Source organism: Hypanus sabinus, chromosome 2 (assembly GCF_030144855.1).
Source record: "Hypanus sabinus isolate sHypSab1 chromosome 2, sHypSab1.hap1, whole genome shotgun sequence".
NCBI classification, from domain to species: domain Eukaryota; kingdom Metazoa; phylum Chordata; class Chondrichthyes; order Myliobatiformes; family Dasyatidae; genus Hypanus; species Hypanus sabinus.
Window position 1 is genome coordinate 138391207 of NC_082707.1, and position 288358 is coordinate 138679564.

At 40.0% G+C, this 288358-nt stretch overlaps 2 protein-coding genes and 1 long non-coding RNA gene across 15 annotated transcripts in view; 1 reads left to right on the forward strand and 2 right to left on the reverse strand.

The window, feature by feature from the left end:
• Positions 1 to 81869: 81869 nt before the first annotated feature.
• On the reverse strand, positions 81870 to 88081 carry LOC132384585 (uncharacterized). Of its 2 annotated transcripts, XR_009508937.1 has the most exons (4): positions 87999 to 88081; positions 86920 to 87032; positions 84619 to 84945; positions 81870 to 82063 (listed from the first exon to the last, which is right to left on the reverse strand). It is a non-coding gene; the product is annotated as an uncharacterized LOC132384585 (long non-coding RNA). The 2 variants fall into 2 exon arrangements; XR_009508934.1 differs by lacking the exon at positions 87999 to 88081 and having other exon boundaries at positions 86920 to 87985.
• Positions 88082 to 88419: 338 nt separating this feature from the next.
• meis2a (Meis homeobox 2a) lies at positions 88420 to 198044 on the forward strand. Of its 9 annotated transcripts, none has more exons than XM_059955763.1 (14): positions 88420 to 89168; positions 89451 to 89680; positions 90307 to 90448; positions 90775 to 90825; positions 91497 to 91547; positions 92468 to 92617; positions 102697 to 102814; positions 119977 to 120027; positions 133791 to 133936; positions 160581 to 160657; positions 191899 to 192038; positions 193976 to 194086; positions 194388 to 194483; positions 196685 to 196790. In XM_059955763.1, the coding sequence occupies exons 1-13, from the start codon at positions 89157 to 89159 to the stop codon at positions 194444 to 194446; spliced, it is 1338 nt and encodes a 445-aa protein (XP_059811746.1). In that variant the 5' UTR covers positions 88420 to 89156; the 3' UTR covers positions 194447 to 194483; positions 196685 to 196790. The 9 variants fall into 9 exon arrangements, with proteins under 9 accessions (XP_059811746.1, XP_059811755.1, XP_059811763.1 ...); XM_059955772.1 differs by having other exon boundaries at positions 193997 to 194086; XM_059955780.1 differs by having other exon boundaries at positions 88423 to 89168; positions 191899 to 191957.
• A 39615-nt stretch (positions 198045 to 237659) lies between these two features.
• Positions 237660 to 288358, reverse strand: part of cdin1 (CDAN1 interacting nuclease 1) — a 165719-nt gene continuing 115020 nt past the window's right edge. For 2 of the 4 annotated variants that reach the window (XM_059955833.1, XM_059955814.1), the window contains one exon: positions 237660 to 240505. In XM_059955833.1, coding sequence (XP_059811816.1) covers positions 240355 to 240505 — 151 coding nt within the window. In that variant the 3' untranslated portion in view covers positions 237660 to 240354. Of the gene's footprint in view, positions 240506 to 247251; positions 247315 to 276545; positions 276924 to 288358 lie in introns of those variants that run through there. The other 2 variants (XM_059955842.1, XM_059955823.1) reach the window with 2 other exon arrangements.

A 288358-nucleotide genomic window follows, 5' to 3' on the forward strand; every position in this document is an offset into this window, starting at 1 on the left:
TCAGCACTGCCACAGGAAGGTCTCCCTTTGAATGCTCCCTCGGTTACCAAGCCCCTCTGTTCTCCGCTCATGAAGAGGATATTGCTGTGCCTCTGTTCAGGCCCATCTCCGCCAGTACCGCAAAATCTGGAAAGACACACGGTTCAGCCGACTGCAGCCGAAGGATTGCTGATCACCAGTGGATTCCTGCACCTGATTATCGGCCTGGGCAGAAGGTTCGGCTCTCTTCTAAAGACATTCCCCTCAGGAACGAGCCTAAGCAACTCGTCCCCCCCATTTCCTGGGGCCATTCGAGATTGAGAGTATTATCAATCCCTCGTCAGTCCGACTCAAACTACCCAAATTTATGCACATCCATCCTACATTCCATGTTTCCCAATTGAAGCTGGTATCTGTCAGTCCTTTGTTCCCGCCTGCCAAACCCCCTCCACCTGCCCGGATTATTGACGACCACCCAGTGTACACCGTCCGGCCATTACTGGATGTGTGCTGCCAAGGCAGAGACCTGCAGTACCTGGTCGACCGGGAGGGATATGGCCCAGTGGAAGGTTCCTGGATTCCTGCTCCTTCATCTTGGACCCTTCCCTCATTCGGGATGGTAGTATAACAGTGGTCCAGTGTGTTGGCTCTTCTGGTTCCTCAAGTGATATGTTGGTGATAATTATTTAGAGAGTTTTTCAAGCTGCCCTGGTTAAAATCCCGCAAAATGATGGGGAAGGCATCAGGGTCTGTTGTTTCATGCCTGTCGACTCTGTGGCTCAGTTCTTCTAGAGCCTGTTTGACACAGACCTGACATGTGCACCATTGCCAAAATAAAATGCACAACACATGCACAAAATGATCATGTGATGTTCCAGGTTGGGTGACGAGGGCTGGGACAGAACCACAAAGTTGTACACCACAAGGAGTTAATCGTAAAGCAATCTCCACCTCCTCTGCCTTTGAACAACTCAGCAGTCCTACCTCAGCTGTGAATTGTGAAACTAGTGAGCAGTATCGCTGTGTCCAGAAAGTCGGGGGATACCCACGTCTCCGTAAAACTAAAAGCACTGAGCCTGAATACATTCCAATGCCATATTGAAGTTTACTGATGATATATCTGTTGTGGGCTGAACCAAAGGTGGTGATAAATCAGCATACAGCATGGAGATTGAAAATTTGGGTGAATGATGCCACAACAACCACCTCCCATTCAACGTCAGCAAAACAAAAGAGCTGATTATTGACTACTAGAAGAGGAAATTGGAGGTCCATGAGGCAGACATAATCAGGGGTCAGAGGTGGAGAGAGTCAACAACTCCAAACTACTTGGTGTTATCATTTGAGAGGATCTGTAAGTGGGGTCCAACATGTAAGTGCCACTAAAAAGAAGGCATGGTAGTGCCCCTACTTTCTTAGAAGTTTGCGAAGGTTCAGTATGTTATCTGAAATGTTGACAAACTTCCATAACTGCATGTTGGAAAGTACACTGATAGTCTGCAAAACGGCCTAGTATGAGAACACCGATGCCCTTGAAAAACCTTCAGAAAGTAGTGGACACAGCCCAGTCCATCACAGGTGAAGCCCACCCACTATTCAATATAATTACAAGGACTGCTGATGCAGTAAAGCAGAATTCATCAGCAAGGACACCCACTCTCTTCTCACTGCTGCCATTAGGTAAGAGATGCAGGAGCCTCAGGACCCATACCACCAGGTTCAGGAACCATTATTACATTCAAATAACACTCACCCCAACACGGAACTGATTCCATAACCTCCTGATTCGCTTTTAAAGATTGTCAACATTTATTGCTTATTTATTTGTTATTATTATTTCTATGTTTTATATTTGCATAGTTTGAAGTCTTTTGCATGTTGTTTGTTTGTCTCTGTCATGTGTGGCTTTTCATTGATTCTGATGTGTTTCTTCACATTTCCTGTGAATGCCTGCAAGAAAGTGAATCTCAGGGTAGCATATGGTGACATATACTGTATGTACTTTGAGAATAAATTTACCTTGTACTTTGAAATTTGACTCTGAAAGAAACTGTAGGAAGAATGCTATTTGATGCCAGAAAGGAGTGTGTTGAAGAACCGACACTTGATACCCAGAGAGCTTGGATCAGAGAGGAAGAGTCTGGTACTTAGTGTTGAAAGGATGCAGGGAGATGCAACCAATTGATGTTGGAGGAGGGAGGAATTCAGGGTCGTGGAGAGATCAGCATTGTTACTGGAGGTGGAGGTAGGATGGGAAAGATAGCATGCAATTGGTGATGGAGCAAATTGGGTTCAGGATCTACCGCAGCCAGAAATTGAGGGTTGGGCAAGTGAAATTCCTGTCTGTGCCTTTCCAATGGGGTGGGGGGGGGGGTAGGAATGGTGGTTAATAATTACAGATCAGGAGAAACGAGGAAATGGGGAATTGATCATGCAGTGCAGGGTGAGGAGTCATACACTACTACAGCACAGAAACAAACCCTTTGACCCCTCTAGTCCGTATTGACCTGATCTTCCGCCTAGTTCCATTTACCTTCTCCCAGATTAAAGTTCTCCAAGCCCCACCCACCGATACACCTATCCAAACATCCCTTCAATGTCACATTTGAACCTGCATCTATCACTTTTGCTTGCAGAAGTCTCCATGGTGCAGGCAAATAATTTATTATCCTGAAGGCAGTCCAGGCTGGTGCTATGCTAGTAATGTTGTGTTGTCCTGAGTGAAGTCATTAGTAGCTATCCCAGGATAATGATAACATAGTCCCTCTGCATTGCTCCAAAAAGAACAATAAAATCCAATGCATTTCCAACACTGAAACATCACCAAGGGTGCTCAAAGCCAGAAAGAGCTACGTTAAGTTTTCAAAAAATGCAAAATAAAACAAACATGGTCATTATCAAGATTCAAGATTCAAGTACACTTATTATCAAAGAATGTACAAATTATACACCTTGAGAGTTGAGAAACCTTTGTGGTTTATTTGGGAGTAAAAAAGATTATTAATTGCATACCATGTGTTTTCTCTGGCACATTTCATATTTTATTGCTCACAGACCATACAATAAATAAAATTTGCAATCTGTGTTCTGTCAAAGTTACAAACCTAATGAGCATTTCACCTCGCAAACTTGCCACTTCTGCAAATATTCAGTTAAGTTGTTTCTGCTTTGATACAAACACACACAGAATCTTTTGATTTTTAGATTCCTTCAGTCCAATGAGCAAAAAGGAATGAAGTAACCTGACTGTTGTTTACTGAAAAGATGAACAAAGAGGTGGAGTTTTCTTTGAGTGACAATCCTTTTGCACAGAGGATCCCCTTATTATTCCTGCTACATTTTATGTCAAATTTCCAAGAATAAATGCTCCTTTATTTTACAGTACCTTAATGTGCTCCATTTCTTATTTTGGAAATTAACATAAGCTTTGAAAAGGATATCTGACATTCTCAAGAAACTAATGAATCTGTGTACATTTTGTCCTTAATTCTGTTTTGTATTTTTTTCCAACCTTTACAACATAACCAGAAATGAAAAATATGAAACAAGTTACCATGCTCTTAAGCACCGCCCTACAAACAAAATAAGAAACATTAGAGTGGTCTAGTATACATCAACAACAGCCTAGCCTTGCAGTTTACCATTCAGGTAAATAATATTTAATAAAGAATTATGAAAATGTATTTGCTCCTCCTCATTTTTCTTGTATCCGATACTTGTCTCAATACAACCTTGCTCAGCAGGAAGAAATGCTTTATAGATTGTCTGTAGCTCTTAAAGTCATTTCACAATCTTATGTCAAGGGATATAATTTGACTGCGGATGGTGGCAGAGCAAATACACTGAGCTCTACAGATTTTTTGTTTCCACATTTTCTCCTTACACCTTCACTTTATTGCAAATTTAAATATACTGGCTATTCGATTACCAGGATTAATTTGCTGGAAGCTACTGGTAACAGCTAAAACATGGATAATATTAAAACCTTATAAAAAATGACATGTACATCACTGTATTTTTAATGTCTGATGAGAATCTAAATTTAGTTCTCCAAAAGAGAGGTTACAAGACTTATTGCTTCTGAGCTGAGAGTAATTATTTTCTTTTAATTTCAAGCTCTGCGCTTCATCCACTGGCCTTGCTGAGAACTGACAAAATTCATCCAACCATAAGATTAGTTCTTTTTACTCCTATAAATTCACTTCTAGAACCTATGCTGGTGCAGTGCTTATAGCTTAAATACCAGTCTCAGATAATGTGAACTAGTACTAGTCAGATAGTAAGTGAAATGAAGCAGACTTCCTTTCTGTTGACACTCAGAACATTCTCTGTTCTTCTGATTAAATCTATTTCTGATTATCCCCCCCACCCTCTTTTAGATCAAACAAAGAAAACAGTGTAAGTGCTACAATTCTGAAATAAAACCAAGAAAGACAGTTAGTGAGTCAGTTACCATCTATGAGGACGAGAGGGAGTTAATGTTTCAGATTTATGATGAAATTCTCACTTTGCAGATGCTGCCTGGAACATTGAGTTTTACAGCTTTGTCTGTTTATATTTCAGGGAAACAGTAAACTGGAGAATGTTGCTTTTATATATCATGAATGGACTGTTTTACTAAGGCAATAATATTATTAACAAATAAGACTTCCATCAGTTTACAACATTTCGACATCCCAAAGTAATGCAAGCATTACGTGCCTGCACAGACTTTGATGTTTTAATATCCTTATGGGCAGTTTAGCAAGGCTTATCTAGGTATCTTAAACACTGCTAAAAAAAAGTGAATGAAATCACTATCCATCTGCGTCCCCTGAGTTCCAGTTGAAGTTAAACTCATTATGAGTTGCGTTACTAAATGTTCCACATCCCACAATATCAGGATCGTCAGTGGAACAAAAAAATTCAGAAGGCACACACTTAATCAGTAATGGTACAACTCACAATTATGGGTTTGGCAGTGCACAAGCCAATCAGTTGAATTTATTTGCCACAAAGCATCTATAAGTTCTTTTGCTGTTTGATAAATTAATACTGGAGGTCAAAAAGCACATTTGCTATACTATTTCCCGGATTGGCCTCCGAACATTCGCTTGCCATTTTACAAACAGAACATGCTGGGCAGTTAATTTCCTGTGTGATTGTTTGTTGATGGAGAAGAATACTTTAAAAAAATGCTTTCCCAAGACGTCCAAACATAAAAACTTCAAGCAGTGTGGGACTGAGGCTTAGAGGCCACAGGACAGCCATAACGGTTGATGAATGTACAGCTGAGATCCAAAAGAAACAAATGGAAACCCCTAGAAATGTTTAATTATTATACTGAACCTTGTTATGTCAAAATAATTCATATTTGATTCACAATTGCACTTCTAGAATATAGGTACTGTATCTTATGGCAGTTGAAGCACCTTAGTTTCCTCGGCTGTGTGAGTCTAGGTAAGACAATCTCCGGCCCACCAAAAGTGTGAGATGGAGGCGCAAGCACACCCCAAACCCCCCGTTTGTGTGGATGCTGAATAATTCGTTACTCTGTTACAAACGAGTGCCATGAAATAACAGACAGTACACCGCATACAATTAAAAGATTTAACTTTATAATTCTTAATTTGACTAAAGGGTTAGTAAAGAAAAGAACAAAAAAAGAAAAGGGCCCAGTTTAATGAAACAGTCTAGAGAAATTCAGCAGGTCGGGCAGCACCCGTGGAAACAAGCAGTCAACGTTCCGGGCCGAGACCCTTCAACAGGACTGAAGCGGGAGGGGCCAGGAGCCCTATAAAGAAGGTGATGCACCATCAATAACTCACTCTGAGACGTAAAAGCAAGGTATCGGCTTTTATTGACTGGAAGAAGGAACAAGCAGTGAGTGACCACCATACTACATCCTGGAGACAGAGAGGTTGGGCTCAGGCCTTGATCGCCTTTAGACAGGGGTCTGTGGGAGGAGCCACAGGAGCAGTCAGCAGGGGGCGTGTCCAGACAGGTATATGTAGTTCACCACAGAAGGTGAGGGGAGGGTGAGAAGGAGAAGGCTGGTGGGTGCCAGGTGAAAAACCAGTAAGAGGAAAGATCAAGGGGTGGGGGAGGGGAAACTGGGAGGGGATAGGCAGGAAAGATGAAGAAGGGATGTAAGGGGAAAGCACTACGGGTAGCAGAAGAAGGCAGAATCATGAGAGGTGATAGGCAGCCGGAGGAGGAGGCAGAGTGAAACTGTGATGGGGGAAGGGAGGGGGAGGGAATTACCAGAAATTGGAGAATTCAATGTTCATACCAAGGGGCTGGAGACTACGGAGACAGTATATGAGGTGTTGCTCCTCCAACCTGAGATTGGCCTCATCATGGCAGTAGAGGAGGCCATGTACGGACATATCCGAATGGGAATGTGAAGGACAGTTGAAGTGGGTGGCAACCGGGAGATCCTGTCTGTTGTGGCGGACGGAGCAGAGGTGCTCGACGAAGCGGTCCCCCAATCTGCGTTGGCTCTCGATGCAATAGATGACCCCAACAGACTCACAAGTGAAGTGTTGCCTTACCTGGAAGGATTGTTTGGGGCCCTGAATGGTGGTAAGAGAGGAGTTGTAGGGACAGGTGTAGCACTTACGCTTGCAGAGGTAAATGCCAGGTGGGAGGTCTGTGGGAAGGGGCGTGTGGATCAGGGAGTCGCGGAGGGAACAATCCCTGCGGAAAGCGCAGAGAGGTAAAGAGGGAAAGATGTGCTTATTGGTGGGGTCCGGTTGAAGATGGCAGAAGTTGCGGAGGATAATGTGCAGGATCCGGAGGCCGGTGGGGTGGTTATGAGAGTCAGTGGGTTTATAGAAGATGTCAGTGAACAGTTCTCACCTACACTCACCTGGAAGGACTGTTTGGGGCCCTGAATGGTGGTAAGAGAGGAGGTGTAGGGACAGGTGTAGCACTTACGTGTGCAGGGGTAAGTGCCAGATGGGAGGTCTGTGGGGCGGTACGTGTGGGCCAGAGAGTTGCCATGTTCTCCTGGAATGGAAAGCCTCATCTTTTGGCTCTTCCCACTTTCTTCAGCCCAAGGGTGTAGCTATGGGCACTCACATGGGCCCCAGCTATGCCTGCCTCTTCATTGGTTATGTGGAACAGTCTATGCTCCAAACCCATACTGGTACTGCTCCCCAACTTTTCCTTCACTACATTGACAACTACATTGGTGCTGCTTCCTGCACCCATGCTGAGCTTGTCAATTTCATCAACTTTGCCTCGAACTTCCACCCAGCCCTCAAATTCACTTGGTCCATCTCGGACACTTCTCTCCCCTTTCTTGATCTCTCGGTCTCCATCTCTGGAGACAGACTGTCCACTGACGTCTTCTATAAACCCACTGACTCTCATAACTATCTCGACCACACCTCTTCCCAACTTGCCACATGCAAAAATGCTATTCCCTATTCCCAGTTCCTCCTTCTCTGCCACATCTGCTCCCAGGATGAGGCTTTCCATTCCAAGACATCTCAAATGGCCTCCTTCTTTAAGGATCGTGGTTTCCCTTCTGCCATTATCAATGATGCCTTCACTCGCATCTCCTCCATTTCCCGCACTTTGACCCTCACCCCATCCTCCCATCACTACAACAGGGACTGTGTTCCCCTTGTCCTCACCTATCACCCCACCAGCCTCCGGATCCTGCATATTATTCTCCGCAACTTCCGCCACCTTCAACAGGACCCCACCACTAAGCACATCTTTCCCTCTTTACCCCTCTCCACTTTCTGCAGGGATCATTCCCCCACAACTCCCTGGTCCACACGCCCCTCCCCACAGATCTCCCACCTGGCACTTATACCTGCAAGCATAAGTGCTACACTTGTCCCTACACTTCCTCTCTTACCGCCATTCAGGGCCGCAAACAGTCCTTCCAGGTGAGGCAACACTTCACTTGTGAGTCTGTTGGGGTCATCTATTGCATCCGGTGCTCCCGGTGTGGCCTCCTCTACATTGGTGAGACCCGACGCAGATTGGGAGACTGCTTCATCGAATGCCTATGCTCTGTCCGCCACAACAGACAGGATCTCCCGGTTGCCACCCACTTCAACTCTGCTTCACATTCCCATTCGGATATGCCCATACACGGCCTCCTCTACTGCCATGATGAGGCCAAACTCAGGTTGGAGGAGCAACACCTCATATACAGCCTGGGTAGTCTCCAGCCCCTTGGCATGAACATTGAATTCTCCAACTTCCGGTAATTCCCTCCCCCTCCCTTCCCCCATCCCAGTTTCACTCTGCCTCCTCCTCCGGCTGCCTATCACCTCCCACATGGTTCCGCCTCCTTCTACTACCCATAATGCTTTCCCCTTACATCCCTTCTTCATCTTTCCTGCCTATCCCCTCCTTGCTTCCTCTCCCCCACCTCTTACTGGTTTTTCACCTGGCACCTACAAGCCTTCTCCTTCCCACCCTCCCCCCACCTCTTTATAGGGCCCTGGCTCCTCCCTCTTCAGTCCTGACGAAGGGTCGCGGCCAGAAACGTTGACTGTTTGTTTCCATGGATGCTGCCTGACCTGCTGAGTTCCTCCAGCGTATTGTGCGTGTTGCTTTGACCCCAGTATCTGCAGAGTACTTTGTGCTTAATGAAATAGTCTAATATGCACAAGTTGAAGCTCACTGTCTCCCCACGTCATCGATCTCAACCCGAGTCTCGTCGAATGATGGTCCTGCTCCAGGTCAAATCCTACGACCTCTTCTCTCTTCATCTTCATCAAACCATACAAAAAAAAACTTCAAGCCCAACCTTAGTGTCCTGCACCAGGAAAGCCTCCCCTTCCAGCCTCCCGGACCTCCACATTTGCACAGGTGTGTTAAGTTGCAGCTCCCTAGGGATCGGGTTAGGGAACTGGAGATGCAGCTCGATGACCTTCGTCTGGTCGGGGAAAGTGAGGAGCTACAGGCAAGTAGTCACACTGGGGCCTCGGGAGACAGATAAATGGGTAACAGTCAGGAGAGGGAAGGGCAAGAGTCAGATACTAGTGAGTACCCCTGTGGCTGTCCCCCTTATGCTCAGACCGATGGTTTGAGATGTGTCTATTTTAATGCAAGGAGTATCATGAACAAAGCAGTTAAAGTTAGTGTGTGGATTAGTACTTGGAGCTATGATGTTTGTGGCCATTACAGAGACTTGGGTGGCTCAGGGGCAGGAGTGGCTACTTAGAGTGCCAGGCTTTAGATGTTTCAGAAAGGACAGGGAGGGAGGCTGAAGAGGTGGGGGCATGGCACTACTGATCAGAGATAGTGTCATGGCTGCAGAAAAGGAGGAAGTCATAGAGGGATTGTCTATGGAGTCACTGTGGATGGAAGTTAGGAATAGCAAGGGTCAGTAACTCTACTGGGTGTTTTTTTATAGATGACCCAACAGTAACAGGGACATCAAGGAGCAGATAGGGAGACAGATTCTGGAAAGATGCAATAATAAAAGGGTTGTCATAGTGGGAGATTTTAATTTCCCCAATATTGATTGGCATCTCCCTAGAGCGAGGGGTTTAGATGGGGTGGAGTTTGTTAGGTGTGTTCAGAAAGGTTTTCTGATACAATATGTAGATAAACCTACAAGAGGAGAGACTGTACTTGATTTGGTATTCGGAAATTAACCTGGTCAGGTATCAAGTCTCTCAGTGGGAGAGCATTTTGCAGATAGTGATCACAATTCTGTCTCCTTCACCATAGCATTGGAGAGGGATAAGAACAGACAAGTTAGGGAAGTGTTTAAGTGGAATAAGAGGAAATACGAAGCTATCAGGCAGGAACTTGGAAGCATAAAAGTATTGCAGAAATGTGGTAAATGTTCAGGGGATATTTGCACAGTGTTCTGCATAGGTATGTTCCAATGAGACAGGAAACAGGCGGTAGTGTACAAAGGCAGTTGAAAATCTAGTCAAGAAGGAAAGGAAAGCTGATGAAAGGTTCAAAAAAACTAGGTAATGATACAGATCTAGAAAATTATAAGGCTAGTAGAAAGGAACTTAAGAATTAAATTAGGACAGCCAGAAGGGGCCATAGAAGGTCTTGGTGGAAAGGATTAAGGAAAACCCCAAGGCATTCTACAAGTATGTGAAGAGCAAGAGGATAAGACGTGACAGAATAGGACCAATCAAGTGTGACAGTGGAAAAGTGTGTATGGAACCGGAGGAGATAGCTGAGGTACTTAATGAATACTTTGCTTCAGTATTCACTATGGAAAAGGATCGTGGCAATTGTAGGGATGACTTACAGTGGACTGAAAAGCTTGAGGATATAGACATTGAGAAAGAGGATGTGCTGGAGCTTTTGGAAAGCATCAAGTTGGATAAGTTACTGGGACTGGACGAGATATACCCCAGGCTACTGTGGGAGGTGAGGGAGGAGATTGCTAAGCCTCTGGTAATGACCTTTGCATCATCAATGGGGACAGGAGAGGGTCCAGAAAATAGGAGGGTTGCAGATGTTGCTCCCTTATTCAAGAAAGGGAGTAAAGATAGCCAGGAAATTATAGACCAGTGAGTCTTACTTCTGTGCTTGGTAAGTTGATGGAAAAGATCCTGAGAGGCAGGATTTATGAACATTTGGAGAGGCATAATATGATTAGGAATAGTCAGCATGGCTTTGTCAAAGGCAGGTCATGCCTTACTAGCCTGATAGAATTTTTTGAGGATGTGACCAAACACATTGATGAAGGTAAAGCAGTAGATGTAGTGTATATGGATTTCAGCAAGGCATTTGATAAGGTACCCCACTGAAGGCTTATTGAGAAAGTAAGGAGGAATGGGATCCAAGGGGACCTTGCTCTGTGGATCCAGAACTGGCTTGCTCATAGAAGGAAAAGAGTGGTTGTTGACGGGTCATATTCTGCATGGAGGTTGGTGACCAGTGGGGTGCCTTGGGGATCTGCTCTGGGATCTCTTCTCTTCGTAATTTTTATAAATAACCTGGATGAGGAAGTGGAGGGATAGGTTAGTAAATTTGCTGATGACACAAAGGTTGGAGGTATTGTAGATTGTGTGGAGTGCTATCAGAGGTTAAAGCAGGGCAATGATAGGATGCAAAACTGGGCTGAGGTGGCAGATGATATTCAACCCAGATAAGGGTGAGGTGGTTCATTTTGGTAGGTCAAATATAATGGAAGAATATAGTATTAAAGATAAGACACTTGGCAGTGTGGAGGATCAGAGGGGTCTTGGGGTCCATGTCCATTGGACACTCAAAGCTGCTGTGAAAGTTGACGGTGTTGTTAAGAAGGCATATGGTGTGTTGGCATTCATTGAGCGGGGTTTGAGTTCAAAAGCTGTGGGGTAATGTTACAGCTATAAGGCCTTGGTCAGACCCTACTTGGAGTACTGTGTTCAGTTCTGGTCACCTCACTACAGGAAGGATGTGGATACTATAGAGGGAGTGCAGAAGAGATTTACAAGGATGTTGCCTGGATTGGAGAGCATGCCTTATGAGAATAAGTTTACTCCTTGGAGTGATGGAGGATGAGAGGTGGCCTGATAGAGGTGTATAAGATGATGAGAGGCATTGATTGTGTGGCTAGTCAGAGGCTTTTTTCCAGGGCTGAAATGCCTAGCATGAGAGGGCACAGCTTTAAGATGCCTGGAAGTAGGTAGAGGGGAGATGTCAGGGGTAAGTTTTTTATGCAGAGAGTGGTGAGTGTGTGGAATGGGTTGCCAGTGTCTGTGGTGGAGGTGGATACAATAGGGTCTTTTAAGGGCTCCCTGGACAGGTACATGCTTAGAGAAATAGAGGGCTATGGGTAACCCTAGGTAATTTCTAAAGTAAGTCCATGTTCAGTACCAGCATTGTGGCTTGAAGAGCCTGTATTGTGCTGTAGGTTTCCTATGTTTCTATGTTTCAATTCAATTGTCCTAATTGGATGACAGATATGTCTCCTCATCTCTTATCTTCAACAATAACCCAAACATAAGTTGAAAACACGCAGCTGGTCCAAAACAGCACAAAATGAAATACATACAGCATAACAGTAAAAAATATGAACCAGGGCATTACAAAACTAAAAATGACAGCAACACCCTAAAACCAACAAATTAATCTATATTTAAAAGTAACGCACACAAAATCTACATAGCTACACAAAACTACATGGAACAGTCCATGTTCGAGCCTTCCCCAATAATACTTCCCACTGTCGCTCTGCCACGTTGATGACTGCATTGGTGCTGATTCTCGCACCCACGCTGAGCTTGTCAATTTTATCAAACTTTCACCCTGCCCTTAAGTTCACTTGGTCCATTTCTGACACCTCCCTCCCCTTTCTTGAACTCTCTGTCTCCATCTCTGGATATAAACTGTCAACCGATATCGTTCACAAAACTATGATGCCTATAGTGACCTTGATTATACCTTTTCCCATCCTGTCTCCTGTGAAAATGCTGTTCCCTTTTTCAATTCCTTCTCCTCCGCCACATCTGTTCCCAGGACACAGCCTTCCTTTCCAGTACATTAGAGATGTCTTCCTGTTTCAAAGAACAGGGTTTCGCTTCCTCCACTATTGATGCTGTACTCACCTGCTTCTCCTCCATTCCCTGGACATTCATGCTCACCCCATCTTCCCACTGCTTTAATTTCCTCTGACCCTTACCTACCACCCCATGAACCTCCACATCCATCACATCATTCTCCACAATGTCAGCCATTTCCAAAGGGATCTGACCACTAAACACACCTTTACCCCCCATCTCTGGTCTCTGCAGGGATCACCACCTCCACAGTTCCCTTGTCCACTCATCCCTCCCGACACTTCTCCCTGCAAGCGGCCTAAATGCCACACTTGCCCATTCACCTCCTCCCTCACCTTCATTCAGGGCCCCAAATAGTCCTTCCAGCTGATGCAACACTTCACCTGCGAATCTGCTAGGGTTGCCGTTTGTGTCTCGTGCTCCCAATGCAGCCTCCTCTACAGTGGTGAGATCTGTAGGTTATTGGGAAACCTCTTCATCGTGCACCTCCGCTTCATCTGCCAGATGTGCAACTTCTCGGTGGCCAAACGTTTTAATTCTGATCTCCATTCCCATTCCAACATGTTGGTCCATGGCCTCAGTTTATGCCAAGATGAGGCCACCCTCAGGGTCAAGGAGCAGGGGCCTTATATTCCCTCGATGTAGCCTCCAACCTAATAGCAACAATATCGACATCTCCTTCCGGTAAAAAAAAATTCTCTCCCACACCCCTCTTCTAGTCCCCACTCAGGCCTTTTACCTCTACTCTCATTTGCTTATCACTTCTGCCTGGATCCACTGCTCCTTCCCTTTCTCCAACAGTCCACTCTCCTCTCCAATCAGATCCTTCTCCAGCCCTTTACCTTTCCTGCCCACCTGGCTTCACCTATCCCCTTCTAGCTAGCCTCTTTCCCCCTCCTCCCATCTTTTTATTCTATATCCTTCCCCCTTCCATTTCAGTCCTGAAGAAGGGTCTCACCCGAAACATTGACTGTTAATTCATTTTCATAGAGCTGCTTAACCTGCTGAGTTCCTCCAGCATCTCGTATGTGTTGCTTTGCATTTCCAGCAAATGCCAACTTTCTCGTGTTTATATTTAAAAGTATTCTGAGAAAGAAATGTTAGCTGGTATACTGTTGTAGCTCCCAGCTTTTCCTGAAAACGAACAGATGAAATATACATATCCTGGATGGTAAGGTGCCAGCACCTCATCCAAAGCTATACTAACAGAACAGGTAAGGGTTAATGTTAATCTACTTAAGATGTTTTGTGGTGCATTTAAAACTTTTAAACTTTTTCATAAAAGTAGGCATATGTCTTCAGTGATATTTTTATCATGACTAATGTTCACTCAGAAACAGATCAATTAAGTATACTATTATAATAAATAACCACTTATCATTGCACACCAAATTCCTCTCAACCCATGGCAATTGAGTAAACAAGGAGTCTCCTGTTGTGAATGAATTGTTGAATGTGGAATCTGGGCTCACAAGTGATCCGACCTTACACAAATGGAATGCAAATAAGTTGTGGAGGTCATTCCATTAACTCGAAGCTCGAGTATTACCAGAACTATGGAGCCCACAAACAACCTCATCAAGTTAGATATCAGCATCCTCATCAATTAATGCCATAGGTCTATCGCCACTAACTTCAGTTTAAATAAGGACAATTATAATTTTAATAAGAGAGGAGTTTTCTAAGGTAAACTGGGTAAAGAGAGGCAGGTATTCAAACAGATGAACTATAATGCTCAGCAGGACTTTATCCAAGAAGACAAAGGATAATATTAAATTTAAAACAAGGGTATGTACACTCAGTGACCACTTTATTAGATACACATGTATACCTGCTCGTTAATGCAAATATCTAATCAGACAATCATATGTCAGTAACTCATAAAAGCATGTAGACATGCTTAACAGGTTCAGTTGTTATTCAGACAAAACATGGAAGAAAAGAGGTCCAAATGACTTGGACTGTGGTGTGATTGTTGGTGACAGATGGGGTGGTTTAAGTATCTCTGATATGCTGATCTCCTTGGAATTTTCATTCACAACAGTCTCTAGAATTTACTGAGAATGGTGCAAAAAAAACCCAAAAAAATCCTATGAGTGGCAGTTCTGTGGCCGAAAATGCCTCGGAGAGAGGTCAACAGAGAATGGCCACACTAGTTCAAGCTGACAGGAAGGCATCAGTAACTCAAATGGCCACGCATTATGATGGTGTGTAGAAGCACATCTCTGAGTGCACAACATGTCAAACTGGGAAGTGGATGGAATACAGCAGCAGGAGATCACAAAACTACTGTGTAACTGAGTATAAAGTGGCAGGGGCCAGAGTACTGGGAAGTCATTAGGATCCAAAAGCAAGAGAAAAAAAAACTTCATAAGAGAGATAATGGATTTTGAGACAAATCATGGTATAAATACAAATATTAAAATTTCTATGGGAAGCTAAGGTGAATGTCAAGAGGACACTGGAAGAAGTTGCACATGGCCCTAAAATATCAGAATCTGGTTTATTATCACTGACATGTGTCATGAAATTTGTTGTTTTGTGGTAGCAGTTGCAAAAGTAATAAATAGTGCAAAAGATAAATAATAAATTAGATAGAGTTAGTGAGTTCGTGGACCATTCACAAATGGTAGAGGGCAGGAGCTGTTCTTAAAACATTGAATGTGCATCTTCAGGCTCCTGGACCTCCTTCCTGATGTTAGTAATGAGAACAGGGCATGTCCCAGGTGGTGAAGGTAATTAATGATGGATACCACCATCTTTGGCAGAGGATTCTAGGGAGATTGTACCATGATGGAACTGCCTGAGTCTACGAACCCTCTGACACCGCTTTTGATCCTCCATACCAGACTATTAAACAGCCAGGCAGAATGTTCTCCACCAAACACCTGTAGAAGCTTGCTGGAGTCTTTAGTGACATACCAATTCTCCTCAAATTCCTAATAAAGTAGAGTTTCTAGTGTGCCTTCTTCATGATTGCATCAATATATTGAGTCCAGGATAGACCCTCTAAGATGTTGATGCCCAGGAATGAAGCTGCTCATGATGTCGACAACTGACTCCTCAATGAGGACTGGGCTATGTTCTCCTGAATTGCCTTTCCTGGAGTCCACAATCAATTCCTTGGTCTTGTTGACACATGGTGCAATGCTTTTGCTGTGACACCACTTAACCAGCCAATCTAATTCATTCCTGTATGCCTCCTCATCATCATTTGAGATTCTGCCAACAAGAGTAACTTTTTAGATGGTGCTTGAGCTGTGCCTAGCCACACAGTAATCAATATAGCGACGGTAGTGCAGTGGCCTAAGCACTCATCCTTGAGGTATCCCTGTGAAGATTGTCAATGAAGAGAAGTTATTAAGGATCAACACTGATTGTGATCTCCTGGTAAAGAAGATGAGGATCCAGATGCAGAGGGAGGTACAAATAACCAGCTTGTTGATTAGTACTGAGAGGATGATGGTGTTAAGCGCTGAACTATAATTGATAAAGAGCAGCCTGTATGTTTTGTTGTTGTCTAGTTGTTCCAATAATGAGTGGAAAGCCAGAGATTGTGTCTGTTGTGCTGATAGGGAGATTGCTGTGGATCCAGATCCTTAAGTTAATTCTAGTAATGAACACTTCATCACATTAGATGTGAGTACTGCCGGGCAACAGTCATTGAGACAGCTCACCCTTCTCTTCTTAGGCATCAGTATGATTAATACCCTTTTGAAGCAGTTGGAAACCTTTGACAGTAGCAGTGAGAGGTTGAAGATTTCCTCACACAGCCAGTTGGTCGGCACAGATTTTCAGTACTCTGCCAGTTACACCATTGGGGCCTGACGCCTTGTGAGAGTTCACCCCTTGCAAGGTGTTCTCTCATCGGCCTCTGAGACAGAGATCACAGGGATGCCAGATGCTGTGGAGATTGTAAGTAATTTCAGATAAGAATTTAGAAAATCCCCAATAATAAGGAATAAAGTACTAGAGGAAGGTCAGCAGGACATGATGGACTGCACAGTAGGGTTTTAAACAAAATGACTGCAGAGATACTGGACCCATTGGTCAAGATTTTTCAGAATCTGCTATACTCGGAAATGGTACCAGATTATTATAAAATAGCCAAGGATTTCCCCTTGTTCAAAAAAAGGAGAAAGGCAGAAGGCAAGTAACTATAGGCCAGTTTGTTTAATTGTTATTATTGGCAAGATGCTAGAGTCAATAATCAAAGAGGAAATAACTAATCATTTAGGAAAGCTGAATATAATTAAACCTAGTCAAACATAATTTTATGAAAGGTAAATCATCCTCAAATATATTTGTTCAAATTCTTCAAGACTGTAACAGGTAGAGTTGATTGAAGGGAATCTCTGAATGCAGTGTATTTAGCTTTCCAAAAGGCATTTAATAAGGTGACAAAGAGAAGATGGGCACATAAACTAAAACTCCTGGTATTGCAGGAAGTATAGTACGCTAGTGCAGATTGAAAACTGGCTGTCACACAGTAAATAAATTGGAATAAATGCATCTTTTCAAACTGGGAGGAGGTAACTAGTGGAGTATGGCAGGGATCAGTTCTTGATCTGTAATTGTTCACTATTTACATTTGTGATCTGGGGGAAGGTTTCCAAATTTGCAATTGAAGAAAAAATAGATGGAAGGGCATGTCGCAAAAAGATGCTGTGATCTTGCAACGTGTTACAATTAGACTGAGCAAGTGGGCAAAACACTGGCAGATGCAGTTTAATGTGGAGGAAATGTGAGGTTGTGCACTTCTGTAACAGAAATCAAAAGGCAGTTTATTATCTAAATAGAAAGAGAGTGCTAATGGATGAAGTACAGAGATTTAGGTGTTTCAGTACATGAATCAGAAAACACTCGCAGGCAGACCCACAAATCAAACAAAAACGCAAACTACATTTCTGGTCTTCATTGTAGAAGGATTCCAGTTTAAAAATAGGGAAGGTTGCAATTGTCCAGAGCATTGTAAAGGCATCACCCTTTTTGTACAAATTTGGTCCTCTTTCATTACAAAATATATAAATACTGGAGGCAGTACAAAGGAGATTCACCAGGCCAAATCTTGGAATTAGAGGACTGCCCTGCGAAAGACTGAATAATTTGCAAGAGACATGCATGCATTAGATTCATTATTGTGAATGATTTTGAGCTCATTCTAAGTTGCCCATGTATGGAATGAAAAGGAGCAATTGCTGCCTTGATTAATTTATGGAGTAAAGGGTGCAGTCTTCATGTTCATTAAATGCCACCTCAGTTAATATGTAAAACTCAAATACATCTCCAAAATTCAAAGTTCAAAGTATATTTATTATCAAAATACTTACACTATATGCACCTTTGATATTTGTCTCCTTACAGGCAGCCACAAAAAAAGGAATCCCAATGGAACCAATTAAAAGAGATTGTCAAACACCTGAAGTGCAGGAAAAAAATCGTGCAAACAATAAAAGTAAGCGAATGACATTCAGAATTGAGGTTCATGAAACTGAGTCCACAGCCACAAAGCCAGTCACCACTGCAGCCAATCCAGGATCACATCTGTGGCAGATCACAGCCTCAGTTCAATTCAGAGACGAATAAACTTCATGGAGCATTGAGCCCAGCCCTCTCCTCTGGCCTCGACACACTGACCCTTTTCAATCTGGCCCAGCACTTCAACGCGCCAAACCTCAGGTCGTTCTTTACTTTCAGACCCAGGCCCTGCTGTTTTGATATGCTCTCAGGCCCGGTCCCTGCCAGCTCGATTAGGCCTGTACCCAACCTTACCAATCTGGCCCAGTGCTTATATCAGCCAAACAGCAAGTCTGGGCCTGGCCCGTACCGCCTCGACTCTGTTCTGCCTCTTTGAATCACCTTCAAGTCTGCTCCTGCGATGACCAAACATGGGCTCACTCCCCACTCCTGGGTCCAGGCCTCCATTCAGCCCATGAACGCCATACCACAACCATTCTACACATTAGAAACTTCAGCTCACACCACAAAAATGCCAGACGTACAGATTGATGCACCATCAATAACTCTCGGAGACGTGAGTCGAGATAGGCTTTTATTAGCTGGAAGAAAGCACAGTCAGCAGCAAGAGACCACCACACAACATCCTGGAGACTGAGGGAGGAGCAGTGCCTCAATCGCCTTTATACAGGGGTCTGTGGGAGGAGCCACAGGAGCAGTCAGCAGAGGGGCATGTCCAGACAGGTATATATAGTTCACCACATTCACCCTCCCTTTGTTTTAAACGAGAGTCCCCATGGGGCGAAGTTTCTTACAAGTATATTTACAGGTTAAGTCTATCAGGTGGTCGAATCTGTCGCTGCGATCTACGTAGCACTGGCTGTGATTGCAAAGGTGCCGGTGGTGATTGCACCAGTGATGGTGGTTGTGCTGGTTCCGGCCTGACTTGAGGTGTCAGCCCCTTAGGCATCAGTGATCCCTCATGCGTGTGTGAGGCGCCCGGTATATGCGTGTGCGAGGCGCCCGGTATGGGAGTGTTGTGAGGATTCTGTGTAGGGCTTGGTGTGCGTGGTGTCAGGTGGGTATACACCTCGGTGGGTACAGGGTTCGTAGTTACCGTGGAGTGTTTGGGGTAGTGGTCTGCTGCTCCTGCGGGTGCCAGGTTGCGGATGGAGACCGTGTCCTCCCGCCCATCAGGTAAGACCACGTGGGCATACTGGGGGTTCGCATGTAGAAGGTGAACCCTCTCGACCATCGGGGAGTATTTATTGCTCCTCACATGTTTCCGGAGCAGCACTGGCCCTGGGGATGTCAGCCAAGCCAGTAGGGTGGTCCCAGTGACAGACTTCCTGGGAAAAGAGAATAGGCGCTCATGAGGGGTGGCATTGGTGGACGTACATAACAGAGAGCGGATAGAGTGGAGTGCCTCAGGGAGGACCTCCTGCCATCGAGAGACCGGCAACCCTTTTGACTTAAGGGCTAAAAGTGTGGCCTTCCACACTGTGGCATTCTCCCTCTCCACCTGTCCATTTCCCCGGGGATTATAGCTCGTGGTCCTACTAGTAACAATGCCCCTAGCCAGCAGGTGCTGGCGCAGCTCGTCACTCATAAAGGAGGACCCTCTATCACTGTGGATATAGCAGAGATATCCGAACAGAGTGAAGAGCTGGCGCAGGGCTTTTATGATGGACGTGACAGTGGTGTCGGGGCAGGGGATGGCAAAGGGGAACCGCGAGTACTCGTCGATAATATTGAGAAAATAGACATTGCGGTCGGTGGAGGGAAGGGGGCCGTTAAAGTCAACACTCAGTCACTCAAAGGGGCGGGTGGCCTTGATAAGTTGCGCCTTTTCAGGATGATAGAAGTGCGGTTTGCACTCAGCGCAAATTTGGCAGTCCCTGGGCATCGTCCTGATGTCCTTAAGGGAGTAAGGCAGGTTCCGGGCTTTCACGAAATGGTAAAATCGGGTGACCCCCAGGTGGCAAAGATCTGCATGGAGGGCGTATAGCTGGTCGAGCTGCACGCTGGCACACGCTCCCCGGGATAGGGCATCGGGGGCTAATTGAGCCTTCCAGGCCGGTACAGGATATCATAGTTGTAGGTGGAGAGTTCTATTCTCCACTGCAAAATTTTATCATTTTTGATTTTGCCCCGCTGTTGGTTGCTTAACATGAACGCAACTGAGCGCTGGTCGGTCAGCAAGGTGAACCTTTTGCCGGTGAGATAGTACCTCCAGTGCCTAATAGCTTCCACTATGGCCTGGGCTTCTTTCTCTACCGCGGAGTGCCGAATTTCAGGGCCTTGAAGGGTGCGAGAAAAGAATGCTACTGGCCTGCCTGCCTGATTGAGGGTAGCAGCAAGCGCGAAATCGGAGGTGTCACTCTCTACTTGGAAGGGAATGGTCTCGTCCACTGCATGCATCGTAGCTTTGGCAATGTCCCCTTTAATGCGGCTGAAGGCCTCACGGGCCTCGGCAGAGAGGGGAAATGCGGTGGACTTGACCAGGGGACGAGCCTTGTCTGCGTAATGAGGGACCCATTGGGCGTAATAGGAAAAGAAGCCCAGGCACCGTCTGAGGGCTCTGAGGATGGTGGGAAGAGGGAGTTCTAACAGGGGGTGCATACGGTCAGGATCAGGGCCAATGACCACGTTCTCCATGACATACCCAAGGATAGCGAGGCGGGTGGTTCCGAACACACACTTGTCCCTGTTCTAGGTAAGGTTCAGAGCTTTGGCCACTTGGAAAAATTGTTGGAGGTTGGTGTTGTGATCCGGCCAGTCGTGACCACAGATGGTGATGTTATCCAGATATGGAAATAGGGCCTTCAGTTGGAACTGGTCCACCATCCGGTCCATTTCCCTCTGGAAGACAGAGACACCATTCGTGACACCGAAGGGGACGCGCTGTAAGTGATAGAGCCTGCCGCCCGCCTCGAAGGCGGTGTAGGGGCGGTCCTCTGGGCGGATGGGGAGCTGGTGGTAAGCGGATTTCAGATCTATTGTCCAGTAGACCTTGTACTGAGCTATCTGGTTGACCATATCCGTGTTGCGGGGTAGGGGGTACGCGTCAAGCTGTGTGAACCTATTGATGGTTTGACTATAGTCCACGATCATCCTATTTTTCTGCCTGGTCTGAACAACAACCACCTGGGACCTCCAAGGACTTGTGCTTGGCTCAATGATCCCCTCCCTGAGCAGCCGCTGCACGTCTGACTGAATGAAGGCCCTGTCCCCCGCACTGTATCTTGCTTTTAGTTGCCACAGGTTTATAGTCGGGGGTCAGGATGGCGAACAGCGGTGGGGGAGGGATCTTGAGGGTGGAGAGGCTGCAAGTGGTGTCAGTAGCGCAGATGTCGGCATGGTGCTGGGTGGGATGTGTTCGTCGATGTGTGTGTGTGGTCAGTAGCGGGGTATATGACGAAGTCCCACAAAACTGAGGATTCCTGACAGTGGGTGTTGGGAGGGGCCCATCATATGCCATAGTCACACTTTTTAGGTGGCTCTGGAAGTCCAGCCCCAACAGCACAGGCGTGCACACAGTTGAGGCATGACCAGTAGCACAAAGTCCCTGTATTCTGTGCCCTGCACCACCAATGTCGCTACAAAACCCCCTCCCCCCGGATTTCTGTGGAATGCGACCCAGAAGCCATGGTGACCCTCTGGCTTACCAGCTGTGTCACGAGTCCACAGCGTTGCACTGTGTCCGGGTCAATAAAACTCTCAGCGCTGCCCGTGTCAAACAGGCAACTAGTCCTGTGCCCCTCCACCAGGATGTCCATCATTGACCTTGCAAGCTGGTGTGGGGCGCTTTGGTCGAGAATAACGGAGGCCAGAGTTGAATCGCCGTCTTGGTGCCCGGTAAGCACCCGTGGGTTGGAGACGGGGTGAGGTGGCACCGACAAAGATGGCCGCCCACATGCCTCACATGAGGCGGGCAGGCAAGATGGCGGTGACCAAGATGGCGACCCCAATGCCTCGCATGCGGCGCTGCTCGGCCCCGCTCGTGGTTTAGACTTAAAGTCCTTGGCAAAATGGCCCTTCTTTCCGCAGCTGGAGCAGGTAGCTTCTCGGGCTGGGCAGCATTTTCGGGGGTGCTTTTCAAATCTGCAGAAGTAACACTGCACGGATTTGCGACTGGCAGCAGCTGTGGTTGCTTTGCCGGAGGGTTTTGGGGAGTTTGTGGACTCGCAAGTGGCAGCAGCTGTGGTCGATTCGCCAGCGGGTGGCGGGGTCTGCAGCGTCCCGGGGCCGGCGGGAGATCGCGCGGCTGGACAGCATCAGCGTTATGCAAAGCAGCCTCCAGCGTGTCGGCCAGCTCGATCGCCGAGCGTAAGGTAAAATCAGTGTTTTCCAGCAGCCACTGGCGCACGTACACTGACCTGATCCCCGTAACGAAAGTGTCTCGTACCAGAAGCTCCGCATGCTGTTCCGCCGTCAGTCCCCTGCAGTTGCAGGCCCGCACGACTGTCTGTAGGGCTCGGACAAACTCAGTGCTCAACTCTCTGGCCCGCTGCCGCTGCGTCGCTAAGCGATGTCTTGCGTAGATGGTTTCACCGGCCACAGGTACTGTCTCTTGAGGGCGTCCAGTGCCCCTTGGTAGGTCGGCAGGTCCCTAATGAGGGAGTATACCTCTGGAGAGGAGGATTTTGTGCATGATAGCAGGCTCAGTCACGGGAATCTCTTCCAAGTATGATTGGAAGCATGCAAGCCAGAGTTCAAAGGCAAGAGCTGCTTTTGGGGCTTGAGGATCAATGTCCAATTTTTCCGGACGTAAAATACTTTACATGTTTTAAAATTCCAGCTAATAAAATTGAAGCACCATCAATAACTCTCGGAGACGTGAGTCAAGATAGGCTTTTATTAGCTGTAAGAGAGCACCGTCAGCAGCAAGAACCCACCACACAACATCCTGGAGACTGAGGGAGGAGCAGTGCCTCCAATCGCCTTTATACAGGGGTCAGTGGGAGGAGCCACAGGAGCAGTCAGCAGGGGGGGCATGTCCAGACAGGTATATGTAGTTCACCACACTGATGATTCAAAAGCTCAACTCCGAAAAGGAAGTTCCAGGCTATCGATTGCAGTGATCGTTTTTGAGAAAACGTGTGATTAATAGTTAATAGTTTTGTTTGCTGACAGCAAGTCTAGCTGTGCTTCACAAGCACCATCTTAAACCGGAAAAGTATATCTGCTAACTACAGCATTAACTAAATACCCCTCCTCCATCAAAACTACTCTCCTTTAGTTCCAAAGAGAGTTCTGGCGTGGACAGAATGGTTGGAATAAAAAGCATCTGGAACTTTTGAAAGAAGCATTGACAAGGTGGACAAAGACCAAAGCTGACTGTCATTTCATGGCCTCGTCCAGACATTATGGCCAGCATTAAATGCTGTTTATAATGATGATCTGTTCTCTTGGGTCATCTGCTGCAAGGTTACTGAAGATACTGTCCAGCAGAAAGTGCGATATTAACATTCAGCTTTGACCTAATTTTGGGCATGCCACCTTGCTCTAATTTAACTTAAGGGACATCCACAGGGAGCAGTACAGGAAGAAGTGTACAGCTATATGAATTGTGAAATTACTATCCTGGAGTTAACCTTAGGCCATTTGTTCGAACGCCAGTTTACAGACTCATGATGGCACCTGAAGTTCATTTTCCCCCATAAGTGGATGTCAATTTTTTTAAATTAGCTTTACCATGCCCTTGACAAAAAACACTGATGTCTTTTAAGGCATTCTAAGAAATTGCTTCACTTTTCTGTACTTTATAAGCTGGTTGTAATTGTGCCCTCCTTTGAAATATTAGATGCTGTCCCATTACATTTTAGTAATATATCATTTGCGAGAAGCATTGCCACAAGAAAGGAGCATCCATCATCAAGGACCCCAACTAACCAGGCCTTGCTCTCTTCTCGCTACTACCATTGGGCAGGAGGTAGTTAAGTCCCACACCGCCAGGTTCAGGAACAGATTTTACTCTGCAACCTGAACCAGCAAGGATAACTTCACTCACCTCAACGATGACTGATTCCATAACCTACAGACTCATGTTTAAGGACTCTACAATGCGGTTTCTCAATATTAATTTTTTATCTGCACAATTTGTCTTCTTTTGCACATTAGTCATTTGTTAGTCTTTATTTTGGATAGTTTTTCATAAATTCTACTGTATTTTATTTTTCTGAAAATGCTTGAAAGAAAATGAATTTCAGGGTAGTATATGGTGACATATCCACACATTGATAAGATATTTATTTTGACTTTGTAGTTTTTGTTAAAACTACATCGTAATCACACATTTCTGTTCTTAGTGTTGAGGGTAACAAAATCCAGCTTTGAGTGCACTGGCTGTTAAGGCTTGTATCTTCTGAGATTACCTCTATTATCTCTGACATAACTAAGAAATTCATGTGCTGTTAAGGCTTGTATCTTCTGAGATTACCTCTATTATCTCTGACATAACTAAGAAATTCATGTGCCTGGACTATTCTAACAACACATTAAGTTAGCCTTGCATTTGCTTGGGCTCTACTTAAAGAAAAGAATATGCGAATAGCCATTTATTTCAAAGAAAAATCTAATTCACTCATGTGCCCATTGTCAAACCAGCCTTCACAAGTGTATTTCTAAGACAGACCTATTTGTGCAATTTTGTTTTTTTCAAACATCTTTCTTTTCAGTGAGAGGGAAAAGTATAATTCTAACTCTTTGAATATGTGAGAATATTAAATAGATAGTTTTGGAATAGAGTCTGCATTTTATAACTACTTATTTTGAATCTATAAACAGTTTCTGCAATCTTTGTCAATAGGGCTGGCTTCCAGTGGCACCAAAAGCTTCCTCAGTTTTCTGAGGTCAGCCATGACATCTAGTCGGGGATAATGTACGACACTCAGCATTCAGCCTGAAGACTAAGTAGGCTCTGCATTCTGGATTCCCTGCTCCAATCTGATTTGGAATCAGGCATATTCGGCAGGTAACATGTGGCTTCCAGAAATAAGAATGTTGTTAATCATTGCCCAGCAGCTCAAGAAATCCTGATAATTCTCATGGTAAATAAACAGCACTAGTTTTATATAATCTGTAGAACACTTCATAGAACTCAAAGCGAAGATATGTGAGATTGAAGTATCCTAAAAAAATTAAATATCATATCTTTATATCATTATCCAAGGGAATACACAGAAGGCAAAAATAGGTTTTCTGGGCAAAAAGGTTCTGCAGCAATAACTGTACTGTTAAAATAACTACTCAGTACTCTTCTGAAATCTCCACTGTACTCCTTTTCATTCAGAACACTTCTATTTTCTTTACACAGAGAATGGTGTATGAAATGGGCCTGCTGACGTTAAATCACTGAATTTATGTTAACTACACCTGTGGAGATTGCAATGGCACATCCTTAGGGGAACAGAGAATCGATAAGAACAATATCCGAATTTCCCATTCCACACTTCATGTTCTGGAGTTTGCTGCCATTGTTTACAGACCAATGCCGTCAATTTGCTATTATTATAATTACACACTGTTGGCGAATATGGGGCTTACTCCAACCAGCAGAATCATTTACAGAATTGCAAGTGAGGTGGGATATAAGTAATGGTCAAGCACTTCAGTTACAGGGAGTGAACATTTACAAGAAGTGAGAAAAGGCAAGATTACGGATTGCTGAATCAAACACCTGGTCTTCAAGTTGTTCTTTAAAATTGCATACAGTTTCTTGATTTTTTCCACGGAGAATGTTTATCTTGCCCAAATATACAGATGATGTAAACTTGACCGGAGAAAAAACACTTTTCAGAAATGTAATAATTAAAGGTTGTCCTGAATATTTTTTATTTTGTTATTGATTAACATCTTCTTGTGATAATGCTTGCTTTTGGATTTTGTTTGCAGAATTATTCTTTTTTGTCATTCATATTTTTAGTATTATTTATTCTTATTTTACAAAGCAGCACGGCATATCATAGAGCAGATACAGTACAGCATATTTACACAGCCATCCCATGACAAGAAAACATATAAAACTAAGAAACAGAAAAAAACTTATAATTTAAGTTCAAATTAACATATAACCATAATTGATCCCACACTGTTCCCTCACCGTTAATTCTTCCCAACATGTGTTCATATGATGAAATCTTAACCATTTCCTCAGTCCATTCCCTCACAGTGGGACATCTGGGTTTTTTCCAGTTTTGCAATATAATTCTTGCAGCTGTGATAAGACCCACCTTTAAAAGAGTAAATTTGTCATTGTTCCCATTGGGTATCATTGTCCTATCACCGTGGGCACAAGGGCAGTGTAGGACCCGACCAATTCCCCAACAAATCAAGAACTTTATACCAAAATGGACGAACCATGGAACACTCCCAAATCATGTGAAAATATGTGCCCAGCTCATTTTCACATTTCCAGCATTAATGATTATCAACAATCCCCATTTTGCAGTCTAGTTGGTGTCCATTAATATCTGTGTGCTATCTTATACTGAATAAATTTTCCTCTCGCTTCCCTAATAAGTCTACCCACACTTGATAAAATATTTGACCACTCATTATCTTCAATATCACTTCCAAGATCCTTCCGCCATACTGCTTTGAGATTGTTACATGGTTCACCCACAGAGTGCTTGAACATTTTATAAAACACTGATGCTTTATGAACTTCCTGTGGTAGTGTAATGTATTCAGTTAAAGGGTTACTTTGTGGGCCACCATTTACAGGATTATTCTTGAATAAAATTGAAACATCAGAACAATATTGTTCTAGAACAATAATGGCTGCTCCAGAGAAGAAAGGGGTCAAAAAAAAGAAATTGTAACCTACAATTGACTCTTCAGAGTGCAATATACAGCATGCAAAACATCCATTCAAATATAAAAATTTAAATGCTAAATGAACCATGATTCCTACCAATTCTGCATTCCAGATTATGGGCGAATGAACATGTGTTACAGAGCTAAACTGTGGGCTCACAGTCAAAGAGGCTGATAAAGTCAGTTTGGCTCAGTTATAGAACACTCACTTCAGAGTCCAAAGAATTTGGGTTCACAGCAATTTGCAAAACCTAGGATTGCACTTCACAGTATCACTTTCTGAGATACTGGCATCTGCTGCAATAGTATTGAATGGCAGACACTGTTCAGCTTGCTGCAATGGAAATCCAGTCTGTAGCTTTGGATTACAACACTTGTATGTGCTTTGAGAGGCTCGACATTTCACAAAAGTCTCCTAACAATTATCAGGCTCTCTGGTACTCAGAAGGGGTGGCCTTCGGACTGAACTGAATGAATTTCCTGTCCTCTCTCTGGATAAGAGCATTCATGCCCCACAGCATTGCGTACCTTTGCGGTTACCATGCTAATTGATCATGGCTACTTCTCCTCGTGGCAAGCTGCTGTAGATGGAAGCAAAAGAACCCAGAGATGTAGTCACCTTTCAAAGCCAACTTAATCCACTTCAGGTTTAGAAGATGTTCTGAGGAAGTGCACACAGGTGATAAGCCAACATTTATATTGTTTTGATCTTAAATGATTATCTGAAAATATTTGACATGTTAATTAACTTGATACTGGCTTTCATGATTTATGCAGAAGATGGTACTGAGCTGCCCTATGACAGGGAGATGATGGCATAGGAACTGTCTTGCAACAGGATTTCAGTTTTGAATTCATAATCACTCACAGATAATAGGCATCACTTTAAGATCAGCATTTATTCCTCATTCTTATTTGACATTGAGGAATGATAAAGCCTTAATAGGTAAGAAAAGGTAAGAAAATTCCAGCAGCTCTTCTATAATTTCACATAAGACCATAAAACATTGGAGAAGAATTAAGCCATTCAGCCCGTCGAGTCTGTTCTGCCATTTCATCATGGTTGATCTATTTCCCTCTCAAACCACTCTTCTCCCGTTAACCTTTCATGCCCTGAATAATCAAGAACCTATCAACCTCCACCTTAAATACAGCCAATGACCTGGCCTCCACACGTTCCACAAGCAACCACTTTCTAGTTAAAGAAATTCCTCCTTATTTACATTCTGAAGCTGTGGCCTTTGATCCTAAACTCTACTACCATAGGAAACATTCTTTCCATATTAACCCTATCCAAGCTTTTCAATATTCGATAGGTTTCAATGAGATCCCACCTCATTCTTGAACACTCCAGCGAGTAAAGGCCCAGAGCCATCAATCTCTCCTCATACGATAAGCCTTCCATTCCCTGAATCTTTCTCATAACCTCTCCAATATCAGCGCCACCTTTCTTAAATAAACGGTCCAAAACTGCTCACGATACTCCAAGTGAGGCCTCACAAGTGCCTTATAAAGTCTCGGCATTACATCCTTGCTCTTATATTCTAGTCCTCTTGAAATTAATGATAATATTTCATTTGCTCTCCTCACCACCAACTCAACCTGCAAAAGAACTCTTAGGGAATCCTGTATGAGGACTTCCAAGTCCCTTTGCATCTTGGATTTTTGTATTTTCTCCCATTTAGAAAATAGTCTCTGTTTTTATTCCTTCTACTAATGTGCATTGCCATCCAGTTCCCTATTTGCCCGATCTCCTAATCTGTCTACATGTTTGTGCAGCGTCCCTGCTTCCTCACCAGTACCTGCCCCTCCACCTGTCCTTGTATCATCTCCATCATACAAAACATTGGTATACTCCGTAGAAAGATGTGGTTCCAAAACCAAACCCGCAGACCACCGCTAATTAGAAAAGGCTCCCTTTATTCCCATTCTTTGCTTCCTGTCATTCAGCCAATTGTTTATACATGTTAGTATTTTTCCTGTAATACCAGGGGCTCTTAGGTTGTTAATCTGCCTCATGTGTGGCACCTTGTCAAAGGTCTTCTGAAAGGACTTTGGTGTACACAACATTCACCAATTCTCCTTCTTATCCTGCTTATTATTTCCTCAAAGAATTCCAACAGATTTGTCAGGCAAAATCTTTCTTTGAAGATGCCATGCTGATCTTGGCTTATTTTAACATGTATCGTCAAGTACCCCAAAACCACATTGTTAACAATTGACTCCAACATCTTCCCAACTCTGGCGTTAGTCTAACTGGCCTATAATTCCCTTTTATCTGCCTCCCTCCCTTCTTGAGCTGTGGGGTGACATTTGCAATTTTCCAGTCCTCTGGAACCATGCCAGAATCTATTGGATTTTGTAAGATCATTACTAATGCCTCCACGATCTCTTCAGCTGCCTCTTTCTGAACCCTGGTGTGTACTCTATCTGGCCCATATGATTTATCTACCATCAGACTTTTCAGTTTCCCAAGCATTTTCTCCCTAATAATAGCAACTGCACTCAGTTCTGACCCCAACACTCCCAAACCTTCTGGCATCTCCTAGTGTCTTCGACAATGAAGACTTATGAAAAATACTTATAATTTTCTCCCCCATTACCTCCTCTCCAGCATCATTTTCCACCGGTCCAATATCTAATCTCACTTCTTTTACTCTTTATACAAGGGGTGATTGATAAGTTTGTGGCCCAAGGTGGAAGGAGTCAATTTTAGAAAACCTAGCACATTTATTTTTCAACATAGTCATCTCCTACATTTACACACTTAGTCCAGCGGTCGTGGAGCATACGGACCTTGGACCTCCAGAAAGTGTCCACAGCAGGGGTGATTGATAAGTTCGTGGCCTAAGGTAGAAGGAGATGAGTTATACAGCTCTCGTTACATGCACATGCAGGTCAACTCTTTGAGTGATTATGCGGAAAGTTTGAAGTTAATAACTCATCCAGGGTGATTGATAAGTTTGTGGCCTGAGGTAGAAGGAGATGAGTTATTAAGTTTAAACACAAAGAACACAATACAGCCCCTGGAGCCAATCGCGCTGCTCTAACTATGCAGACAAAGAATGAAGAATAAAATGAAGAAAGAGAATTAAGAAGAAACCTACCAGATAAGTACCTTGCCCAATTCTATTCTCACCAAAGTCTGATGAACCAAAGCCTCCCCACTCTAACACTGGTGCAGTCACACAATGGCCACTCCACTGGCTGGTGCCTTATTTGTATTTGCCCTTGCTAATGAATCGCAAATGTACCACCAAGAAAACTGAAATCCCACAAAAGCTCCCTTTTCAAATCTCTTGCTCCCAGACCAGCGTGCGGCCATTGTGCCGATTCAACTGCGACTGCGCGGCCAAAAAAAAAATGATACTATCATGGATATTATCATATAATTATTTTCAGGCAGCTCTAACGAGGAGAATATAGGAGCCATGAGAAAAAAATAAATTGTGAAGACAATACATGACTTAGGAATTCACTCCCCATAAGTTTGATGACCAAACAACAACTGTTTTGGTATTTTTTAACTGCTGCTGTTTGAGGTTTTGCTTTGTGATAGAAAGGGAACTTAGTTGATCAGCTGTTATACATTAATCACATCGTATGTATTATATTAATGATGGACTGCAGTGAAATTGTAGAGTGATTAGAATGATTAGGTCATGGAGAGATAAACAATTGAGTACTCTCTGACCATGTAACATCCATTTTAATTGATCTGACCTCACTCCCCCTTTTTCTTAAATCACTTTGTCATCAGTTTCACCAGATTCTAACACTCACCTGCACACTGGAGGCAAATTACAGAGGCCGTTAACCTACCAACTTGCATGTACTTGAGAAATGGGAGGAAACACACACATTCAAAACTGTCTCAGAGGGAGTTCGGTGAGGTTTTGAGAGAAGTATGTGGCCTGGAGGTAAAGAAGCCTGGAGATGGGGCATGGGCCCATTGTCAACTCTATTTCTCGCCAACCTCACCGAATAAAGCGTGGAGGAAGACTGAAAATCAACGAGGATGAGAGCGGAAGGTGAGCAGGTGTTCAGCCTGCTTGTGACCGGTCTCTCTCTCTCCCTCTCACCCACTGCACCCAGAGGAAGGTGCCCACATTTGATCAGTCTCACTCTCCCTCTTGCTCGATGCTGCCAGAGTCTTGGTTCTTGGGCAAGATTTGAACACTACAGTTTGTGAATAGGTCTCTGTGGTTCATGGAATGATGTGATTCTGCTTTCTGGTTGCTCATTTTCTGTTGCTATTTGATGCAGTTTCGATCAGGCTAGACTGGCTCTGCAGTAAACGGCACAGCACTAGATTTAACTGAACTGAATATACCTGGACTGTTCTGATGATTTTATGGTTTGATGTTTTATATTCTGTGTTTTTTCACTCATTTTTGCATGATTTGTTCTTTTTTTGTGCATTGGGGTTTCTATGTTTTACTTTGAACAGGTTCCAGTGTTTTCCTTGCTTCGTGGCTGTCTGTGGGAAGATGAATCTCAGGGTTGTATAGTCCATACATACTTTGATAATAAATGTACTTTGAATGAATCACAGGGAGAATGTACAAACTCCAGGCATACAGGACTCTGGGGCTGTAATAACATTGCCACTATGCTGTCCACAGGTTCACTGGGGTGCCACTAACACAGCTGCTTTGTACTGAATGCAGTGAAGCTCTTTCATTATACTTGGAGCAACATCCTTAAGATTTACCATGATCACAACTAACCCAACGCTGATTTTCAAACGGGATTCTTTGCTTCCAAAACACTGTTATATATCTAAGCATGTTGCTGCTCCAAACTTCATTATAATTGAGCAATATAAGGTCTTCATTGACTGACTTCTAACAAGTCTACATATAATAGATGATTTATTTAAACAACACAGATGTAGAACTTGTTCTTGTGGTTAAACTATGATTTGTTGTCCCTATTATGGGGCAATGCGTACAAGGCAGCCAATCTAACAGGGGAGAAATCTATTGAACATTGATTAATTACTGACATAATTTTCCTACACTTTGTACTTTCTGTTCATATCGATTTATTTATTGAGATACAGCACAGAATAGGATCTTCCGGCCTTCTGAGCCACATCATCCAGCAATCCCCTGCTTTAATCAGAGGAGAATTTACAACGCCCAATTGACCTCCAACCAGTACGACTTTGGACTGTAGGGGGAAATCAGAACATCCAGAGGAAACTCCCACAGTCATGGGAGAAGCTACAAACTCCTTACCAGCAACAGCAGAAGTTGATCTCAGGTCGCCTGTACCGTAAAGCACTATCCTACCGAGTCACCCTGTGTGTGCATGATGTACGTTTAAAAACGTCAAGAAGCATTCTATTGTATCTTATAAAAGCCGATCATGGTTAGCTGCAAATTAATCTTCTACTGCTTAAAAACCAATGCAATATCTCACCAATGTTATCATCTGCTATTGACAACTAAATTTCCAGGTTATTGTCTTTTAAGTAAAAATGAGACATTAAACAAGATCTGTTAGCTCATTGCAAGCAATTCTATTACTTTTTGTCAATAGAATTTTATTGGTGTTATATTATTCCTTAAACTAAGCAAAAAATTGTATCTAGTCATGTATTTAGCTTCTCTTTGTGAGGTGTTGCCAAACATAATACGGTAGTGCTACTTGCTTAAATAACAACAACTGAAAAGGAATTAATTGACAGTAGAGTATTTTGGCATGTTTTGAAGATAGTAGATTAATGGAGGTTATTTCTTTATAATGCTACAACCATTCCAATTCTGAGCTCAGTAGGAAAGTTTGCCCTGATGTATAAAAAGCATCCATGTGAAATTAATAGAAGGAGTCATTGGGTATGTTGGCATTAAAAAGAAGATTACAAAAGTGAAAGAAGTGCCACAATTACATTTGCTAAATTGAGCCACAAACATTTATTGGTTTTGGAGGAAAATACAATTTTTGAATGATATATTTTCAGACAAAATGAGGTAAATTAAATGCAATCAATTCCCACCACCCTACTTGCTGAAATGTCTGAAAGTGGACAGTAATTCTGTAAAAAAACAAATCAGAACCAAGCTCCTGATTAGAAACAACAGTTTCTACATATAATTGAATACTGTGAGGTTACTTGTTAGGATTTGGGGTGACTGTCACCATTTACCAAGTATGGCTAGTATGGTTAAATAGGTTTCCATCTTACAACTTCATGACTTTTTGAGGATTTTTTTCCAGAGTTCAGGAAATAAATGAATGTACAATGGTATATACTCAGTGGCCACTTTATTAGGTACCTCCGGTATCAAATTAAGTGGCCACTGAATGTACACTCATGGTCTTCTGCTGCTGTAGCCCATCTATTTCAAGATTCAATGTATTGTGGGTTCAGTGATGCTCTTCTGCACACCACTGTTTTAATGCGTGATGTTACTGTCACCTTCCTGTCAGTTTGAACCAGTCTGGCCATTCTCCTCTGACCTCTCTCATTAACAATTTGTTTTCAGCTACTGGATTTTTTTTGTTTTTCACACCACTCTCCGTAAACTCTAGAGAGAGCTGTGCATGAAAATCCCAGGAGATCCAGTTTCTGAGATAGTCAAGCCACCCCATCTGTACCAACAATCATTCCACAACCAATGTCACTGGGATCACATTTCCTGCACAATCTGATATCTGGTCTAAGCAACAAATGAACTGCTTAGCCACATTTGTACGTTTTTATGCATTGAGTTGCTGTCACATGATTGGCATTAATGAGCAGGTATACAGGTGTATCTAATGAAGTGGTCACTGAGTGTAAAAGATGGAATATGCATTAATTAACCCTTTGAAAATTTATATGTTAAGAAATACAATTTAATTCATGCCATGAAAATGTATAAACATGAAATGGTTCATTAATTATTTTACTTTTATATTAATTTTCATTTAGGCACAGGAGTCTCATGGCATGTAACATTGAACAAAAAGTACATTCATTGTTTCATCTCCTGCATTTGACATGCGTTGGTAGTGCATTAAAATGATGGAATTAATATATGATTTTCTCATTTGATAAAAACTATCCATATGGAAAGATTCAAAAGCAAATTCATGGTCAAATGTTACATAGTTATGTTAAAATGTATAATAAATACATTTCCATTTTCATTTACTAATAAGAAGCATGTTATGTCCTCCTTAGAATAAACTTTGATCTGACCTTAGAAATCTCCTGGTTACTGATATGGCAATTTAGATTTTCCTTTAAGTAGTTCTGGTGGCGAACATGTTTATTGCTGAACTGCGAAAGGTGTTGTGATGTTGATTACCAAAGAAATGTTGACTGTCTGAGCTAATTACACATTGAACCCTTACATTAAACTGATAGTCAGTTGGTGCTACAAATCAATCAGCCTTCTTTCTAATTGCTGTAGATGAGAAAGTAATTTTCTGATATGCTGCTTTGTCTATTCCCACATCATGTATTTTCTGATTTCCAGATATACATACACGTACCTCAAGAGTTAAAATACTACTAAAAGATCAAGATCTACTTTTACATAATGTGTTTATTTAACTGAAGGTATCTAAATCATAATTTTACTGGGATATGGCATTTAAATCAGGTTATTACTAAGTTTAACCAAACCCATATATTTACATTATTTAATATAATGTCCTCAGGGCTATTGAATAATAATGGCCCTATTGTTTCAGTAATAGGTATTTTCTCTCTAAGATTTCTGCCTTGTGATGTGTTAACATATAATAGTTACAAAATAATTTTGAGAATGATTTGATAAAGTAGATAGCAATGGTAAATTCAAAGGATCACAGCTGTACAAGATTTTCACTGCTGTGATTGTTGCTACACAGCCTGTGCCTTCTAAAAATGAATATTCAGCCTTTTGTCAGGTTTTAATAGCATCACATAATTAAACTTTGATGAAAGAGTAATTATTTTTGTGTGTGCTCATGGACAGAAAAGTCCACAGAGAAGACAATTTCACGTTTTAAAATAATCCTGTACAGTTGGGACCAGCCTACGCTCATCAGAGGAAGTGAAAACCTGGGGAGCTTTAGAAATGAGACAATGGCAAATGTGGCTTGTAAATTGAATAACAGTATTTCTTTCATCTGTTTACATCCATATGTCTCTTGATACCCTTCACTGTTTTGGTTTGTTTTGATCTACAGGAAAGCTCAAAAGATTTCTGAATTAGATTCTCATACCAATGTCACATGCAAGTTGTGTGCCATGTCAAGTAGGTGCACTGGGCCCCGAGGGATTGTCTTTTTCAACATCAGGTGGCTAGTGAAAGGGAACTATATTCAGTTATGATCATGCTCCCTGCAATTTTTATTTCATTTTCAATCATGCCAAGTATTTTGTTAACATTTCTTATTTGAACAAAGGCTTTAGACATTACTTGTCAAGTGAAAGTTAATAACTCCTAAGCATTGCATGCCTCTCTGGTATTTTTATACCCATTGCCATAAATTATCATGTACAACCGTAGAGGTGGCAGATCATAGTTAAACAGAACTAATTAGAACAGAATGAAATTAGATTTGTGTATTTTGCTGTCATCTTTGTCTTTAAACAAAAAAACAAGAAATATTTTAAATGAATATCCATGGTTGAAAAGTGACCCAAGAAAATAAACTTTCTGGTCCATACTAGCAGGTACAATGAAAGAATGTACACTCTGAAGTCTAATTAAATAGTCATTCTCTAAAAGGCTGAGGCAGCAAAATATATCAAACTGGTGCAAGTCCTGTTCTGGAATACCTGCTTGATCATATTGTTATGGTAAAAGAGAAGGAAATTACTCCTAAGTTTGGATGTGGTGTACCTTACCTTGCAATGCTCATATTAAGTGTGAAGTCAGTAACATGAAATTAATTGTGTTTTATGCATATTCAACCAACAAAGAGTTCAGAAGAGTTGGCTTCAGTCAACTAGAGAATAGTAAAAGCCAGTTGGTGCTTAATTTAGATATCGATCCAATGATCTTCCTGGAAAAGTGAAGGAGGGAGGGAGAGAAAGGGGAAAAATATGGAGAGAAAAAAAGGAAGAATCTAGATCTCAAAGTTAAGCAGATTCTGAACATTCACAAATCAGTCTTATATTCAAACACTGCTTATTTACCCACTGCTCTAAAATTAATTTATTACCACAGTATACAGAACTGTGCAAAAGTCATAGGCACATACAGTATATATGGCTATGGTGCCTAAAACTGTTACATGGTACTGCACGTGTCAATGTGGAGTGGAGCGCAAGTTAGTAAATCTGGTAGGAGCAAAGGATGTTGGGAATGGTGAGGGCGGAGCACCACAGGAGGGGTGTGGGACAGGTGGCAGAGAAGGAGTGCCAGTGGTGGGGGGGGGAGGGGCTGGTGTGGGCTCAGACATGAGACAACAGGCAAGGTCATTTGATTCCAAACAATCGGTTTACTGATCATTATAAAATGTCACTCTGTTGCTTCCCACTCCCAACCCTCTCCCTTCCCCTTTTCCCAATCGTGATTCCTCTCTTCCTATCCCCTTTCCACTCTCAATCCACAACACAGACCTGTACCAGAATCAGGTTTATCATCATTCACGTATGTCATGAAATTTGTTCTTTTTTGTGGCAGCAGTACAGTGCAATACATAAAATTACTAAAGTACTGTGCAAAAATCTTAGACATCCTTGCTATATATGTATATAAGACTTTTGCAGAGTACAGCAGTTTCACTGCTCTCAGAAAAGAAGTGAGAAGGAAATGGTCTTAAGAGAAAAAGGAATAACTGGTATATTAATCATGATAAGCAGCCCAATACCCTTCCCACATCAGAGTTTTGTTACTTGCGAGACCCACAAATGCCCAAAAATATGAGATCCGTCTTCAGATTAAAAGCATTCAACCTGACTCCAGATGGCTTTTAATATTCATGAAAGCTCTGTGATGAAAGTTATTGTGGATTGATTTAAAATAAACCAGTGATCTGTAGTTTCAAAAGGAGAGTATTTTTCCAGAACATTTCACCAAAAGTCCCAAAAAAATTTAAACGTTTTGTCACCAAATCACATTTTAATCATTCCATCCTTTTCATCTCATAAACCTGTTATTGACATTTTAGAGAAGGCTTTGACCATTTTCAACTTGTAAACCGTGTTCCCTAACACGCTCTTGTGAAAGTTAAAAAGTGGAATATTCATGTGATACATTGAGACAAAGAGCCTGTATCCCTGCAGGAAAGTGCACAATGGTAAGAGTTCCAAGTTGAAATACAAGGCATAAGTTACTGACCTTTATATAGAACATCTAACAAAGTCCAAGCTCTTTTATAGCCGCATTTTTAAAAGATAAAGGTAAGGATAAAGATTAGCTTTATTTGCCCTATGTACATTGGAACATACAGTGAAATGTAAAATTTATGTCAAATCAAGTCAGCCAGGAATATGCTAGGCAGCCAGCAAGAGTTGCCACATTTCTAGTGTCAACATAGCATGCCCACAACTCACCAACCCTAGCCTGTACATCTTTGGAATATGGGAGTGATGCACCATCAATAACTCACTCTGAAATGTGAAGGCGAGATATCGGCTTTTATTGACTGGAAGAAAGAACAGGCAATAGTTGACCACCATACTACATCCTGGAGACTGAGGGCCGGGCTCAGGCCTCAATCGCCTTTATACAGGGGTCTGTGGGAGAAGCCACAGCAGCAGTCAGCAGGGGGCGTGTCCAGACAGGTATATGTAGTTCACCACAGGGAGAAAGCGAGAAATCACAGTGGAAACCTACACAATCGCGGGCAGGAAGTACAAACTCTGTACAGACAGCAGTGGGAGTTGAATTCCAATGTTACCGCTAACGCTGTAAAGCATTGCACTAATGGCTATGCTACTATGCTGACTACACACTGCCATGCCATGCCATTGTATCCAACAAAACAAAGTACATAGCCAGCAAAATCAGCAGCTATTAGGACAGGAGCCATAGATTGATTATAGTGGTAGGTATCAAGAAATAAATTGAAGCAATGAGAGAAAGGGACTTCCAGAACTTCAGGCATGGACAGCTAAAGGCACAGGGATGAAAAATATCTGGTTGCAGAAGAGTGCTCCATTAGACAAACACAAGACATTCGTGGGAAGTTTTGTTACTGGAGGAGATTAAAGAGAAAGGATGAGTAAGGCTGAGAAGAAATTTGAATTAAGAATGAGAATTTGAAAATCAAAAGACCGCTGCTTTGTAGTCATATAAAGCTTAAAGGATTAAATGACAAAATTATATTATGGTTTGCTAGAATTTATTTTTAATCACAGAATTTTCCCAGTTCTCTGTCCCAGTGGCAGCTGTTGCCACCTTGCAATTTCATTTAAACAGCCAAGTAGGACAATCTCTCCTGGGGAATACTCCTGGGGATAACATAACTACAGCTCAGCCAACAGCAGATGCACTTTTAAAAGATATTTCTAGATTCCTTTCCCAACTAGATGAAGTGCCCTGTTACTGTATGCTCCACCAACATTTCAGTTGAGAGCTGATGAAATTACCTCCAGCAGAAGCAGGCTGACTTGTTAGACAGCTCTAAAATCCTAACTACCACCATCTGGCTAGAAAGCAGACATTCATAAATTGCTCTTAAAGGAACAGAATCCAAATGGGTCCAATATTTTATGTTAAAAGATAGGCAGTAATGCAAATTTGAGGCAGGTTTATATTTTGTTATTTTTAAGCACATAATTTACATTTCTTATGCTTATGGATGCATGGAAAAGTTTCATGTTATTAAGTACTGTACAAATGTAAACAATGAAGCACTAGTGTCTACAGAGATGATTTGTAACTTACTTTTTAAAGTGCTTCTGTATACTTTGGAAAGCTTCCCTTCAACTAAAACTCTCTAAAATTACTCTTCAAAATGACCTTTCACAGGCAAAATCTGAACTGAATTCTTTAACTCTACCAGTTCAAAGTTCTAGTTATTTTTAGCAGCTTATCGTTGTTAAATCTTCAAGCTTTCTGGAGGGTGCACAAAATCGCTTTTCTTTTCAGATCTCATTTTTTCCCAATCCCCTGGATCATTGTTCAAGCCTTACAAATATTTGTTGTTCATATTTGTTGATGTCATGCTCTAATTCCTCCCATACACTTTGTCGGTAGAATCACAAACAAGAGAAAATCTGCAGATGCTGGAAATCCAAGTAACACACACAAATTGCTGGAGGAACTCAGCAGGCCAAGCAACATCTGTGGAAAAGAGTAAACAGTCAGTGTTTCAGGCCAAGACCTTTCATCAGGACTGATGGGTTCCTCCAGCATTTTGTGTGGTCACTTTGTCAGTAACTGTTCTGAGGTACATTTAATCAAGCATTGAATTTTCATTTATATCAATATAAAGCTAAAGGGAGATGCTGAAAACCTGAAATCAAAACAGAAAATGCTGTAAACATAATGCAGAATACATCTGTGATAATAGTGCGATCACTCAAGTTGAGGTAAATGTTCTCCAAAGGGATTATCCACTGTAGGTCTTCAGGTGTCTGTAGGGCCAATCCGAGATCCGCATATTCTGGTGTAGTGTGCACAAGCGTAACTGGTGGTTGGGTCTGGTCTTTTGGTTGTTCAAACTCCCCTTGCACAGCTCCCGTTTGTTTCCTGTCGCACAGCAGAGGCTGTTCTTATTATGCTTTTTAACTCCAAAACATAAAATCTAATTGCAAGAAAAAGCCAGGAGCCCAAGAGATGCATCTTAGTTTGTCTTTAATTTAATGAGGCACACATATGTCATGATAGCATCATGGTGCATTCATATATTTCATACATATAACCATAAAGCATTATTTAAACACCAAAGAATGTTTAATCAAAAAATATCTTTATATTATTACTCAAATATTACTGATATATTAAATGCACTACACTCCTCCCTTCTTAGCCCTAAACTCAAACTCAATATAGAATGCATCTCAATATACTGTATATCCAGTATGTTATATAATATATACATTATACTATATAATACAACTACTGTATAGACATCTACAGCATAGTAAATTTTAAACTGCCACATTCAGGCCTAAAGATTTAATCGTAGTGCAGGATAACTTATTCTTGTGGGATACCGTCTTTCTTGAGAAGTGGGGGGGGGGGGTCACTCTTCTCGGCGGTTGAACCTCGTGGCTGTGAAACAATCTCGGGTTCTGAGGACTCCTCTGTGGTGGTTGCAGGAGATGACATTGGGACTGCAGGAAGTTGTTCTGACAAATCTGGACACCTTTATTCTGTAAGTGTTGGCATCACAAACAATGCATGTCAAGCCTCACTGGATGATGAGGATCATAATGTGTGAGTAAGTGTCTGATGTCGCCATTTACTTTATCTTTTTAAAAGCCATCTCACACTGCTTTGTCCATTGCCATTTTTTCCCGATCTGTAGTTCATAGTAGCCAGGTTTAGCAGGAAACTGTTATAGTAATTGACAAATCCTAAAAAAGGACCACAATTGTGATACGTCCTTTGACTTGGGGTATCTACTACTACTAGAATTTTCTTAGTACACTTGTGTAGTTCTTGTGTGTCGATGGTGTGACCACAGTAACTGATGGATGGTTTAAAGAATTCACATTTCTTGTATTGTGCTTGGAGACCATAATCTTCTACACTTTTTAACACTGTCTTGAAATTTGAAGGTGTTCCTTGTCATCAGTACCGGTAACAATAATGTCATCCAGGTAACACTGAGTGCCTGGGCAGCCTTGCAGCACCTGGTCCAGAGCTTTCTGCCAAGTGCAGGTGCAAATGCTACTCCAAAAATAAGTCTATTATAGCAATAAAGCCCTCTGTGACTGATTATGGTGAGAAATATTTTGGACTCTTCCATTTCCATCTTTAGAAAGGCCTCAGGTAAGTCCACTTTGTTGAAATGATTCCGTCTAGACAGGTTTGCAAAGATATCCTCTATCCTGGGTAGAAGATACTTTCAGTACTGGGTTGATGGTGATCTTAAAATCATCACAGATCCTGACAGATCCGTTCTTTTTGGCTACTGGGACCACTGGCACTGCCCATGGGCTCCACTCAACCTTGGAAAGAAATCCTTCAGCTTTCATGGGATCTAGTTCACCAGCTAGTTTATTGCGGATGGTGCAAGGAACTGAGCAGGCTTGGTAAAACTTGGGTGTGGTATTTTCACTTAACATTATTTTACCCTTGATATTTTCAAAAGCCATCCTTGAACGCTGCTGTGGCATCATACATTACCTATCTTAATTCGCTTTCAGTTGACTCTATGGCAGGGGATGTTGCATGCAAATTGTGGATGGATCTCCAATCAGATGTTAATTGTCTCAGCTACTCACGACCCCCCCCCCCCCAATGCTGGCCCTCCTGTTTTTATTATATACAACCCAATGTGGCTTGTTGGTTGTTGTATCTCACTTTTACAAACGTCACTCCCGTAGGAATTATCTTTTCTCCAGTATAATTTCTTAGTTGGATATCTGCAAGCTTCGACATCATCTTTAAAATGCCATTCAAACTCAGCTTGTGGAATGAGTGAAACAGCCAAACCAGTGTCCAATTCCATTCTCAATGATTTGCCATTCCATTCTGGTGTATGCCATCTTACTTGTCTATTGTTAGTTTTCACAATATAAATCTCCAGGCTACTCAGTCCTGTGTCACCACCATCATTATCTGAGTTTTCATCAACACCCTGTAGGTTAGTGCTCTTTTTGAAACTGCAACTTGATTTATTATCTTTTTCTCCTCCATGTGAGGGCCACTTATTTTTGTCTACCTGGCATGCTCTTTGTACATGTCCTATTTATTCCTGCAATTTTCAACTTTGAACTTGCATTGGTCTGGTGTATGCAAGCCCCTGCCACAACAGTAACACAATTTGTTCAGCCAGGCCAGTTTCGCCATTTTGTTCACGTTCACTTTCATTTCTGACAGCGACTCAGTTGTGTCTCTGCCTGCTGTTTCCATTGATAACTTATTTCAACTGCTCTTTTGTCTGTAAGTTGTGCTTCAGTTAGGAGCTGTTTTTGAATGCTTTCCCGTAAGCTTCCACAAACTAAATGATCACTCAGTGCATCATTAAGCCCATTACTGAACCGACAATGCTCAGACAATCTCCCCAATTCAGCTGCATATGATGAAATAGACTCCCCTTCTTTCTGATTCTGCTTATCAAATCTAAAGCGTTCTGCAATCAACAATACCTTTGATTCTAAATGTTACCGCATTACTTTCACAATTTCAGCAAAGTTTATTTCGGTTGGTTTAGTTGGAAGTCAAATTTCTAAGCAAACTGTATGCCTTTAGCACAAATGCTCTCAACAAAATTGGCACTCACTTCTCATTGGCTATTTTCATTTGCTTTAAAATGTTACTCAATTTGTTCCGTATGCAATATCTGTTGTGTAGTCAAGTTCATCAATCTTTTTGATGTAGCCAGCTATCTCTGCTCTTTTTTTAATAATTATTATCACTCACTGTTAATGAACCTGTGAATGGGTTCCGCCATGATGGACCCTACCAGGGTCGAACATGCCAGATGACAAAACTCCATCGCTCCTCAGGTCCCAGGAACTCACAGCAAGCTGATGATGAGAGACAAACAAAGCTAATCCCAAATAATCTCCCTTTAGCCCAATTCTATATTTTATGCCTCTGAAGCAATTTCCTAACAAGGCCATATCATGTGTGTCAGAACTTAATAAATAAGAGGTGGGGAGGAGGGTAGTAGAACGGAACAAAATAGAACAAAGTCAGTGAAAGCCACTTGGTTAGTGACAGGAAGAATAGTGATGTGATGCAGAAGGTGGGTCTGAGTTATCTCCAGTATTTTCTACCTGAATTATTGATTGTCCATTATTTAACTAACATGTTATACTTGTTTTAGCTGTTCCAAATGTAGCTGATCACCTAATGAGGCAAGAAATATTTTCTGAGGAGAATACAAGGAAGGTTCACTACTGTATTCAGCAGGTCAACAGAAGTTGAGTACGCTTATGGACTGGAAAAAAGCCAGTACAAGTTTTGGACCAATTCATATTTAGTCAAGCTGCATGCTATTTATCATCATGCAGAATCCACAAAGAACTTATTCATCTCTAAACATGTTTAGAGTACCTGAACATTTCAATGAAATGGTAAATGGCAAAGAACTAATACACGTGAAACCTAACACAGTTCTGCAAAATAGATTGCAAGGTAACAATAAAGACTGCCTTGTTGCTTTGTTAGGAAACTATGTAGTTCAGGGGCATAAAATTTATAAATGAGCAAAAGGAGTTTACTTTGGATTTAAGTTCCACAGATTCTGCTGCTGAAACTCATTTTTTTCTGAACAGATTGAGAAATATCTGGAGGAACATATAGAGGAATGGTTTAAGATGGTGCTACTGAAGACATACAACAGCTTACTGGTGGTTTGAAAGCAAAGGTGTTTGATTAAAAGTATTACTTATAGCACTTTTTTGAAGTAAATTGTGGTAAATTATCACCGCAAGCAATGAAGGAAAAGCAAACTCAAGAGATATGTCTTGCACTACAAAATCAACAGACTTGGAGCTGGAGCCATGCTGGTTGGAGTGGACGTCTCAGATGGGAGAAGATGGGACAGAGGAGATCCGATGCCTGTCCAACTATCCTGGGTGTGAAGGTGGATCACTCTAAGCTCCGAGCATAATTGGAGAGGTCAAGAACGACCTCTTCAGCAATGAAATCTAGGCCCAGAATGATTTGTCATGGCAGGGCCTGGGTCCTGGTGTGAGGTTTGGACAATTTAAAGGCCAGCCCAGGTAGTCTGAGGGCTCCGCTCTCCAATACGCTACGGTTCTGATACTGCCCCCAGCTGCTGTGCTTCATGTCTGCGAACTTTGTGGTGGTTTGCCCCACTAATATGATGAATTGAACACCCAGGCTTTGGGCCTAGCCCGAGCTGCTCCGGGGATTTGGATCTAAGGACTCAGTCTGGTTTGGAATGCTGTTGTTGTTGCTTGTTTCTATCATTTGCATGAGTTGTTTTTTTCTCTGTCTCTCTGGGTGTTGGGGGTTGGTCTATTTTTTTAAATTGGGTTCTTTTAGGTTCCTTGCTTTGTGGCTGCCTGTAAGCAAACACATCTCAGGTTGTATAATTTATACATTCTTTGATAATAAATGCACTTTGAACATTTGCAGATAAATTGAAGCTTGAAGTACAGTAAATGGTGAATCTGACAGCAAATTCCAAATAGGCAAAATAAACTACAAATAAAATAAAATAAATAAAGTCATCACCTCCAAGAGGAATTTCTTGCACCAGAGCGTAGTGAATGTGTGGAATACATTGCCACAGTTGTCTGTGGAGGCCAAGTCATTGGGTATATTTAAAGCAGAGGCTGATAGGTTCATGATTAGAAAGGACATCAAAGGTTATGGAGAGAAGGCAGAAGAACGGGCTTGAAAGGGATAATAAATCAACCTTCTTGGAATGGCAGAGCAGAATCGACAGGCCAATGGGCTCAATTCTGCTCCTATGTCTTAAGGCCTTTTGAAAGGAGGAAAACTAACTGAAATATTCCCTAAAGGGTGATTAGAATGGAAGCAAGTTGCATATAGGTTTGATTGATAGTTCACTTTTAAATTAATAACAACTGAAATTTAGTCATCTTATTTCCCCGGTTTTCCTCAACGTGAACTGTTGGTGCTTAGCAAGGTGTGCTGCATCAAAATGAGAAAGAACACCTGTTGCATTGCTAAATGTGATTTAGATTCCAATGTAGGCTACTGCTGATGGGCATCCAACCTTCAGTGGAAAGGAAGAGTGGTACTTTTCTTTCATAATGCCACAAGTTATAATGCTTAAGTACGAGACCACGTTTTCAAATTTATTTGCTTTTAATAAACTGTTGCTATTGGGGCAGCATGTAGCACAATGCTTTACAGTACTAGCGTCCCTGGTTCAGTTCCTGCTGCTGCCTGTAAAGAGTCTATAGGTTCGCCCCATAACTGCGTGGGTTTCCCTCGGGTGCTCCAGTTTCCTCCCACAGTCCAAAGGCACATCAGTTGGTAGGTTAAGACCATAAATTCATTAGGCGGATTAAATCGGGGGTGGCACAGTTTGAAGGGTCGGAAGGGCCTGTTCCACGCTGCATCTCAATAAATAAACAAACTGCTGATAACATTTTTGTACAAATTTGATCAATCTTCTTCAGCGCAGGTGCAGCCCCAGTGCACTTTTTCAAATTTACTGATAACACCATTGTCGTAGGCTGAATCTAAGGTGGCGACGAATGAGCATACAGGAGGGAGACTGAAAATCTGGCTGAGTGGTGGTATAAAAACAATCTCTTATTAAATGTCAAAGCAATCAAGGAGCTGATTATTGACCTCAGGAGAAGGAAACCAGAGGTCTATAAGCCAGGCCTCATCGGAGGATCGGAGGTGGAAAGGGTCAGCAACTTTAAATTCCTGGGTGTTATTATTTCAGGGGACCTGGCCTGGGCCCAGCGCGTAACTGCAATTACGAAGAAAGCACGGCAGCTCCTCTAATTCCTTAGGAGTTTGTAAAGATTTGACATCTAAAACTTTGACAAACTTCTATAGTGGAAAATATATTATCTGGCTGCATCACAGTCTGATATGGAAACTCCAAAGCCATTGAACAGGAAATCATCCAAAAAGTAGTGGATATGGCCCAGTCCATCACTGGTAAAGCCCTCCCCACCACTGAACACATCTACATGAAACCCTGTTGCAGGAAAGCAGCACCCATCATCAGGGACACCCACCCCCCCACCCCCATCACACAGGACTTGCTCTCTTCTCACGGCTGCCATTAGCAAGAATGCACAGGACTCACTCCACCAAGTTCAGGAAAAGTTATCACTCCTTAACTTTTGAACAAAACTTTACTCAACTCCACGTGTCCCATCATTGAATCTTCCCACAGCCAATGGACTCGCTTTCAAGGAGTCTTTATCTCATGTTCCAAATGTCTATTGCTTATTTATTTATTATTACTATTTCTTTCTTTTTGTATTTGCAGTTTGTTGTCTTTTGCACACTTGTTGAACACCCAAGTTGGTGCGGTATTTCATTGATTCTGTTTTGGCCATTATTCTACTATGAGTTTATTGAGTATGCCCACAAGAAAATTGATCTCAGGGTTGTACATGCTGACATATATGTACTTTGATAATAAATTTACTTTGAAATTTTTGCCAGATACTAGCCTCAAGTTCACTAGAGTATAAGGCATTAATTCTCTTGCTCAGCTTCAAAATAGTTACATGGAATCTTTTACTTCCATCTAAAACAGTGAGCAGAATCTTGTTTTAATGCCTCCCCTGAATGCACACTTTCTCATTATCATACTGGTAGTTTTACTGTTACTCACAACAGGAAATGGGAGAATTTAGAAGCCAGGTCTCACTTTAGTTCATTTTTCTCCAAAAAACGTACAACTCTCATCACTCCAGTTCACTAAATTTTGGATTAGTACTTCAGAATTATTAGCCTGTGTAAATTACCTAGATTTAGATGATAGGCTGGATGGGTGAATTAATGAAAGGCATAAAGACTCACTTGATGGGCTGGAAATTAATTTTCAGCTGGGTGTAATAGTTGCTTGCTAATGCAAAACTGCCTTCTTTCACAAACTAAATCAACAGATCACATGACCTTGTGCCAATTTTATAACAAGTGCACTGACTTCTTCATCAATGCACAGGCATAATCAGTCTATCATTCTTTTTTTTTCATCTCTTGAAGAAATCAGTCTTTTTTTTTCATCCTTGGTGCTGTCTTAGTTCATCCCCTAGCTCTTTAGGTTCAGGGAAATTGTTCAAAGATCCACATAGTTTCAGCTAGTCACTGGAGAAGCATTGCTTGCAAAATTCCTGAGTCAGGAGATTACTTGTTCAAGTGTCCTTCCATTGACAGTAGTACAAACATCTGGACAGATTCATCAGCACAGTAATGAGTAATGGTGCACTGTCAAATATTCTGCCTAGCATGAGAGGCACTACACCAAGATTCTGCCTACTCTTTCTAAAGGTGAAGACAAAATACACATGACATAATTTTGAAGCCATGCAAAAAAAAAATCATGAATATCCTGGCCAATGTTTACCTTACAACCATCATTAGTAAAATGGGTTATTTCATTATTAAAACATTGCGGTTTCTGGTAGCTTGCTGTTTGCATATTGGTTGCTGCATTTCCTAAATTACGATAGCAACTTATCATCAGAAGGTACTTAATTGACTGGAAGAAGCTTTGAATCATTCTGAAAGGTAGGTGATGATGCTTTGTAAATGAAAGTTTTGCTTTTTATTTCTTATGTTATTGCTTCAGAATTTATACCTCGTGCTTATAGAAGTACCAAAGCACAACAGGACTAGTTGAAATTCTGCAACTGAAATGAAAATTGTGATCTTAGACACATATAAACATGAAATACTGACGCTATATAATACTTCTATGCCCTTCAATCAATATTTTAGTACTAAAGCTCTGTCACCAACATTTTAGTTCTTTTTTTCCAAACACTTTCTTAATGTGAATGCATGAAAGCAGCACATAGCAAGGCAATGCCATTTAATGACCTAATAACATGTCATTTAATTGAATGCTTTCAATTAATAATAAATTTATTCATTAATCTTGACTGTACAATTACAAAACCTGCAAATACAAAATCAGAATGTAACAACCAGAAGAAGGTTCATGAGTGTGATATCTTGTGTTTTAAAGGAATTTTGATGCTTGATATCATAGCAATACTGTTTCAATACTTAAATGCAGTTTTTAAAAACTAGTTTGGCTGTGTCAGCAATTTGTAATGTAAACGCAAATATTTTTGCATTGTAATTTGAAAAATTCCCGTTTTAAAGCACAAAGGTGATGGCAAAAAAGCTTATGCAATGAGAAGAAAATTCATTTTTTATTTATTCCTCTCAAATTCACTAATTTATTTAATGGCAAACAGAGAACCTATCTAATCTGCCTTCTACAAGTTAATGGCAGATAGCAATATATATCACCAACTTTGAACATTTCAACATTTAAAACTAAGTGGAAATAGCTGTGAGTGAATGCTGTCAAATCCTCCCAATAAGCTAGTGCAGACAGATAAATCATTACTTCATACCCGTGTGTGCTCAAGAATTCAGCTACACAGCACTTGTTTAAGCACTCGGAGTGATGAAATTGTGCCATTCTATCAATCTGTGTGTGATGTATGCTTGAAGTGTGCGTTGGATCAGATGCCATTTTGGGAAGGGCATTAACATTTACTAGAGGTTTGCAGAGTGGGCTGATTGGATGCTCGCAGTATGCAATTGTATTCCACTGCTCCATCTTATGCCATACATTCAACTCTTTCTATCTAAGCACATGCTCAACAAAAAAAAGGATGCCAAGCTTCCATGGCAGACCTACTTTAGGTATGATCATTATTGCAGAATGCGTTAAAGTTGCAAGATTCTAATTGATAGAGTTTATCATATGTAGCTTTATAAAGCACCTCCACAGGAGTGAATCATGACACTATGCACTAGGCTTGTTCTAAGTTGGTGATACCAACAACATTTTGCTATTTGCCATTCACTGTTCTGAATCACACAGGTCCTCTGTTTCAAAAGAACTATACACGTTGTCCTCTCCCCTACCCAACAGCAATAGACAAAACAAGCATTTGGCACTGGAAAGATTGGGTTGCCATAGTGCAGGCTGTCAAAGCCACATTCATATTGCTTTATGGGTGCCTTCTGTCAAATGGAGTAGATCACTCTCTGTTAATATTCAGCTGGTGTGTGAGCATACACAGTCCATCATCCAGATAAATGCCCAGAACGTTGGCAGTAGTCAATGATGCCTTCATTATACAAGGACTATTAATACTTTAACCACAAAGACAAGTGAAATGGGAGAAATAGGCTAATGACACTATTCCTGACTTCAGTGTGCAATGCATGTACATAAAATCAATGAACCTACAATAAATGCCATGCTATAAGGTCAGATCTGATAGCAGGAAGTACTGGAAAGCTCACAAAACTAGAGGAACATGCAGGGCTTGGCAGATGAAATGTCAAGTCTTTCTTATCACCTGCTGGCTGTTGTAAAGCCTTGTCAATATCTATGAGATAGGCTACTGCAGATGAAGAGAAGGGAGGAGGCAGATTCTTGCCATCAGTTCCTCATGTCGAGTTTCCCCGAGTATCCCAAACATTACCGATACTCATCCCAAACAGCTGCTGAACATTTATATCGTCAAACAGTCTCAGAATCTTTACTTACTTAATTTGATCACTTTTCACTCCTCGAAGCTCCAATTAGTATATGTTAATCTCCTATCATAGAGAAACCATATATCCCAGCATTCAATCCAGTGAACCTATGTTGCATTCTCCCCTTCATCCCTAAGACCATAACTGCCCAAATGTCAATTGCCATCTCAGTAAAGCCACAGGATCTCTAACCCCGTTGCAATAAAGAGCAGCATACCAGTCACTTTTCCATAATGGGGTGAAGGAAATATAAACGACATCTTGCAGTACTTGCATATTAATTTTCTGCATTTAATGAACTAGTATACCAAGATTCTGTTATTCACAACATTTACTGGTCCCTCGCTATTTTAATAATTGTTTTTCTATTCTTCCAATTACACAAATAATCTAATTTTCCCAAATCTTACACCTTCTGCAAATGCTCACCAGCTTAATCTGTGTACAACTTTGTGCTGCCTTCAGAGCTTTTTCCCACCAAGCATCATATCATCTTTAAACCTAATATAAACTACATTCTGTCCTATCACCTATATTAGAACCTGTTATTGGTACTTGTGGAACCCCACTAAAGGTCAAAGTTCAAAGTGAAATTTATTATCAGAGTATAGACATGTCACCACATACATCCCTCAGTTTCTTTTTCTGTGGAATACATAGCAAATCTATAGAACAGTAACTGTAACAGGATCTGTAAACTGTAAACATCAGGAACTGTAAACTGTAAACAAACTGTGAAAATGTAGATATAAATAAATAGCAATAAATAATAAGCAAGAAATAACAAGATAAAATAGTCCTTAGAAGAGTGTAGCTATCCCCTTCCCTTTTGTTCAAGAACGTGATGGTTGAGGGGTAGTAACTGTTCTTGAACCTGGTGGTGCAGGTCCTGAGGCGCCTGTACCTTCTTCCTGATGGGAGCCGCGAGAAAAGAGCATGGCCTGGGTGGTGAGGATCATTGATGATGGATGCTGCATTTCTACAGCAACATTTCATGGAGATAACCTCAAAAATAGGTCCCCATTCCTAGTTTGTTTCTTCTTTTCCTTAATCAATACTCTATTTATGCTAATATATTGACCACTCCATGAGTTCTTGATGCAAGTGACACAATTTTGAATGTTCCTTAGTAAAAGTCTTTTGAGTATACTGGTTCTCTTCTCAGAGGTATTTGGCAGCCTCAAAAATTTATCAAACATTACTTACCTTTACTTAAAGCCATGTTGACTCTATCTAGATAATTTTCTAAGAGCCCTGCTGCAACATTCTTAATAAAGAATTCTCCCACCTGGTGTCAAAGTAAACAATCTATGGTATAATTACCTATTTTTATTCTTTCTTCTCTTTTCAATGGTGGTTTTAGAAATTAAAGAATTTGAGAGATAATCACCAATGCATTGTGAGTTCTCCTGTTTTCAAACACTGGGACATAGCACACTTGATCCAGTAAACTTCCTGGCTTTTTCCCTTAAGTGATCCAATACTTGCCTAACTAAAATCATTTTAAGTTTTTACACTCTCCTTAGTCCCTTATTTTCCCAGTACTTCCAGGAGATTTATCATGACACAAACAGTTCTATCAATGTAAAATATTTGTTAAAGAAAAAACTATTGGATGGTTCTGAAAGCAATTACGTTACCCGGACAACCTTGATTTCCAATTTATCATATATTCCCTTCACTTCACTGTGCATTTGTGATGCTGCTTCAGGTAAATCTTTCATCGCACCTGTGCTTGCGTGGGTGACAATAAACCTGATTTTGACTGCCTACAGCTAACTACCTGTTTTCTCATTTTTCCAGTTCTGATGAAGGGTCATTGACTCTGAAACAGAAGCTCTGTTTTTCACTGTCCAAAGATGCAAAGATATATTTTCTGTTTTTTAACTAAATATTTGTTAATTATGGCTCACATCACTTCTCCTTTCTTTGCCTCTCCTTTCTCATAGAGTAATAGAAGCCTTTCTTACAAATGTATCTTGCTTAAATTATTTTTCTAACATTTGTCTCCTCATCCATTGTTGGTTTTTACACTTCCCCATCTATCAGGCTTAGTATTTTCTTGGCAACATTGTAACCTTTTTTTAATGAAGTATCTTTGCATTTAGTTAGTCACAGAGGATCATTTGACAGCTGCAGTTTGCATTTATGAATGGAATATACCGTTGCTAGGAAATATGAGGTTTAAATAAGTTTTATCACTGCTTAACGAATTGAAAACTTTCAGCTTCACAGCTCACCCCTCATATTTTTTTATTCCTTTCTGCATCTTGTGGTGCATCACGCGGCAACCTCTGTACGAGGCCGAGCAGCTGGCTTGATGCTCAAGCGGGCCCTGATGGAAAGCATGCACCAAGCCAGACCACTGGACTCGAAGTCCAGCTGGCACCCCTCATATCATCGACTTTATTTGAAGCTCAAGACTACTGAATTGTGTCTCACTCAAGCAGAATATAAAATTATATTATGATCACTTTTCCTTACAGGATTCCTTACAAGGTCACTAATTAACTCTGTCTTCCTAAGCACATCAAGATCTAAAATAATCTTTTCCCTGATTGATTCTGTGATGTACTGTTCCAAGAAACTGACCTGTCTGCATTCTATGAACTCAAAATTACCTTTGCAAATTGATTAGCCCAGTCTATATGACAATTAAATCTCCACAATTATATATGAACTTTGCTACAACTTCTTATTTCTTGATTAATACTTCTTCAGTTACCATGCAAGTACTACTGGAGAGCCTATAAATTAATTCTTCCAATGGTTTGTATCCATTGTTATCTCAATCTATATTGATTCTATTTCTTGCTCTTCTGAGCCAAACTCCATTAATGTTACAACTATCTTATGGCTATTTCTCCTACATATGTCTTCAACTTGCAGCTGAAGTTCTTTTAGATGCAGACATGGAAGACATGATTACTCTCACAGCACTACACCCTCTTTCATATAATTAAACAGCAAGCGAATGATCTGCAAACAGCACCCATGTGTTAGGATACCTGGGTTTTGACCGAAGAAAAATTATGGCTGGAATCGCTTAACACTTTCGTGCAAGGGTATTTACTAATTGCGTTAAAAATCAAACTTATAAAAATTAGCAAAAATAGCATAAAGAAAATTGCCAATATTTACAAAAATATATCTACCAAAAACATATTATAGCGAAATACTATAAAATATTATATTATTAAATTAATATTACAATATTAATATTTAATTGATGATAATATATTAATGTTACAATATTATATTATTATATTATTGCATATTATAGCTACATAAAATACTGGCAGCTCGATCTCTCTCTCCACGAAGAGTGAACCACCCTGTTTTTTCAGGCACCAGGACACACCAACTTTAATTACCCAGAAAGTTAAGATTACACATGAATTAGAATTTTATGCACCCCACAATGTAGTTACAATCATATTATAAAATAAACAGAAGTATCCACCTTAATTACTGTATACAAACAATATGTACACATTTGCACATCCCCATTACAAAAGAAATGGAATATTTCATCGTGTTTGCCAGGAAAGCACCAAAAAACCAACCCATTTTAAGAATATACCGGAGTGAAGACAATGAAGTGTGCACACTCAGTGTAAGGACGGCAGAATAGCTGTGTGTGTGTGTGTGTGTGTGTGTGTGTGCGCGTGTGTGTGTGTGTGAGTGTGTGTGCGTGAGTGTGCGCGTGAGTGTGTGTGTGTGTGTGTGTGTGTGTGTGTGTGTGTGTGTGTGTGTGTGTGCGTGAGAGAGAATGCGCGTGTGTATGGAGTGTGTTTACCAAGTGCTCTCCATCAAACATGTTATAAGTAAAGGTATACATCAAAATATAATGAAACTCACCCCAAAGAAATCTTTTAGTTATTTTTGATTCACTCAATTATGTTGACTCATATAACTAATATAAAAAACTCAAAATTCAAAACAAGCTTATTACTAAAGTACATATATGTCAGCATATACAATCCTGAGATTTGTTTTCTTGTGGGCATACTCAGTAAATGCCAGAAGCATAATTGAATCAGTGAAAGACTCCACCCAACAGGACAAACAACCAATGTGCAAAAGACAACAAAGCTTGAAAATATAAAATAGAAAACAATAAACAAGCAAATAAATAGATAGATAAGCAATAAACATCAAGAATGTGAGAGAAGAGTGAGTCCATGGGTTATGGAAACAGTTCAGTGATGGGCAAGTGAAGTTGAACGGAGTTGAATAGCAAGCAGGAACACCTTACATTTCTTTGCCAGTGGCCAACATGAAATGTGCTTGGCAATAATGCTAAAACCAATACTGACCCAAAATTAAAATTCTAGACCTCATTTATTAACCAAAGCAAGTCAAATATGATGCAATACCACACTTCTGTAATGGCAAACAAATGTGCAGGAGGTGTAACCAGCTGCAGCTACGGCTAGTCCGGGGTGGGCAAACTTTTTGACTTGAGGGCCACAAAGGGTTCTAAAATTTGACGGGGGGGGGGGGGGACCAGGGGCAGATGGACGGAGTGTTTTGGTAATTCACTTCATAGGAGAAAAGAAAATATCATGGGATATGTAGAAAACATGTGCATTAATTTCAATTGAAAATGAACAAATGCATTACAACAAAATATCTGTCTTTGAAGTCCCATGGTATTTAGCTATTTATTGAAATGACTTTTAAAACACTGAAAATTAAATGAATAAAATACAGCTTTTTTAATAGAAACAGTTATTATTTTAAAGCACTGAAAATTCTGTTATCCTTCAAGATATTATCATCATCACTCTCCTCCTGACTGTCTTTATTTCAAAAACGGTAGGAGATGCAGGTCTACTTGTCCTGCTCCTTCTTATTCAATTGTCCCCTGTGCCAAAACTCAACAACGACCAGCACAAAGACAGAACAGTGACAGTGCCAGTATGCGGAGCGCGTTATTTGATCTGGAGCGCATTTTTTATTTTGAGAATGTACGTGCACCTGCACACTACTCATGTCCATCACTTAACAGAAATGACATGTAGCATGTAAGGCTTATTGAGAAAAATATTTTCAAATGCATTTTTTACATAACACAACGAAGAAACTTATTTTTAATTTCAGTGGGAACAGTGTTGTTGGTCTCCCTTTTTAGCCAGCGCATCAAAGTCTGGATTTAGTTTTGTTGTGGCGATTCTCAGGATGGATCTGAGGTGTTGGTCAGTTAACTTGGATCTGTGGCTGGCTTTGTTGATGTTCATGATGCTGAACGCCTGTTCACACAAATAGGTCGAGCCGAAAAAAGAGTAAAGCGCAAATGTGGAGTAATACGCTGCACCTCAACAAAGGTCAATGTGTAGCGGTGTGCTACATGCAGCGCTAGAATTACGACATGGAGTCGGTAACTGCAGTCGAAGAAAAAAACTTTATTCGAAATCCCCAGCCTCACTTTTAAGCCTCCCTCAACCTGGCACCCGTGGCGCAGAGGCTCCAAAGCTCTGTGCTCGCAAATCCCCGCAGGCTATCTCCCTTAGCCGGAACGCTGGCTAATTGTGAGCCGGTTCGGATGTGCCAGGAAATGGGTCGCCACAAATGTATATAGAGTGCGTCATCTATTGGGAAAACGCCAGAATTGCGGGGAAAAAAACGTTAACAAGGTTTATTAATATAATTTCATCAAGTTCTGCGGGCCGGATTAAAAAGCTTAACGGGCCGCATATGGCCCGTGGGCCGTAGTTTGCCCATGCCTGGGCTAGTCACATTACACAAATGGAATTATGGGTAGATTCACTCTGGAGCACCAGGATGCTCAGATTAGATTAAAGATTAGATTAATTTGTCATATATACATTGAAATATACAGTGAAATGCATCATTCATGTCAAATCAAATCAGCAAGAGTTGTGCTGAACAGCACACACCTGTCGTCACATGTCCGGCACCATCATAGCATGCCCAAAGTTTCCTAACACTAACCATACATTACATTTAATGCACCTTTAAAATCAGAAGAAATTGTAGTTTCAAGAGGATATTGGAGTTGGACAGAAAAATCAATACAAGTATTTCATGATGTGATATTTCATAATAAATATTTCATAATATTTATAGTGATATTTCATAATAAATGTGTTTCTAAACAGGGAGAAAATCCAAAACTCTGATATGCAAAGGGACTTGAGAGTACAGAACACCCTGAAGGTTAACTTGCAGGTTGAGTTGGTGGTGAGGAAGGCAAATGCCATGTAAGCATTCATTTCAAGAGGTCTAGAATACAAGAGCAAGGATGTGATGCTGAGGCTTTATAAGGCATTGGTGAGGCCTCACCTTGAGTATTGTGAACAGTTTTGGGCTCCTCATTGAAGAAAAGATGTGCTAGCATTGGGGAGGGTTCAGAGGAGGTTCACAGGGATGATTCCAGGAATGGAAGGGTTATCATATGAGGAATGATTGATGGCTCTGGGTCTGTACTCGCTGGAATTCAGAAGAATAAGAGGGGACCTCACTGAAATCTTTTGAATGTTGAAAGGCCAAGACAGAGTAGATGTGGAAAGGATGTTTCCCATGGTGGGAGAGTCTAGGACAAGAGGACACAGCCTCAGGATAGAGGGGCATTCATTTAAAACAGAGATGTAGGGAATTTTTTTTAACCAGAGGGTGGTGAATTTGTGAAATTTGTTACCATAAGTGTGGTAAACTATGTATACCTGTCGGGACACGCCCCCCCCCCTTGCTGACTGATCCTGTGGCTCCTCCCACAGACCCCTCTATAAAGGCGGTTGGGGGCACTGCTCCTCCCTCAGTCTTCAACATGGTCGAGTTCCCTTTTCCACTGTTAATAAAAGCCTATCATTCACTTCCAGTCTCCTAGAGTTATTGATGGTGCATCAACAGGCAGCTGTGGAGGTCAGGTCATTGGGTGTATTTAAGGCAGAGCTTGATAGGTTTTTGATTGGATACGACATTAAAGGTTACGGGGTGAAGGCCGGGGATTGAGGCTGAGGAGGAGAAAAAAGGATCAGCCATGATGGAATGGCAGAGCAGACTCCATAGGCCAAAGGACCTAATTCTGCTCCTACGGCTTATGGTCTAATGGATGTATATTAAATAGTTAAATTAAAAACACTGCAGAAAGAGAAATAATAAAAAAGTGAGGTTGTGTTCATGGGTTCAATGTCCATTTAGGAATCAGATGACAGAGGGGAAGAAGCTGTTCCTGAATCGCTGAGTGTGTGCCTTCAGGCTTCTGTACCTCCTACCTGATGGTAACAGTGAGAAAAGGACATGCCCAGGGTGATTGGGATCATTAATGATGGAAGCTGCCTTTCTGAGGCACTGCTCCTTGAAGATGTCCTGGATACTACAGAGGCTAGTACCCAAGATGGAGCTGACTAATTTTACAACTTTATGTAGCTTCTTTTGATCCTGTACAGTAGCCCCCTCCCCCACACCAGACAGTGATGAGCTTGTCTGAATGCTCTCCACAGTACATCTATAGAAGTTTTCGAGTGTTTTAAGTGACAAACCAGATCTCCTCAAACTCTTAATGAAATATAGCCACTGGCTTGCCTTCTTTATAGCTACATCAATATGTCGGGACCAGGTTAGATCCTCAGAGATATTGACACTAAGAAATTTGAAATTGCTCACTCTCTCTACTTCTGATCCCTGTATGAGGATTGGTTTGTGTTCCCTCGTCTCACCCTTTCTGAAGTCCACAATCAGCTCTTTGGTTTGACATTTCACAGTTGGAAACTTTTGAATAACCTGTGGATGTGAGGCTTGGAATAAAGTGGAGCAATATTGAACTGAACCGTATCTAAGACTGAGAATACAGTATTCAAGGAAGATGAATTCAGAGATTTTGCCTTTGCTGCAGAGGTACCTGAACATCTCACAACTCCACATCTGGACTACTGGTGCTTGGTCCCTGAAAATGACATCTGAGGCTGATAGTTTGAGGGAAGGACTCCTGACTCACTGCGAATCTCATCTCCTTTACCAAATTCTTTAGTGCAGCACTGTAAATTCGTGGAATGCACCGTCCCCTGCACTGTGACTTGAGTCTTCTGTAAAGTTGAAATCTCCTCCATAATGAGCTCCACCATCTCTACAGCCAGAAAGCTAACCTACCAGTGCTCTCCTTCTATGTATAAGAAACAGACTTTCTTTCAATAATGTATGACAGTCAAAACATTGTGCCTCTCAATAAGACATCAAAGGATACAGGAACTCTATAGGCAATGACTGGACAATAAATTGAGCAGACTTCTCAGATCTGTTGAAGGTTTAAAGGCACACCATGATTTGATCTTCATGCTGACTTTACATCTGGCACCCAGAGGTAGGTTTTTTTAACAAAAAATAATGGATTATCACACCACTTCTATGAATGTGGATTGAATCCAGACCAAACCAGAACTCATAAGCTCTTGATTATGTCATCAGTAAGATTCCTCTTGAATAGAATTTGTGCTGTCTCAACCCGCATTTTAATCCATCACTAAACTAGCTGTAAATCAGGATTAAAATTAATCAGCTGAAAAACCAGATATATAAGGATCCGCACTAAAATCAACAGTTTGGAAAATAGATCTGTAAAGATTTAGAGGTGTTCTAATTTTAAGAATGGATAGAAGAAAACAGGAGCAGCAGTACAAGGCCAAGCCCTCATGCTTGCTTCACCTGCTCAGCCATTCAGTGTGACCCTGGCTGATCTCTGCTGCCCTCAATTCACCTTCCCCATAGCCCTCAAACCCTTGAATGTTTCTAAAGAGTACTCCACCATCCTCTGCAGCAGAGTAGTGTAGCGGCTGGCATTACACTATTACACTGGCTACAACCTTAAGCTTCAACTCTGTTGCTGCCTGTAAGGAGTTTATATGTTCTCTCTCTGAGTGTGGATTTCCTCTGGGTGCTCCAGTTCCCTCCCACATCCCAAAGACATACAGTTTAGTAGGTTAATTGGTCACATGGTGGAAATGGGTGGTGCAGGCTTGTTGGACTGGAAAGGCCTGTTACTGTTCAGTATCTCTAAATTTTTTTTTTAAATCACCATCATTTGATTAAGGACATTTCTCGACATCTCAATTTTAAGTGAGGGCCTCATCTTTTAACTATGTTGTCCTGTTTGCAACTCACCCCTAGTGAAAACATTTACCCCATCAAGTCTCCTTTGAATCTTGCAAGTTTGAATAAGTTCACCCCTCATTCTTCTAAAGTCTTAAGGAATGTAGATACCCATGCAACAGGTCCTTTGAACTGTGCTATACACTTAATTGGCTTTTACGTCCTTGCTGCAACCACAGAAAAGGCTTTCAACACATACATCCCAATCCATCCAAGTTGCATATGCATTCTTCCCACATGCACCAATCCAAGCTCAAGTGCCCACGCTATTCCTGTATTTCCTTCTTTTTTCCCCTTTCAACCACCAATGTCATCTTTCGCTCAGCAGAAGTAATCAGCTCTCTGAGTGCATGTTCTAGCCACCCGACAAATGATGGAGCTCAAAGTCTGGATAGGTTTGTTCCACTGAGATGGAGAGAAAGGTAATTGGGTGAAGGAACACTGGTTGACAAGAGAGTTGGAGCACTTAGTCAAGAGGAAGAAGGAAACACACTTAATGTTTAGGAAGCAAATATCAGGCAAGGCTCTTAAGAATTACCAGGTAACTAGGAAGGAGCTTAAGGAAGGACTCAGAAGAGGTAGAGGGGTCATGAGAAGTCCTTGGCAAAAAGGATTAAGGAAAACCACAAGACATTTTATACATACATGAAGAACAGGAGAATGACTGGAGCGAAGATAGGACTGATCATTGGTAAAGGGGGAAATATATGCCTTGAGATGGAGGAATTAGGGGAAGTTCTTAACGAATACTTTGCGTCAGTTTTTACCAGGGAAAAAGACTCTGACTAATGTGCTGGGCATGTCGAGGTTAAAAAAAAAGGCCCTGTTGATGCTTATGAAAGTCAATAGGGGTCAGACTATATGCAACCCAAATTACCATGTAAAGCTAAGGAAGAGATTGCTGGGCACTGACGATGATACTTGTGTCCTCACTGGCCACAGGAGTGGTAGCGGGGGATTGGAGGATGGCAATTGTTGCTCTGTTCAAGAAATGTACTAGGGATGATCCTGGGAATTATAGGCTGGTGCGTCTTAAGCCAATGTGAGCAAACTATTGGAGAAGATTCTTAGAGGCAGGATTTCTGAGTATTGGGAGAAGCATCGGCTGATTAGCAATAGTCAACACAGCTTTCTGAGACAGAGGACATGCCTCACAAGCCTGATTGAATTCTTTAAGGAATGACAAAAGAAATTGATGTATGGCAGATGTGATGTAGATGTGTATTAGAGAGGCATTTGAGAAGGTTCCCTATGGTAGGCACATCCAAAATGCTATGAGGCCTGGGATCCATGCTGGCAGTGTGAATTTGGAATTGGCTTGCCCATAGAAGGCAGAAGGCATTAGTAGATAGAGTGCTTTCTGTCTGGAAGTCAAAGACTAGTGTTTCCCACAGGAATCTCTTCTGGAACCCCTGTTCTTTGTGATTTTCATAAATGACTTAGATGAGGAAGTGGGAAAAGCAGGTTAGTAAGTATGCAGATGATAAAAGGTTGGAAGTGTTGTGGATATATAGTGCAGAAGGTTATCATGGATTATAATAGGATATAAACAGCATGCAGAGTTGGGTGAAGAAGTGGCAGATGGAGTTCAATCTGGAAAAGTGGGATACACCGGAAGATTGAACTTGAAGCCAGAGTACACGATTAACAGCAGTGTGGAGGAACAGAGGGAACATGGAGTCCAACTCCATAGATCCCTCAAAGCTGCCGAACAAACTGATAGGGTGGTTACGGTCTATGGTGCGCTGGGTTTCACTAGTCGGAGGATTTAGTTCAAGAGCAGTTAGGTAATGCTACAGCTCTATAAAACTCCAGTCAGACCACACTTAAGAGTATTGTGCTCCTTTTTGGTATGTGGAAGTTTTAGAGATGGGGCACAGGAGATTTGTCAGGATGGTGCCCAGATTAGAGAGCATGTCTTATGAGGAAAAGGTTGAGCGAGCTATGGCTTTTCTCTTTGGAGAGACGAAGGATCAGAGGCAAGTTGACAGAGTTGTGTAAGATTATGAGAGGCGTAGATAGAATGGACAGCCAGCACCTCTATCTCAGAGCGGTAATGGTCACATCCTTTTAAGGTGAATGGAGAAAAGTTCAGGGGAAATGTCTGGTGCCTGGAATGCACTGGTAGGGCTAATACAATTGGACACTTAAAAGACTCCTTGATAGGCACGTGGATGTAAGAAAAATGGAAGGTTATGGATTGTGTAGGAAGGAAGGAAGGTTTTGATTGGTCATGGCGTAGGCTTATAGAGATCAGCACAACATTGTGGACTGAAAGTTCAAAGTGTGCTGAACAGTTCTATGTTCTATTCTCAAGCTATTCTCTCTTCTTAAGCAATCTTGTGGAGTGATAAGTAACCTGCTCCCATTCCATTTCTCTGGGTTTTGAGAAAATGGAAAGCCCTACGTGGGGTCTGCAGTGTCTGCTACAAGTGGAGCAGACATCGCTGAGGTGTATTTGCTTTTTCCAATGTTTAAGCATGACCTCCACAGGCTCCTGACTTAAGGTGCTGATGTACGGTACCTTCTCTATTTGGAGCAATCTTGGCCTAGGAATTCTTAACACTCAGTGAAGATGCTGCATTATTTCATGGAGACAATGGAAACATCTCAGCCAATTCTACTAGGAGCAGAATTAATTTAACAAAAAATAGACTGGATACACTATTTGAAGCTACTTTGAACTTCATAATGGGAGGCACTTAAGAAGAAGAATTAAAGAGTTCAGAGTAAATATGATCCCACAAAGAAGCGTGTAATTGTCAAATCTAGAATCCACAGGATGGCAAAGTGTACAAAAGATAAGACAAAAGGGGAAATAGGTCAACAAGTTTTGAAGAAAATGGAAATTGCAGAGCTATTAGAGAATGGAATGAGGGGGACTGGGTCTGATGGAATTGCTCCTCAGGTGGGATCATGGTCTAGATGTACTGAATGGCTTCCTTTTGCTTGGTAAGAAATACAATCTGTGGCTACTTTGGTAGTTACACTTGCACACCTGCTTATTAATACAAATATTTAATCAGCCAATCATGCGGCAGCAACTCAATACACAAAAGCATGCAGACACGGTCAAGGATCTCAGTTGTTGTTTGTACCAAACATCAGAAAGGGGAGCAATGTGATCTGAATGACTTTGACCATTGAGTGATTGTTGGTGCCAGGCAAGGTGGTTTGCATGTCTGAGAAACTGCTGATCTCCTGGGATTTTCATGCACAACAATATCTAGGGTTTACACAGAATGGTGCAAAATACAAAATAAAACATCCAGTGAGCAGCTGTTCTGTGTGTCTCACCTGCTGCAATGACTAATGTCAGTAGCACTTACAGCCACTGTGATGAAGTGCTTTGAGAGGTAGGTGATAAAACGTATCAACTCCTTCCTGAAGAATGACTTGGATCTGCCTACAGTCACAATAGGTCAACGGTAGTTGCCATTTCATTAGCTCTTCACTCAACTCTGGAATATCTTGACAGTGAAGATGCATACATCAGAGTGCTCCTCATTGACTTCAGCTTGGCATTCAATACTATCATCTGCTCAAAACTAATCAATGACCTACAAGACCTAGGTCTCAATACTTTGTTGCACAACTGGATCCTTAATTTCCTCACTTGCAGACTCCAGTCAATTTGGATATGCACATCTCCTCAACAATCACCATCAGCATAGGTGCATCAAGAGGATGTGTGCTGCCTCCCCTGCTCTATCGCATGACTATGAGGCTAAGTGCAGCTTGAATACCACATTTAAGTTTGATAGTGACACCACTGCTGTTGGCTGAATCGAAGGTGGTGATGCACCAGCATATAGGAGAAAGACTGAAAATCTGGTTAAATGGTTGTCTAACAACAACAAACTTTCACTCAGTGTCAGCAAAACTTAAAGAGCTGATTATTGACTTTAGGAGGAAGAAACCAGAGGCCTGTGAGCCAGTCTTCATCAGAGGTGGACAGAGTCAGTAACTTTAAATTCCTCAGTGTTATCATTTCAAAGGATCTGCCTTGGGTCCAACACATACATCTGTATCATTATGAAGAAGGCATGGCAGTGTCTCTCAGGAAAAAGCAGGCCAGGCAGCATCTATGAAAAGAGTAAACAGTTGATGTTTCGGGCCAACGTCCTTCATCAGGACCTGATGAAGCGTCTTGGCCCAAAACCTTGACTGTTTACTCTTTTCCATAGATGCTGCCTGACCTGCTGCGTTCCTCCAGCGTTTTGTTTGTGTTGCTCTGGTCCTTCAGCATCTGTAGATTTTCTCATGTTTCTGATGGCAGTGTCCGTACTGTCCTAGCAGTTTGTGAAGATTTGGCATGTCCTCCAGAACTCTGATGAACTTCTATAGATGCACGGTGGAGAGTATACCGACAGGTTGCATCACAGCCTGCTCTAGAAACGCCGATGTCCTTAAATGGAAAAGCCTACAGAAGGTGGTGACACAGCCCAGTGCGTCACAGGTAAAGCGCTCCCCACCAGTGAGCACACCTACAAGGAGTGCTGTCACAGGAAAGCAGCATGCAACATCAAGGGCCCACACCATCTGGGCTACACTCTCTTCTCGCTGCTGCCAGCAGGAAGAGGAATGGGAGCCTTAGATCCCATACAACCAGATTCAAGATCAGTTTTACTCCTCGACCATTAGGCTCCTGAACCAGAGTGGATAACTTCACTCACCCCAGCACTGAGGTCGCAACCTATGGACACACTTTCAATGACTCTACAACTTTTGTCCTCAGTATTATTTTTACTCACTTATCTCATTATTATCATTTTGTTTTTCTTTTTGTATTTGCACAGTTTATTGTCTTTTGCACTTCAGTTGTTTGCTCGTCTGTTTTTGTTTATGTATAGTTTTTTGGTGATTTGATTGTGTTTCTATGCATTTATTTTTAATGCCAGCAAAAAATGAATCTCAGAGTTATATATGGTGACATAGATGTACCTTGATAATCAATTTACTTTGAGGTCAGAGGAGAATGGCCAGACTCATTCAAGCTGCCAGGAAGGTGACAGCAACTCCAATAACTACGCATTACAATAGTGGTGTGCAGATGAGCATCCCGGAATGCACAAAACGTCAAGCGGATGGGCCACAGTAGCAGAAGACCACGAACATACACTCAATGTCCACCTTATAAGGTACAGTAGGTATACCATACAGGAGGGAAAGTAAAGAGAGTAAGCATGAAAAGCTGCTTGGAAGTAAAGGAAACCCATGCATGTTTTGTACATAGAGCAGGGGAATAAATAAGGAAAGAACAAGGCCAAGCAAAGGGCAAAAGAGTAATCCATCTACAGAGCAAGAGAATAAGGTGACATTCTTGTACTTTGTCTGCATAGAAGTATATGTAATACAAATATGGAGAATACCATAAAAAGAGTGCAGATAATGGAAAATTGCTCATGTGGTTAATGGTAAGATGGAAAGATTTAAACTGCAGGAATATACAGATAGTCTAATTAGTTTGTAGAATGATAGTAAATAGAATTTAATTCAGAGAACTATGAAGAAAAAGAATTTGGTGAGATACTGAAAAACAATTTACGGTAAATAACAAGAGATGGAGAGGTGTGTTAGAATAGATGGACCATGGGATGCTACGTCAAAAAGGCAGTTAAAAATGCACAATTTTGCCTTTATTTGTGAAATATTAAAGCAGGAAGTTTATTAAAGAATGGTACACATTAATTAAACTACAGCTTTTTGAGTACAACAGACCATATCAAGAAAACTCTGAGCTCACTGGATATTGCAAAAACAGAGCAGAGGACATCTCAGCTGTAGTAGTGGAAGTCTGCACTTCAGAGTAAGTTGTGCCTCTAGCCAAGCTATTCCAACACAGTTACAACACTGGCATCTACCTGACAATGTGGAAAATTGCCCAGGTATGTCAGAACAGCTACAAATATCTGTGTTTCTATGTTTCTCTTTTTAATACCTAAATATATTCCTAAAACAATGGAACACAGACATAAAATGACTCAGATTTTATTTAAAGAGATTACCATCTCACATTTCAAATTGTATATTCTTTATGTACAGAGAACATGTTCACATATAGATAAACCTGCCTTGATGCACAAAACTGCAGAAGTAATATGAAGCAATAATGTAATTTTTACACTTTGATAAAAATTGATCCACAGTTCAGAGCAAATATCAGACTATGCACTTACATAGAAAATAACTTAATTAAGTCACATTTAATGGGGAATGAACTTCATTTATTGAATAATTAAGGATTCCTAAGAAAATATTTGCTCTGAATAGAAATCTTAGGCTAGGAGACTTCAAAACTAAAGCACTCTATTTTATCAGAAATATTGTTCAGTTCAAATAATTTAGCACTTGGAAAGAAAGGTGGAAAATGCTAAACAATTAAAAATTGGCTAAATGAAGAACTAATTTTAGCATTAAATGTGGTAATATTCAATGTCTAATATTAAGCTCCTATACTCAAGTCTATGATGACCTGTTGCATCTCATGAACAGGAAAGTGAATTCCAAAACTAGTGGGAAATATTTGAATGCATTGTTTCAAAATTTTAAAATCCATGTTTCAATGATTTGACTTCTACAGTGACCAAAACAGCTTATCACGAATTAGGAAAACATTCTGAAAGCAAAATCGTTTGGAAATGGAAAAAATAACATATGTGAGTTTTTTATAAGGAGATTCAAGAATGCTAGTTTTTGTTAATATATTCATTTTTAGGATTTTCTGACAAGGCCCATCCTTCATACACTAGCGAAGGTGAGGAGCCATCTTTTAGAATGCAGGCATTTCCTTCTGGTGAAGATATTCCACAGTGCTATTGGGAAGCAGTTCCATGATTTTGATGTGGCGATATTGAAGAGACAGTGATACAGTTACAAAGTTCAATGATGTGCAACCATGAAGGTGTGGTGAACTACGTGTGCCTGTCTGGATACGCCCCCTGCTGACTGCTCCTGTGGCTCCTCCCACAGACCCCTGTATAAAGGCGATCAAGGCCTGAGCCCGGCCTCTCAGTCTCCAGGATGTAGTATGGTGGTCACTCACTGCTGGTTCCTTCTTCCAGTCAATAAAAGCTGATATCTCGCCTTTACATCTCAGCGTGAGTTATTGATGGTGCATCAGAAGGGAACTTGCAGGCAACTGTGTTCCAATGCACCTGCTACTCCTATCCTTCTTAGCAGAAGCTGTGAGTTTGGGAGGTAGCTTTGATGTAGATGGGTAAGTTACTGCAGTAGACTTTGTAGGTGGTACCCTCTGCCACCACTGGTAGACAGAAAAAATACTGAAGGTAAAAAATAAAATGCTGGAGGAAGTCAGTGGGCCGGGCAGCATTTGTGAAGGCAGATTTATAGTCGATCTTTTAGGTTGAGACCCTGCATCAGGACTGAGGGTGTAGAGGCAGAGATAGGCAGTATAAAGAGGTGAGAGTGAGGGACAAGACAGGAGCTGGCAGGTTGAATCGAGTGATGTGCAGATGGAGCCAGTTGGGGGAAAAGGTTGAGTTAGAATCAGAGGCTGATGAGTGGACAGAACTAACGGGTGCAGATTCTGGAACTTGTAAGTAAGGAAGGTGATATGTCGAACAACATAAAAAAGAGACAATGTGCAAATAAAACCAGTTGGGAAGAAGGTAAGTAGCCCAATGGACTCGGCATGTGGGTGTTTGGCAGATGGAATCAGGTGAAAGAGGCGTAGGAAACTGAGTATTTGGGTGCTGGGTTGAAAAGGAGTTGAGAATATCTGGATGGATCAAAAGTACTATTCTTCTAGATTCATTTGGCCTTACCCAGGAAGTAGAGAACGCCAAGGGCTTGCTAACCCTTCCCCAGCTCCCCCCGTCCCTCCCTTATTCTGTTTCCACTTATAATTTTCTTGTCAGATTCCAACATCTGCAGCCATTTGTTGTCTTCGTATTGACTTCGAGCCTCTGACTCTATTCCACCTTCTCTTCCCTTCAACTGACTCCTTTTATTCATCATCACCTTCCTCACCTGGCTCTGCCTATCACCTGCCTGGCATGGCCTCACCCCTCCCTCGTACCTCTCTATACCTGTTCCCTCCCCTCTACATTCTCAATCCTGATGCTGTGTTTTGACCCAAAACCATCCCTTTGCCTCCACAGATCTTCCCTGACCTGCTGAGATCCAGCAGTCTGTTTCAGTTTTTTGGCTTCAGATTCCAGCATTTACAGTCTCATGTGTCGAAAATATGTAGTTGACAGGGTGCCCATGAAGTGAGCTACTTTGTCCTGGCTTGTGTCAAACTTCTTGAAAATAGTTGGCACTGCACTTATCCAGGCAAGTGGAGAGAATTCTATCACACTTCTCACTTGCAGATAGTAGAAAGACTTTGGTATGCCAGGAGATGATTCACAACAAGCCTCTGATCTACTACTGTAGCCATGCTATTTATGCAACTAATCTGGTTGAGTTTCTGGTCAATGATGAACCCACAACCCTAATGATGATAAAATTACTAAGTGTCAAAAGTTGATTGCCTTTATTTGTAGATGGTCATTGTGTGAAACTTTTTTGTTGTAAATGTGACTTGCCACTTATCATTCCACGCCTGAACGTTGCCACAGTCCTGCTCTATTCAGGCACGGGCAGCTTTGCTTGCAAAAGGTCTGTGCATGGAATTGCAAGCATCAACAAACCTCCCCACCTCTGGAAAGAGGAAGGAAAATTACTGGTGAAGCAGCTGAAAATGGTTGATTCTGATACACCGGCCTAAGAAATACCTGCTGTGGGATGATTGACCTCCAGCAGCCACAATCAACTTCCTTTGTGAGGTAGAACATGAACCCCTGTAGCGTCTTCCCGTTCATGGCCATTGAGTTCACCATGCTGCCTAGATGCCTCACTTGGTAAATATTACCTTCATTTAAGAGTAGTCGCACTCACCCCCATCCCCCTCATCTCTGCTTTGTTCCACGGCTGGACAACATTGTGACGAGATACAGCACCAATATGATCATGGCACAACCTAAACTGGCCACTGGTGTCAGATTATTGATGAATAAGTGTTGAATGATGTTGCCCTTAACAAGAATTTCCATCACTTTGCTTAAGATTGAGAATAACTCATTGGGCAATATCTGGCCAATTGGAGTTTGTTCTGCTAGGACGTACCTAGGCAATCTTCCACATTGTTGGGTGTGTGTTGCTGTTGTGAATATACTATAGCAAATAGGATTGAAACACAGCTACCTTTAGCATACAAGTCTCCAGTCCTACAACTGAGATGTTGCCTAGTACCATTACCTTTGTGTATCCAGTGCTCTAGGCATTTCCTGATATCATAATCAATTTGGCTGCACAGTGATGGTGGGGATTCAGGATAAAACAAAGATGGATTATCTAAGCAACGCTTTTGAATGTCACACCCGAAGCAGTGTTAACAATATCAGAGTAAAAGAAGTGGGAGAAGGGTGTTGTCTTAGACCGCAGATAGAAAACGTGGTACAGGGAAGGATGCAGAGCCACAAAAACACGAGGTGAAAGGAAAGAATGGAACTAAGCAATTAGGAAACATTGCAACATTGGGGTTTTCTTTCCATGTTATCCCTTTCTGTCATTTTCAATAAATAAATCAAATCAGTCTTTAAAAAGTTTGTTTTATTTAATGGCATTTCTAAGCAAGGTAGCCTCATGTGAGCAGATCAATAGGAAGATACTAAGGGATGCATAATTAATGTTGTAGCTGCTTTGCAGGCAAGTTGCCAATGTTTATGTATACCAAGGTCCCATAAACTTCAAATTAGATTATTGAACTTTGAAGCAATTGTTTACAACTGGGTGATGTGCCAGGCTATTTTGAAAGCATTACAACTCCATCACATATTTTGGGATTGGAATCAAGAAGGCTAGACAATTTAGTGGGTGACAGTCTCCCTAACAAAGGAAATTAATGAACCATTTGTGTTTCCACAACAAGGAGGAAGCTTTTATGGCTATTCTTGTTACATTATCACATAAATTTCAAAGGAAGAGGATAAGCCATTCAAGCCTTTAGTCCCATTCCACTATTTAATCAGATCTTTGCTTAATTGGACCTCATTTTCATTTATCTTCTTCTTCACCATACCCTTGATATCCTCACTTCACAAAAAATCAATGCCAGTCAATAAATTTCAAAACACTGGCCATTTTATTTTTGAAGAGAGTTCTAAATTTCCAGTACCTCTTATACACAAAAGTGCTTCCTGATCACACCTGTAAATGGCCTTTCTCAAATTTTACGATAGTATTCCTTTATTACAGACTCTCTCAGCTGGTGAAAACATTTTTTGCATCCTCCTATTGAATCTAATTATCATTGATGACTTGTCAACTCTATGTTTTGCTTTCAGGAAATAAAACTAATCTGTGGCAACTTGCCTTCATAATTTGATACCCCTGAATTGTACTCCCCAACATGGGCAGGAAGGAAGTATGGGAGTCAAAAGAGCTGAAAACACAGGAAGCTCAGAAGTTGGGATCCAATCATAGACCGCACACACATTTTAAAAATTCATATTTCATCTAACAATAGAACCAAAAGGGAACAGACTGTCCAGTAGTCAGACTGGAAAGTTAATGATTAGGCCATGGCTAGGATCTTAACAGGCTGTTCCTGGCAAATAGATGTTTAGATAGTTGAGGGCAATGTGAATATACAAAGCTATGCAGTGAGTTAAAGACCTTCTCAAAAATCAGCCGAGACAGAAGCTTCCTTCAGGGTTTTTAATGAGATCTTATTTGTGAAACAGCAGAAAGTTAAGTGAAATACATATTGAATTCAATACAGAATCATCGTGTGCCTGAATATACTAATACTACTAATTATTCTCACAATCCATGTTACACAAGGTAATACACACATACACAACCCTCCATTGCAATGCCTTGTAAACAAGACAAAATTCTTAACGCAATGATATCTTAGTAACAATAAGTGATAAAAATAATACTTCCTTCAAAATGCACAGAATCTACTGAATATTTACAGGTATTAACAAAGCTTAAGGCTCACAGATATTGCTGTTTCAAGGGCAAATAAAGAGTAGATGGAGATGGAAGTCTTTCCTCTGTGTGCTTCAAGTTGAAATCCAAATTTATCTGCATTGGAAGTTATATAAAAAAGCAGCTTACATAAAGGAAATGATGTTCATACAAAATGAACTGCACCTATTGAGGCCAGAACAATCCCTGCCTGGCATGCACAAGATGTCAAATTTAACTACTGAAACAAAAGTCAAATGATCATTTCACTAATTCTAAGGAAAAAGGATAGTTTCAAAGATTGGCCTTGAAGACAGTCTTACCACACAGATTTAACCATTCTCACTTTGAAAATGCCAGCCTCGGTGATGTTCCTGGTGGGAATCGACAAGAAATACTGGACCAGTTAAACGTGAGGAGAGGATGAGCTAATTAGCTGGGAATCCTCTTGTATTTAAGATCAGAGTGCAGAGACAGAGAGTGGAAGGTCTCATGCTATCCATTAGAAATAAATTGCCCTGGCTTTATTGTGTTCACTTTCCAGAAGTGGCTGTGTGACTTTGGCTTCACCAGAAGAGAGGTCAGGTCAACCAGCAGGGCTGTAGCTGAGGCAGCAGAGACAGGATCATCATGGGTGTGGACCAAGTACGTCCAGAGGGGCAGATAGTCAGACAGTGTATCCATCTTCTGTAAACTCTTCAGTAGCTGCACAGATGCCTGAAGAGTAGACTATCTGTTGGATGGAATCGACCGACAACTCTGATAGAGGCAGATGTCAAGCTTCTAAGCTCACCAGTGGGAGGTGGTGCTTGCCCACCACCTCGAGGGAGTCTTGATCATAAGGGGGCTGAAACTCCCGAAAACAGGTGGCAGGTCAACTGATGATCCCACTGGTGATAGCACAGGACAGTTAACATCTTAGTCCACGTGTATTTTCAATTCTGTGGCATGATCAACTGGGTTGAGATCAATTGAAACATAGCTCCATTGGCTCTTCTGGGTTGTAGATAGTGGAATTGAAATTTTCAAGCCTTTAAGATGTTGAACGCAAGAACCCCACTGCTCATGTTTCTTTTTGGGGAGTGGGACATGGCATCCACAAATCGCTTGACGTGAAGCATCCCTGCATATTGACTGGAGCAGCAAATGCAAGAGGATCAGATAGACAGTTGATAGTCAATAGCATGCCATGACACAAAGAGTCTTTCGGTATCAGTGACCTGAAAAGTAAAGGTGTCAATAACGAGGTCCCATTCAAGGCCCAGATTGGCTGCACTGGGGGTGGTGGGGCTCCTGTCCAAGATCAAGATTCTGTAGGCCTTTGGCTAGATCTTCGAATGGGAAATGCTGCATGCCCTCACCACTTTTGGATGTAGTCTGAGATTAGACTGCACCACCATATCTTGTGCAGCTTTGAGCACACTGATTGCTTCTTCTGCATTAGAAAATGACCTAAAACTATCATCCACACAGAAATGCCGCTTTATGTTCCTATGTACTTCCATCCAGAATTCTTTCTCTCCCTTGATAGCTGTGCTTTTAAAGCCATAGATTGCACAGCTGGTGAGGGACAGTTACCAAATACATTAACTCTCATGCAGTACCCCAGAATCTCATTGTCCAATTGGTGGTCATGAAACCACAAGAATCTAAGGAAAATTTGATGATCCTCTCTCATAAAGAAGTTGTGGAATATTTGTTCAATATCTGCTATCACTGTGACGGAGAAGTACACTGTTATTGAGGACTGGAGCCTGCAAAAGCACGTTGTTCAGTGCTTTGAAATGTGCACTGGAATCAAAGACAATTCATAGTTGTGCAGGTTTCTGGGGGCGGTAAACACCAAAGTTGGGCAAATACCATTTTACTTTGTTGGGATCTGGTGATACTCAAACTTAGCATGATTGTTCCTGAATAGTTTCTCCATGAACTCCACATAATGATCTTTAATTGCTGGTTTCCTTCTCAATGTGTGACTGAAGAACATGAGTCAACTACAGGCCTGTTCTCTGTTGTTTGGTAGGAGTTAATCCTGGAGACAAGAAAGGAAGGGAAGCTACTCAACTGTTTGACTCGTCTTTGCTAAACTCTTCATTTATGATTTGAAAGAAGATCTGATCTTTGACAGAAGGTGCCAACTTATAGTCATCTTCTGAGTGATGGAAGACCAGCTTGCCTAAATCTGGTTGAGCAGAGCTAAGTATGTCAAGGCGTTTGGTTTGTTTAGCTACAATCTTTGCTTTCATACAGATTGTACTCTCATAGGGTCTGAAATAACTTGGGTGCCCATTCTCCAGGGCATTAGTCTTAAATGTGCAGATTTAAGTGGGCTGAAGAGCACCATCAAGGCAAATTTATCCACTGTGACCCAACCCAGGTCTAATTGCTGGTTATAAGGTGTATCGTACCAACCACTGCGCTGTTAATGTTCCTTATGTGCACAGAAGGTATTCTCTGCAAAGTAACATGAGAATCTCAGCAGAAGAGTCAAGCAGGGAAATCTTGCCATCTATGTCTTTAAAATGTGAATGACCGGGTGCAGCTTCAGAAATTGGGATTTTATCCCTGTTGTTGGGACTATGGTTGCAGTCAATGAGGATAAGCAAGGATAAGCAGATCTCCCCTGCTATTGACTCTGTGACAAATCCTCTGGCTCTTTTTCTGGCAATTTCTCATGTTCCAGAACATGTCTTCAGAGTGTACAGGGAAACGGAACTTTGAATACTGAATGAGTCAAAGCATGTTGCCTTTGCCAATGACACATTGGTTTGATCATCCAATATCACATAAGCTTTTATTTTTTGCTCAGGATATCCTTTTGGGTAGATGCTATCTAGACTTATTTTAGGATTTGCCTTGAAAGCCTTTCCCACATTCCTCTGTGCATGAGGAAGTAGCTATGTTTGATGAATGCTCAGCTGGCTCCCCACTGTACTCTGCTGTGGGAGTGCTGTAGCCCAAGGTGCTGATACACGTTAGTCACTGTTGCAGTGTATGATAGCTTTACAGTCTGTTGCATGGTGTGCTGTTGAAGCACAACATTTGAAACACATTAAGTGCTCTTTTAGAATGCATCTCCGGTCTACAAGTGGGCTCTCTCTGAATCTTCTGCTTTCCCTTAAGGAATGAGACTCGTATGCACAGGGCATTGTCTATCAGGATCCGTGACAGTATTCTACTTCAGTTTTGCTGGTTGTGATCGGGGTTTTGGTTTTCCATGTTTTGCTGGAGACCTCTCCTTGAAAGACGTGTTACCAGAATTTGAGAGCATACAACTAGGGTCATTTTGCTTTTCTGCATGGTGGCATATGAATTCCACAAAGAATGAAAGTGATGGATAGTGTGAAAGAAGCTTCTTCATTTTATATATAAAACCTTCAGTTATCCAATGTTCTAGCATGTTATTTGATAGTTTCTCCACCATAGGGTTCTTTCCTCTTGCTACATCCAAGTAGCTAGTATCCTGGTAGTTAAACCTCATTTTTCGTGGCTTGCAGCTGCAACAGATCTGCAAGCTCCAGTAAGTTCCATGGCTCTTTGTGTGAGAACTTTGGAAAATTATTGAGTCTGCTGAAGAGCTACTCTTTGATTGCCTCTGGAGAGCCATAACGTTAGTCCAGCCTCTGCCACAACATTTACAAACCCATAGCCAGATTATTAACGTGAACTGCCCTACGTTGCAGTGATTCCCATCAAGAAACTTGTAGAGAAGATCTAGCTCTTTGCTATGCTTGAGATTTAGTCTTTCCACTGCAAAATGTTTCCTCTATTTTATAATGACCAGTGTGCACAAAAATCTTGTACTGTGCGATTTTTTACCCAGTGACAACGTGTGCGCACTGAATAATTTCTTCAAATAAAAGCCAGTTTTAAAATCTGCAGACAGATCCTTGCAAACTCCACGATGTCAACACAGTCTGCTTCAGAATCTGGAAAAGGAAATGTGATTGTGTACAATCTTGAAAAATACTTAACAAGCCAACGAAGTAGATGGTGACAACCTTTTGTGCACTAGTAGCAAAGATGGGTGTGCGTGCATATGTGCAAACCTTAGTTGAAACACTGTGTTCCGCAGCATTTTGAAAGTTTGACTTCCAGGACAGATAACTGGCAAGCTGGTTGTCGAAGACTTTTAGTCTTGCTGTGACTAGGTCCCAACAAGCCAGATAATGAGCTTGTTGCAACTTGTTGAGCTTAATGCAACTGCGGTTCGTGGATGAGGGCATGGTTGAGACTGGTTTGCCAAATGTGTGTCCTAGGGTAGATGGAGGCTCAGTTTGTCCATGTTTGGGCAAATGGGGTTGGTATCAGTCCTAACTCACAACTGGAGTTTTTGTTGAAATGAAACTGCAGCAGCTGGGACATTGTGGGTTTTTGCTGCTATAAACCTTGACTATCAACACCTGGACGTAGTGAAAGGCAAGTTGACTGTGTGGTGCAGACAACTTCTTGTAGAGCTGGAGCATTGTCTTTTTTTTTTAGCCAAAATGCGTTTGGGCGTATTCTTTAGTACGCTGCACCAGCTGTTGTTGTTGGCAAAACATGACTGATTCTGGTTGTAGACTTGCCACTGAATAAAACAGCTGCTACTTCATTCATCTCTGCCTCTGCTGAGGCTGCCTCAGCTTCACGTTCTTCTCTGGGCATAGTTAATGTAGCCCCAAAGTGCATCCTCTCTATATCTGTTAGTGTTTTCTCCATGTCTACGCAAGCTTTCTCCGTTTGCATCTCAGCTTCGCATTGCTGCTCTGCCACAGCGCAGCCTCGTGCTACAACTATGCAAGTTGTGGATTCGCTTGAGCATCGCGTCACATTCTGACCTGACTTTCAGGTCTCTTTGATCAATGTTGCTTGGGTTGGAAGCTGACATTGTCGTGTACGGTATTCAAACCCGTCTCCAGACCCCGGATGATGCTGAAGACGATTTATCTTTCCACTCTACTGCCCTTGTGGTGCAAATATATAAAGCTATGCAGTGAGTTAAACACCTCCTCAAAGAAAAACCAAGACAAGAGTTCCCCTCAAAATTTAAAATTATATTTTACTTATGAAACTGCTAAAAGTTAAGAAAACACATATCAAATACAGAATCTCCATGGTGTTAACCAAAGTAATACACGTACACACAACACTGCATAACTATGTCGAAGTAACATGTTGAAGCAAAGGAAGTGAACTCATGGCACAATGGTAATAATAAACAAAAAACATAATACTTCCTTCAAGATTTATGTATTTACTAAATATTTACTGATATGCACAAACCTTAAGGCTCACAGATATTGCTGCTTCAAGGGCAAATAAAGAGTGAATGGGGATGGACCTCTTTCCACCGTGTGCTTCAAGTTGAAATTCAAATTAACCTATGCAGGAAATGATATAAAAATCAGCTCAGATACAGGAAGTGATGCTCAAACAAAATGAACTGCATCTTTTGAGGCCAGAACGTTAGCTCTGGTGCTGTGAGTGCGCATTGAAGGGTGTGGGGATAAGTCATAAATGCGGAGGAAGTAATTTGCAGGAGGGAGGTGACAGGGTAGAGGTTAGGGTGCAAAGTCTAGTGGCGGTCAAATTTGGCTATTGATTGTGGAGGAAGCAGCTGCAGAATGGGGATATTTGGTGGAGATGGAGAAGGTGGGAGGGAGTGTAGGGTAAGGAGGAAGGTTATCCATGTGACTGAGAAAGCTATAGGTCACTGGTGGGGCAACAAAACAACAAGGAAGGGTGGCCCTGTACAGTAGGAAGAGGCACACTGCAAATTGGAGCTGTGACAGAGAAAGGTTCAGGTATAGTATCAGCTGAGTGGAGACAGAGGACAAAGGAGTGCTGGAGGTGGAAGTAAGTGAATGCAGCAAGGGCTGAAGGCAAAGCCACAAACTGAAGGTGTCCTGGAAGGGCTGCTGAGATGACTCTTGGTTTGTAATGAAGCTACTGAAAACACTTTATAAATTTGGGAGATTGTACACTAGTGTTAGCCGGTCAGTGGGGTACTGGTATCTGCACCGCACTTCGAGGCAAGTGGTCATGGGTTCAAATCCAGCCGATTCCTTACACGCTTTCCGTCGTGCTGGGTTGAGTGTTGAGCTAGAAAAGGCAATTGCCACCCGATGTGCCACAGGGTGTGGAGAGGAACAACGACAACAACTTTAGTCTTCCGATCAGAGGTCCACATTGTAGCTGATGAACAAAAATAAGGTTTCATGCACTGTCAATCTTATTTTAAACATATTCAAAGTACCCTCCAAGACGGGGTATTCACTCAAAATTAACAGGTGTGAAAAGGAAGGCAAATGCACACGTACACGTTGGGTTACTATTTCATCTTCGTTAGCTTGGCCCACCCTGAGATTATCCATCCTTTGCAGATGGTTAACACTGGTCAAAATAGCTTCACTGATGGAACATAACCAAAGGTCAGTATAACTAATGAACAGCTTGGGTGGAACAGTGGTGCTGCTGATTCACTATCAAAGAGATTCAGGTTTAATTTTGACCTTGGGTGCTCTGTGTCGATGGCATTGTGTACAACCCTGAGATTCATTTTCTTGCGAGCATTCATAGTAAATACAAACAACACATAGAATCACTGAAAGTCCACACCCAACAGGACAGTCAAATCATCAATGTGCAAAAGACAACAAACTGCAAATATGGAAAGAAAGAGAGAACAATAATAATAATAATAAATAGATAATAAATATTGAAGACATGAGATGAAGAGTCCTGGAAAGTGAGTCTATAGGTTGTGGGAACAACTCACTGATGGGGCAGTGAAGTTATTCCCTCTGGTTTAAGAGCCTGATGGTTGAGGGGCAATGACTGTTCCTGAACCTGGTGTGTGGGTCCTGAGGCTCCAGTACCTTCTTCCTGGTGGCAGCAGTGAGAAGACAGCATGGTCTGTATGATGGATACAGCTTTCCTGTGACAGCACTCGGTGTAGATGTGCTCAACGGTGGTGTGGGCTTTACCCGTGATGGACTGGGCCATATCGACTACTTTTTGTAGACTTGTCTGTTCAAGGGCATTGGTGCTTCGTTACCAGTTCATGGTGCAACCAGTCAATATACTCTCCACCACACATCTCTGGAAGTTTGTCAAAGTTTTGGATGAGATGCTGAGTCATCGCAAACTTCTAAGAAGGCAGATAGAGGTGCTGCCGTGCTTTCTTCAGAATGGCACTTAGGTTCTGGACTCAGGACAGATCCGCTGAACATTTATCACAGAGGAATTTAAATCTGCTAACCCTCTCCACCTCTGACCCCCCCACCCCAAAATGACCTCCACTTTCTTCCTCCTGAAGTCAATAATCAGCTCCTTGATCTTGCTGACATTGAGGTTGAGAGGTTGTTGGTGTGGCACCACTCAGCCAGCTAGATGCATGCAATCCAATCAGGCAGGTGGATCTTCAATTCATCACTTCACTGAAAGACAACCTCTTAAAATGCTGCATTTTTCACTACCACAATGGACGAGGTTACTAGGTCAAACTTCAAACTGGAGTTTAGATATGCACATGCCCCTCCCAAAATTCTCTGTCTCAGAAGTAAACGTACCACCAACTAGACCAAGCTGAAACAAGGTCTTCTGTCTACAGACTAATTTATCGATGCCACATAGAGTGTAAACTGCATGTTGAAATTGATAGTGCATCCAATCAAATACATAATGTAACAGGTTCAGAGTGAGTAGTTTAAAAATATCACGTTGCTTACATTGATTAAAATGTGTTGGAACGGCATCCAGCTGAATGACAATTAATCTTTATAGCTATGTCATTTATAGTAAATTAATATTTAGAACAGAATAGATGAGACAGGCAAAACAAATGTTATCAGAATCAGGAATGGGGAGAAACCTAACTTCAAATGCAACCTACAATCTGTGCAAAAAAAAACTTCACTGTCAAATCTATCCTTAATAATTGGCTTAGCTGGTATCTTAGTCAACTCAGACTAACCAATGATAGCTAGGTTATGTCACATGGAATATGTAATAATTACTTTCACTATTAAATTCCCATTACGATCCAATCATGAAATAGCATTAATACATAAACCAAGAAATATAGCTCCCAAATGGACCACTTTTAATGCTTTCTCTTGCATGGTTTGTATCCCTAAATCCAATATTTTGAAGGAGTGATAGGGTGGGTAGGTTATCAACCCTTAACAACTTTACCTTGCAAAATAAGACCGAGATTGAATACAAAATCTATATCAGCTTTATCAGAGTACCAATCCTGACATTTTCTCAACTGATTTTATAAACAGCAAAATGCTAATCAGGTGTTTGTGTATCTTTAGATTTGGTCTACTCATTACTTCCAAAAATTGTTACATTTGTGCTTGGAATAGACATGATGGGGCTATCAGTATTATTTCTGGGGAAAACTATAGGCCAAATTGCCAATATATTGATATTTTGCAGTTGCTTTAGATTGAAGCTTGTCATTCCACATTAATGTAAGTAAGAGTGAACATCTAAATATCCTAACTCGTACATTTAACATTTCTAAAGATCTGGCTTACAATTAACAATAAGCACTACAAACCCTCAATTATGAGGGAAAATTAGTTCACTCTATGGTTCACTTTAACCTGAATGGTTTTTGCATAATTCAAATTGTCTATTGTGAATAATCTAATATGTAGCTATTCTTATGTATTGTTATGGTATTTACCCTTTATCCCCCAGCTCCAAACTCATCTTCATTTGATTTGTAAATATATGGGAAACTGGCTGCAATTTTATTTCTGAATGGCAATCACCAGCTATTTTGACACATTTTAGTAGATTTGCCTCGCTAAAATTAAAAAGAGCAACTAAGAGGTGATTTTTAAAACTGATATAGAGGTTAATAAATTCCAATATCTCAATATCCAATGTTATATGAATCATGGATACAGAAGGATTTTTAATATTTACACTACTTTTATTTTAATCCCCATTCATTTGGTATTCTGCCCAGTTTTAATACTAAAATTGACAAAAATAAACAATATTTGCACAATAACAGGATTAAGGGATCATAGTTGGGCATTAACTCATACTTAGGTAATTAATCACTGTTCCTACAGCAACTTTGAGCTTACTGTATATTAAACAAAGTTTATTTTAAACAAAAGTTAAGTACAGGTATGTGCAAGTTACTCCATTTTCCAGTAACTTATGATGTACAGATATCCTGTCCAATAATTCTGAATCTTATTATACTCTTATCAAATATTAGTTTTGATCTGAAGATGCCTACAGATGGTTGACAATAATGTACTTTGGTCCGTGACTTTCAGAAAAAAAATGATTAGAACAGCGTCATCATGCCAGTAAACTTGCAGGGATTATGTGAAATTCACAGATGAGATTTACAAAGTGGGGACAGATACTAAATTCTCATCCAGCAATTAAAGATCTATCATTATCAGCATGTAATTTTCATGGAAACAAAAATCTTTCAAACAAAGAAGAGCAAACTCCACTAGTCAATGATGATTGAATAGCTCCACTCTATCGTAAACAGTCACAAATAACTTTAATGTCAAACAGACTAAGATCTAACCTTGTTTTATTGTTGCAGCTTTAGCAAAAATACACAAGCACAGATTGCTGTAAATAAATTTATCTGAAGAACCACCACCCATCTCCACTTAAATTTATGTCATGTTCATATGAAGTAAAATGAACTATATTGCTGGTTCCACTTAAACCCATTCTCAGTTTCTAGGTTAAAACGGCTATAGAAATTGTACTGTGCTACGTGTAGAATGATGTTGGAACTTCTCTGAAGGGAGCAATTGGATAATTTGTTACCATTGTTTTCTTAAGGTGTAGCTTGGGTTTCTCAGTAAATTGCAACTCCACCTTTGCAGACGTGTTGAAGACAGAGTCGGTCCTCTGCACATGAACCCCCAACATTCCTGGGTGTGATCTGCTCCTTCACTGACATCAACAACCCATGCGGACACATCACCAGCAACGCAACGGCACATTGCTTAGTCGCACCGCTGATGCTATTCTGTGAATGCAGAATTGTGCTAAACGGACAGTGTGAATTTGGAATTGCACTGATCCGAGTGGGAAGGTCGAAAAACACGAGTTTTACACCACATTAAAAAATAATCTCCAGTTCGTCATCAAATCGTTGGTTCATACTGTAGGTGTATTAACATCTATTTGAAACTCAGCTAAAGGGTGAATCAGAATAACTTCTCGTGTTCCCAATCTCAGGAAACATGTATTTTTCAAGCCGCCATCAGCTTTGTGCAGGCATGTGAGTCATGCCTGGCTCAAGAAAATTGGACGCTATCAAAATGGTAATATTTGGCTGCCGCCGATAACCACAACAACAACAAAAAACACGTATTGACTAACGACACACACAAAATGCTGGTGGAACGCAGCGGGCCGGGCAGCATCTATAGGGAGATACCGGCTCGGCCCGAAACGTCGACAGTACTTCTCCCTATAGATGCTGCCTGGCCTGCTGCATTCCACCAGCATTTTGTGCGTGTTGCTTGAATTTCCAGCATCTGCAGACTTCCTCGTGTTTATGCATTGACTAAGGCTGTGAAGGAAGAACGAAGGAAAGGCTCAAAAAAGCACAAGTTATCTCCAATATTCTCCCATATGAAGGTACAACACTGGAATGCCCTGTGAACCAATTCCAAAATAATCATAAGCCCCGTGTACAGCAACGCGCGCATACATTGCAAGGTACCTACTTCGGGGTTCACGTTCAGCGCCTCTCCAGTCGCTCCCCTGACCCCCGCCCCTGCCCCTCACTCTCCCCGCCAGCGCGGCACTTCCGGGCATAGTGAGATGTCCACGGCTGCTACTCTTTGAGGAGTCCTCTCGGCTTGGGTGGCGTTTTTTTTGCACATGTGATGGGTCAAGTGCCATTCTTTGGTAGGAAGTGGAAAAAAAGCAAGCCCCGAATAGGAATGTTGGGTGTGAAATGTACTGCAAAGATGGATCAGATCGCAACACGTAACTCTTGCCCCCAGCCGCCAAGTGACGGCAAGATTGCAAGGTGGGCATCTGGATGGCTGTAGGACGGTGGCTTTCTTTATTCTGAAAAAAGGTTCCATCAATTCCATTGCCTCACCTTCTGCTTTTCCCAAATGCCAAATCGCGGTCGACACATACGCATAGTGCACGCCTACAAACTTAACATTTATTTGACCAAACTATATTGAACTAATGAAAGTCCTCCTTGATGTTCAGTATGATCTTAATTTACGAACAACACTGTGCATACTGACAATCGGTTCAAGGGGTGACTATTCAAAAAAAGAATACATTTATGCACAGCCAGAGCTTAGATAAGAAGTCTGTTAAGATGGCCTCTCGGTACGCAAAAGAGAAGTGAAATGCAGATAGTATAGACAGGACAGAGCATTTGCTCTACAGCACCTTGTAGCAGAGGCCATATTGTAAGACACATCTTGTAGAAGTGGACTCGAACCGTACGCTTCCCGCTCTCGCTCCAGGCTCAGAATATGCTTAAACTCAGGTTTATATGAACATTGGCAGACACAAATTTTAAAAAACTTATTTTCCGCATTGTTTTAATCTCGATAACTAACAAAATCAAAATTGTTTTTTTTGAGTGCGCGTTGTTCCTTTTGCTATTAGATACTTAGATACCACGGGGAAATTATCTTAACAGCTTAAGCAATAACTCTCATTTATAATTCCCTTTTCATTTATACTTTTGTGTACTCTATTCAAGTCCTTAATTGTAGAATGAAATGACACAACCTTGTGTTTAATAATGTCTCATGTTTGACCAATTATGTGCACTAGACCACAATAGTTTCCTTGAAACTTTAAAACCTAATAAAACCTATTCAACTTGCTGAAACACAATTTAACCCTCGTATCCTTTTCCAATTCCACCAAAATACGTTTTCGAAGCGTGTCGATGCCGTTGTCCTCTTTTTGAATCCAGTTGGCGATTTTTTAAAAAAATCTAACAACTGCAAAAGAAACATGTAAGACTTCGCGAGAACATATATTTCATGCTCGAACGAACTACACGTTAAAAAGATTGTCTTTTAACAAAATGTAGTCAGATTTAATCTGTGCTTTTCTTCGCAAAGTGTGCGCCCCATCCACCACCCTCACCCCATGACTTAACTCAATAAAAATGAGAAAGCTACATAAGTTTCATGATGGCCAATGCAGAGACCAATTGATTGGCTAAGTTATTTTTATTCATTTAGTAATTAAATCGATATTCTCTGTCAATCTGCATTTGAGAAAATGACATTCAGTTTATATTTCTCAAGATAACAGACAGGATTCGAATAGCAAGCACTTCACTCAAGAATGTTTTTATTTTAAATAGTTTAACTTACAGTGTGTGATGTAATGAAGTCCAATACGCTTTGAAAACATGCATCGTAATTCAATGAATCAATAATATATTTACCGCTGAAGTACACGATTATATTGATTGATACACAATGGAACTCAGATTAAATGTTATCTGCTTTTCTTACATCATATTAAAGAGGAAACAAAAAATATGATGGGATTTCCCGCAATGCTATTACAGGGGTCGTATCCTGAAATACTTCTTGAAAGCTAGAGTGAGAATCGCTTTCAAATCGGCCTGGCAACGATGAATAATGTTGGACAGGGCAGCCGCAAGAAGGTCATTGCTATTAACTTAAGTACAGGCATCCTAAGTCCACTTAAACTTACCCAATTACACCTAATGATCTGCGGGAGAAAAGCTCGCCCGTGACCTGACCTTCACAAAACAACAGATCATCCACCGCCTTATTGCTTACTCAACAACCTGGCATTCCTTTGCATTTTTTAACGACTTTTTGCTTTTTTTTTCAGTCGGGAAGTGATGGGTTGCATTTTCGCTGTAAAATGAAGACTTTCGAAGTAGAATACGGACTATAGATCTGTATTTGCTCCTGTGTTCTGTCCTTGGCACGAGGGACTGGTAGTGATTATTCTCTTTTGGATCACCTAAGAAAACAAGAATATCAATTTTAAAGAGCCAATCTATGCGAAATAACGCACGAAAACTTTAAAAAATACATTTAAGTGAGGAAAAAAGTATTTTAACAATGCCACGTTGACCCAGTAAAATTTATGATGGACCTGATTAAATTGCATTATGATTTCGAATTGTGTGGACAAATTGGAATAAACAAAACCATCAAATTATACAAATTATTTGTTGTCATTCTCCTCCGCTTTGGTCAAAACCCCTATAGGACGTCTAAAATCTGCACATTTTTGCATGTTTTGTATACAATAAAATAATCAAGTGATATTTCATTGCTCAGTCACATTAACAGCTAAATCGAAGTTAACAAGTGAATAATTATCATTAATGCAAAATTAATATTCATCACTGCTTCAAAAGATCAAGCACTTCCAATTGAAGTCATCCTTTTACATTTAAATAATATAATCGCTGGATGTTTCAAACGTGCCAAAACATATTGCCTATATAAAAAAGCCAAGATAATGCAAGAGTGTACAGATAGGGTGAGAAAATTTAGCGAATTGACTTCCTCCGAAATGTCCGATAGTGTTCCGTGTAAACATTATTTTATTTTTCCAATAAATAACACGCACACTTTATGAGCTTTTGTGCTGATGTTAATAATAAAAAAATAAAACTGCCCTATCAATTAAAATCTTACCTCCTGGATGACTGCGCAGAAGAGAAAGAAGGTTTTCTGATTTTAATAACCGCCATTTGTTAGCAATTTTCAGCGCAGCTCGTAAGAGCTTACAGACAAGAAGTTTACATTTAATTAGGTCACACCATCGAGAACAAAATCGGTTAAAATAGTTTTGTTGAAGATAAAAACATAAAACGTGCACGTTGGTGCCACAGAAAGGGGGGAAATCAGAAAAATCAGAAACCAGCTGCTGTAATATGTTAATGTTAAGCATTGTATGAAAGTAAATTAGCGTTCCTTTTTGTATGAGATTAAAAGGACTATATGCACAAGATATCGAAAGGGGCGGAATTTATCGCAAGACTATTACAAAAGGTCTATAAAGATTTGCCCGTTGCTTTGTTACAGTAGGCGCTAATTGCTTTTTCTTCAAATTAACCTGGTTTGGTGATTCTAATCCAGGGATAATTGCAATGGAAACATGCTTTAATGACACTCATTAAATGATCCCACTACTTATAAACACGACAAGCTTGTGTTTAAGAAGCAGAGAAGCATAGTCTATTAACATCCAAAATAACTACCTAAATCGGCCTGTTTTGTTTTTGTCATTATTCGGTTAATGTAAAACATTGCGGAAAAGAAATGCCGCTTGCCTTGCGAATGTTAAATAAACAACGTGTAAACGGGAAAGGGTTTCGTGCATCTCCCCTTCAAGGGTTGTAAGCATTCTGCCAAGAAAAAAAATCCGGCAAAATATCCCTAAGAAGGTCCTTTCTCCCACCCTTTAACCCCGAAATTAACACCCTCTCGAACCAAGTAACGATTCTTTAAAATGCTTTCATGCTCAATTCGCGTGCGGAAGGTGCCCTGTGTGGGCGAGGTATTGTGGTATTATCATTTCCACAACAGCGCTAGCCATTAAAAAAGTTCTCTGGATAGTGACCTCGAAATTTCCACCCGTGCATGCTTGATCTCCCTCGCAAGCAGTCAGGCATTGTGCGATCAAAATAATTAGTCTATATGTGTGGTATCTTTCAGAATGCACTAAAGGAGGAAAGATAATGGCAATCAGTTCTGACAATTTAGAATTGCCACCCTGAGCTTCCAAAACAAAAATGTATTAATTCTGAAATCAATTACATTAAGAGGCGAAGATAAAAGTACGCGGAACAATGAATAGACGGCTGTGGCAAAGTACATGCATTTCGCCATTCCAGGCGGCTTGGTATTATGGTTATTGAAAAGTTTACTCTTTCGATAATGAAAATGAAATGAAATCATTGGGTTGGAAGCGACGTTATCAAATTGAGCTGTGTTTGAATTAGATTCAATGCGTACAACATAATCTGCTCATTTAAAAACAGATCACTGACCCAGTCTTGCTGGGAAATAAACTTTGTGCGGCTACAAGGTTCTCTGATATATTTCGGTAATACAGTTGGGTATTTATCAGCAACTGGATTACTATAGCTAGCCCCGCCAGATAGCGCTAAAGGGCTGTCTAAAAGAAGTGCCTTCAGATGAACTTCTCGCCCGCCAAGGCAGAACATTTCCAGATTCACAGCGTTTAGTTCAGTTGATTGTGACGAGATGGGGCAGAATAAGGGAATCCGATGACTTTAATACGCGGCAGTCTGCAGGTAACATCTAAACAGCAGGTCCAATGCGAACGGTTTGCTTAAAACCGAACTTGCATTGGGGTCAACAGAAGTTCAACGTAATCGCCCTCGATCTTTCTCCTAACCTTGATTAGAACAAGGTTTATGATTCTTAAAATAACCAAACAAGCTGTACTTCTAATATAATTTAGAAAATACAATTCTTCGAATAAAGTGAATAGTCACGATATCCAAACGTTTAGTTTCAATACCGTTCTTTCCTTACCTCTTTACCCGAACAAATGAAGACTCCAAAGTTTTGCTGAGAAGAAATGAAGATATTTATACGATCCGCCGGGAAAACAATGCGCGGCGAAACGGTAATAAAAACACACTCACACAAGCTAAGAATGAAAGGCAATGAAAATTAAACAAAAGAAAGCGTTGACTCTGTTTAGTGTCGGGGACTTTCAGACCTGTCCCTTCTGAGAGCGAGATCACGAAAATAATTACAGATCCGTAATGTTATAGTCTTCCTTTACGTTTTCCTTCCTTGTTATGAATTTCTGTCATATATTGTACCTCTCGACACTCCATTGACGGTTCATGATACCTTAAATTAAAATATATTTTATCATTATTGGCGCATAATATATAAAGAGAATTTTTAACTTCGTCCAATTTTATAAGTGATATAGTCATGCACTTCTGTATGTGGGAATAAATAATTAAACGAGCATATAAAATTAGTCTATGTTGCATTTTTCTTCGCCTTTTAATGATGATTTTTAAATAGATTTGGAAGTGCACTTTCTACTACACAAGAAGATTACTCAATAACGTGCTGTCGACGTGTTCTGCTCAGTAACAAGATTTTGCATCATTAAATCAGAATGCAGTCCCATCAATGTTTTAAACCGCTGTTGGTTTAAAAAGGGACAATGGAAGGAGGGGGTTGTTGGGGTTTGGGTGGGTGTCAGCAAAGCGCGTTTCTGGCGGCTTTCGTGGGGAATTAAAGGAAGTTTTGATACATTTACCATTTCGTACGGCGCACTTGTAGTTTTAACAACAGCGGGATCCTTCTCCCTCTGATTGTCTTAGTGCTGTTTTTCTTGAAACAGATACTGTACTCTTAATGAATCTCAACACAGCTGGACTACTCAGACTGAGCAGTGATAGCTCTAACCCCAAGCTGACCCCAATGTGACACCAGAAGATGAAATTTTACCGGCTGTTAAAGCAATCTTCTTCTATCCCCCTACTATCTGGTTGTTGATGGAGATGTACTCCATAACCGGACACAGATTTACATTATCTGAACGGCAGCTACTTAATTTCCATCTTCTAATGAAATCACACACAATTTTTTTTTCACTGTTAAATTCCCGCTGAGACATATGGATAAGCAAAATCTGCAAAACTGCAGCTTTGGAAAATGCTTTTCTGAACAAAAACCAAACAAGTTTTATTACGGAAAAGAATCAAACAAATTTTAACATGTTGGGAATAAATCGTCATATAAACTAACTGGCAAGCTAGGGATTAAGTTGGTGTCTTACGGAAACCCAACGAAGCAACGTTCACAGATGTTACTTGCGATTAGATAGTTTGTATTTGAATTATATTACTTATTAGTTGGCCGCTGTGAATACTAAATAAACGCGAGGCCAAAGTTTACATTAAGGTACTTCCGTTCTGCACACAAGAAATTTAACCATTACATAAATAGATTTCCATCGATAAAATACCGGGTGAATAGCATTTATTACATTGAGGAACCCGCCTCTTGCTTTTTGCCGCCCTGTATAAATGGTGCTTTGGAAGTGAATTGTTTTCTTAGAATATTGGCTAGAAATTAAGAAAATAATTTAAAATGTTCTTTGATCACACAAATCCGAATGTGTATCTTCGCTCATACTAGAAAATAAGACATTGTTATTTTGATAAACATTACGTACATTCTTAATTATTTGGGAGTTCTTAAAAATACTTTCCCGATGTTTGAAAGAAAATGCCTATTTCTGAATACAGTTTTCAGATCTGTGCGCGAGTACAGTTGGAATATTTAATCTACGCAATACTACGAGTTACAACATACTCCAACAGATATAAATGGTTACGGTACGATGCCGCAGTCAAACCCATTTACAAAAAATGAGTCGGAACAAATGCATTTTCAATAGTCACCGATGACTGTCACACAACATTTACTTTTATTTATCACTTGAGAAACCCCTACTCATCGCTGCTACCAGCTCATCGCTTTACTGCTTTATAAAGATTTCACAGTTTAAAAACGCTTTGTACCCTGTTTCGGGTTCCGCTCAGAAACGCTAGCAACCGTTAGCAATGAGGTGAAAATTTGTGGCCGGTTGAATTAAACCGCCAGTGTTTCGCGCATTAGCCCACCGATCTAAATACACCTATCTTCCATTCTGTTGACTCGCTATATTATACGCAAATTAAAACAGAGCAATCATAACTGAGTGGCTGCAGGTTTAGGCAAAACCATGACAACGTTGTCATTTGTATCTAAGAATAAATGCTTATTAGTGAAACACTTAATAAAGACTCGGCTTGCACTTACCATGCTATATAGGAGGACAAGTCGCAAGCACAAACCAGAAAATATACCAGAAGAGTACTATTTGAAGAACATCTCGGAAGGCGGCTGGATCTTCAGTAGCTGTACGTCTTTTTCTTATGGGGGAAAGAGAGGGGGAACAATGCGTAAAAGTATTTTGGGAGCGGATTTTCGACGATGTCTTGCATTGTCAACACTCCTTGGTAAACTCAGGCAGAAGCGTGTTGGAATGCCCACTGGCGTTTGTCAACCGCTGCACTATCTTACTTTTTTATATGAGGGGTGTTTTCACAAACATCACTGTTGTTATGATGCCTCGTTTAATCAAACTGCTTAATTGCAGTGGTTATCACTATCATCATCATCCTAATCATTCATTTTGTTTTGCTTTATTGACCTCTGAAGTTGCATTGTTATTATGCCCTGTGTCCGTAAAAATAAAGTGCACATATACTGTCTGTCTTGACAAAGTCGTGATTCATGTTTAATTTTGGAAATCAAATATCCCGTAGACAACGTATTTTGCCATTTTTGTGAAACCGTCGATATGTGATGTCACATGCACAAAAGACAGCATGTCTATTGATGAAGCCAAATATTAAACGGAATAGTCCGCTCTGGCCTTTGTGCGCAGGGGACCGTGAACGAGGGGGGAAAAGACAAAACTCCTGCAATCGATGGGTCGACCAATGCTCCGCCCCTTAACTTCTAGCATCTCCCGTGATTGATGATCAGATGAAGCTATGATAATTGACTGCCATGATGTACGGCTGGGTGCATGAATTTGGATCCAGCAAAAGGATTGGACGAGACGCACAAAATTACTTTCCCTGCAAAAGCTTTTTTTGCTTGGAAAAGTTCACTTGTGCTCAAGGGGGTGCGGGAGCACACTTAATTTTCTAAATAACAACACACAATTGGGCACACCATTATCAGGGATTACTGTGATAAATGTCTTAACCTACACTGCAAACCACAACAAAGCTCGGAAAAAGTAAATCGGGGGAGAACACGCTCGCACACAAAATGTCTGGAAGCAAAATCATTTTAAAGCCTGTTGAACTTTGCAACTAACCACTTACTGAAATAAAACCAATGCTCTCCTTCTGAAGCGCCTCGTCCCAGCTCATACGCTTAGTGTCCTGGTCATTCGTAAATGGGATGAGTTAACGGGTTCCCTACATTATGCTCATAAGAAGGGGGGGGGGGGAATTGTGGAAATTATTTATCCACTGGATCCTATTAGTGTCTGCGAATTACAAGGAGGGTGGTTTTGAGAAAGGGTGCCGCAGCGTGTTAGTTATTAGCTTACTTTGGGAAGTTTTGAATATTTTAACGAGCCAACAACTTTTTTGTTGTTGTCTCTAAGATAATGCTTGATATGTAAAACGGGACAGTGAACCTTGTTAGGATATGTTGATTGATATGGAGATCTTGTCTTTTAATCTTATTTGGGGGGGGGACTGTGTGGGGCGGGGGGTGGGATGCGGTGAGGGATATTTGTTTGGCTCCCCCCATGACTTGCAGCAGTCCGATTGCATACTCTGCATATCAGAGACTGGTTGGCGTACGACTGGCTATGGCCACCACTACTTCCGGGTTCCGTCATTCTCCCGCCGCCGCCGCTCAACGCTGCCAGCGCATTATTACTGACAACATACTCACTCTGTAACCAACCAACCTGCCACCTCCTCAATACTTACTGACAGCCACTTATTCAAACAAACAACAAAAAAAAGCCAAGAAAGAAGCCGAGGCTGCTTTTCACCCCATTCTCTCTCTTATTTTTTGTTGTTAACTCCTCGTGAACGTTTTCATCGCCGTTTCTTCTTACAGTAAGATAGCGGTCCAAGGCAGCCGGAGTTGTTGCAACGGCAGATCATCATTCATTCAATACCTTGACAATCCTGCTTTGATTGACAGCTGGAGTGGCAAAAAGCCATGAGAGACGACAGTTTTGTTACAAGCGGGCTGTTGACGGGCCGATCGTAACCTTCAGTTTTTTTTTGGCTTGACATTTTTTTCGCTTCTTCTGGAAAAGAAAACAAGGGGAGACAGAGACAGAGAGGAAAAAAAGGCAAAGTTCCCTTTCCTGGGTCCGCTTTAAACTGCGGTAGTGGAGGATAAGCAGAAGTCGAAAACTGGATTGGGAAAATAAAGGGATCTCGTTCAATCACAACTAAGCCGGACTGGGGGATATTACAGAGACGGCACATCCACGAGTGTGGGAGCGCAGACTGATGGCGCAAAGGGTAGGTTCAATCTGCAACACTCACCTATCGGATGATCCTGTATCGCTGGGGCCTGTCCGATCCTTCTCATCTACTGATGATGGCGGCCCATGTACAACAACAACAAAAAAAGATCGGTTTAAATGCAAACTCTTAAATGCACGAGCGGGCGTTGTACTTATCGTAGGTCTGTCTGCTGTTTTGCAAACATTCTGTTTCAATATTTCTCCCTTCTTCTCCCCTTTCCCGACCATCCACCCACCCGCCACCTTTCCTGATCCTGTGTTGCTCTCTTCGATGCAGTACGATGAACTTCCTCATTACGGTGGGATGGATGGAGTTGGGGTACCGGCGTCCATGTACGGAGACCCTCACGCCCCCCGGCCGATCCCTCCAGTTCACCACCTCAACCACGGACCACCGCTCCACAGCCAACACTACGGGCCACATACACCTCATCCTAATGTCATGCCCACGAGCATGGGCTCTGCTGTCAACGACGCCCTAAAGAGAGATAAAGATGCAATTTATGGGTAGGTAATAAAATATAAAAGAACACTGACACAATCCTCGGAGAGAGTAAGAAAACAGTTTGTAAGCAACTCAATAGAAAGCAAAATAATAAACGAGCAAATTCAGGAGGGAAGAAAGTGTCTGGTTGTTTTGAAAAGTTTGAGCATGCAAGCACGGGGCACTGAACTTTGTGTCACTATTTTGCAGACACGTAATGCAGTCGGGTCCGCCGTAATAATGCTTTATATGCATGTGGAGATTTTTTTCCTTGCCATTCACAAACGTTAATGATTATAGCTTTCTGAAATGACCGGAAGCTGCAAGTTTTTTTGCACTGTTTCTGTTCTGTTAAGTTATGTTTTACTTCAAAATGGCTGCTGCCTTGTTGCTTAACTTTGAGGGGTGAATAACCATACAAAATTGGTAAAATATAATCCACAATATCAACGTCTACTTGTTAACAACAGTCCGTTTCTTCAATCGTAAAATTTCAGTTTGTGAGTCCATTGCGAGATTTTTCCTAAATAAATACAGATAGCAGGACAAGGGAACTATCTTCATTGCAAAAAAAAAGCTTAAGTTGTTTTAAGAGATGCATTTACTACAGGTCTGAAAGGAATTGACCGAAACCCTCATTGTCTTGCAGGCATCCTTTATTTCCTCTGTTAGCGTTGGTTTTTGAGAAATGCGAGTTAGCGACTTGCACTCCCCGAGAACCCGGCGTAGCAGGCGGTGACGTCTGCTCGTCTGACTCCTTCAACGAGGACATAGCAGTGTTCGCAAAGCAGGTCTACAATTCATCTTCTTCCTTACGAATCGAGATAGACCATTCTAGCACTTGCGATTACAGTCTTGCAGCAGTTTTGTTTTCTTAAATGTTAACAGTAAATTGTTCAAGTGTTTACTCGTGGAACACTGAAATATTTTAATAAATGTCTCAAATTACAAGTAATTACATATCATTCATACGCTAATCGTGTTTCACATTCCGTTTATTTACTAAGTACACCTTGCCTTTAGAAAGCCAAAGACTTTGCTTGAGTATTTAAAGATAAGTTTTGAAACACATAGTGCATTGATTGCTTTAAGCTAATTTTCCCCTTTTATTGTTCAGGTTCGTGCAGAAAAGCCATTATTCTCTTCAAATCCAGAACTGGATAACTTGGTAAGACATTCAATATTTCATTATCTTTATAACATAATGCAGTTTTATATGTACAGTGCACGTGGACTGTTGTTTGTAAAGAAAACAATCGCCTCTTATAACTATTAGAACTAGATGACCCATTTGCTGGATTTTAATCAGCGTGGCCCTAAAATAACTCCCATTTATTTCGGTGGCGTTTCACATGAGGTGAAATATAACCCGGTGAAACACTTGCATTACAAACCCGTTCACCAGCCGCAGGAGGTTGGGGGGGGGGGGGGGGGTCAGGAAACAACTGCTTAGCAAGAAAAAGCCACCTCAGCATTTCCCGCACTTTCGACACGATCGTTCTGTAAATTTCCAAAGATTTCGGCTTTAAACGACCCGTAAACCGACTTCACACACGTATTGAGATTTGTGCTCCTCGTCTGTGACAGCCTTAGTTCCAAGTGCATTTTTAAAGAAACCGGCTAACTTTTTTAGCTCGTCCGCGATTACATTGGGAACAGGAAAGCATTTCATTACAGAACTGAGTGCTATAACGTCGATTTTTGAAATATAATCTGCATGGTTGGAAGTGTTTGCTATGCTTAAAGTTTTAGTTTCGCCATGCACCCTATTACTAAATAATAAAGAAAATCAATTAGTATTTCTGTTTGGCATGTCTAACATGTGTGATAAATTTACAGATGATCCAAGCTATTCAAGTATTAAGGTTCCATCTCTTGGAGTTAGAAAAGGTAAAGTCAGTGTATTTTTTTTTGCTCTTTTGGATCTCTTACATTTAGTTGCTTTTGTGCAGTAAGAACGTGCAGTGTTTAAAGTCCTGTGCAAATCGTGTTGAATACCAAACCAGATATATAAACCAAGTATCTATTTTGTTAAAGCTTTTGAATAAACATTGCAAAATACAAATTGGCGACGTTGTTAAAGAAAGGGGCGTTGGTTGTCTTTCACGTACGGCGCTTGAATTTTCTAAGATAAAACCGAAACAAAATGCATGGGACATGTTCATGGGGCGATCTTCCACTTTAAGACGCTGATCTTTTTAATAAAAGAGGGCGTCTGGTTGGTAAGTGCCCGGCTTCAAGTTGCAGATCGCTGTGCTTCTTTGATGTGGCTCTGGGTTTAAATGCAACATCCATTTTGCATTGCTGCAAAGTCAGTTCCATATTCAGAGCAGAAGTGTTTAACTTACTAGGTCGAACAGAATACCCAGTCAGTGCTGTAGCTTCTTCACAATTATTACTGGTTACAGTCAAGAAATCAGTTTATTAATGGGTGATTTTAAGCAAAGTATCCGATGAAACACTGTGAACAATTCTAGGACGTGTTAGGCCGTGACAGTACCAGCGATAGATGCCCCGTTTATCACAACACCCAGATACGAAAATAAGATTTCATTTCTAACGGGGTTTGGACAAGGAGTAAGATGATATGGCTCGTTCCATGCGGCGGGTTATTTACTAAATGTTAACCGTATATTTTTGCTCTGTTTCAAATACTTGTTGCTCTCCAGTCTCTGGAGAATAATAAGAACACGTACAATTCCTGTAGTTTCCCTGCCTTTAAATAAAAAGCCTGCAACCACAACCTCTCGACATGCACGTAGGTTTCTGAAATCTCGCCATCTCATTATTTATATTATTTTTGTTTTTAGGTCCACGAGCTGTGTGATAACTTCTGCCACCGGTACATTAGTTGTTTAAAAGGAAAAATGCCAATAGATTTAGTTATCGACGAACGGGACGGAAGTTCAAAATCTGACCACGAAGAGCTATCCGGATCGTCGACAAATTTAGCAGAACATGTAAGTGAAGTTTCTCTGCTATTTATTAATTGTCGCGCCTGTTTACCTGTGGCGAACCTTTTCTTGAGTTTTGCTTCGTCACCGGACACTGGAGACTTGCGCAAGCGTTTCTGCGTGATTTTGATATTTTCCCGTCCGCCTCTCGAAAGTTCCACAAGGGGCTGGTTGGCGGTCCCGGATTTTTTTTTTAATGTTGCATCTAATGTTAAGTTTTAAGGCCTGTTGAGTTGGAGTGAGCGCTGTTAACTTTTGCATTCCAAGTTTTCCAGATGTAGTGATTGCCGTGGTTATTATTGCCCCGAGAATCGTGGCGGGGTCAGTCTCAAACTGATGCAAGTTACAAGAGGGAATACTTTATACTTTGTGTGGTTGTGGGAACAGAGAGTTTGCATGCTTAAAATAAAATCTGCAATTTGGCACTGAGCGATGTGGCAAATATCTGTTACTGCGGAGGCACTGCTAGCGTTACATCGTTCCTAGTGCACTGCTTAAAGTTGTATTCGGCTGCGGTTAGAGAGAACAGTCCTTTCATGCATTTACACGTGCATTAAAATGCTTCATGTGTTCATTTATTCAAACCGATCGATACCTGGCCAGTGTGTTTAGGACGCCATGATTAAATTGACACAGTCGCCATCTAAGGATTTGTCAGTGATTCGCTTTAGCGATGCCGTGAAGTTAACTGTAACAGAGACTCGGTTTGACGTTTGTTTTGTTGCATGGTTTTTTTTTGTGTGTTTTTTTTGGAGAAATGTACCGGTGTTTGGGTGGGGGGGCGTGCTAGCAGGTGCGGTGAAGGGTAGTGTGAGGGGTGAAGTGTGGGGAACACCGAAGTTTTCAGCTGGTCAGCAGACAGTATAGTGCGCGAACAAATGCTGCAGATGTGTAAGAACATATTTAGAGCGAGTACCTAGTGGGAGATTACCAGCTGGACGCACAGAGGGATACCACTGATAGTCGCGTTCAACGTAGAGGCACACTCCCGAGAGAATCAGAAAGTGCAGCAGTTTTTAGAAATCTCACCGTCTTCTTGACGCTTTTGAAGGGTTACCTGGGGAAGGGCTATAGGTGTGGATATCGCATTAGTGTACTTCGAAAGCCCCCTCGGTCACTGGGGAGACCGCAATATAGGATCCGCTTCTCAAATTCAGCAGTATCTAATAACTGAGAGGAACACATTGTGGTGTAATTTTAAATAACCGCAGTAGGCATTTTCCACTATCAAAGAAACAATAGATTTGTGAATCCTTTTTGGCACGGGAAGGCAAAAAACAATAAGAAACTCTAGAACAACTGGATGACGTTTTAATGCATTTTATTTTCTTTTATCAGGATCTCGTTTGCAAACCTTGATCAGATTACTAAACATTTATCTCGCATTTCAATCACAATTGTAGTTTGATTTTAATGAGAAAATGTTACCATATTACCCATGCAGAATAATTTTAAGAGAGTTTGTATTTGACTATCCATACAAAATGGAATTTGCTATGTTTAAAAAAAGGAATGCACTTCAGTCCGTATTGATGTGTAGAAATGTGGCACACTAGTGTTTATACTGAAGAGATTAGATAAACTAGCCTGTTTAAGTTACTGGCAGATGGCAGATGCTATAGCCAATTTACCGTGTTCCATTAAAAAATTCTAATTTACACACTATAATGGGAAGAGGTTGGGAGGTTAACATTTTGATAATATGATAACTGTAGTTTTAGTTACAGTAGTGCAACATTCTGAACACAAAACAGACCAAATATAACAACCCATTTATCTCGCACCAGTTAGGCTTTACCACTTCATTAAGTATTATAATTTAGAGCCTTTATTTCCTGGTGATTTCAACTATGAAAATTTTTACATCAAACCCCCTGCCATTTGTTTTCAAAGGGGCACTAATTTGAGCAACCAGAACACCAGCAGGGAGATGAAGAGCAGTATGAAAATTATTCACAACTAGTCTTAGTATTTTAGGATTATACTCTTGCATTGCTCATTTCACTCGACATTGTTAAAATTTTGTTTGTGTGCTTTTGTATCTTTTAAGTGTTTGGATTAAATCATATCCGCAGTCTGGTATCAAAAAAGATGTTTCATGTGTGTGCATTTGCCTTTCTGGTATGTTGTTCATTAATTTCTGGTGGTAATCAGATAGATTGGAAGAAGGAGGGAAGAGTAGGATAGGGAACCTCATAAAGAAGAATCAGAATTAGAATCAGGTTTAACATCTCTGGCATATGTCGTGAAGTTTGTTGTCTTTGCAGAGGTAGAGATAATAACAAATGCAAGATGAAAATCATTCTTTTGTACCTTTATTAGAACTATGTATGTCTTTTTGGATGCAGGAAAGGCTATTGTATGTTCGAAGTGATAGTTGAAGATGTTAATTTTGTTTGACTTCTTTTTCCTTTGATATGGATTTTCAGTAATAATCTGAAGCTAGATCACAGTTGGTGAAAGTTGATGGTGATGATGAGATATTTCAGAGGATCTGAAACAGCTTGCAGTCTTCTCTGTTTACCTGGTGTGTAGCCATTCTCATCCATGCATGTACTGTATTGTTTTATTTGCACATGAAATGGCTAGAGTGTTTGAACTGATTTAGATCTTGAATAGTACTGATTGAAAGGAAATGTGTTTTAATTTGTTGTGAGCCAGGATTGCCTTCATTATAGAAGTGACAGATCTGTGACAGCTGCTTGACACCCGAAAGCACACACCTCTCCTTGCCTATTCACTGGTGACAGTCTGCCACATGGGGAGAAAGATACAACTGCTTGATGACTACTAAATCCTTATGAAGATATTTTGTGTGGGGATAGGGATAGTTACAAGCAACCATATGCTTACAGTATTATTGTTGAGACGTAAAGCAGGGTATTGTGCAGCCATGCCCTTTAGACTCTGCAAAGTTGTATTTATTATTCATTTATTCACTATTTTGAGTATCATGATTTGACTATCTATTTTCATTGTATTTTACTAGGATTGTAATAGAAACCATTTTCCGTTTGCTTTTAACTAATTTCAACTTTAACATCCCCATCTGTCTTTGGTATATTTTAGATGATGAACAGATTTACCTAAAGAGTTCCAGAAACTTTGGTAGATTTTTGATGCATTGGTTGTATTTTCCTTGTTGTTGTTTAATTGTATACTTCTTAGGACTTTTACTTTTTGGGTAAGAGTGTTGAAGTTTCATCATAAAAACAAACTTGGTATAGTATAGAGACTCAACATAGTTTAGCTTATAATCAATTTATTCCTGCGAATCCACTTCACATATATTATTGAAAATTGCAATTATTCAGAAATTCCCAAGTTGCTGAGTTTTTGGTTTTTTTATTTTATGAAATTATATATTCTGGCTGTATCACCTTCAACACAAACAGTATGCAGTCTAGGCATTTATGTTTGTACAAGCATGGGCAACATGGGTGGGACTTGATCAGCGCACCATTTTCTAAAAGCTTTCCTAAAGTGACTGCTTGTGATTCTAATTCTCCGCTCCCACATGGGGCATACACTCATCCACAAATTCCCTGATAAAAAAACATGCACAACCAGGCTTTTCTAAGTGAGAAACAATGATCTCCCCTCTCTCTCAAGTTTCATTCCACAACATACTTCCATCAAATAAATATGAACTTAAATTAAAACTTTGTTTTAGGAGCACTTTTGTTTCTTGCTTTAAGTACGTTTTTTAGTTGTTCCTTCAAACAAAATCTGCTTTATGATTCCAGCCGCATCATTATTGGTTAAACAGCCCTTCTTTTAAATGTGGGAACTGCAGCCTTAGCTCAGTTGAAAAGTGCACAAGGTTTGCAAGTGACAATATTACAGAAATTATTTAATAACTGTGTACATTGATATTGCACATTACTAGCTTCATTATGCTATTTTACATGGGCTGTTGTTCAGATAGCCACACTAACTATTTTATGCACATGCTGAATTACCTGTTAAAAATTAGTTAGCATTTTAAGGACCAAATATTTAGTCTACAGAACAGAAAGACAGTTATTCATTAATGTGATTTTGTATTATTCCACTCACCCAAAATTTTAAATGTACATGAATCTATCCTACAGCTTTTGGGTTCAAATAGGTTATTTATTGTTATAATGACAATCTCTGTAGTTGTTTCTCTTCTTTCTCTTCCGCTAATTACCTTCCTTCTCTCTCAACTGAAGGTATTATATCCTTGTAAGGAAATAGTTCCATTGACAACCTCTTGGCATCTCGTGTAAATTGATAGTTCTTCCTCAGACAGCTCAGATATTGTGAAATCATACACTTCCCAGTCACATCACAGCTGAGATTAGTCCTGGCATTCTCCAAGTCCATGCACAGAAATTTCCAGCAGAGGTCCCTGGTTCCAGATCAGGCTCTGGAACCCTGGGTGAAATTTCTTTTTTTGCCTACTTAGCACAGAGATATGGATGAATTTGATCAGCATATTGACTGACTGTCAACAGCCAATGATAAAATTGGGGGAAAGGGGAGTTTTGAGCTATAACACTCAGCCACTCACCTTTTGAACCAAGGAAATAAATAGCTTCAGTGCTTAGTGAAATATTAATTCTTTTATTGTTCTTCTCACAAACATTGTGCTTCCATTGCTTTCAGTGCTTTCATTGTTCTACAATAAGAGTTCGAATAGTATGGAGTATCGATAGTTGAGTTTACAACCTTTCAGTTGGGTAGCAAATGCCTGAAGTGATGTGCTATTTATATTTCTATATCAAGCTACAATGTGGTTTTAAGTGGCACAGTGAAATACTTTAAAAAAACATTACAATGCATATTAAGTACTTGGACATTGAAAAATGAATCAATTCACTATTTCGTAGAAACTCACATAAGTGAAGAAGTCATTAGTCTTGCATTGTTTTGAGGAATGCACTAGTTCTTATGGTTAGCAATTTATAATGATTAAGGAGAAGAATATAGTAAAATGGCAGTTTCCTTACACCTTCTGCACATGTCACATTAAACCAAAATTCTTAGAATCTAATAAGGTATTTGATTTCATCACTAGTAAAGAGCATTTGAAAAAATTAAGTTCCAACAATTTCATCCTTTGGCAAAAGTACTCATGGTTAACACTAAAAAATATTTTTAACAGTGAAAAGTTGATGAACAATTCTTTGTGTTATATATGATGATGGTGCTTGTGTTGACATGTTTAATTTGTTTTCCATGAAATCATTTGTTGCTTGGTTTGGTAGCATTCCTTTGAACATTTGCCAGTGAATATTCTTCCTAAGTTAAATTGCCTTGCACTTTTGGCAGAGATGGAAATAGCAGATCTGCCCAGCTCTGTTGTTGCTTGTAAAATGACAGAATGCAAGAAAAATAGTTGCAGAACCATTTTTTAAGGGGACCATTTTGCTTTGGCTATTAAGGCACTCTGGTAGCAGCTGTATATGTTGCAAAGGATTTTGAGTTAACACTAGTTTTAAGCCCTGGGAGTTCAGGACTGGCAATACTTAAACTATTGCTGCTGTTTCACTTTATAGACAAAGGAGAAACAATTTTTTATATATGCTTTTAAAGTGTGAAAAGAAAGGGTTCCCAGTTTGATCAAGAGCGTAAACTATTCACTCATGAGTTCTGCTTAGCATAACCTTGATAAATAGGTGACAGCTAATGAATTACCCATAAAAGAAGGTTTATAACCTGATTATGGATGTGTGTTAATTATTATGAAATGTAAAATAAAGATGCAGGTAATTTATTTTGTTCCTATGTTTTGAACTGCTGTGGTCATTAAAGTACATTGTGTGAAGTATTTCAGGGCAATATATAGAATAGATTTTGCAAAGCAGAATTTATAGTAATGCAGTTGAATTCCCATTGCAAGCTATGAAGTCTGAGCCAATCAGGTTATGCTTCAGATTCGTTGCTATAGTTTTGGGTAAGGTAAAACAGGTTTGCATTCAAGAGCTAGGGCACAAATATTTAGCAGTCAGCAAGTATGTTGTGTAGGAGGGGCAGCTGCATGTTCTGGAGACCATTTTTAAGTACAGCTGTGAATCTGCCTACTTCTCAGAAATGCCAATTTTATATTTTAGTACTTAATTGTGGTGTTGTAGGAAGGTAGCCGTTGTAATCTATATGCCAGAAAGGTAAATAACAGCATTAATAGTTTGTAGTTAGTAGTTTGAGAGAAGTATATACTTTAGCTTTATACTTCTTTAAAACCCTTGATACTAACAACTGCCAAAGTAATTATTTTTTGTCCAAAGAGATTGTTGCTATTTATTATTGCATGTTTTAAAAATTAGAATTGATTTCACACATTAATCTTTATACCTGCCTTACTCTTGAACTGTTAAATGATTGGTTCATTACATTTGTAAAAAAAAAGTTTTGAAGGGAGATAGATGGTAAACCAGAAATTCCAGTATTGTGACTTTTGCCACACTATTAATTTTTTATGTGTTTCAAGAAAGGAAAGTAGATAAAAAATTAGAACTATTACTTACTAATTACAATTGCACCCATCCCCCTCCCAATAAAATAAAGACAGGATAGTAACTGCTGGCATGGAGATATAAAGCAGTAATTCTATCGCACAGTTATGATGATGTCATAAGCACAGAGCAAAGCCTGAGCAGTTCATGAGTATTAGAAGCTCAGGATTGAATTACTACCTTAAAGTCATTGCCAGCAAATCATTCTAGTAATTGTGCATACCAAAAATCATTTTTAACTTTCTTTACTATTATTAATGGATTCATTAGCTACTGTTCAGGCATTGTATTTTAAATCATACAGGGATATAGTAAAAATAGGTGGAATGACAGAACGTTTGCATTATAAATATCTACTTTTACTATTAATGTGGCTATTTTTGATTTTTAAAAAGGGCTACCTTATCATTAAAAAGTTCACTGAGTGCTTTAGAGAGGGATGTCTTTTTTGATGATTGTTTTCTATACATTTATAATCATTTTCCAAGTAAATACTTGTTGGCATATGCTGAGTGCCATCTGCTTGTGTAATATACTTTTGGAACTTGTTTCTTTTATATGTTGGCTTGAAATTGCCATTGATAGCAATTAAAGGAAAATATCACAACAGTTCGATGAGGGAGTCCAAACTAAGTTAGGTGTTACACTTAAACACATGGAGGTTCATTATTTTTATCTAATATAGACCCATCCTTAAACCATATAGTAAGTAGTTAGATAAAAATTGTATGCCTTACAGACAGCATGCTAAATAAGAATCTATCAAATATGGAATGTAAATTATCAAAGTAAATTCTTTTAAGGTATGATATAAATATTAAAAAGCAAAGTCCATGAACTTAAATGACATAACAAACAAGGTTTAAAAAATGTGGATGAGGCTTTTGTTTCCCATTACAGAGTTTGACTAATGATATATAATTTTATTGTCAAAATAGCTTTCTTTCAGAAAATGTTGTAGTTAAAGATATTTGCAATGCCTACTATGATGAATGTACCACACGGATTAAAGGCAAATGAATTTGTTAGAGTTGTTATTTAATTTGCTTTGAACGTTGGTTCAACCCTCTCTCTCTTTTTCTCTCTTTTCTCACTCTCCTTCTCCCTCTCTTTCTCTCCTTATCTTTCTCTTATTCAGTCTTTGATCTTCTCTTACTCTCATTATTTCTTTCTCTTACTCTCTCTCTCTCTCTCACTCTGAGTCCCTTTGATATCCACGTTCTCTTTTTCTGTTTTATTCTAACATTTTCCAGCAGCAAAACTAAGTGCCTGTGTGAAATCTGTATTGGGCTTCTTAGAGAGAAAGCAGCGGCAGAATTGTGTTTGCTATGGAAGATAGCACGTGTAAATGAGAGGGACTGTATAGTGGTAAAGTGTTCTCTAGTGGCCCAGCCAGTACAAGCTTTGCCCATATTGTCTCCTGCTTTTATATTAATTACAACTTGCATTATCAGCTGTGAGTCTGTAGACCAGCAAATAGAAAATACTGCCCCTGGAGACTCTGCCTTCTTGGATCTATTTTTGTGCTCCTGTTACTGCGCTATATTCATTCTCCAGAAAGGTTTTTCTCTCTTTAACACTTTTTTATCTCAATTGAAAGTGAGTTGGGGTGTGATGGGTAGGGAGGGAGAATCCTGGTGGTGGTAGAGTGAACCATTCTACCCTACATTACATCTGTGGTGTACAGATTTAGATTGTGTGTTGGGCAGAGTCGCAAGGTAGACTTTGCCACAAAGTTCCATAGCAAAAGGGTCAGGATGCACATTGATGAAAAGACTAGCATTCAAACTAGTATGTGAAGTCATCCATTCCAAAATAAGCATTTATAGTTAAAAGAAATAGTATTATTTTGATCTAACTCACATCCCGTAAACTAACCAAAGAATATGGCAACACAGACAAAATGCTGGTGGAACACAGCAGGCCAGGTAGCATCTATAGGGAGAAGCACTGTCGGCCTTTTGGGCCTTCGAAACGTCGACATCGCTTCTCCTTATAGATGCTGCCTGGCCTGCTGTGTTCCACCAGCATTTTGTGTGTGTTGTTGTTTGAATTTCCAGCATCTGCAGATTTCTTCATGTTTGCTCAAAGAATATGGCTGTGTTAATGACAACATATAAATATGTTTTTGCTCAAACTTGGTGTGGAATACAGAAAAAATATTTATCATGTTACAACTATATTTTTGCTTCAGTGTTAAGGAGTGTTATTAGTAGGTAATTTAAAGGATTTGCTGTGCATAAAATTAACTGCACTTTGCATGTTCTTTCAAAGCATCATCTAGGTGAACTCACTGCATTTGTCTTGTTTCTACATCAAGGTTCTAGCTCTGTGTTGTAACTGAACCACATTCATGCAGTGCTATTGTTTCTACTCTTTTCCATTTCATTCTCTTAGCTCTTTATCTGATTACCATCCGGCAAACAGCTGACGCTAAGAGGCTTCAGTGGGCTGAAGAGTCCTTGCCTACTGTTTGCCTTCAGCTCAAAGCTATTTGAGTGGTTTCCTCGCTTAGAGATAAAAAGGAACACTCATAGTCATCAGCCTTCCAGAATCCAGGCAGAGCTTGCTGCATCTCCAAATTTCGCAACAGCATTGCTTTTATTTTACAGTCTGCCTTGATTTGTTATTGCGGTATCACTGTTCTGTGACTAGTCAACATTCATCCTTTGCAGATTCATCTGGTTTTTATTTCCACCATCATCTAAACAATGGTAAAACTATTGATTTGAAATTTATACTTATACTTAATTTGAAGCTGTTAGTATTACTCAATATCTTGTGTTTTTTTGTTTTGTTTTAAAATGAATATTTGCATTTTTATCATTTGAGCGGTTATGTTAAATTATTTATTCACTTTCAACTCCAATGTTGTTAATAACGGATCAACTTGTATACGTGTATTGGACAGTCTCACAAGACAGACTGCTATTGGCAATGATGATATTGTGCAGGTGTCGCGTTTTACAGATCGAGCCCAAAGGCTGATCTGTTTCACGTGTCCTTTTTCTTTTTTTTTGGTCTGTGAGAGGAAATTCCATCTTTTCCCTGCCTTCATGTGGTGCTGATAAAGCTCTTCCTGTACAGTAGAAATCCTGTTTTCCTTTAAGTAGAGGCATGGTGTTCTGTACAGCCAGGAAAGGGGAGGGGGCAGGAGGAGTTTACATTCTTCACTGCAGCAGTAAGCTGTGACTTTCCATCTTAAACATTGATAGCAAATTTTACACCTCCCTATCACAAAAGGAAAACAGTATTGAAATGAGTAGCAGTGAATACTCGTATGCTTTTAATATCAGACATGCCTTTTAATGCAGCACACTTTTCTGACAGTATTATTATGTATAATAAGACAATACTTACCAACAATTGGCCTAAAAGAACAGACTAATTTTTATCTTGGTGAATTGTCAATCTTGTCTGAAATAATTGTTGCTCAGCCTTTTGGAAGATCTCATTAAGAAAATAAGTTCTGTTTGGAAATGATCATTTCAATTATATTTTTGTGTTGTTAATTTATTTCCTTTCTTTGTTTTCTGTGTTCTTCACTTGCTTTGGGAATACTTACTGAAAAAATCCTTTGATGGATGCGGGTTCTTGTGTCAGAACCCATCATCATGGAACAGAGACCACGATGACGCAACGTCAACGCACTCTGCTGGCACTCCAGGACCCTCCAGTGGGGGTCACGCTTCCCAGAGTGGGGACAACAGCAGCGAGCAAGGTAAGAGGTTAATTCTCTCCTTGCTCAACATAGGCATGACTAAACAAACCCACAGCTTCCCACGATATGGCTGCATACATCATAAAACAAACATCAGTATCAGAGGGTGGGTACACAAGAGCAGAAAATCTGTCAGTGAAAACATTTTTTTTAAACTACTGACTTAACTTGCGTGAAGGAAATGATGTGGCAGTTAATATGGATAAAATGGTAACAGGTTAAGTAACAAGTGTCGCTTCAGTCTTTTGTCTTTTAATATGAATAATTTTTTCCCCTCTTTATTGTATAAATAAACTCAATCCATTCAAGATGCAAAGGTCACAGCAAACTATATATTTTGTGACATTATCCATTTTGCAAAGAAGCCCAGTTGTTTAAATTTGCTCTGTCAGTAGTGACATAGTGATATGAATTATTGTGGTATTAGGACAGTGCAACTGCAGTGAGAAAGCTAATAAGTGCTGTATAACTGTAGCAGCATTAAAAGGGAAAACTGTGCTTTTAATTTAATTCAGTTTACAAGCTAGAACAAAAAGAAACCTATCCAGTTGGTATTTATGGGTGCTATACATTTGTTTTCTCTGTCATTTCCAAAGATCCTGAAAACCTAATCTTTGAGAAGTATTGATTATTTTACATGCATAAGTTCAAGTGACCTGCAATCTGCTAAGCACTTATTGACTGTCTTCTGGGTTGAGTGCAGTGTTTTTCATATATGCCACAGATCATATTTTAACACGGAAAGATAGTGAATGTCACTTACTGAAGACAGAGTGCCTTTTTTTAAAGTTAATTGCAATATTTTTAATAGGTTAAAAAAATTATGGAGACAAACAGACCATGAGGCTGATTAAATGTAAAATGAGGCCATCTTCCACAGAGCAGAGCTGTGAGAGGCTCGAGTTTGACCTTTTGCTTAGCTTAGGAGCTCGATGCTTCATTTTTCACATTCTTGCAATTACGTTAACGCTTGAAGCGTTTTGACTCCAAGTCTGCTTGCAACACAGGCATAAGTCAACACTATAGGTTTTTAGCCTGATGCAGTTTCATTTTTCAGGTTGCTCAGGTCCCAGCTGAAATTCAAAACTGTCTGGTTACAGTGGGTTTGCTGAGTTATGTTGGTAAGATTCAGGCTGGAACTTAAAGGAGATAGTGAGTGTGTGTGTGTGTGTGTGTGTGTGTGTGTGTGTGTGTGTGTGTGTGTGTGTATGTGTGTGAGACAGACTGACTGATGGGGGAAGAGAAAGAGACAGAGAGAGGGAGATGTAGAGAGAGAGAGCGAATACGTGTGAGAGAGAGCCCTCATGCCTTCCTGGCTGACTCAAGGGGACTCAAGGGTGTGTGCGTTATGCATGTGTGCGGGCATGTATGTAATCATTGCTCATGTTCAGGGGAATACAGCTTTTAAAAGTTAAAGGCATTTCCTCAGAACTAAGTCTTTCAAACAGTCAATATTTGCTGCAAGAGTTTATTATGTGAATCACATCAGATAATTTGCCAATATGAAGAGTGCTTTAAATATGCACAACCGCTTTTGTGACTGAATTCAAAAAAAGAATTTGTGGTAGCTTACAAGGAATAGATTTAAACAGCATTTCATGTGTTTCTCATTGGAGACTCAATGAGAAATCAAAAGTTTTGGACTAATAGCTACAGTGGTTACAAGTTATTGAAGTCATTCTACTTCTGCTGGGCTCAGATGTAAGCAATCCTTATGACAGCTTGTGAAGCTGTATGAAATACATACGCAGCTGTAATCATGTGGATTTCTGTGACACTTATTTCACAGAACGTTGTTTGCATATTATGTTTTGAGGGCAAATAGTGATATACAGATTGAATGAAAACTGATATTAAGTTCAAGACAAACTTAAAAAGTCAAAAAAACAACAATTTTAAGCATGAAATATTACATATTCAGTGCTGGCTTTATACTTCTTCACTCATGAGCTGGGTTTTTGTAGTCAGATGTGTGGAATAATACATGGGCTACTGTTTCATATTTATTTCAAAATATTTTTTTTAATGCTAGACATAAATCATACAGCTCCCACAAGGCATTTGCAGTGTCATGGGATTCCAGCAGCGAGCACCTTCATTCAAAGTTAAATATAGTATGAAATTCATGAGACCCACAAAAGTATTGAACATGCATAACATTACGACATTATAGAACAATGATATAACTTCTGTGTACATGATTCACATCTGCTTATTCATCATTCCTCTTGCCTGAGACATTGAAAGGCACAGAACCCTGCATGTGTAAAATGGCAGCAGAGTGTAGTGTTGAGTTCACAGGGAAGCAAAGCTGATGTGAAGGATATAAGCAGAACAGATTTAAAATGTAAAATTGAACATGAAATTCACCCAAATACTGACAGCCAAATCTACTGTTTTGGTATGCCAGGTTAATCCTGACCATTTATTTTAAATATCAACAGACCGTTTAATTAAGGGCCTCAATTAACAAATGTAATGTAAAAGCAAATGGGGAAAACTGTAGGATTTGAGCTTTTTTTCAAAAGCTTAATCCATTCACAGAATTGTTGCAGTGTTGCTAACCCTCACCTCTTTCCTTTTCACAAATATTGTGATCTACCGTAAGCATATGCCTCTGTTCTCTAATGCACTCTCCTCTCTCAGAGACAATAGTTGCATAAAAGTTCATCTCTGATGAGTTGTGCTAAACGTATTAGGAGGGACAGGACTTTCTGCTCTGCTGTCAAAGTTCTGTTGCAGATTTTGGATGTAGAATACAAGACAGTGCTGAGACTCTAGAGCAGGGGTCGGCAACATTTACCACTGAAAGAGCCAATATGGACCCATTTCCCACAGAAAAGAAAACTCTGGGAGCCACAAAACCCGTTTGACATTTAAAATGAAATAACAATGTATACAACGGGTTTTTTTTGCCTTTATGCTATGTATAAACAAACTATAATGTGTTGCATTTATGAAATTGATGAACTCCTGCAGAGAAAACGAAATTACATTTCTGCATGCAACAAAAACATTTTGAACTCCGAAAAAAAGACGTTGGGTTGAAGGTTACTCCGTAGGTAGCCTACCTTGGATCGAAGAATTAAAGCGCGCACTGGCGGGTGTCAGGCATTGGCAGTGGTGATGTATATTAATAGAGATAAAAAACACGTTGTAGCGGTGTAGCGCTACACGCAGCGCTAAAATAAAGACACTGCAGTCAAAGGTAACTTTATTCGAACTAAACAGCCTTGCTTTAAAGCCTCCCTCAACCCGTCCCCGTGGCCGCGGATGCTTCAAAAGACGCGTACTCACAAACCCCCGTAGGCTATCTCCCTTAGTCGGAACGGTGGCTAATTGTGAGCCGGTTCGGATGTGCCAGGAAATGGGGTCTCCACAACGTTTTTAGATTGTACAAGATCACCATAATCTTCAAATTTCGAATTACATTTCAAAAACTAACAAACCACGGGGAGCCGCAGCACAGAGATGAAAGAGCCGCGGGTTGCTGACCCCTGCTCTAGAGCGTGCCACTGGTGGAGGATGGATATCTTAATTAGCCTTCTCTGGTTGCTATAAACCATCCTTCCTTGCAGTCATTCCCCAAGTTCTATTTTCCTGCAGTTACACAGCACTGGCATTTCACCCCAGTGATACCGCTGTGGAGTGGAAATGAAACACAAAACATAGTGGATGATGGAAATCCAAGTTAAAAACAGAAAATGCTGGAAACACTGAGTGGTTCAGGCAGCATCTGTTGAAAGGGAAACAGTTATTTTTCATATCTTTAATCCTTCATCAGGACAAGGTGAAACCAGCAAAATTGATGGTCCCTTGTAAATTTACATCACAAGGTTTCTCATGGTGCAAAGCAGGAAATGATGCAAAGCAAGAGCTGTGAGTGAGAGGACAGTGGTGGCCTAGTGTCCAATGACCTGTCAATCATCAGAACCGCTGCTGAAGCATTAATCTACAGTCCATTAGCCTGACAGGACATGCTCTTTACACTTATGCAAAGATCTGCCCTGCCATTGACTAATGGAAAGCAGGTTCATTGCTTTCTCCTGTTTACTCCACTTTAAGGCTTGCTCCCATGCTAAAATGCATTTTACCCAAATTAGATTAAGGATTTGTTTAAGCCCACATTAAAAGACCACCATGAACAAATTGCCTAGAGCTGGGAAGAGAGAACTTCAGAAGGATTGGAACTGTGGGAACTTAACTCAGTGTTTCTATGGGCATCCAAAATGGCAGCAAGTTTTCAGAACAATACCAACATACCATTTGCCCCAATTTCCACCCAGTTCTTTGTCTGGGTCATTACTGTTGATGCTCAAAGCATACATATCACCACACTGGTGTCACCAACTCACAGAGGAATGGTTCAACCTTGGTGTCCCCCAAGAATACCACATATTCTACCGGCAACAACCAGAATACCAATACCACACACCAGATAGGGAAAAGGCAATTCCAGATTGGGTGTTGTGTAATGAACCAGATTTGATTAGAGGCTTTAAGATAAAGGACCCCTTCAAAGACAGTGATCATGACATAATAGAATTCAACCTGCATTTGAGAGGGAGAAGGTCAAGATGGTGACTTCTGGTCAAGATGGCATCAAGCTATTCTTCCTTTAAGGTTGTGGCTCAGATTTAGTTTTTTTCTAAGTTCATAGGGATGGTTTTGGGGACAGAGAGAGGAGTTAGTGTTTAGGTACCTATATATGGGAGAGTTAGTGGTCAGATTCGGGTTTAAGGACAGGAATGTGGAGGAGTTAGAGGTTAGGCCAGAATCTAGGCCTCCATTCTGTGCTCCGTGTTCGAAGGCCAGTGACGTGGACAACTGATGAAGGGGATCCAGGGTCTAGACATCCACTCCATGCTCGAAGGCATGCGATGTGGCCTTGTGACGTACATCTGTGTATGTTGGGCTGCCAAGGTACTGTCGGCAAGGACCAGTGAGGATGAGAGCTGGTGGTCGGCAAGTTCGTTGGGTCGGTGGGTCCAAGGATCGGAGGCCCATGTGAACAGGGGGCACAAGAGCCAGTGACCTCCTAGGTACGCGAGTCTGGAGTTCAAGGCCTGGAGTTTAGGCTCCTGTTATCATTGAGTCCAGAGTTCGAGGCCTGTTGTTTGGGGCTAGCCCTGGGGTCGTTAATGAAGATTCAAGCACAAAGACCAAACTGAAGTCTGCAGGTTGAAGCCCGGTCGCTGAAATCCTGGGTCTATGAATCTGAAGTCCACTGGGGGTGTCAGAGAATCATAGTCCCAGTCCCCTGGAGGCCCAGAAGCCTGTCCAGAGGTTGGAGGACTGTTTGTTTGGGTGGGTGGGTGTGAGGGAGGAAGGAAAGGGACTTGTTTTGTTGCTTGTTGTGTTCTGTATTGTACTGCAAGCATTGTGGGCATACTATGTCATTGCCAAAATCTGTGATGATACTTGCGGGCTGCCCCAGCGCACCCTTAGATGATGTTGGTTGTTACCGCAAACAGGGCAGTTTACCGTATGTTTCGATTAACAAATGGATCTGAATCAGAGTCAAAAATTTAAAGTATTGGTATTTCAGTGAAGTAAAGGGAACTGTAGAGGCATGAGAGAGGAGCTGGCTAAAGTTGTTCGGAAGGGACACTCACAGGGATGATAGAACAGCGGTGGCTGGAGTTTCTGGGAGTAATTCAGAAGGTGCAGGACTGGTTGATCCCAAAAAAGAAGTATTCTAAAGGGAGGATGAGGCAACTGTGTCTGACAAGGGCAGTCAACGACAGCATAAGAGCAAAAGAGAGTAATATATCCAAAGATAATGAGAAACTAGAGGATTGGGAACCTTAGAAATAAGGAGGGAAAAGATGAAATATGAAGATAAGTTAGCCAACAATATATAAGAGGGTACCAAAAGATTTTTCAGATACATTAACAGTGAAAGAGAGGCAAGAGTGGATATCAGTCTGCTGAAAAACGACGCTGGAAAGGTAGTAAGGGTTACAAAGAAATGGCAGATGAACCGAATCATTATTTTGCATTCGTCCTTACTGTGGAAGACGCCCAGCAGCATTTCAGAAATTTGGGAGTGTTATAGGGCAGAAGTGAGTGTAATTGCTAATACAAAGGATAAGGTCATAGGGAAGCTGAAAGGTTTGAAGGTCAGTCAGTCATCTGGACCGGATGGACTACACTACAGGATTCTGAAAGACATCACTGAAGAAATTGTGGAGGCATTATTGATGATCCTTAAAGAATCAATGGGTTCTGGAATGGATCCGGAGCAGTGGACAATCACAAATATCACTTCAGTCTATAAGAAGTGAGAGAGGCTACAGAAAACAAATCATAGGCTGGTTAGCCAGACTTCAGTGGTCGGGAAAATGTTGGAGCCCATTATTAAAGATGTTGTTTCATGGTACTTGGAGGCACATGATAAAACAGGCCAAAGTTAGCAAGGTTTCCTTAAGGGGTGAATCTTGCATGGCAAATCTGCAGGGAGTCTTTGAGGAAATAACAGGCAGGATAGACATAGGGGAGTCAGTAGATGTTGTTTACTTAGATTTTCAGAAGCTCTTTGACAAAGTACTGTACACGAGGCTGGTAAACAAGATAAGAGCCCATGCTATTACTGGAAAGATACTAGCATGGATAGAAGTTTGCTTGACTGGCAGAAGGCAAGTAGTGGGAATAAAGGGGGCCTTTACTAGTTGCCTGCTGGAGACAAGAGGTGTTCTATAGAGGTCTGTCATGGATACACTAATTTCCATCCATGAAATGCTGGAGGAACTCTATGGAAAAGAGTAGGCAGCCGACATTTCGGACTGAGACCTTTTATTTTGGTCTCGGCCCAAAACGTTGACTGTTTACTCTTTTCATTAGATGTTGTCTGGCCTGCTGAGTTCCTCCAGCATTTTGCGTGTTTTGCTCTGGATTCCCAGCATCTGCAGATTTTCTCATGTTTGTGACACTATTTTTCAAGTTGAATGTTAATAATTTGGATGACAGAATTGATGGCTTTGTGGCCAAGTTTGCAAGCGATGTGGAGAAAGGTGGAGCGGTAGATAGTGTTGAGAAAACGGAGTTTGCAGAATAAATTGGACAGATTAGGAGACTGGACAAAGAAGTGCAGATAGAATACAATTATAGGAATGTGTATGGTCATGCACTTTGGTAGAAGGAATTAAGGCATAGACTGTTTTCTATGCAGGGAGCAAATTTAGAAATTGAAGGTACAACGGGACATGGGAGTCCTCGTGCAGGATTCCCTAAAGATGAACTGTTGATTGAGTCGGTAGTAAGGAAGGCAAATGCAATGTTAGCATTAATTTCTAGAGGACTAAAGTATAAAAGCAAGGATGTAATGCCGAGGCTTTAAAAGGCATTGGTCGTTTGAAGCATTATGAGCATTTCTGGTGCCTGTATCTAAGAAGGGATTTGGTAGTATTGAGCAGGGTCCAGAGGAGATTTATGAGAGTGATCTCAGGAATGGAAGGGTTAACATTTTTGGATCTTTTCTCACTGGAGTGTAGAAGAATGAAGGCTTATCTTCCTAATATTGAAAGGCCATGGAGAGGATATTTCTTGTAGTGAGGGAGTCTGGACCAGAGGGCACAGCCTCATAATAGAAGGACATCCTGATGGAACAGAGATGAGAAGGAATGTCTTTCACCAGAGGGTGGTGAATCTGTGCAATTCCTTGCCACAGACAGTCATAGAGGCTAAGTCATTGGGTAATTTTAAAGCAATGTTGATAGATTCTTGATTAAAAAGGGTGTCAAAGGTTAGGGAATAAGGAAGGAGACTATGTTTGAGAGGGATAATAACTAATAACCATGATGAATGGTGGAGCAGACTTGAAAGGCCATATGGCCTAATTCTGCTCCTATGTCTTAGGGTCATAAACCCATCCAAGTTGGTGGCAGACTCCTCCATGCTCTCCACAACGTTGTAGAAGCTCCTGGGCAGATGGCCCAATGTATTGAGCATTTCCTGATGAGCTGGGATCATGCTTCCTTTATCGGTTGCAGTACTGGTGCCTCAACTCTCCCAGGAGCTGTTTCTGGGTCATTATTTTTCCGTTTGCTCTGGTGCGCACTGAATTACCTCGTGCAGGTCTGTCTGATTCTGCCGTCCATATGGTGCTGATTTGTGTGCTGGTTCTCGGGAAGGTAAGAGCAAGCGACGATGACTCCTGAGCTGGACCCAACATGTCTGATGGGCTTCGAACAGGGGTCTGCGACATGATTAGCAGGCCAACGGAAAAGGAAGGCAGTAACAGATGAGTGGCAGTGTTGTGCACCAGGTTTTCATGCTGAGCAAGTAATTGAGAAAGGAACAACTTCTGTGAGAGACCTCCAACCTTGCCATCTCCAATACTTTCTCTGCAAGCTATTAGACTAAAATGGAACAATCATCACAATTAATGCCTTTAAAGTGAACAGTGCTTTTGCCAAAAACACGTGATTATGTCTTTAACAGAACTGGCCAAACTTAATAGCTGGTTTTATTTTCTAGTGTCAGAAAGGAGTATTGATACTGTGCAACATCGGAGACAAATACTGTCTGGAACAAACTAAGAAACTCTGCCACAGCTTTTTACTGTAACAGTGATTTCAGGCCCAGTAGAATGTTTGATTAGTATCAATGCCTTCGTAGTTTGTGGTAAATAGTCTTGTGTCAATCGGGGAAGAGGGGGTCACAGAGTCAGACAGAAAGGAAGCAGTATCTTTGTCCCATCGAGCCTATGCCAGCCGTCAGATATCCAATCCTGCAGTTAGCCCACATTACTCTCTCCACATTTTCATCAAGTCCTCACATATTTCACCGCTCACTTGAGCTACACCAAGAGCCATTTACGATGGACAATTAATCTATTTCTACACATCTTTTTGGGAAGTGGGAGCAAACCGGAGTTCATGGAGGAAATCCAGACAGTCCCAATGAGAATGTACAAATTCCACTCAGACAGAATTGGAGGTTAGGATTAAATTTAAATCACTAAGGATTAAATCAGCAAGGGAATGTAACAACAAAACATTTACCACTCCAAATACTGGGTTATTCCCATTATCATCCATGCAATTGGTCCATTGTGTGAAAGGCTAATTGTCCCATTCTGTGTGGCAACCACTACTCTCTGAAAATAGTGGTTCATTATGAACACACATCCACATCCTGTGTAGTTTAATCCCCCACTTTACATTCAGGACCAGAACAATATGTAAGTAGTTGATAGCCATATCTAAAGCAAACTCCACATAAGCAGGGAAATGTTTAGCAGAGATTAAAAAGTCAGTGTAATTCATAATCTGAATTCATTTTATCCCTTTTCTAGAGATGGGAACGGTGTTAATGAATTCAACATATTCTTTATTAAAACAACACATATTCATTACCTCCAATTAGGATATCTCCTAAAAATATGGCATTAACTAACATGTCCCTTTTTTGTTTGATTAATTCATCATATATTGATAAATGCACTCTGTGGCCATTTCACTTCATTAGGTACATCTGTACAGCTGCTTCTTAAAGAAAATAGCTAATTAGCCGATCGTGTGGCAGAAACTCAATGCATAAAAGCATGCAGATGTGGTCAAGAAGTTCAGTTGTTGTTAAGGCCAAACATCAGAATGGGGAAGAAATGTGATGTAAGTGACTTTGAGCGTGGAATGATTGTTGGTGCCAGACAGAGTGGTTTGAGTATCTCAGAAACTGCTGGAATCCTGGGATTTTCATGCACAGCAGTCTCCAGAGTTTACAAAGAATAGTGTGAAAAACAAAAATACATTCGGGCTATATCCACACTAGACCGGATAATTTTGAAAACACCAGTTTTGTGTAAAAACGATAGGCGTCCACACTATGCGTTTTTGCAAGTATCCCCATCCACACTGAAACGGAGATTTTGATGAATCTCCTCCTCCTGTGCATGCGCAGGACACATCTACCGAAAACAAGCGACATGTTTGGTGTCGAATCTCGCCGTAAAAGTGCGCGTTTGCGTAGTTACAGACTAGAAAAACTTAAAAGGACGGACAGCTGTTGGCTTTCGTGAAGGAGAACTTAAAACTAAAAAAACACAAATACTGGAGCGTATGAAGGCAACCAACAAGGAGTTCATGGACAGATTGACCCGGCTGACGACGAACATTGAAAAACTGACTAACTCTGTTGCATTAATAAAGCACCTTGTTATATGTATAAAACATGTCTGCATCAGTGTTATCTTGTATTTCCATACAATGTTACATTAGGACAATACATCTATTGTCAGAGAAGTACTTGCATAAATAGATAAACCACCTTCATACGAGCAAGGACAGAAAACAGGGCAAAGTGAGTACAGTATACTTATTTATTCAGTAAGTTATGGGCCAAAGTATTTGGTGAGTACATTTCTAACTTCTGGCTTCAGTCTCATTGCTGTCTGTTTTGAAATTGTTAGGTTGCGTTCAAGAAAACAATGAAATGGCATGCTGCCATCTGATAGTGTTTTCAGAAGTCTCCGGTTACCCCGTCCACACTGATCTGCCCAAGCAGCGTTTTCAAAAACACCCACCCTGGAAAGCAATTCTGAAAATTTCCGGTTTTGGGGACGAAAACACCATTTTAGTGTGGACGGAGGGTAAAAACTAAGAAGGAAAGCTTTGGTTACGGATTTATCCGGCGTAATGTGGATGTAGCCTCAGTAAGTGGCGGTTTCGTGGGCAAAATCACCTTGTTAATGAGAGAAGTCAAAGGAGAATGGCCAGACTGTTGCAAGCTGACAGGAAGGCGAGAGCAACTCAGATAGGCACGTGTTGCAACAGTGGTGTGCAGAAGAGCATCTCTGAATGATCAACGTATCAAACCTTGGTGCAGAAGGGCTTTAGCAGCAGAAGACCAGGAGCATGCATTCAGTGGCCAATTTATTATGTACAGGAGGTACTTAATAAAGCAGCCACTGAGTTGAGTGCAATGCAGAAAGAGCAAGGCATGAAAGAATGTGATCCTATTGATGGCAAATGGGACTAGTGTAGTGTAGATGGGCTTAAAGGATCATTTTTGTGCTGTACTACTTTGTGACTGAACATCAATAATTAAAACTAAGGTAGAATGCTATGAGCGTCTGCCTTCATTTGAAGTATTAAATATAGTACTTGAACTGCTGTCACATTTTGTTACAGATGTAGAATGGCTGCAAAATATATTGTTTCTGAGTTTTCTTCTGAAACATATTTCAATGTGCAAAATAACATTTGTACTATATTTTTAATTCTAATTAATAAAAGCACTGATGGTCAGTTCACCATTAGTCAGTTCACAGTTTTTCTTACTTCTTCTTCTTTTCTGTTGTTGGGCAGATGGCGGTAGGATGTTTGCGTGATAAAGTTGCACGAGGAGCTTTGATAGTTGCTAAAAGCTGGGTGGCTGAGTGAATTTCTTCAAACCCTCTGTTTTAGCCAAATGGGAACAAATTTGCAGTGTGGCTCATCGATATCAAATCAGCGAGTCTGTGATGGTTCATTTGTTCAATTAATAGACACACCCTTCATGTTCTGTATGAATGCATTTCAGTGCAATCCAATATTGGCACTGCAGGCAAAAACAAGACAATTTGGTAATTGCACCTTCAAACAATTTGTTGTTGGGGACTTTAGATGTGGACCAGATATCACATATTGAGACCTCAGCATCCAGATTATTTAAGGAGATATCAATGTGTTTGACTGGGAGTTCCTTAAGTTAAGCCTACTTCTTGATGGGTGGGCAATGTTCTCATGCAGTGCAATTTATTTTTGCCTTCTCAATATACAGCTGAGTCCCCTCTCATTATGCAAGGAACAATATTTGAGAATACTGGCTTTGCAGAAGCAATGTATATTTTAGAACACCACTTACTGCTTGCAGACCCCACTTTAATAGCAAAGTATTACACTTTAAATTGCATGGTGAGGTTGCCCTGGCCTTTATAAACATTTCTATTACTCAACACAATTTGAGCATGCTATGAAGGATCTGTTATTGTTTTAAAAAAATTAGTGGCATGATTATTTTTGCCCTGCCATCATTATCCAGAACACCTACAAAGCAACTGCATTCAGTTTGAGCTATCAGTTTCATACACTATTTCAGCAGAGCCATAACTCTTAAATATATCAGATCCTACTGTTTCCTTACACACAAAATGGACAAGCTCATTATAATTGCAGTGTTTTGCAGCATTGTCTGTGGTTCTATGTTCTGTATTTCATGTTGCTGAAGTGAGTATAAGCTAGTAACAAAATAAAATGTCTTTGTAAATATATTGAATTAAAGTAAAATATGATATTTGCAATTAATAATATCACAAGTAACTCAAGATGTAGTTCAATTTGATTTTGAATGTTAAGAACGAATATCACCTCGCGTCTTCTAATCTTCTTCTTCTAATTAGACTTCAGTGATCTGTTTTATCCTTAACAGATTAAAGAGTCCAATACTGTGGATTAGTTCATAGTAAACTCATGACATTCACAGCTCGACATTTGAAGTTATTAAGCAACTATTATATGTCCGTTACTGGGTCTGTCAAGTTTTCTGTTATTGACAAGTGTTGCCTGAGGAGCATCTTATCTATAAACTAGGACCAGAAATACCCTTCCTTAACAAGAAAATGAGTGCTTTCTTCAAGAAACTCTTAGATATTTTCTGCATTTTGCTGTGAAGTTATGCCAATTACATTTCTGTCTTGATGCTTAAGAAATGCTAAAAAGAATTACTATGGGTATATTCCAATATTTTTCCTTTTAGACTTGTATTAATAATGCAAAGTACTGCCTACCAATCTGATGTAGCGTTGTTAAGGGCAATTAAGTAAATTAACATTTCAAGTTATAAAAACAAATAATGTTGGTATTAGTTTAAGCAATTTTTGAAAGTTAGGGAAACGGTCAGGATCCAAATGTTTATTACTTAGAGAAAGAATATTAAAAATATCTGCTTTTTACAGTTGAATTTATATTAGCAGTAATGTTTTACATCTACTTAAATGCTGCAATATTTGCATAATTATATGCATGCATCTAAAACTTTAAATCAAATGGTGTCTGGAGAATCACTGCACAGATATTTTGAATGATGTGGTCTGATTTAGTAAAATCACTTCATTTTTACTTTAGTTGCCCAGTGTACTACAGTGGCAGGAAAATGTTAAATAATTATATCTTAGATGTCATTCTGGCCCTGGCATCCCAGTTCAGTAAGAATACTAATATAGAAATGAGGTACTCAGTCGAAATGTGAGATAAAAAAAAGCTGGATAATCATTAGCTATGCATCAAAGAACAATTGATGTTGACAGAATTGGTGTATGATTGTTATAAAGGGACATTTTGTTTCAACTCATTTTTGTTAGGCCATTTTGTACACAGCAATTGAGTAATCCTCCTACTGAGAATTGGCAGAAATTGCTGTAAAGCAAAATCTGTCATGCGAAGGATTGATAATCCAGTTTATCAACTAACACATATTAAAGCAACCCTTTCGTTAAAAAGGTTTAGTTTGAATGCATTCAGCGTCAGGCAAGTACATTTTCCATAGTTCAGGCAGAGTTGTAATTAATCCTAAATGCTCCTACCTTAGGGAAATGAAAAAAAAACATAATATTTGTTTTTTTTTTGCAAGTTTATTTTTCAAACATGTATTATTGATCAAACTCACAAGTGAATAAGATGATGCTTCTTTGATGCCATTGTTCCTCTTGGGAGAGCATCCTTACTTTACTCTTTTCCACCTCTCTTCCTCTTAACCTCTTTTTCATCACACAGGCACTAAATTGTGGTTCCCTAACACCCATGCCCCTTCTGCAGTTATTTTGCCTGTCAGTTTTACCTGCCTCCTTGATTCTCCTCATCACTTTCTGACTTCTTTGGATCAGGATATTGCCTGGTCTATTCACGCACCTTCCAGCAAAGACAACCCTTTGAATGTTCAGGTCAGACAATTGTACCAGGAATTAGTAGAACAACATTTTTTTAGAATACTCTCAGAACATCAATGAAATTAAATTTTAATGCACTACTTGTCAATGTTGAGTATTAGACAGTTGGCTTCTGTTAGCAAAGAAGACAAATTTCCAGGGCCTATAATACCAGTAACGTTTCTTGCTGGTGGTTAGTATTCTTCCCCTGGTGTCTGCTGACAAAAGGCTGCAGAGGATTGAACTCTCCTAACCTGCAAAGCCTACCCCCTCCCACAATCTGCAAAGCATGGAGGAACAGGACTCAAGTCCACCTGCTGATCTTCACTGCTATCACAGCCCTCTGAGCAGGTGGCTGTGACGGCAAGCCGTACTTGAGGTACCCGGCGCATTATGTAACGCACCTCCCTACGTTGCAGAGACAGGAGCTGTGTATGAGTCTTTGTCAATAGCAGCTGTGTGTATATGGTGCCTCCAGTTTAGCGTACAGTTCGATGGTGATCCACCACAGTATTATTAGACAACATTTGATACTGAGCCGCTCAATGTAATATTGAGGCAGATGTCAGAAAGTTTGTACAAAGTAGGGCTCGAGAAATATCTTCAAGTGGGATGGCGGATGGGGGCCAGGGTGCTGTGGGGTAGGGGAAAGTGATGGTATACCAGAAATTTGTATACTGTAGAAATCTGCAGACATTAACCCTAACCCCATCTTTGCAGCTAGGGTTCAATTCATTACATAACTGTACAACAAAAAGCTGGCACCTGTAAATCTAACCATAAAGTTATCAGGTTGTAATTATAAATGCATCTAGCCCAACAAATGTCCTTCAGGAAAGGAAATCTGCCGTTGCTACCTGGGCTGTATGTGAGCCAAGCACACAACAATGTGGTTGACTCATAACCGTCTTTGGAAATAACCTAGTCAGGCACTCACAACAGATAATAAATGCTGACAGTCAGTGACACCCGCATTGCAGGAGGACATGAATTAGAAACAAATCGTGAGAAGGGGCAACGGGGCCTTGGAAATCAAAAGGAAAATCAGGATTCTTCTGCTGAGTCACATGGATATGCAGTTTGCATTTGTAAGATGACTCTTCCGTAATTACTTTGAACATTGAAAGCCGCAGTTACATCTTGAAATGTTTAAGTCACGTGCACTTTGGGCTGCGATAATTCAAAATGAATCCAATCTTCCCAATACCAATGTAAGAGTTTTCCTTGCTTAGTACTATAGCAGATGTTTTGTTTTTGGCAGCTTCCTACTTTCCTGTCTGTAGACATTGAATTTAATTGATCTCCACATTGGATATTCTTGTCTAAAGTTATACTGTCAGTCTCACCTAGCGTCAAATGTACTCCTATTATTCACATCCATTAACCAACAGCACCTAACAAATATCAATTACTGTTTGTGGCAGCATACTCTGCACAAATAACTTTCTAAATTAAAACGGTGACATTCATCAGCTAAATATAGTTCATTGGCTGCAAGATGCTTTGGGACATTGTGAGACCTGGTACCTAAAGGCAAATTTTTATTCATTTGGTTTTTAAGCATGTTAGATCCCTGCTGCCAACCAGGTGAACTGTCTTGTAGTCCAGAGCAAAAGGAACAGAGTTTGAACTTTTCTCTTCTGAAACCTGATCCGCGTATAAACAACTGCCCATTATTCCTGCTGCCTCACTCGCTATAATTGTGCTGGGAATCTGCTAAGGAAAAGTGCCCATGTTGTCTGCTGGGTTGAAATTGACTGCAGTGTCTCCGATACCATAATATGGCATTTCCTAATCGCAAGCCTGTATCTCATTAATATATTTCACATAAAGAGGAGTTCCAGTTTGTGTCTTTCTCAAAAGATAAGTGGTTGGGGGGGGAGGGGGGGAGGGGATGGTTTCTGGTGAAAGCAGAGAGTAACTCTGAAGAGCAGGATACTTACATGATCCAATTAGCATAAGAGAAGTTAAATAATTCATGACGTGATCCTATGGGAAGAAGTAAAGTTAATGCATATAGTTTTTAACTTTCTTCCTCTCTGCTGTGAGAATGAACTGCTGCATTCAGTACTCAGCCATTTATTGAAAGCTCTAGTGGCATGTTAGAAACCAGTGGTCCTGTAAACACTGAGATTCATCTTGCTAGTGCGGCTCTCAACAAAGAGCATCTGGACGAGTTCCAAAAGGTGATTAAACAAATTGATCAGCATTAGTTGCCATGTCACATGCCCTAAACTCTGGATTAAAAGAAAAGCACATCTGACTTTGGGCCAAGATGCTAACGTCATCCTTTTTTTTGCAGTATTCAGAAGGTCCGTGAGCCTGTGTGTTACCTTTGTGTTCGAATGGTTCCTAATTATCAGCAAGTTGTGGAAATGGTCCTCTCAGTAGTACTCTGCATGTAGAACAGTCTCTGCAGTTCACGTTAACTGGGCCAACATCTGACAGAAGGGAAAATTAGCAAAATTAGTCTCACAACAGGCACAGGATATCTTTACTGCAAGATGGGTAAACGCAAGCAGGCTTCTTCCACTGACGTTAGGTGACACTAGAACAAGAGGTCATAGGTTAAGAGTGAAAGGTGAAATATTTAAGGGGAACGTGAAGGGAAAACTCTTCAATCAGAGAGGGTGGTGAGAGTGTGGAGTGAACTGCCAGCGGAAATGGTAGATATAGGTTCCATTTCAACATCAAGGCAAGTTTGGATAAGTACATGGATGGGAATGGTATGGAAGGCGGTGGTCCAAGGGCACATCATTGGGACTAGGCAGAGTAATAGTTTGGCATGACTAGATGGGCCAAAAGACCTGTTTCTGTGCTGTAGTGCTTTATGACTCTATGAGTGTGTCTGGAAATTGTTGCTCAAAAAATACTGACACAAAAAATACTCAAAAAAAAAGATTTTTCTTGAAGCAGGAAGATTGAATGTTCATGGCATACTAATTATGGATAACCCAGCTTCCAGTGTATTGGTGGGGCAACATTGGCCCCCATTAGGGATGAGAAGGCCAAGTTATTCAAGGAAACACCTGCAGGTAAACATTAAGACCTGCCTGGACATTCCACAGTAGTATTTGTATTTGGGAATTGTCACCGGTAGCAATGCCCCACGTGTTATTATACTGAATAATACAAAGTGAAATTAAGTCAGAGCATAGTAAAATTTTAAGAATGATCAGGCGAATTATTTACATTGCAAGAAAATTAACAAATAGGCTGAGTTCCAATACAATCTTTCTTTTTGGTTACTTGATAGATAAATTCGGCCTTCTGCAAAGGAAAAGCCATCTTTGCCATCTTCTACTAGGTCAGTTACTTTATACCCAACAGTGTGATAATAATGCATGTAACAACCAAAGATAAATGTGTAGCATATTAGTAGTTATTAAAGGTATATATAAATATTTGTGAAAACATTGATTGCTTTTTATGTAATACAAATGTTTACAGCATGCTCTTTCTAATGATGCATTTTAGTTGATTTTTAGCTACACTTTTGTCAAAAATCTGTAAATATGTTTCCTTCAAAATGTGCCTAGTTTTTGTGTAGCAGTTTGTTTGCATGTATTCCTAGTAAGCAAATGCATGCATCAATCAGGAATAAATCAGGGTTATGATAAAACAATCAAAGACTTCACTTTTACGGATAATGTGTGAACCATTTTTAAATCTTTAGAGACAGATATTTAACCTTGAACACAATGCTAATTCTAACGTATCCAATTTTCAGAAATGGACAAATGAGAGGGGCTCCTTACAGTAGACCAAAAGCAGAATTTCCAATGAGATTTCTGTTTAATTTTCCTCTATCTTTACTGGTCCTTTTTTTTTTGCTCAGAATTTCTTCTGATAAACACTTATTACCTCTTCTGGATCTTCAGCTGTCATATAATTTGTGTATTTTTCTCTCACTTTCATGTTATCTCCTTTCCTGAATTCCCTTTTACTGTATCTTAATGAATGGCATGAAAGCGTATTTTTTTCAGCTCAAGATTACAGTTATTAGAGTCTGATTCCTACCTGGAAGCTAAATGTTTCTGACTCCCAGTTAGCCATGCTAAAATGAGGCAACCTAATTGTTTATTTTACCCAAATGCTGTCCCCTCCCCTTCTCATTCAGAATACAGTGCAGAGCTGATGTGAATCCATCCCTGTGGTACAACCACAACATAAACACATTTGACTTCAGTCCAGTTAATATGCCCAAAACAATTTCTGGTTCAATAATTTTTATGACTGCATTACAAGTATTTCAACAGGCTGAATAGAAGCAGATTGCACAAACCTACGTCTTCTGCCTGGCCCTCCAAGCCTTTTCAAAGGACAGGCTTTCTTCTTGTGCATTTTTCTTGAGTGTACAGAAGGACTCCAAGTTTAGATTGTTACCAATAATGTAATTGCCAATCCAGATGGTAATATGACAATTGCATTACTTACATTGGGGAAAATATTGCATTGAGATCATGTTTCCATCTTAACGAATGTATGCAACAAGTTAACTGCTTGCTTGCTTTAAATGTTATTTTTGGATGCAATTACTCCAGATAGAAATAAGTAGAACAGGGATCTAGCAAAGACACTTAATCTAACTCTAGAATATATACACTTTGGTGCTCCTCAAAATTCCAACTCGCAGTGCATCAACAGAAGAAGTTGCACTGGAACTAAATTGGATTTGTAGCTACTGTTGACAGTGAAAAGTCTAGCTGTATGCTAACAGCAGTTACTTGGCCACTTTTTTTTATGTATAACAGCTTTTTAATAACTTAAAAATAAATACTGCACAGGATTAATGTTTTCAATTTGAATAAAATGCTGGGTAAATTCACCAGCTATTCACTTTACATGAAAGTAAAATTAGTCCACTATCAAATCTGTTTCTCAATGAAATAATATTAAAAATATTGTATATTTTAAAGCATAATTTACTTATTGCCTAATGTAGGAGTCCAACCTTTCTTGTGTTAGAGGTACTTCAGAGAAAAGAGTATTGAATGTTGTGTTGTTCAGTGTTAAGCAATGCAATTCGAATGGAAGTCTTGTGTCTGTTCCAGGAGTTTTTCGTTCATTGGTACTCTTTTTATATTTATCCTGGGTTTGAATGGATGTTTAGTTGTACTTTGGATTGCAATGGATGTTCTGTGTTCTATACTTGTTAATTTATGCTAAATTGCATCTCTTTACATGAAAAATTAAAATAATATAAACAAATATATTGATTTGCTTTTCCAAAGGTAATGCAGTTTAAGATGAAGGTATTTTCCATAAGTTAGTAAAGAATTAGGATTAACACTGCTTGTTGCAAATTCGTGTTCTCTGAGAGCACAAGTTAAACCTGAGGTTAAAGCACCTTTCACATTAGTGTGGGAACAACATGTAAAAACTACATGCAACTTCTGCATAAATTTATCAATGTTTGATTTTAAACAATATCAAACTACCTGATTATGAGTTACCATGAATTACTGATTACATGTGTGAGGTAACCCTCCAGCACTAGTTGCAGATTGAGACACTCCATAAACAAATCAATAGTTATGTGTTGCAAATATTCTGAATCAAGCCTTCACATTTTATAACAGTACTGGATATTGAAACAATTGTCTATGCAGCTTTTATTGCAAAATTTTAAATATATTCCAGATTTTGATGCCAGTCTGATTCAAACCTAGATTACAAAAATAGCTTGATAAGTCACATTTCAGATTTTCAAGTTTTAATTGGCATTAATATTCTGTTTTTATAACTACAACCACTATCTTGCCTCAAGTATGAAAAAAAAGCAGACTAATCTCTAGAGATTCTAACAACAGATATTTGAAAGAAGTGATTAATTGCTGCACAACATATATGAGTACCAAATGTTTGCATTTTGGCCATAGAAATGATGAAATGTTTTACTTAAAGACACATGCAAAGGAACTATGAATAGAATTTTCTCTTTATTCATGATGCACTGGGGCAAAATTCCAGACATTCAGTTGTTACGGTTAACCATTTGGTGTTGAAAAGGTATTAAAGTACCACAAAATGTGGTTGAATTTACAAATGTTCTTTTCAGAACTTTATACTATGTAAAGTTACAATTACAATAGCAGTTAGTCATAAATGGTAGTAATTGTTTCTCTAGCCAAATGGTTAACTCACATCAAAATGTAAAGATTAAGCTCTTAAACAGTTACACCTGGTTAAGTATAGACGATTATAATAATTGATGTTAAGCAGTTCTTTTAAAAATGATTGTGGAATGTGGTTTGTAAAGAATGATGTGAGATCTTACATATTTTTCTTAAGAGTATTTAAAGAGAGCATACTCCAAGAGCAACAGAAGTTGCATGTATCCTGGGGTACAGTCTCTAGAACAATTGGGTGCTTGGTGGAGACATCTGTGAATGTTGACCTTTTGACCTGTAAAGAATGCTCTGGAGGTGGGGGAATGTAATGCTCCTTATGGCCTTGAGGAGACTGAAAAATGTACAGGAGGAAACAACCCAGCCTAAAACTGAATAAATCAGGCAACAAGCTTAATAAAGAGGGCATCTGTGTACCCTTGTTCTGAGATGATTTCCAAGCTAATCTCATCTCTGTCAAATGAAAGTTGTCTTTAAGTGAAAGGTTAAAGCTCGGAAAATGGCTAGGGTGAGAGGTGAACATGTGACGAGGATTACTGCAAATTTGGGCACCTGCTTTTTTTTGTCTGAAACGTTTTCTTTCAGCCAAATGTGCAGCATTTTCAGTATATTATTATGGGGCATACACAAGTTAAAACAGGCACACATTTGCACTAAATAGTTCCTGTTCTTTTGGGAATTTACATTCCTACCATACATTACTAAGTCATTACCAGCCATGTTCAAGGTTATTTTCTTGTAGCTGCTGGGAGTATTACTTCTGTGAACTCTGACATGAGGTCCCTTGGTTCAGACTCTGAACATTCAGGGAAGGCTGTGGCACTTGACCTGCCGTTTGATGCCTCCTTGAGACGGTGATTCAAGATTCAAGATCAAGATTCAAGATTGTTTAATGTCACTTCCTGTACACAAGTGTAAGATGAATGAAATAATTGTTACATCGGATGGGATGCAGCGCAGAAGAAAAACACAAAAGATAAAGAATACAACAGTAATAACAATAAAACTCACAATACATTTATGTAAATACATAAGAGTGCTTATATACATAGATTGATTGCATGTCCATAAAGTGATGCTAGGCATGTGCATGACTGATGGGAAATAATAAAGTAGTGGTGGAGTCAGTGGGTGGGGGTGTTGATCAGCCTCACTGCTTGGGGAAAGTAACTGTTCTTTGAGTCTGGTAGTCCTGGCATGGATGCTATGTAGCCTCCTCCCTGATGGGAGTGGGACCTTCCTTTTCAGTCCTGAAGAAGAGTCTATAGGTGCTGCCTGACTTGCTGAGTTCCTCCGGCATTTTTGTGTGTGTGGCTCTAGATTTCCAGCATCTGCAGAATTGCTTGTGCTTTTGAGACCATGAGCAGGGTGGAAGGATCTTTTATGACGTTACTGGCCCTTTTTCTGGCAACTTCCTGTATATATGTCCTTGATGGTGGGTATGCAAGTGCCAGTGATATGTTGGACAGTTTTGACTACCTGTTGTAGAGCCCCCCCGTTTCTGTACCAAGCAGTGATGCAGCTTGTCAGGATGCTTGCTACTGAGCATCTGTAAAATGACACGAGAATGGATGTGCAAAGTCCAGCTCTCTTCAGCCTCCTAAGAAAGTAGAAGCATTGGTGAGCTTTTCTGACTGTGTGTCGTGTGTTGTGGGACCACGAGAGGTTGTGTGAGACCTGCGTTCCCGGGAGTTTGAAACTCTGTGCCACCACTGTAAAGGAGGGTGTGAGTGGTACGAGTTCTCCTAAAGTCGATAACCATCTCCTTCGTCTTGTTAATGTTCAGGAAAAAGTTAACTGCCTGACACCAGTGGAAGAGGCGAGCATTAAAGCAATTCTGACCAATATTTTAAGTTTTACAACCTGGACTCAAGAAACTATAGGGGCACCTGATATTTTCCATAACAGGTCGAGGGCCCAGAGAATAAGGGAGGTGGAGTAATAAGTGCAAGGCCTTCACACAGCACAGGCAACTCTTCCATGCTTGTGCACAGATTGTAGTCCCCTGAGATCTGGTTGATTCCAAGTTAGATCAGGAGCACGGATGGCAGAGGGTCTCCAGGCTGATGGTGGTGAGAAAGTTGTGTGTGGGTTCGGGGAGCGGGGGAAGAGTGGACAGGGAATGTCATAGTGGATGGGACACAGAATGTAGATGTGTAGAATAAAATATAGTTTGAACGAAATGCTCTTCATGTCGGTTCCGACTCAGAGATGCAGCTGCACGCTGACTTTTTATCTGACAGCACAAAGGACAGTAAAACAGAAAAGCAAGTAGGCAAAGCAAAGAGACAAAAGCAATGATCAGCCAACACAGCTCCACACAGCCTGACTAATTTATGAGAAAAAAACTGTGCAGTTCACTCGATCAGGACTCTAAGGAGGCGGGTAGAATGGGAGGAAGTTTTCATTGACTCTTCTGAGCAACTGGGGAAACCACTGGAGATACTTCGCAGTTTGAACTTTATCAGGGTCTACGCTTAATCAATACGCTATTGGAAAAAGAATTAATTACTAAAGCAGAATAAAACAGCTGCATTTTAAACCGAGCAGCCATCAATTCTGTAATCTTTCAGTTACAGCTTAGGTGCAGCGAGGATCATTTTGGCTTCACGTAATGAGGAACTGAGGGAGTCTCCTCATGAATGGTTTGGGAATTTGCATTAGTCGGTTTCAATCTGTTTACCATCACTGCATGTGGTTTTAACCTTTCTTCATTCTCCAGTTTCATCTGATAAATTATCAATTCAGTACCATTTCCACACAATTTCACTATCCACGGCAGGGGAGGGAATGAGGGCCACAATCATCAGTGCCATGAGAAAGTGTCTTAACCTCCTTCCACTCCCTTTTCAGTGGGCTTAGGGCTGATTGGTTTCAAGCCGGACAAACCTCTATTGTACAATTCCAGGGTCAGAGACCTGCCTGTTAAAGAAACAGTAATTTGAACACAGTCTGTAAACGTTTCATCTGTAATTTCCATAATGGTGAATTTCAAGGAGGGTTGTGGGGGTTATGGGAGATGAATTAGGTTTTTAGTGAGCTCATTAGGAAGCCAAACAGAGTTTAGACAGCAAGGCAGTGAACATAGCTGTAATCAGTTCTGCTCGCTTTGTTCCCTGCCTTCAGGACATTTTTGGAAACTTCATGGCAGGGACTGATGAGAATATGCTGAGAGAGGCTGCAATCTGGAATCTGATGGTTGACTTGTTGATTTGTAAACCCTTAATTCATTATTGCTCCAATTTAATCCCTTATTTCTTCAAGGAAATTGCACGATTAATAAGCCTTAATATCTATTTACACCAATGGCCTGTAAATCTACTCTGCAATAATTTTGGTCGTTTTGAATGCAATACCTTACTCACAGAAACTAAAGAGAGGCCCGTTATTAACCAAACTGAACGTGATAACTCCCATCACTGATGGGCATTTAACTGCCCAGTTACAGCTGAATCTGCATGCTGATTCAGAGCTGGCATCACAGAGCAAGCTGAATTTAAGGTGACAGCGTGTGTTTTTATTGTTTCTTGGAATACCCACCTTGTGTGTGGTTTTTCAGGAAGCAAAAGCAGTTCCAGAAAACTGATGTATTTGCTGTATTCATTTTCACGCTTATTTAAGTTAATTTAACATGACCCAGATTTCCTTCCTTGGACTAATTAGAGCAGCAACACCTAGAATCATCCATAGGTTTTTTTTAGAAAAGCTGGCTAAATGTAGATCTAAGGGATCTGTAAACTAAAGCAGGGTATCAAGTAACGAAACCAATATGAGCCGGAAGTGCTTCATAACAGAGCTATCTATAAGAAGACTACCTGCTTTTAAGAGATGTGAGGCTGATTTGGAATATTGGAGTTCCAGCTGAATGCATCCAAAACAATGGTATCTTTGAGACATGGCACCTAGATAACCTCTGGGGCCAATTAGTGTAATTTCTGTTGAATTGACAGGATTGTTCATTCCCCTCTCAGACTGAAAAGGGGTGGGGCAGTTAAAATGCAAAATCCCTGTTATGGACTGAGGTCTTTATCAAGCGGTACAGTGAATTTTTGAAATCAAGTTCTATTATTCTTGGAACCCCCTCCTCCCCCCCCCCCCCCACTTCTCTGTCATTTTGAGCTGACACGATGTGCACATAGCATTAAGGTGAAGAGCAATATGACAAAGTAGACACATCTGCAGCTAGTGAGCTCTGCCTCCCAGCTTGTGTGACCCAGCTTCAGACCTGACCTCCAATGCTGTCTGCGTGGAGTTTGCATACTCTCCCTGTGATCACGCACACATAGTTCCTCCCACATCCCAATGACTGCTGGTTGGTAGAATAACTTGAGACTGTAAATTGCAACCCCCCCCCCTGCTCCCGTGTGTGTGTGTGGGGGGGGGGGGAGTGGTAACTGTGGGGAGAGATTAATACAAATGGGCTGGTATGCGCTGGTGGGCCAAGTGACCTGTTCTGTTGTACACGACCTCCCAAATCAGAAATTATGCCGGGCTGTTTATATATGTGGCTGTGTAGAATATCGATTGTAATTTCCGTGTCTAAAACTGAAGACATAGTTGAGGTTTCAATTTCTAGTTGCATCTCTGTCTGGTTTGGTGGGGGGGGTGGATGGGCTACTGCACAGCTTCGAAGTAAGCTGCAGAGAGTTGTAAACTTAGTCGGTTCCATCATGGGCACTGGCCTCCGCAGTACCCAGGACGTCTTCAAGCAGCAATGCCTCAAAAAGGCGCGTCCATCGTTAAGGATCCCCATCACCCAGGTCATGCCCTGTTTTCGTTGCTACCATCAGGAAGGAAGTACAGAAACTGAAGCCTAAAGTATATATATTTTTTTAATTCATTTTTCCCCATTATTATGTATGGCTTTGCACTGTTGCTGCAAAGTCGACATATTTCATGACATGTGCCGGCGATGCTAAACCTGATCCATGGTTGGCAATGAAATGAATTTCTGATGAGGTTCATGCAGATAATGTCACTTAAAATGCTTTCATCCTCCAACTTTGAGAGCAGCATGGCTGTGCAGGCACGTGTACATGTTGAACATCTAGTGGCTGTTCTAAAGGGGATACAAACAGATAGCAGATAATATGGCATTTCCAATAATCAAGTTTATTGTGTGAAGCAGAGTAATACCCACCACTTGTGTCTAATCTTCATCAGTCCTGTGTCTTTGATGCATAATTTTGTTTATAATATTGAATCATGTCATAATGTTATAAAATGGCTTCAGGAGCATTCAGTCCTGATAAAAGTGCAGTGGTGATCACTTCCTGAGGAGTACATGTCACATTGATGAGGATTACACTAAGGGTGTAACATTAAAAGTTGACACTGCCAAACTTAGTCCAAGATGCCCTGGGACAAATGTGGTCGGTGAGGTGGCTGGTCGGGAGTCGCTGTTTCTGCTAAAGACACTTCCTGCTACTTCTACTGGTGGGCTGTTTGCATTGCGATGTAAGCAGATAAGGGCCGAATGAAAATATTCAGGTTGTTGGTCGATGATGTCATTGGCATTATAATATAACTGTAACCACACAAGCTAAAGCTGACTGCTGTCCTGGTATCAGTCAGTGGAGTAGGTGGAATTGTCCCAGGTATGTTTCTTTAATCTTTTCCACACTTCTTTTTTGGTCCATAAAGAACTCTTCCCTGAGAGCCCAAAACAACTCTGTCAATACTTCTTCCAGCTCCGAGGCTTCTCCCTCATAGTATCAGCATCTGTTCTGCACCCCACCACCCTTACCCCTAACTTGCTCTAACCTTGCCAAAGGCTATCAGGTCTCCGGTTTTCTTGACAATCCAATACAAGTTTTTGCTCTTTAGCTGGCCTTGATATCCCTCTGAACAGGTTGAGTTGAGTTCCAGGAATTAAGGGAAGCCTGGAAGTTGCAAAAGGTGCAGGTGAAAATTTCCATCCCTTTGTACCCGCTATTACTTGAGATTAAAGTTACTCTGAAATAAGGGGCTGTTGAAATACTGAAATTAAGAACAACTTCCATTTAACTAACCAATGAGCAAGGCTGTAAAATAGAATACAGTGCCATTTTTAAAACTGAAATTGGTATATTGCATTGGGTATGGTTGGTAAGGATATGTGATCAATAAATGGTCACACAACCCACTCCCAGCCTTGTGTTCCAAAATCACAAGGGCTTCTACCAATGAGAGCATGGAGTCAAGGAAATGAATGGCTTGTAAATTCTGAACGATTCTGTGAATGAAACAAAAATAATTCTGACAGGCAATAGGTTGACAGCAACTTTACACAGTATTTTCAATATGAAGAATGCAGACACATCGAAAGCAGAGGAATCGTCATGAAGGGAAAGATTAAAATGGGGCAATAAAACCCTGGTGGAAATAGTGGACTGTGCAGAGGTATAAAAAGAATGATATATATGGAGATGCTTCGATTTAGGAGGATGAATAATGGTAGGTTATTTCAAAAGATCAGCACCAAAAGCCTGATCTTGTTGGACTAGATGTAAGACAAGATGAGGTTTCTTGGACAGAGTGGTCTCTTCCAGTCCAAAAATGTTGCTGAAGGGTAAGATGGAGATGAGGGCAAGGCTTTAAATTTTCCAGTGTTCTTTTGGAGGAATTTGTGACTCAGGCATGATCACTCGTGTATTGCATGCATTCTGAGGCAATCGGCTGGTGCAGTGAGACAACAGTTCAACACTTCCATTTAATATCAGAGCATGTATACAGCGTACAACCTGAAACTCTTATTCTTCGCAGAATCCACAAAAACAAAAGAGAACCCCAAAGAATGAATGACAGTAAAACACTAGAACCCCAAAGCCCCCTGTCCCCCATTTGTTTCAGCAGGAAGCATCAGCACCCACCACCTGACAATTCAGCATGCCACAGGGACAGAGAAGTGTCTCACTTTTCCACAGTGAGAAGGGAGACCAACAAAACAAAACAGTTGGCTGTTTACATTCTGCCATGTTGCTTTTAATCTGAGTTCTCCGACTCTCCCCCACTATCGAGAAAAAGAGGAAGAGAGAGTGATCACTAGAGAGCAAAGGCCTCGAACCATCTGTCCGCTGTTCGTGATGTTCCATTTCCCCCACGATGCCTTAGTCGGCGACACCAGCATGGAATCAGTGCACTCGACCCAGGTGTTATCGGCATTCATATGAAAAATTTCTGAATGAGTGCCATTTTTTACTTTTTAAACAAAGTTTATAAAAAATTATATTCCTCCTTTAAAATACCATTCATTTCTCATGCTGATTATAATGGGAACTGAGGTCTGTTCTGTGCTTGACTTCTAATTGCTTAATACAGTTGTTCTTAACCCACTTCTGGTGGAACTAAAAGAGGTATCTTAACAGTGAAATGAAGGCAGCACACTAAAATTACACACACTATGTTCATGATTCATGTGTGTTAGGCAACCACTGCATACAGAAAAATGTTTAGTACCAAGCAGGTACAACCCGCGCCGAGCTATCTGCCTTTCTGCTTCCAGGTCACATTATTGATTGTAGTTATTGCTTGCCTTGACTTACTGGGCAAATGAAAATGTTTGCTGTATTTCAAGGACAGCTTTAATATAACAGGCTTTTTTTGTGTGTCTTTGAGGCCACAATTCTGACTCTTTCTAGATATAAATATACCCTGTGAAAAGAGATAGAAAGGAATTTGCATATATAAGTAGGTGAGGTATATTGCATTGCTACTTGCAAGCTGAAGGTGAAGCTTAAAGACAGATCTAATACCTTAATCTACTTTTTTAGCCCTTGCATGTTTATATTATGATCTATCTCTGCCTAATTTGGTTTTAAGTAACAGCCGGTACATTTTGTTTACCATTTAACAAGAGTCTTTAGGGTCAGTGTTACTAGAGTCTTAATCCTGCCTAAGCACAGAGCAGCAATGGCTACAGCCCCATTGCCTGATGTGTTCTGAATGAAGCTGCTTTCTGTCAGTAACATGTGGTCTCTTCACTGGAGAGCCCTGTGCAAATCCTGTGTAAATAGAGGGAGACTAACAAAAGATGAGCTCCTGCAGCTCAGAGCATTTGGAGCCATTTGGGGGTTGAATGTACTAAATGCTGCTTATACCGCCTGAAAAGTTGAGGAGAAAGGAGCATAAAATCCCTTCTCTTCTTTCTCTCTCTTCCCTCCCCCTGTCTTTCTCCCTGCTGTTACCCGGAGGGTTGGAGGAGTGGAGCGAGGGCTGGGTGGGTGTTGGTGGGAGATTGTTCTGGGCCAGAAAAGCCCGGGGAAGGCCCATGAGGAGTGATTTTTAGTGTTCCTTTGAGTGTAAAGAAGGTGGCGTGGGTCACTGTCTCCTCTTTAACATAGGAAAACCCACACAGTTCGTAAATGTTGCATGCAATAAAAGAAAGTGCAGCTGTTACACTGAACTCCAGAGCAGTAGGCCATGCCCTGCTGAATATCTGGTCACTTCAAAATAAATCTTACAGAAAAAATTCAATTTTAACACACTCGAGCAGGCAGCACAGCAGGACAGAAAGAGAGCTTAATAATTAAGGGTTCAGGTACTGGCCATTTCAGGCAAACTGAGAGGAAAGTTATACATTTTATACAGAAAGAAAATGAAGAATTTTAACCCTGCTATTACAAATGAAGCAAGCCTAGAGAGTCATACCTTCTTTTTAGAAATAAAAACACAACGAAATAAATAGTAAATTATCGTCTCCAACCTTATGTTTACTGTAATATTAAAATCTGATATATTCCAATTATATTTAATTAATATTTTGTTACATGTTTCACTTGAGCTATAGTTACTGATAATGGCAACCTTTGAAACCCGAAGATCTTTATTTTTTATCAGCTCATTTTCCTTTCTTCCCCATCTCATTATCTAATACATACTTCTGATGCCAGCTTTTTTATTCGGCATAGAATTTTCCTCTCCCCAGGCACAGCTTTCCAAAACCGCCGTAGGCAAGAGCACAGCACCTCAGATCCCTGAGGCCCAGTGCCCAACTACTAATAGCCATTCTCCATCTGTGTCACATGGACAGATGATAAGACATTTCCACTTTCTGTTTTGGAGTATATACACACACAGGTTAAAATGCCATAGTTGCCAAGGAACAGTCAGGAGCCATTAGCATTTGGGAAAATTTGCCCTGCAGCGTTCCTTCCTGGCATCGTGGAAGAGGGTGTAAATCACCACCATTCTGTGCTCGGCAATTGTAATGAGGCTCTGTGAATGTTCCTGGTCCAGCATCATTTTTATGATTATTTCCACCTTTTTGGCTCGCCGTCATGATTCACATTCGTGGAGAGGTAGCAAAAGTTAGTGGTAGATAAAGGGTTGGGCACTGACATTTGTGCAGATGGAGGGAACTGCACTGCCTTGGGGCTGGGTGGCTGTAATGAAGTGACTTGTCAGTCTGTAAATACTGGGGGTCGCCTCTCCCCGACGTGATGGAGGGTATCACATTGCAGTGAAAATGGAAATGTCAATAAAATTAATCTGCCAACTCTTTGCTGTGGTTTTTTTTTCCAGCTTTTGTGACTGTAGCGGTAAAACAAAAAATTGTTAATTTGCACAAAAATCGACATGGAAAGGGCCCTTGTTTAATGTGAGCGCACAGTGCCACCAACCCTGGTAATCACATAACTAAAAGACAGTAGTAGAATTAGCTGCTGCATTTGTAGCATTCCTTAGGAAGCTATGTGGTTCTGGCTACTCTGAGTCCTAAGTTTATTGTTTTAGGCTTTCCTGAACAAGGTTTTTACTTAGCATGGGATTTATGGCATTTACTGCTAATGAATGTCTATTCTTAAATTACAAAACCCACAGTCTCAGCGCAATTTCCAGATGTCCTTGCAGGACCTCAGCTTCTTAAACATCAGCAGGGAGCATAAACTCTGCGCCTCTCTGTTTTCTTCTTTCGTGTGGCTTTAGGCTAATGATGTGCAAGAGAAAACATAGCTGTCGAATAGAGAAAAAAACCAATGCTGTTTCAGTATCCTTCATTTATTTTGCATTTGATTATACTTTGGGCCCCTTCTTTCTTCTTTCTTTTTAATGTTATTGGTTCAAATATTAATGGGGAAATATAATATATATAGGTGCTCTGATTGATGCCTCTCAAAAACAGAAGGACAAGCACGTATGAATTTTAAGAAAGTACGAGACCAGGATTGCCTTGGTGCAGAGTTTTTTTAGATACATAATTTAGATGCCCTCTAGGCAGGCTTTCAAGGCATTTTTGCCTGAGGGTAAAGAAAAATAACTATGACTGTTAAAAGTAAATGATTTTTGCTAATGCACAATTAATGCAAGGGAAGGCAGAACAGTGGTGAGAGTGGATAGAGGTAACTCCTGATTTAAAGAATGCACCCTGCCTTGATACATGTACCTAATGTACCTTATTCTCTTAAATATGAGAGTGGAAAGTAGCGATGCAGGGAGACAGAGGGTGTCATCCCATGCAAATGTAATGGGGGAGGGTGTGATGATGAACTGTGGTCTCCTCTGTGCAATGAACCATGACATAGTTACTTACACCTTATGCAAAATCTCTGTAATGCACAGAGCCTTTTTTTTTCACTTTTAAGTCATTATGTGGTTTCACTTGGAAAACCTGTGCCTAACTCACCCCATATATTTGGGAAGCAAAGTCAGACTGAAATGAAATTGTTATGGAAGCTTTAAAACTACACATAAATATATTTGACACAGGGCTACTTCTCCATCAGAGGCACAGCAATAATTGAATTAACGATACATGCATGTTCATGTGAAGTTTATCAAAACAGGGTTGGGAGCCATGGTGCCTTGCGTTGAATATTATTTGCATAACACCCCCATATTTTAATGAGAAATGTTATCTGCTTGCCTTATCCTAAATCAGAGTGAGTCAGACTTGATTACTTTTACATGCAATTTGTAGGATGTGTAACGTGTAATACTTTCGCCCTTTATTCTGTGATTTCAGGTGATGGGTTAGACAACAGCGTGGCCTCGCCAGGAACAGGTGATGATGACGATCCGGACAAAGATAAAAAGCGACAGAAAAAGCGAGGCATTTTCCCCAAAGTAGCTACAAATATTATGAGAGCATGGCTCTTCCAGCATCTTACGGTATGTGCAGCATAAAGAAATTGTACAGCAGTTAATATCACTTCCTTGACACTAATTTAAATAGAGTTTAAAGTACAAGAGAAAGCCTTTCAGTAATCTGTGAACATCGTGCTCCATTTTCTTTAGATGTTCAACTCATTAAAGGATAGCTCTGCAAAAGATTATCTGGGCTTTGCAAAACATTCTCGCTCAGATGACAAACTTAACAAGAACATTAGATAGTGGATCGTTTTTTAATATCATTCAACATTATTTCTAGTCTTGCATTGTAAAGAAGTAATTTTTGAAAACTGCTTTTTGAGAGAGCCTGTCTCTAAACAGGAGGGTAAGAAGTGTTACTATCTGTCAAGTTTCCAATCCATTGCTTTTATCGTTGGCTTATTTGTATCATTGTGAATGCTGCTAATTTTGGTTTCATTTTTGATAACCCATTAAACACAGACTTTGTGGGCATTTCATTACGCATTTACAGGATAACTAACTGGGCACATTGTGATTGAGCAGTCTTGGATGCTGAATTGCATCACTGAGCCAATAGGAAAGTGGATATATTACCCAGCAGGTTTAATTTTACTACAGTATTTGATTTTATAAGAGATGGATCATATCGGAGATTACCTGTGGGTCAAATCGTGCCAATCACAAAACTGGAATAAGCACTTTGTGTACAAATGATATTAGCACACTTTTTGTTACCCGACCACATAGTGCAGCTAATAATATCATTTTCCTATAATTCCCATTTTGCCCAGAGTGACATAAACTGAAGCTCATAACTTCATATTACAACAACTATGGGGAAGACTCACTCAGACTAGGAGCACATTGGGTTCAATTGTTGCTTTTCTTAATATTTTAAGGGAAGCTCTGCCCATATCAGGAAACCTGAGCTGATAGGTTCAGAACTGATTGTAAATTGCTCAGATTCCTTAGAAACTCCACAGAGTGTCCTTAAACTGACAGGGTACTTCCTCCGGCGTTTAACTGTTAAAGAGACTCGTGCAATGGGGGTTCAGTGCTAACATCACTGGCAACCTCCATCACTGGAGGCAGTGTTACGGCCACGGTTGCCCACTCATACGGTAGTGGCACCTCAGAATAGGAAGCAAAGCTTCCTCCCTCAGAGACACCACTTCCTACTGGAACTTGCCCGTGAACGACTAGTTTTCCAAGGCTTTCACTATGGGGATCTGTGATGTTCTGTGGGATAACATTTGCCCATGCTCTTGAATCACTTTTCTGCATGGAAATCAGGGTCATTTTGATGGAGAATTCTTCATCCTAAGATCTTACCAAACAGCCACAGCAGATCACGTCTGCATCCCTCAATTTGCAGCTCCCCACCTCATCAAAGGGGCAAGCAGACACGCGCTTGTGAAGAAATCGTTTTGTTAAAACTGTTCTCCTTGAGGAACAGACAGCTTATTAGACACTAGCATTCACCGCACGTGTGTGTGCAGCCATGTGTAGGCTCACATGGGGGACCCAGGTCCTTCATCAATAGGAAAGGTTTCCACTCCTAGTCTGCATGTAGTTGTGGATCATAAGACATATCTCCTGTTGCTGAATGTCACATTCTGGGAATCACACGTGACTCTTTCATCCTGAGGAGTCTGCAATGCATATGTTTTCAGCAGCCATCCCTCCCCGGAGCAATGGCTCCTAAGGGACAAGGGCTATCCTCCACTTCCAGTGCCTTCTCAACCCACAGCAGCTGAGTGACGAATAACAAGGATCAAGGACACCATGGAAAATGGCACTGCTGCCTTGAACGTGAGATTCAGTTACATCGATCTGACTGGGGGTGCTTTATGGTCAGAGCAAGCAGCTATAGAGATTTCATCATTGTGTGCTACATGTTGCAGAAGCCTGTAAATCGAAGACAGTAGTGACACCTAAGGAAGAGAAGCAGGACAACCGAGACGCTGAGGCCGTGAGATGGCACTTGGAGAGCAGTGCAAACAAGAGGAGCAGGAAGAAGAAAGCCTCACACTCCACTCCACACTGGTTAGACCATGTGGCTGAATTAATCCGTGGTCCAGTTTCATAAAGGGCTTACTACATCTCTGTCAGAATCAGAATCAGATTTACTATGAGCACAAAAGATTCTCAGAGGCTGGAAATCCAGAGCAGCACTCATAAAAAGCTGGAGGAACTCAGCAGGTCAGGCAGCGCCTCTGGAGATGAGCTAACAGTTGCTTTTCAGGCTGGGACTCTTCATCAAATCCTCCATCAGGATTTATTATCACTGACATATGGCGTGAAATGTGTTATTTTGCTGCAGCTGTACAGTACAAAGACATAAAAATCTATAAATCAAATAAATACATAAGTACACACACAGATACTGTTAAAGGAAACTAGCAGTTCAACTCCACACTTAAAGTGACTTTGCTATGGTGCTCTTCATTATGTTTATGTAACTATTAATGTGCATGTCACTCTACCCTAGAGTTCGAGAATTCTCACTCCTTAATATTGTATTCATGTCCCTTTTGAGCGAATATAGCTGACCACTCTCCCACAGCCTCTGACTCTCCTGTGGCAGTTGAAGTATGTAAAATGGCTTTGTGCATGCCGCAGGAATGGTATTTGGGGTGCATCTTACTTCTTCGCCGTGCAGCATTGTCTTGAGAGCTGCTCTGAATTAAAAGGACCTGTGAGGAAAGCAATGTCCTATTTAGTGCTTGTCCTTAGATGTAAACCTTCCTAACACAATTTCACTCTGGGCATTCATAGATTCTGTTGTGATTTTATTGAGAACTCAACTTAGTACTTGCTTTAAACACAACAATGTTTCAGCACACTAAAAATAGTCGCAACCCACTCAAGCACAGGATCCCAGACATAACGAAGATAAGTGCAATTTTTTTTGGGAAAAAAAGCAGAGAATAGTATCATGTGAAATTCAGCTCATGTCGAATGTTTATGTTGATGAATCCAGCAGGGGGGAGAAAACTGCCATTTAACTTGGATTTGCTAGTCATTGACCCAAGTCAACAAACTGCGCCACAAGCAAGTTTCTGCAGAATACTGGGCCAGGTTGTGGTAGGAGGGAAGATGTGGAGTGCTCTGATGTTGCAGATAACAGCTACATTAATTAAGGATATCCATCCTATCCCATATGGTTTAGCAAGACCAGCATCAAAATTTCCTTGTATGTGTACTCTGAACTTCAATGCCAGAATTTGACTTCCAGATTTTCCTTATTTAGTTTTTGTCGTTAGTGGATTCAAAAAGTATTGATCCCTAAACACATGCAAGGTGACCTTTGGCAATGACATATTCATTTTCTTAAATGTACTTGTGGCTGGCTCTCAAAGAGTTAACAGAAAGGAAAATCACAGCACAGCACAGGACAGACCCTTCAGTCCACAATGTCTGTGTTGACAAAGCCAAATTGAACTAATTCTCCTCTGCCCACAATGTCTGTGTTAAACACAATGGCAACTCGAACTAATTCTCTTCTGCCTGCATGTTATCCATATCCCTCAAATCCCGTGCATATTTATTTATCTATTTAATAGCCACTTAGATACCACTATCATATCTATTCCCACCTCCCAGGCAGCCTAATCTAGCACCTACCACTGTCTGGTAGGTGCCCCACATATCTCCTCTAAACTTCGCCCACTCTCATCTTCAATGTATGTCCCTTAGTATTTGAAAGAGTATTCCAATTTGAGACCCAAAATTTGAGACCCATGAGTTTCAACTCATTTGTTTAGCCACATAGGCTTTAATGTAAACCAAGACAGTTGTTGAGTCAGAGCAGTTTCTTTGCATATACTTAAAGATCAGAGATGCCTTGTACTGTATATGGATTTAATCCTACAGCTGTGAAGCAGCTGCTTCCTTTGTAACAGCATGTGCGCTGAAGTGTGCAGCTCCTGTCATCACCTGAATACCTATAATCAAAATGTATTAGTTCATTCCTCTCAGCAACCAAACTATGCCAACAGGATTTTCCACCTGCAAAATCAAATGTTTGGTTGGTAAACAAACTTACATGAAAATTGATCATTGCAATATCAAATTTTAATACAGCATTACAGATACTAAGGCGGGGAATGCAACAATGATGTAAAATCTTGATTGTAAGCTGCCAAAAATGTAAGATTCAGTCTTTGATTTGATTGTTTCCTGCTAAATGACATTTAACATGGTGTCTTTGGATTTGAACAACTGCACTGAATAATTCATGGTACATGTACAAATATTTGTGTGGTTGCCAAGGATTGATACAATATAAAATTGTAATAGCCGGCTGAATTATTACACTGGGTGGCTGGATATGGCAAAGAGGAACACTGAGTAGGCCGTAGGTTTAACCTGCAGCATCGTTGGTTTTGTTTCTATCTCAGGCAGCCTGGTATTCAGGTGGTGCAGCCAACTTACAAGGGGGAGAAAAAGGCCTTCCTAATTTACTGACCCAGTAATCCCTGCTGGATAGTGCACTGGGAGGACAGAATAAGCTTAACTTTCCCTCACTTCCTCTCCGCCTTCCCCCCCCACCCACCTATTGAAAGATCTAATTAGTACCTTACAACAGTGGTTTACAACCTGGGGTCCATGGACTCCTTGGTTAATGATAGGGGTCCATGGCATAAAAAAGGTTGGAAGCCCCTGCTTTACGGAGGCAAAAATTATGGAATTAAGTCTCTGGACTCACTGAGTCCAGTGATCATCAAAAAGCACTCATTTAAATTTAACTAACATCAATCCCATTTGATTCTCCCCACATTCTCACCAATTCCCTCCAGATTCTACCACTCCCTTATATATTAGTGGCAATTTACAATCCGCTATTTTGGGATGTGGGAACAAACTGCAGCGCCTGGGGAAACTCCGTGCAGTCATAAGGAGAACATGGAAACTCCACACAGTCAGCGGTGGAATTCAGTGTTGACCCAGGTAGCAGGAGCTCGGTCTGCTGTTGTGCAGTGCCATCAAAAGAACAGTCAGTTTGGATGAGGCACTGGGGTAATGTGCAGTGGTATTGATGTCAAACTCGACCAAGGAGACATGGCTTCAGGACGGGGCAAAAGAGAAAGATGCGAAAAAGACTTTAGTGCATGAGTTAGTCTTTTGAACCATATTTTGCAATTAGCGTTTCAAGTCTAACCATACATGTGGTTAATGCTATCACATAGTATCTTTCGCCCATATCAATCCAACCTGGCAAGAATTTACAATTACACAGTTAGTGTGAGGTCTGATACTTGTATTGAGATGGTTTGATCGCTTAAGCAGAAACCTGCAATGTTTTAGCAGCACCTGCAACTCTTTATCTTGGGCCCCTTCAATGTGGCTCGTTTTTTGAAACACCCAATGCATTTTTCGGTACTTTATATGAGAGGTTTTACAAAGGATTCATGGACTTTTTGGGAGGTTACAGGAACAGAAATGTAAACAGGATTGGTTCTAATAACAGTTTGGAGACATAGATTTTCACTTTTTTTTTCATTTTTATTATTGTAAATGCATATTTATTATTATTTGTATTTCTCATTATTATTGTAAATTCCTAGTGACTTAACAGAGGGAGAAAGGGCTTGCTGGCAGATTGGGGTAGATAGGATAAATCAGAGTAAGAGGAGACAAGCTGATTTTTATTGAAGTCAAAGGAAATGAACATTAGGAGAGTTCTAAAATAGCCAGCCTTTTTGGGATAATGAAATCTGACTGCGACCTGCTTAATATCCTGGTTTACTGTATCAAAATGCTACATCAAGGCCTTGCGCAGTTATGCTTCCTTAACCTGGCTGCTGAGAAAAAGAAACAGGTAGAAGTTCACACAAAGCAAGCCAATTTGAAAATAAGTTTGCAGTAGGCATTTGCCATACAACCAGATACTGGCAAAGGCAAGCCCAACCCAGAAGACCAGAAACTTAGACAAAATAGGCTCTTTTATTACTCCTTGATAATTTAGATTTATTTTGGGCAGCGTCTTAATTAGGTCCCTAGGAGAGTTAAAAGCAAGAGAGCTGACTGTGGATTGCCCATGGTTCTTGGAGTGCCATGGGATTGCTCCTTGATTCTGCAAAAGACTCAGAAGTATCTTCAGCTGTTGCTTTCACCATTACTTTACATCTGGGCAAAGCAACTCTGTCACCTGTTTCATCACTTGCACATCTACTTGCCTTCAGAAATGGGAATTTAGCACCTCATGCCCAAGCCAATATTAGATTGAAATGTTTCAGACATCCATCATCACTGCAATAAGATCCAATCTTTATCCCCTTTGGTATTTTGTGCATGCCTCCAGTGATTGCTCTTACAGCTGGGTTGTTAGAGTCCAGTGGCTGGATCAGAACCTGAGGTGGGACGTGGTGCAGGCAAGCTGTAACAGGGAAAAGGAAGAACAAAGTGAGTGAGGAATTTCTGCTCTCTATTACATGCAAAGACATTGTTACTAGAATGCTTATGAGCTTGTCACTGAGTCCCCATAACGGGTGTGTTAAAGGAGATAAAAATGAATGCCCACAATCCTTCACTGACCTACCATGGATGGCTGTACAGTATTAAGTGTGAACCAGGTAGAGATGGGACAACTGATTGTTGGATAAATCAAGTCTCCTCCAACGCAGGTAGGAAAGTGAAACAGAAGATTAGATTTACTTTGTACATTTCCTGACCACGAGATATCTCAAAGTGTCTCTGCACCGTGCAGGAAAAAAGGCGGAGGGGTTTCTACACTTTGAGCTCCCAGCTAGGGTAATATGATAATGGAATGACCTGATGTCTTGCTGATACTGATTGTTGGTGAATATTGGTCAAGGGACAAAGATAATTCCTCTCTTCTTGATATTAACCCTGAACTAACATAAATCCACTGGACGGCAGGCAGCACCTGGATCTAATGCCTCAGCCTCAATGGAGTTTCTTCAACATTGCAGCACTCTCTCAAGTTATTAGCAACTTGTTCACTGAAGCAGAGGAGAGTATCACCCAGCAAAGGCTTTCTACCGGCTTGTTGCCACTAAACTCTCTGACATCAAAGAGCCATGACAAGTCTCTGGACAATGTAAGCCACCTCGGATCTCGAGACCCAACTCTCAGCATCAACGGTAAAAATTCATCCTCACCTTCTGCACAGCCTTAGGCTGAGTGAGGAAAAGGGTTGAATAGCAAGAGCTTAAACCTGGTGCAGATCCCTGACCTCTTGTAAACATCTGAGACATGGACTAACTACAGCAGACATCTCAAAGCATGGTAAAGATGCCAATAATGCTATCTCACTAAAATCTTTCAGATTTTCTGAAAGAATGAAAAAAAACAGGGAAACCATGCTCTACCAGGCCAACATCCCAATGTTAAATACACAGTCAGCTCCAGTGGGAGCTAAGTCATTGAAATCTTTGATACCAGATTCCCACAACAGACACGTAATATTGAGCTCTATTACAGACAGTAGTTCCCAAGGGACAAGGAAGGATAGACAAGAATTTTGCAATGCTTCCTTGAAGAGAACCCAGATTCTGGCTTCTTCTTCCTCTCCAGTCCTGATGAAGGGTCCTGACCCGAAACATCCATTGTTTACTCTCCATAGAGGCTGCCTGATTTGCTGACTTCCTCCAGCATTTTGTGTGTACATTTAAATGGAAGGGAGGGTGGGAAGATCTGAATTGATTTTGATTTGACCATTTAATTTTGCGTCTGTCCCAGGTTGTGGACACCCCAGCCAAGGGAAACAGCAAGTTTCAATCTAACTTGTTAAGTCTTCATGAACTTGTATGTGGGAATTGATAGAGCGTCTTGACCTATGCATTGGGAGCACAGGTATAAAGGATTGTACCACCTCACAAACTAGCCATCTGCCTGTTATATAAAGAATTGCATGATCAAATATGCAGATATAATTGGGTCTTTTAAGATCCTCTTGAATAAGTACATGGAGCTTAGAAAAATAGAGGGCTATGGGTAACCCTAGATAATTTCTAAAGTAAGTACGTGTTCGGCATAGCATTGTGGACCGAATGGCCTGTATTGTGCTGTAGCATTTCTATGTTTCTATGATCGCCTGTCACATAGTTTGTCGGTCACTCATCAACTACCTCAAAACCCACAAAAGGAAGCAGGTTGCCCTCGGCCTCTGAGAAAAAGCCTCCTTCGTGAAGTTCCTCACCGGACGTTACTGTCGACTTTTCTGCTCAGTCTCTGGAATGTGACTAGAACCCCAAGCTTTCTGACTCAGAAGCACAGACAGCCCGTAGAACCTGATTGAGTCTCATAGGTAGAAGTAGAGACTGGAGACATTAGGTACAGGATTACCCTCCTGGACAAAGACCACCCAGTCTGTTAGTTTGGACTTCATCCAGTTACAGTCCTATTGCTTCAGACACAAATTCCCCACCATATCCTCGCTCATAGTCACCAATCTCTGCACACCCTCTGGTCGTGGCCTCCTCTCTCACTTAGTTATTTTTTCCACTCTAGACCCTGCACTTCAGATCCTAATTTCCTGCCATCTTCCAGATTCCTATCTTTCCTGTCTCCAAAATCTTCTCCCCTGATTGTTTTAGTATCCTCAGCCACTGAGAAGAAGACTCCTTGGTGATCCCTGGAGTGTTAGCAGTGATCTTTGTGCTCATCTCTGGAGTGGGACTTGAACCTCAAACTTTCCTACTCCGAGGCAACACCATGTACAATATCTGCCCTCTGCTGCCTGATGGTGACTTTTCCCACATCTCTGCCAGGAATCCCCTCTGCCTCCCATCCATCCGGGCCCCTATCTATATCCCACCCACCTCCAGATCACCCTCAATCTCCCTGCCCATTGTTTCCTCTGGCTGCACCTTTGCCCAGAAGCCTGCTGGCATATCAGTACCATGACCTGCCAATATAGAGAAAGAAAAAATGAACCAGAACAAAGATCTGCTGTTAAATTCATCACTGCCTACATAGAACCAGCATATTTACTTTCCTCTGCACCTACCATAGAAACATTGGGATTGTTATCTCTTTACTACACACTCAAAACTTTTATCCAGCTTCTGAATTCACAGCTACTTAAGTAAACTCTGGCTTTACTGAACATGTGTGTGTGTATGAACACGCAGAAGTGCATTTGTTGAATTTAATTTCTTCTTTGGCATCAATTTCCACACTAATGGTCTTGCATACAAATCTTAATTTTCTGTATTTTTTGCTAATTGCCTTTATTGATTAAAAAACTTGGTAACTTTTTGTTACCTTGAGTCATGGTGTGGCGTTGCTTTATAGAAACTGTCTGGGAGTAAGCAGTGTGTGGAATGCTTCCTGGCATCATGTGAGGTACTCGCACGCTTGTAGCATCATGCATTTGATTAGATTGGATTAATGTCAGTATTCTCCATTCACTTTGCCACTGGAGTGGATATTCGTAGCATCACATGAGGGACAGGTATACATTAAAATGCATCCCCCTGAGCTGCTTCTAATCAGCAGTACTAAACCGGGCTAATAGGGTTGGCCTCCAGATATTTTCCTTGTTAATGCAGGGCTGTGTAAGTGTTCAGCCCTTGTATGAATGTTTGTTCTTATTGGAGAACTTTTGAAAAGAAGGAACAAGAAGCACACAGGATTTGTTTACCAACCTTTCAGCTGTAAGGTTCTGAGTTTAATCCCGTTTCAATGCACATACCAACCAAGGCTGAATCACAACTCTTTAAAAGGGCAAAATGCTTTCCAGCTTCAATGGTGGTTGCAAGCAAAACTTCTAAAACTTAAATCGAGAGAGATAGTGAAAGAAAGGGTGAAAATTGGATCCCTGCTTCTTATCTGTCACTTTGATGTGAAGACATTATTAGTAAATGAAGGTGTATTGATTGTGGCTCAGGGGTCAGGTTTAACCAGAATGGTCACTGCTCTGTTGAAGCAGTGGGTATTCTGCCTTGCAGCTATGGCCTTTTTGGAGGTCAAATGCCCTGTGCCCATTTGCACAGAGGAATTAGACAGAACATGCGTCTGTAGGCTGATTACTTAACCAAAGACAAAATAATGAGTCCTAAGCAAATACTGACTAATTGAAAGGGCTGTAAATCCATTACATATTGGTCAGGGATAATCAGGAGTATTTAATCACTTTTATCTATTCAGGAGCACTGAAGCTGCAACAGCAAAGCCCTGAACCTTGCCATGTGCTTATTATTCTCATCATTATCAAAATTACTTCACAGCTGTTCTTTGCTACATCACCTCAGCTGGAGATTTAGTAACCTGTAAAATGTTTTTAATTTGGAATGGAGTGAATATTGCTGAGGAAGCTGCTGGGAGTTTCCCTCCCTGTCCTGAAGGGTACGGCTGCTCTCAGTGTGAAAAACTCGGCATGGACCGGTACCGAGCAGAGCACTTCTTCCACACGCACTTCAAAAATTTTTACTTTACTTGGCTCCTGCTCAGCCTTGACATTTCCCAGTTTATTGATGGATGATTTTGTTTCTTTGCAACTGGAATAGTGTGAGAATTTTCCCATCTGGCTTTGCTAATGCAAACAAGTGTACAACTAAAAAGCCACTGCAGAATTCAGAGCAGGCCCACTTCATTGTCTTCCCATTTTAATGCTTTGTTTTAAAGTGTTTTAATGTTCATCTCTTTGTAGAGGCCAAACTATTCCTGTACTACAGTAATCCTTTCCTTAAGCAGTATTGTTTTTCACATCAAAAAGACTAATTGAATTATCTCATTAATTTAATTTGTTAAGCAAATGTATTTCAGCAACGCAGGATGTGTTCTTAATGGGAGAGTCCTAAGAGTTCCTTCTGAATGGGTCGTTGCTGCATTCGAACATTCATGCATTCATTAGCTTTGACGAAAGAAAGGAACATTGGTTGTTTTTTTTCAAACAACCAAGCAGCATGGAGCAACTTTTCCATCAGCCACAGGGGTCTTTCTACATATGTTCTCAACTCTGAGCCATTGTCACCTCCTCGGAACAACTCTAAGGGACAAAAACAACAAAGGCTAGCCACAACAATTCCAAGCAGCTAGTTTAATGCAGCACAGAGGGGTAAAAAGTAGCTTGCATTCATTTTTACAGGCTTTTTAAAAACTGCTTCAGAAAATTTTTCAGTGTTGCATCTTATGATTGGTGAGAGGAAGCGAACACTAATGATGTACGGAGATAATTATTTGATGCGCAGATACGTAGTTTAGTGAATTCTGAACAACTGGACTGCAAGTTTTGTGAATGGAGTGTATCACGTTGCAATCCCAGCCACACGCGCTGCTTGCAGGGCGCTTGGACGAGCATCCCCTCTCAGCAGTGCCATGCATTCGAGATAAGAATGAAACATAATTGAAGCTGGTGCATTCCTTTATCAGTTTTGCCCAGCAGTGAATCAGCAAAGCCGTATTGCCCTGACTCAGTTGAAGCCGAGCAGGAGAGGCAGCTTGCCGAGGTTGATTTTTACTGGCTGTTGGGAGAAATCCTTAAATTAGATACATTGAGAAGCCCTCAGACCACTCAATTAGCCTTCAGCTCCCTTTGCCTTTGCTCTCAAGTGCTCTCCTGCATGATTTGCAAAGAACATATTTGATCACAGAATGGAAACAGGAAGTGCTCAGGCACAAAGGCCTTCCCCTGTAAACACTCATCCATTTTCAGAGGTGTCCTTACCTTTGTTACAACATGCAATCAGGTGTCTTTTATTTCAGGCTTTTGGGTTCCTTTAAAGTGAGTGATTTTATTGGAATAAAATTGTTCCTTTTTCAGGATTTACAAAAAAAGCTCCCCAAATGAAATGCCTCAACGAGTTTCTTGATGTCAATCCTTTGTACAAAGCTATAAGTTTAAATTCAAATTATTTCATATTTAAGCCCAGCCAGAATAAAATTGAAGGATCAGAGGTAAGTTGGAAGATCACCAAGATATAAAATATAATTCAGGAAAAGAGAAACAATTGATAGCCTGTGACCATAAATTATAACTAATTTTAGTCATGGGCACGGTTCTATTTCTGTTGCCATGGCAGTACTCTGGTGATGAAAATTATCATTAAGTTTGATGCAACACACATGGCCTCTGAGCTGTGGGGCTAACTGTTAACCACGTTACACATGGCTACAGGCAGTCTTATCCAAGGAGAGGATGTTTGCTTGACACAAAGACTAGACCACCGATTATAGGCTGGACGCCGGCTTTAGCACACCCTAGTTGACAGGCTGCTCTTTTGCAGCAGTGGTTCAGCAAGGCCTCTTTTACATCCTGCCATGTTGCATTAGAATGGACAACAGTTCGACTGGCAAGGATGCTTCAGTCTCTACAGATGGAACACATCTGCTTATTGTTTGCATCAACAATTGCCAGAGTTTGCTTTTCGTACTATTATGCGGGCTTGCCGCAAAGAAAATAAGAATAAATAAAAGCAGCATTATTGACTGGTTGCTGTATTCTGCCAAGATTGTAAAAAACAGCTGTACCTTGAGTTATCATTAATGTCAGCTTCTTGTAACATATGCAAATTTAATTTTTGAATCAGTAGTCTTAATTTAACCCATTGATGCCCATTGATAGTTTATGTTTTAGAGGGGTGCTGCTCCTTGAGATTCAAAATGGATTGAGGCTGCTAGCCTCATTCGTCACGTACTTGTTTGCTGAAGGGACTTGATGTCAGCACTTTGGTCACCCATAGCAACCTAGGGACAGTTCACTTGCCACAGACTGTCTATAGAAAACTAAATGTTCTAGAGTTCATCAGTCACAGAGCTATCAGATAATTATGGCCAAGGCCACCAAAGCCTCTGCTTTTATCAAACAAGGTTCTCTGCAACCTTTTCAGTACAATGGAAAGGACAGAAGTCAACACTGTCTGCCATCTGTTGTCTTTGTCCTGTTCTCTCACATGAAGTAATGAAGCTATGAGATGGGACTATTAACCCTTCCAAGAATGCGATAATTAAAATTTTTTTCAAAGAAAAAGATGTAATATAAAACAGAACTCTGCTGTGAGTTTACAAAATTATTCATTATGAATATGTTTATTTGAACTGCTCCAGGGTAGCTCAGCTACATATTTTATAGGCCCAGCAGTCATTAGGTGTTTAAGTTGCAGGAAGTAATTTCTTAGCAATTGTGACTTAGGTGATGGTAGAAGACTGTTTCCAGGAAGCTGTTATACCAGAACTATTGTTTATTTTGCACAGCAGTGCTTGGAGGACCAGTTCATCCAAACTATTGGTGATTACAAACGGTACTTACCATCCCCCAGTCCTTGTTTCCATTCCCCAATGCCCTTCTTTTAAACAATTGGGTTAATTTGGCCTGGAAAAAATAACAGAAGTCTGAACTTAAGTTGTCAAAAACTATTATTATATATTATTTTTTCAGTGCATTTTAATTCAGTTTGCCACTGGGCCAACATTATTTGCATTATGCTCCTCCCAAGGTGCTCAGTTACATGCTGATGACACAAGTAGTGTTCTTCTTTTCCTTTCTAATTGGTGTGAAATGTCTTTAGCCAGAGGAGAGAGACAAAAAATTAGCCCTTGTATTGCATTTTCCCAGTATTACTTCTCAGTTTACTCCATGTTTTCAGCTGGATGCCACAATAGAAGTATAAATATGCATTCTTGAAACAGAGTCTGGTTTATTGCAGGTTTAGTGATAAATCTGAAATGACTATAGCTTACCTTGGTTTCTAGTATATGATTCGTTTGTACAGTGACTGGTAGAGAAGATTGGCAGAGGCTTGAATTATAATATTGCTGGAATGATTACCATGTCTTGAGCACTTCTTTCTCATCTAATAGCAAGTTTTTTTTCATGTTTTACAGATCACTTTCTACCCTAGGTAAATCCCAAATCCAGTTCAGTAACACATCAAAGAGAATAAATATTTTTGAACTAGCAGAAGTCAAACACTGTGCTTATTGATGACTTTATCTATGAAACACAAAGAGTAGACAAAGAACTGCTGAGAAATGCATGCAATTGGTTTTTCTTCAGAAGTTTTTGAAACTAAGGCTTCCAGTTCCCTTTACTGCAGTGAAGTACTTAAAAATGAGAAATGTAATCTGTTCTTTCTGTGTCAGAATATGTTCCTCGAAGAGACTGATATACGCCTAAAAACAGAGTGGAGATTTAGGAAAATCTCAGTTTTCCACTTAAGTAATTTTCGAACCACCTGTTTGAATCATCGGTAGTTCCTGTAGGTTTCATTTTAAAGCTGCTAAAAATTTAAGGGAAACGATTTCTGAGAATCCTGCTAAATTTGCATCTCAGAATATTTCTAAACAATTTTAATAGTTTTACAGAAATATATTTTCACTTAGCGCCCAAGTGAGCTTTTTAATTAAGCCACCTTCACCTGCCTGCCAGTGTCAGTCATTTAGTATTCTAACACTGAAAAGACCAAAATGTAACAGGTCGAGGAAAAACGCTCACATAAGTAACCAGAAAATTATCGTGATGACCTTCTATTTTTTGACATTGAAAATGCAGATTGTTTTAACTATACTCAACTATCAATCAGGTGTCTCTGATTGATCATTTGGAATAAAATGAGCAGCTATGGTGATATAATCCAGCATTGGCAAAGTGTGCCAGCTATGGTCATTTTGCTCAGGAATTGTCCTTCTGTGGTGTTTTGTGTCAATCATCCACACGGTCAGGATCCTTTGGCAGCACCAACCTTAACAGAGCAGGGTTGCGTGCTCCTTTGCAGCCCTGCTGGACAGGGTTGTTGAAGGGCTGCTACTTTCAATGTAGTTGCCATTAATCATTGGCTGCCATGTTGTGACGCAGGTTCTAAAAATGTACCATAGAGATGTTATGCGCTGGAGGCCTAGAAACAGCACAGGTCTTTGATATTCGTCTCACACCAGGGTAAAGAAAATCCAGAGCAAAAGTGCAAATAGACAAAGAAGGATTCCATGGGTTGGGGGTGGTAGAGTCATCGAAATGAAGGGAGGAAAGTAGTAAAATCAAAAACAGACACAGGGACTTTTAATGTTTGGTTAGCCAGCACTGCCATAAATCTTCACTGATTAACTTGAAAATAAAACACTGCCCTGTTGCATTGAGAGATTTTTTGATTTGGGTGCACTCTCCATTAGTTGTGGTACGTCATGTGAAGCTATCTAAATAAAAGTATCTTTAAACAGACTTTTTTTCTGTGGTAATATAATTTTGGATGTCTACACATGTAACAGGCTGCAACTGATAAACAACTCCTTTTATATGTTCCATACTTGTGGGTTTCTTTGCTTTACCAAAAAAACAGAAAGTAAGACAGCAACAGAGGTGGTTGGCTTATGAATATTCATTGATATCATTGCTCCTCCTTCCTTAAAGGCTCTTGAGATTTCCTGATGTCAAAGTAAGCTTGCACAGGCTGCTTTGACACCGTTCACAGCCACCTCAGCAACCCTTTGCCAGCAAAAAGAAAAAAAGCCTGTAATTATCCACACTTTTCTGAAATCCCCCCCCCCTTTAATGTTCATTATTTAAACCAGCAGCAATTACAAGTTCAAAGGGGTTTAGGAGGCTAGCAACCTGCATAATCACTGTCAAATTAAGCAGGACTCATTCGTCACAGAACAGTTCACTCTGAGCAGTGAATCATGCATGCAGTGACAGGCACTGATTTACATGAAGACAGAAAGCCATGGCCTGCCGAGGTAGGGTTGAGCAATTCTCCATCCTCCAGTGTCCTGGTGTGTACCGCATTCAGTTTACCTTTGGGGGTGGGGAGATGGAAATTGGAAATATCACTCATGCACAGGTAAAACGTGTGTACGTGTGTGTTTGCGTGAGCCAGTGTGCATATGTAAGCTTCTGTGTTGCACACGTGTGAGAATATGTGTGTGCATGCATGTGGCTATGCCTTTGTGGGTGAGCTTGTGATTGCACGTGCATGTGTCTGTGTGAGTACGTGTCATGTTCATGTGTGGATGTACTGTATATTGTTTGCAGGTGCATATAGTGTGTGTGTGTATAAAAGAGAGAGACCTTAGCTTCCTTAGCTATTGAAATGCTGCACAGAGTCAACAGAACTGCTTTTCAGGTGGTGATTGAGAATTCCAGAGGAGGATCTCTACCATATCCTATTACAGCAGCAAGTGACCAGGGTCACACAAAGGAACTTGACCCAGTGAAAAGCAGAAAAGGCGGCTCTGGCTTTTATCAGGCATAGGTGCTTCTTTTCTTCTGCCTAAATCTGATAATTTACATAAAGCAGCTTTTTCCGTGATGCATGGTGGAAAGCTTTCTGCCAGACTTCATGTGAATCTTCCCCTGTCCCTTAACAATCACAAATGTATGATTTGTGAAAAAAAATGATATGTTCTAATGCAGAAATAATCCTTCAGCTTATTTTTCTTAACAAAAGAAAGACCTTTTCTCCTTCCTCCTCACCCTCTATGTCAGCGGGGAGGCTAAAATGCCGCAAACAGATGCTGTCAGTTTCTCTCCTGGCTAGATTTACCTGGAGGCACTCTTGAGCGATGCGAGGAAGGAACTAATGTGGTGCCCAAGCAGTTTTACCTCCCTTCTGCAGACTGCTGGCCAAGACTTGTAAAACTTACCCCTGAGGGATGGCCCAAATTCAAATATCAACCAGGACTCAGTTGCCACTCTACGCTCCAAATCCGTAGCTCTGCAGCTGCCTTGTCCTGTTCCTGGCCTACCTGAAGATTTTCTTCGATGCACACCAGCTTTGGCGCACGAAAGAACTCTTCGTGACCATGACAATTAGCTGAACTGTCTTGCAAAGAGAAAGTCTAAGTGTCCTTTGACCAGGCACCTCCTTTTCTGAAGATTTATGTATCAAATTAGCATTAGATTTTGACTGTATTTAGATATTAAAGCCTGCTAATAAAGCATGCATTGGAAGATAACTTTAGCAGACTTAAAACTGTAACATAAATAGTGCTGCCAGAATGTGCAGATTTGAATAACAAATATGTTTATGTTAATTAGGGAGGGGAATGTTATATATAGCTGTCTGAGACAGCTAGACATGACTATTTGTAGCAGTTAGGTCAGACTATGGTTCGAGCAAGAGGAGCAGATGTAAGAATGCTGAAAATCCTGTCTTGTGGCCTCACAACTACAGTAATCCTTCACTATTATGAGTGCAATTATTGCTGTTCAGCACAGTAGAGGAAACAAGAGTAACTGAGTTTTCTTTACTCTCTAATATCAAAAAAGGGGATTATTCTCCCCAGAAGTTGTTACAATCAGTGCCTAGTTTGAAGGCATTAGTAAATCTAGTGTGTGCTGGTGAAAGCCTGCACTTGATAGCTTGATTACTTTATTAATTATTCTGGCGAACTAAAAACCCACAGCTGCCTTCCACTTTTAGTTGAATGCAATTCAGCATGTGCCTTCTAAGTTATTTGGGCTGGCCCAGATAGTGCTTGCCCCTCCATTCTTTCTGTGTGATTCTGAAAGTTGTTGAAAAGAATGAAGACACTTGTCAACAAGAAAGAACCTGAGGTTTATCAAATCTGTTTCAGGCCTATTATATATCCAGCTCAAAGGCTAATGACCTGCGGTGTGCGCAACAATTTAGTCAGCATTACTGGAGTTGGTAATGATCACAATGGTTGAAGATCAGTATTGTCATGCTAATAACAAAGAGACATAAAAGATCAGTAGCCTCGGCCATGATATGGCAGAACAGTTGCTCTTTTATTATCTTTTGTAATAAAAGATAATTTGATAAAAACCAATGCATTGCAGCTTTTGCACATTACCAATTTTGTATTGCTGTAAGCTGAGCTAGCTGATGAACAGCCTCCAGGGAGGAGTCAGGATCACTTTAGACTTCCTGTTAGGCCGGACTGGGAAAACCACTAATGAGAGAAAAGAAGCAAATGCTGTTAGTTCAGGTCAGCAGTAATAGGTAAGAATTCAAATATATGTTATGCATGCATGTTCAGAAATATTTTGTTTATTATCCCCTTAATGGCTTTTATTTTATCTGGTAGGAATGACAGTTTGTGAGCTGTTTCTTTAAAGCACTTTGGATATAAACGGAGTTTGTACAAAATTACATTCGTTTTAGCTGGTTAACCCATACTCAAATCACAATTTACATTTATAGATCCACAGAGACTGTAGTAAGTTAGGTTCATCAAGATCTAAACGGAATGCAGCTTCCCGAGGGCTTATCAAAGAATTTCTCCATGCCAGGAGGGTGCTAAGCAGCTTGTTCAGTCCGTGTGCTGATCTTCCACATTAGATGTAGAAAGGCTCCTCAGCTTTATAGCTACACAGCTATGATGAATGGTTGGATCATTCTAGGCTTTTAAACCTTGATATTCCCCAATAGAAACATAATCTTCTGAAATTTAATCCTTCTGTATCTAAGGACTTTGGCTTATGTGCATCCCTTTCATGAGTCTCCCAAGAATCAGATGTACCATGCCCAAGAATACAAATTTTCATTGCATAGTACCTCTTAATTCCAACTTCCACCCTCCACTGACACTAAATAGTTCCTAGTTAGCACACGAACAAACATTGCATTTCATTCAGACAAAATTATATCAGGCATTCGGACACAAAACCTGCATTTTGTGAGGATAGAATTGTGTCAATACTGACGAAGTAAGTCCACTTTCTTCGGTACTTTCACTAAATCTACTGTAACAAAATAAAGCTATTATAATAGTATACAGTGACATCATACAAACTATGCCATTATCACCGTACACAGAGTAACATCATGTTTGCCTTGCAATCCCAAGTTCGTGATTTGATTATAAAAATCCAGGATTAAATTTTGCAAATCCTGCTGATTACTGGGATTATTATCTGCCATTACCTTGATGCTTTTTTCTGACTTCCGCTTTACTGTTGGCAAGCTTTAGGACTCATTACTAGAGACAAGTGTCACAAGTTCAAAGCTTTTGAACTAAGATAATCTGACAAGGGTTTAAAACTGTTTTGGCAATATTTTGCATTGCCTGAAGCTCCTCATCACAACCACCAGCAGTTCTCTCCATCAACTCTTAAGGCCTTTTCTCTATCACAGCCTCCCTGATCCAGGATTTTCTTGCACACTACCTCCTTCTGTGGTGCCTCCATTCTCATCGACCCGCACCCCTCTCCTGTGTTAGCTTTTCATCAGCCAACAAATATACTTGAGGCAACACAATTGCCTAAAATTTAATAAATCTCATCCTGACCATTTTCCCATTTGTGAAATTATGGGATACTTAGGCCTCACATTCGGCTTTGCAGCTTTGTTGTTAAGATTACAATTTTAGAGTAAAGGTCTTCAAACCCTCCAGCCAAGAACCATTTTGTATATTTTCAGTTGCATGCCAGATACCATGGAATTCACATAATTCCTGAAGATTGGTATGAACTGTATTTGGTTAAATCTAGGTTTACTGCTGATCCAACCCTCTGCTTTTTAAACATCATCACTTGCTTCACTTTCTGCTTGTTTGCCAACATTTATGTCAAAAGAGCAGTACGAGGGTGATATTTTCATAATTTTTCAGTCAAGTTATTTTAAATATCAGTGCACTTAGTACTCCCTTCATTATGCAGAGATTCAAGTTAGACTCTAACTAGAGTCCAAGAACTTCAAACTTACTGCATGGAAACAGGTCATTCAACTCAAATGCCCCCTGCCAATATACAACACATGTTATAGCTTTGTTGTCATAGCCACTACCACCAGCATTTATGTCGTACCTCTCACGTTGAAGAATTACCCAAGTTTGATCACTTTAATCTCTTTAAATTTACTCTGCACCTCTCCCTCACCAATCAGTCCTAACTTCATGATTTACTTATTTCATATATTCCTTCGATCTATAGAGTGGACACAAGAGGCTGTTTACATTATTGTGTTATACCTCTGCTCGGTTCTGTCTTCCTTTAGCCTGTCCCTTCCCACCTACCTCCAAGACCTCTCGTGCTTTCCATTATTTTGACAATTTCCACTTCCCTGGTCCCAACCATCTCATCTTCACCATGGACATACTGTCACTCTACACCTCCAGTCCCCAGTGCATCTTTCTGGAACAAAGGCCCACCCAGTTCTCCTCTAGTAACACTTTAATCCACATTGCAGAACTGGTTAAACACCTTTTCTTCTTCCAAGTTTTGCAAATCAAAGATATTGCCATCGGGACTGGCATTGCTCCCAGCTATGTACGTCTTTCTGTTGTCCTTCTGGAATAGCCTTGTTCTGAAGCTGTTCTAGTTCCCCTCCCCAACTTGTTCTTAGCTGCACCAACATTGCTGTCAGTTCCTGCGGTCATGTGGAATTTGTCAATTATATCACCTTTGCCATCAGTTTCCACTCTGGACTCAAATTCACTTGAATTATTTTGTGGATTCTTTCTGACTCTTCACTCCCTTTTCTGTATCTCTCTATCTCAGGAAATAAACCATCCTTTAATATCTACTATGAACATACAAACTCCCATCTGTAACTTGACTAGACCTCCTCCCACCCCATCTTTTGTAAGGTCCTATACCTGTCTTTCCCTTTTCCTCTCCACACCAGGTTCTTAAGAAGAGGTTTTCCATTCTAGGACTTCTGAAGTGTCCTCCTTCAGGACATGTAGGTTCTCCTCTCCTATAATTGATGGAACTCTCACACACATTCCCTCCATTTCTCACATCTCTACTCTCACACTCTATCTCCCAAACCCCCCGCCCCCAGCAGACAGAACAGATTATTTTCCCAGTATGGCAGCATCTATAGGAGAAGCACTGTCGACGTTTCGGGCCGAGACCCTTCGTCAGGACTAACTGAAAGAAGATAGTAAGAGATTTGAAAGTAGGAGGGGGAGGGGGAAATGCAAAATGATAGGAGAAGACCGGACGGGTAGGGGTGAAGCTGACAGCCAGAAAGGTGATTGGCAAAAGGGTTACAGAGTTAGAGAAGGGAAAGGATCATGGGAGGGGAGGCCTAGGGAGAAAGAAAGGGGGAGGGGAACACCAGAGGGAGATGGAGAAAAGGCAGAGTGATGGGCAGAAAGAGAAAAATAAGGAGGAGATGGGAAAGCTAAATATATCAGGGATGGGGTAAGAAGGGGAGGGGGGCATTAATGGAAGTTGGAGAAGTCAATGTTCATTCCATAATTGACTTCTCTAACTTCCGTTAAGGCCTCCCCTCCCATGATCCTTTCCCTTCTCCAGCTCTGTATCCCTTTTGCCAATCACCTTTCCGGCTGTCAGCTTCACCCTACCCCTCCGGTCTTCTATCATTTCGCATTTCCCCCTCCCCCTCCTACTTTCAAATCTCTTACTATCTTTCTTTTCAGTTAGTTCTGACGAAGGGCCTCGGCCGGAAATGTCGACAGTGCTTCTCCTTATAGATGCTGCCTGGCCTGCTGTGTTCCACCAGCATTTTGTGTGTGTTGCTTGAATTTCCAGCATCTGCAGATTTCCTCGTATTTTCCCAGTATCTTATGTTTTGCTTATATTTCCACCATCTACAATTGTCTTGATTTTCACTCACGGTGAAATCACTGCCACTTCTCCTCTAGAAATGCCCAAACTGAAACAGTTCTACTCTGCCTTCTGCTGGGATTTCCGGCCGTCTCTCTTGCCTTCTGCTGGGATTTCCAGCCGTCTCTCTTGCCTTCTGCTGGGATTTCCGGCCGTCTCTCTTGCCTTCTGATGGGATTTCTGGCCGTCTCTCTTGCCTTCTGCTGGGATTTCCGGCCGTCTCTCTTGCCTTCTGCTGGGATTTCTGGCCGTCTCTCTTGCCTTCTGCTGGGATTTCCGGCCGTCTCTCTTGCCTTCTGCTGGGATTTCCGGCCGTCTCTCTTGCCTTCTGATGGGATTTCTGGCCGTCTCTCTTGCCTTCTGCTGGGATTTCCGGCCGTCTCTCTTGCCTTCTGCTGGGATTTCCGGCCGTCTCTCTTGCCTTCTGCTGGGATTTCCGGCCGTCTCTCTTGCCTTTTTCTCCTCGGTGGTGTCTCTTTCCCTTCTTGACTATGACAATGTGTTGAAGCAAACTAGAGATGTTCCCTGACCTGCTGAGTATTCATTTTATGTTTTTGGTTTAGATTTCCAGCATTTGAAGGAATAGATAGATAGGAGGGGCTTCCAAGGACATGGCGTAAACCAGCTTGGTGGGCATTGATGAGTTGGGCTGAAGGGCCTGTTCCCATGATGTATTACTCTATGACTGTTTCAACAGATTTTGACTCTCACAGAACAGAGGAAGAGTTCCTCTGCTTCTCACCTCACTAGCCTCACATCCAGCATATGACTGTCTACCATTTACATCAGCTGCAATAGGATCCCGTCACCAGCCATATCTTCCCCTCTCAACCTCCATTTGTATTCTCTGTGTAACCGTCCTCTCCACGACTCCCTGGTTCACTCATCTGTCTCTGCCTGTCACTGCAACTCTCCGTTCCATTCCCACACCCACCTATCTGTCCTTAGCCTCTCCACTGCCCTGTTGAGGCCAGTTGCAAACTCAAAGATCAGTACCTGACATTCCATGTGCGTAGACTACAGCCCAATGGCTTCAACATTAAATTTTCCAAATTCATATATCCTACACCCCCTTGTTCCAGCAGCCCACCCAGATTCTCTCTCCCTTTGTTCACCTTTTCCATCTCTCCCCACCCCCATCATTACAACGCTTATTATCCCTCCTTACCTGTTTCAAATGGCCCACCACCCACATTCCTACGTCAAACAAGAGAAAATCTGCAGATGCTGGAAATCCAAGCAACACCCACAAAATGCTGGAGGAACTCAGCAGGCCAGGCAGCATCTATTGAAAAGAGTACAGTCGACATTTCGGGCCGAGACCCTTCCTGGTTTTCTTCCCCCTTGGTTCACTTTTTCTATCCCGTCCCCAACCTGGCTCCATCTGCCCATCACCCTTCCTTTATCTAGATTCACCTCTCACCTTCTAGCCTCCGTTCACTCCTCCCTCTCACCTCTTTATACTTGCTGTCCTGCCTCTGTATTCTCAGATTTGATGTTAGGCCTTGATCATCCCTTTGCCTCCAGAGATGCTGCTTGAATTCTGTTGGTTTGTCATCATGTCAGAGGGATAGCTTGTAATGGGCAAATATCAGAATTGTGGGCTCTCGTTATGTTGAAGCTCAAACTGTATCGCAGGGTGAGATCACAAAATAATCTAAGGTGTCAAGCCTGGGGTGTACTTCCATGGTCACCTTGTACAGATAGGGAGTGCACTTCTTTTATTAGTTTCACATTGGTTAAGCAGCCGATCGGAGGAAACATTACATCTGTGGCTCATTTGGTACCCGTGAAAGAACTTTTGATCTTACTTCAATATGCAGAATTTGCATACTGACTTATTGCAAGTATTCTATAGGTGGGACTGTGGCACTTTTCACCGAAGCTGGCTTGGTAGTGATAGTTGGATCATTTTTGCAGACAGTCCATTGTTCTGTTGCACGACTGTGTTGTTTATTTGATGTGATGAATGCAAAGATTTCTGATGGAATGCCTCGTAACCACTGACTTGAGTTAATTCATGTGGAAACCACTCATCTATTTGTGGTTTCTGCAGGCTTTTCTATGAAATTAAGATAAGTGGATTCCGTATGTGCATGACTTGTAAACAAAAATAATGAACCCTCTTTCTAGGAAAGAGTTTGATCTACAGTCAGCACCAAAACAAATCAAGTTCTAGCTCAGAAGTATAAAAACCACCTCCAGATAAAGTTTATTGTGTGGCTATGTATGCTGTTTTACAGTTGGTAGACATGCTGAAATCAGCTCCTAAACTTACAGGCAGGATACTAGTGTTTGCTGTGTTCTGCTAGCATGTAATAACTCGATCTGCTTCGTGCAGACAAAATATATTAAAAGTATGGAAGAGTGAAGTTTGTGCCCCAGGGAGAAGGAGAGATAATGCATTGAAATTGTTCAGAGGTAGTTAGATGCCTAATGGTCTAATATGTGAGCTATGTGAGGTCCACTGTCTGACTCTCATAAATTCTGGCTACACTGATCCAGTAATTTAGGGGACAGGATGGAACTGTCATCTCTGGTCATCAGTGCTTGGGATCTATTATGCCGATTCCTTCTATTGAGTGTATTTTCTCAGTTTTGTTTAAAGTGAGGAGCAGTAGGTGGTTTAAACTGGCCTTTTATTCGTCCTGTGGCTAATCTTTCCATTCCGCCTTTTTTATTCCAGCCACGGGAGAGAAAAGTATTTAACATGAGGTGCTCTGGAAGCTACAGTGTTCCTGTTAAACTGCATGCACATAGTGGATTTTGAACGTGGTTGTGAGGGACAGTTACGTTTACACCCTCCATTTGCTCTGTTGTCCCAGTGAATTTGCAACTTATACTGAGTTAGCAGTATCTGCAAAATTGACAGAGTTCCACCAGATACTTAGTATTGGTATGGTGTGGAAGTTCGTTCCACATGAACATCAAACGTGCAGCTTAACTGGGACACAAGGTATTTGGTTTTAATCAATTTCGCACACAGTATTTTAATCTTTATCTTGAGGTTGAGTCCAAGTGTGCTAACAACTATGTTATCGTGCATAGCAAAATGCATATTATGCATTTACTTCAAATCCTTGCACTAAAATGTTGTGCTTATATTGTGGAATTAAATAAACTGCAATAAAAGCCCAATTTCTTCTTGCGTGTGTGAGGTTGAGTTTGTTTGATTTATCTGGAATTGCCTCCACTGAGGTTTTCTGGTTTACAATGTGTGCACAAGCCATTAAATTGGTGTTGATGTTTATTCAGAGTGCATGCTGATTGCAGGTACTGTATATTTTCATGAGTTTATGACAGAGCAGTAATTTGTAGAATATCCCCGATATTCAGTGAAAATTTCACTTCTGTGAGAAAGCTGCGGGCTCTGGCAGTGAGTCGGTATTTGAATCTGCACACAGTGTACGAGCATTAGTAAATTGGTGAACGACAAAAACTTATTTTAACTTCACTGATCACATTCAGTATAATGCTTTCAACATATTAGCTCAGAATTTGGCAGGCCACAGTCTCAACTTGGAAGGCAAATTGATGAAAAGCATTGCATAGACCTGCACCAACTCAGTGAACATAAATTAATGGTGTACCAAACCAGCATCTGGCTGGGTGCCAGGGGGAAAACAGCAGCAAAGCCAGCTATTGTTGAGGGGGCAGCAACTGTTTTTTTTGCATGTGGGGGAACCCTGTTCATAGCAACATTACACAGCTACTGGCTTATGATCCCAGCCTTTGAAGTGTAAGAAATGATAACTGTTTTATTTCACCATAGTGATGGCCTTTCACTGGGGCTTCCATAATTGTTATTGTGCAGCCTGTAAGCCCCGGTGAAGCAGCAAGCAAATAAAGCTATTTGCTGTGATTTGAATGCCTGTGCTTTGCTCTCTCTCCATGTTTAGTAGTACATGTCTATGAGCCTCAGTGAGTCATGCAGCAATCCTGCCTGGTCTGGCTGCTGCCAGGAAGTAGTAATACTTAAGTCCACATCTAGTTGCAGCATAAATTGACTACACACTTAATCTTGTGCAGAAAAAAAATGTCCAATATGGAATTTAGTAGAAAGTGTTTAGTGTAAAATCATTTTCAGTCATTGCTAGCGAGAAGACCAAGGGGCAGAGTTCTGTCTTTGTAGCAGGAAAGATGAAAATTAGTATCTGGTTGAAGTACATACTCTGCGTAGCTACCATTTCACACCTCTGAAAGCTTCATCAGTGCAGAGTGGTTCGAGGACAGCCAAACCTATGACCTGTGTCCTTAATTCACCACAGTCTGGTTCCACAGTGATGAGGTGATCCATCATCATTGTTACTATATTCTAGCATGTATTCCACTGGGAAACCTCAATTGCTACAGGATGGCTATGCCAGAAATGACTGAATTAGAGATTTCAAATGGCCATATATATAGTGTAACTGCATTACCTGAAGATGCTTTGCTTCTACAATAGTTAGCCTTGGCTTTATACTGACAGTTCACTGTCATTTGTACTGGCTTCGATGCAGAAAGAGCTAATATTGATGAATTAGGTGGAAAAGGGAAAGGCATATTTTGACAACACATAATAACTAGTACATTTGTGGCTGCAGTCTTGAGCCACTAGAGGTTTACTAAGAAATGATTCCAAAACATGTCCCATTCAGAATTATTGTGTAAACCTTTTGATTGTACTCCCTCTTCTTACTGCAAAACATCCTTGTTTTTATCAGCCATTAATTATCTTCATTACTGAGTGTAAAATAAAGGACAATCACATTGTTTGGATGAATGCTGGTGTTAGGAAGCATATTTATCACTGTGGCGTAGTGCAGTACCTGACAGCCAAGGATTGATGACCAAGAGCAGTCCAAGAGGCTAAGGCAGCCTTACACAATGCAAATTACCAACTGTGAATTTAGATTCATCCTATTCATTTCATTCGCCTCTGCTGAAAACTATTAGTGGTTTAGTAGTAGCAAAGGGTCATTACTAATATGGACAAGGTAAGATGAGGAAAGCCTCCTGCAATTACATGCCTTTCAAAAGGGCTGCAGGCTGATCCAAAAAAGTGTCAACACCCAGCAATCAAAATAATTCATTTCATTTAAAAAAAATCCATATTAGATGAGCATTGCCTTCTTTCCTTGCAAAGATTTTTTTTATAATGAAACACTGTCCCTCTGTAGTTAGAGTGAGTTTAATCAGTGCCAGATTTTGTTTTGTGGTTCCAAGCTACTCATGGCTAATGCTTATTATTTTGTGCAGCATCCGTACCCATCAGAGGAGCAGAAGAAACAGTTAGCCCAGGACACAGGACTCACAATCCTACAAGTGAATAACTGGTGAGTGACTTACCCCACTTCGGTTTCTCAAAAGTTCTTTGCTTTGTAACTAACCCCCCTTTTTTTTTGGGAGGCTCAGAACTATCTGGCACACAGGCATGCAACTTTGATTTTGGTGTGCCAGATAGAAGGCTTTGCATTGTCCCATTTCAAAATTGTATTTAGAATAGGATATTGATTTTCTTTTTTGATCATGTTTGCAAAAGTATACATTTTTTCCCATTTTACATGTGTGATATGGTGGATTACTGCAACAGCAGTAATACTAGTTGTCCCTTTGTAGATGGCTTAACACATAACTTTGAATGGTAGTGGGGGAGATGTAGGGAGGTTGGATTAAATGAAATGATCACAGTACCAAAGAAATGATACAGGAATTACTTATCAAAATACTGGCCCGGGCTTTATCTGCAGCTTAATTTTGTTCAGTACATTCTCGGGTGATGTTCAGATTAATTGAACTGACAGTTTCCTTTCAAAATTCAGGGAAGGTATTTGCACGGATTTCAGGTCTTATACAAACTTAATTACATGGAACCCCATTTTATCATTATAATTCCATGTAGCAGAGGTTGTATTTACAAATGAGAAGACTTTCCTTTTATTCGCAGCTTTCCTTAATATATTTATCAAAGCAGGTTCATTTACAAAGTGCTCTATCTGTGGGATACAGGCAGGCAGACATTAACGAAGCTTTTAGGTTTATCGGACTCCGTGCCTGATGAGCAACCTGAGGGTCAATTGATTTTGTGGTTCTGTGATTCATTTTTTTCTCATTTTTCTAGGATCACAATGAGAGACATGCCTGGAGAATTAGCCAGTTTGTCTGCCTTATCTGTCAGGCAATTTTTTTTTCCTAGGGAAGTCAAGCTACTTAAATTGGCCACAGGAACTGCTGTTATCTGACTTTAATGCACCCTATAGTGTGGATAGCATTTCAATTACACCAGTAACCAAAGCTTAGCCACGGCCTTTTCATGCTAGCACTATGTAAAAGGCAATGTGCCTAGCTACAGAGCAGAAAATTGAGTTGCTTATATTCTGTCAGGCAGGCTTATGCAGAAATAAACTGCTGTATTGAAGATCAAAAAAATTACTGAATTGTTTTAAATTGAAAATACACGTTTCACGGAATTTAATAATTGTATCCATCTTTGAAATGATATCTTGAAACCAATGAGTTAGATAACATTTGAAGCAATTGAGTACTTTAATTTTGCCAGTTTATGTTGTGCTAGATATAGTACATTTTGTACCCAATTAATAATTGAATCTTTCCTAAAGAACTGACAATATTAAGAGCTCAGCCACTCAAACATCAAAAGCTTCACAGTGATCAGCTGACACTGTCACTTCTGAAACAAGAATTAGATGTACAGTCTTGATTGCTGTGCTGGAAGTCAAAGGTGATGCAAGGGCGTACATTTGTAAACACTGGACATGTGATATCAAGTGCTAGATCATGGTCCCATTAGACATCATAAAGTGCAGAGATTGCACACTTATGAAAATAGAAAGAGCTTCTAAGTAGCCAAAAAAACATGCAAGTTCTTGTTTCCCAAGCTAAAGAGTGTTTTGCAGAAGTGCTCTGATCAATTTGAAGAGCTTTCTCATTTGGTATCAGGAAATTAATGGCCAGTGCCAGTGGACTGATGCAGCCCTTTTTAGTTTCAAGCAGTCACATGAAGGGATGCTGAATCATTCCTTTGTCTCAACTGCACAATCAAGGCTTGCAGAGGTCAGAAGGAAGCTCTGTTTTGATATCGCAAGTGGCACATCATTTTCAGACAGCTGAAACCATGTTTGCATTTGCTTAATTTTCAGTTGTAAGAGGCAATAAAAAAGAATTCTGGGGAATTCAGGATAAAGTAGTTAGCCATGTTTCAAAGGCATCTATGCAATAATAAAGAGCAAAATAAAGGAATATTTTATGTATAATGAGCTGCATTTTTACCTTTGTCTTTTGTTTCAGTTCTATATTTAGAAAGAAAGATTTACTGAATTCTCTGGGGTGTGCCCACTTAGGGGAATTTTAGTACTGTATGGGATTTTAAATCACATGATACCTGAAGACTGAGGTTTTCCTCTGTAGTGTCAAATTACTGTTTCTTTTTAAGTTTATCTGATTGTTGTGAAAACATCTTTGGATTCAGTTGTGACTCATGGGAAAATATTGTAGTGGCTTTTGGCAAGAATCAGTATTTAATGGCATATGGTGTGAAATTTATCTTATCCTTCTCTATATAATGAATGATGACAGACACCAAATTTTGCATTAGTGTACAGATTCAGTTTATCTTTCTGGGTTGAATACAACAGTGTGTAAACTGCATATTGTGCATCTGAAATTTTAAGAAACTGGCAATTTTATTTCTCTCTCTTAATGCTAGCAGAATTGATAATGCTTGAAAATAGAGTTGTGCATGATACAGAGATAGGAGCTTTTATTTACTAATTCAATGTGTATTTCCCCAACCCTAACTGCCCTTAAATATGTGATCATAACCACTTTCCTGAACCACTGCAGTCGTTACGGTGAGGTTGACCCCAGAGGGCAGTTGGGAAGGAGTTACAAAATTTTGACCCAAGTCAAGATGATGCGTGACATGTTGAGCAGGCTAGAGTTAGTGGGTTTGCATGTGCCTGGTGTCTCTGGCCTTCTAGGTGGTAGATGTTATTGATTTGGGTGGTGCTGTTAAAAAAGGCATGGCGAGTCACTCCAGCGCATCATATGGAAGATGTGCGTAGTGCACCAGTGATGGAGGAAATTAATGTGCCAGTCAAATGCGGTGCTTTATCCTGGTGGACATTGAGTTGTTTGAATGTTGTTAGAACTATGTTCATCAGACATATGGGGAATATCCATCACACTCCTAACTTGTGGATAGGAGAGGGTGGAAAGGCTTTGGGGAGTCAGGAGTTGACACATTCACCTCAGGACACCAGTCCTCTGACCTGTTCACATGCAGTAGTTGCAGTATTTATCTGCCTCCCTGCACACACAATTAAGCCTTATAATTTAACTTCTAGGTTTCTTTTCACTGCTCTATGATTTCTAATTAATACTTGATCGACAGTTAAATTTGGCGTAAGTGAAGAATCTGAAGATATTTATAATAAACTGTACTTTAAAATTTAATAGATTTTCGCAATCACCTTTGAGGGTGTAATATTGCATTGGCAATTTGAAGTCACTTTCTTTCATTATAAAGGTAAAAAGTTCAATTTTGTCCTAATAACATATTATAATAGAGTAGAAATTAGTAGCCAAATTTTTCAAGATCTTTTTTTAAATTCTCCCCAATAGAAGAATCTTCCCAGTTCTTCAGGAGAATTGCATTATCAATTATATAAAAATGAACAATGATTGTTATTACCCAATCATTGTTAAAATACGGCTACCACTTCAATATTAATAGATGGTTACCAAAAGGATATATCAAATAATTAGCATTGAAAGACGGTAATAAGTAGCTTATTAAAATCCATGTGAAGGATTTCTGACCTTAGTGCTCTGAAGAATACATATCACATGACAGCGAAGTCATCTTGCAATATAAGCACCCTCCTTGTGCTCCCTGTTGGATCACCTGCCTATGACATTTAATAAGCTATATGTATGATTTATTGTGTGCCCTTTTGACAAGATCTGAAAACTGAAATGTTATAGTACTTGCTGGCATCCAGTACTGCTTTCATTATACACTCATCTAATGGAAGTGTTACATTTAGTCAAATGGATTATATGTAGAGCTGTGCAGATCTTGCACATTCCCTGTAGTCATTGTTCAGAGCATAATAAAATTATGCTATCAATTTGCTATGAGAGGAACACTAGAGTTCAGTGACTTATACCCCAGCGTGTTTATACTGCAATCTGCTACATCTCCAACTTGTGATGATGCAAACAACACATAGATTCCACTTACAGACTTCTGAACAGCAACTACAGAATTAAACAAGTGAAAAGCCAATATATCGTGAGGCATGTCACAAAAGGTTATCATAACTGCCTTAATTCTACACTAGTGTCTTATGTGACCTGAAGGCAATGGGTAAAATTGAAACATTGTGCTAATGATATGATTGGTCTCATTTTAATAATGCTAATTGACAGCTAAATAGTGCCTTGCATTGTTGTTGGGTTGTTGTGCTGAGTCCAAGGGTTAACCCTGACTTCTTAGGAGTATATTGTATCAACAAGAAACTATTACTCCTCTTTTAACTAACACTTCCGATATCATGATAATCACTACTTTTGAGTATATCAATTTTAATGGTGACCTAGAAGGAAAAAGGAAAACATCAGTTGCTAGTTCCATTCCAATTTTTCCTTCAATTGATGTATTAAAGTGTTTTCTTTCAGAACTTACTGCACCTGAACTTAGCCAGTCCAGTTGACTGTCATGTTCCATTGCATCTCCTGAGCACTGCCAATTTTGAAATCTTTGCATCCTGCCAACTAACTGCTCATGTGCGCTGAGATTTGATCCATAGAAAGGCTTCCTTATCAAAGCCATAGCTCTCCATCCATGAAACTCAGACCTTGTCTGCAATTTGAATATGTTAGGGAAATGTAGTTGTCAGTTTGAAGGAAAGACCAAATAATCTACTGGGTTTATGGGTTGAGGGATACATTTTGGCCAGTGTTCCCTGAGAAGACTTACTGCATGTTTAGGATCATCTCAGATCATGTAATTTTATAAATTCCATCTGAGATATGCTTAAATCCATAGCCTACTGACTGAAAGATAAGACTATTATCATTGAACCCAAGATCGATAGTTTGTAATAAAATAGCCAATTACTTTCATTGCTATTATTTTTACTTATGTGGTTTATTTTGTGTAAGTTATGATATCCAAAAGTCCAAGATCAGGTACTGAAATAGCATTCATCACTATCTTTCAAAGTCTTTTTCTAAAACTTAGGCTGTTGTGTAGACCACAAGACTATAGAACATAGGAGCAGAATTAGGCAATTTGGCCCATTGATTCTGCTCTGTTTCAAATGCTTGTCTGAAGGGGAAGCCTTAACTAAGCCAAAAGTTTTATCCAAGATAATGCAACATTAGCAAAATTCATTCTTGTCTCCAACCAGTATCTACAAGCAATTGATCTTCCCATCTCAGTTGACTCCAGCAACGTGAAGCTTCACACATGGTTGAAACCCAAACTTATGCAATGACTGATAAGAGATTATTAACTGAAACGTTAACTCTGTGTTTTCCTCTCTGCTGGGGGTCTTGACCCAAAACGTCAACTGCTTATTCTTGTCTATAGGTGCTATGTGATCTGCTGAGTTCCTCCAGCATTTTGTGTGTTGCTCCAGATTTCCAGCATCTGCAGAATCTCTTGTGTTTATGCTGACACTTTCTGCCTTTATATAGCATCCATATATAACATCAGGATGTCTGAAAAATACAGTCAGTCTTTGTCACTGTTGTTGTAAAGGAAATGGAACACTTAGTTGCATTCAGAGAGCACCCACAAGCTGCAATGTGAAAATCACAAAAAATCTGTCCTCCAGTAATGTCATTTTAAGGATAAGTACTGGCCAGAACACCAGGGAGGTTGTCATCTACTCTTTTGGAATTAAAGCTATGGCAATTTTACAGTTCAGTGACATCAAAGGGAAAACGCGCCAGTAGTTGGAATCATATGGTGCATAAAGGAAATGGTGCTGGTTGTCAGAGGTCAATCGTCCCAGCACAGTGGAGTTCCTCATGACCATGCACTAGATCCAGCTACCTTCAGCTGCTTCACTTGTGATCTTCCTTCTAATAAAATGCCAGAAATGAGGGTGTTCCCTATTGATTGCACAATATTCAGTTCCATTAGTAACTCTGCAGCAAATGAAGCAATCCATGGTAGTCTTTTGTGATAGCGACAAAATTCAGTGCTCGGGCAGTTCCTTGGAATCTCACATCCTGTTTCGACTATCCCCCCTGTCCTCCAGTGTCACTTTACACATTGGCTCCTGTTTTCCCAGCTCCACAATTGATTGGCTCTTCTTCAGCCTGATCTGAAACTCACTTCCCACATTGCTCTTTCTGATAGACTTTCTGTCCGGTTCAAAATAAAGTTCTAAAACACTTTTATTCAACCATGTACCTACCTCCTTTCCTCTCTCCCCACTCTGACCGTTCGCCTCCTTCTCCATGCCTGCTGCATAACGCTCTCTTATAACGCTCTTGTGTAATGTTCCTTCCACACATCGAGGAGTCTCAAACCAAGCCACTGCTTTAAGAAAGTCAGAAGGATTGTTTTGGGAAACAGAATAAAAGCTCAAATTACTCATAGAGTTGCATACATTATAAGCAATAAAAATGTTAGCTGCTTATAATTAGAATTACCCACCTGTTACATAGCTGTTTTGGCTATTTCACTCTTGTCCATCAATAGTAAATCATGGGGAGGTTGTGGCCTCCAGAAATGGTAAGCAAAAATTTTTAGAAATGGGCACTCGTTATGAAAAACAGGTGGCAGAAAAGCAGCTCTGTAGGTATGCGTACATCTTGTATTAATAAAATCTTCAAATAGTCCAAGCGAGAAGGCAAGCTGATATTTAAAGGAGCAGTGTCAACCTGTGGAATAAGGGGACGTGATATGATGCTGGGGGCAGTTGAGACAGCCTCTTCCATTACCAAACAATAGAGCTTATTTAATATCCTCTAGAGAGCATCAGCCATAATGCATTTACATTAACTTTCTCCTTTAAAGAAAATTATCAAGACATCTTTTCTGTAAACTACACAGTACATTTCTATTTATCGTGGACATATTAAATGCGGCCACACCATTTCCTGCCAAGCAGTAGCATTGTTAATGTGATGACATCACTGGCACAAATCAATGTTCTGTAAACAAAAACTGATGAAGTCTCTGCTGACACAGACTCTTTCATATTTGTGAGCAAGATATTATGATATCATAGAAAACGAGTCTGGAAACATTATATATTTGCTTAGAGACAGGGTAGAGTTATCTGCTTAAGTTGAGATAAATTGTCTTATAAAACTTCTTCCTCCTTTGTTTGAGAGGCCATGTTATTTTTTATGAATATCTATAGTACTAGTCATGTGATGTAGCAAACTTGGACTCAAAGTGGCATAGGTTACATGCATAAATCAACTTTAGTTTTAAGTTGGATTGCAGCAAGAAAACAGTATTGGATATAGACAGAGAAAAATAGACTAAAACAGAGTGAAGGATGCAGTGAACACAAATAAGCAGCTTAATGCATCTTGGCAAGGCAGTGTAAGCCTTGTAGGAGCTCGAAGAGCCTCGGGCAATCTGTGAGTTGAATAGCAATTTTATTACTTTGTCATTAAACCAATTTCACAGCAGTATTGTTTGTTAATGAGCAGCAGCAAACGAGTGAAGATGTCACACAGTGGAATAGCAGTGAGATTTGTGACCAAGAACTGCATCACTGAGATGAAAAGGCCATCAAAGGCTATAAAAAGGAACAATTGAGGGCGGGGGGGGGGGGGGGGTGGTTGAGGAGGGGGTTGGGGTAAGCAGTCAGTTTGATATTTCAGAGCAAACCATTGAAGAAATAATGTCAAAATAAAACTCGTGAAAGCAGATATGAAAAGTAGTCTGCAGGTTGTGCTTTTAGACAGCTTAGAAAGAGGAAGGAGTATCTAGTTTTACCAGCAAATGCTCTGCATTTCATTTTGTAAAACAATATGTTCTTTCTGGTGATATCAGCTTTATCAGGTCTTTTAAGTTCTTTGCACTTCAGTTTGGGGACTACTTTATTGAATAGCCAAATGGGATACTACTTCCACTAGTTGTTTTTTTATATGTGGAATACAGAAGTCTTCTCAGCAACTTCTGTCCATACTGTCAGATTTATTGCTAGTCCCCCAGTTAGCTTTAGTGTTAAAGGGTTTAACTTGAAATTCAACACACAATGCATTCCATAATTTCAAGGTTTCATCAAATCCACTCTGTGAAGTATGTCCACTTCCAGCATTCAAGCACTCTTCACTAAGCCTCACATTTGCTGCAATATTTGAAGATGCTTTGCCAAGATGCCCATACTCAGTACAATATGATACTCTACTGAATGTATTCAACTCAGATTTTAACAGAAATCTCAACTAGAATTGATGAAAAAGCATTATAACTTTAAAGTCAAATTTGTAATTAGTTAGGATTTATTTTCTGTGAAAGTCTTCCTTTCAGAAGAATTTCCACCAAATGAGGATTCGTGACTTCAGTGGGCTTGTGGGCAATTGAGGTGTTCAAAATATTGGAAGGAGTTGACAGACATGATAGAGGAAAACTATTTCCATTGATAGGGCATTAAAAATGAAAGGACCTCGATTTATAGAATTGGGAAAACTTGTTTAACTCATAGGAACATATAAATCTGGAACTCTGTCTTTCTCAAAGGGATGGATATGAACCAATTTGAGTATTGAAAACAGATTGATGGAATTTTGAAAAGGAAGGGTATTGAGTAAAATTGAGCTGTCAGATAAATGGGATTGAAGTGAAGACTAGCTGGGATCTAATTGATCCAGGAGTGAGGGGTGTTAAACTGCCCTACACGTGTTGCTGATGATCCTTCTGCAAAACATGATAGCATTGAGAGAAAACTTCACTGAAGGTATTGTGAGTATTTTTTCTTGTGGATGAGAACTGATTTTCTTCTCTAATCAGCACTTGGTACAATATGGTTAAACTCTCTTCCAGCCCAGTGCTCATCCTCAGAGTCCTGGGTGTTTAGCAAGAATTTTTTATGCCTGGCAGGGCAGAAATCACTGGCTGACCTGCTCTACTTGGCAACTTTTCAAACTTATCCTCCTCCTGGGGTACAATTGGATTGAATTGCCAGAATGATCAATTCGCTTTTAGATTCCTTCTATTATGCACAGCATATGATGTATTTTCACTGTTCTTATTATGCAGAAAACACAAAAATGCTACTTTTTTAAAGGGAAGTAATTAACCCTCTGATATTGGAAAGAAAGGAGAGCAAATGGTCTAAAAAAGATTTCAATTGAGTGTAGTTGTTTACCAGCCGAAATACCTTCTAGCTTCACTAGTGAGACTGCATTTCATAGAGGCTATAAGTTGCAATAAATGCAGTGATAGCCAGTTTGTGATATCCGGACATTTCAGGTAGAGCACTGTGTTTGGTAGAAGGTGATGATAAATTGTGTTAAAGAGGATTCCACAGAAGGACTGATGTTATCAAACTTGATTGGACCATCTGATAGAGACTGCAGTTCGTTAATGAATGTGTCAATTAATCTGTTAATGGTTGACTGCTACTCTACAATTTCTAATAGTCAGGAAGAAAACTATGTTCATTGGCTGGCTTTTATTTTTGCTTATGACTGCCAAGTTTTTTTTGTTTCACTGGAAATTAATCTGTGCGGTACAGTTGTAATGGCTTAAATTGGCACCTTTTGTAAATTGACTGGTTTAGAAAAATTCTCCAGATATTAATGCAGACCAGACAGATAGTTAAGAGGTAGTCACCACTGGGATTAGGACTAATAGTCACCTGTCTTAAGTGGTTAGGTCTAGACATCAGTTTCTGATCCCTTGTGTGTGAAACCTTGGTCTCTATTGGTCAAACCATTATCAGTCTGCAAAGGGGAATGAAACAGCTAAATATTCACATAAATATGTGCCAGCAGTTCAAATGATATCCCAGTTTTGTTGCACCTTTAATGATTAACTACAGTTTAGAATCTGCTTTAAAAAGTACTTGACTGTTCTATCATTATATCCAAGTCCCTTAACTTTACCAAAAAAATTACATCATTAAATTTGGGAACTTGAGCACTTCAGGGTTATCCATTATCTTTTATTATTTGCTTGGTTATGAAAGTTTTATCAAAGTAGGTTGACTCCTTCTGAAATATATTCACTTGTTTGATACTCATTGTCATGATGGGGATGAAGCGAGTAGAAAAATCCAGCGGAGAAGTTTAAAATAGCACCCCCTTTAGGTTAGTTCAAATAGTATCATTTAACCTGGCCTGAACATGCTTAAATTATTCATGCTTTTTATAAAAAACTAATGTATTGACATAGTTTAATGACATTCTTGTTGAATGTGGACATTAATTATGTTGATATTTGGTAGAGTTATGTAAATCCACTATATGTGACTTCAGCAAGTGGAGAAGAAGTTAATTTGAAAAATGCACATCAGTCATAAAGATATTAGGAAGCCAGCGATGACTCATTATATCACATTTATTCATCTGCTCCGAGTCTGAAGTATTTGGACAAATTGTTTCAGGCTAATAACGTGGACTTTTTAAAAAAGATGAACACAGGTTTTAGAACAAGAGTACAAGTCAGAAAATACTGATTTTTGTCCAACTAGGTTTGACGTAATACACACAAGAGAATGGTGATATTTGGTTTATAAGTGTATATAAAAAGTGCTGTCTAAAGGTATTTTAAAGTGGAACTTTGTCTGGTCTTCTAATTCCATTACAAATTAAAACAAATAGTTGCAGGAGAGTGGCTTTCAAAGAAACAAACTTAAGGTTTAATATGAGTACAGAGAAAGCACTATATACTATTAATGTCATATGACTCGGAAAAACTTGATTCAGTGGCCTCAGGGATGAACCTGACACACCACTCTGTAACCAGTATCTTCTTTCATTTGCGTTTCCTTGACAGTTAGGCTTTGTGGGTTTTGCCTTGGGATCTGGGAGAAATCTAGCTGGGCTGTTGTTTTAATCCAGTGCTCTACCAATAGGTACAGGTTTAGCTCTGATCCGGATCCTTTGTTCAACGTATGCATTTCATTTGCAACTTAGCCTAAAATATATTTCACTGTCTTCATATAATAGTGAAATCTTAATCCAGTGAAATCCATAGTTGCACTTTTTAATTTGGTTGCTAAAGATCATTATTTGCAGATACGTTCTTATGTAAATAGTTTAGAAGCTAAGGCAAAATGAAATTGGTATTTTGTATTAAGTCTGAGTAGGGGTTGTTGAATGTAGAAATGATGTTGCACAATATTGATTAAATAATTATCACTTCACCCTTGTATAGAATTGCCCTGATGTTGTTCCACTGCAAATAATGTTAAACTCTGCTAATACACAATGCAGACTGCTCACTGCCTACTACTGTAATGACAGAGCAACAACTCTCTGTGGAGTCAATCAGTTCCGTAATTGAGATATTCTCCTGATTCACTGCTCTTATTCTAAATGACACTTGCAGGAGTAGTTGGAGGTCGGGCACTTCAGTTTATTGACCTGAACTAGTGATTTCAAAGATTTGTAAGGTAGGCCGAGCAGCCGACTATAAGATGGAAAAATAGATACAGTTTACTTTTATGTAATATAGAAAAGTTCACATTAATAACCTATTTTCTAGTTGCTTCTGTTGTGCACAATGTTTTTGTAAAACAATAATATCTCCAGATTGCTCTGTATTTAATACAAGAATTGAGACTCATCCCTCTACATGGTCAGGATTTATTAAATCCATTACTATAATCTCTAATCCAATCAAGTAATCTAACACGGCTGCGTAAAAGTCAGTTATTGATTATGTTTAGAATTCATCATCACAGATGATTAATAGTAAAGCAACTTAACTGCATTAGATTTATCTACACAGAGAAGCGTTCACTGGGGCCTACCAAAAATCTTTTCACAGAAGCATTTACTCTGCACTCTGTAAATTACAAGCCAGTTTAATGCTGCACCTGGAGTGAAAGCCGTGTGACGGTGACATATGCAAAGGGCGAGGAGCTGATGTCAGCTCAGCAATATACATGTCAGGAGAGCATTTTTGGGTCTGGGTTAATGGAGCTAATCCCAGTAAGGAATCTTCCTTCTGATTTGTTCTATGGATCCTGAGAGAATTTTTGTTTTGTGACTGACAGACAGCTAAATATAAAGTTACCCCTCTAATCCCCATTCTTTAAGTCTTATAGCCTTAATAAATAAAAAAGGAAAAATGCTCTGACTGTGGATAAGGCTTTAGAGGTCAGCAGAAATATGAAGTACACTTCAGGCAAGATTTGCCATAGGGGAGGATGGAGCATTCTTTCTTCGTATGGAAATAGGTAGTATGTATGCAGTTTGGACGAGATGGTTGCCACAATAAGGCTCCTTTCATACAGGTGTGTTTATGCCCCAGGCGTGTTGGCCACAGTCCATTCAATGTACAGAAGTTAAATTGAACAATAACAACTGAATCTCGAAAGGTGAGCATCAGAAGAGATGCCTGAGAGCTGTCTCGGAGCCAACGAAAGCCTGTTGCAGTTGTCAGAGCTTGTTGATGTTGCAATGAACAATGCAGTTTTCCACCAGATTTCATGGTTCTGCCTAAGGAAAGAAAGTAAAATAGAACAGAAGAACAAAGTCGTAGTACATAAATCAGCAGCTGCTCTTTGCCAGATCAAAGGAATGACATTCTTGCTCCTGCTCTGCTTGTCCACTTCAGGTGGTTGATAGACAGCTAACAGCTGGCTTACTGCTGATGATAACTGGACCATATTATCTCTTAGAAGATCAGTAATAAAATTTATTACAACTTTAATTGAAATAACAAAAGGAAATTTGGAAATAATAAATTATATGAATCTTTTTCTTGTATAACCAAATGTAGGAAGAGCTCGTTTTCTCCTCTCAAAACGTGGTTTGGTGCTAAGTGATTCTTGTTTTATTGAGCAATTGTGGAACCATTGTCACATTGAGTTTACCTGTGGAATGAATAAAGGTGTTGACGGTGAGGCTCAAATTATTTTATTTTTATTCAGCTGTGAAGTAACTCCCACGTTTTTAGTCAAGGTATTATTTAATTTGTTGTAATCCCTACAATTGTAATTACTCTGTCTCACACTTTCTATTCTATGGCAAGACTAAAAATACATACTTGCCCACGCAGAAGGTTACATTTAAAAGTTAATAAGCGATAGACGCCTAGTCTATACTACAACTATTTTTATCAAACATATTTCATTTCAGCTCTAGGGAAAGGCTTACTAGATCAAGTTCCAAGTTGCATTAAATGCTGTATTTGAAGTTTTGAAGCACATTTATTTCCAAAAGTTCTAAATAATTACCACAAAAACCCTTGATAGCAGTTTAATTAACTTTACTGCAATAATCTTGTATGTGATATTTTTCATTACATTATTTCAAGTACGTTTAGAGCACAAAATGTTTATTAAAACAAGGCTAATCAATGCATTAGAACTGTAATTATATACCAATTAAAAGGCAACTAATCTGAAGAATTTTAAGTATTGATGAATCTAAAAAGGTATAAATATTAACATAGTTAATTAAAAGATCAATGAAATAATAGCCATCTAAAATTACTTTCTTTATACAAGGCGAATTGTTCTGGTTAATTTATGATTAGTACTTCAGGGAGGCTGAAAATTACTTTATGAATGAACGAGACAAACATATGAAGATGGCAGGAATATGCAGATAAGATAGAGTAGATAAAATTAAACATGCCTATTCATAACCTTTCATGCAAACCTAGCTCTACATTTGTACTTTTTCAATACCTTAGCAATGAAAATGATAACATTTCAAGTGCTAAACTTATCGAATTATTATAGGTGCAAGACTGAGTATTCTGGTGGTGGCATCTGTCGGTCTCGAGAGACCATGTATCTGCGCCTGGAGTTTCCAGGGCGCAGGCCTGGGCAGGGTTGTATGGGAGACCGGCCGTTGCCCAAGCTGCAGGCCTTCCCCTCTCCACGCCACCAATGTTGTCCAAGGGAAGGGCACTAGGACCCATCCAGCTTGGCACCGGTGACATCGCAGAGCAATGTGTTGTTGAGTGCCTTGCTCAAGGACACAAACACGCTGCCTCAGCTGAGGCTCGAACCAGTGACCTTCAGGTTACTAGTCTGATGCCTTGCCCACTAGGGCACGCGCCAACACTGTTTGTTCCCCTCATGAGTATTCTATGAGGGGAACAAACCATAAAACACTGGATAGCCCACCAATCCACACCACCAGGTTCCTCAACCATGAGGCTCTTGAACCAGAGGGGATCACTTCACTCACCTTCATTTGCTGTTGTGTACCTCCTATCCTAAATCCCTGCAAAAGAATTATATAACTAATAGCAAATGGAAACTAAAGTGTAATATGGGGAAGCAACTGCTCTATTTAGCTGAAGATTAAGGTTCACAAGGAAGATATTAAAGTCATCTTTCATTAGATTCAGTTGCGATGTGATCTTCATAGAACCCCAGAGGAAACCTAGACCAGATCTCAGCAGGTCTCAGCATATTAAATCTGATGTAAATGGGACAAGATTTCCAATGTAAGCAGCAGCCAACCCTATTCAGCTGCTCCCATTAAACCCCAGAGAATGGTTAAAGGCACTTAGCAGAAGAAACATGTTCCTGCAACAAACACCATAAGAACTGCTTTCTAAAGTACTTTCAGATGAAGGTTATCAAAGGCTTCACTCAGGAACCTCAAGATCAATGGGCTTGGCTTCATCATAATTTTTTCCCAATATTTAACGTAAAGGGTAACATTATTGAACCAAATCCCTTTGTGCCTTTGTAACACAGCCTAAAACAGAAAACCAGGGTAACTCTTTGCATCCTTAACCCAAAGTTAAGTCTCGTTTTACCGGACTGTAGCCTACTGAATTACAGTCAGTAGTAGCCCCTGCTGAGGTTTGAAAGTGGCACCTTGCTGATAAAGTAGTCCAATACCTATCACCAGGAATTTTAAAAAGTAGAAAACAGTTGTAAGCACTCAGATCAACAGGCAACATGTGTGGAGATAGAAACAGAGTTAATGCTTAAGGTTGAGGACCCTTCATCTGGAAATGTCTCTGAGCATACTATTATTTTGCCTCAGATGCACAGTATATACAGCTGGATGTTCAAACAGTGACAGCTTAACAGTGTTCACCCTTAGTATTTGCATATTCAGTACCTTGGACTGAGGCTGCCTGCGTTGATGTTTTGGCATTGCGGGATATTGCTGGCATTGTGGCTATCGCTGCCTTTGCATTTTGCTATCTAGTCATGACCACACATGTTGGTGCAATTCATATAGATGGATAGGTAGGACAATGTGATGGTGCCTTCACATTACATCAGGGGATGCAGAATTGATGCCTGGTGAGACCATTCATTATGTACCATTAACTTGATACAGGCCCTGCCATGTTGGCCCACTATGAGCCTGACAAGGCATTTATGTTTTACAATATATAGAAAGTCTGGTATTTCAGTAGGAAAAAAACTAATAGACACCAACCCAAACCCCATATACACCCTACCTGCATCATCAAAAGAAATCCTCAATGACTTGTTTGCTTGTCATGGAATGAATGAACGATTGTTAGATTTGAGAGAATTGTGAGGCATGAATGTTTTTGTGAAAGATATATTATCTGTGTCTAATACTGTGGTGCAAAGGATTCCATACCTTGGAATTAATGGGTGCTTTGATTGTGTCTTCACCTAGATTTCCTGCTTTAAATGCTGATGTTGATCATACCTGACATAAGTGCTATTTAGTACACTCACTTCATTCTTACCCAATGCTGAGTTTTCTTGTGCATTCATATCAATCATACTTTAGGTAAATTTCCAGCCTCTTCAGAATCTCTGGTTATTAAATTCTTATCTAATATAAATATTCCACTTCCTCATACAGGATTAGTAATATGTGTGCATTTGCAACATGTTACCCAATGTAGTTTCATTTGTGCATTCATACTCCTCCCCAAGACTGATACTATCTGTGCAGGCACCTCAATATTTGTACACACACCCCATCCAATTTCCATTTTACCCAGGGTGAATCTTGACAGTGATCATGTTCATGCAGAAGTATTTCAATCGCAAAGCTCTCGTATGTTTGCCTCCCATCTCAATGCATCTGATGTTCCCTGGCAAGGGACGTGCAGTGAGTGGCCTCACCCTTCATTCAGTGCCCTCGGCGTGACACGTCCTCAGCGATGCAGTCTCACTCAGGGCTGCAGCACGACAAGCTCAGCTGTCCCTTTTCTTGATATTTATGCTGAAACTTGACTGGGCAGTCTCAGAGCTCGTTGTGGATTCAAACAATCCCCGAAGTCCACAAAGATTGCTGACTCTGACATGGAGCTTTTTGTGGCTAGAATTACACACTGTTTCTGTGGGTGTCTCAGTGGTGTCACTGCTGGTCCTCCCGTTATGGGAGGTGCCATTGTGAGCATTGCTGGCCACCGAGGATGAGTGCTTTGGTGTAGGAAGCACAGGCACGCTCAGATGTAAAATGTTTACCTCCACAATAACCAGCTTGTACTCCTCCTACTTCCCACCTTCTTATTCTGGTTTCTTCCCCTTTCCCTTCCAATGCTGAATGAAACATCAGCTACTCCCTTCCAGAGATGCTGTCCAACATGTTGGGTTCCTCCAGCACTTTGTGTGTGTGTAGCTTTTGTATTTTGCTCAGATCATCCACTGAGCATTATATTCACTATTTGAGACGTTCTAAGGCTGACATCAGTAAGATCACGGGGACTATTCCATAGACCTTCATCTAGTGCGGGGGTCCCCAGCCTGGGCTCCATGGACCACTTGGTTAATGGTAGGGGTCCATGGAACAGAAGAGTTTGGGAACCTGTGTTCTGGTGGGAGGCAGACAAGCAAATTTGCAGGAAAGTTGCACGGAAGCACAAAAGCCACATTGGAGTGCTGATGGAAGAAACGTAAGCTCTCCGAATTAGCAACAACTAAAGGAAAAAAGTGAGGGAAGAAACACGAGAGAACATGGCTACAAACTAGAGAGGGAATCTGAAAACATTACAATACAGTTTAATATATATAATAAGTAGGCAAAAGAAGGTTGTAAAATGTGAGATGGAGCTGAGCAGAGATTGAGAAAGAAATTAATTTATCAGAGGCAAAGGACATGACTAATGGACTAAATCAGGAGTTCCTGGGCTCCAGGATGGTCCTCTGCTTCTTTGGCTGCTCATTGCAGAATGCCTCCTGACTACAGCAGGTACCACTGCCTGCCTTGCCTTGCCGGGGAAACTGCCCAAGGCTGAGGTTCTGTTGCCTGTACAATGCGCAGTGGAGCTGATTAAAGATGGCAGCCAGCACTGGAGGAAGGATCCTCAGAGTCTGAGGGACACAGGGCAGCTGAACCAGGGAGAAGAGAAGGGAGCTCTGGGTGTGGTGAGGTGGGAGGTGCCCCTGTTCTGCATCTACAACCTCATCTCCCATCAATAGGCAAGAGGCGCAGATGCAGATTACTGCCAGTTTTCATAAAGACGATCCCCATGTGAGGCAAGTCACTCTCGCTCCTGTTGTAACCACTAATATCGTCCATCAAAATTAGACAGGAGTGTCCTGCTGATGCACAAACATCCCTCATATCTTGCTGCGTAGCTCCATGCCATTGAACCCCTGAAAATGCACTCACCTCAGATCAGCTCCTCTCTTGCACGTGGAGGTGATGCTGGAGTTGCCCCCGCCCCCACCTTTGTACTGTAACCATAGCAACTGAGAGCAGTGCACATAACCTGTCGATCAGCGGGCTGGGCCAACCACAAACCAACTGTCATTGTTTCCTGAGCTGGCAGGCATCCTCCATCTTTCCTGAGGGGCAGAGAAAATTCTTCAAGGATGCTCTTGAGAACAGTGAAACCTTCTCGCCCCCGCCTGTCACTTTTCAAAACAGAGAGTGTGTTGAGTAAGGCACTGAGCAATTTGTCACGACGATGTAAGCAGACCCAACGACAAAAAGCAGACAAAGTGGTCACCATCTGTATCAAGCCATCTGGGCATTCTGTCGTGCTCCATCTGCCCATCCTGACAGAGCTTGCAGGTCCTGCACAGGATTCTTCCTGAAACCAGCCCACCCCCCCATTTCCCACTGCATCCAGTGTGGAAATGAGCAACCTTGGCCTCAAGGACTAGAATATAAAGCAAGGATAAGGCTTTATTGGTCAGAACTCACTTGGAGAATTGAAAGCTGTTTTGTGCCCCTTAACTGAGAAAGGACGTGCTGGATTTGGAGAGGTTCACAAGAATGATACCGGGAATGAAAGGGTTAATGTATGAGGAACTTTTGATGTGGGTTCTTGCTGGAGTTTTGAAGAATTGTGGTGGGAGTGGGGTCTCGTTGAGTCATCAAATATTGAAAGGCCTAGATAGAATGTACTTGGAGAGGATGTTTCCGATAGTGATAGAATCCAGGACCAGGAACATAGCCTCAGAATACAAAGACATCAATTTAAAACAGAGAAGAGGGATTTCCTCAGCAAGAGGGTGGAAACGTGTGGAATTCATTGCCATGGATGGCTGTGGAGGCTAAGTCACTGGGTATACTTTAAGTGGAGGTTGATAACTTTTTGTTTAGTAAGGGCATCAAAGGCTATGGAGAGAAGGAAGGAGAATGAGATTGAGAGGGATAGTAAATCAGCCATGATTGAATGGCGGAGCACACTCGATGGACTGAATGGCCTAATTCTGCTCCTAGGTGTTATGGTATAATTTTATTGATATTTTTCAAATATAGTTTAGAACATTGTGTTTGCATTATAAAATAATAAATTGATCTTTAATCAACACTGTTATCTTCTATAACAATCATGTATTTCACTGGAGTTTTGTAATATCCTCATGGCAGGAATACTGGTAATTTGTTAAAGCATTGAGTCTGGCCGATTTCCTTTCATTCTGTTTATATTTATCTTTTCTATTTGGGTGTGATCCTATAATATATGATTTTAGTGAGTGGGTTCTTAGAGCTTGCCATAATGTAAAGGCAGAGTTAATTCTGCAGCACAAATTATTGTTCTCTGATGACATTCTAGTTCTTTAAATATTTTTCTGCAAATTCAGTTGACTTTTAATCTGATGACATATTTATTTTGATAGTAAATATTCAAAGTACCCACAATGATCTAAAGAATTTGCCTGTGTACACTTGGTTCACCCTCCATATCATGTGCAGAATTGACAAGAACATTGCTCATTCCCAGCTTTGCACAAAACACGAGAGCTTGTACCTGAATGAATCAAGAACAAGTTAGGACCTGATCAAAATACGCTCGTCATCTCGATTTTTTGCTTGATATATATCATGAGAAAAAGATAAAAAGAATTTGCATTTATATGGCACCTCATCTCATCTCTCGGGATACATGATGGATTACTGTGGGGTGCCTTCACTGTCGCTGCATTGACAAATACAGGAGAAATTGTCAGTAGTGTTTGGGCTGCTGACAGGTTTTCATTCTGGCATCCTGCACTTAAGAACTCGTGGTGCAATTTCTCACATTTCCTTTGCGTGTGACAGCACACTTAAAGTTGGAGTGAGCTTCACGTACAACTTCTGTTGAGAAAATGCAAGCTCAAGATCGCTAATAGTCTGACTTTAATTCTACGTGCCCGCTACATGAAACAAAACCTTTGGGGTTCAATCAATGTATCTTTCTTCTAAAGGTACACTTGGATATTATTACCTTTAGTGCTGTGGTAACCCTCCCATTATATTTACTAAAGGAAATGAATAATGGTAATAATGTGGAGACATTATTCCTAGGGTTGGTCTTTAGAACCAAGAGTGAGCATAATTGAGTTCATGTGTCATTATCACATGAACCTGCTGAAGACTGGTCTCAAATTGTTCCAATCATTTTATTCGTGGTTTTGCCTACTGGTAGTTGCCTTTGGTACTCAGTCATGTGAAATATACAATTAGTCCTTTGAAAAAAAATCACAGTACAAACTGAGTCATGGGCACTTTGCAGTAATGATTTGAGTCGTGGCAGAACAACCCTCACATAAGGTACTGGTCTCTGGAGATGTTGCTAGCATTATGCTAACCTATGTCAACAAGTTCATGGCCACATAAAATGATAAAATAAACAGCACCACCAAAATCAAATTATCTTTGGCAGCCTTCACGAGCCAGTTTTATTTTTGACTGTGTTTAAGTTTCAAAACTCTTTGGCTTAGAAGTGACTCATGGGACTCCTGCTCTGTGGGTGGACATTCCTCTTTGAGACTTGGCATCAAGTGTTCGAGCAAATTAGATTGCAGTTTGTTTAAATGTACATCTGGCATCCTGTGAAAACACTCTATTGGTGCTGCCCTATTATTAGTGTCAAAACTGAATGTATCCCGGCAACTAACAGGAGCACAGAACATCCTAACTTTGGACCAAGAAATATGATACACCCTTAATACTGAGCAGTCCATCAAAAAAGTTGCTGTGAATGAATAGGAGCACTCAGCAAGGCGCCTGTTTGGTGCAAGATTGCTGCTTAACCACAGCAGAAAGGGAGATCAAAACAGCAAAGCTGTACCTTGTCAGTCTCCTGGCAGAGAATACTGCAGCTTGCATCCTTTTATTTGGTTTAACTGCCCACCTTGTTTCCCAAGGAGACAATTGTTATGGTCTGAGTTGTTTCATTGTGATTGGCTCATTGCATGATTCTGAGACCCCTGCCCAGTCATTGAACAGCACCTGTTAAGGAGTAGTAAACAGTCCATAAGACCATAAGACATAGGAGCAGAATTAGGCCATTCAGCCCATCAAGTCTGCTCCACCATTCCATCATGGCTGATCCCAGATCCCACTCAACCCCTTACACCTGCCTCCTTGCCTTCTCCTATGATGCCCTGACCAATCAGGGAAGATCAACTTCCACCTTAAACATACCCATGGACCTGGCCTCCACTGCAGTCTGTGGCAGAGCATTCCTCAGGCTCATGGTGAAGGCCAAGTCCGTTGAAATGCAGTAGGTCCAGTGAATGTGTTGTTGGGGAGCCTATCACTTCAAAATTCATAATGCAAAAGACCAAGGTACCACATGTAATTAAGCAGGCCTCACATACTGAAACAATTCTTCTTCCTGTGGATGTTCTGAGGACTGACTGCCTTGGTTATGCTCACCTATACTGGACAGGGATTGGAATAAATAGCAGTATTATCCTCTTCTGCTCCTTGAGTTTCTCCAATCTGTGTTATCCATCACTTAGTCCCAATTCCACAATCTCTTTATTGCCAATTCCAATTCCATAGAATTCATAATTGCCAGCTTCAAAATCCTCCAAACCCCCAAATATCTCTCATGAACACCTTGAATTGTTGACTGCCTTTAACTCTGTTATCTCCAAAGCCCCATCCTTTACCAGGCGTTGATCCCTAGCCAGCTGAACTCTCACTCAGCCCACCCCACCTCCACCAACGATCTGGTGGAACTCGAATGCAACAAACCAGCTGCATTCCATAAGCAGCCCAGTTGTGCCATGTGCTCTAAATGTCCATTCCACAACACCCCTCACACTGATTTGGATGTTGGATGCCACTGGTGTGCGTGGTGGGGTGACAACTGAGTTGGCTGCTCCTGCGGTGTTGTACAAGCATAGAGCATGTTGTTTATAGTGCACAGTCACTTCCTGGCCAGTGCTAGAGAGGGATGTGAAGAAATGTATTAATCACACAGTAGATTTACCTCATTGAGTTGGAGGAAAGCATTGTTCATCCTCAGGTTTCAGTCTCTGGTGGATAACAGAAAAACAACACCATCAGATGAAAGTCTAATCCGTACTACTGTAGAATTACAGGGATGAGCTTGATACGGGTTTACTCCCAGGCACAATTAATACTAAGTATGATTGTCTCAAAGAGCACAGTTTTAAAGTAACAGTCCCCCAACTCTTACCCAGATGCAATATTGGGTATAAATCCTTCTAGGATATGCTTTAGGAAGTAACAGGCTGGACTGAATGGACATCTCCCAAACCATACTATATATGGTATTTGAGTTCCAAAAAGTAAGTACTGTTAGCTTGTCAGAGATGCTACATAAAAAAATCTTCCCTTAAGAAGGGTGGTTAAAGTTTTATGTAAGGAAGATAGAATTTACAAGAGAAATCATTCACTTCGCAAAGAATTAGAGTAATGTTTTCTTCAGTTTGCTACATAATGTTAAAATGAGTGTTATAAAGGGAGTTTATTCGTATTTATTATGTTAATAAGTATGAATTTAAATCTTATGTATAACTACCATTCATTTTCTGACATAAAGAAAAGGACAAGAGGAGGCTTCAACCCTTCAAAGGTGCTTCAACCCTTACACAATCTTTTCCTGTCCTCTCCCCTTTTCTATTGATTCCTTTAAAATCCAGGAACTTAGGGATCTCACTTTTAAACGCAGTAATGGAGCCTTCAGAGTCCTCTCAGCTCGAGAATCCCAGAAGTTCACTGCCCTCTGAGTGAAGACATTTATTCTCATTTCAGCCATCTTTTGTGTGAGACTGTGAATCCTGATTCTAGAACCATATGCACACTTAAAAGAGGTCACATCCCATTCTTCTAATTTCGAGAGAATAGAAGATCAGCCTGCTGTCTCTTCCTCATGTGACAGACCTGCCATGTCAGGAATCAATGTAATTAATCTAGTGAAACTTTGCTGCATTTAGTCTGAAGTAAAGCAAGCTACGTTTTTATTACAAGGGGAGAGAAAAAGTGTACTAAATACACCAGAAGTGGTCTCTCCAAGATTTTATATAATTGTAGTAAGACACCTTTGCTTTTGTACTCAGATGTAACGTGACGGTTTGGCATATTGTTTCTTTTGCTCATAGTAAACAGGGAAAATAGAACCCATATTTTAGATTTCCTGATATGATTGTGCTACCTTATCAAACTGACTGAGGGCAACCATGTGAGGTTGCTTGGCCATGGGAGAAAGAAGCTAAATGGTGCAGGGCAAAATAATGCCTTCAGGGGAGAAGCATTTCTTGAGGTTTTCCCACTCAATAATCTACAAGGTGCCAATAAAGATTTATATAACTGTGAACAGCCATTTAAGGTTTCTGCAGAGGAGTTTAAGAAGTAGGACTAGGGAATGTCCTCAAGGCTGCTGTGCCATTTGGTGAGATCTATAATCCAATATCCTGCCAGACTTCGGTAACCCTTCATTCTACCAGAATACAAAGATCTGTCTGTAGCTTTACAAACTTCAATCAAATCACCCCCTAACTTGGTTTCCTTAACAAGCTAAGCCTAAACTCTTTGAGCCAGTTTTGCTAAATAGGATATTTAGTTCAATGGTCAGTGTATCTAAATTACAAGAAAATTGCAAGGAGAGTTTGTGGTTATAGGTTATTGAGTTATTGGATGATAAATACAGCAGATTTCAAGCACCCACTCCCAGGTATCTGTGAAATAATTTACATGGGTAATGGGAAGGCTTCTTGATATTTCTGAGTCATGGTGTTTCTAACCCTCTCAAGAAAAAACAAGAAGAAGCAAGTTTACACGTGCTGATATCTCTGGTAGCTAGTTAAATCTGTAACCTTGCCATGTTATTTTAGTCTCAATCCCTGGGAGTGCGCGTCTCGCTCAACTTCTTGTGGTACCAGAACTCATCCTACACAGTCAGGAAAGCTCACCAATGCCTTTGCTTTCTGAGGAGACTGAAAAGAGCTGGACTATGCACATCTATACTCACATCATTCTAGAGATGCACATTATTACAAGCTGCATCACTGCTTGGTATGGAAACTGCACTGCGGCAGACAGGAAGGCTCTACAACAGATAGTGAAAACTGCCCAGTACGTCACTAGCAACGGCCAACTTGCCATCAAAGACATATAAAGGTGCTGGAAAGGGCAAGTAACCTCCTGAAGGATCTCACCCATCCTGCTCACAGATTGTTTGTTCCACTCCCATCAGGGAGGAGGCTACGTAGCATCCACGCCAGGATCACCAGACCCAAAGACAGTTACTTTCCCCAAGCAGTAAGGCTGATCAACACCTCCACCCATTATCCCACCATTACTTCACCATTTCCTCTCAGTAACCTAATGCACAGTCACTTCTGTGCCTCACATCGCTTTATGGACATTCAGTCAATATATGTATATAAGCTATCTTATATCTTTATATTTATTGTGTTTTCTTCTTATTATTGTGTTCTTTATCTTTTCGTGCTGCATCGGACCTGGAGTAACAATTACTTTGTTCCCCTTTACGCTTGTGTGAAGAAAATGGCATTAAACAATCTTTAATCCTGGTTTGAACTGCAGTCGGTAGAAATTTCAGCAAAGGTCAATAATTCTTGCACCATTCGCTTTAAACATTTCGATTGTAGTATAGCAAAAGAAAAATCAGATTGCATTCTAACCTGCACTTGGAAGTGAATTAAAATTTTCCTTACCAATGCAGTAAAGTGTTCAAAATACCAGGGCTTGTCAGTGTAAGTGTTCATTCTGTGACAGAGCTTAATTTGCATAGCATTTGTAGGCTGGGTTCCAGTTATCAGCTGCAAGATTTTACAAACCGGTTAAACAACTCGTTTTGGAAGAGGGTTTGTTCAAGGAGAAGTGACTATCTAATTTGGGCTGTGTTCCAGACAAATAAAGTTAGGCATCAAGTTTTCCCATGGCAAAATTGCTGAGAGTAAGAGCAAGCTGCCAGGTGTGGTGTTGAGTGAGTGAAGTAGAAAATAGGATGGTATGAGTAAAGGAGATTTAAGTTCAGTCAAAGTTGGGCACAGATGTAGAGGAATGCTGTCCCTACATACAGAGGCATCATGCAGATTAGGGTGTTCTTTTTTAATGGTAATGGCAGAGGAACTACTAGTGTTGTCCAGATCATTCGGTGAATACATTAAACATGAAGAAATGGAAACTTTTCAAGATTAGGTACTTGGAAGTTGGTGTTACAAATTTTTGTCTGGCATTTTAAATTGCTCCTTCTGCATTTGTACCACAGTGGAAGCATTTTTAAAATCTCTGCATGTTAAATGAACCTCTGTTGGTACTAATGTAAACATTCTGATGAGTATCCAAAGATATGACCTCTGTGTGACCCCTTAACCTTGCCTGTAATTATTTGTTTGAAGACAGTATGAAGTTCCCATGCTGAGAGGGACTATAATGGTTTGCAGCTCTGTGTGCAATTGTGTACGAAGGGAGCAAGAGAGACTTTATAATAAGGAGACTACCAGATGTAAATAATAAAAATGGTTGGGGGTAAAAAGAAAAACCTAGTAATTTAGTCCAGCCCATTACTTGGAGTACGCCAGGGAGAAATGAATGGGGGAAGGGTAAGAGGAGGGTGCATTACTCAGTGATGTGATATAAGAGCGCATGAATCTCTCCTCATCTGGAGTTTTTTGTGTGTGTGTCATGTGCACACACCATTAGTGGCTCTTGGGAGGAGAGAAAACAGTCTTATCTGCCTGGTCTGATAATCTCAATTGGCCGTATTCTGATTGATAAAAGGGAGTATAGCTACAGAGCTTTGAATCAACTCCCAAAGGAACACAGCACATTAGCCTGCCACTGAGTCTAGTACAGAGAAGGTTACAATGCTCAAAATGAGCAAGTGTGGACACCAAAAGTTCTGAAGTTTAATTTACACTATACTTACAACTCTTTGAATACTGGGAACACCTCTCCTGTCCTGATAAAGAAGTGAACCACAGTTTCTCAACATTACAGCACAAAGCACAATTTAAATAAAACTATTTTTCAAATGTAAGAATCCGATTGAATTTTACAGCAGAGGTCTATGTTTCAGATTGTCACATGTGGATGTGCTTTACTTTTCCGGTTGATTCAAATCAAAGTGTCAACCATGATCTATGTTAATCAATGTACCAACAACTTGCATTTATATGTAGTTTCAATTCACTTCAAAAGCACAATATCAAACAAATTTTGTAACAAACAGCTTGAGGAAAATCTAGGGCAGGTGACCAGAAGTTTTTGTCCAGACAGGTAGGTTTCAAGGAAGGTCTTAAAAGATGAAAAGGTTTTGAGAAGACTTTGAAAACATTCAAAAACTTTGGCACTGAAGACATGGCTACCACTGTTAGACCAATTAAGTTGGGAGGCTAAAACTGAGGGACACAAATATCAGAACCATTTTTCTTGTCATTGACATGTTGTGAAGTTTGTTGTGTTGTGGCAGCAGAACATAAAAATTACTATAGGTTACAATAAGATATTTAAAAACAAATAAATAGTGCAAAAGGAGCAAAATAGTGAGGCAGTATTCATGGGTTCATGGACCATCCAGAAATCTGATGGCAGAGGGGAAGCAGCTGTTCCTAAAATTGAGTTTGCGTCTTCAGGCTCCTGTACTTTCTCCTTGACGGTAGTAATGAGAAGAGGGTATGTCCTGGTTGGTGTGAGTCCTTAAAGATGGACGCAGTATTCTTGAAACACCACCTTTTTAAGATATCTTCAACGGTGGGGAGGCTAGTGCCCATATCTACAACCCTTTGCAGCTTATTTTAGTCCCATGCATCAGAGACTCCGTACTAGGTTTATAATGCGACCATTTATAATGCTGTTCATGGCACAGCCGTAGAAGTTTTCCAGGGTCTTTGAGTTTTCATCCCATGGACTGAAATGTTTGGAGGAGATTACAGATCATGGAAAGATTTTGAAGAATTTGAGAGCAATCTATAAATTCACCAATAACACAACCATTGTTCGCAGAATCTCAAATGGTGACAAGGGGGAATACAAGAGTAAGATAGATCAGCTGGTTGAGTGGTGTCACAAAAACAGTCTTACACTCAACATCAGTAAGACCAAGGAATTGTTTGTGGACTTCAGGAAGAGGAAGTCAGGAGAACATACAGCAGCCCTCTGTGAGGAGTTAGCATTAGAAAGGGTGAGCAGCTCGAGTTCCTGTGTGTTAACATCTCAGATCCTGGGCCCAACATATTGATGTAACTATGAAGAAGGCACATCAGTGGCTGGATTTCCTTAAGAGTTTGAGGAGATTTTGTGTGTCACCAGAGACTCCAGCCAATTTCTGTAGATGTAGCGTGCGAGTATTCTGACTTGTTGCATCACCATCTGGTATGGAGATGCCAGTGCACAGGATCAGAAAAAGCTAGAGATGTTTGTAAGCTTAGCCAGCTCCATCATGGGCACTGGCCTCCCCACCGTCAAGGACGGCTTCAAGACGCATTGCCTCAAAAAGATGGCTTCCAACATGAAGGACGGTCACCATCCAGGATGTGCCAACTTCTCATTCCACCACCAGTGAGGAGGTATAGGAGCCTGAAGATACACCCTCAGCATTTTCCGAACAGCTTCTTTCCCTCTGCCATCAGATTTATGAACATTACCTCATTATTTTGTTCTCTTTTTGCTCTGTTTGTTTAATTTTTATATATATTCTCATTGTAATTTAAGGTTTTTAATGTATTGTACTGTATTGCTGACGCAAAACAACAATTACCACAATATATGTCAGTGGTATTAAATCTGATTCTAATTCTAATTCTGAAGATGAGAATTTTCAAACAAGGTATTCCATAGTCAGGATCCAGTGCACGAGCAGAGACGGTGAGCAAACAGACATATGTAGCAGAATGTTGGATTAGCTCCATTTTGGAGGATAGAACAAGGTACACCTAAAAGGAATGTGTAGTTCAAGTATTGTAGTAACGAAGAGTCTGAATGAAGGACACAGCAGATGAGCTTAGAACAATTAGAAATCAGTAGTCTTGCTGAAGGCAAAGTTGCAGTCCAAAACTCATCTTGGGGTCAAAAATTCCATTGTGGTTGCTAAGGAGATTGTTGAAGGTAGTAACTATAGTAGAGTGCTTCTGACAGGAATCAAAGCCTTGGTAATTCCTAAAAGTGAGGTGGGGTAGGTTTCTGCAGATATCAGACAAGCACTCTGATAAGTCAGAGATGAGAGAGGCAGTGCTGAGGTGGAGTTGGTTGTCATCAGTGAATGCATAAAAACGGACACAGTGCTTTCAGATGATGTCAGCGGAGACAATAAGAAATAGTGAGAGAAGGAATGTAAGTACCGGAAATGCAGAGGTAAAGAACCCTTTATAGGTGTCCTTTTGTTGCAAATAGGAATGGAATTGGGTGAGCTTTAGCCCGCCCCGTTGAACAGTAGTGGAGGAAAGTAGTATGGTCAGTCATGCCAAAGGTCAAGAGAAAAGCAAATGGGTAGCTTATCTTTGTCAAAGACTCAAAGGATATCATTAATGACTGTGCTACTTGAATATTAGACTGGAGTGCAAATATACAACTCGGAATACCAGTTTACAAGGAGGGTGGGTGGTAGTCTTCCCTTGATAACAGGTTTGCTCAGCCTGGACAGGTAGTATTATCTATAACGATATAATGTGTGCTGAATAAATCAAAGGGCTGTGATAATGCTATGGGATCACATGTTGCACCAGCACTATTTGGTGTCACTGAATATTAATGGAACAGGTTTAATCCCCCTATTTCTTTCGGCCATACTCCCAGAACTAATGTCAACAGTGGCCAAGGAGAAGACTGTTCTCTCTTCCCTTTCGGACACGTTGCTTAGATTTAATTGCAAAGGAGAAAACGGGGAGGACAGTCCAGGGAAAGGAGTGCTATAGACAGATATAAATCTTAGAACAACAAAGGAAGATAACTGCCAGCATTTACTATCAAGAGTTATTTACAATTTTATTTGCATAAAATCATACCAGCATAAGTGGTGCATGCAAGTTCAATTTCAGCATTTAACCAAAGCTTGGATAGGGGCATGGAGAGCTATGCGCCCAGAGCAGGTTGATGTGAGTGGGCAGTTTAAATGGTTTCCACATGGACTAGATGGGCCATCGGGCCTGTTTCTGTGCTGTATTTCTCTATGACTCTATAAGTTACTGAAATATTGCAGTTGAGGAGGCAAACCAGAGCAACTTGGCTGTGGACAACTATATAATAGTCCCATTTCCCTCTCTTTCCCTGTACTCTGCAGTTCTTCCTTCTTAAAGACTGTGTAATTCTTCTTTGAAAATCACCATTGAATCTTATACCCCAGTAAAATTGTTCATCTGTAAAGAGCTGGACCCATCTAAATCCTCTTCTCCCACACCCCTACATCCCAACCATCCCTACCCCCTTCTGCCCAAGGACACTGAGAAGAAAACTGAGCGCACAATTAATCTTTAATCTTTAATTAATCTGAGCCTCTGCCTGTCATGTGTCACAGTTTGCAATTTTTGAAGCAACTTTGCTGACAGTCAAGAATTCGGGCCGTCAGTGCTGCCCTGTGACTGGCCGAAGTTTAACGGATTGGTCTTGTTCTCCAGTTTGTCTTCCCACATGGATGAAAAAGCCCTGCTTTTGTAAAATACTCCATCTACTGGCCTCAGTGAGAATAAACAGCTGATTCAACCTCAGGAAAGGCAGCATTTGGACTTTGGAACTTTTGGATGGAAGTCCAACAACTAACAATGATTCAGGTCCAACCCAAAAAAACCCAAAAAGCTAATGCCTCATCTAAAAGTTTTTATTTGAATATTACAGTTGTAGAGTTTCTAATAAAACTTGTAAGTGAAATCTGCAGTGGGTGTATGTTTTGACCTGTCTGTTTCTTTACACGAGACCTCCATTTAGACATGCATTCAAGATCCATTGACACAAGTCAGAAATACATCTGCAGATATCTGCACACAAACCTAATATTACTTTGTTTCATCCTGTGTTTCAATAATGACAAGTGCAAACATGGGGGTAAACTGAATTCTGTCTGGATCTGGTAATCGTAACTGAATTGTTCTCATTCTGCACAGGGTCACTTTGTGCATTCTGACTGTGGAACAGATGTTTGTTTACTGATGATTTGATTTAATGATATCTGCACTGCTTGTTAAAAGGACCCTCACCATTTCCCTGAAGAACATCTCTTTCTTCAGTTGCGTAGCTAGTTTTAATGCCTGAAGCAGCTTTTCAACTAGAGCTTAGGCAAGATAAGTAATTGTGTTGGGTGACATTTTTTGACAACAAGATAAAATGCAAATCTTTAGAGGATTCTTCCCTTCAATAACCAGTATATAGATAGAAAATATTTTATAATGCACTTGCTAAAATATTGGCAAGATTATTGCAGTTCCGTTAGAAGGTCCATTCTGAAAGAAGAGTGCTTACTTTAGATTAATAATAAGGTGTTTGGCAATGACTATCTCACATCAGAAATCTGTCATAGAATTGTACAGTTCTTTTTTCTGAGCCCCTGGTTCATTCCTGTTTTCTCCTCCCCATCCCCCAATTTCACAGCCATGAGACATTTGTTACATGCCATTCGCATGAGTTGTACTTCTTGCTCTAAGTTGGACATAAAAGTCAGTGGAGTAGAGTAGTTTGGCTCCATTTCAAATGCAAACATTTGGCTCCTGCATAGAGATTGCTAACATTTTAGATAGCAAGAAATGTAAAGGCTTTTTTTTCCAGGGGTGGGGGTGGGGGTTGTTGAGAGGGGATCAAGAGGTGTGGCTGCTAAATTGAAGCCAGACCTACGATGATTAATTTCAAGTGGCTCTTGCAAAGTAATTTTTATCTGGCTTTTTGGGAAGAGCAAGAAAGTGGCAATTTTCAGGCAACAGTGATGGACCATCAAACTGTATTGGTCAAGCCAGAAGCAAAATGCAAACTGGTCACCATTTTCCCTGAATTGCAGCATTTTGACGGCACGCAGAAATTGTCAGACTTTTTTATATGTGAGAATCTATAACAATATGTTCTCCAGAAAAATATTACTTTTTAAGCTCTTAATGGACTGGGGCTCCACCTCCATTTTAGGTCCTTTTCCGCCTCTTTATTACCCAGAACCACAGAATGTGTAAGTGCATATGTATCTTTCATCACAAAATCAAAAATGTATGTTTCGACTTGTGGAACGAAGTTGCCTGTCTACCTTCGCTCACATTTTTTAGTGCCTCCATTGCTGGTGGGCATTGGCTTTTTTTTGTGCCCTGGGTGTAGAAATCTCAGTTGAAAAGGTCACTGTTGCCAGTCGCTAACCTCTAAATGACCCCTTGACTTTACAGTCTAAAACTGCAGGAGCTGCGAAGGAGCAGGAGCCTTTCTGTACCGGCACTTATTTGCTGCTGTGGTGATAAAACTTCAGACAGCCTAATTGATGGGCTTGCTGACATAACAATACCTTGTGAAAGCAGAGAGTGGCAAAGCCTGGTCTTCATTTATGGACAGCTGGAAGGGGTGTTACAACTTCTTTCAGAGGAAAGCAAGCTAGCTGAAGCAATGAACTTTTACCATGTTTGTGCCTCTTGTGCAGACTGACATTTCATCTTAAACACTAAATATATTAAAATGGTCGACCGTAAGAAGACTTTGCAATCAACAGATGCCATAGTGAGCAGCTGATTTTACTGTGCCTTTAATAAGTTAAAATGAGAAAAAAAATCAACTGTGTTTTCAAATTGAGGTGTAAAATCTACCCTTTTCCTGTTTGTCTTAGGTTCATTAATGCCAGGAGAAGAATAGTACAACCCATGATCGACCAGTCAAATCGAGCAGGCAAGTCTCAAGTAGTTACTGTATTCAAGTCCCGCAGGCACAAATCTTCATCAAGTTATTCATCAGGAGTTCCTTCACCTGGTAAATAAACCCAGCAGCCAGGCATTCTGGGAGAGCTAACAACCCAGAATTCCAGTGTAGGGAGAAACCTCACTAACTGATACCAACTGGAATTTCCACCCTCACTTTCCCTAAGCTGCTTTGATTTCTTGTTAATGATGGTAATTGGGCAAATATACTTGCACCACAAATAGCTTGCTGAGTGGGTGCTGTTGCTGCAAAATCACTGGTTGTCTCTCTCAGCCTCTGATGCCTTTCCTTACTGCTCACAACTCCTGGGAGAATGCACTGTTATTATGTCATTGCTGCTGTTGATTTTACTGTTAATTATAGCTATGTATCCTTTAAAATGATTGTGGTTAAAATAAACCAAAACACAATACTCTGGTTGATAATTCTAAAATAAAATATAAGCCTGAGTATCAAATAGCGTTCCCTTTCATACACTTTTGTCACATATGACGAGGGGAAGAAAATATAGTCCCTCATTAACCAGTATAAATTATTTTCTTTATTTTTTAAAATCTTTCTGATAATTTCAGGCCAATCACTTGTTTTAATTTGGCTCATATACAAAATTAAGTCGGTAAGCATGTTGTGCAGACCATGGAGTTGTGTGCTTCTGCATTGCCGGAAGCTTTATTGAAGTCTTTTATTGTCACTCACACTGCTTTGATTTGATGTTGATTTACACCCGCTGCTTTACTTCAATATGTAAAGTGCTTCTTATTTCTGTGAATTGTGTACGTTTTCTCAAACGTGCTTCTTGGGGATCAGAATTGTTATTGTGCTGTGAACAGTATTAGATGGGCAGGAGCGAAAGTTGAGATTTCTTTGACAGCCAGAAAGAAATTTGGTTTATTTGTCAGGGGAGTAAGAGTTAACCTCAAAGCTGCATGACAAAACTCAGTAATTTCAAGATAGTGTGGAGAAAGTTTTCCTCTCTCACTCTGGAAGGCACTGACTCTAACTGGGATTTGGATCCACAGGTGCCTTCTGAGTACCTTACCCAAGTTTCTTCATGCGTGAGAGGCATCGCAGTCAAACCCAATGCTATCATTACCCAAAATCAACACACACATACACTCAAGAACAGATTATTGGAAAGAAGCTAGGACGGGTAGGCTTGGATGTTTTTTTTTCCAATTTTTCCCTCCTGTTCCCAAACCCGGGAAAATTATTTTTAATGTTCCTTCCTTGGCTGAGGTGAGGGGACTCACCACAAGCTACAGTTTTGAGTGTAAAAAGAAGAATTGAACAGCTGTAGGTGCAGGGGTAGGGAGCTGCCTTAGGCATAATGGGCTGAGTGGCCTTTCATTTTGCTGTGAAATTCACTGATCCTATCAATCTGGGCAATAAATGTCAAACCCATACTACAGCATATTTAATAAGTTAAAGATTTAAGGAACTGTCTGTTTAATTTATTTTTAATCATCATAAATTGCATACTATTCATAACACTATTCTTAGTTTTATGTAATTTGATGGTATTGATTGAATAAATCCACTAAATGTTAGTCTGGATGTCTTCATACTTAGAGTGCAATTAAAGAAGGTGTAGACAATAGTCACAGTTAATTATCCAGGGACAATCAGGGCACAATGCCCAACTAAGTAATCTTTAATTTAAGAGGCATTGACAGCACAAGCAGAGGAAAAATCTTACCCTTGGACAAAATAAGTTTCCAGATCTTCTCGGCATTGAGGAGAGGAGCTACCATTGCTTATACCTTTGCAATATAAAGTTGCACCTTTGATAAGTTTCTAGTTGCTAAGAATGTTCAAATCTGGGGCGATGCTGGGTTGTGGGGTGATGGTTGATGGCTTAATTTATTTCTTTAATTCCATTCATGTTTTTTTTGTGCGATGACTTATTGTGTTTGCTGTTTCAGGAGTAACTGCTGATTGTTTGGTATGTCTTTTCTTTCTCCTCTGTGTCTACGTTTGACTACAATCAGGTTTTCTTCTTGATCCTTCAGTAAGCCAAGGAGCAGCATACAGTCCAGAGGGCCAGCCAATGGGAAGTTTTGTATTGGATGGTCAGCAACATATGGGAATTCGGCCTGCTGGTAAGCCAAATGCAGTTGGCCCACATTTTAAATGTAGCATCATCACTTGCTCCCTCCCTCTCATCCACGTCACCTGTCATGCCCTACCATCACAAGGTTTTTCTCCTTGCCTGCTGCCTACCTTGCCTGTCTTCTTTGCACCCAAGGGGAAACAAATCTTGTAGACCAGAGATTTGTGAGGAATTTGTCCACCCCATGGATTCTAAAATACAAAAAAAAATTTAAAAGGGGTCTTTTTCACTATCTACTAGTCGACCTTGCTGATTTTCTGGCATCTTCTTGGATTTTATCTCCCTTCTAGGACCTATGAGTGGAATGGGCATGAATATGGGCATGGATGGGCAATGGCACTACATGTAACCTTCATCTAGTTAACCAATCGCAAAGCACGGGGGAAGTAAGTACAACTGGGCTGTTTATTCTGTCTATTACTGTAGTGCATTTAAAAAAAAATTCCCACCCACCCATTCCTCCATTTTTTTTTGCCTTGCCCGAATTTGCATGCTGTTCCAATGAAGGACCAGTTGTAATTATTTATCTCATGGCATTTGACACCATCCCACAAACTGCAAAAGGTCAGATAACTAATTTACAGTATGTAGTGCAAATTAGGTCTGAAGTCATTTGGATTAATTATGAAGCCTAGAGATTCAAACTCAAGCAGTGAATGAGCAATTGGGACATTTAAGGGAAAAGAAACAACTTAAGGGCACCCAATTGACTTAAGAGAAATTAACCAGGCTTCATGAAACGATATGAGCAAGAAGCGAGACTGTCCTTTGAGTGACATAAATCTGTCAGGAAACGATTGATTCACAAATTATCTTATGCAAAGATGAAATGTTGCAGTGTGCAATCTACAGTCTGGATGTAAGGCAATGGAAATACAGTGTCTTCCTCATTGGGGTTTCTCTCCCCCCCCCCCCCCCCACCCCGTGTAGGCATATCCATCACGTCTTGTGGGAGCTTTAAACAAAAGAGACAGGAAAAAGTAAAGAGAACCAGTGGCAGATATTAAGAGATGACGGCAAGTGAAGGAATGGATTTGCCAGCAAAGCTGATTGGCTGCAGTCTAAGTAATCCATCAGTTGGAGTGTGTCCAATGTCTGTGATGTTTGAGGAATTCAGATACAGCAAACACCAATACATCACATCGTTGAGGCATCAGAACATGAGGTTTTATTTACTGAAACTCTTTGTGAACATTGAGTCGAATGCTTACATCTAGAATAGGAGCAGGCTATTTTATTATTAAATTGCCTTCAGTCCTCTTGTTTCTAAAGTTGCACATTCTGTTGTCAGCAAACGATCTTTCCTGCAGTCACCTGTCTGGGTTGTTTTAGAGTGCTCATAGTTTTGTGTAAGATCTTTGAGTGGGTTACCATAATGTACCAGTGATGGAGTCAATTCCCTTCTGTCCTTCCTTCTCTCATGCAGTCAACAAGAAATGTAAAAAGCAATGTTCCCTAAAACAGTCATTGAGACAACATTTTCTCAGCTTGGATAATTCTTAATATAGGCCATATAATTTCTGGTCTGTTTAATTACATAACATATTTTATGCTTCATAACCAATTACATTAATGGCTTAATACAAACAATGTTATCCTCCCTTTATTTGATTATGCAGCCAGACAATATGGTATATTTGGTACTTAATTATCATCATCCAGTGAGCATGCTGCTGTGCTAGAATAAACAGAATTGAGTTGGACATATTACACAGTGCAGACTGTGTTATTGTCTCAGTATGGTTGTACCAGTGTGGTTACTACTCCTCTGCAGAATTACTTAACACAATGACAATATCTTTAGATACCAGTTTATGGTATCAAAAAAATCTGTGCGCAATTCTGTTGGTAAGTTCTAGGTGATGAAGAGAGCTAAAATTGTAATCTATGATTTAGACATTGATCGCCAATTATTTTATCTTAAAATTAATTCTAGCAAAATGGTTGGGCTCTGATCAGATTGACATTTACCGACAGGTCCTTCTCACTATGCCCACATCCCACACTCTGAGAGCTACAGGTACAACCCCCTCACCCCCCCAGCTTCCTTCTGTGCTTCAAGGAGTCCAAACAAAATGCACGACTCAACATTAAAAAAAACCCTCAAAAAATACACTAGGAAACCATTTCACCAATTTTCCTGAAAAGACTTTTAAAGAAGTCGGATACACAGAGGGATAAAAGAGAGGGATATCAAGTGCAAGAGATCTTCTGCACTCTGATCACATGTTATGTTTCTTTTAATAATCTCTGGTTTTACTTAATTTTCTTTTTTTTCTGTCATTCCCTGTATTCTTTCTGCCTGAAACTTGATCCTTCTTTTTCATGAACCTGTGACCCATAAGTAAGATTGAACACATGGTGATTAAATTAATCATTTTGACTTGCCTAGTGTGATTTATTATTAGAAAATTCATGTGATTATGTAATACATCAATATGTAATATATCAATATAACTGCAATCCAATATGCATAGAGATGTATGTCTCCTGACCACATACAAGTAACTACTATAAAGACATAAGGATAAGTTTTGTAGTTTTTTAAATGTTAACATATTGCATTTGTGTATTTCTGTCTCTTCAGGTTTACAAGGCATGCCAGGGGACTATGTATCTCAGGGCGGTCCTATGGGTATGAGTATGGCACAGCCAAGTTACACTCCTCCCCAGATGACCCCGCACCCTGCCCAGTTAAGACATGGACCCCCAATGCATTCCTATCTCTCAAGTCACCCACATCACCCAGCCATGATGATGCATGGAGGACCCCCGCCTCACCCTGGAATGCCAATGTCAGCACAGAGCCCCACAATGTTAAATCCTGTAGACCCCAGTGTGGGGGGGCAGGTTATGGACATCCACGCCCAATAGTATAAGGGAAAGAAAAGAGAACCACAAATGTAAGATTAACTTTTGAACAGATGTTGACACTTAATGGAATTCCAGACGAGCTGTGATTTTGTTTTCTCTCAACGTCAACAGAGGACCAATGACAAACCAAGGCCAATGTGACGTCAAAGGCCTTCTTCACCTGAACTTATCTCCAATGTAAAGTTCCTCTGGAAAAGACTGAAAGATTTATTACTACTGTAGCATAAATATAGGAACTAAGTTAACTTGTACATTTCTGTTGATCACTCTATTTCTGTTGCTTCCAATAGTTTTTAGAAAGAAAGTTATCCTTTTTCCACACTATGTGTGTTGTTCCCAAAATGGTTGTCCTCGTACAGCAAATGGAGTCATGTTTCTGACCAGGTTGCCCAAGTCCAGCCAAGCTGCCATAGAGGAAGGAGCTTAAGCGAAGATCTGTAGACTTCCTTGGATGTGGTACTAGGCGAAAAGTTTTATGAATGCACTCATATACCTGATTTTACTGGATTGAATAGGACCTGCACAATCCAAGTGAAGGGCCTGTGTCCAATCATGTCCTGGACTGACTCTTCATAGAGCTTCTTGATGGAACACTGAAGATGAAGTAGCAGCTTCCTCCTATGGCTGTGGGTCACAGCATTGAGAAAATTTTGTCACACAAACTATTCAGAATGCTCTTGGGTAGAATTTTCTTAATGAAATATCCTTTAGCTGGTCTTGAACCAAAAGAAAGACCTTTTTAAATGAACTCAAACTGCTTGGAACAAGCAATGGCTACAAAAAAAATACTGTAACATACTTGGTACAGAGAGTTCAGTATATTAATTGTTACATGTTAGATATCTATGTGTTTACCTCAATGAGAAATGACGAATGTTTTGCTAGTATCAAATCTGCTGTGGAATTGGTATTGTATGTCAATGAATTCCTTACTGTTATCAGCACGTGTCACTAGAAGAAAATGCTGTTTCCCTTGCGAGCTTTGTCAGATTACATAAATACTTGTATGAGGACTGTGACGTATGTTTAAAAGGTGTTCAGTCACAAATGCAGTAATAAATATTTCATTTTTAGATTTTTTTTTCTGTTTGATAACACACCTGGAATGACTTCAGCTTTCTTGAGACTTTCCGAAGGACTCCACAGGAAGTGTCTGCAGCTACAGGACTTTTTCTGTTTTATTTTCATTATTGTTGGGTTAGTTCAGTCCTGTATGGCTCACATTGTTTGCTGCTGAAAACGAGTAGTTGATGTGAAGCTTTATGTTTGATCCTAGAAACTGGTCATATTTGGAAGATATGTTTGCCACTTGTTCAGAAATGGCCACTGTTTCATTCAAAAGCAGGAAGAATTTGTTTTCTTTCGGGGAAACAGGAACTGGGACACCTAGGTTGAAAGAAACTTGAAAGAAATCTGTGGAGTATTTAAGAGGGTTTATATAATATATATACACAGGGTATCTTCTGTACAAAAAAACTTGTGTTATACAGCGTTTTGTACACAACATTCATCAACAGACTGAGATTCCCAGTAAATTTGCCAATATCTTGGTCACAGATGGGGGTTTAATAAAGTTCAAAAAATGTTACCAGCTGACCATATCCAGCTTTCCAGAATCTTCTGCCTCTGCGTGTCGAGATGATTTCATCCATTACAAATCCCAGAATTTGACTTCACTGGTAATCGTCACGGAAGCTCATTTTAAAGGGGTCAGTCGCACGCCTTCCCCCATCTAACTCGCTCCACCCCCCCCCCCCCCACTTCTCAGTGGTAGGATGCAAAATATCAGTTAATTTCAAACCGAGTATTCACCCCCCCCCGCCGTAAAGAACAAACGGACCGAATTATTCCAGAACTTTTGCAAAGTCAGTATGGTGGCGGGTGGGGGGGAACAATGGTATTTATGGAAATATGGAAAATCAGACTGGCCAGCATTTGACGTGAGTTATATTGTATCTAAAACCCTGGAGGTTTCTCCTTTTTGTTTACAGAGCTTCTTAATAAAAGTCTATTTAAAAAAAAAATCAGAGCCTGGGTTGATACCATGAAAACGTGTTATGCACAGGGTAATGGGCGAATGTTTAGACATTTTACAATGTGCTGAATATTTTGGGTTGCGGGAACGATGCTTCAGCGTGGCAATTCCAGTCTGCAAGCTGCAGGACCCAACCCCGCCATCTGCTGTGCTTAACCAGAACATTTTGGAAACTCCCCCTGCTTGGGAATTAAGTTATAATCATTTCATATCCCGATCCATTTTTTCCCCTCCGATCCGAAACTTAGGAGATGTTGCAGTTTCAGTCATGGTAAAGGCGCTCGCTGCACTCTGTATTGGAACCGAGGGTCCAATGATCAAACTAGTTCGCGGGTTCAGACTCATTGTTCTTTCATCTTCGCTGGGCCCTCCCAAAGAGCCCCTAGAATATTCTCTTGCTCATTTACTCACAGGGAGGGTTTTTGTTTACAACCCGTTTGCAAAGTGATCAGTCTCGAGAACCGAGGCCAAATGCCCAAGTTTGTAACGCTTCCCCTCATCAACCCCTGCATTTAATTTCGTTCTAAATGCTCCCACTGTTTATCTGGCGTAGCTCCCTCTGAAGAGCAGCGAGACCCGCTGTCAGTGAAAGAACGGCGCTTGCGCCCAATTGGGAAATATATTTCTTCTCTTAACTTTATTGCTAATGAACTTTAAAAATGATGGGCGAGAGAGATACGAGACATATTCCTATCGTTACATCAGGGTCTGGGGGTTAATCAGTTATAACAAACGATTTAAACCTGAAGTCTAAGGTGCAATTGCTGTTTTCCACTTGTGTGTTTGTTAATAAATTTAAATAGTTGTTGATTCTCGTGCGGGGTGCACTCCGACTTGCTGGCCAGGTTATTAATTTCAATGAATGGTGCAAAATGGAAAAACTGGATTGCCGTTCAAAATTGAAGGGCCCTTTAGCCCATTTGTTCTAAACTTTAACATCACAAAGGATGACGAATAAATCTGGTGAGTTTAGAATATTCTGTTGCATCTTTCCGAGCTTTTAAAACCTGTTTGTCAGATGGTTTGATTTTCACCTGATATGGAAAAGCCATTTAGCAATCTTTATTGGAGGTGTATTTGTGTTGAGTAGAATGTGCAAGATTGAAGTCGTTTAGCAAATAGAAAGTTGATATATTTGTCCAGGAAAAAACACAAACCGGGGCTTTGTGCTGACGGGAACGATGCTGTTCGCTAGATTGCTTGGTAGGATCTGAGAAAGCGGAAAGTTTGATAAAGATTTGGTATCGACTACACGGCTAAATGTATTCTCGGGGAAATTGATTAAAATGAAACAAGCAGTTCCACTAAAGTAATTTAAGCGAAGAAATCTATAAAAATCAAAGTACAAAAAAATACCATTTACATAATTGACAACTGCAAATGCAAAACTATTTTTTTCACAATAAAAACAAGAAAAGTCATCACATTTCTTAAGAATTGATTGCTAGACGCAGACTCAAATAAATTATTAGTGAAATAAATGACCAGGCCTAACGCTTAATTTCTTTTGCTACAGACTCGTTTACACTTAAGAACGTGTTAAAACCAGCGAAGGGGAAAAAAGCTGTAAATTTGAATAGCCTGTATAAAGACTTTTCTGCATTTTGGAATTTTTAACCAACCATTTTAGCTGTAAACATGTTACTATGGAGACTCCTTGTATCCCAACCCCTAGAGCCCAGAGTGGGTCAGAGAAAACGCCGCTATTTCTGGAGATCATTTATCACTGTCACCAGATAATGATTCCCGCAGCAACCTCCTATTGATGTTTATAATTGCATTATCTCATATGGAATGATCAATGAAAACAGGAGCCAGGCATGGGATAATCGGCAAACGCCTCCAACAAAACAAAACTTCTTTGCTCTTTTCAAAAGATAAGCAAAAAAAAAAATCTCTTTACAAACTCGATTCACGTTTGGGCTTAGCTTCAGTTTCAGAAATCCAAGAAGGTTACTGTGCCGACGTCTGAAAAGTCCGCAGATAACCAACATGAACAGGAGAATAAGAATCAATTCGGATTGTGTTACCGCCTCTCACGGAAGTTATGACAAATTACCTGTGAACGCTTTCTGCGAGGATACTTAGCTATTATCTCAGGGCCCAGCTAAATCAATGCAAATGAATGCTCGGACTGCACTTGTGTGACCCTCGCCGTGCGTACGCACGGGATCGCCTAAAATACATTTTGTTTTGCTGTAAAATCTACTAGCCTTGATTTCAAACTATCAGTAGTTAAGCGTATTCTTTAATTACGTTTAAGGAAGGGTTCTTTTTCGGCCTCAGGGGTACTTCTTTGATAAATCTCCTTAAAATATTTACTAGTTGAAAACGAATGCGAGTATTTTTTTCAAAACAATTGACACTAATCGACAAGTTTGACTTTGTGACAAGTTATTCTTGAAAACACATCCTAATTAGAATATTAGTCCAAAGCATAGACTAACTCGTTTTAATATCATGTTCTGGGACATTTTACTGTCTGCGGAATGAAATTCTACTGGAAAAATACAGCGCTGCATATTTATCACACGTCAGTTGAACTCTGAGTCTATATATTACCATTCATTGTCGCTTTCCTTAAGCGAAATCGATGTCATGCAGAAAAAATGACTATCTTTCGCCCTTTTTATATGTTTTGCATCCGCTGTGCGGTCACATTTAACAATGAATTGCATTCAGTCGGAAGCCGTTACGGTTAGAGCAAGAACTGGCAACGGGAGTACCGAGGTTTACATTAAGTTTGTGTCAAATCCAAATTTCTGCTTCACTGCTGATGTGCTTTAGAAATCTTTATATATCCGTCGGTATGGTAAATTATGATTCCTGTTGACCTAAGCTGGATGTTGTAGACTTATTGGTATTTTTTTCTCAGTGCAACGATGTTTATTTAATAGTTTTTGATTGTTCCCGGAAATGTCAGACCGTCTTTAAGATCAGGTTTTGCTTTGCTTCCAGCTCATCTCTTCTTCAACCTGTACATAATATATTGGTTTCAAGATCAGTCTTCACCGTATCGCCCTGCAAATTGGACTCCAGTCATTTTATTATGAATACAATGGATTATCTCCCAGTGTGTAACTATAGGAATAGCGTTATCGTTACCTATCGGGCACCAAGTCAGTTTATTTGAGAGTAAAGAAAAAAAGTGCACATTCAAGCCGATAGTATTCTATATTGGTCATAAAATATACAAATGTAAGTGACATCAGGCTATATCTGTCTCTGCATACAGGTCACACTTTGACGCAGTCAGTATGTAACAATATACCAAACCGCACTGAGAAATATTAAAACCAGTGCAAAAGACAACTTATATCATGTAAACCATTCAATTGGGGCTCGCGGGGAATAGAATTGACTTGAGTCACGTTTTTATCTCCTTTATCTGTTTAAGGAGGCTGGATGAGCTTTTATCCAACGGATTATATATGAAGACATTTTGAAATACATTACCTTGCAATGTGGATGTAAACAGTATGATTTGGGATGTCGGCATTTGTAATGTTACTGCGTTATCATAATTGAAACCGTTAGCTTAAAGATAAGAGGCAAATGACAGGAATGCTGTAAGAGCCTGTATTCCTGAAGTACAATCATTGCTTCATCAGTAAATGTGGATTTCCTGGCGGCACAATCAGATTACTGTATCTCCGTTCTTTTATCGAACAAGTTTAAAAACAATAAAAATAAGCGTCAACAGATTATTCCCCACAGGAAGCTCCGAAATATTTTGCATAATTATCCCTAGTGCGTAAATGCCAACTCTTATTTGCTTTTGACCAAGGCCGGAGGATGAAGATGGAGGTAATGAAAGAAGCCTAGCTATTATTTGTAGTATTTCCCATCTTTATAGGTAACATTTCTGGCTCTGTGGAGACTCTGATTTGCAATAAACATAGAGAAGAAATGCAGAGGAACGAATGTCATTAAAACTCTTCCGATGTACTGACTCAACCGCACACTCGTTATTCAAAAGTGCCTCGACAGCGGTGTTTTAAAAAAAATATATAATTGAAAATGATTTTACAAATAAATGCAAATAAAGTTTTAACGGACATCATTTCCCCATTAGCAATTTGATTTATAAAACTCGCATGGCCAATCAATGTATAGCGCTTTATGCGAAGAATGCTCACTATCAATATTACAAAAAATATTAAAGCCTGCTGTAACACGCAAAGCGCCGAGCTATTAGAAGTACTGATTAATAACTAGCAGGATATTATTCACAGCCTTTTCTGCCCGACTGCCTTTTTGAATTAGAGACGGTTGCACACTCTCCAGTGAGTCTACCTCTAGTCTAGAAGAAATGAATGACGGATATTTTTCCTCGCTCTCCTCGACTTAATGATGTAAATATTCTAATTAGTAAATCACACTGCTCAAGGGAAGACCGAGAGATCGAATCGCCCTCCCGCTCCGCAAAAGACGCTGCAGTTTGCCTTTTGCTTTACTGATGAAAATGTCTTTAAAAAAAACAAAAGAAGCAACATATAAAACTTGAGATAAAGTTGAGCCTGCAGCTTTCAGTTGAGGAATCTTGGCTATATCCAATCTGTTCAGATTTAATTAGAAGCCTCGGGTGCGAAGTTTAGATGAAGACCCTCTTTTTCCTCATTAGTTTCTCATCACTAATCTTGGGTCTTATATGTCTTAAAGGTTGTCAACATTTGACCAATTCCGTGAAAAAAACACAACTATAGCTCCAGGAGTCGCAGTGCACGGCAAATAAATAGTGTTCGAACCAGCGGAACTAACAGGCGCAAAAATGTTGATAATTTATCGTTTTAAATCGTTGTTATTACTTAGCAAGCATTCAATTTTTTCCCTCAATGCAGAATAAAAAGGTTATAAATATCCCGCGGGTAGTTGGTGGCTAATGCGGGTATTAATTGCATAAAGATTTCATGATAAGTGTAAGTAACAATCCTGGATGGAGAGCTGGGCTGTGTTCAGGATCTGGATGGGGGGAATGAATATTCGTCAGCGATGAACTGCTGCGGGACACAGCAAGCGGAGGGAGCGGCATCCGAGCGCCCCCTACTGACCGCAGCGAACGGAGCCGTGAAGCTGACCTGCAGCCCAGCACGTGGGGCAGAGCAGTGGACAGCAATCGGTGCACTGCTAATGCTGGTGATCACGGCAGTTTTACTCCTCAATTACGTGCACACACGCACACTCACACAACCGATCACACAATGCATGCGAGAATTTGTTGAAATGCAGACACAGGTGCTGTATATTAGAAACCTACCACTTTTCTTTCAGGAATACTTAAGTTTTAACATTTGGTTTCTCCCACTGTAATAAAAACTAGTGTGTACTGTACTGAGCCCATCAAGGTGCAGTCGCGACTTTCCTTGCAATCAAATGGAAACCCTATGGTTCTTTGGAACCTTCGGCTTTAGAGTGGTTGGCTGGGTTGGAATGGCTGCAAACCGCACGTTCAGGAATCGACCGGATTTCTTCAGTGCAGAAGTTACTGACATTCTACCTGAAAGCAGCCCGTGGCATCGTAGCTGAAAGTTAATATTCTGGAACATCTGCGAACCATAGTGTCGCCAAATCTCTCGGGAAGGCGTGTTCACCTGTGCAATTAGTCCAAATATAGTTTATCAATAAAGTACATATCTGGCCGAGCAATGTTTATGTACTGAATGCTGTCCTGAAGGGAAGACTTCTTAAAAAGAGTGGGCGTCCAATTTCACTTAAATTTAAATGTCCTGTTATTTGCAAAGTACGAATTCCAGCAACACCGCGGTGAACATAAATCAACAAATTGCACAAAACACTGCGTTTACTTTAAAATTTTAAAATAAATTATAAAAGCTGAGCCAATTCTAAGCCACGGTAAAAAAAACAATATATGCAAGATTTGTTTGAATACAATTATAATGATGGTTCAAATATTCAAAGTACATTCCTATTACCCATTAAGAAGAGGACAAATGTCATTTTCCCAAGGTATGGACAAAATTAGCCACCAAGTTCCCTTAAAATAATAAGCAAATAACAAGGGCGTTATCAGCACTCGGAGTTTATTTATCAGTCTAGGCACTTCACTACGATCTTTCAGATCACTTAAAAGCATTTTTGCTCCGCGAAAACCGTGAGGATCAGAACACGACTCACTCATTTCATGTGACTGGTACATTCTATTGTTAGCGTTCATATTTTAGTGGTTGTAGAGGTTTGTAGGATAACGTCGTATTTGTGCAAGACCCCCTATTCAATACGGTGCAGCAAATAAACAGACATGTATTTCATAGTTGAAGGTGTAGCACGTTTTACCTTGGAACGACTGAAGATAGAATTTGCGGTATTGCATGGAAAATAAACAATTTCTAGCAATACAGAACACTATTCTGTAAACTATAATGCAACATTTTATTTTTATTTCTGAAACGTTTAACTAAGTTCAACTTAACTCATTCTCAACCATTTTAACATCCCATTTTCTTTTAGCTGTTTTAACACAACGGAATCAGTACACGTCTAATTTGGGAGGAAAAGCAGAATAAAATAACATAAAACGAAGCCAGAGGAAGAACTAAAAACTCAGTAAACTAAAGGAAATATTGATTTTCCAGATCGGGTAATGCAACAACAGAGTCACAAAAGTTAGAATTATTGGACAAAATGCTTTAGGGAAAAATCAGGTAAAATGTTGTCACTGTGCTAATAATATTGTAAATAATTACTGCCTCTATTGGTCATGTTAAAAACTATTTGCAACATTGATATTATTTAGTTACAAATAACATTTCATTCAGTTACAGCCAGTGCACGTGTGAAAATTACGCCTTCAATCCAAAAAAAATTCAGTGGAAAATGTGATCCAGAGTAACTTTACTAGTATATGTGTGATGGAATCCCAGTGTCATGATTGTTTTGTCTGACAATTTAAGTAAACAATTTATAGGTTGGATGAAACGCATAAACATAGGCAGAGATTTTAAAAAATAGGTTGGGAGCCTCCTTAGTCCCTTTTCTATCCACACAATGGAGAGTGACAGAATGAGATCAGACTACTGTACTTCATTCACAAAGAAAAAACCTGGCTTTTTGAAACTATGTTAAAAATACAGAGACAATTAACATTAAATGAAATGTTTAAATGACAGCAAAAAAAGTTTTAAAACAAATAGTATCAGGTAGCAATATCGTACCAAACCCTTAGTACCAATGACAGGAGATATTAATGTACTGAAAATGGATGCTAGAGGAAGTTTTACTGGGAAGCTGCATTTAGCAATGAGGAGACCTAGTTAGCAGCTGGAAGCATTGGTGCTGAAAAGCAATAGCTGGTGTCAGGAACTTTCTTTAAGCTTTGAAGACTGCAGCTGACAGCAATATATAGTTTTCTAATAACAGTTAGTGGCAGGGGATAGCTTACCCTTCATGAAAAGTAGCACTGTACATAGCTCTTTCAATTTTGATATCAGAGTAAATTAATCTTAAATGACTATTTCATAAGTGAATTCAGTAATCGATTGAGTTGGAAAACGGGCACAGAAATACGTTACAGTGTTTTAGAGCATAGCTGGCTAAATGAACATAGGTTCCTGATCATTTATTCCCACCTTTTCAATGTTTACTCATGTAATATCCCAGCTATCTATTCCACTTTAGACTTGCCTTCAGAGCCTTAGACATTTGGAACTATTTCAATTATAGGCAGCACACTATACATGTATGCTGATGCACTGTGGAAATGTTTGCCAAATCATTTTCCTAAGAGAGAGAAACAAATCAAGCAACATTAAAGTAAAACTTTGAAGACTGGCTTGCACTCTCAAATATTTACTGTTGTTTCAATACCACACCCCTTCATATGCGCGGAGAGATCAGGCAAAAGCCGCAGGCTATGGTGATACGCAAAATGCAGTCACCACAGAACAGAAACTTTGCAGGAAGGGATAAGCAGTGCTAAGGAGGGTCAGAGGAGCTGTGGCCTACAAAACATGAGTTCACCATTCACTGTGTCTTGTGCAACACTCATCTCAGTCACCAGCGGAGAGGAAAAGGCCCAGAGTAAAGTCATCTGGTCATCAGGCAGAAAGCAGATCAGAGCCAGTCCCTGAAGTGAGCGACAGCGAGTGACAGGCTGGCTGTGACTTGAACTTTTGACTTTATTTTTGGCAGTAAAGTGGCCAGTTGCTTGAACAACTGGTTAAAACCTGCCTGCTCTCCTTCACCAACCACCACCTCGAATAACTTACCTAAACAACAAACAAGGAGAGCAAAAAAAACAAATGAAATGGTTAATCAAAAAGCAGGACAGGATACTTTCACATTCGTAGCTTTCACAGTAACTACTACATCCACATTATCTGCCTTTCCCACTTTTTATGTAATAAGTGACGAAAGAGTTAATTATACTAAAGTGCAATTCTGTTCTCATTGGGAAGCTACCCCTAAAACCACCAAGTTTCTGACATATTAATTTATCATTCTGCTTTCCTGGTTACAGATTTACTTCTGAATAATTGCATTTAATTTTACTAATGTAGTTAAACTTGTCTGTCAAGAATCGTGTGCTAGATTTTGAGTACCATCTGACAACAGAAAATATAAGAAGGAATGCTGAAAAACCAGCTCCAGCCTTACCTTTTCCCTCAAGGTCACCAGCCAATCTCTGAATGACCTTAGTTTCCTAAATAGAATCCACGGCAGCCAGCTTGATCCATGTTGATGAACATTCCTTGCCCACTGAAACTTAATTTGCTCAGTACAGGACTGACTGGTATTCAGGAAGCATGGGTATGTTTTCCTCACTCCATTTTCTAGCCTGGCTCACTGTCATCACTTCATAATCACTCATCACCTTCCTGCTTGCTTGCTCCTCTCTCTTTGATCCATCCTCTCTTGTCATTTGAAGATGTATAATTAATAATATTGCTAATACTTTTTTTGTACTTCCTTCTCAAAACAGAATTTCAACTGAACTACTTGCAACTATTTCCTCATTTCCATCTGTTAGCAGACAGGTGTTAACTAATTTCATATTTAGGTCTAATCCAGATAAAAATGTCTATCACTGTATAAGAATGGTCCCAAATGATTCAGCGATTGGTTTAAATATGAGATCCTCATTTTTTTTGCAGTTTTGTCATTGACATTCTCCTAAGCATCAGTTTGTTGACCCTGCCTGTGGCATGAGTGATGACATGAATGGTAAATGGACAGCACCTGTCAGAGAGGAAAGCATTTAAGAATCCTAGGGAAGGGACATGCAAGAAGATATTTGTTTTCCAACCCACCCTTCTCCACAACAGCTAGTCAGAAGGAGTACTTAAGGATCTATAATGCCTTAACCCTAATATCAATATGTACTTAGTAGATGGCAGGTGGTGGAATTCCTTCTAAATGGCAAGCTACCAAACAGCGGCATTATTGATTCAGAGAAGCATGTCATTGGTGTGTAAATCAGGCTAACCCGGGAGATCAAGGCAAGGTCAGCAAACTGTAGGTTAGAAAAATGCCAAGGGCAAACTGCCAAAAAGCTCTCAGAGAAAAAAAATGGCTTTACTGATAATGGGATTAAAATAAAAGTATTGGGAACTCTTCCACCACTATGCTCATTGTAGTAATTGGCTATGAAGTGGGTAGGAACAGTTTAGCTAAGGTAATGCTGCAGGTGGAGACATGTTGGAGCCTGTAGCTTTGTGAGGATTCTCTTGATATTGTGCATTTTGTAGACACCTACCGTCTCATATAGACCAATTACACACTGTCACCAAGAGGATTAAAAATAATAGTCATAGACACAGATCACCTGCACGGGAAGGGTATTTACTTTCAATGTCACCACCTCCATAGAGGTTTCTTGTCAAGGAGCTGGAGTTTGCCAAGGGCTGTTATCTCTGGCAGCTCAGTTGGAGATCAAGTCAGTGAAGGTGAAGACTTATTTCTCAGGATTTGGCAAAATTGGGAGCATTCCTCCTTACTGAGCAGACAGGGACTGAGCTTTGTGAAAAAATATCTTGACAGTTGACCAGCATGCTTCAGTATCAATTAATTCAACATAATCTTTCTCCTCCAGGTCAGCTCTTCATGGACTGTTGCCTGAAACTGGACTTCCATATGCGCAACCTTCGAACCTCACCAACATCTATTTTGCAATCCTGTTGTTGCAGGGAGACATTTGGTTTATTGTTTTTCGCAAATAATAACGTATTTGATGATAGTTTTGGTGGATGTGGGGACATTATTTTGTCTGGCCATGGTGGCAATGGAAGCTTGTCAGTTTGAGCTGTAGGACATAGAATGAATCTCCTGGGAACCGATTTTTGTACTTCTCTTTCTAGGTGGCATAAAAACAGAGGGATGAAAATTGCTGCTTAAGCTGCAGATGTTTACCTGCATGGATGCGTGCACATGGTGGCACATTAACAGTGGGGCAATCCTTTGCAGTCATGAATGAACAATTATTGTACACAGAAGCACATAGGGCCATTTGGGTGCCATCAATAATAACACTGGACCTTGGGTAACCTTGCTACTTGAAAAATGCAGTGGTCTCTCATGCTGTTGTCAGATGTCCATGGGGAAAGTTAAAGTGCTACCTCTGGCAAACAATGCATCAGTCACCTGCTCTATACATTTGGACGCTGCAAATTTACTGACGTCTCTAGTGGTAGCCTCCATTGAGCACGAGACATAAAACACAAGGGACTTACAGCATGTCCTGGAGATTGGTTACCATTCAGATTGAAGCATCTAAAACATAAAAATGTCAGAGTTCTCTGGATGAATACTGAAGGCAAACCCAAGTGTCTGCTTATGTACGTAGGTTAAAAGTGGATGGACTGCCATTTCAATATGTCTCGTATCTTTATATTTCTTCTCTAAATTACTTTTAAAAAGGAATTTCATAGAGCTACTCATGCCAATGATTTAGGCACCCATATGCACAAAGAAAATCAGCAGCTTTTCACACAAGTGTCACTTATGCTTTAGGGACTGAGTTGAAGCTAACAGTGCTTGATATTATTCTAGAGGACATATATATTTCGCATAAGTACATCTCCCAGCAGAAAATGGAAAATCAGTGACTGATGAGATACTTACTATTTTGTAAATTAACTTTGGTAAATTTGTAAATTTATTATTGTCCCATGTATCAAGGTACAGCAAAAGACTTGTCTTGCACACTGTTCATACAGTGCATTACACAGTGCATCATGGCAGTACAAAGTAAAACGATTGTAGAGTGCAGAGTAAAATGTTATGGTTTCAGAGCAAGTGCAGTGCAGGTAGACAGTAAGGCTTAAGGTCAAGTGTCTATCTTATCGTACTAAGGGACCTGTTCAACTCCCTTATAACAGCAGGATGGAAGTTGTCCTTGAGCTTGGTGGTAGGTGCTTTCAGGCTTTTGTGTCTTCTGCCTGATGGGAAGGGGAGGAAGGCAGAATATCTGGGTTAGGCAGGGTGCTTGATTGTGTTGGCTGCCTTACTGAAGCAGTGAGGAGTTGGAATCTGGGAAGGGGAGGCTGGTTTCTGTGATGTGCTGAACAGTGACCATAACATTGTGCAGTGTCTTGCAGTCAGGAGCACAGCAGTTGTTATTCAAAGCCACAATGCTTCTGGATAGGATGCTTTCATTGATAAGAAATTAATGAGGATCAAATGGAACATGCCAAATTTCTTTACCTCCTGAGGAAGGATAGATGCTGGTGAATTTTTTTTGGCCTTGGTGTCTGTGTGGTTGGATCCGGGACAGGCTATTGATGATGTTCACTCCTATGAACTTTAAGTTCTCAACCCTCTTGACACCACTGATATAAACAGGGACATCTGCACCACCGTTCCTTCCCAAGGGCAAGGACAGCTCTTTTGTTTTGCTGACCTTGAGGGAAAGGTTGTCATGACCTTTTATCTTCTCATGACCTCATGTCACTAAACTTTCTACCTCCTTCCTGTAGTCCAATTCATCATTAACTGAGATATGGTCCACCATATAAGACCAGAAGACCATAATGTATAGCCCAGAATCTGCTCTGTCATTTCATTATGGCCTATCCATTTTTCCTCTCACCCCAATCTCATGCCTTCTCTGCATATCTCTTCATACTCAGAGCAATCAAGAAACTATCAATGTGTGTGCCTTAAATATTCATAAAGACTTGGCCTCCAGAGCTGCCTGTGGCAATGAATTCCACAGGTTCACCACTCTCTGGCTAAAGAAATTCCTCCTCTTCTCTGTTCTAAAAAAGTGCTTCTCTATTCTGAAGCTGTGTCCTATGGTCTTAGATTGTCCCCAACCATAGGAAACATCCTCTCCATATTCACTCTATTGAGGCCTTTCAACATTCAATAGGTTTCAACTAAGTCACCCCTCATTCTTCTGAATTCTAGTGAATACAGACCAGAGCCAGCAAACGTTCTTCATATGACAAGCCATTCAATATTGAAATCATTTTCATGAACCTCCTTTGAACCCTTTCTAGTTTCAGCACATCCTTTCTATTGTAAGGGGCCCAAAATGGCTCACAATACTCCAAGTGAGGCTTAACCAGTGCCCTTATGAAGCCTCAAAATTACATCCTTGTCCTCTTGAAATGAATGCTATCATCACATTTACCTTCAACTTGGCTTCAACAGACTCAACCTGCGAATTAACCCTTACAGAATCCTGCACAAGGACTCCTTATTCCTAACACTGTATTCTATTTGCTACTTCTTTGACCATTCTCCTAATCTGTCTAAGTCCTTTTGTAGCCTCTCTCCTTCTCAAAATTACTTGTCCCTCCATCTATCTTTGAATCATCTGCAAACTCTGCAACAAAGCCAACAATTCCGCAATCGACATATAACATGAAAAAGAATTGGCCCCAACACAGTCCCTGTGGAACACTACTAATCACTGGCAGCCAACCAGAAAAGACTCCCTTTATTACCACTCTTTGCCTCCTGCCAATCAGCCACTGCTTTACCCATGCCAGATTCTTTCCTGTAATACTACAGCTTGTAACTTGTTAAACAGCTTCACGTGTAGCACCTTGTCAAAGACCTTCTGAAGATCAAAGTACTCAACATCAACCAATTCTCCTCTGTCTATCCTGCTTATTATTTCTTCAAGGAATTCCAACAGATTTGTCAGGCAAGGTTTTCTCTTGAAGAATCCATGCTGACTATGGCCTATTCTATCATGTGCCTCCAAGTATCCCAAAACCACATACTTACCAATCGACTCCAATATCTCCCACCACTGAGGTCAGGCTAACTTGCCTATAATTTCCTTTCTTCTGCCTGTCTCCCTTCTTGAAGAATAGAGTGACATTTCTGGAACCATTCCATAGTCTAGCGAATCTTGAAAGATCATTACTATTGCCTCCAGAAGCTCGTCAGCCACCTCTTTCAGAACTCTGGGGTGTACACCATCTGTTCCAGGTGACTTATCTACCTGTAGTTTCCCAAGAAATCTACAGTTTATCTACAGTTTCCCAAGAACCTTCTCTCTAGTAATGGTAACTTCACGGCCCCGACACCTGGAACTTTCACCTACTGCTAGCGTCTTCTACACTGAAGACTGATGCAAGGTACTTTTTCAGTTCATCCACCATTTCCTTGTCCCCCATTACTACCACTCCAGCATCGTTTTCCAGCAGTCCAATATCTGTTTTACACTTCATGTGTATGAAGAAACTTCTGGTATCCCCTTTAATGTTATTGGCTACCTTACTTTCATATTTCATCTTTAGCTTCTTAATGACCTTTTCAAAGTTGCTGTCTATTGATTTTTAAAAGCTTCCCTATCCTCTAACTTCCCACTAAATTTTGCTCATTCATATGCCCTCTCTTATGTTGGCTTTGACTTCTCTTGTTAGCCATGGTCATGTCATCTTGCCTTTAGAATACTTCCTCCTCTTTGGGATATACAAATATCCTGTGTCATCTGAATTAATTCCAGAAATTCCAGCCATTGCTGCTCTTCTGTCATCCCTGCCAGTGTTCCTTTTCCAATTAATTCTGGTCAACTCCTCTCTCATGCCTCTGGAATTTCCTTTACTCTACTGTAATATTGATACATTTGATTTTAGCTTCTCCTTCTCAAATTTCAGGGTGAATTCAATCATATTACAAAAACACAAAATGCTGGCAGAACTCAGTAGGCCAGACAGCATCTACGGGAGGAGGTAGTGATGACGTTTTGGGCCGAAATCCTTCATCAGGAGGGTGAGCAACCATAGGTGCTGTCTGGCCTGCTGAGTTCTGCCAGCATTTTGTGTTATTTATTTATTTCCAGCACCTGCAGATTCATTCGTGTTGCCTCAATCATATTATGATCACTTTTACCTTAAGATCCTTTTACCTTAAGCTCTCTAATCAATTCCCCTTCATTGCACAATAGCCAGTACAGAATAGCTGATCCCTAAGTGGAGTCAACCATGAGCTGCTTTAACAAGCCATCTCATAGGCAACCTAGAAATTCTCCCTCTTGAAATCCCGCACCAACCTGATTTTCCCCAATCTACCTGTATATTGAAATCTCCCATGGCTATTGAAACATCACCCTTTTGCATGCAATTACTATTTCCCATTGTTATTTGTAGACCACATCGTTACTACTGTTTAGGGGTTTGTATATAACTCCCATCAGGGCCTTTTTACCCTTAGCTCTATTCACAATGATACAACACTTTCTGAACCTGTCACCTCTTCCTAATGATTTAATTTCATTTTTTACCAACAGAGCCATGGCACCCCCTCTGTTTTCCTGCCTATCCTTTTGATACAACGTGTATCCTTGGACATTCAACTCCCAGCTATAACCTTCTTTGAGTCTGGTGATATCATCTGTAAACTTGACTGAGTAGAATTTGACCACACAATTGCAAGTGTAAAGGGAGTAGAATAAATGGATGAGGCCACAACCTTGTGGGCCACCAGTGTTGAGGATAATCATGGTGGAGCTGTTGCTTATCTTTATTCATTGTGATCTGTTGGTGAGGAAATCAAGGAACCAATTGCAAATGGAAGTATTGAATACTGAAGATGAAGCTATATTCAATAAACAATGGTTTAGCATAAATGTCTTTATTGTCCAGATGTTCCAAAGATGAGTGTAGGCTCCAGGAGATGGTGTCGGTCATTTTGGTGGTAGGCAAACTGCAGTGGGTTGAGATTGTCTTGGAGGCTAAAGTTAATGTGTGCCATGACCAGCCCTCTTGAATCACTTCATAAAGGTGGATGTTAGAGCCACTGGGAGGTTTTCATTAAGGCATGCTACTTTGCTTTTTCTAAGATACCAGAATTATAGTGGTCTTCTTAAAGCAGGTGGGATTGATCTTCTTAAAGCAGGAATTGAAGCAGGGAGAGGTTAAAAATGTCTGCATTTATCTCCATCAGGTGATCCGCATAGGATTCAAGGACACAGCCAGGGACTCCATCCAGATCAGATGCTTTCTGCAGGTTCACTCTCCAGAAGGTTGAACTTACATCTGCAATAGTGAATGTAGGCTCAGGTGCATTGGAGACTGTTGGGTTGGATGATGACATTCCAATCTCCTTTTGTTCAAAACATGCGTAGAATGTTTAAGCTCATCAGGAAGGGATGCACTGTTGTTGGCAATGCTGCCTTTGTCTTGTGGCCTGTTATAGCATGAAGCCCTGCCACAAATGACGGCTGGTCTGGGACTATTTTGGACTGGGGTTGTCTCTTTCCTGATAGCTTTATAGAGGTCATATCTCGATTTCTTGTAAATGTCTGTGTCATCTAATTTAAATGCTGCAGTCCTTTGGTTGGTGATATGTAAGGGGCATTGTCACGATTTAAAATTGCATTTTAAGCCACAGTTACTGTTATGAAACTGCCTGGACATGAATTTACATTTATGATATTTAATTCTCTGATACACATACAATAATTAATTTTACAAGATTTTTTGTTCTTTATTTATGTTACTATATCTCTACCTGGAATGTACATGTGGTTATTTTTCATGCTGGAATTTATATTTGAGGTCCAGCAGAATATTTCAATATGATTGGCTGCTTAGTCAATTTGATGACACCAGTGTTGCTCTTCACCAGATTTCCCCTTGATGACACTTAACAGTAGCTGATGTCAGGCTCAGCCATATCTTTGTGGGCAGCTGACTTCAAAGTCAATGAAGAGGAGAGTTGCTTCACCACTGACTGAAAAAATTCAGGTCGAGAAGGGGCACTTTAAACCAACTGAATGACAAATTTTATACTTTAATGCTGAAACGTTATAATGTAAGACACAGCTCATTAGTGTGGCAATTTAGTTGTGCAGAACTAACACTGTACACTTGACACATAAGTCAGAAAGTGGCATATCTTCCATCATGTTGTAATAAAGCTCTCACCTATTTCTGGTAGGAGATTCCAGTACTCAAGTTGAGTGCAAACACACAACATTGGTTAACAATGAGCAGCGGGGATCTCTACCCACTTTTGCTTACTGCTCATTAGGCCTTGATTTAATTTAGGCACAGGGGTGGGGGGTTGATGGAGGCAAATTCGCCTTCTTAGCCTGTTCTTTATAAGAAAACAATTATAGTAGAAATTGTGATTTTTTCTGAAAAAAATATTTATTTTTTCTAGGGCGATGAACACTCAGAAACAGAATTTCTGAAAGCTAAACATATTTTACTATTCAGTTATTGAAATATCTAAATTTGCAGATATCAATGCACATTAGATATACTGAAACCCATTGACTGCGTTCCACAGATGGCACTTCCATGCGAGAAAAAAAAGAGATTTTAGCCTCTACCTAAAATAAGCTTTTGATATGCTTACCCTTATCATTACAAGCTTCCACTTCACTATTAGATATAGCCAAGTCATTTTCCAAGAAAATAATTCATGAACCATATTTGACTTGACACTATTTCAAAGGTCAAAGTTGAAAGTAAACTTATTATCAAAGCATATATATGTTCTTGCAGCCATTCGCAGTAAATAGAAGAAAAACAGAATCAACGAAACACTGCGCCCAGCAGGACAAACAACTAATATGCAAATACAAAAAGAACAAAAAAAAGAAATAATATGAAAAAAATAAATAAGCAATAGACATCAAGAACATGAGATGAAGAATCCCTGAGGTGAGCCCATAGGTTGTGGGAACAGTTGAGTAATGGGGCGAATGAAGTTGAGTGAAGTTATCCCCTCTAGTTCAAGGGTCTGATGCTTGAGGCATAATAACTGTTCCTGAACCTGGTAGTGTGAATCCTGAGGCTCCTGGACTTACTTCCTGATGGCAGCGGAGGGAAGAGGTCATGGGCTGGATGTAGGGTCTTTAATGATGGATGCTGCTTTCCTGTGACAGCACTCTGTGCAGATGTGCTCAAAGGTGGGGAGGGTTTTACCTGTGATGGACAGGACTGTATCTACTACTTCGTAAGATTTTCCATTCAAGGGCATTGGTATTTTCATACCAAGCTGTAATGCAACCAGCCAATATACTCTCCACCGCACATCTATATAAGTTAGTCATAGTTTTAGATGACATGCCTAATCCTCCCGAACTTCTTAGAAGTTAGAGGCACAGCCTTGCTTTCTTCATAATGGCACTTATGTGCTGGGCCAAGCACAGGTCTTCTGAAATGATAACACCAAGGAAGTTAAAGTTGCCAACCCTCACCACCCGGATGAGGACTGACTCATGAATTTCTGGTTTCCTCCTCTTGAAGTCAATAATCAGCTCCTTAGTCTTGCTGACACTGAGTGAGAGGTTGTTGCTGTGGCACCACTCAGTCAGGTTTTCAATCTCACTCCTATATGCTGAGTCATCTCGCCTTTGATTTGGTCAACAGCAGTGATGTCAGCATTGGAGGGGTGATTAGCCTCACAGCCATACGTATAAAGTGAGTAGAGCAGGAATTAAGCACACAGCCTTGAGTGCACCTGTGCTGATGGAGATTGTGAAGGAGATGTTACCAATACAAACTGACTGGAATCTGCAAGGAAATTGAGGATCCAGTTGCAAGAGATATTGCGGCCTACGTCTTGAAACTTATTGATCAGTTTTGACAGGATGATAGCATTGAAGTTTGAGCTGTAGTCATTGAAGAGTATCCTGATGTATGCATTTTCACTGTCTATATGTTCCAGAGTTGAGTGAAGAGCCAATGAAATGGCAGCTGCCATTGAACTGTTGTGACTGTAGGCACATTAGAATGGATCCAAGTTGCTTCTGAGGCAGGAGTTGATATGGTTCATCACCAACCTCTCACAGCATTTCATCACAGTGAAGGTAAGTGCTACTGGACAACAGTCATTGAGACAGGTTACCATCTTCTTGTTAGACCCTGGTATAATTGAAGCAGGTGGGTACCTCAGACGGCCAAAGTGAGAGGGTAAAAATACCAGTGAACACTCCAGCCAGTTGATCATAACAGGTCTTTGGCCAGGTACCTCATCTGGGCTGGATGGTTTCTGTGGGTTTACTCTCCTGAAGGATGCTTTCACATCAGCTTCAGAGACTGAAATCACAGGGTCATTGGGGACTGAGGGAGGTTGTGAAAGTGCCTCCATGCTTTGACAGTCAAAGTGAGCATAAAAGGCATTGAGCTCATTTGGAAGCAAAGCCTTTTTGTCATCTATGTTGATTGTTTTCACTTTGTAGGAGGTGGTAGTATTCAAGCTCTGCAACCTTCAAGCATGAAGAGTGAAGGTTGAACCTTGAGCATCCTTCAGTGATTCAAGTTTGATCAGGAATTGCCACTTTGAATGTAAGATGGCTTTCTCGAGATCATATCTGTACCTCTTGTACTGGTCGCCAGACCTGAGTAGCATTGATTTAACCCTCAGCAGGTTATGGATTGATCTCATGGTTCATCCAGGGCTTCTGGTTGGGGAAGACCTTGAATGATTTTGTGGGGACAGACTCATCTATGACTGTTTTTATAAAGTTTGTGACAACCGTGGTGTATTTGTTCAGATCCTCTGATGAGTCCTTGAACATGCGACCTCCTCTTTGTTGTCCTTACCTCTGGATCCTTGCTCTTTAGCCTCTGCCTGTATGCAGGTAACAGGAGGACAGCCAAATGATCGAATTTCCCAAAATACAGTCTAGATGTTTCAGTATATGCTAAACAAATTTCTTCCAATTCCTAGTCTTTTTCAGTGTGTACTAAGTTTTAACAGTCAAGTTTCTCCATTCCATTATTACGGCATCAATTTGATGCCTTGTTTACAACCTTATAACCATCAGCATTATAAAGTCTGGATTGAAGTCTATCATTTTTCCCCTCCTGGGAGAACAAGTTTGTTTGTTAGTCTTCCTAGTCCAGAATCCTAGAAAGTCTTCTGGTTTGGCTGTGAATAATCTTAGAATTATCAATGTGTTCATGAAAGCAGTGGGTTAAAATGGGACAGAATATGACAATGGTTGCCTCAAGATTAATTCACAGGTATTTTCAAGGTTGGTGTGGGGTTATAAGTGATTTCCTTGCCGATCTGGTTCGAGAAGAAAAATCAAGCAAATCCAGCAACTCAAATGGAAAACTAGGGATTGTTTGGAATGATCATAGATTTAACTAATGTCTAGGTGTTTCTGTGATGTGCTGTGGGACTACATTAATGATGCTAGATACATACAGGCTACTACAGGGAAGAAGCCCAAAAATGACCATTTGAACAGGAAACTGCAGATTACTTGGTGCAGCTGGAGAATATTGCAACAAGCGGACATTCAACGTTCTTCATGAACTAACATATATAGGATTAATGTAACCTGCTTGGAAAATCAGTTCTTTCCTGTAACAATGAAACTATGGAATGGATTTCCCAACACACAACGATAAGGAATCCTGCACACAGAGAAAAGATTCTAGATACTGCTGATGGTTTTAGTTCACTGAAGTCGTTTCAGTTATTGGGTGTCCTAATGGACAGGGCTCCTCACTGGAAGTATATCCCCTTTGGAGGCAAACTACGGACATCTATCCTCCAAAAGCATCATTTAATTTGTTGACTAGAGTCATGTTTGGACTTTCTACTTCATTTGAATTAACTGCTGTAGCCAAATAAACAAGCATGAATTTCCGTCTGTTGAAATGTGTACTTTTCAACACTACATTAGGTGTATCAGTTAATCTGCACATTTCTACAAATTACCTTTACTGAAGTCACTTCACAAAGCTTGATGTCACCATCAAATTAATAGAATCAGAAGCACTTAAACCTATGATATTGTGAATATTCTAATTTGTTGGGTAAACCCAGAACAATGTAAAGTCTGAAAGTAGCCTTTACAAAATGTAAACTAATTATAGCCATCTACTGTAATTATCATGACCATTTTAAACAACCAATCAGTTTGGTATAAATTTTATCTGTTTATTTTCTTAAAAAGCTCTTAATAGAATAAAAGCAAATTCAGCAGAAGCAAATGAGCAGTTTGAGAGACTGAATGCTTTCTTTTGATGCTGTACAATTTAATAGTTTCACTCACCTTTAATACCTTTGCAGGTTTAAACTTTTATTTTCCCCCTCAAAGTAAAGAGATGTTGGTTTTCATCATTGGGTATGTCTCATCATTCTGTACATCAAGCATAAATTAAATCCACGTGACTGTTGTTCAGCAATGACCTTGATGATATGCAAAGGAATGTTATGGTTATCTCAATACAATGAAATGCAGATACTTTTCTGTTATATTTCAAGTCAATTTAAGTCACTTTTTATTGTCACTTCGACCATAACTGTTGGTACAGTACACAGTAAAAATGAGAAAATGGTGTTACATGAAACGATACAAAAACTACACTGAACTACGTAAAACAACATTAAAAAAACTACACTAGACTACAGACCTACACAGGACTGCATAAAGTGCACAAAAACAGAGCAGACATTACAATAAATAACAAACAAGACAATAGGCACAGTAGAGGGCAGTAAGTTGGTGTCAGTCCAGACTCTGGGTATTGAGGAGTCTGATGGCCTGGGGGAAGAAACTGTTACAGAGTCTGGTCGTGCAAGCCCGAATGCTTCGGTATCTTTTCCCAGATGGCAGGAGGGAGAAGAGTTTGGATGAGGAGTGCATGAGGTCCTTCATAATGCTGTTTGCTTTGCGGATGCAGCATATGGTGTAAATGTCTGTAATGGTAGGAAGAAAGACCCCGATGATCTTCTCAGCTGACCTCACTATCTGCTGCAGGGTCTTGCGATCTGAGATGGTCCAATTTACAAACCAGGCAGTGACGCCTCAGGATGTTTTCAATACAACCCCTGTAGAATGTGATCAGGATAGGTGGTGGGAGATGGACTTTTCTCAGCCTTCGCAGAAAGTAGAGATGCTGCTGGAGCTGGTGTTGAGGGAGAGGGTGAGATTCTCTGCCAGGTGAACACCAAGAAATCTGGTGCTCTTAACGATCCCTACTGAGGAGCTGTCGATGTTCAGTGGAGAGTGGTCGCTCCGTGCCCTCCTGAAGTCAACCACCATCTCTTTTGTTTTGTTCACATTCAGAGACAGGTTGTTGGCTCTGAACCAGTCTGTTAGCTGCTGCACCTCCTCTCTGTATGCTGACTCGTCGTTCTTGCTGATGAGACCCACCATGGTCGTGTCATCGGCGAACTTGATGATATGGTTCGAGATGTGTGTTGCAGCACAATCGTGGATCTCATTTGTGACACATCCAACTTAATAACTTACCTCATTGAGTATGTTGTGCAACAGCATTTAGGTCCCATTCCATGGTCATCTCCTCTTGGTGTTTTCAACAAGCAAGATCTGATTAGGCCTTTGCTGCTGAATCTGATGGGTCTTCTATTATTTATGGTGGGAGGTGATACATTGCCTTCTATGAGTCAGATTTTATACTGCACCCAAAGATCAGCTTTATTTGTCACAAGTCCATTAAAACATGCAATGAAATGCATTGTTTGTGTCAATGACCAACACAGTATGAGGATGTGCTGAGGGCAACCCGCAAATGTCACAGTGCTTCCAGAACCAACGTAGCATGCCCACAACTTGCTGATCTTGACCCTAACCAGTAGATCTTTAGAATGTGGGAGGTAAACAGAGCAGCCAGAGAAAACTACGTGGTCATGGGGAGAACATACAAATTCCTCGCAGACAGTGGTGGGAATTGAATCCTGATGATCACGAACACTGTCGCTGTAAAGCATCATGCTAATTACTAGGCAACCATGACAGTTTATAATGTCAAACAAGAGAAAATCTGCAGATGCTGGAAATCCGAGCAACACATACAAAATGCTGGAGGAACTCGGCAGGCCAGGCAGCATCTATGGAAAAAAAGTACGGTCCATGTTTTGGGCTGAAACCCTTCAGCAGGACTAGAGAGAAAAAAAAAGATGAGTAGAGTTAAAAGGTGAGGGGAGGGGAGGGGTGAAGTAAAGAGCTGGGAAGTTGCTTGGTGCCAGAGATACAGGGCAGGAGAAGGTGGAATCTAATAGGAGAGGACAGAGGGCCATGGAAAATAAGGAGGAGCAGCAGAGGGAAGCGATGCGCAGGCAAGGAGATAAGGTGAGAGAGGGAAAAGGGGATGGGAACTGGTGAAGGCAGGGAGGGGGTGGAGCTATAACTAGAAGTTTGAGAAATCGATGTTTATGCCATCAGGTTGGAGGCTACCCAGATAAGGTGTTGTTACTCCAATTTGAGTATAGCCTCTTCATGACAGTAAAGGAGGTCATAGATGGACATATCGGAATGGGAATGGGAAGTTGAATTAAAATGGGTCGCCACTGGGAGAACCTGCTTTTTCTGGCGGATGGAGTGCTGGTGTTTGGCGAAGTGGTCTCTCAATCTACGTTGGGTCTCATCGATATACAGGAGGCCACACCAGGGCACAGTATATGACCCCAACAGACCCACAGGTGAAGTGTTGCCTCAATTGTAAGGAAAGTTTTGGGCCCGGAATGGTAGTGAAGGAGGAGGTGTAGGGGCAAGTAAGCAATTGTTCCACTTGCAAGGATAAGTGCCAGGAGGTAGATCAGTGGGAAGGGATGAATGGATAAGGGAGTCACGTAGGGAGCAATCCCTGCAGAAAGCAGAAAGTGGGGGGTTGGGGCAGGGAAGACATGCTTAGTGGTGACATCCAGTTGGAAATGTAGGATGTGGAGGCTGTTGGGGTGGTAGGTGAGGACTAGGGGAATCTTTCCCTGGTAGGGTGGTGGGAGGATGGGGTGAGAGCAGACATGCGTGAAATGGAAGAGATGCAGTTGAGGGCAGTGTTGATAGTGCAGGAAGGGAAGCCTCATCCTGAGAGCAGATGTGGTGGAGACAGAAGAACTGAGAAAAGGGATGACGTTTTTATAGTCCAGGTAGCTGTGAAAGTCCATGGGGTTTATAATACTGTAGCGATGTGCTACACACAGCGCTGAAATAATGACACACAGTCAGTAAGTCGTTTCAAGACTAGTTTATTCAAATTTCACAGCACTGGCACTTAATCCCTAGCACCCGCCCTCTCCAGGCGGAAATGACATCAGAGGTGCATTACCAAAGTCTCCCCCCGTGTGCTGGCTATTTGTGAGCCGGTTCACCTGCGCAGAAAATGGGTCTCCACATAACCACCCCCCCAGAACCGGCGATACACCCCCCCAATGTCCACAGTCTGGATCAGCCTCTGTTTGTGGGGTCTGCATCTGCGCCGCGGTGCCTGAACCTCGACTGGCTGCGCCAAGTCCACATGAGCTGGTTTGAGTCAGTCCACCATGGAAACCTCCTCTCTCCCCCAATGTCCAGAACGTACGTGGACCCATTGTTGTTGATCACCTTGAATGGCCCCTCGTACGGCCGCTGTAGCGGTGCCTGGTGTCCGCCCCTTCGTACAAACACAAACTTACAGTTCTGCAGGTCTTTGGGTACATGGGTCGGGGTCCGTCCATGCTGTGAAGTTGGTACGGGGGCCAGGTTGCCGAACCTTTCGTGTAGCCTGTCCAGGACTGCTGCGGGTTCTTCCTCTTGCCCCCTTGGGGCTGGTATGAACTCTCCTGGGACGGCCAGGGGCGTGCTGTACACCAACTCGGCCGACGAGGCGTGCAGATCCTCTTTGGGCGCTGTACGAATTCCAAGCAGGACCCAGGGAAGCTCGTCCACCCAGTTAGGTCCTCTCAGGCGGACCATGAGAGCTGACCTCAAGTGATGGTGGAAGCGTTCCACCAGTCCGTTCGACTGTGGGTGGTAGGCAGTTGTGTGGTGTAGCTGTGTTCCCAACAGGCTGGCCACAGCCAACCACAGGCTGGAGGTAATCTGGGCGCCTCTGTCGGAGGTAATGTGGGCCGGTACCCCGAAGCGTGCTACCCAGGTTGCGATCAGTGCTCGGGCGCAGGAATCGGCAGATGTGTTGGTGAGCAGGACTGCTTCTGGCCAGCTTGTGAACCGGTCTACCATAGTTAGGAGGTACCGCGCTCTTCGGGACACTGGTAGGGGGCCCCGATATCCACATGAATGTGGTCGAACCTCCGGTGGGTGGGTTCGAACTGCTGCAGTGGGGCTTTAGTGTGCCACTGCACCTTGGCTGTTTGGCACTGCGTGCACGTTCTGGCCCATTCACTGACCTGCTTGTGAAGTCTGTGTCACGCGAACTTGCTGGAGACCAGCCGGATGGTTGTCCTGATAGATGGGTGTGCTAAACCGTGTTTGGAGTCGAAAACTCGCCGCCTCCAGGCTGCCGGGACGATGGGGCGAGGTTGGCCGGTAGCCACGTCGCACAGGAGGGTCCTCTCACCTGGGCCTACAAGAAAGTCCTGCAGCTGCAAACCCGAGATTGCGGTCCTGTAGCTGGGCATCTCATCGTCCGCCTGCTGCGCCTCCACCAGTGCTGCATAGTCCACCCCCAGGGACAGGGCCTGGACAGCTGGTCTGGAGAGTGTGTCCGCCATGACGTTGTCCTTTCCCGAGACATGCTGGATGTCCGTCGTGTACTCGGAGATGTAGGACAGTTGTCGCTGCTGGCGAGCCAACCAGGGATCGGACACCTTTGTGAATGCGAAGGTCAATGGTTTGTGGTCCATGAATGCGACGAATGGCCTGCCTCCTAAGAAGTACCTGAAATGCCGGATTGCCAGATAGGCACCAGGTCCCGGTTGAAAGCACTGTACTTGAGTTTGGGTGGTCGTAGGTGCTTGCTGAAGAATGGCCTCCTCATCCCAAGTAATGTCCTTGCCTTTACCTGACATCAGGGTGTACAAAGGGTGCATGATACAGGCTGTTGAGGGGAGGAAATGGTGGTAGAAGTTCACCATACCAACAAACTCCTGCTGGCCTTTGACTGTGTTGGGCCAGGCAAAGTGGCGGATCACGTCTACCTTGGCGGGCAGAGGTGTTGCCCCGTCTTTGGTAATCCTGTGGCCCAGGAAGTCGATGGTATCGAGACCGAACTGGCATTTGGCCGGGTTGATCGTGAGGCTGAAATCACTCAGGCAGGAGTAGAGCAGGCGGAGGTGGGACAGATGCTCCTGACGACAACTGCTGGCTATGAGGATGTCGTCCAAATAGATGAACGCAAAGTCCAGGTCGCGTCTCACCGCATCCATTAGCCGCTGGAACATCTGTGCGGCATTCAGAGGAATTCGAACAGGCCGAACGGGGTGATGAGTGCTGTTTTGGAGATGTCTTCAGGGTGCACCGGGATTTGATGGTATCCCCGGACGAGGTCTACTTTGGAAAAGATTCTTGCCCCGTGCACGTTTGCTGCAAAGTCCTGTATGTGCGGCACGGGGTATTGGTCTGGAGTGGTAGCCTCGTTCAGTCTGCGGTAATCACCACATGGTCTCCAACCCCCGGCTGCTTTGGGCACCATGTGCAGCCCATGGGCTGTCGTACCTCTGTACGATCCCCAATTCCTCCATCCTCTTGAACTCCTCCTTCACCAGGCGGAGCTTTTCCAGGGGGAGCCTTCATGCGCGGGAGTGGAGGGGTGGTCCCTGGGTTAGAATGTGGTGCTGTATCCAGTGTCTGGGCATGGCTGGGGTGAACTGCGATGCCAGAATCGATGGAAAGTCAACCAGGATTCTGGTGAATTCGTTGTCCGACAGCGTGATGGAGTCCAGGTGTGGGGCCGGCAACTCGGCTTCACCCAGGGAGAACGTCTGGAAAGTCTCGGCATGTACCAGTCTCTTCCCTTGCAAGCTGACCAGCAGGCTGTGAGCTCGCAAGAAGTCCGCCCCCAGGAGTGGTTGGGCCATGGCGGCCAGTGTGAAGTCCCACGTGAACCGGCTGGCGCCGAACTGCAGCTGCACTGTGCGGGTGCCGTAGGTCCGTATCGTGCTGCCGTTTGCGGCCCTCAGGGTGGGTCCTGGCTTCCTGTTGTGGGTGTCATACCCTGTCGGGGGCAAGACGCTGATCTCCGCTCTGGTGTCGACCAAGAAGCGGCGTCCCAACTGTTTGTCCCAGACGTACAAGAGGCTGTCCTGGTGGCCAGCCATCATAGTCATTAGCGGCAGATGGCCCAGGCCCTGGCCCTGGCCCTTGCAGGGCGGGTGACAACGGCGGGCTTTTGTGCCCCATTGCTGGTGGTAGAAACACCACTGTTCACTGGCCTCCTCACTCCTGCCTCTGTATTGTGTGCGCTCCCTTGCCGGGCCTGGTCTGGTCCACTGTTGGGCACATGGCCTGGTAATCTGATGGACGGATGCCACGCTCTCCCTCTTGGCTTTGCACAGCACGTCTGCCCAGGCCGCCACCTTCCGGGGGTCGCTGAAATCTGCGTCGGCCAGCAGCAGATGTATGTCCTCGGGCAGTCGCTCTAGGAACGCTTGCTCGAACATGGGGCAGGGCTTGTGTCCGTCTGCCAGGGACAGCATCTCGTTCATCAATGCTGACGGCAGTCTGTCTCCCAAACCGTCCAGGTGAAGCCAGCGGGCAACCCGCTCACGCCGTGAGAGGCCAAAGGTCCCAATGAGCAGTGCTTTGAATGCTTCATATTTGCCTTCTTCCAGGGGCGACTGTATGAAATCCGCAACCTGGGTGGCCGTCTCCTGGTCAAGGGCGCTCACCACATGGTAGTAACGCATGGAATCAGAAGAGATCTGCCGAATCTGGAACTGGGCTTCTGCCTGGCTAAACCACATGCGTGGTCGCAGCATCCAGAAAGCCGGCAGTTTTAGCGAAACTGTGTGAACAGATGAAGAGTCTGTCATCTTTGGTCCAAATCCCGTTTGGACCGTCGGGGTCACCAATGTAGCGATGTGCTACACACAGCGCTGAAATAACGACACGCAGTCGGTAAGTCGTTTCGAGACTAGTTTATTCAAACTTCACGGCGCTGGCATTTAATCCCCAGCGCCCGCCCTCTCCGGGTGGAAATGACATCAGAGGTGCATTACCAAAGTCTCCCCCTGCGCGCTGGCTATTTGTGAGCTGGTTCGCCTGCGCAGATAGTGGGTCGCCACAACACATCAATATATAAGCTGTCTCCAGAGATACAGTGAGATCGAGAAAGGGGAAGATGTTGGAAATGGACCAGGTAAATTTGAGGGCAGGGTGGAAGTTGGAAACAAAGTGGATGAAATTAGAGTTCTGCATGGGTGTAGGAAGCGGCACGTAGCATAGGAAAAGTGGGGGACAGTGTAGGCCTGGAACATAGACTGTCCATGTAACTGACAAAAAGCCAGGCATAGCTGGGACCCATGTGAGTGCCCATGGCTACACCTTTTGTTTGAAGGAAGTGAGTGGTGGTGGAGTAGAACTGGTTGGGTCTGCTGTCCAGAAAGAAACAGAGCTTTGAGGTCTTTCTCATCGGGAATGCAGGTGTATAGGGACTGGACATCCATGGTAAAAATAAGATGAGAGCCAGTTTATAATGTTCTTGTTCATTAATTATTACTGATTTGATGTAACATTTTTTGGTTTTAAGGAGAGATATTTTTGTCACATCAAATAATGTTACAAACTTATTTTTTCTGACAAGCATGTCTCATGTTGTGATTTCTACATCCAAACATTCACTTAAGAAACAAAATACATACAATTTCTAATCTGCAATAGAAATGATAATAAACTACACTTTCCACATTTCAACAATGCTGAATATTCTGCATGTGAATGACACCTAGACAAGGAATGATGCAAAAGTATATCCATTTTGCCCCAGTCCTGAAAAAGTCAACAGCTGTTAATTTGATCTTTTAAATTGGGATAATCACATAACACTTTACATGAAAACATAAGAATAAAACAGGATGTATCAAAATTGACAGCTCCAAATCAAAAGGCTTGTTCAGTGAGATATTTAAAGCGAGGTGACACTACACAATTATGCATTGAAGAAGCTTGCATGAACCAATTCTTCCTCTGTAAAGGCAGTTGCGTAAATGTTTCAAGCCTCTGTCCACATCACTCTGTCTGTAATATTTCAGTCTGGGATGGTGTGTTATTTTATGACATTCCTCTTTCACCCAAGCCCTATGGGAAACAATGAAACCCAAGGCTTCCCAGAAGACAAAATACATGAAGAAAAAGTACCTGAATGGCAGATAATCCTAAAAACAAGTCCATGCTAAGAATGCAGTCTTAAAATCAATCACACTTATTTGTAATGCAAGCAACACACACAAAATGCTGGTGGGATGCAACAGGCCAGGCAGCATCTATAGGGAGAAGTGCAGTCAGCGTTTTGGGTCGAGAACTTCTGTCAGGATTAACGGATAAAAGAGATAGTAAGAGATTTGAAAACGGGAGGGGGAGACCCGAAATAATAGGAGAAGATAGGAGTGGGAGGGATGAAGCCTATCATTTGGGGTTGCCAATCAACTTCCCAAGCTCTAGGCTTCATCCCTTTCTGTCTTCTCCTATCCTTTCGGGTTTCCCCCTTCCTCTTTCACTTTCAAATCTCATACTATCTCTTTTTTCTTTTAGTCCTGACGAAGGGTCTCGACCCGAAACGTTGACTGTACTTCTTCCTATAGATGCTGCCTGGCCTGCTGCGTTCCACCAGCATTTTGTGCGTGTTGCTTGAATTTCTAGCATCTGCAGATTTTCTTGTGTTTGCGTATTTGTAATGTAAATGTTTCTTAGCATGCTATCATTACTGACTTGACTATTTCCTTTTTTTTCTGAGGAATATTAACACTGTGAAATAACAACTCAAAGCAATTTCTGTGTTGACTCCTTTCTGGCAACACAACAGCACAGATTTTTGCTGGAGTCACTCAGCTCGAAGATGTTCTGTAATACAAATAGCTGTAAGAGCATGCTGATTTTGGCACACTAGTGAGTGCAATTATTGGCTGGGAAAGAACCACAGTCCAATCCAACAGGAATTTAAGGATGGTATAAGAGAAGATAGCACAGGATAAAATCAAAGTATGAACGGATATTGAAAGACAAGAGAGAAAGAAGAACAAGAACTTGTTCCTGTTTTGAAAAGTTCTGACAATTTAATACCGGTGAGAATAAGGCTACAGAATTAACTCTTCATTTTCTCTGCAGGGGAGATCGAGTAGCAATACAAGTAGATAAATTTCATGATAATTAAGCTATCAAATAGTGGATCTGCTATTTATTGTATTTCATATTTTTGTTTGTGGACAGCTCCTCGGCATCACAACATTATTAGAGTTGATTGTAGGCACAGCATATTCGTGGAACTTTCAGGAGCATGAAGGAGAGTTGACAGTTTTATAAGACAGCGTGATTCAAACCGGCCAACAACTGTGCAATATTGCTTGCTCTCCACAGAAAACTGGGAGATTTATCGTTAACTAATATGTGCAAATTAAATGTTATTTTGGTAACAAAACCTAGACTAATACACTCAATCCAATCACAAACAAAAGAAAATTTGCAGATGCTGGAAATCCAAGCAACACACTAAGAATGCCAGAGGAACTCAGCAGGCCAGGCAGTATCTATGGAAAAAAGTACAGTTGATGTTTTGAGCCGAGACCCTTTGGCAGGACTGAAGAAAAAGAAGATGAGGAGTAGATTTAAAAGTGGGGGAGGGGAGTGAGAAACATAAGGTGAGGGGTGAAACCAGGAAGGGGAGGGATGAAGTAAAGAGCTGGGAAATTGATTGGTGAAAGAGATACAGGGCTGGAGAAGGGGCAGTCTGATAGGAGTGGACATAAGGTCATGGAAGAAAGATATGGGTGGGGGGAGGGGGAAGAGCACCAGAGGGAGGCGATGGGCAGGCAAGGAGATAAGGTGAGAGAGGGAAAAGGAGATGGTGAATGGTGAAGGAGAGGGGAGGGGACATTATTGGAAGTTCGAGAAATCGATGTTGATGCCATCAGGTTGGACGCTACCTGGACGGAACATAAGGTGTTGTTCCTCCAACCTGAGTGTGGCCCCATCGCAACAGTAGCGGAGACTATGCATTCACGTATTGGAATGGGAATGGGAAATGGAATTAAAAAATGGGTGGCCACTGGGAGATCTCACTTTTTCTGGTGGATGGAGCGTAGGTGCTTGGCGAAGTGGTCTCCCAATCTACGTTGGGTTTCACCAATATACAGGAGGCCACACTGGGAGCAGCAGGTCTCCTGTATATCTGTGAGACCTGATGTTGAACTCACAGTAATGCCTCCCCTTCACCATTCCCCATCTCCTTTTCCCTCTCTCACCTTATCTCCTTGACTGCCCATCGCCTCCCTCTGATGCTCTCCCCTCCCTTTCTTTCTTCCAAGACCTTCTGTCATCTTCTATCAGACTCCCCCCTTCTCCAGCCCTGTCTCTCTTTCACCCAGCTCTTTACTTCATTCTCCTGCCTCCTGGTTTCACCCTTCACCTTGTGTTTCTCACTCCCCTCACCCCACCTTTTAAATCTACTTTTTTTTCTCCAGTCCTGCCAAAGAGTCTCAGCTCGAAGTGTCAACTGTATCTCTTTCCATAGATGCTGGCTGGCCTGCTGAGTTCCTCCAGCATCTTGTGCGTGACACCCAAACCAATCTTCATTCTTAGTTCTTTAAGTAAGCATGAACAATTTGTGACAAATTGAGACTAATATTAAATTGTAGGTGCCCAATAGAAACAGAGGTGAGTCAATATGAATTCATTTCAAGATAAAAACTTCCACTTTCGAGAAGATAAAGTTAAAATACTAATATTAGACCATATGATATAGGAGCAGAATTAGGCCAATTGGCTTTGTCATTCCACCATTGCTCATTTATTACCCCTCTCAACCCTGTTCTCATGCCTTCTACCTTTAATGCTTTGACTAATCAAGAACATATCAACCTCTGCTTTAAATATATTCAATAACTTGTCCTCCATATATCTGTTGTAAATGGATGTCCTTCTATTCTGAGGCCATGCCCTCTGGTCGTAGGCTCACCCACAATAGGAAACATCCTCTCCAAATCCACTCAATATAGACCTTTCAATATTTGATAGGCTTTAATGAGATCCCCCCTCATTCTTCTAAACTTAAATGAATACAGGCCCAGAACTGTCAAACACTCCTCATTTATTAACCCTGGAATAATTCCTGTACAAGGACTCTCAAGTTCCTTTGCACCTTTGATTTTTGAATTTTCTTCCCATTTAGAAAATAGTCTACACTTAAACTCCTTCTACCAAAATGCATGACCATTCACTTCCGCACACTACATTCCATCTGTCACTTCTTTGCTTATTCTCCCAATCTAAGTTCTTCTGCAGACTCTTGGCTTCTTCAACATTACCTGCCATTGACATATCTTCATATCATTCACAAATCTGGCCACAAAATCATGAATTCCATCATTCAAATCATTGGCATATAACATTAAAAAGTGGTCCCAATATTGACCCCTGTGGACCACCACTAGTCACTGGAAGACAACCAAAAAAGCTTCCCTTTATTCCCACACTTTGCCTCCTACCAGTCAGTCAATCTTCTATCTATGCTAGCATCTTTCTTGTAATACCACAGATTCTCATTTTATTAGATAGTTTCATGTGTGGCACCTTGTCAAATGACTTCTGAAAACCCAAATAATAAACATTCACTGATTCTTCTTTGTCTATCCTCACTGATATTTCCTCAAAGAATGCCAATAGATTTGACATGCAAAATTTCCCCTTAAGGAAACCATGCTGACTTTGGTCTATTTTACCATGCACTCTGAAACTCTATCCTTAACATCTTCCCAACCACTGAAGTCAGGCTAACTGGCCTATAAGTTCCTTTCTTATATCTTTTTCCTTTCTTATAGAGTGGAGTGACATTTGTAATCTTCCAGTCCTCCAGAACCATGTCAGAATCTGGTGATCCTTGAAAGATCAGTACTAAGGCCTGCACAATCTCTTCAGCTATCTCTTTCAGAACCTTGGTGACTTATCTGCCTGTGGACCTTTCAGCTTCCCAAGCATCATCTCCTTAGTAATAGCAAATAGACTCACTTCTGCCCCTGACACTCTTGAATTTCTGGCGTAATGACTTAGTTTTCTGATTTAAAAAAATGTGCTCCTCTTTATAACCTTGATATCCCTCACACACAAAAAAAAACAAAATCAATCCAGAGTGAATAATGATAATGTGAGATCTTGAGGCTAGTTAATTAATAACATATGCAAGCTTTCAGATTTCCAATATTACAGTGAATTATTTTGCCTATTGCCACTGTTCTCAAACCATTAATCTTTGTTCCACATGGTAATAGCTATTAATTTTTTTTGAATACTCAGTTTATAAGCAATATACATGGAACTATGAAATTGCTAAGGATTAAGGGCCAGAACTTTGTAAGTAAGTTTCAATAACATGTAATGCCTTCCACGTTGTGTACTTAAAAGACAGAAAGAAGTACTTGCTTTGGAGAAAAACTGAAGTGGAGGTTGAAACTAATGGAAACTGCAAACTTGACTCATGCAATAGGAATGCTAAAGCAGATTTATTGGACAGATATACTACTTTTCTTTAAAAATAAGATTAAAATTCATATTTTATATTTACTACTGGAAAGATCAAGGAATTTAGGATTCTGGAGAACTGAGCAGGAGTTCAGGCCAGCATAGATCAGCTATGATCACAGCAAACGTTCAGGGACTTGTCTTGCTCCTACTTCCTTGAGAAAATCTTTGCTCCTTAAAATATCTTGGACAGGAATGGAAGATAATTAAAGAAGTGAATGTAATTCTGATCACTGTATGCAGAAGTCTAGAATTTAAATTTAAATTCTAATATCTAAAACTGCCTCATAAAATATTTTAGTATCTGTAGTCTCATATCTGGACTAATTAATTTCCAGAGGGTACACTTTAAATTACAGTTGAACAAAGCCCTGGTTAGACCACAGCCAGAGTATTGTGTTCAGTTCTGAACACATCTTAGGAAGGATATACTGGACTTAAGTGCAATGTAGACCTACAAAAAAGATGTCTTGCCTGGAAGGGCTAAACTGAAAGGAGTGATTCCACAAACTATAGATTCAACTCTGGGAACTTAGAAAACTGAGGATTAATTTAATACCATTATTCAAGATATTAAGAAACACTGATCAGATAGGCAGGGAAAAATATTTCTGATGATTAAGTTGCCTTCACTGGAGGACAAGATTTTCAAAATTTGAACGGGCTTTTCAGGAAAGATGCATGGAAACATTTCTACATGCAATGAATTGGGAGATAAACAGTAGGTGCTTAGCTATTGGTTAATTTTAAATTAAACGTTGAAGAACTTCTGCATTAAGGAATACAGGACAAAATGGTAAATGGAGATATCATAGATTAGTCACAATCTCACATGCTATCACAAGGCAGTTAGTACTCCCAAGTTATTCTTCAATAAATGTAACCAACATTTATATTAATACTATTTAAGGTCAAAACTGTCTAAAGGAAATCCCTTAATTGTTTTGCTTACTTAATTTATTTGTTAAAACCTGAATATTGTAGGTATGAATCAAGTAAAATTTGGTCAAACTTCATACAGAATGCTTTATCCTCAATTTAAATTAATAGATTTTAGTGTTTTAGATATGCATATGAATCACAGAATCAAAATAAGGGCAAGAATGGTTTGAGAGAAACTAGGTTCATCTGATGTTAAAAGTGCAAAAACACAAAACATCTATTGAAGATATGCACTGGATGTATTTCCAAAATAAAGTTAGAACTCATATTCTATATTTATTGCTGGATTTTAAGCATCCTTTCACAATTATGATACCCAAGTACAATAGAAAATTGCAAAGAAATGATCATAACTGGAATTGCTTGTACTCAGGCACGTAACAGATGGCACCTGTTGGGGCTTAATATTCAAATGACAATATTTTGGTCATTTTTGTCCTCTGTATTTCATGTGCTTACTTATTCCTGCTCTGTGGTATTACTATCTGTGTTCTTTAAAATTACTTTTCACTCTGGGTTTTTGTGTCACAATAATTTAAAATGACGATCTATTGAGTAACTAAGTTCAGCAAAACTGAATAAAAGGGTCAGAAGCAGCCTGGATAAGTATTTGACTAGTTCAGAGGCAGGAAGCAGAGCTGTGGTAAGCAGTTTTCACACTTTAGGTGCACTGTGATGTTCCCTAGGGATAGCAATAGGAACACTTTAATGTATGTAATTTGTTGGTTATGAGTGTGTTAAAATAGTAGATGAGTGACAGTAAATAAATAGTAATAGATCATGAAAAACAAGCTACTGGAGGAACTCTGCTAAGGGAAATGGACAATTAACATTCTGAATTGAATAACTTTATCTGAGTTGAACCACAGATACTGGTTGGCCTGCTGGGTTTCTTACCACTTGTGTCTCCATAATGGAGGACATAGACTGACAGAACAGGAATGGGAAGTAAACTGGAAGACAGAATTTAAAACAGAGAAGTGCAGTGATGCACTTTGGCCGGTGGACAAAAATGTGCTGTATGTAGCCATTTGTGCAGGAACAGAGGAACCATGTGCACTTGATGCTGGATTAAGTGTACCAAAGGAGAAGCATTACTGAGAATCATTATGGGATCCCATTACACAGAATCATTATGCAACACTGGGATGGGATCCCATTATGTGGAATCATCATCCAACACTAGGATGGGATCCGATTACTTGGAATCATTATGCAACACTGGGATGGGATCCCATTACTCGGAATCATTATGCAACACTGGGATGAGACACCATTACTCAGAATCATCATCCAACACTGGAGTGGAGTGGATGAACTAGGCATGGGATCCATGGATAGTTGGCAGCAAGGATTCAAAATTGACTTGTCCACAGAAGGTAGAGAGTGTCAGTAGATAAAGCATATTCTGCCTGGATTTCGATGAGTAGCTGTGTTCTGCAGGGATCTGTTCTGGGACTCCTGCTTTTTGTGATTTTTATAAATGTCCTGGGTAAGGAAATGATAGGGTGGGTTAAGTTTGTAGATGACAGGAAGGTTGGAGGTGTTGTGGACAGTGTAATAGTTTTTCGTAGGTTACAATGTGGTATAGATAGGATGCGCGTCCTTTTGAAGGGTTTCAGCCTGAAACATTGACTGTACTTTTTTCTATAGATGCTGCTTGGCCTGATGAGTTCCTCCAGCATTTTGTGTGTGCTGCCTAGATTTCCAGCATCTGCAGATTTTCTTGTTTTACGCAGCATGCACAGTTGAATAGAAAAGTGGCAGATGGAGTACAAGATTAATGGCAGGGTTGTTAGCGGTTTAGAGGAAAGAGGGATCATGGAGATCCAATTCCATAGGCCCCTCAAAGGTGCCATGGAAGTTGATAGGGTGGTTAAGGTGGTCTCCATTGTTTACATTTGTTAGTCAGGGGATTGAGTTTCAAGAGCCATAAGGTAATGTTGCAGCTCTGCAAAACAATGTTTCAAACTCACTAAGAGAGTCATTTCTGGCTGCCCTACCAGAGGAAGGATGTGAAAGCTTTAGAGAGAGTGAGAGGAGGTTTACCAGAATGGTGCCTGGATTAGAGAGCATGTCTTATGAGGAAAGGTTGAGTGAGCTGTGGCTTTTATCTTTGGAGCGATGGAGGATGAGAGGTAACTTGACATTGGTGTATAAGATTATGAGAGGCACAGATAAAGTGGACAGCCAGCACTTCTTCAAAGTTCAAAGTAAATTTATTATCTAAGTACATATATGTTACCCTGTACAACTCTGAGATTCATTTTCTTGTGGATGTACACAGTAAATCCAACAAATGCAATAGAATCATTGAAAGACTGCACTCAATAGTATGGACAAGCAACCTTTGTTCAAAGGACAACCAACTATACAAATACAAAAAAATATAAAGTACTGTGCAGAAGTCTTAGGCACATAATGTATATATAGTTAGGGTGCCTGACTTTTGTACAGTACCGTAGTAATTTTACATTTTGAACTGTACTGCTGCCGCAAAAAAGAAACCAATTTCATGACAAGTGATTGGTGATGAACCTGATTCTTATATAGGTTTCTATTGTGGACTGAGAGTAGGAAAGGGGAAGGGAGAGGGGAGTGAACTGGAAGCAGCAGAGAACGTTCTATAATGATAAACCAATTGCTTGGAATTAAATTACGTTGGCTGGTTTTCATAGCTGGGTGTGTCTGCCCATGCCAACCCCTATCACCTGTACTCTTCCTCTGTCACCTGTCTCACACTCCGTCCCACGGCACTCCACCCTCAATACTCCCAACATCCTTTGTTCCCACCAGATATACAAACTGCTGTCCACTTCATATTGACAAATACAGTATCGTGCAAAGTCTTAGGCATCCCATCTATATATGTGCCTAACACTTTTGCACAGGACTGTAAATCAGCAATGAATATCAAGAATGAGATGAAGAGTCCTTGAAAGTGAGTGCAAAGCTGTGAGAATAGTTCTGTGATGAAGCGAGTGAAGTTGAGTGAAATTATCCCCTCTCGTTCTGGCCTGATGGTTGAGGGGAGATAATTGTTCCTGAACCAAGTGATGTGGGTCCTGAGGCACCTGTACCTTCTTCCTGAAGGCACCAGCGAGAAGTGAGCAAGTCCTGGTTGGTGAGGGTCCTTCACGATGGATACTGCTTTCCTGTGACAGAGCTCCATGCTCACTGGTGGTGAGGGCTTTACCCGTGCTGCACCGGGCCATATCCACTAATTATTGTAGGATTTCCATTTAAGGGCATTAGTGTTTCCACAGCAAGCCATGATGCAGCCAGTCATATACTCTCCACCACACATCTATAAAAGCTTGTCATAGTTTTAGCTGACATGCTGAATCTTCGCAAACTTCTAAGGAAGTAGAGACACTGCCATACTTTCTTCATAATGGTATTTACGTGCTGGACCCAGAACAGATCCTCTGAGATGATAACACTGAGGAATTTAAAGCTGCTGACCTTCTCCATCTTTGATCCCCTGATGAATACTGGCTTATAGACCTACGGTTTCCTCCTGTCGCAAGGCAGCAATGGCCAATAGCACAGGACATCAGTTTCAGGTGAGTGGAGGAAAGTTTAGGGGAGATGTCAGAAGTAGGCTTTGTTATACAGAGTGGTGGGTGCCTGCAATGCAGTGCCGGGGTGGTGGTAAAGGATGCTACAATAGTCACATTTAAAAGACTAGGCACGTAGAAGTAAGAGTGTTATAGACTGTGTAGCAGGGATGGGTTGAGGGAGTGTTAGATTGAACATGGAGTAATTTTATATTGATTGGCACATCATGAATTGAAAGGCCTGTACTGGGCTGTACTGTTCTATGCTTATGTAACACCAGTTAGGTCACAAATATTGCATTCAATTCTGGACATCTCACATTAAGAAAGACATGAAGGTTGTACAAAGGATGCAGAAAAATCCAACTCGAACACTTCTACTGTTGAGGGATTCCAGGCATGTTCAGACTGGAAAAGCTGGGTCTTTTTGCCTTGCAGCAAGGAATGTTAAGTGGAGGAAAAAAGAAATCAGAAAATTGCAGATGTTAAAAATCTGAAATAAAAGCAGCAAATCGTGAAAATGTTCAGCAGAACAAGGAGCATTTGTGGAAAGAGGAACAGTTTATGCTTCAGGGCCAGGGTACTTTATCACAATAGCCAATCATTTCCGAGGTTGTGCCCTTGACTTGAAGCATTAACTGCTTCTCTTTCCACAAATGCTGCCTGACCCACTAAAGGTTGAGTGAAGATGTGATAGAAGTGTACAAGGTCATTACTGCTTTAGCAAAAGGAAGTACAGTACAGAAAAGATGTGCCCACTAGCAGATGGCTCAACAACCACTGAAAACCAATCTAAAGTTATGAACAAAAGGTACAAGAGGTGAATTAAACTACTTTTTTCCCTTGGTGATTATGATGTGAAGTTCACTGTTTGGCAAGCATGATAGAAAGATGACTTTATATAGGGAACTAAATAAGCAGTGCAGGAAACAGTCTGCAGTGCCAGATGGAAAGAACCGTAAATGGAATTGAAAGGAGCCAGCATTCTCTGGAATAAATGGCATCTTTCTGTGCTAAGACCTCATTTGACAAGCAGTGTAGGCCTAGAATCACATGTCGATAGGGTATTTCTAGGCTGGAAGGAATGATGGATAGAGGTCAATCAGCCATGGTATTCACTGCTGAACACTATTCTAGTGACCTCCTGCTGTGAGGTCACGATTGGGTTTGGCTATAACAGTGGTCCAATTGACTGCAATATACCGTTGAGGCTCAAAGAGGAATAATACATACATGGGTCTGGTACTGGAGGGCACTGGCTTCCATGCAACCATATTCAAGGCCTTCAAAAGAAAAGGGAATGGGAGTAATCAGAGTCAAGTTAAAGAAGTAAACAAACTGAGATGATTCATTACAGCGTTAAGTAAGGTTTAATGATCAATTGCTGAAACAGATGACCCAAGCTGTTGTTTATACTGAAGCCACATTTAAACAATAAGAGGAAAGGCAGACACCAAACTGAACATTTTTCTTAGAATCTGTTTTGTAACAATCCACTATTATTTATAGTTATTATTTAAAAGATTACAGGATTAGGAGCAACCTCATTTGACAGTTCGATTGGACATATACCCCAACAGCTTTAAGATGAATACAGTTACAATGTAATTGGAAAGGTTAAATCTTTATGAATCCCAGGCTTGAAATATATCAGTATCCAACACATGATTGACAATTTCTTGTTACCACATTCATTTTAAATGCTTTCAAAGCAAATGCACAAACTTATCAAAATTGCAAACTTCCAAATAAATTATTTTGAAGCTTTCCTCCTTCATAATTAGTCATGGAATAGAAGAGAATGTTAGCAGAAGCACTTCAATTCATCTGAACTGAGTTTCAGAAGCAAGAACCAAATGAAGATCCTATCTATTGAATAAACTGACACACATTTCTGATTCCTGACACATTTCTTTTGACTGGATAAGTCAACACACCATGTAAAACTGAACTGTTCATTTGGTTTTATACCACTGACAGTCCCAACACATCCTCTAAACACTTACCCGACTGTAAACTACATGAATGCAGCTTTCTGTGGCAAAGGCATTCAGGAGAAGTTCTTTTAAAATTGTACAACACTTGTCATTGCAAAGGAGTCACGGTACACTTCTTTAAGTTTTGGCTATTATATATTTGTACATTATTAAGCTCTCAACTTCTCAATAAACATCACTTGCACATAAAACTGTGATCATTTCTCAAAGGAGAAGTCTGGGTTAGTCCCAGTCTCCGTAAGAACCACACATTTAAGTGCATTAACTGAAGTATACAAGACATACACTTAGCTCTATTTATAGAACAGGCCAGTAAAGAGTCACGGCAGACAGCAACTCACAAGTATATGATACTTGGATCTTACAGAACACATCTATAAAAAGCAGTCATAGTGTTTAATAGAACAGTTACAATCAATAACCAGCAGGTAAGTCAAGAGGTTCGTCTAAGCACAGAAACTTCAGAATAAATTAGGATCAAAAAGCACTAAGGATTTCATGTTCATATCAAAAAGTCGGTGGCATTGTTACCATGGCAAATATTTGATGCTATAGAGCAAGTAAAATATATCTAATGTTTTTCCACTGTGTGAGTTTTATGGTTAAAAAGATGAGAGGAAAGTGAGGGCAAAGGGATGGAAATACTAAAATTTTGCAACTTCAGTTGTTGCTGCATTGAACTGGAAACTTATTTGTACACCTTTTATGTTGGTTACAGAATATTCAGTGCCAACTTTGGGTGGAGAGAGAGGGATAAGAGACAGAATAATGCTCTCACAATAAGTGGCCATTTTAAAAGTTGGAATTAATTTGCTCCATGTCCATTAGCAGTGAACAGAGCAGTTATTAGGAAGATGACATAAATAGACAATCCACATTATTTTCCAAATCTAGATTCACGCTTTTCCAAAACATACATACTTATCAAAACAATCGCTCAGAGTGAAACTTTTGCTGAGTTTATGGAACTAATTGATGCAACGAAAAGGTTGCACAAATCATTCACTGTCATGCCATAGTTGGAAATGGCATGGTTTTACTTAAAGTGGAAACTGAAATTACATTCCTACCTTTGAACAAGTAACTTCATTTATAGCATCTACAGCTTGGAGCATCATTCTTTCAGTTTTTACCTTACCCACTCAGAATCCAGATCTCACCTACTACTTTGAAACTGAAACAAAGAGATATCCTAAGGGAAATGATAATTAACCAATATGAATGAAGATAAAGAATTTAAGGACCTTTTAAGATTATTTAAGAAAATTTTCTCACTCTTCTACATTTCATTGGGATTGAGAATGACTTGCTTTATGTTGTTTTTTTTTTGTTGGGTATGAGATGGCCATCGCAGACTCTTCTACAGACAGGGTAAATAGTACTTGTTGAGGCAGACATGTGCATAGCTTTGAGATGTACACTTTCTGCCACTTTATGTAGGGTTTCTGTGAGCTACTGGCTAAGGACTTGAAGTTCTCAATACCATTCCAAGTTCTCCTTCTCCACTTCTAGTGGTCATGGACTAGAGATCACTGAGAGTCAATGGAGATGTTACAGTTCTTCAAGGCTTTGAGCACATAATTGGATCTATTTTTGCTGTCTTCCTGGTAATATTTTCTAAGGCAGAGCTCAAACTAGCAAATACCAGACATGATATTCTCCTACAGAAGTAACACATTAAAATACAGCAAAATGTCATTTTTGTTATTAATTAATCAAAGTTTAAGATAAATTATTTTTTTTCTTCTGCCAAGTCCAAAATTTTGAATTGCATTTCCAGTGCCCGAGTTTTTCCCTTCTCCAGAACTAGAGTTCGGATGTTAGAAAGATTAAACTATCTATAAGTCTTGACACAGACAGGGATGCTGATAATGAGAGGTACGTGTTTGTAGTTCTTGGCTGCTCACAGAGTGTGTTGGTGAAGTAAAGCAGAAACACTGAATGTGTTTTTCTAAAGAGGTATTATGGTGACCTAGGGCAGTAGAAGTTCAACTAAAGTTCAGGAGAAATGTTGCCAGCAGTTAGCACTGCAGGAAGGCAAAATTACTTCCGGATTCACCTCTTTCCACTGTCAATGCTGGCTGTTGTGTGGTGGTAGGTTATAATGTCTTCAGGGAAGCAATCTTTTAATAATATTCCACGTTCACGATGACAATCCAAACCATCAACAAATCCGCACCAGTAGATCACTAATCCGGGTCCAAATCTGAAAATCAGATGTAAAAGGTTATTTTTAAATTACATTCAGAAAACTTGGCTCAGATAATTAAGCTCATCTGGCTGTATTATTTACAATTTTCACATAAATATCTGCATATTGAAGGTGATAGCTTTATCAAAGTGAAAATATGCAAATTAAAGTTGCTGTCCCTTGACAAAACGTGCTGTATTGAAGATATCCAGGAGGTAATGATAAGGTGCTGCATCAAATTTTACTTTAGAAAATAAAAGCTCATGTTGAGCTGAAAACTTATTGGCATGAATAAAAGATTGGCTGGCTACCAGGAAACAGAAAGCCACTGCAGGGAAATTTACTAGACTAACAACTAAAATATTATTCTGTGAAGAGGACAAATTTCAGATTGTATACTGTATATATACTCTGGTATTAAATGCACTTTGAAACTTTTCTAAGTTTTAAGGAAAATTTGACAGGCAGGGCTTCTATTCACTAGGGTTTAGATTAGAAGAATGAAATACGACTTGATTGAAGTATATCCTGAGTGACCTTAATAGGATAGATGTGGAGAGGATGTTTTTGAGAGAAAATCCAGAATTCGGAGTCACTATTCTAGAATTTTTTGCCCTCATAGTGTTGTGAATCTTTGAAATCCCTTCCTCAAAGGGCAGCAGAAGACAGGTCCTTGGAAATTTTAAAGGCAGAGTTAGATTTTTGACAAGTTAGCGGGTGAAAGATTACTGATACCACTGATACCAGATTAAGAGCAGGCTGTTTTGCAATTCAATAAGATCATGGCAGCTCTGACTGTAACCTGCACAACAAAGAGGCTGCATTCGTGAAGTTAAAGTAATAGGACATATGGCTATTTTATCCCTTGCACTGAAAAATATACTTTGGGAATTTATCTGGGACATGAGACAGAATGCTGAACGGCATGACTGCATCAGTTGGTATTTCAGGCTAATCAGCATCTTTGGCAGCTGCTGAATCTGATGAATTAGATCAAAAGTTTCATATCTTCCATGAACAAGAAGAGTTAAACAGTACACTTACTTTTTCTACCAAGATCAACAAACAAAGCTAAATTTCACCCATGCCTCACCTGGTTCAAGATAACAGTGGCCAAAATAATATGTCAAGTAGAGCTATTTTCAAGCCATATTGTCATTGGATAGAGTCTAGGTCATTCTGTAAACTTAGAATGTTTCTTTTGTTATGTTATAGCATGTTCATCACACTATATTTATTGCAAACATTATTTCTTCCCTCTCTAATGCAACTCGTACTCCACAAAACTGAACAGTCTCTGTGCGCTCCATGCCTGAGGATACAATAATCTGCCTCTGAGGGGCTGTCACTACCCAACTATTGGGAAACTGTGCCAAAAGGCAACAATTACATCCATAGGATTTCTGTGGAGACTGTAACCTAGTCTGACAAAGATGCAGCTTCATGTGAAGGGAAAAGTAAGAAAATAACAAAAGATAATGGGTTGCATACTGTATTTATGATGCACTCCAACAGGAAACTGCACTGAGAAATGTTAATGATTGCTGAGGGTATGTTTTACCTTTCCTACAATGACTTATAATTCATCCACTTTAGCATAATACTTCACAAATCAAATACTTTGGAACCAAAATACTTAGTAAAAATGTGTAAAATATCTGAATGTTTAAAATTTAAGGGTTGATGAAAATATAAATTTCCATATTTAACAATTTTTAATACAGAGTAATGCTTTAAAAATTGCTCTAAATCTAGGAACTGGGGTGCAGCCTTTAAATGGATATGCTGAGCCCACCAGGCTTTCTCAGGAAGTAGCCCTGTCAGATAGTTGACCCATCAGGAATTCGGGACCTTCAGCAAGAGTTCATGAAGATGTAATCACTATCAATCACAACCTGTCATCGCTTAGTCTGTACATTAGAATCAGAGTTGTTCTTACAATGAGATTCTAAACAAGAAGCTAGACTCTCTGCCTGATGCTCAGCTAGAAACTGCTAAGTTAGTAAACCATCCTTAATAATAGGAAAAAGGTTAATAGGTATACACCAATCGTCTTCAATGTTTACTTAAAATTACGCATGCTAAAGTTCTAGCTCTGATCCACTGCATTTATAACATAACAAATCTGAAAGGAAATTATATTTTCACACAAATTATATTCTTTATTTCTCAAATTGTAAAATTAAGGACACAAGGTAAATTATAAGGATTTAAATGGTTCCACTAAATTCTGCTTATATAAAACAAAGATGATGGGAAATAATTACTGACATAGTCAACTAATAATACACAGTATTATTGTACAAACGGGGGTCAATTACCAATGAATGATAATCAATAATAATATCTTTGAAAGTTTTCAAACAGGCATATCAGATATAATGCTTTGTATAAAATATTGACTAGCCACTATTTACTCTAAATAGACCAAACATGAAGGGAAGAAAAATGAGAATTAGCATTAAATGATTACAGGATGCATCCACCAGTGATTAATTTGTTACCTATCTCAGGATATGTCTGCTTTGAGCAAATCAACCACTTCTTTAAAAGATGGCCAGCTTAGACACAATATAACATATAAGAAGAAAATTTCTGCCTCTGTATCTAAAAAATCATAATTATAAATAACTTAAATTGCAGAGTACCAGAATATTGGCCAATAAATCAGAGCAACATTTTAAAGTAGCATCATGAATACAAGTGAAAAACCTGAGCAAAAGTAATAATATAATTTGCTTTATGCATCTTACCCTTAAAAGTTTATATTCAGTAGCACATTCTTAAGAAGTTTAGTCTCTAAAGGATACTCTCAAAACTTACGTACATTCTTTGGAATTTAAGATTGTTCAACTTTAAGCCAGGGCTCAAAAACTAAACGTAAACTGAGAGATTACTACTGTGTATTGAACTAACACACAATGTACAGGTAATTTTACCAAATCCAACTCTTTACTTTGTCTCATCCATGATTTTGCTCAAGCAGAAAAATTAATTAACCTTTAAGTGAAATTAATTTGCATTTCAGTGACACAGAAGTTCCAGATAAGTCCTTTATAGATTAAGTTTAACCTTATCATCTTAGCAAGTACACGGAGCCACACAATATCTCAGTGGTAAAGTTCAAAGTAAATTAATTATCAAAGTACATATACTGTATGTATGTTACCATATACCATCTTGGGATTCATTTTCTTTCAGTCAATTACAGGAAAAATAAAGAAATGCAACGAAGTCTATGAAAAACACATACATACATACATATTATGGATGAACTAAAATGAGAACCAGTCTTCAGGAAATAAAACCTGTACAAAATTTAACTTCCAACTGCTACATGTGGCAAGTAAAACCAGCTATGGAGGTGAGACATTCTGATACTGTCCCACTGAAACTACATAGGAAAGGCAAAAGATGAATGTTCCTGCTATTAGCACCTTGTTAAAGATGTATCCCTGGTAGTTTTCGTGGGTACATCTTTAGGGCACCATTCAGGACAGATCTGTTTTGTCATTTAACCTTCTGGTTGGTATATTCATTGAGCCATTCTTCAACAAAAGAAGTATATTTTGGGTGCCTGCAGTTTGTTCTCAAAGACATTTGGAACAGACACAAGTGTTGAGTTAACTTTTTGTATAAATAGTAATAAATTGTCATTTAATAAAAGCATAATTATACTTTGTGACCTGTGAATCACATTGAAAATCTTGCTTTATACAATTCCATAACTTAGTACAGTGGTCCAATTATACTGTCAATACTGCACCTGAATAAGCTACCTCGGTTTCTTCCCAGGTTGTCCTAAGTACTTTCCTTAGCTTGCTTTTCTCCCCTCAGCGATACTGTTGGTTACCCAAATGGTAGGGGTATGGAGGGCTGTGGTCCCAATGCAGGTCGATGGGAGTAGGCATTTAAATGGTTTGGCAGGATCAGATGGGCCGAAGGGTCTGCTTCTATGCTGTACTTTTCTATGACTCTTACCCAAGATGCTGAATGATAATGAACATAATTCACTTTGTTGTAATAATTAAATTGCTATAGAGTGCAACGTTGTTCTCTGCCCATCTTATATTTTAATTTTGTGCACCAATCGCAATTTAGTTTGGTTTTTTTTGTAGTCTCTTAAATTGTGTAAATATTGACATCCATTAGAGAATGAATTTTGAGCAGTAGATAGTGGGGAACATTAGCTTTTGAACAATTAATATTTAGATGGCTATGCTTGCTGCAAAAGTGCCAAGTTGTTTACCTGGTATATGGGTGGTTGGTGCCGAGTGATATTGTATGTCATGGGTTTACACACAATTTAAAGTATTTATTCTATCGTTAACTCTATCACATAATTCAGCAATCTTTATTCAGCATTTGATGAACAGGACCATTTCCTGTGCACCTTGGTGGAATCTCAATCAGCTTGAAGTTAGTAAAACTTTAAAACTCTCATTTTGGTTTAACTTCAGAATTGTGGAAGACAGGTCTTTGAATTCTGCAATTTAGTTGAAGTACTTCTTTCAATATTGCTTCACCTAGACTGCAACTGTCTGAACATCTAGGCATCTAAATGAACTACACATTCATATTCATCTACACTAGAAAGAAAAAGCGATTTAAAAAAACATTCAGTTTGTTGTTTCTAAGCCAGTAGTTCACCAAAACGTTGCAAAAATAATCAAACTAGCCTGCTTCCCTGAACATTCACTTCACTCACCCTTGCTCCAAACCACTCCATCCTTACCCCCAACCATCTTCACCTTCCCATTTCTCTACTTCTCATTCTCAAAGCATATTTCCCAGGTAAAGAAATTTCACTTCTGCCTTCATGTCACTCCTTTAGGGACTCTAAATCGATGACCACACTGCTTCCACAACCAGAGGAAATAGTCTTTCTCAAGGCACCTCATGAGAAACCTCTAATATTTTTACAAAAGTAACCACCTTATTGGCTACTTAAAAATAAAAGTAACCAGTTTATTGGCACCTCACTACCATAGATGAACCTAATACTAGAGAAAGCTGAGGAAAACAAGAAGAGAATAAGAAAAGATATGGACAAGGAAAGAACCTTTATGTATATAAAGAGCAAGATGATAACTAAGGAACCAGTAAAGTTGGATAGAGACCAAGAAAACAAACCTATGGCTGGAAGTTTATATTCTTAAAGAATATTTTGTGATTCTTACAAATGAAGGATGTACTAAAGGGTTGAGGATCTTTGTAAATTTGATAACCTCCCTCAGATGAAATATATCCCATATTTGTCAAAGAAACAAGGGAGAAAATTGTAAAGATCAGTTGAACTTACAGTTTTTTAATCTTTTCTGGCTACAGAAGGGGTGCGAAAAGGATTGGAGGACTGCTAACATTCTACATTTGGATAAAAAGGGAGGATGGGATAAATTACATAACAAGCTAGTTAATTTAACATCAGTCATAGGAAAATTATTGGAATCCATTCCAAAGGACATTGTAACCCTTCATTTATAAAGGCACAGATAAATCAGGGAAGGTTGGCATAGATTTGTTAAGGGATGGTTATGAACAACTAAGATTTCTTTGAGGTAACAAGGGAATCATTGAGGGCAGTGTACTGGATGGATTTTTATATGGCAGACTGATCAAAAAAAAAGCCCAAGAGAAACAATAAAAATTGGACCCAGTGTTCATTAAATAGCATTTATTCTGAAAGTACTAGGACTACTCAATGGATCAGGCAGCATCTGTGTGGAGGAAAACAATATTTCAGGTCAATGATCCTTTTAGAATTGGTAAAGTGAAAAAGCTTATTTTTTAATGTAGCAGAGAAAAGAAGGGATGGGGAGAACAAGGGAACAAAGGAAATATATGTGATAGAGAGGAAGCTATGATTGTCCAGGAGCACATTATTTTTGGTTCCAACCAATTATTTCATGAAGGAGGGGAATTAAAGGAAGACAAAACAAGAGTTGTCTGGAGACACAAGCAATTCTGCAGGATCTGGAAACCTGAGCAACACACACAAAATGTTTGAAGAATTCAGCAAATCAGGCAGCTTCTATGGACGGAAACAAGCAGTTGACGTTTTGGGCTGAAACTTTCATCAAGGCTGCCTGGTACTGAGAGATGCACAACAGAAAAGTTATTGGAAATCCAAAAGTAAGGAAAAAGCTGGAAATAATCAGCTGTTTCAATTCAATATTGTGTCCAAAGGGCTTCAATGTGGCCAAATGGATGAAGTAGTACTGTACTTTCTACACTGTTCCTAGAACAGTGTAGAAAGCTGAGGCCAGATCAGAGTGGTTTGGGATGAAAAATTAAACCTCAGTGTCAAGCTTGCATACTGAATGGAGGCGCTCTGCAAAATATTCACCTAATCTCTGTAGGTTTCCTCCACACAGAGAATACCACATCATCAACATAAAACTTTCAATTTGTTATCAAGTCTCAGGGTATACTGTGGTCAGATTACTGGTCTCTGGATTACTGTTTGGTAATTTAACCATTGTGCCACCAAAATATCTGCAAGACTACAGACCTTACGTTGTAAAGTGGAATTTGCTTAGGTAGCTCCTTTTTGACTGTCAGGTGCAGTAGCAATCTTTGTGATATAAATGTTCTCTGAGTTGCATGACTATGAAATTGTTCTCACATGGAACAACTTCTTTATCTGATCTCACTTGCTCCAAATAAATGGTGGTGCTGACAAACAATGCGGGTCTGAGGTACGTGTACCTCTTTGCAAGATACACAGAGCATTCTTATAGCAGTCTATCAAAATCTCTCACCTCACCCTTTTCCCAGTACACCGATGACATACAGTCGGCCCTCCTTATCCGCAAGTTCCGCAACTGCAACTTCAACCAAACGTGAATTGAGAAAACCCAGAATTGCTCTTCCAGCACTTGTTTGAGCATGTTCAGACTTATTTTCTTGTCATTATTCCCTAAAGAATGCAGTATAACAACTATTTTACATAGCATTTACATTGTATTAAGTATTATAAGTAATCTAAAGATGATTTAAAGTATACAGGAGTATGTGTGTGGGTTATCGTGAATCAGGATCGAAAAAAATCAGAAGTTCTCTTACTAAGTAAGTGGGAGCAGGTACATTCGGTATTATTTAGCGTCAGTTAGTCAAATGTTTATCTTAGTATATAGTATATATTTTACCTTTCTATGCATATAAAACACTTAAGAACGTATGTTTCAGTGCTGGGAACATGCCTGGTTGATGTGGGGGGATCAAAATCTCAAAATCCCAAAACCCAATAATTAAACCACTGCGTTGTTTAGTAATAATTGTAGCTTTCATCGGGGCAGGGCCTTTCTCACTTTATCCTTTAAAATTGCTCCGATCGTTGACTGATTTTCCCTAACGCTTTTACAATGACTGATGGCGTTTCAACTCTTTCTGATCGCTTTATTATTTCCACTTTATTTTCAATCGTGATCATTTTCATGAACAGAAACACCGCGGATTCAGTGCTCCAGTGCCGGGTCCTAATGTCCACCGCACTGAGCCAGGTTAAATAAGGTCTGGGGTTCCGCTGGGTCCTAAGGTCCACCACATTGAGACGGGTTTAATAAGCGACTTGAGCATCTGCATTTTTTGGTATCCATGAGGGGTCCCAGAAACAATACCTCGCGGATAAGGAGGGCCGACTGTATAGGTATGCCTTTCCATTCTCATGCCAAACTACATAACCTTGCTCCCATTTTTCACCCTTCTTTCACCTTCATATGATTCACTTGTAATACATTTTCCTTCTTCAGTTTTGAGGGCAAGTGAATAATCAATGTCCACCATAGCCACCACAGTTATATTTCTTACTATTTTATTTCCTTTAAGGACACAGTTCCAGTGTCTGTTTTTGTTATGCCTGCTCTAACAATGCCACCTTTCATATATGTGCTTCTAAGTTGACTTCCTTGTTCCTCAACTGAGGATCACCCTCCAGTATTGTTGAGAGCACCTTGACCGCACCCATTCCATTTGTTAATCTTACATTTTCCCCTTATGAATGAGGTACCTCATCTTCTTTACCACTGGCCTCCCTATTTAATGGATTATCCTTCACTATCAGGAGACCAGGAACACCTAACAGGAAAGACAAGACCAAAGTCAACTTAAGAGCAAACTTGAGAATAGTATATGTACTTTGGGCAGAACGAGAGCAGCTGTGTCGAGTTTGGGAACAAATTTGTCTGCAGCAGTTGGAATGTATCCAGATAAGTACTTTTAACCACTTACTGAACAGGGTTCACTGCCAGAACACGATTCAAATTTGCAGACTAGCATTAAATATCCAATAAAAGGAAAACAGGCGGCAAATTTTGTGCACTATTTTGCTTCAATATACACGTGTCATGAGCTTGCAATAATACATCTCCCTTTGTTGATTTTATTATGCTATCCACTAAAATGGAGATGTATATAAGAAACACCCTCCTTAAAAATTGAGCACACCTCTACTGAAACCAATAATAAAATACATTATTCCATAAAGGATGTAACAAGGTCTCAAAATTTTACATCTGTGGCACACTCCATGAATTTTTCAGTAGCGTTATTTATGTCCTCTTTTAAATGGAGAACGTCTGGTCAATTTACATTCTGAAGTGCAATCAAGATGGAATTTTGTTTGGTCTGTTCATAATTTGTGCAGTCTTCACATGGATTCAGTATGTTTTTAAATATGGAAGGGCTTGTTCAAGTCTGGGAACTGACATACAGAAGAACCAAAAAGCCACATTCTACAACAGCAAGTTACAAGAACAAGAAGTAAAAATAAAATACATAATAACCATCTAAATTGCTTTAAAAGAGAAATGCCTTAAACAAAACCAAAATTACATTTTATTTTCCAGTGAGTAAACAAAAGAACTAAGGATCAATTTAACACAATAACACTATGATTTAGCTGCATTGCAATCATGAAAAGAAATGCTAACAATTCTCTTCTGTAAATGTGGCACACTTCAAAAAAAATCACCGATTTTACTTATTTTATCTAAACTTTCTTTATAGCATGCAGTTTTGCTTCTGCAGAAGGGCTAGATTGGAATGCTTACTTCATCCTTAATCGCTGTAATTACTTGAAAGTATGCATGGATGGACCAGCTGATTTTTCCATCCAGGGTGAATCACTTGGCTTCTTATAATGTGCCCGAGATCAGGAACTCATTGTACAAAGCAGTTCAAAAAAATGCATCAATCACACTGGCACAACACATTTGGTAAAACATCAATGAAATAACATCACAAATTTCTCTCAAGAGTTGGATTTTTTTCTCTCAAAATCTAAATCTCAGTACTGTTAAAAACATTTCCACCATCATCAGAACCCAAATTATGTCTAAAACTATGAAAGGACAAGATATGTATAATCTTAACACTAATGCATGGTGAAAATATACCCAACTGCAATGCCAAATATTCATAATACTCAAAAACTCGGGAAAATCTACCAAATAATGCTTAAGACCTCAGTTCTGTGTTGAAATCTGTACTGCCAAAGCATTCAGTATATTCTTTCTCTTTAACATAAACTTGTACCAAAATTATATACCTGCTTTGAGCTTTAAAATTCTTTGTAGCTTTCTTTAATGACTGAGATTTCAGTGACCTTACCATCATTAGTAAGATTTCAAAGTAAAACAATGGAGTGGTTACACACAGGATCACTAATTGCAATAATGCCAACACACGAAAAATGGTACTGAAATATCGCCCAGTCAAACATGCCCTTTACGCAAAAAAAACCCTAAATCAATTAAAATATTCTTAAAGAAACTCAAAGGTGTGCCTTATGAACATAACAGCTTTTTATTTTCAAGTCTGAGTATTATTCCCACCATGGAAAAAAATAACCAGAGTTTCCCTCTGTACACAGCAACTGCAGATCTGAATCCTTTAAAATTTTAGGGTAATGTTTGGATAACAGAAGGCCTTTTCCTTGCTATTTTCTCCCCAAAGAGTTTGGACAAAGCTTGTATTGTGCAGTGTCCAAGACCTGGAGTGCTGTATCAGTAATAGGCCAGTTAGAGATGGTTGAAAACAACCAGTTAGAGCCAGCCTCTTTATTGGCAAAAAATTGCTAGGCAAGCTGTTTCTTATCCTGGGTGACGGAGTACATAGGGCTTGCAAATGTAGGAAACTGTTTTGGATTTCCACACTCAAAGCTGTGGTCAAGGAATGGATGATTAATAGGTGTTTATTTTTAGGGCTTGAACTGGAAGACCATTTCAAGGCCACTGCAAGATGATATCTACATAATCGGAGAGTGTCTTGCACATTTACAACCTATTTCTCTGACATCTGGGACCTGGCCGCTGTCCTCACAGACAGTTAAGTGCCAGATAAATTCACAAACAGGATATACAGACCTGCTTATATAGAGAAGCAAGAAAGGAAAACTTGAGGAAGTTATGTCCTTTACAATATTTCAAACGCATTGAACCCTCCTCCATCAGTTTCAAAGCATCTGCATGGAAAAGTGCTACCACATACTGTGGAGCAAACTGCAGCCTTCACTGCCCCCTAGCATCCAGATAGTCAGAATTAAAGAAGCATCACTATGGAGAACACGAAGTATCTCACAAAGGTCTTAAAGTTAAGAGCTGTCCTTGGGGGGACCACTACACATAGACTATGTAATCTGGATATACTGATAATATAGCAATTTCAGACAGTGGTTTTATTAGGATAATAGAGGAGACACACTTTAAACAGCCTGGTTAGCTGTTCCTTTCAAATATTATTCTGCAGCCATATTTTTTTTGCAGCCAGTCTTTTGTATTATGTTTAAATATCCTATAAATTGCCAAAAAGTTGAAAGTACGTGCAAACTGCAATTGAAAACACAGTATATTGGACGGTCTGGTCATGGAGCTCATTAGTACAAAATAAATTAATTGAAATTTACAATGCTGTCATTACAAAGCCATTTCATCCTTTTATTAACACATTCCACTGACTACTAGTATGAGAAAGTCATCAAGTGGGAATACTGTTACTTCAGTACATAAAGAGGAACAGAAATTTAATTCTTAGAGCCTGTTCTGTCATTTACTTATATCATAGCTGATCTTCAGTTCAACTCTATTTACCTGCTTTGGTTCAATATCCCTTATCAAATTTAAAGTTTTTCAAACAGCCTCAACAATTTGTTTTTAGGGAAGAGTCGTCTCAAAGGGTATAACCAGAACTTGAAACTTTAAAGAACTTCTAACTCAAGATATCATTCGCTACTCAATTTTTAAAGTAGTTTTGTACCTGCTCACTAGTTTTTAATGCTTTGGTCCCCTAAATCTTTCTACTAAATCTTTGTAACTTATCAACATTTAAAGAATGCAGCACAATGAAGCATTACACTTTCACCAAATTTAGGATCATTGCATAGAAAAAGACTCAAATTGCCCTTGCAGGCACCATTACATAGAGGTTGTACCATCCAGGTTATCATACAAAATTTATGTGGACCTTAGACTGATGGCGCTACCGTAACAAATCCCAGATCTCAAAGACCACCTGGTAGGACCACAAACTATTCAGCCATTACATTTACAAACATTTCCCAAGCGTTGTGTTCATAATAATGCATTGCTCCAACAAAAGAATCTAATCCTAGAATTCACGTTTTAAACAAGATTTGGATGGTGAAGCATAGGATGACAATAATACAGGTCTATGACAGTTTTCTAAAGTTAAAATGATACAGTTAAAATTAATTGGACAGCTGAATTAGCCGCTCTTGGAATCAGTCCCCAGGGAAATGATATAAGTGATGATGAATCTGAGGCTAGAGAAGACAGAAACATAGTCTCTTTCCTTCAGGATTGGCTTGAAGATAAACAAGAGCTATATTGAGATGTACCACTTGACTAAGTATGTGCTCAATGGATGGCAAGCAGGAATCTTGGAGGTCAGAGAAGTTGCATTCTAATTGTGAGCACTCTCCTCTTTCAACAATAAGTTATCCAATGGAAAGCAAAGCAATTAGAGGGAGATATCTGGCAGATTAAAATAAGTTTTCACCTTCCTGGATCTGTCTTTGGAGTTTTTGAAACTGTGGCAGATAATCATACCAATTCAGGCAAACATTACATGCAAGTTACAATATTCAGGCTGCCCAAATGTCCAAATGATAAAAATAATGGGTGCTCCAAGTGGTGAATAGCCAAATTATGAGATTTTTTAAAAAAAGAAAATTGACAGGATCATTCTGCATGATAAACACTGGACCCTAATTATTTTTATAAAACTAGAAAAATTCAATGACCTACGAAAAATAGCAACCTTCCTGAAAAGAATATTGACATGGAAGCTTGTGAAAAATTGCTAAACATAGCGTCAAAAGAGAATGAGATCTGCAACGTCCATAAAAAAGTCTAATGCATATTTTCGTGCCACTTTATTTTCATTTCAGAATTGGCAATAGTACAAAAATAAAAGTAGCAGAAGGATTTCAGTTCCTCCCCCATACAAGGATAAGGCAAGACAACTACAAAGCCATCCATAATGCTCAGCAATGTGGAGGAATGAAATTCACACTTTAAATCAACAATTTTTGGAGACTGCTTTTGAGGGGGTAGTAGGCAAGTACATGACAATGAGAATTTTACGTGCTACCTTTTTCATGTGGACAGTCAAAAGCTCCCACCCCATCCCATAATTAAAACATATTAGAACAGATTTTAAAGATTTTAGGGTGAAAATGCACAAACATATGAATGCTAAACTGTTCTCCATGTACTTGGTAAAAAGAAACAAATAATGTATTCAGAACAAACAAATAGAACAAAAAAATTCTATTTGTGTTTTATATATGCAACCAGTGACAGATGAGAGTTGATAGAAGTAGACATTTTTCATGAGGATTCCAAAATGAGAGGATATAAATATAAGACTGTCAGGAGTTTAGGACAGAGAGGACAAACTATTAAAAAAACAGAGTTATAGAGTGTGAAATGCACTTCCAGAAGTAGAGATTGATGCTGACCACATCAGCACAGCTATTGGTTGTTTGGCTCCTAAAAACATGATTTGTTGACATTTTGCAACTTCCTGAAAGATGGAGCCATTCTATCAGATGGTGCTAAATCAATTGAGCTCCAAGAAAATTTGCTAACATATTTGTAAAATCTCAAGTTTAATTTTCGGCTCCTTTAAGGGTATTTCTAACTTGTTAGTATTTAAATACTTAAGGAACAGCGAAAAAAAAAGTACTCTTGCAGCTTGAAAGCCAAACCCAATGTTTTACTTTTCACTCGTCTAAGCATGCTGAGATTATGCTGCCATTCAAAATTTTTCTTAGGATGGAGCACTTCAAGCATCTGCATTGTAAGAGATCAAACCTAACTTTCCAGTAGTTAAATGCAGCAATCAGTTTTATAAGGACAGGAAAGTCCCCATGTTCAATTATTAATAAAGACATACTGTATATGACTGCTTTGGGTTGTCAAAGGAAAGTATCAAATTCTGATCACTACACAGCAATCTTTGGTCTCTGATCAAGCAATTGTCCATAATGCATGGAATTCGGAAAATGTACACTACCTCAAAAATATACAAGAGTCAAAACAATAAACTTTTTTGAATGTTCAATGATAGAAGGTTACCATCAGTGGGGCTGGGGCAATGTGGGGAGGAAGGAGGGAACAAAGGCATTGATTCTGCCATTGAATGAGAAAGTTGTGACATCAAACTAAACTTAAGAGACTTGAATATTTAATCAGTGCCAATTCAACAAGTTATTATTAAGAGAGTAAAACACTGGCAGAAAAGCCTCTTCACATTGAGATATTAAACTATCAAGTCTATGCCACTACCTGTGGAGGTGCAGTAAACTTCAGTATTTAGGGTAACAATTTCAGTAAAATTCCAATAAACTGTTATCTGATTATTTTGTAAATCCTGATGGTTTGGCATTGGGTGCTGATTCCTGCATTCCCTTAGCAGAGCAGGGTACTAGTTCCAGTGTTTCCTTGAAATTCACTGGGTGCCAGTTAACTTCACTTCCTTAAGATACATCTGATTTTGGTTCCTACATTCTCTTAGAACAGTTTTGAATGTTCCTTTGGAATTCACGGGAGCTATGGCTCAGTATTGCCTTGAAACTCAATGAGCTGTTTGGAAAATTTTTATTATTACTGCGCAACCTCTAAATCTAAATGAATTAAAATATGTTGAAGTATTGGAATAACATCCAATAATTTGTAACATCTGCTACTTGGGCACCACCAAAATCCAAAGGATGACAGATTAACAGAGCTTTGTTGCATCTCTCTAACAACACCACTGAAAGATGACAGAAACCAAAATCGTTGATAATGTGCAGCAATCAGACAGCACCTACACAGAGAAGCTTCATTTTGATGGCCTTTCATCAAACAAAGTTTAGTTTTTTTGATTCTGCAATGTGTATTTTTTATTTAAAATTACCATTTCACCCCCCCAAAACAGAAATCTGGTCACCTGTTTCATGAACCCTTGTGCAATTTTTCAACTAGCTGATAGGCTACTTGTTATTCTGGAGATTTTTTTCATTTTAAAATAACTTTCTTATTTAGACATAGAGGAGCCATTTTTTAATTAAGTATTTTAAGCAGACTCAAAAGCTACAAGTTGAGCCACAAAACTCTTTGGCACATCATGGTTAATGTACACGAAGACAGAAGTTTTTTCTAGAACCTACTGTATTTAAAATGTCATAAATGAAGATCAACATGGTTCAGCACAATAGGGATTAACTCCATCTTTCACTAGTTTTGGTTAGGATCAAGTGACAGAACAGATTTAATAATGTACTTCCACATTTTGGAACTATGCTTGCACCTAGCTCTGTCTGGGCATCAACATCTTCTTTCTCTGCAACCTGACCTTTCATAATCCAATTGTTCACCACCACGACTCTTTCAGACTTCACAAATTCGGAATTTCATTCACAAAATCCATCACAAAGGCCAATGTGGGAAATGGGAAATTCTTTTCAAAATGGTCAGTTCAAATTCAGTAAACACTCAATTAAGACTTTTGGCTTGTTAGTACAATTTTTAATGAAGTCCAGGATTTATGCAGAGGCTTTCACATCTTTTTCAACTAAGGGTTTTAGGGCAAATGAATGATTCAATGCAAGTATCCATTAATACAGAATGCTGCCAATAAGATACAAATATCAAGTTAAATCATAAAAGGCATCATACAATTGTTTGGTAAGAATTTAGTGGCTGCAACAGAGACAGAAGCCAAGAATAACTAACATCATTAGGATGCATATTCACAAATGCACAGCTGCATAACAATTTTAAGAATTTGATTGTTTACATAAAATACTCATTTATCAAAGCCTTGCACTGTTCACATTTAATGCTGTAGATGAAAAAAAGAATGATGATTTGATTGTTTTTTTAAATGAGAAAAATCTATGTTAAATAGACTAACCGTTCCTCTGAAAGTAAAATTGTCTTGCATTAGAAAACAGAGTTTTCAAATAAACGTAAAATGACATATACTGTACTGAAATTATGGTAGAACAGCTAATCATGTCAAAAAATTTAATTACAATAATGTATCAATGAATTGAATAAAGTACTGAACATAGTTTTTCAAAAATAATCCAACTGAAACAGGAAATGTTATTTTTGAGTACGAAAGAGAATCAGATATAAAACAAATGTTTTTGCAAAAAATTGGCTTTCATTACACAGTAATAATAGTGATTATGCTCAGACTGATTTCAGTTACCATTCAAATTGTGGCAAAAACAACTTACTGCAGTCACCTTTCCACTGCCACAGATTTCTTCTGGTTTCAATTATATGTCACAAAAATAAAAAAACATTTTTCAATAATATCATCCCTCTGTCCCACATGAAATTGAACTGTAGTTTGGATCTAGGCTGCAATTTTTCTGTAATCTCTGATGCTCAATATTAACATACAGCCATCAACACTTGTAGAGGTAATTTGTGAAATTACCTGGTGCTTGCAGACAAAGCTGTATGACTAGTTTAGGCTGCTAGCTGCTGGAATCAGGGGCTTCCTCCAACATTACTCTGACTCAGATGAACCAACAGCCTCAGCTGTAATTATTGATCCATTAGAAGACTGCAGTGGCTTTCTAATACACACTTTACCATTTCCATTGAGATAGGTCAAAACATCACTAGCCACATTAATTTCTTTCAAATCTGGCTTCAATTTATTTTGAAATCTTTTGTAACCTTTAGTTTAATCAACACCAGTGCTTATAAAGCACTCAACAAACAGCAGTAAATATGGAATGTAACTTCAGAAAGAGTCGAACATGGAATAATGCAGGTCAAGTATTAGTCTCCTTTCAGCTGATAAATGCTTTGCTAATCCAATCAGTGGTTGAGAAAACTGCATGCCAGCAGCCATTGACCTGACCTAAGCTGTACAAGATTTCACATAGGCAGGATTTAGAAATCTGTTTACCCTAAGCATTGACCTAGCTGAGACCTTATTCATGCCAAGCTGGCATTCTGGTAAACTAGAGTGAAAATTCTTGGCTCAAATCAGTAACATGTGCTTTTGACTAATTCAAACCATCATTTAGAAATGGAGAGCACTGCACAGATCAGTTATTCAGCTGTGCTCCAGGATATTATTACAACAAACTGGAGGAAGATGTTAGACAGATATTATCAGTGTTTGTGGATGTATTTCACGTGTGCAGTTAACATCTTAGCTGCTGCTAAATAAATGCAATTTCAGTGTATTTTTAGGAATTTGTTGTGGAAACAAATGTTCAATTACCCATTTCATGGCTGATTGAGCCCTTTTAGAAAAAGATGCTGTAGGTCTTTTGAAGACATATGTCAGTTATTAGAACTGAGAGATATACAGTATCTGGAAAATTGAACCAAAAATAAATTAGCTAGGTTTAATGTTACAACTCAAATGCCTTAAAATGATTATAAAAATGAAATGACAAGAAGGGTCATTAAAATTATTACAGGCTTTTATGATTTTTTATTTTGTGCAAAGAAAATTTTGGTGTGGATACAGTAATATTTTTGCACATTGGTGGAAAGAAATAAAACCAAAACTTCTAGCTGATTTTTTACCACATTGTTATGATGTGGAACATGGTTAAGTTTCTGAAGCAGTAGTCAATCTGAAAGACCTATTAGGCACCATTATTACACAGTTTGGTGTTAGTTAACTGCGAATACAATATAATTAAGTCATAAGACCAGTGTTCAAAAGTCAGCTTTTGACCCTATACAAGTCACTATAATGCACGTAAAGTCAATCTACTCAGAGGCAATAATTAACTCTTTAGAAACAAGGTTATTATTTCTAAAAGGGTAATTTAAATAGTAGAACACACTCAACACTGTAGGGCATTTATCCTTTCGTAATTTTTGATATTGCAAATCAACACTTGCATTTATATAAAAGTATTTCATATAAGTGCCCCAAGGCTCATAAATTGCTAGTTAAATAATTACAGAATTAATAACAACAAAATGTTGGAAAAGCACATCAACATTGGGGCTAAATATGAGGTCTCAGCTTTACTGAATTTCAGTTTAATCTTGCTTATTTTACCCCAGATTCCAATTTAGATATAGTTTCCTTCACATCAAAACAGTAAATACTTTTGAAAGGACAAGACTCAAGTTTAGAGGACAATAATTCACATTTGAATCAAAAATATTTTGCTTCTCCATTTGTTCATTTTAGTTTATTTGATTCTTCCTTTGTTTTAATTCTTAGATATCCTGCACTTTAAATTAAGACAAATTTTTTAAATTTATTGAAAATTTTAGATCAATTTCTTTCCACATGAGTTGGTTTCATTTGCCTCAGTTTTCCACATTATTGTATTATGCGATTCACATTTCAGTTTTAAAAGATGGTTTCTGTTGCAAGCTTACGTAAAAATAATGAACTATTGGGAATTCTGTATCTGTTTTATAATATGAAATAATTCATGATTAAGTTGTTGCTGACCATTACCAGTAGTTTATATACTGTACCATATATATATATATATAAAAAAATAAAATTACATTTACAGTGAAAGACACGCACAGGTTCCTACATTAAGTACAAACAAAATACCTTTAATACCCAGCACTTGTGCAATCTCCATGCATCATTCATCTATAGTAAACCAATGTCTTTGACAATATTTGTAAACCATTATATCTGGTAATTTATTACACAAATTATCTGAATAATGCTTAAAAGTTACACATCACTTCCGGCTCTTTGGAACATTAGCCATTACCCCTGCTGAGTATAACTGTGCATGAGTGCAAGATCACAGTGTCTGGTCAGGGGTGAAGTATGGCACCAAAGTAGATGCTTTGGAAGTGGGGCAGTCATTATGATGTAACTGACCTGTATGAAACTGCTACCACAGTTCAGATGTATTGTCAGGTTCCAGCCTCTAGCTGTTGTCTGATGGCCCTAAATACTTGACAAACTGAAGGCCTTTCACTTTCCGTTCAAATTGCCTCATCTCCCTGTCAGAGCGCCATGGGGGACTCCATTAGTTTTCCAACTCCTTTCCCCCCACTGACAGTCATTTAGTTGGTTTCTTGTTGTGAAGGCTGTCCATGTCAAATTATCTAGGCCCCTATTGTCCTTATTACCACTAGAGAAGCCATCATGAGTAATGCTATGGGTCCCTCAGTTGTCACCATTTGTCAGAGGGGAAAGGAGTGTGGTTACATACAGCTGACAGGTAATTTCAATGTCTAAAATTACCCCAATTACTCTTGTCATAAACAATTCGATAAATGCATGCCAATAAAAACAGATAAATACACCAAGGTCTTTTTATATTAATGACTATAGTAATGAGTAAATCATTGATATGATGCTCTTTCTCTTCTAACTATGCTCAGCTGTGCACTGGCAGTTGGTACCTGGTCAGCACAAATTGTGCCTTCTACTTTCATTATCCCATCAGTGAAAGAGAATTTGAAAGGCCGTGACAAAATTAATTTAAAGGAAGAAAAATTGGAGTGCCTAAAGCAGGTGTTAAAATAAAGATTTTCATTTGCTAGTTCAATACTATGCAGAGATACAAAAGAAACTATGACTGCTGCTGGTGAATTTCACAGATGTCAGAAAGATAAGGTCTCTCCGTTTGTATTTCTTTGTTGTGTTCAAATACAAGGAAAGGAAAAAAACAGAGTACTTTAACATTACTGGCTGCAAAAACAGCGTTAATAGAATTTTTTTTGATAAAGCCTCATAAGTAATGTGAGCATTGCACTGTCATTTAAACTTATAATAATCATAATATAATTACATTGATGCAAATTCTCAACACTTCATTTTCTGGCAATAAATGTTGAAAACAAATACCAGCATTAACATAGGTGGAATTAAATTTGTAAGTTGGAATTATTTTTTTTTAAAAAAGATGCTCTCCATTTGCTGCAATTTGACTTTTTGTCATGATCGCCAGTTCCACTTGCGCCCTGTGTCTTTGCTGACCAGAGAACGAAGTGATGGCTGAAAACCATCTGAGGTAAGTTGTTACAGGAAATTGCTGTTGGCAACTATTTGTTCAAGAACCAGAATTATTATTTTTTAAACTAACATTGGGAACAGAATGGAAAACAGGACAGGTTTCTTTAATGAGTAATCTATTTTGGTGCATTCCAGCCTGGACGTGACAGTTAACCAAGAGCCCCAAAAAACTTGTAATTACCAGTGTTACAGGGCAATTAATGCATATTACACTGCACTACTCATGGCAGCAACTGTCATTTTCTCAATAAAAATGAATAGTCTTCAGCTAAAGGTGACATTAATTGGTCCTTTAATGAGTATGCAGCAAAGCCAAAGCCAAATATGAACAAAACAGCAATTCAATGAAGAACTTCTGGCACTTCAAAATTGCAATAAATGAGACTAATTGCTGTTTAGAAAAAAAACTTTAAAAAGCTATTAAATGTAAGATTTGAATGCTGAAATCTAAAGAGATGGCTATGATGTTAATCCTGGATTCTCCGAGCTCACAAAAAATATTCAGTGAATTCCAAGCTTCTGACAGCAGGAGATGTTTCACAAATCATGTATGCACACCATATCCATCAAAAGCTATATTTTTGCTTTTATCAGTTTTCAGAATACTTTGGCAATTGCAGAAGTCATTGTTCAGTTTCTGGGCTGTCATCTATGTAAATGTGAATACTGTCAATATTTCAGCAAAAAAAGCTTTGCTTCAAAAGGGATAAGAAAGTACTAATATAGATCATAGCGAACTGCATTAGCATTGCTGAAACTATACAGTAATGTAAAGGCACAGTAAAGCTCAAAGATCTGCAGTGTTCTGCCAATGGGTAGTTAGGAAAAGTTATTAGTAACAGCTCATTTGATTACTCCAAAGTAAAAATTAAATATCTGAAATAAACCTTCATTAATCACAAAGAAGGACGTGTTGTACATGCATCAAAAATATTTAAGGTATTAAAGACACTCCTAGACAAAAGTTGGTTACAATATCAATCAGTTTTGCAATTTCACAGGAGACTCTCCTCTCCATTTCATATTAATTTCTATTACAGTCAAATAACCCAAATCCTTTACATTATAACACTAAATTCGATGTTTTGAACAGCATTTATCAAAAGCTATATTTTGATCATTATGTGCAATGATCAAAAATTAAGACACCATCTAGTAACATGCCCATTATTATTAACTATTAATTTTTAAAGTGAATGTAGTTAAGAAACTGTGCATTTAATATTACTCAACTTTTAGATGTAATGTGTCCTTTAGTGTCTCCATTTCTAGAATCAATGTTTTTATTACTTTAAGACTACTTCCATGATAAATATGTACAGTATTATGAATCATTAACTTAGAATTTGTTACTTCCCCCAGAAACTGTAAAAGCAAGAGCTGCGAGATAAATTAAAGCTTAACTTTTGAATTTTTGAATCATCAAGAATAATTTTGTTCCTATTTGATCATTTGTAGCATTTTGTGCAAATAATCTTGCAGGCAACTTGCAAGCACATATGGTTACATCCAAAAATTATTTACTCTTAAAGGCTATAGTAAACCACGGATTTCATTGAACTTTCACTGCATGAAATAACGATGCAAAAGCGAATCTTCAGACAAAAGAATTGTTAACATGCTTCTAGTAGCAATTGTCTCGAGGCAAGTGTATGAAATGCATAAAGAAATACAAAAGTAATGGGACTTTTTAAATGCACCTCCTGCTTAATTAGGGTTCAACTAGACTTCTGCTAACATGTCACATCTTTTACCTTGATGAATAGGGGGCTAGGTGCACACTTCTACATGAAATGTACTATGTAGAATGTTGCATGCCTTGTCATGGCAATGTGGCATGTACCATGTTGCTGCTGCATGTTGAATGCAAGTTATGTTTTGTTAGTGGTCAGTCAGGCTACATGAGGGCTCTTTCATGTTAGTTACTGCTTTACTGACTCGATCCATATTACTTTATAGACTGGTCATAAGTAGGAGTGCATGATTTGCAATCATTCAGATGTAATCAAAAACTAGTGCCTTACAGTCTTGAGGACGTTCTGTGCAAGAATGCAGTGTTCAGGGATCAAACCGTATAATATGTAGTAAGCACACAAATACGAGGATACATGCCATATTGTAAATACACTAGCCTTTGTGAAAGGTGATAAAACCTTTCAGACACGTAGCTGACTGATTCTAGTGGGAATGCAAACTTAAGTAGGATTGTGAACAAAGTATTAAACATCTGGATAAATGTATATCGAAGTACCTCTGCAAGAAAATCTACATGACCAAATCTAAACCTATTAGAGATTAACTCCAAAAATAAAACAAAATTATAGGAATAAAATGTTAACTAGGTAGATTGAAACAGAACTTTTAAAATTAGTTTAAAGAAAATCATATGTAGATCTCAGGCTCAGTGATTTTATATCCCCTTGTCAAACCTCTGCAGTTTTATTTGTCATGATACATGAATGAGAAGGTTGGAGGTTAAAGTTGATATTCGGGCCAACAGGAAAGCAGACAAACTAGATTCAGGAGGTTACAATGATTAGTACATTAAGACTTGTCCACAACCGTTAACTATGAAAGTCCACATTTTGTGCAGTTGCTGACTTACAATATGATACTGAATGATTTAATCAAAAGTTGCAATTAGCCGACCTCCTGTTTCAACAAAGTTGGCTGCTTCACCTTTTGAGCACTAAGACATTTTCATGCTTTTATTTAATATGACAACTCCTTGACAAGGTAATGAAACAAAACTGGCTGAAAAAGGAATACAGTAAAATATCTGTTCTTTTGTTTTTGATGTTTAATCATGCTCGATGTGCACATTGCTATTCAGCACCATATTAGGTGTTTTATTAGATATAAAGTTATTTCACTGACACAAAATTAAATTGCTCAACAATACAAAACAAATTTGCTAAAAATCTTTATTAAAAGGACCTAGCAATTTTTTTTTATTGGTGGTATGCCACCTTTAATAAGTGGAGTTTGTTATGAAAGAGAGGCTGTCTTGTAAGACCTTGCAGTTTGTGTATTTCACCACGACAACAAACTGGCCACTGTAATTGATTGCTGTGCAATGAGGTGAAGGCAAACAGTGCTAACAAACCTACACAGGAAAGGACAAGGTTGTGGAAGGGACATTGGGCTCTAAAACAAGAATAAGTCAGGGTTATTTATAAACAACAGACTGTGCTGTCTACAAGCTTGCCAACAGCAATACCATTCAAACCACACCAAAGCAGTTGCCTATCAATTAGTCTGACTTGAAGGTGCTCCATAGCTAAAAGCAATAAAGAAAAAAAGCACATCTTTGACTTTTTATTGAATTATTTATAAGAAATAAAAACAAAAAGTGTTGCAGATCAGATTTCTATCATATGGACTGCAATAGTAAGAAATATGTCTTTGTGGTATGATATACAGTTGATTCCATACCTATTCTGCAGGATTTTAGTTCTTTAATAGGATTTTGCACAAAGTTCAACATAAAGGCATTCCTGGGCTTATCTACAGAATAAAACATGGATTAAGCTTTAATTAAATATATTTTACAGTAAAGCCTTCAAAGATCCAAAATGGAGCATCGCATTATATTACTCCTGGCAGTTCTTTGAATCACGCATGAATGCTCATTTTTAACCTTCGGTGTACCATTGAATGATCATCTGCTGAGAGACTTGCACTTTTCTCTCTCCCCTTGCCCTGTAATTAAAGGCTTTTAATGCATTTCACTGTCACTTACTACAAAGCTAACTGTGTGTGTGTACATAAAATGAACCACTTAAGGAGTTTTACTTGAGAAATATTCTAAATGTGCTGGAATACCACTCCTTCCTTCAAAATTTTGAAGTGTTTAAAAATAAAAAAAAACAGGTAACCGAGAAATGTCAAACAAGATTTTATTTTGCCTATCCAATAACCCAAAACTAAATTAACAAGTACAATAAAAAGTAACAATTTTCACTGTTGACCATCACAAATTTTTAATGTTTGTTTTATATTTCAAATACGTTGAGACTTCAAAGTATGGTCTCCTCAATACTTTACAATTTTAAGTAACTAAAAGCTATATTCTTTATATTTCATTTGCTTTCTAAAAATCATCATTAAAATTACTATTTTTTTGAACATAGCATTCTTAAGAATTCATGCATAAAAAAAGAATTTATCTCTCCAAAGCAATTTTTTCTTAGTTGTTAGAAGTCATAAGTTTGGATGCAGTTCACTTGGTTGGATTTCAAAACAAAAACAGTGATTAATGCAGATTCTCACAGACAGTTTGCTTTATTTGGCTTGGCTTGACTAATTACGGACTACATTGCTTATGAGTGAGATGAGTTTCCTTGAAAACAATTTTCTAACAACTACTTCATGAGAGCAGCACATTTTTAAGACAAGATTTTACTCATTTTGATGAAATCTGCAGGCATTAACCCTTTGCAATATAACATAAACTTTCTGTACTAGGGCATAAAATTAAAACATTTTAAATTATGGTAAAGTTTTTTTTTGTCAAGTACACAGTAATCTGATGTATGCTAAACATTCCATCGATCATCTTAATAGCTTGTTACCTTAATACACTGTCTAAAACACTGCAAGGATTGAGTTTACTATGAAACTTGGATTCAAAAATGCATAAAAATCTTAACCAAGTCACATGACCTTCAGCCTCACTTTCAAATTTTCTGTGCACAAAAGGCAGGAAGCACTGACAACTAGTTTTTCCATAATTCTCCATATGCTGAGATCTGTCAGATATTATCCAACAAATTATCCACATTCATCAAATTTTAGACTTAAATGACCACAACTAGAACATAATTACCAAATGAACAAGGAAAAAATGTTTTATTGTAGTTATACATATTCAACTTTAATCCTCCTCATAATAATGTAATAAAAAAATTTCCAATAAATTCAACAATTGCAAATCATACAGTTTACTATGTGGTTAAATTTTTTTTGCCACTCTTATTTTATTCTACAATTTCTTTAAAATAGACAAAATTACACTCATAACTCATCAAGAGGAAAAAGGCATCCTATATTGGTCACTTCTGCAAGCATCAACCGAGATAAAGATTGGCAAATCTTTTATCAGATGTTAGCCACAAAGTTAACAATGAACAGAATTGACAAAGCATTTAATGCCACAATTTTCTTGAAACTGACACAAACATCAATGCAAGTTAATTCTTCAGTTACCAGAATGAGCAGATTATCCAATCTGAACTTCATTCTTGTGGTCATATATATCTGCAGTGATTTGTCGTCTGCAAGTGACTTAGGAAACTCATATCTATAACCCAATATTCTATTAACTCTGTAGGGAGCAGGAGGGTGTGGTCAAACGAGTTATTCTGACATCATTTAAAAGCTTCTTCAAAGTTTAAAAGAGAGTTTCACCATAAATACATTCTTTAAGAATGATCAACAGCACTGAAATTGTAAGCATCTTCGTCAGTGCTTTGGTGACATTGATACAATAGTTGGGTTGAGCTTTATCACCTTCTCTAGCCAGATGGCAACATTCTGTGCTAGAGAGCAGAGGATTGAATACTTCTGGCATATGCGACTCTCCTCACCATGGATAATCTCACCTTCTCATGTTCATCTGTTCATATTTGTACTGTATTTCATGCACATCTCATATGATTGACCCTAAGGTTCAAATCCTCAGAATCCTGCATCTTTATCAGAAGGGTATTATTCAAGCATATAATCTAAGCTGACACGCAGGCGTAGTACTGAAGGACTGCTGCACTGTCAGAAGAGTTCTTCATTGGTTTGAAATTTAACCAAAGCTTGACTTCCACAGCTTAATTTTCAAAAGAGCAGAAGTTCCATTAAGTGACCCTTCAGCAATCTTCTCACTCCTGTTTTCAAGAGCCTGCTGTATACAATTAGCTGCCATGTTTCCAAGCTTACATCAGAGAGTAAACTTTAAAAGTAGCAGTGCAATACTTTGAGTTGTTTTGTGGTCATGAATTGTCCTGAAATCAGATGAAATAATACCTTTCCTTTTAAAGGCTTGATAAATGTCACATTCCTGCTACATTCTCTGCTAGCATATGCTAGAGAGAAAATGCTGATGGTGATTTGGAATATACACATGCCATCCTCTTTCAGTCTCCCAATTAGTACCCTTTTTGTTTCTGGCTGCAGGTTAAGTGGCACTGTGATAAAGTTCAGGTTATCATATTTGTTCCCAAGATTCTTGAAAGAAATATCAAACCATGTAAAGTCATAGGAAATGTATGGCCCAGGTGGCCATCATTCAACTCATCTAGTTACTGTGGAGGAATCTTATCAGACCCAGTCACCTGATCTTGCCAACAGATTTGCAAATTATTTTCTTTTAAGCTGGTGAGGAAATATTTGGATGGTACATGGACAGGAAAGGTTGAGAGGGATACGGAACAAACACAGGCAAATGGGACTGGCTCAGAAAGGCAAGTACGAATTGGGCCGAAAGTCCCGATTTCATGCTGTGTATCCCTTTGACTCTATTTCCCTTGTCTCTTAAGCTGTTAAGGAATACCTCTTGTCATTAATCTGCCAGCCCCTGACCTCTTAAAAGAAAAAGGAATGCTAAGAACTGCTACAGGGTAAATGCAGCATTCAAAGACGGGATCAGAATTACCCTTTCATTTGAGGATGCAAGGTAAAATATTTACTGTCCAATGCCTTGTGTTTGTAGCACGCTTGATACTGTAGTAATTCACACATTTTTCAATCTGCAAATTAATGCTGATATTGCCATTATCCAAAAGTTATTTGTGGTATTTTTCAAATAGAATCTTTCTGCAATATGTAATGCTTATTCAAGTCAGCAGCAGCCTGACAACATGAGTTAATACACAATTCACATTCACTGATTTTCATTCCTTACCCAAATCATGGTTAACGTCAGTTTGGTAAAAGCTGGTGTTAAGTGCCATATTTTCAAGATGGTTTTACGTGCAATTGAATCTAGTTTCAATGTGGTAGAATTCATACTCAAATATAAATTAATCAGTATCCATTAAATATATTGTTCACTATTAGATTGTCCTGTGGATGCAGTATTTTGGATGAGTTTATATTCACAAAATTGTGAATGGTATGTCAGCAATAAGAAAAAAACACTATCAACAGCTGGAGATAAAAAAGGCTTGAATGAGTACCGTATTTCAGCAGCAGAAGGGAGAAGGCAAGGGGACAGACAGGGAGGGCATGCAGTGGGCTGAGAATAAAATCAGTGTTGGAAATTATTTGGGCATGGAAGTTCAGTTTGAGGACAAATGATGCAAAGATTGAAAGTCTGGATCAGCCATTGGAGTTACAGATAGTGAAGGTGATTGACAAGGATTCAGCATAATACAGGCGGGTTGTAAGCATGGAAAGAGAAATAACAAATGAGATTTAATCTGGTCAAGTGTGAGGTATTACACTTTGAAAAGCCAAAGAAAGGAAGGGATAAAAATTGGCAGGATTCTTAAGCATATTGGTGTACTGAAGGATCTTGGGGTCCATAGCTCCTTGAAGGTGGCAGCATAAATACATCAGGTGATGAACAAGGTTTACTGCATACTTGTTTTCATTGAGACCATAAGACCTAGGAGCAGAGTTAGGCCATTCGGCCTGTCAAGTCTGCTCCACCACTCCATAATGGCTGATCTATCATTCCTCTCAGCCCCATTCTCCTGCCTTCACCCCATAACCTTTGATGCCTGGATTAACAAAGAACCTATCAAGCTCTGCCTTAAAAATATCCAATAGTTTAGCATGTACGGTCATGAAATTACACAGATAAACCACCCTCTGGCTAAAGAAATTTTTCCTCATCTTTGTTTTAAATGGATGTCTCTGAAATCTGAGGCTGTGCATTCTGGTCCTAGTCTCCTCCACTGCAGAAATCATTCTCTTCACATCCACACTATCCAGATGTTTCAGAATGCTGGAGGAACTAAGCAAGTCAGGCAGCATCTATGGAAATGAATAAATCAGACCAAGCCCCTTCTTCGGAATCATTCGATAGGTTTTAGTGAGATCCCCCCATTCTTCTAAATTCCAGTGCCATCAAATGCTTACATGTTAACCTGTTCATTCCAGAAATAATTCTCTTCTGGAACCTCCTCTGGACCCTCTCCAATGTCAGCGCATCTTAGATTAGGGACTCAAAAATGCTTACGTTATTCCAAGTGTGGCCTTATAAAGCCTAAGCATACATCTTTGTTTTTGTGAGTCAAAAGTGTAAAAATTTTCAAGGTATTGACATAAAAGTGGTGAAATCACTTTTGCAGCTGAATAAAACTATGGTTAAGCCATATTTTGAGTAATGTCTGCATTTTTGATCACTGCATTACAGAAAGGATGTAGAGTCTTTGGAAAGAGCGTAAAAGAGGCTTACAGGACGCTGCATAAATTAGAAAGCAAGAGGTCTAAGGAGAGGTTGGACACTTTTGAATTGTCTCCTCTGGAGTGTTGGCGGCTGAGAGGCAGCCTGATATAAAGTATATAAAATTATGAAAAGCATAGATAGGCCTGATAGTCAACCTTTTACCCCTAGAGTGTAGATGTCAAATACTATATAGTTTTTAAACTGAGAGGGGGAAATTTAAGGCAAATTATGAGGCATATTTTGTTTTTGGAATGTATTGCCTGGGGAAGTGGTATATGTAGATATGATAGTAATATTTAGGAGACATTTAGACAGGCACATCAACAGGCAGGAAATGCAGGGACATACATAATGTTCAGGCAGATGGGATAGGTTTAAATTTTCTTTCTGGCACATATCATGGGCTAAATGGCTTGTTCCTGTACTGTGCTGGTCTAAGACAATGTCAAGGTGAGCAAAGGGATCTGTGATGATACTACAGTATTTTTGGATATGACAAAAAACGATGACTAGCCATCCATGAGATTAAATGCAATAAACCAATATCATGATTGGTCATTAGACTATCAGTCAGGAAATAGAGGGGAAAACAATAGAAGGCCATGAAGAATTGTGAAGAGACAGAACTATACCTTATTCAGTACACATAATGAAGCTGATTCCATGGCCAGAATGATATTGTTCAAATAAAGGATACAAGTAAGGCAAGGAGAAGCTCAAGGAAAAAAAACCCGAGGCATTCAACAGAAGCAATGGAGAAGTAGGAACAGAAGGTACTTTTGGAAGTGCTCTTTTTATAATTGGCATGGCAAAGGTGCCACCAAAGACAGCATTCACATTGAACCAAGTTCACTGATAAAGAATGTCAGAAGAAATTTTGCAGGTAGGGATAATGCATTATTTTGGTTAGTGCCATTTTAGTGCTATTGGCAGTCAAAGAATACTAATGGGGAAATTCAACTACAAAGATATAGACAAGATAGATACAGCTTTGAAAGACATCAACAGAAGATGTTGTGAGTAAGAAAATGAAATATGGTTTAATTTGGGTAGTCGTCCCTAATTTTCTAAAATGAATGATTATGCAAATAAACTGGATAGGATATGGAAACAAGATCAGTCTGCCACAGCAGATAACTTATGCTATTGGTGTGCAGTATCTGAAGTGGAGTCAACTATGCAAGAATATCTTGATATAATAACATAAGATTGTTTGGAGGCATGATAACATATGTTGGACAGTGAGATGATATGATAAAACGTCTTTTGATTTTGGCTAGATTCAATTAGTTAAGATAGGGCAGCCTCCAGTTAAAAAGAGGATTTACTTTAGGCTAGGAAAAAACTGCGTGTTTACCATTTCAAACTGTATAATGAAAAACAACATTCATTTTTTGATCACTGCAGTGGGATTTATGCACTAAAAAAATTTTGAGTTTGTTGAAACAGCAGCAGGGTAACTTCCACTGTGTGTTTTGTTTTGTCAATCAGCCTCATTTCAACAAATGTAAATCTAATTTTAATGTCACCATATCTCTATACTTCAGTTCTTAAACATACCAAATAACAGAATTTTCTTTGCTTATCTGATACTTTGATACTGAAAAGATGTTTTCCTGCTTGAAAAGTTAACATGAAAACTTACTTTTTTCATTTGCAGGCTTTTTGTTTAAGATTGTTACATCCTTTTAATACCATATAATTAAAAATACTTATTAGGCATTTCATACTGCAAATAGTTTTAGCAAGTTATTCCAATATATACTTTTACTGCTATTAGAAATATCACACAAAAGAAATCTCAGTCATCTGTGCAGATTTCATGGAGTGCTTGGAAATCATACTAATTTATTCTTACCACACAAGTCAGGTAAATATATGGGTACGAGCTACGACAGCAAGCTCAACCAATATGGGTTTAAAAAAATTACCATGTTCCGAAACCATATCCACACAAAAACAATATTGTAATTAGAAAGCCATCCCTGGCCATGTATTTCTATTGTCCAGACACCAGCTTTATACATATTTAACATTATATTCACATTTTTGTTAACTGGTATCAATTTGTGTTGTGAACAGTCATATGGAATAAAATGGAAAACCTGATTTTAAAATAATATTCAATGCATTCAAAGGCCAGGAACTAAGTATATCTTTGTTAAAAAGTTTTGGATCAGATTATACAAACACAATTTTCTTATTATGAAGGCGCATTTTATTGGCACATTAAATTTGCTGCAGAGTTTTTGACTTACTTTTTTATTAACTAGCTACCACTGATTTTAATGAAAAATTAACACGTTTTAATATATCCAACATGATTTTTTTTAAGTAAACAAGCTATATTGTGCAGAACCAGCCTAATCACCCAGACTGGCATCTGAGGTCCTCATATACTCACACAACTATTTATTTATTTACAGATACAGCAAGGAACAGACCTCTCTGGGCCAATGAGCTGCACCACTCAGCATACCACCTATTTAACCCTAATCACAGGAAAACTTACAATGAAAAATTAATCTACTAACCAGTATGTCTTTGGAATTGTGGAGTAAACCCACACACTTAGAAAAAGGACGTACAAACTTCTGACTGGTTCAGAATTGAACTCCGATGCCCCAAGCTATAATAGCATTGCACTAACTGTGGTGCCCCACTACCCAGGCTTAAGATGGAGGGGTAGCAGGTCTTTTTCACCAACCCTCCATAACCATGAGTCTGGTGGCTGCAAACTGGATGATAACTTATCAGTGATACAGAGATGAGGATCTGCCCCAAAGAACTTCGCAGCCATCAATCTTGAGGTGGGGTGGGTGTGGTTAGGAAGGTGGACAGAGAGGACGGTTGCAGTTTTACCAGCAGTGAAACCTGCAAGCTACTTTAAGAGTTTTAAAATGTTTTTAATATCTAGAGTGTTTTTATATAACAAAACTGATAAATACCATATTAAACTAGTGAAAAACAATGTTAAGTAATTTAGCTATTTAAACTCAGTGCATTAGTGCCCTAGAAATCAACTGAGTTTCAGCTACTGTGCCAGGTATTCTCAATATATCAGTAAGTCCTAAACCACCCTATATCACAATGTATGCAGTTTGAACGGCTGAATGCTGGCGAGTAAAACCAGTGCAATTAAGCCCACTCTCTCCAAGCAATATAACACCTTCAGTGAACCTTAGTTATAAATGCTTGAAATATTTGGAAAGCAGTATAATTTTCTCAAATAGGTGAAAATAGCAAGATAAATACTGTAGGAATAATTTCATGAATAAGATACATCTAGTAGGTTGTAGTTAATGGCATTAAATTAAATCAAAACATTTACAATTCATTTACAATTTCAATAACTATAGTCAATGATGCTTTGAATTCAGTGATGGGCTGTTTAAAACTTTTTAGTGTGATTGGCTTTAAATGAAACCATATCAAAATTGCTATAGTAATGTAATCTCTGTGAAAATTACATTAACAAACAAGAACAATTTGAAGTGTGAAGTAAGAAGGTCAATGCTGAACCATTTTGACAATTCCAAGTGGTCAATGATTATAACATACGACATTAGAAACCTTAACCTACCCACACGAGTGATAAATGAGGCATTTTGTGCCATTACATTCCCATAAATCACTTCAGTCAACTGCTGACGGCTTTTATCAGATATAACCTTTTCAAGCTTCTATTTGACTGCTAACATTTTCAACTCTGACACATGTGCAGTTTACAAATTCTGCAGCTGATTAACTCTGGACAGCAGCTGACTGTTTCAAGGTGGTTAGAACTTCATATTCTCAAATGGCTCTAAACAGATATAAATGCAACAGTGCTGGCAAATCCCTCTCACCTCTAAATATCCAACAACAGCCTTCAAAATCATTCATCAAATTTACTGCTTGCAGTACATTGCCCAAGCCTGTCTTCATAATATTCAATATGATCCTGATCTTTGTCATGTGAATACTGCTAGTATCGTACTTCAGAAAGCATTAGCTTTTTTTAAGGTCTAACTAAGCATCAAAACTTAGTAATGAAAACTGAGCAGACACTTAGACAACAGACGTAGGAAGGTCAGCATAGACACTTCTGCAGCTGATAACCTCTTTATCACGGAAACCACATATTCAAAAAATTGTTGCATAGGAAACATTTCCCCATAGCATCAGTCCTCAGATCTCTTTATCTTGACATCTTTTGACGTGCAACCCATGAGGAATTCACAGGTTCTTTATTTGAATAAGAATGCAACATATCAAAGGAATTGTGCAGCAATAATTTGACAATTGAGATGTAAATACCAGGATCTGAAACACTCATTCTCATAAAAATAGCATATTTAATACCTAAAACAAAGGAAGATATTTTCAAGGCAAAATCAAAGGGTAATGATAAATGATGATGGTAGTAATCTCAGGCCAAAGAAGCTAATTGAATAGTCACTGGACACATTAAAAATCTCTGTCTGATAGTATGGAAAAAATACAATAGCAATAAAGAAAACAAGGTGATTATCCCTCATGAAAATCCATGGGATGTCTATTAATACACTTAAAATTCAGTTGCATGTGAGGACAATTTTTATGCAACTCTGATAGTTACAAAGATAGATAACTCAATTAGCAGAACATCTATCAAAATATTTGGATGTGAAAAAGGAAACAAAGAAGATTGATGGCTGAGAAAGTTCACTGATTCCCTTGCCGTAATATTCATGCAATGGGCCCGACAGCATTTTTGTGCTGTCTTCACAAGCAAAGCTTCATTACCCATCACTCCACCGATTTCATTTTATTATGAGGTTACCATTTTGCTAAACTATATTTTCAGTGATGAATGTTGGAAGAAACAGTGTTTGCAGCATTAAGAAAATGAAGTACTTTTAAAACAAAAAAATTCTAATTTAAGAACTAATAATTAAAAACAAAAACAACACATCTCATTGTGCATAGACTTGGAAGGTGATATATTTTGTCACTACAAAAAAATGGTGTTTCTGCAATTTAAGAGTATGCTTTAAATTACCATCTTTGTATTTTGGTTTACAGAAAGCAGAAGTGTATCTTCACACTTCTTTACATGATTCAAAGAGAAAGGGACTGGTAAAATACAGGGCACACACAGTGCTCTATGTCTTTCTATACACTACAGTACAAGGTAATTGTTGATTTTCCATTGTGTTTTATATTTTGGTCAGAGATAAAATAATTAAAATTATTTTGTGAAATGGGTGAGACTTTCTGGCACATGAAATTGTTTTCTCCGTTTGTATGTGAACATCATTTTCCTTACGGACACACATATTCATTGTATGCTTTCCACATTAACGTGCAACATTATTATATAAATAATAAATAATTCAAAAATAACTGTGTGAATATATTCCCAATAAGTATTAAGCATTACTACACTTTTACAAAATTTATGGTGGGGTAGGCCCAAGAGAATTGAGTTCTTCATCTTAGTATATAGAAGGAAATTCTGTCATGCAATTTAAAATATTGTACAAGCAGTGCATTGAAACAAAAGCAATGATGGAATGGACAAAGGTAGCAATGAGATGCAGAACCTGAAGATGGGCTTTTATATTGCCATAGCTGAAAAGTAACACATTGATAGTCATAGAGTTATACAAAAAGCCAACAGACCCCATCAGCACAGCTCATCCATGCTGATCAAGGAGGCTTTCTGAGCTAGTTGTATTTACCTGCATTTAGACCACATCCCTCTCAACATTTCCTATCCAAGAACCTGCCCAAATGTTTTTTTAAAACTATTGTCATCATATCCACCTCTACTAACTTCCTCTGGCAGTTCGTTCCATTATGTCCACCAACCTGTGTGTGTGAGAAAATTATGGGATAAAGACAGAGGCCAGAGGGAAGCTACAAGTAGGTTTGCAGGGACAGAATGGGAAGCTTTAGTAGTTGACTCTCTAACCAAGGCCAGATAAGCAGCAGTGAAAACTACCGGATAAGCATTGTGTGGTCAATCCTATCAAAATTGCAGAGATTCAGAAGGTTGAAGTCAGATAGGTTACATAGGATGCCAGACAGAATTAGAAATTAAGCATAAGAGCATATGTCAACACTGCGCTTTAATATCATAGCTTGTTTTGTGCCTTCTTCATCATGCTCCCCTTGATCGTCCAAAAATATGTAATTTTGGACACTAAATCTGTAATCCCCATCACCCTGCATGTCCAAAAATGTGTGATTTCACATTTAATATACTCAACAACTGAGCTCATGACCCCCTGCAACAACTTGTAGTTCTATTGCAAGAGAGAAAATACAAGTGGATGGGTTCAAATATGGAATTATGGGGAAAATGGGCACAGATTTAAGAGGGGACAACACAGAGCTGTGGTTTGGAGAGAATGGGAAGTTGAACATATAACAGTATTGATAACTTAATGAAAATAAAGGTACTCCAACAAACTTTGTTCAGGTAACCATCATTCAGAGCTGACCAGGAAAAGAGGAAGATAATTTCATGAGTCATTTTGTCAAGTGTTGACTGGCTCAAGATAAATGCTCAAAAAATTGCAAACATCATGAGGCAAAATATTCTTCCTTCAATTCACAGACTGAGTGATAAAAGAGAATGTTCATTATACCCTGAAATCAAAGGAAGTGAATTTTATAAGTAAACATGCAGAAGCTATGATATGTTGGCATAGCATGTGACACAAATTTCTAACCTCCTTATGTTCTCAGAATATTTTTTCACATTTCATCCCAAGGCTTCTAAATATTAGAAGAAATATCTACCCAATCAAGAGAAGAGGATTATGTCATCTTTTACTTCCCAAAGTTAACCTGACATCATGTCTAAATGAAGTGATGCAGTGTAGCAAGCCCCAAGGAAGAGTCTTTAACTGGTCCTGTAGAAATGTGATTTCAACAATGAAGAATGCATTCAAAATGTCAGATGTAAATGTCAATTAAAAATTACATATAGGTCTGAATTGTAAGGTTTGGAGGTTGACATTCTTTGACATAGCAGAGTGTATGTGACCAGGCCTTTGGCAAACTCAACAGGATCTATACTTGTCAGCTCATATCTTAGAGAAGCTCAGATGCTTGTCTAATCTGAATGAAAAATAACATGAAAATTTGAGCTGAAGCCTCGCAGTAATGCTCATAGAGGCTGAAGGCATTCTGTGTACCATGTGACAATTCCAACTAACGGGACTACTTCCAAACAGTAAGGCTATGGCTAAATATTTGCGGACTGGGAAAATAAAGCAAAACAAAATAGATCAAATTGCCACTGTAATAAGCAGCACCAATTTAACATAAGAAAGAGTAGACATCACATCTTTATGGACACAAACATTATCAGTCCAGATAAGCAAGTACAATAACTTGGACTTAATAATAAAAATAAATTATATAGGTAACAATTTTATAACTAATTTTCCCCTATACCTAAACAGGCAAGAGATAAAATAATAAAACTTGAAATGTATGCTATATCCAGAGGATTGAACATAATTTAAACATTTCTGTAACCTAACAGCAAGGAACAGACGCATATTTTTCATTATTTCAGTTTGGTATCTAACAAAGAAACAGCTTCTGTTTTGAGATATTTCATCATTATTTTATCATTCAGCCACACAAACTAACATTCAATTTCAAAGTGTCTCATCAATTTACTGATATTTTTATGAACTCTTTGGTACCTGGCAACCCCTTTAGTCCATAATAATACAATAAACAATCCTTTAACTGCAAGCCCAACCAATACACAAAAGAAAATTTTCAAAAAAACTGTCTGACTTACAATGAATGAGAATTTAAAATCTGTTCTTTTCCCCCTATTTTGATTCAAGAAGCGGAGGAAAGTTTTGAACAAAAATTAAAACTAATGACAAATAATGGGAATAACCTCTTGACCGATAAATGTTTATCATATCAGACAAAGATTTCCTGTGGTGCAATTGGAAGTGACAGAAACATTCTTAAGAAAAAGCATCCTTGAAGTGTGTGTCCACAAAACATCTCATACTGACTGAACATTTATCATCCATTCACCAATTCTGATTGAAAATTAATAGTACTGCAATTGGTTTCTTCACCCTGGCTGCCAATAATGTAGCCTTGGATTGACCTATAGCCCCTTGGTGCTATTCTAAGGTCAGACCCTGCCAGCATTACACCACTGTGTCAAAATATGTCAACAAACCATCCGCACTACAGGAAGAAGAATGACCTTTCATTTCTTCATGTACAGAGTCCTGATAAAGCCAACAGAGGCTAGGTATGCATGAACAGCTTTCAAAACTGCTTGACACTCTCAACTTCTAAGTTTTCCCCAGTGTATTTGTCAAAGCACAAACAGAAAATACTGCAACTGTAACTTTCCATAATATTACCACATTTATATAGGTATGTCATATTCCACAAATCTCTCCTTCACCACAGTTTAAACTTTGCCAAATAACAGAAGTGGTCTCAATTCAGTTGTCTCCAGCAGAACATATCCAACCACAGAAATTTTTGCAGGCAACGTGGACTGACTTTAGGGGTGCTTGTTTCTCACATCTGCTGAAGAAAAAAATTTGTAGTTTGGTGCTCTTTTAATCTATTTTTTTTTTTACTTTGTTTCTGTGATATGTAACATTTTAATATCAGTGCTTAAATAAGTTTAAAACTATATTAACATTAAAATTTTAATTTTGGTTTACAAACATCCAAGATTAACTCTTTTAAAAGACAATGTAAAAATGCAAACCAGAAAAAGGTGAAACAAAACTGAGCTGAATTTTGTAGTTCTGGTAACAACAAGGTAGTCAGCATTCAGTAACATTACAATGAAATATGGAGAACAATTGTTGAAGTATACATCTTTAGTAAAGGACAGACGCCCTTTGTGGAACTTCAGTTAGTGCTTCACTGCTCCAGTGCCCGGTTTGATCCTGGCGCTGGGTGCTGTCTATGTGGACCTTGTGTCAATGACAGTGCAAATTTCTTCCTGGGGTGCCAATTTCCTCCAGAATCCTAAAGTCATGGGATGGCTTAATTGGCGACTGTAAATTTTCATTTAGTGCACATTAACAGCAAAAAAGATCCAATGAGAGGTGTGGACATGTATAAGAAAGATTCAATTGCAAAGGCACAGGGAAATAAGCAGAGGGAAATTCAATGGAACAGTTCCCGGGAGCTGACTTAATCTGACAGGTAAAAAGGCCTCCTACTAGGTCATAATTTTTGCTTTTTGAAGTTGCATTGCCAGTGTTCTCCAACATAATCATGAGAAGCCAGTAAATTGACAGAAATCCATCAGTACTTACAAAATACTTTGAATATGACCTGGTTTGTTGCATAATAAATAACCAGGTTTATTTTAATTGTGTGCCAACTCATAATACTGCTTAGCAATCTCTCTGGCCCCAAAAAAGTGGATTGTAATTTTCCTCAAAATATAATGAATATTAACTTAACCTGCAGCTACTCCTTGGTTGTGTTCTCTACCCCCACTTCAATATACATCATACTTTAAGACATTGCCTAAAAATTGTACTTTTTACTTCCTACTTTGCTATCTGGAGAATTCTTCATTATGATTAAAGGCATCACTGTTGATTGATGCCAAAATTCTATTACATTAATTTCAGTGGATTAATAGAAAATAGTGATGAGTGGGATTGCATTTGTAATAATAAAACTACTTAACTGTGTGGCTGTAACAACACATCTTTTACAGGTTGTGCTTGCGCTCAGATCTGCATGAAGTCCAAATTAAATTTCACATTATGGAAGTCTATGTGGTAGATAAAACACTCCACTTCAAAAATAATTTTAAAACGAGCGTATGCAGGATTTCAGCTTTTTTCAGCTGCCCAATCAAATAAAAATAAAACATAAAAATACGGTAGAGACAAATGAAGCGGCCATTGTGTGAGTGGACTAGTGTAGAGTGATGAGGCTTTGGCAAGGTAAATTTGTTCTCCTTTGTTCATTAGTTAGTGCAGTGATAAAGGGCTAAGTGTGAGATGTGGGAATTCTAGGAGAGCTCCAGCTCCTCAGGAAATGTGTTAAGGAACTACAACTGTAGCTTGATATCCCTCAGCTCATATAGGAAACTGAGGAGGTGAAAGATAGTACCTATAGGGAAGTAGTCACCCCCAAGTTGCATAGGTAGGTACCTGGGTGACTGTAAGGAGACGAAAAGAAAATGGGTACTTAGTGCAGAGTACCCCTGTCTCTGTTCCCCTCAATAGTAGGTTTACTGCTTTGGATACTGCTGAGGGAGACGATCTGCTGGGGGGAGCCACAGCTACCAGCTGAGCTCACTGGGGAAAAGGCTATTCTGGATTGGGTGTGGTGTAATGAACCAGATTAAATTAGGGAGCTTAAAGTAAAAGAACCCTTAGGAGGCAGTGATTATAATATAATAGACTTCACTCTGCAATTTGAGAGGGAGAAGCTAAAGTCTGATATGTCAGTGGAGTAAAGAGAATTAAAGAAGCATGAGAGAGGAGCTAGCCAAAGTTGACTGGAAGGGGACACTATCAGGGATGATGGTAGAACAGCAATGGCTGGCTTCTGGGATCAGTTTGGAAGACACAGGATAGATACATCCAAAAGAAGAAGAACTATTCTAAAGGCAGGACAATGCAACTGTGGCTGACAGGGGCAGTCAAAAACAACAGAAAAATGAAAGATATAATATTGCAAACATTTGTGGGAAGTTAGAGGATTGGGAAGACAGACAGACATACTTTATTGATCCCGAGGGAAATTGGGTTTCGTTACAGTCACACCAACCAAGAATAGTGTAGAAATATAGCAATATAAACAATAAATAATTAAATAATAGGTAAATTATGCCAAGTGGAAATAAGTCCAGGACCAACCTATTGGCTCAGGGTGTCTGACACTCCGAGGGAGGAGTTGTAAAGTTTGATGGCCACAGGCAGGAATGGCTTCCTATGATGCTCAGTGTTGCATCTCGGTGGAATGAGTCTCTGGCTGAATGTACTCCTGTGCCTAGCCAGTACATTATGGAGTGGATGGGAGACATTGTCCAAGATGGCATGCAACTTGGACAGTATCCTCTTTTCAGACACTGCCGTCAGAGAGTCCAGTTCCACCCCCACAACATCACTGGCCTTACGAATGAGTTTGTTGATTCTGTCGGTGTTGTTTTTAAAAACCAACAGAAGGCAACTAAAAACCCATAAGGAGGGAAAAGGTGAAATATGAAGGTAAGCTAGCCAATAATAAAGAGGATATATAAAGTTTTTTTTCAGACAAATAAAGAGTAAAAGAGAGGCAAGAGTAGATATTGGACCGTTGGAAAGGTAGTAATGGCGGATAAGGAAATGGAAGATGAACTTAATGAGTATTTTGCATCCGTCTTCACTGTGGATGACACTATCAGTATGCTGGAAATCTGAGAGTGTCAGGGGCAGAAGTGAGTGCAATCATTATTACTAGGGAGAACGTGCTTGGGTGACTGTAAGGTCTGAAGGTGGATAAGTCACCTGGACCAGATGGACCACACCCCAGGGTTCTAAAAGAGGTGGCTGGGGATATTCTGGAGGCACCGGTAATGATCTTTCAAGAGTCACTAGATTCCGGAATGGTTCCAGTGGACTGGAAAATTGCAAATATCACTTCACTCTTCAAGGAGGGAAAGAGGCAGAAGAAATTATCGGCAAATCAGTCAGACCTCTGTGGTTGGGAAGATGTTGGAGTCAACTGTAAGGGATGAGGTCGCAGGGTACTTGGAGGCACATGTTAAAATTGGCCTAAATCTTCATGGCTTCCTTAAGGAACAATCTCGCCTGACAAATTTGTTGTAATTCTTTGAGGCAATAACAAGTTGGATATACAAAGGAGAATCAGTAGATGTTGTGTACTTGCATTTTCAGAAGGCCTTTGACATAAGGCTGCTCATGGTAACAGAGGAAAGAAACTAGCATGGATAGAGGATTGGCTGTGACAGGAGGCAGAGTGGGAATAAAAGGAACCTTTTATTGACTAGTGACTACTTGTGTTCCGCAGAGGTTGTTGTTGGGACTTTTTATGTTTTTATGTTATATGTCAATGGTTTGAAATATGGAATTGATGGTATAGTGGCCAAGTCTGCAGATGATACGAAGACATGTGGTGGGGCAGTGAGTGTTGAACAAGCAGGGGAGTTGCAGAAGTTTGTAGACAGATTTGGAGAATAGGCAAAGAAGTGGGAGATAAAATACAGTGTCAGGAAGCATACGGTCACGCACTTTGGTAAAAGCAGTAAAAACACAGGCCATTTTCTAAACGGGCAGAAAATTAAAAAATCTGAGATGCAAAAGGACTTGGGAGTCTATGTGCAAAATTCCCTAAAGGTTAACCAAGCTAAGTCTGTGGTGAGGAAGGCAAATGCAATGTTAGCATTCATTTCAAGAAGACTAGAATATAAAAGGAAGAACATAATGCAGAGGCTTTTTAAGGCACTGGTGAGGCCCTACTTTTAGTATTGTGAGCAGTTTTGGGCCCCTTAACTAAGAAAGGATGTGCTGATATTGGAGAGGGTTCAGAGGAGGTTCGTGAGAATGATTGCAGGAATGAAAGAATTGCCATATGAGGATCATTTGATGATGCTGGGCCTGTACTCACCCAGAGAAGAATTTAGAAGAATGAGGGAGGACCTCATTGAAACCTATTGAATGTCAATATGAATGGATATGGAGGGAATGTTTCCTTTAGTGGGAAGAGTCTGGGACTAGAGGGCACAGCGTCAGAATAGAGGGATGTCCATTTAGAACAGAGAGGAGGAGAATTTCTTTAGTCAGAGAGTGGCGAATGTGGGGAATTTCTTGCTACAGGTGGCTCTGGAGGCAGTTATTGGATATATTTAAGGCAGATGTTGACAGGTTCTTGATTAGTCAGGGTCTGAAAAGTTACAGGGAGAAAGGCAGGAGAATGGGGTTGACGGGGAAATGTATTAGCCATGATTAAATGCAGACTCAATGTGCCGAATGGCCTAATTCTGGTCCTATATTTTATGGTCTTTATGGTGATGATTGACATTTCTGGTTCTTTAAGTGTTTTTTTTTGCTTCTGATTCTAGCTTTTGTAGTTGTGTATGTCTTTCATCTAGGGTAAAGTTGCTTTCTTTGGAAAGAAGTAGGCTAAAGTAATAATTGTTGAGTAGACAAGGTACTATAAATACTAGATACATTTCCTTTGGTAGGGACATTATTATTTAAGAGGCACACAATTGACTTATTTAGTAAAAGAATCTGAGGGGAGCTGGAAAAAAAAATCAACAAATGACATGGTCTAGAAACCACAGTCTTAGAAGGGGTGGTGGAGGCAGAAAAGTACAATATGACATAGGACATAGGAGTAGAATTAAGCCATTCAAAACATCAAGTCTGCTCTGCCATTACATCACTGCTTATTTATTGTCCCACTCAACTCCATTATCCTGCCTTCTCCCTGTAACCTTTGACACTCTGAAAAATCAAGAACCTATCAACCTCTGCTTTAAATATACCCAAAAACTTCTAGGACAATGAATTCTACAAATTCATTACTCTGGTTAAAGAAATTCCTCCTCATATCTGTTCCAAATCTATTTGAAGGACCAAATCTGACCAAATCTGGTCCTAGACTCACTCACTATAGCAAACATCCTCTCTATATCCACTCTATCTAGGCCTTTCAATATTCAATAGGTATCAGTGAGATCCCCTCTGATACTTCTAAACTGAAGTGAATACAGACTTAGAGCTCTCAAACACTCTTCATATGTTAATCTCCTCTGGATCCTCTCCAATGCCAGCGCATCTTTTCCCAGATAAGGGGCCCAAAACTGCTCATAATACTCTGTGCAGTCTGATCAATGCCTTCAAAAGCCTCAACATCACATTCTTGCTCTTATATTCTAGTCCTCTCAAAATGAAAACTAACTTTTCATTTGCCTTCCTTACCAATGACTCAACTAACAAGTTAGCACTTGAGAAATTCTACACAAGGACTCCTAAGTTCCCTTGCACCTCTGATTTTTTGAATTTTCACCTCATTAAGAAAATAGTCTCTGGCTTTATTCCTTCTATCAGAGTTCATGACCATATACTTCCCTACACTACATTCCATTTAGAAACATAGAAAACATACAGCACAATACAGGCCCTTCGGTCCACAAAGTTGTGCCGAACATGTCCCTCCCTTAAAACTACCCAAGTTTTACCCATAGCCCTCTATTTTTCTGAGCTCCATGTAGCCATCCAGGAGTCTCTTAAAAGACCCTGTGGTTTCCTCCTCCACTGCCGTTGCCAACAGCCCATTCCACACACTCAGTACTCTCTGAGTAAAAAAACTTACCCCTGACATCTCCTTTGTACTTGCTTTCAAGCACCTTAAAAATATGCCCTCTCATGCTAGCCATTTCAGCCCTGGGGAAAAGCCTCTGACTATCCACATGATCAATGCCTCTTATTATCTTGTACACCTCTATCAGGTCACCTCTCATCCTCCATCACTCCAAGAGAAAAGGCCAAGTTCAATCAACCTATTCTCATAAGGCATGCTCTCCAATCCAGGCAACATCCTTGTAAATCACCTCTGCACCCTTTCTATGGTTTCCACGTCCTTCCAATAGTGAGGCGACCAGAATTGAGCACAGTACTCCAAGTGGGGTCTGACCAAGGTCCCATATAGCTGCAACATTACGTCTTGGCTCCTAAGTTCAATTCCATGATTGATGAAGGCCAGTACACCATCCACCTTCTTGACTACAGTCAACCTGCATAGCAGCTTTGCGTGACCTATGGACTCAGACCCCAAGATCCCTCTAATCCTCCACACTGCCAAGAGTCTTACCATTAATATTATATTCTGCCATCATATTTGACATACCAAAATGAACCACCTCACACTTAGCTGGGTTGAACTCCATCTGCCACTTCTCAGCCCAGTTATGCATTCTATCAATGTCCCATTGTAACCTCTGACAGCCCTCCACACTATTCATAACATACCCAACCTTTGTGTCATCAGCAAATTTACTAATCCATCTCTCCACTTCCTCATCCAGGTCATTTATAAAAATCACAAAGACTAGGGGTCCCAGAACAGATCCCTGAGGCACATCACTGGTCATCTGCCTCCATGCAGAATATGACCCGTCTACAGCCACTCTTTGCCTTCTGTGGGCAAGCCAGTTCTGGATCCACAAAGCAATGTCCCCTTGGATCCCATGCCACCTTACTTTCTCAATAAGCCTTGCATGTGGTACCTTATCAAATGCCTTCCTGAAATTCATATACACTACATCTACTGCTCTTCCTTCATCAATGTGTTTAGTCACATCCTGAAAAAATTCTATCAGGCTCGTAAGGCGCGACCTGCCTTTGACAAAGCCATGCCAACTATTCCTAATCATATTTTGCCTCTCCAGGTGTTCATAAATCCTACTGCTCAGGATCTGCTCCATCAACTTAAAAATCACTGAGGTAAGACTCACTGGTCTATAATTTCCTGGCTATCTCTACTCCTTGAATAAGAGAACAACATCCGCAACCCTCCAATCCTCTGCAACCTCTCCCGTCCTCATTGATGATGCAAAGATCATTGCCAGAAACTCAGCAATCTCCTCCTTGCCGCCCCACAGTAGCCTGGGGTACATCCCATCATGTCCCGGTGACTTATCCAACTTGATGCTTTCCAAAAGCTCCAGCACATTCTCTTTCTTAATATCTATGTTCTCAAGTTTTTCAGTCCGCTGCAAATCATCCCCACAATCCCTAAGATCCTCTTCTGTCATGAATACTGAAGTAAATGATTCATTAAATACCTCCGCTATTTCCTTCAGTTCCATACACACTTTTCCATTGTCACACTTGATCGGTCCTATTCTCTCACATCTTATCCTCTTGCTCTTCACATACTTGTAGAATGCCTTGGGGTTTTTCCTTAATCCTGCCCACCAAGGCCTTCTCATGGCTCCTTCTTTTTTTCCTAATTCCATTCTTAAGCTCCTTCCTTCTAGCCTTTTCATCTTCCAGATTCATATCATTACCTAGTTTTTTGAACCTTTCGTAAGCTCTTTTTTTCTCGACTAGATTTACAACAGCCTTTGTGCACCATGGATCTTGTACTGTACCATCCTTTCCATGTCTCATTGGAATGTACCTACTCAGAACCCCACGCAAATATCCCTTGAACATTTTCTACATTTCTTTGGTACGTTTCCCTGAGAACAGCTGTTTCCAATTTATGCTTACAAGTTCCAGCCTGATAGCCTCATAGTTCCCCTTATTCCAATGAAAGGTTTCCCTAACTTGCTTGTTCCTATCCCTCTCTAATGCTATGGTAAAAGAGATAGAATTGTGATCACTATCTCCAAAATGCTCTGCCACTGAGAGATCTGATACCTGGCCAGGTTCATTTCACAATACCGGATCAAGTACAGCCTCTCCTCTTGTAGGCTTATCTACATATTGTGTCAAGAAACCTTCCTTAACACACCTAACAAACTCCACCCCATCTAAACCCCTTGCTCTAGGGACATGCCAATCAATAATTGGGAAATTAAAGTCTCACATTTCAACAACCCCGTTATTATTTGCCACTTCTTTGCCCGTTCTCCCAATCTAAGCACTTTTGTAGACTCCCTGCTTCCTCTACACTATCCGCCTCTCCACCCATCAGTGTAATGTTCGCAAACTTGACCACAAAGCCATCAATTCCATTATCCAAATCAATGACATAAAATGTGAAAAGATGCAGTCCAAGCACCAACCGCTGTGGAACACTGCAACCGTCACTGGCAGCCAACCAGAAAAGCCCCCTTTATTCCCAGTCTTTGCTTTCTGCCAGTCAGCCAATCTTCTACCCATGGTAGCATCTTTGCTACAAAATACTTGGATGCACACTTGAAAAGTTATAACTTACAGAGCTCTGGAGCAAAAGTGAGAAGTGGATTAACTGACATTGAAATGGGAAGCAGAATAGACTTACTAAGTTTCTAACATTCTATCGCCTTGAACCGACACCCTAATACCAACAGAGGTTTTAATTTCATGTAACATGGATCGTCAAACAATTAAAGGCAACTAACTTTGAAATTAGTGGTCTCACTCTTACAAAATCCAAATCATTTAGGCATGGTATGTGCCTTCAGAGTGAACTGAAAACAAAATATTTTTCTTCAAAAAGAGCTGCATTAAATTGAAACAGATTTCAACACATAACTAAATATATGAAATTATATTGACATTCAATAACCAGTATTTGTGCATTACTTTGTAATATGCCAAATATTTTACCAAACCACAAACTAAGAGTGCAGCTCTTAAATAACCAAAAAGAGAAAAATAGTTGGCACAGTGAAGAAGAGAAGAGAAATTTTATTTGAGGGACTTACACAAGAACATTGGAGTTTCAACAGAGCAATTACAGTGTGGTTGTGTTGGCATAGAGATTGTTACTTTTGAACAAAATTATAGTTTGCTCAATAAAAATAATCAGTTCCATTTGTTGCAATATAACATACTGACAACAAATATTAGGAGACATCATCCTGTAGCTTGATGCTTTGGGACCACAATAATTTAAGATCAAGCTCCCTCCATATCCAAAAAAAAATCTGGTCAGATAATTACAAGATGGTGGAAACTTTAACAAATGTTAAATGATTTAAGTTATCAAATTATAAATATATCCCTGTTACTTTGGCATGTTTCTGATAGTAAACATTCTATATTGTCTTTCAACTACTGAAAAACTTACTTTGCAGCAAACTTTGTAAGGAAGTTTTACATTAATCTTTTGGCAAATTAAAAAGCTCAACTTATGATATGAAATGCAATTATTTGTATATTTTTATATGTAATATCTAATGTACAAAACAATCTATCTAATATAGAGTCATAGAAAACTACAGCACAGAAAAGGTCCTTTGGCCCATCTAGTCTGTGCCCAATCATTTAAACTGCCTAGTCTCATCGACCTGCACCTGGACCACAGCCCTCCATACCCTTGCAATCCATGTACCTATTCAAATTTCTCTTAAACGTTGAAGACGAAATAGTACCCACCACTTGCACCAGCAGCATGTTTCACAATCTCACCACCTCTGAGGGAAGATGGTTCCCCTCATGTTCTCTTTTAACTTTTCACCCTTCATCTGTAACCCACAACTTCTAATTGTAGTTTCACTCAACACCAGTAGAAAAAGCCTTTGCATTTACCCTATCTAAACCCCTCGTAATTTTGTATACCTCTATCAAATCTCCCCTCAATCTTCTATGTTCTAAGGAATAAAGTTCAAACCTATTCAATCTTTCCTTATAACTCAGATCTTCCAGACCCGGCAACATACTGGTAAATTTTCTCATAACTTTTTCAATAATATTTCTTTCCTGCAGGAAGTGACCAAAACTGTACACAATACTCCACAATAGACCTATACAACTTATACAACTTCAACATAACATCCCATCTCCTGTACTCAATACTTTGATCTATGACAGTCAATGAATTATGGATCTGTATCCCCCAATCCCTTTGTTCTACCACACTCCTCAGTGTCCTATCGCCCACTGTGTAAGGCTTACCCTGGTTGGTCCTCCCGAAGTGCAATATTTCACACTTGTTTGCAATAAATTCCATCTGCTGTTTCTCAGCTCAATTTTCCAACTAGTCCAGATGCTGCTGCAAGCTTTAATAGTCTTCCTCACTGTCCACTACACCCCCAATCTTGGTGTTAGTCACAGATTTGCTGATCCAGTTAACCACTTTATCAACCAGAGTTGATATAGATGACAAACAACAACGGTCCCAGCACCGATACCTGCAGAACTCTACTAATCACAGGCCTCCAGTCAGACAGGCAACCATCTACTATCACTCTCTGGTTCTCCCACGAAGTCGATGTCTAACCCAATTTACAACATCATCTGGAATGCCAAGTGACTGAACCTTCTTGACCAACCTCCCATGAGGGATCTTGTCAAATGCCTTGTTAAAGTCCATGTAGACAACATCCACTGCCTTGCCTTAATCAACTTTCCGGGTAACTTTCTCGAAAAACTCTACAGGATTGGTTAGACATGACCTACCACACACAAAGCTATGCTGACTATACCTAATCAGTACCTATCTATCCAAATACTCATATATCATGCCCCTTAGAATACCTTGCAATAACTTTCCCACTACTGATGTCAGGCTCACCGGCCTATAATTTCCTGGTTTATTCATACAGCCTTTCTTAAACAGCAGAAACAACATCAACTATCCTCTAATCCTCCTGTACCTCACCTGTAGCTAAGGATGATTTAAATATCTCTGCTCAAGCCCCTGCAATTTCTGTACTTGCCTTCCATAGGGTCTGAGGGAACACCTTGTCAGGCTCTGAGGATTTGTCCACCTTAATTTGTCTTAAGACAGCAAACACCTTGTCCTCTGTAATCTAGATAAGGTGTATGGCCTTGCTGCTGTTTTGCCTCAGTTCTACAGAATCTGTGTCCACTTCCAGAGTAAATACAAATAAATCCATTTATGACCTCCCCCATCTCTTTGGGCTCCACACATAGGCTGCCATTCTGATCTTCCAGAAGACCAATTTTGTCCCTTGCAATCCTTTTGCTTAACATATCTGTAGAAGCCCGTAGGATTCTCCTTCACATTGTCTGCTAGGGCAACCTCATGCCTTCTTGATTTCTTTATTAAGTCGTCTCTTGCATTTCTTATATTTAACTACCTCATTTGTTTGTACTTGCCTACACCTGCTAAACACTTCTATTTTTTTTTCTCTCAATCTGGGTCTCCATATCTCTCAGAAATCAAGGTTTCCTAAACCTGTTATCCTTGCCTTTTATTCTGATAGGTACATACAAGCTTTGTATTCTCAAAATTTCACTTTTGAAGGCCTTTCACTTACCAAGTACACCTTTGCCAGAAAGCAGCCTGCCCCAATCCACATTCTGATTTCCACTTTCTGATAACATCAAAATTGGCCTTTCTCAAATTTAGAA

What these genes read in the sequence shown, in the direction of transcription:
- meis2a (XM_059955719.1), top strand. An exon ending in TCTTTGCCATCTTCTACTAG is followed by an intron (nt 120,028 to 133,790) that starts GTCAGTTACTTT and finishes CTGTGATTTCAG; the next exon opens with GTGATGGGTTAGACAACAGC. An exon ending in GGCTCTTCCAGCATCTTACG is followed by an intron (nt 133,937 to 160,580) that starts GTATGTGCAGCA and finishes TATTTTGTGCAG; the next exon opens with CATCCGTACCCATCAGAGGA.